The following is a 268,617-nucleotide window of genomic DNA, read 5'->3' as shown; positions in this document are numbered from 1 at the left end:
TTAAAAATTGAAAATTTCGCAACCCGTCTAGTTTTAATATAAATACCTAAGCAAGTGTAATGTTACTCAAGCAACTGAAATAGTTAAACTATAATTTTAAAAACATATTATATTCGAGAGTTTCATTGCTACCAAATAATAAATATCTTTTTAAAATTGTCTATATATAATGTTATGATATTATTATCAATAATTAAGCTAAGCACTTAAATCATTTATAAATGTATCGTATTTGGTTAATTTGTTCATTTTGATAATAGGTAGGTACTAGGTATTAGCATATTATATGTAAGCTGTTTTTTAAAATGTGATTTTATGTTATAAAATATTAATAAAATGGACCACACGAAGACCGGCCGGCCGATCGTGAGTGTTCCGATTTCCCGAAATGTCAATCCACCCTCGGTGGCCGCCTTAGATACGGATTAACCTTCTGCGAGAAAAATGCTGTTATTTTATGGTATGATGGGCTCAATAATAATATTTATACTATATTCCGTTTCCACGTGCAGGTTTTAGCTATAGCTCGCCGGCATCACTTAATTTGATTTTATACAATCGGCTACAGAATTTTGCACAATATTCTCTATCGTTACAACGGCATTAAATCAACATTTACCAAAAATAACCTTTTTATAGGTGAATAAAAAATAAAATACATTTAAATAATTTTGATCATGCACTTTCATTTTTGTTCATTACTATATTAAAAAGTTGTTTTGGTTCAATTTAGACATATATAATAAGTTTATGGACACTAAATCATATATCCAGACATAACACCCGTAAGGCTTAAGTAGGTACTCCAAGGCATACCAGAATATTTTGTTATTACAAAACTGAAGTTTTTCTGACAAAAAATACAAAGCAATGCAATGCAACGCAAAAAAAAAATTTAGCGATGACAGCTCAACTTCTTCACGTGCTCTTCACCCGAGTACTCTAAAGGGTTAACCAAAGAAAAATGTTTTGATGTTTGTTTAAAGTTTAATGATAGCATTTGCGTGAAAATATATAAGACCTGAATTATACCATCTATACGAGATTTCTTTAAATATCTTGTAAATTCATAATTTATTCCAAGATAGTCAAGAAAATCAAGAAAATATAAAATAGTTTTTTTATTTGGAAAAATTGATTTTTTTACGGTTCTTTGAATTTAATTGACGGCCGGTTAAATATGATAAATTGTCTTTTATAAAAATGATTTTAAATGTAATGTACTGATGTACTATTAAACGCGATCAGTAAAATGTTCATTGATGAATCGTTATGTCGTTTTAGTTGGATTTTTCGGTATAAAATTCGTTTCAGCAGTCATTATCTCGAAGAAATGGATTTCGTACATTATTGTATACCTATTACCTATTACTTATTAATTAATATTATTTTATTGTAACTCGATAATATTATAATATGCAATTCGAAATTTTCCGGTTCGTTAAAAAATATTAAATTGTTTTTTCATGTTTGTAATATCTGATCATCTGATTATTTACGTTTCAATGTCAAGTAACTACTGAATACTGATCGATGATTGTGATGGCAATCATATTACTTATGTCGTTATGTCTTATTATACATATTGTTATCCAACTGTATCAACTGTTAAAACAAAATTATATTTAATATTGTGCTGTAAAAATATTTAATATAATTTGTATTCTTTAGATAAAACATATACCTATATATCTATAGGCTACTGCATCGAGAATACTTAGTATTCTTATCTATGTCGATGGGCTACTGACGCCTACAACTATGTACTGTAAATAGTGTACTTACACTTTTACTGATATAGTAAACATACTTACATTATAATACTGCAACTTGAAAAGTTTTTACGATTGTTTAGTTTTGCTTTATCTTCTCGTAGATACTGTCTATTACTATTATTGTTTCAATTCGACCATTTACGATGGACTCAACTATATAGGTATTGGAAAAAATGTAATTTATATTTATATAATAGATAATTTTAATTTATCTATTTACCAATTTAATTAAATGAATTGAAAACTTTAAGAGGAATTATTAAAAAACTTAAAAATATTAAGATGATAACAAGTGTGTTACATAAGATGTAGAGTCTACACTTATGTCTGTCACTTATTTATTAAATGTAATTCTATTTTCATTAGTTATAGTTCTTACGTGTATATTTTTTTTATTAAAAGATAAAATAGTTTTGGCCAATCGGCATATGACAATAAATATTGACATATGACAATATTATGAGCCAATAATCAGAGCTCGTTTTATATCACACATATACACAGCAATGCTTTGTTAAGAGAACATGGTGTAAGGGGAGACACCTGATATTTAACTCTTGCTTGAATACTATATCGCTGAATTTCTTAAAAAAAACTCATAATTTAGATATTAAATATTTAAGTATAAGTTAAAGTTCCCAAGTCTTAAAATTGTTCACTTTAAATTATTTAAATTGCGTTATTTAATAAAAAAATATTTAAAAAAAAATTAATTTATTCTATCTTATATAGTATCTCATACCCACACATTTTGGTAAATAGAATGAGACAGAAAGATTTGATTCCTAACACATTTTTCTATACTCAGACATACTTTTATCTAATTATACAAAATACTGCAAAACGCATTTATTTAAATAAAAAATGAATATCATTAGAATTTCTAAAATAGGTAACAAAAATATCGGAATAATTTAGACATTTTCATTAGATAAGACTATAAGAGAGAGAAAAACAGAACAGCGATATTATGTCATATCAACTAATGTCACTAATCAGTGATTTCTTATTAAAAATCATTTATCTTATCGCGATAAAAACATATTCTAAAGTAATTTCGTAAAAATTATAATCAATGACTAGACTATGGAAGTATCGAGTTCTCCCATTTCTCCTCATGTACTCATCTTACCCCCATGTCCCCCTTTTTTTTTTTCAGTTTATAACCGACGACGCCGCGGGAACTGCTTTCGCATTACTTCCGCGACCCCCATGTCCCCTATCCTCCATATATAATTAAAATTCTAAAAAACAAATAATATAAATTTAAACTTAAAACATTTTTTTACTTTATTTTTATTTTTTTCCCGTAAATAATACAGACGTGGTATGGTGGTTTACCCCAGCTATACAGAATATATCTATATTTTCGGAGTTTTCTCTCTGTATATTATTGTAATAATATTTATAAACCATTTTCTATAATTTATTTTGTTATGTTCAAATCACGGTATATTTATATACCGTGGTTTAAATATTTGCCATACATACCGGTGAAAAATTCCAAATACATTATATCATTATATTATATTGGATAATAACCGTTCAAGATGAATTATGATGTTCCCTATGTTAATTTTACATAGAGCTGGGACAAGTGCAAACATTTTCATATCAATAATACACACACACATTATATACGACGACTAGTCGTGAAATTAAATTCATATGGAGGACGAATGAAATACACAAAGAATAAATTATTTAATTAAGTAGATAAGTACCTAACCTAATAAGTTATTAATTATGTTAATAATAACATATTATTAGTTATCACGCATTATAATATGATATTAACGAGTAGGTTTCAAATCGGTATAACCTCCTGATATACAAGTGGTCAGATTCGATTTATCACATGTAAACAAGCCAAATACGCTATTCGATTTACAAACAACACTATTTATGATCATTTAAAAGTAGGCACGATACATTATATACGCAATTACACGATTCTTCGATTTCAAGTGCATTAAAACACATAAATTTAGATATATATATGTATAGTATACGATATAAATATTGCTTATTGATTTTAGCACAAGACATTTACAATGCAGTTTAAAGAGTGCCACTTGAATAATTTTTTTTTTGTTTACTTTCGAAACGTGGGTTTTTGTTAAAAGGGTTTTTGCTTTTAAAATGATTGCATTGTTCGCTTTAAATGATGTTTGTTTATGACAACGGAACCCAAGTCCTAAATAAGCACTTTGGTCGCATTAATTTATACACTGAATACCAAATATTTTTGTTTGGACTTAAATACAGAAGACCTAAAATGTACGTACGATACATATTTTATATATCTATAGTAAATACATAAATAAAATACCTACCTATCTATTCTGTATTTGCTCTTATGGACTCTTATATAGGTACCTACCATTCAAGTTAACCGCTCTGTGCAAACTTGGCGTATGTACCCTCTGATTTTCCCGGATTAAAACACTGGCCGCATCTGCTCCTTGCCCTTTCAACATGAAGTATCCAAGTTTTCACCCTAGTGGCCCATTGCAGTTGCTATGCATTTCTGTTAAATTTGAAATAGTGTGGGCCATTTTTTGATTAATATCGGTCGGTTGTCGAGAAATTAAATTGTTGTTATATGAATAGTGGTTTTAAGATATTTTAATATTATACTGACTATATTTAGTTTATTTATATTTTATAATAAATTAATAAATATAATATGTGAATGTCTATGAAAAAATTTGTTAACATAGGTACCTACTTACCTACATTTTTCAAAATGTTATGGTCTTTGTAAGATTATTATATTTTACCGGATAAAACTAAAAATCCAATATTTTTTTGATACGATTTAAACATTTCACCTATCATATTTAATACATTAATACTTTTTTTGACAAATTTAATTAGCTTAAATAATATGTCATCGTTTAAGGACAAAATAAAACCAAACCTATACGAATCCATATGACCAGACATATCGAAGGACCTCATCCCCTTCCTCAAAGAGACTGGGCTGGAGAAAAAACATTATGCTTATAGTGTTATATTGTTATTAATAAAATATTTATTTTGTTATGAAGTGTATTTCATTGAAAACGGTACAATTGAACTATCTAATACATCACATAACAATACAGGGAACTGATTATGAAACGATAATGTATCAAATGTCGTTATATTATGTCGTTATAATAATTAATAGCAACTACAGATATTATGCTTTAAACGCAAATTTAATGAAAATAGTTTTATTTTTTCATTAGTTAAAAGACTCAACTTAGATACAAGTTTTTAATAATACACATTTAAATAATAATAATAATTCATTGTATCGAGTATCAACTATAATTTATTAATTTATTATTGACATGCAAATATTTTATTGCGAAATACTATAAAAAACTTACATGAGTAAACTTTGGTAAGTATAATTATAGAAAAGTTTAAAAAGTTCACGAAAATCTACAGATTGTACCTACACACCAGCTACATAATTCGTATAATAAACTCTGTACCAATTATGTATTATAATATTATATAGGTACGAAATGTTTTGATATTATTGTTTACGGTCATTCACAAATATTTTAAGATATTCAAGATAAGTTTGCTGAACATACGATAGGTGCATGATTTGTCTATTTAATTATAATTAATTTATATTATCATTATTTACAGACAAATGTTGTAAAAATGTAGATTTTTAGTAACAGTTCATTTTTGCTTACTCTAATTTTTGTGTTTTAGATCTTTGGAAATATTTTATCGACTATTTTCACGGTACTTACTATTATATAGGAAATATTGCATTGTGTTATCTCATCGTTCTGCAAATATATAATAATATATATATATTCCAGTATATATACGTGCGGTAATATCTATATACTCTGAAGGTATAGGGTGGGTCTATTTAAAGCGTCATCGCGATTAATATTATATTAGCAATATACGTTGAATGTTTGAAAAGATTTAAATATTATTATTGTATTTTACGCATAATACATATCGATTGTTCGTACATTACATTATGCATTTTGGTGGCGGTGTGACAGCGATAAACAATAATATTATATATATAGATATTATATTCTTTTATTATATTGATATACACACTGCCGCATCGGCGGCGGCCGTTTATTATAATACAATAATATAACAATACAAGATGATATTCGTCAACTGCAACAGGAAACCGCGTGCGGTGCACGTTCGAGAGATTATACTCGTAAGTTTATTTAACTCCGAGAGTTGTGTTAACAAAAGACTGACAAAACTTAGCACTTTATTGTATATACACATAGCAAATGTACATACGATAATAATATATACGCCCGCGGTACGTGAAGCGACTGATGTTAGATTAAATTTTGCGCGCTCGAGTTAGATAATACAATAACATGATGATGAATGCGTGACAGTTTTTAGTACATAACGGGAAAAAGTATAATAATATATAGAAATCGGGGCCTATATAAATTTCACCGAAATAATAATATATATCGAGATTATGGTTCGAGTCGGTAGATGAAATAAAAATAGTTCACCACTATATGTACGGCATAAAAGGCTTGCCGCGTACACTTTATAATACTATATTATATGATATATAGGCATATGGCTGTCAGTGAAATGTATTATATTTTGTCGCAGGGTTTTTATCAAAGACTGGACACAAAAACCGAAACGGCCCTGGTTTTCAGATGAAAAAAAAAATAGGACGACAAAATGTTAAAGGGGATGGCCCTGTGTACGCCATCGCACTGCAGGATATATAATAATATATTATGATATAGGCTCTGCGGTGTATCCCATTGGGCATTTATAAGTAGGTATATAATATAGCAAGTAAAAGCGATTACATATATACGGTGTATTATATTATATTATTGTAATAGTGTTGACAATAAAAAGAAAAAGGGACATATATCCTTATTTCAGAGCTCTAAATGAATGTATTGGTTATACAATGATGTTTGTGATTTTATTTTATTATTATTTTTGTTTTTACTTTTTTTTTGTCTGATTAGGTACACTCTTTATAATAAGAAAAATCCGATCTTCAACAATGAAGGAGATTTCTAGTTGAAAATTAAGTCTTATTGGTAAACTACGGAGGGTTAAAAGTAGAAATGTCCCAGTACTTTTCAAAATATTCGGAAAAAGCTTTCAATTCAGGCACGGATCCAAGAGGGCACCCTCCCCCACCCTAAATCTCTAAAAATAGGTTTGTACTATAATATATTGGGTGTTTCGATTATTTTTGTAATTCATCACAACTAGATTAATATAAAATGTACGAATATAAAAGAATGTAATTTTATTGTGTGTAATGATTATAGTGTGTGCTATAGCTAGGGCAGAGGACTTGTAGCATTTGTATATTTTTTTTGCACAGTCACAAAAATAGTAGATTGCGAAACAAATGCGTTTCATGCTACCACAAAGCTAGTTTTGAAATTTTATTGTGCATATAAATGCATATTTTGCGTTTTTTTTGGTTTTTAGGGCAAATGTTTTCCATTTTATACTTTTAGATGCATATTTTAAATAATTTATAGGTTTACCAATATTTTTTCTTCGACATTTTTATTTATTTATTTGTACATCCAAAATAACGTTAATATTTCTCGAGATTTGCCGATCTAATGCCGCAATTTGTCGGGTTATTAATTAATTATATTATCAAATAATTAATTGTAAGTTGTTAAATAAAGTTGTAAATAACTTTTTTTCATCAAAATAATAAGTACCAACAGAAAAATTCTTATTTTTTATTCAAAAATATCCACTTTAAAATGCATATTTTTATACTTAAGTGCATATTTTTAATGCATATTTTGTATATTTAAATGCATATTTGGGGACTTTTTAGAGCTACAAGTCCTTTGTCCTAGTTATAGCTATTTTCATTAAATAGACAATCCCCCCCCCCCCTGTGGATCCACCCATATTTAAAACTACTCTGCAAAATTCTTACCTATTTATCGATTTTTTTTTGTTGTAATTGAAAAATAAATACCTAACTGCATGTAGAGACTTGACATTGTCTACACCAAATATTTATATTAGAAATGACTATATACCTAGACCTGATATAATTTCCAAAATATTTTGGTTTTTTACTATATTTGTGAATATTTTAAGTATTTGAAGGTATGATAACTGTTAAGTTTGAAAATTTAGTTCAAGGTTCCTCAGAACTTTTCAAACAACAATTAAAATTTATCTAAAATACATAATCACAATTTTTATTTAATAGCGTTTAAGTTTAAAATGTTGACAAAATTCGTAAATTGCGATTTATTTTGTACCTAAATACCTATATTCTCCTCTCAGAATCGTTTTTCATCGTATTCAATGATGTTTTATCAAATTAAAATTGAACACATCCATAACAGTGACCTACTCAAGCTCTCGACCTATAGCAGAGCGACTGGTTTCGTTTTTTTTTTTAAATATTATAACAGTATACCGTTCAGTGTTTATTGCTTGTGAATGTATCCACAACTTATAGTTTTAAAGAAATTTGATGATACATTTTTTTTTAAATAATATTATATTAACTGTTTATATAAACCAACATATTGTACCTATAGGTACTATGTATTTCGAATAGTTTAAACATCAGAATTAAAGTTCTTATAAGAATACGACGTGTAAATTACATTTTTTTTTATTATTGTTGCGTTCTTTATGTCTACAAAAACTATAAAGAAAAAATCCAGTTCATGTAGTAGATAGTGGTTTAGAGTTCATTTTTCGTACGATTTATTATTTATGACTCGTTATTAATATTTATTACAGTCATAATAAAAAAAAAAATGAAAACCAAAATATATATCTACTGGTATTATATGGGTTATATTATGTAACATAATATTATAACCACTTGCCTACACTTTTAATTGAACTTATTTGTAATCAATCATTGTGAAAATCTATATACATATAATTAATATAGTATGTTATAATATTATATAGTAAACAAATCTGAAAAATGTTTACAACCGTCGTATACCATTCGACAACGAGCATAATAATATATATTATAACAATACTGGTGTCTGGTACTAAACTATACTAGCCAAAGCCGGTAATTCAATTCACGGCTTGTGTATAATATCATGCGCCCATTGAGAGCTCGTTGAGGTATATATTATTATTATAATATGAGTTACACGTATTAGAATATGCGTCTCTAAGACTTGGTCATCTGTACAACATAACTTATTGCGGTAATTGAAAGACCCTATCGAAAACCAAAAAAAAAAAAACCAAAAAAAAATCATGATACCAAATCGTTGCGATGATGCAATGACATGCGTACACTTTATAATATACTGACGACCGACCATATATATATTATATTATAGTCGCTTTCGCGGCAAAAGAATCGCCGCGCTTTTTCTTCACGCGTACCTATGTACCTGCCTACACGTAATACCATATTATGTATACCGTATATACCTACCTTCACCATATCACAGTAATATTTATCGTTTTGTTTTGTCGTCATAAAGCCGCGCACTGCGTTACGACGACGATAGGGACAGGTGAATAAGACCGGCGTCGTTTCCCGCGCGGCACGCATATAACATTCGAACCGGGTAAGATGTATATAATATAATATATATAATATATAATATAATATATATATGTGTGTGTGTGTGTGTGTGTGTAAGTATTATGATGAAAAAATCCGATACGCGCGGGGAAAAAAAAAAAACATCACACAGGGCCTAAACACAAAAGGTAAATCGAGAGGATGGTCTAAAGAATATTTTAAGATTATTACCTGTCCCGTTTCCACGTCTCTTTGTCGGCCCGTCCTCAGCATATGCCGTCTCGTCCCCGGCACTCACCGGTAGTTAATAAAATAAATAACCCGATGACGACACTAATCCTGCAGAGAGAAGAGCGCGGCCTTTCTGGAAATAGAAGAACAATTATTATACGATTACGATCTCTTATAGTCATTGCGCGCGCGGATTATAATAATACATTAAATACCCCTTTTGAGAGGAAAAAAACACAGACGCATGCGTACTACCTATGTATATATATTGTACTTACAAACGTTCATGTTTATATTAAATGTAGGTATATCAGTATGTTATGTATATAAATCATTGACAAATGTGGTCGGTGGTGGTTGACACGAAAACCGTCTCCTAATCAATATAATATATTATTATAATATGCCGATTGTCGAGCAGCAGCTCGTCTGCCGATGCCGTTAAACGATTTCACGTGGCGCTTTACACTGCGTGTGATTGTATTATACTTCTCATTACCTACCCATAATAATTTGTATTTTATTTAATACGAATAAAACAAACACGAGGTGTTCATTCGTCCAGCGCACTCCGCAGAGAGAAATCCGATATAGTACCTACAGCCGAGTACGGACATCGTAATGGACATATGATAGGATAAGATGTTTGTCTTCGAAGAAAAGTTCCTACGCAGTATAAAATATATCGTATTCGTATGATATTGTACATGGACGGTACGCTTTTTACAAGTTATTTTTTTTTCACAAAATTCAACACAGTTCGTATAATACTATTCTATATAACTCTATGCATAGTAATATAATTACATCGCTTAGGCACAATTTCCGAATTATACCTATATACGTATTAGATACCTAGTTCTATATTATTACCTATTATTTTTTTATTTTTTTTTTTTTTTTTTACTCGATAATGAGTCTCAGCAGATTAACAATTAGTGCTAAATTACATTTGTATTTTTAAGATAAATTGGAAGTTAATAATTACTTTTGTTTTTTTTTTTTTGTTCTGGTCAAATTATTTAGTAAGGAGTGTATAATATTTTTGTTTGTTTGGTCTTGTCAGGTCACAAATAATCATGCTGCAGGTGTCTGGGTACGTCGAATTGTCGTGTACAGTGTACTTGTCACTTGACTACTTGAGTAGCTTTGCATTCGATGAATATTATGTTTATTTTTCTCTAGAACACCACAATTTAAAAATATTTTTACTTTTTCTTTATTCATTAAGTGTCCGTGAGAGAAATGTGTATGGTCTATTCTGAGTCGATTTATTACTACTTCGTACTTTTTTTTTGGTTGCATGATGGTGATTACTGGTTGGAACCAATTTTTGTAGTACATTTGATTTTTCTTAATTTATTGTTCATTATTATTATTATTATTATTACTGTTCGAACGCAATGAAATTTACAGCACTAAAATCTCGTCCCTAATTATTTTCCCATTTTGTTTTAATTGTATGTCACAATACACCTGCCAGCTATGATGCCCATGCCCCGTAGGTCCGCTCATGAGTGGCAATTAAAAGAAACGGACAAAAAGTAATTACCCATTAACATAGCGTGTAGAATAATTATTGTTATTATATTTGTTTTCAGTTAACTGACGTGCATTTCGTAATGTATAATAGTCAATTAAAAATTATTAATATTATTGTCATTATATTGTATTTTTTTTCTCAAAGACCGTAAAAACAATTATTTTTAACAATAAAAGTATACCTTTGATATTTATAACGGGCCCGAAAAATAATTAAAGTTATAATATACTATTGGGGAATGTCCTTCATGACATAGTTCCATACAGAATATTATACCTTTTTTGGTTATTACAGTTTTTATGTGTATACAGTGTACACCTTCTGAATGTAAATTTTAATAAATCTTATATTTATGACGGCAAAACAAAAATTAATTGTGATTTCTTATCACCAAACAAAATTACGTGCTATGGGCATAATATACACATGTTGAAAAATAACATTATCATATTTTTTTTTATTTACCAGATTCGTTATAATAGATATACTTATTACACTAATATATACAGTCCAGAGAATAAAACCAAATGATTTCTTAAGACGTTTAAAATTATTTAGTCGGAAAAATAGGAAGCAATTATTTTTTATTATAGAACATATTTTAAGACTTTAACTTAGAAATATCTACAAAAACGCTATAAAACGAACCATACCATAAACGGTACATACGGGGCGGCACATGCAGCAAATGCTATACACCGGGATATTTTCGAGAACCGATTAACTTCGGTAGTCAGCTATTAAAAGGGACCGCTGAACATTTTAAAAAACAGAGGTTATTATACTCACTAGGAGGGAAATAGCTGAGCTAAGATTTTATAGCACTTAGAAACGTATAAATATAATATGCATTATAATATTTAAACACAGTGGGTAATCATCGCTTTATATACGTTAACAATATGCAATAAAAATGATAAATACACAGCGCACATTGTCTAGAATGTTCAGATCATCGACAATCAATTAACATTTTCGGTAGTGGCGATGCGGAGTAATATTAATTGATTACGTTATACTTTATAGAGTTGAAATTTAGAAAAAAACCGAGGTATACACGCATTTATAGAAAGCTAAAGGGAGACAGAACGTTAACAGTATGCACAAATCACCGCCATATTTTGAGCGCTAATGAAAAAATAAATCAACCCTTTGAATTTAATAAATTAATCAATATTCTAACTAAAAGCGTCGAGTTGCTTTCAAAAGAACATTGCAAGGGTGTCAGAAATGTCGAAGAATAATTGAAATGGGGTATATGTCAATTAAATATAAATATGAACCCAATTACCTTTTAGGTACTCTAAGAATATATTATATTAAACACACATATGTAATAATTTAAAATTATATTATCATTCACTTGGATTTAACTTATAAATAAAATATATATAATAATAAATATTAGATATTATTAAGTGGTGCAGTAGTTCATTTTTATTAATTTATACTATGATGTACTTATATTTACTAACAAGACTAGGTATTTATTATTTAACCAGTATTGTGAAATTGAAAGATGAGAAACATATTATTTATAATATATATTTAATAAAAATTTGTATTGTATAATAATATTGTAGAGAAAAAAAATAATAATGATAATTTTCATGTAAGTAATTGGCAATTAGAAAATGTTTAATTGCACTTCAGAAAAAAAAGGCGGGAAAGAAGACAGTAATGGATGTGTTAAATTTGAATTCAATGATACACCTATCGTTGTATACAAAATCGATTCTGAGCGGAAACGGTCTGCCTGACCGTGTGTCCTCAAAAACAGAGTACACTGTATAATTAAATCACCCATATTACTCAGAACTCTAACATATTTTTGAATTGTGTTTTCAGGACATGAAACTAGACTGCTAAATCATAAATCTGCCGCAGACAGAATTCTAAAATATGTATAGGTTACTGAGTAATGCAGGTAACACAGTTATCCGCGTGTACCCAATTATTTTCATTAAATATTATGAGGAATATGTATGTTGAATGTACCGACAAAAAAAAGAAGACCGTGTTGAAGACCGGAAAATAGTACAGAATTGCATAAAAAAAAACTATTTTTCCTGCAGGAACTATAATTATTATGGTCTTACAATATGTATGGGATAATGTGTATTAAATGTGGTTTTCAAAAAACAAACGAAAATGTTATAATACATAAAAGTATAAACAGAAATAATCCAAAAACAATCTTGAAAATTTGAATATCTATAAATAGAACAAAAAGAGCTGAAATATTTTGAACTAATATTATGACAAGAAAATACTAATAAAATACCTAAAAGGTTCAAAGTATTTTATTATATCCTGTACGCTTGATTATTATAAAACCAATACATTCATATTGCTCCACTCAGAATCTAAATTATGTATTTCAATTAAAATAAATTATTAATAATAAAATTATTATTATACCTACATTACAATAAAGATTGTTTTCATTTGTTTTAACTAGGTACCTACCTATATTATTATGTTCAAAACAAAAATGAAAGTCTTATTTAAATAAAAAAAAAATAAAAAATGTGTTTATTATTATAAAATATAATGTTTTGGCCGTATATTATATTTGTTTGAATGTTTATACCAGGGGTGGCCAGCGAGAAGAGACTTGCGAGCCACCAAATATATTAATAAATATGGAAGAACCAAAATGTAAAAAAAAGGTCATATTATTATATAATTTTTATATATATGTAATATTATAAATAAAATAAATATTTTAAATATGAACATGTAATGAGTGTTGTTCTTAAAATTGTAAATTACATACGTTCAGGTTCAAAGATACATCGCCAATTTAAAAACTTTGTTGAAAGTTTAGAGGATTATATTCCAAATGATGTTCCGTGGTATTGTTTAGTTCGATGGTTATCGGTAAATAACGTTTTAATAACATTTTTCGATTTATTAGAACCTATTAAAACATAAATTCATGTTTTCAAATTTTTTTTAAAAATGTTACGATAAGATGCGAGCCGCAAAAGTCTATGACGCGATCCGCGGTTTGGCCACCCCTGGTTTATACTATAATAATATTATGTACATTCGGTTTAAATTTTTTGACTAGGTCATTATTTTTTTGTTATTCTGCGATAAATAATTTCAACTTAACAACAAAGAGTCGACGAAACGAAATTATACTACAACTGTGACTTCGGGATTGTATTACAAGGCAGACGACAGAGAGGACAATAATATGTGTCATCGGATGTGCTCTCGCCGAATAACCCACCGAGAATTTCACGGAACGGGGTTGACATTGAAAAAGAGAAAGATTTGGTTCAAAGCCATATTCAGCTGACGCCGGCTCATCTCGTGTTCTTAGAAACATTGACCGAAACTATAATATTATACGATCTGCGTCTATATGTGTAGATCACAGAACTTGTCTACTGCAAAAACGAGAAAAACGGAGGATGTTGTAGATTTCCGGAAATTGTCACCGGTTTTTTTGGGACAGCTCCAATCATCCTGTGCGAGATTAGAGGTGGCGTTTGATGACGACATAGCTTCAGCCGGGACAGTAGACATTGACGGCGACGGGCTGGAAGGTGAAGTCGTCAGCAGCAACAGAACGTGTTCAGGTCGCTCCTGCAGTCGTCATTGGAGAGACGACTATTTAAGATCAGTAGGAGATGCTGCTGTTGTGGTCAGTGCCGTATTTCGAAATTAGGAACAATATATTCACTTTAGTTACCACGAGTTTTTCTGATTTTTTTTTTTGAAACATGTACCTATTTTAACAAGTTAAAACGATGATGCAAAAAAATAAATTTGCAAAAATCATTATTTTGGAAATTATAGGTATCCTTTGAAGTTTGTGATTTTCTGATTTTACGCATCCGCACATTTATATTTCGAGGTCTTACAGATAAAAGTTATTAATTATCATGGACATCGAACGGAAATATTATAATATCTTATTGTATAATACAATAATTAATATAATTAATATATATATATATATTGTACTAATATAATATACCTGTTACCTAGGTACCGTATAATTTTTTTAATTTCTATCTCAACAATATTTTTTAAAACACAAAATTTGTAGGGAAAAGGTACAACAATTAAAAATTAAAAAAATCATGAACACATCATAAACAAAAGTTATAACTTTTTGCCACCCCTAAATTTTTCCACTTGGAGCGTTTGCCCATTTCCCACCCCTTAATACGCCACTGAGTGTGGTAAAAAATGAAGATAATACGGCAATGAGATGAGGTCGACTCACGGCGACTAGTTAAGACTTAACGGATGCTGACAGTAGGCATCAATCCAAAATGTCTGTGTATATCCTGCGTGTTATTGATATAACTATTATGACCTATTGAATAGGTCCTATTCAATATTTCAGATATTATCATAAATGTGTTATCGAAATATGTATTAAGTATTTAAGTGCATTAAATTTGTTTCATATATTGTTGTATAAAAAATAAAAATACTTATTGACAAAACACTTGTTCAATCAATTGCAGACTGGTATATAAAATGAAACAATTTAAACGCGATCATTCTACAATAAGGTATTTAATTAAATTGCAGATCCATTGTTTTAAAAGTGTGGCAGCTGTATTTTATCATATTTTTAAAAAGTTTAGAATGAAAACAAGATTTATTGTACTCGTGCATACCTAATATATAGTAATATGTATATTATCGTTATTTTTGATGTAGAAACCTAAACTATAAAAATTGAACTCTATAATGTTAAGCGTTTATAAATAAAATCGTGACTATGTATTGTTGATTCCCATTTTTGATCACTGTAATACTCGTGAATTACAAGGAATCTTTTATAAAGTTTTTAACCTATTAAAAAAAAAAAAAATTATAATTGTATCAACTGAATAACTGAATAATAATATAAAAATATAATATTGCTGTTGCCGCCAGAGTACAATAACTGAAAAATACTGAGTACCTACCTTTTAAATACTGGATTTCGAAATCTTAAACACCTATTTTAATAATATTCTCTATCCTAATACTGTAAATAATTTGAACTTAATTCTGATTTATAGCATGTCTTTACTCTTTATTTAGAAAAGAATAAATATTGTGTACCTATCATTGTATTGAAAATGCAATCAATTGAAAGAAATGCGTTTAAATATTTATGATACGTTGATCTGTATAATATTATACAATAATACAATATACTCATGACTCATGAGTTATGATTAATCCAGATTTTTTTAAATTACATTTTTTTAAATGTAATTTATATTTTTTACAAAAGCCTAATTGTTTGTTAATGAGAAAAGATAGAATTCGAACATTTAATTACTTTTTGAGTAATTTATAGTAATTTATAGACACGTCGTATAGAGCAGAATATGTAAATTAATTAAACTTTTTTTTCTAGTTATGCGTACGGTACTCAATTATTCCACAACAATGAACAAATTAGAAACTTTTACTTGCTCTCTTTTATTTGACTAAAGTATAATATACAGAGTGCGAAATGCGTAAAATCTAATAATTAAAGTACATAGGTATATCATAGATATTGGGTAGGTACTTAAACTATTATTTAATTGATTTATCATCATAAATACATAATAGATATAAACATAAAGTTATGATTTGTTACCTACATAAAAATAATCACACAGAGGTTGAATAATTCACCACGCATAAAATCTTTACCTAAAAATTGGTTTTATATGCCTTGCAGAAAAATATATATTTTTGTACATGTTTATTTTGGTATCATTTGAAATTTGAATGATGATCCTATACAAATTCATGAGGGTTGATCAAAAAACAACATTTTGTCATAAAGTTAAAAGTATTTGTATAATCAAATATAGTATAATGTATACAAATATAATATATATGTGCACTATTATTAAATACAATGCCTGTCCCAACCCACGATCGTTGCCCGTACCGAAAATTAGGTTTTTTTTAGATTCTGAGTGGAACGATGAATGTATTGATTTTACAATGATGTATGTTTTTATTTTATTTTTTTTTGTGTCTGTCATTAACTTTTAGGACAGTAAAAATGCTTAGATTTTCTTCAACAGTATCTTTTCTGATAAGAAAGTGAATCTAGTTGGTACTTTAGGAAGTCAAAAGTAAAAATTTCTCAGTAGTTTTCAAAAGCACCGGGAAAAACAACATAAAAATTAAGGAAAAACGGGAATTTTTACGCAAAATCGGTTTTCCGCAAAATCGATTTTGGTTTTTGGTGTAATTCTAAAACGAATGAACGTATATACATGAAATTTTCACTGGTTGTTTATATTTGCAGTTTCTATATACGATAAAATTTTCAAAATATTTTGATTCGTTTTGAACTGTTTAGGAACATTTTTTGTTTCCAATTTAATTTTACCTTTTTTCTATGAATGTCAATAAAACTTTATTTGTTGGGTAAAAAAGCTTAAAAATTTAATACAAGGCTCCTAATATATTGTTACAATTAAATTTAAAAAATATTTAAAAATCTTAGTCACAGTTTTTATTTATAAGAATTTAAAGTTCAAATCTTGACAAAATACGGAAAAATCACGAAAATTACCAAATTATTTTGAGTTGAGAATTTACGAAAAATTTTCTTTTTAAATCTAAGATTTAAAAATGTTATACAAGATTCCTCATAAGTTTGTCTACCTTTATCAAAAAAATAATGTCTACAAGTAAATCAAATTAAATTTTTATGAGCGTTTGAAATTAATATTTTTATAATATTGGATATTTACTCGATTTCTCATTTAGTGGTTTTGTTATTTTATTGTTATTCAAAAACGAATAACTGTAGATACATGAACATTTTACTGAATGCTTATATTTTCATTTTCTATACACGATAAAATTTTGAAAATAATTTGACTCTTTTAGGGCTGTTTACAGACATTGTCAGTTTTCAATTTTTTTAGTTTTTTTTTCTATAAATATCAATAAAATTGTATTTTTTGGGTAAAAAAGCGTGAAAATTTAATGCAAAGCTTATACATGGCACAGTTTTTTTTTTATAAGCATTTTAAATTCGATTTTTTACAACATTTATTAAATTTTAAATGTAATAATTTTTTTGTAGTTAAAAACTTATAAAATGTTCAACTTTTATATATAAATTACTTTGTTCACAATAATATCAAATATACTTGGTAATATCATAGGCTTACTGACCGTTTTCGCTCAGAATCGTTTTTCTTATACAATGATATTATATCATTGAATTCAAATTTAACACCATCCGTTACAGTGACCCACTTGTAACCTACTGTATGCGACATTCACTTACCCACCTTTTTTCAAATATGTTTGTAAAAAAAAAAAAAAATGAAAATGTCTCTCTTTTGGGTAAAACCTAAGATAATTATGGCAGGCCTTAAAACATGATTTTATGTCCTGATCTTTAGGTTTAACCAATATAGTTTTCATTTATGTAGAAACGTATAGCAATTTAGAGAAACAACAGATACACTTATTGAAAGGAATGAATGGGGATGAATTTAAACTCCATAATTCATACTTTGCATGACACCAAGCTACGGTTAGGTTCTCAAATTTTTTTTTACTTCCAGTCATAAATAAAAACATATTAATGTTAAAAATATACATGCCATATGTTTACTTATTATTATAAGAGAAATATAATATGTAACCATGGCAACCATTTAAATAAAAAACAAAGTTTTTTTCGTGAGCAAAAAAATTTCATATGATGTGAGCTACAGTTTAGCTATCTCTAGGGGTTAGAAATAAATTTTAAATACCCACCAAGTCTCAATAGATTTATTGATATAACTTTTATTGAAAACGGTCCAGTGGTTTTTGAGTCCATTGACTTCGGATAAACCAACATCCATTTTTAGCTGAATAACTTGATAGTGAAAAAGCTGAATATCATAGCGCTATCTTGGTTTTAGTTTACAACAGTTCACGGACAAATCGGCTTCGGTGTACCTCACTTTGTGAACTAATTCGACCGAGATAGATAATTCGCCTGTGCCAGATTGGATACTGAATATAGTACTTGGTTTAAATTAAAAGTGGTTCAAACTATATGAGTATACTATCTATAAACTTTTCTGATATCTCTAAGAACAATATGAAATTTTCACGAAATCGGTCAAGTAGTTTTACATTCAACTTTCATATATTTTGTTTTTTTAAGATGTAATTCCTTTATTCGAAATCATAAAAGGGCGATTTGATGCATGCTATACCTCATCTGCTGGAGTAATCAATGGAAACCATTTATATATATATATATATATAAAAAATACTATTTCCTATTAATTATTTCTACTAGTACCATTATAATCTGTAAGATATAACCAATATTGGCAATTGCAATCATTTGTAAACAAAAAAAATGTACAATTTTCATCTCAAAATTCTTGTGTGAAGACCTCTTCTGGGCAACTTTTCCAATTTTTTTTTCCGTAAAAACCTTATTCAAACATGAAAATTAATTTGACTATGATCCAGTCGTTTTCAGTTGATTACCATCGAACAGCACATAATATTAATTTAAATTTATAAGGATTTTACTATATGTAATCAATGGTAAATGGTAATCTATATAAAGCAAATCGCGATCAAAGAAAATTAATATAATAATATAATATAATATCTATAATATTTATACATTATATATTATATACATATACTAGCTGAATATCGCGTAGTTTTTGTCATACATTCTACATTCATAACTTAAAATTTTAAATAACGTGGAAAATAATACGTTAATACATAGAAATTACTTTTAAAAAGTAATTTCGTTACATTTGCGTCAATTTAAATAAAATATAATGAAATTACTACAGCGTTGCTACAAAAGTAATTTCGTTACAGTAATTTGTAATTTGCGTTACGTTACAACCCAACTCTGACAATTTAATGATAATAACGGTTCCAACTTAATGGATTAATTCATTTAATTTAAAATTTTACAGTCGGTAATCGGCATTTATGCATGTATTTTGTTAAATACGTAAAATAATATATAATTAAAAAACCTATAAGTATAACATTATTATATATATTGAAAATAATTACCCATTTGCCCCGGGCTCAAAATTCATGGCACCAATTTTAAATACATTTTTTTTAATACCATAATAGTATAGTACAGTGGACAGTGGTGGCCAAACTTTTTTTTCACCAGGGGCTATAAACAATTTTTTTTCTCTACCACGGCTGAATGAGTGAAAAAAAAGTTAAATTAAATAAAAACTTTAAAACATAAATACTTTTGAGGGCTGGATAATAAATGATGCCGATCCGTCATAATATGTATCATTTCTGATGAGTGATAACTAATCCTAGTAATATGAAGAATCCAATAAATCTGTAGACCAAACTTTAGGGAAATTTGTGGAAACTTGAGGGTTTATATATATATACCAACAAAACTATAACCACTAAATATTTTTTTCGAATACTAGTTTTAAAAGTATTTTAGTAGGTAAGGTGTACCATATTGACATATTGTACAAATGCAATTGAAATTTACAACAGCTACTGATTCTTATACCTATATTAAAATAAGCTAAATAAACGTACCTTAAGGTTATTGCAATTGCAATAAATTATGATCTCTCAATCAAAAATCAATCACATACCCAATTATACAATATAAATAGAACGACACACAATATTATATTATACACATCTATATTTGTTCAGCACATAATTTTTCAGATTAATGATCTCTTTACAAAGAAAAATTAAATTGTGTATTAATTTTATCTGAGATAATTTTGACGCCCCCAATTGCTCACAAGTCCCCCCTTAAAACCAGCCCTTTCTATACACAATTAAATTTTAAAAATATTTAGATTTATTATACCGCGATCATAGTCACATTGATCTAAGGTACGCCGGTATTAATACTTATAACTTATAAGTTTTTGGAAAAAAAACACGTGATGCATACTGTATTATTATGCCTAAATTGATAAATAATTTAATTATATTAATATAAATAAATAAAGATATTTTATGATATTTAGAAACGGCGGCTGGCTGCTAACCCACTGTTTCCCCTCAGAATTGTTTTTTGTGCGCAATGATAGATTATTGAATTTGAATTTAACACATTCATTACAATGACCTGCAGTCTCAAATCTCAATGTAGATAGGGAGTATGTTCAATATCTATTAATCGTGATTAGATCGATTTCCCTGGTTTTTGTTGAAATTAAGTATGATTTTTACAGTAGAAGTACATAATATTAGATTTTAAAATAATATAATATTGTACATTGATATTCGTATTATTGTGGGTACTTACATGAAGAGTATCTAATATAGTAATAATATTTTTGAAATATAAAAATATATAAAATCTCACAAGAGACGCTTTACATTTTATATTAACTATTATACGACCGGCCAGTTATAAGAGGATATATTTTATATTATGCACTAATGCACTTATGCATACTATAAAGTATTAACTATCGATAATTTAGTCCTTCTGCGGCTGCGGCAGACGACGCTTTGCAAACAACATAATTATACATTTTACGTTCAAAAGGATCTGTTTTACTCTGTTGACTGTTGTAAGTAATTGTTGTAAGTAATTTAATAGTAATTGAGCTATTATACAATTTTAAGGTAATTATAATACGGTATTTTGTTATGATATTTAAATTTTTGAAACAATAGTTATAAGCATTTAAAATTTTTATATTTTTATAAAGTTATAAATTACACGGGGCACTATATAATTTACTTACCTTTAAATTTGATAATAGCTCAATTCACCGTGATGTTTTTAAAAACTACAGAGTATACATTTTTATGCTGTTAATGAGATTCTTCTTAAGGTGAAATTTGACCGCGATGATAATGACATTTGTTTTCCGTTTGTTTTAATGCCACGGGATTTTTTTTTCCATTTATGTATAAAAAACAAGATTTTTTTCCTATCTTTTCTTCGAATTATTATCGGGTTCACTGCAGTAACTCGAAAGTCGAAGGATATATAAACAATGCGCGCATATAATCCCGATGTCACTCCCCGATAAAGGACACGCCGATGTTCCTTAGATTTAGTGCTGCGCTTCGATTCTGGTGAACGTCTACCATACAACTCTGGATTTATCACGAGGTTTCTGTTTTTCGACGGCACCGTCGTCGGCGTCTTATGTACATAAAATATTATATCAAGCGTATAATCATAATTAATCGACCCACGTTTAATGGTTTTATTATTATAGCGATCCATACCCGACAAGACAAGACATTTATATATTATAAGTACCTATAATACTTCTGTGATAATGATCAACGCGCGCGGGTGCAACGATCGAAATTAATTTTAATACGCGACCGTCAAACGAGACGTTTTAAATTACGAAATGTAATGTACAATAATAATAATATATACGGTTATGCGTCCGTTTATAAATCATTTAATGGCCAGACATGGCTGTAGCCTGTAAGGGCCTATAATAAGGATAATAATTTCAAAGTACACAAATACGCCGACGATATACCTATGTGTAGTTAATTTAAAATGTCATTAGGCATGATAGAAAATAATTGAAAGAAAACTGATGAAAAAACCAACAAAAAGAAGCAGTGTTATTGGAGTTAAAAAAAAATACTAGATTTTTTTTGATTTTTTTTTATTGAGCTTTGACAGCATTACATTTTCTCATGCTATTTTTTATTTGATCTTACCATGGAGAATAAATAATAAATAGGTTTTGAATACACCGTGCTTTATACTATATAGTTACAAGCGAAAAAACAGTACCTACTATTTATATTAAATATATTTTTCTTGTTTGGCTCTCCTAAGAAATTGGATGACATTTACTGGTTGGCAATCAACTTACAAAAACAATTTTGGATTGTTTAACTTTGTATTGTTTTTTTTTTATTATTATAATAATATAGTAAATTCAATATCTATATATTTTCTTTTACGTACAATAAGTAAATTGTTTTATAATATCCATCAATCTATATATTATTTTGTTTTATAATTGTACACTGTAATCGCCAGAAATAGACTTACGTTAGTTTATATTTTGTATATTATATAGATATATTTACATACATGTTAAAATGATAATATAATATTAAATATTAAAACAGTTTTTACCATAAAGAGATGATAACACCATAACGGTGTAGGTACTTGACGTGAAACAAGTTTTAACAAAATTCAAAAAGCACGTGTTTTTGCAAGCATTTTTTTTTTTATATCAGAGAATTCTCTTTTATTCCTCTTTTTTTATAACCCTTAAAATTATATAGTCTGTAACTCGTACGAATTGTAAGCCTTTCGAAAAGTCAAGTATAACTTCGAACATTTTATAGAAGAATAACGACATAATTATACAAAAACGCGAAGTTTTGTTTTATATAAATATTCTACTGCGTTATTGTTAGTGGGTTTGTCAGGATCAATAGTCTTGTGAATGAACGGTGGACATTGAAAATATAAAACAAAAAAGTACATTAAAATGGTGAGTATCTATAACTGCCATCATGACTTTGCGCCAATCACCGAGGAACTTAATACTATTAACAATCCAATATAAATTTAAAAAACCCATATACCTAGAATTTTGGTCTCGAGTTGACCCGACATTCGAATCAATCAAAAACAGAACAAATTAATATACTGGATATCAGCGTTCATACCCTATCCACCCGGTTAATCTAATTTGAAACTGAACATCGAAGGTCAATTACCGTTAACTGATGAAATGTCAAAAATGCAGTCCTAACAGAGTCCTGCTCAGAATCGTTTTTTTAATACCATAATGTATTATTGCTTTCAAATTTATTATCACAACACACCTTGATACATTCACATATATATTATTATTATATTATCCTGCAACACCAGATCTCACTATTGTAGTAACCTGTCCGGATTTATTTATTATAATAATAATTGTAATATTTATACAAACGCTCGATTTTACTAATCTACTCAAAACCCAAAATCCAAATGTATACGGGTGCAGAGCCTTGGAATTCATCCAATACCTCAAGGTGAAATATAATACGCTTTCGAAAAATAGTAAATAACCCTCGTAATACTATCTGTCTGTTCAAAGTGCCAAGAAAAAAAAAATCTCTGGCCATAATAAAAGGTCCGATTCGGATATGATGAACGAGCTTCGCATTTGCCGACAGTCGATTATTCTGCTATAGAGACTCGAAATAATCGTCAATCGTGTCGAATCGAGAAGTGCGGTAGATATTATATTGTATGGATTTTTCTCAAAATAGAGAAATACATTATATGATGTAGGTACCTAATATTATATATAGACGTGTCGGATATCTGTGGAAATACCCAATACCGTAATTTGGCCGCCATATCGTTATCGACAACAATAAATTGTCATCGGTAATTACGGTCGACTCCACATCGAGAAGATTCGATACCCCGCCCCGCCCGTTCCATCTGTATCGCCGTCTGCCGTCTCACCGCGAACCCGTCACCGCCGCGTCAGTGCGTTGTCGTCCGTTCGTCGCAACTTTTGCTGCGGCAACCCCGGCTCTTGTGTCACGTCCGGGTTTCGCGCGACAGACTACATTCACGTGATCGGTGGTTCTGAGTGTGCCGAGTCACGTATCGGCCGTGGCGGTTTTGCGTGTTTTTCCCCTTTTGGTCTATCCGTCCGGGTACAGTTTTACGCCGATCACCTGTGGTACATTGTACTAATTGTACGCACCAAATGCACGCTAAAACGACTTGTTGTCTCGTGATCGCGTTTGTTTTGTAGCCGTCGATTTTGTGTCGCGTTGTGTGCCGGCAACGTGCGGGTCGTGTCGTCTTCCGCGGCTCCAACAGTGCATTTCACGGTGCCTCCCGTGGACCACGGCATGATTTATTGGTTTAACCTGTTCTTCGTGGGCCATCGTGGGATTCCCAGTAGCCAGCGTTAGATCGTCGTGTGGACCAGTGGACCGTTGAGAAGGACCGAGTGGCAACACTGTCGATGGTAATCAGCGGATACCGAGGAGACCGGTGATTACAATATTATTCATTATCATTGTAAAACATCATTGTTTATTATTTTGATGATATGACATTATATATTATTTGTAACAATATTATAAATTGTCCCCGTAGAGTTAGTTAGTGGGCGCCCATTGCATATAAATATAAAATATTGTAATTTTCTTATGAATAGTAAGGCGGTGCTTCTGGCCCGTCACAAGAACGTATTACTTGTTGTTATTCATTGACATCTAGTCTCAAATTAATCACACAGTGTCCACTTCCCTCCGTGTCTTGCGTTGCGGTGCTTATTAAATAGGAGCGTGGGGCAATAACAAAAAAAAACTGGCTAAAATAAATATTAAGTGTAGCTGAGTCGGCCGACGACCTCTGGGTCGGCAGTAAGGACTTTTATACTACATTTTTGGTAGCAGAGAGCGTGGTTACGTCCACATCTTATTTATTGTATTGTGTAGGATCTATGGGCCCGTCCTTAAGTTAAGTGTGTTTACTATTATAGCTAGTTAACTTTTGTTTGACACGTTGTGGTCGTAAGCATTGTATAGATTAAAATTAATTTTGCGATTTAATCAATAATTCGCGGAAAAAAAAAAAGCGCATTACTTGTGTCTTATTATTTTGATTTTGCATTTTTATAATATTTGTATTATTATTTCACGTAAAAGCGCTTTTATTGCTTTATGATTTATTATATTTTGATTTTGCGTCTAATAATTTATTATTATTATTTTGCGTAAAGCGCGTCACTTGCCGCGTTATTTATTTAATTTGTCGAATAATTCCTTTTGTATTATTATTTCGCGAAAGGCGCATTAATTGTGGTGTTCTGATTTATGTTTGGCTCTGCAAATTAATAATTTTTATTATTATTTAGCGTTAAGCGCGCGTTTGTTGGCGTAATAATATATTTTGATTTTGCGTCTAATAATTTAGTATTATTATTTTTGCGTAAAGCGCGCAACTTGTCGTGTCTATTTATTTTTATTTGCGTTATTGATTTTAATTATTATTATTTCACGTAAAAGCGCTTTTATTGCTTTATGATTTATTATATTTTGATTTTGCGTCTAATAATTTATTATTATTATTTTTGCGTGAAGCGCGCTACTTGTCGCGCTCCTTTTATTTAATTTGTTGAATAATTTTGATCATTTTGTCGCGTTAAGCGCGCCCTTGGTCGCGTGATAATCTACTTTGGGCTAAATTATTTCATTTTGCGCTTAGTATTTAATTTTATTTGCATATTAAAAAAAAAAAAAAAAATCCGTCGTCATGGCTGGTGATGAAGAAGTCGCGCGGGTCAAGCGGTTGAAACGTAGTTGTGAAATCAAACGCAAGAGTTACGTCAATAAAATACGTGCAATCCATAGTGTGGCCGTTCGGAGTGCGGAGGACAAGTCTGTGGTACCCCAGCTATTGGTAATGGTTGAATCCCTCGATCACTTGTTGTCGTCCTTTACCATCGAAGATGAAGCATTGTTGAATTATTTATTGGATTTAGAGCTTGACAATGAATATCCCGACACGGAGGGCGTCGAGATGTTCGAATTGGTCTCGTTTTCAAAAGCAACCGCCCATCGTTTTATGCAATACTGCCCCGACCAAATAACAACGTCTACACACGGCGGTTCACAGGTGTCATTAAACGATGTCGGCCAGAATGTCCAAAAGTCAGACGAACAAGTGATTACCGACAATGTTGCCATAGATGTGAGCCCAGGTGCCGTCCAATCAACTAAAGCAGGTTCTGTGAGGTCTAGTGGTGGTCAAGTCATCAAACCTACCCGCTTACCTGAGATACCACTGCCCACGTTCGAGGGCGACATTTATGAGTGGGTTACATTTCGTGATCGATTCACAACATCGGTGGACAATCGAACATATTTATCCGATATCGATAAGTTCTACTACTTGGTTGGGTGTTGCAAGGGGGCTGCTCGAGATGCTATTCGAGGCATTCCGGTATCAGACCACAATTACAGGCTGGCGTGGTCCACTCTCGAGGAAAGATTTGACAAACCCCGTCTGGTGGCACGCTCATTAATCGAGAAACTGTTAAACGCACCACGAGCTCCTTCAGAAAATTTAGTTGAGTTAAACAAATTGTTAGTGGTATTCGATGAAGGCGTATCGTTGCTCGAGTCCCTGCATCTACCAGATTTAGGCGATTTTATATTATTCTCCATAGCCGCTCGATGCTTGCCTACCTATAGCATCAAGTTATTCGAAGCCCAACTAGCCAACGGGTTTCCTACGGTACAAGAGTTGTTGAAGTTTGTAAAATCTCGTGTGGCCATATTAGAATGCATTCCACCAGAGCCTACATCAAAACAAACAAACTCTCACAAATCTACTAAGACTGCATCTCATAATGCGAGGAAGCCGCCACTGCATACCTCTATGGTTACAAGTAGCAACCCGTCAAAGGTATCACCGTCTTGCAAATGTTGCACGGGTACTCATGGTCTAAACGTCATGCCCAAAGTTCAAGGGTTGGACGCAAAAAAATCGTAACAATTGGGCGCGAGTCAATAAGATTTGTTTTCGATGCCTACGTACAGGACACTGGGTGACTAAGTGCAAGTCTTCAAATGTATGCGGTCAATGCTCCCGAAGGCATCACTCGCTTCTGCATTCAGCTGGATTTGCTGCTCCGTCCAAAGAAGAGAATTCATCGGATGAGGGGCAACAAGACGTTGCCACCACATCGTCATGTCTTGGCCAAAATACTTCACCGTCGGTCATTCTCGGTACAGCTCTCATACACATGTCTGACAACGTTGGCGTGTTGCATACGGTCCGGGCGCTCATTGATTCAGCCTCACAAATTAGTGCTATTACTTCGGAGTGCACGAATCGTTTGGGACTCCGGATGCAAAAGTGGACATTACCTGTATCCGGTATCGGTGGTGTTCAGGTACAAAACGTTTTGGGGTTAGTGCGCTGTCAAGTACAACCAAGATTTTCACCAGATCCCGTCTTCATTTTGATGCGTGGGTGTTTCCGACGATTACGGCTGATATGCCACGACAACCGCTATCCCGTTCGATAGCAGATAAATATCAGCATCTTGCCCTAGCGGATCCCTCATTTATTAACCCTGGTACCATCGATGTTTTATTAGGCGCAGACCTGTTTGCCCAAATCCTAAATGGAAAACGTGTGTCTGTAGGCGATGCTTTTCCGACAGCATTCGGAACGGTATTTGGATGGACGATCATCGGGCCGGTTTCAAATTCAACTTCCAATATTTCTGAGTCTTGCCATACATCACTTACGACTTCTGTCGAAACGCTGCTAGAGAAGTTCTGGGCGCTCGAAGAACCCGACGCGGCACCAGAACAGTTTACGCAGGAGGGGCAGTGTGAAGCAATATTTCGTGACGGTTGTACCCGTGATAGTTCTGGTCGATTTTGTGTACCACTTTTGCTCCGTCAAGCCGTTTCTGGTGACACTTTTCGCGGCTCGCGTGCCGTAGCTGAGAAGCGATTCGAGCATTTAGAGAAGAAATTGGCCAACAACCCTCGTCTTCGACATTTATATTGCGATTTCATGTCCGAGTATTTGAAGTTGGGACACATGTCTCCAGCCAAGTCCGATGGGGATTATTTTATCCCGCACCATGCCGTCTATCGTCCTACAAATACAAACCCGAAAATACGCGTAGTGGTCGACGCTTCCGCGACATCGTACTCGGGCTTTTCTTTGAATGATTGTTTGCTCCCAGGACCGAAATTACAGCGCGATGTTGTGGACGTCCTATTATTGTATCGAGTTCACCGTTTTGCATTCACAACCGATATAAGCAAAATGTACCGTCAGGTATCCGTATCTCCGTCGCATCGACGGTACCAACATATCTTATGGAGATCGTCGCCTGAACAAATGTTGCAAGCCTATGAACTCAATACCGTGACTTACGGGGTCAACTGTGCCCCCTACCTCGCAATCAAGGTGCTGCGGTCTATGGCTGAGCAGGACTGTAATGACCTTCCGTTTATAAAAGAGGCATTATTGTATCAGACATACGTGGATGATATCTGCGCAGGCGGTGACACGTTGGATGAGGCCCTCTCCCTTCAAGATGGTCTTATTCAAGTTCTACATGGTGCTGGCATGGAGTTGAAAAAGTGGGCCGGTAATGCGCCCGTCCTACTTGATAAGATCCCCTCCGAGGACAGAACGTGCGAACCACTGTCGCTCGATGATTCTACTGGCACAGGGACGAAGGTATTGGGATTACAATGGTCTCATCAAGATGATGCGTTTATGTATACTTTTCAACCCGAACGACACGTTTCCACGAAACGTGGTATGTTGTCATTGATTGCGCGAATGTTTGATCCACTCGGACTCTTATCGCCTGTCACCTTTTTCGCCAAAACATTAATGCAACGTGTGTGGAAAGCCGGGCTTTCATGGGATGAACAACTGCCTCTAGATATTGCGGAAGTCTGGCGCAGTTTTGTTGCCGATTTGTCCAATCTGCAATGTGTCCGCATCCCTCGATTTTTAGGCACACGCCGAGACATGCAGTGTTCAATATGTGGATTTTGTGACGCATCGTCAACCGGTTACGCCGCCGTGGTGTATCTTAGAGTAATTGATTCATCGGGCAACCCTAGTGTTTCGTTGCTTGGAGCACGATCAAAAATAGCACCAGTGAAGTCAACAACCATTCCGCGTGCGCCTCATTTTGGTGGGCTCTGGGAGGCAGCAGTTCGCTCATCCAAATCATTGTTGATGCGCATTATGAGGGAGCACACTCTCACCATTGAAGAGTTTGGCACAGTACTGTGCAGGTGTGAAGCCATTTTGAATTCTCGGCCAATCACTCCCGCTCCGTCCAATCCCGCTGAGCTTGAGTGCCTAACTCCGGGGCACTTCTTAATCGGCAAACCGTTACTTGCCGTCCCTGTAACGGCCATTCCAAGCACAACCCGGTTATTAGAGCAACGGTGGAAGCTGGTGAGTCAATGCGTTCAAGCATTCTGGCGCCGATGGCGCAATAAGTATCTCCAGACTCTCCAAATCCGTAGTCGGTGGACCAATGATTCTCCAAATATATCTGTCGATGATATGGTCGTCATAAAGGACGCCCATACTCCGCCGCTGAAATGGCGTATGGGGCGCGTAATCGAGGTGTTAGCTGGCTCCGACAACGTCGTCCGAGTCGTGCGGCTCCGTACTGCTACTGGTATCCTAACACGTCCGGTAGTAAAGGTGGTTAAGCTCATTAACTAGCCTTAGAGAACTACCAGCTCTCTTTGATTTTTATGTCTGTACCTGTTTTATTTTTTATATTTCATTATTTTCTCCTTTTCCCTTCTCTGACTCATACACCCATTTTTTGCACCTGCGCCTAGGCACCGCGGTCGTGAGTCACGGGGGGAGGGGGCATTTTGGTTAGCTGCCAGAAAAAATTAGGGGCACTTGTAATTTATGTATTTATACGCCCTGGCATTTGAATTATATCCTAATCTGTATTTAAAATTGTTACTATTATAATGTGTCTTTACAAAAAAAAAGAATGTATTTTCAGGTTAATCGGTTAGCACAAATCCAACCCTCATCAGTTCAATCTTCAGGTTTCAACAGTTTGCAGCTTAAGATCCGGCAGTGTTCGGTAGTAAGACGTGCTCGTCTTACTAGGGGGAGGATGTCGGATATCTGTGGAAATACCCAATACCGTAATTTGGCCGCCATATCGTTATCGACAACAATAAATTGTCATCGGTAATTACGGTCGACTCCACATCGAGAAGATTCGATACCCCGCCCCGCCCGTTCCATCTGTATCGCCGTCTGCCGTCTCACCGCGAACCCGTCACCGCCGCGTCAGTGCGTTGTCGTCCGTTCGTCGCAACTTTTGCTGCGGCAACCCCGGCTCTTGTGTCACGTCCGGGTTTCGCGCGACAGACTACATTCACGTGATCGGTGGTTCTGAGTGTGCCGAGTCACGTATCGGCCGTGGCGGTTTTGCGTGTTTTTCCCCTTTTGGTCTATCCGTCCGGGTACAGTTTTACGCCGATCACCTGTGGTACATTGTACTAATTGTACGCACCAAATGCACGCTAAAACGACTTGTTGTCTCGTGATCGCGTTTGTTTTGTAGCCGTCGATTTTGTGTCGCGTTGTGTGCCGGCAACGTGCGGGTCGTGTCGTCTTCCGCGGCTCCAACAGTGCATTTCACGGTGCCTCCCGTGGACCACGGCATGATTTATTGGTTTAACCTGTTCTTCGTGGGCCATCGTGGGATTCCCAGTAGCCAGCGTTAGATCGTCGTGTGGACCAGTGGACCGTTGAGAAGGACCGAGTGGCAACACTGTCGATGGTAATCAGCGGATACCGAGGAGACCGGTGATTACAATATTATTCATTATCATTGTAAAACATCATTGTTTATTATTTTGATGATATGACATTATATATTATTTGTAACAATATTATAAATTGTCCCCGTAGAGTTAGTTAGTGGGCGCCCATTGCATATAAATATAAAATATTGTAATTTTCTTATGAATAGTAAGGCGGTGCTTCTGGCCCGTCACAAGAACGTATTACTTGTTGTTATTCATTGACATCTAGTCTCAAATTAATCACACAGTGTCCACTTCCTTCCGTGTCTTGCGTTGCGGTGCTTATTAAATAGGAGCGTGGGGCAATAACAAAAAAAAAACTGGCTAAAATAAATATTAAGTGTAGCTGAGTCGGCCGACGACCTCTGGGTCGGCAGTAAGGACTTTTATACTACAGACGATACATTTTCATTGTATAACAAATGCCGAAAAACGTTTTGTAATGCAACGATGTATATATATATATATATATATTATATAAAGGCATGGGTACAGGCGTACAGCTACATCAATGTTTCCAGCCAAGTGATATTGTAAGTATATAATATAGGACAATTAGGATCTTTGTACATTTTTTTTGAAATATTCTTATATATTTTAATATACCTATTATTTATCATAGTTATTAGTCGAACAAACCATATATGGCATGTTATAAAGTGTATAATATATGAAAATTCAGAAAAGTTAAATTTTTAAATTATATTAAATGTTGATCGTATATTCATCCTAGACATATATCTCAAAGATTAAGGTTTTAAATATAAACAGTCAAATCTAACCTAATCTAACAAAATTTACATAATTGAGATTGTAATATATAGATAAAGCGTGGTTCCATTAAAATATAATCACAATGACCACGCGTACCTATACTATACCGCAGTATACACATATACAAGTATTGAAGTAGGTACACTTATATATAAAAATATCTGAACTGTTAAACGTATTTTTTTACAGTACATAACTACGTGATTGTATATTATAGTGTTTGTTTGCAGGTTAATTTTATTAATTACAACCGTCGTCGGGCCGTAGATGCGTATCGTATCTACCTATACATAAAATAAAATAAAAAAACCTTTTACAGGACCGCTAACGTTTGACATAAAATTAAAATAAAATTATACGGCCGACTCGTGACGCGTACGGCATTATCATATCATTATAATACGTACTATATATTATTATTCGGTTGTCACCGCGATCGCGTCTGTCGGGCTGCCGCAGCAGTCGTCGTTAATATTGTTCGAGAGAGCTGCGCAGTCCGAGAGAAAGACGGAGTGCTTTATACAAGTGTGTGGCGGCGGCGGGCTTAGGGTTTGAGGTATTTTGAAATTTTCGTCTCTTCCTACATATTGTATAGCCCACTCTCGCTTTATCCGACCGTCTGACTGCGCGTGTACCTACCAGCTATATAGACGGCGGGATTCGTCGCACCGCACCGCATGTCGTCGAGGGCCGCTGGGTGGTCCGAGAGACGGCGGCGAGCCTATCGCTACAAGGATAATAATATTTTCCCGAAAGGGAAGAATAAAAATAAATAAATATAAAATAAAATAAATACGTCAAGATACGATCGTTCCCGTCTAGCGGGAGGTAGCCGCCGCCGCCGTCGACGTCGCCGCCGACGACGCCGACGGTATTTTTTTTCCCTCTGAAAAATGTGAAAACGTTACCATTATATAGTCATAACTCGAGCGAGCGCGCGCGCGCGCCGCTCGTTCAAAGGACCGGGGCCGTCGAGTACATAGTCGGACGAGAGTAATCGGTTCTCGATCCCGACAGGACGACGGGTGGGGGGGGGGGGGAGAGGAGAGAAAATCCCACGTGTGAGAGACACGCGTGTTTTTCGTATAGTCGTCGTTCCGGCCGCGCAGCGTCCGACGTGCGACCGTGTAACATAATAATAGTAATAATATAATATATATACATATAGATTCTAATATATCGAAAAAATCGCCCAAGCATAATAATATTATACACGTACGAGTACACACACACACACACACACACACACACACACAGAGTTGAGGTAATGCACGACATGCGGTTATCTATATATTATATCGATAAAACGTTTTCCGGCTCGACAAAAGGACGTGTCGGCGTTATTGATGGCGTCGCATGTATATAATATAATATGTATATCATCGTAGCGTCACTGCAGCTCCGACGCGTACACTATATTATATAATGCGTACCTATGTATATAATATAATATATATATGGTATAATAAAATAACGTCCTATGTATATATATTATATTATCGTCGCGTCCTTTGACGCGCGTTATATTATATTATCGTACACATATATCGCATTACCTACGACTGTGTGCCCATCATATTATGTACCCGCGCAACAATAATATCATATAATATTATGTGTGATGTGCCTCGTGCGTATATGTGCGTATACGAGTGTGCGTGTAATATAGGTAACTATTCCCGACGAAATAATATTCTGTCCGTTTGTAACGCTGCTGCAGCGGCATGCATGATAATTATACTGCAAGATATGTAACAGAAAGACTTGACGACAAAAAAAATTATTCTACTTAAACGTGTGACGAAAATTGTTAAAATTATATTATATGATTAGAAATATACTCGTATCAGCAAAGTCCCTAAAAAAATATTTTGAAAAAGTTATTACGTTCCAAATTCATTTAATCAAAAAAATATTGATATTTTAAAAAATTCTAAAAAAATAAACTACTTAGATAAATGTTTTTACTATCAAAATTGTTCTTATAATCCGATTCACAAATTGGCTATTTTGAATATATCCAAAAAAAATTAAGTCAAATTTTTTATTTTCAGTGTTAAAAAATAAAAATAATTGTTTGTATAATATATGTGTAGCGAAAGTGACTGTAAATTATATGTAAAAAAAAATTTTTAAATATTAATTAGAACAAAAGTTATTCCAAAAGTCAGTTCTATAACATACACCCAGCTGGTATAATAATAATAATAATATTATAACGTCTTAAACGATTGTCCGCGCGAGTATGAGGCGAGGAGGAGCTGCAGGCACGCACAAGTGCGCGCGCGAGGGCCGAGGAGTTGTATTGCCGGCACAGGATTTCGTCCCTTTGATGTGAAATTTAGCGCAAATATTTGCTCAAATGTTGTTAAACATCGCCCTCCGACGACGACGACGGTGACGGCGTGACACTCTTCTTCTTTCCGCAGTCTTTTGTGCTGGGCCACCGCCGTTTATATTGTATACGGTCGTAACAAAATACCACCCACGTCACGTGGATGACTTTTGCGTTATTATATTATTATTATTATTAAAAAGAAGAGGACGACGTGACTGCTGCGGAATAATATGCAATAATAATAATAATAATAATAATAATAATAATAATGATTATAATATACGATCCTTTTTTCCGACGAATTTTCGGGGGACGGCGTTTTTTCGGTCTTCGATCAATTTTATTCGGTAGACGATTTCCGCGAAAAAGACTGTGCTCGCCAAGCGATCCGCCGTAATAACAATAATAATAATGTCATATCAAAGCCGAAGCTGACGCACACCGACAGAGGGGATGACTCTGTGCTGCACGTTTTCGCAATAATTCGATTTTTGTATAATATAATATAATAAACGGTTGAACCACGCGAGACGGTTTATAATATTATATAATACTACTCGCATACGACTGTAGTTATAATGCGCGCATCGTATAATATTGTTGTGTATTATATTATTATATTATAATGCGCATTATTGTGACAATAAATCTGTAACAATGTTATTGTCGTATTCGTTTGAAAGTCACCGCGGACGACGGAAAAAATATAATATACATAATATTACATCGGCAATACGGTAATCCTTGCGACCTGTTTATATAGCTTATACTTTATACACTTTATAGTTTTATACACAGCGTTAGCCGCTAACAGTGGATATACAGCGTGTCGGCCGGCCGGGGACAGCTGAAATCCTTGGTTCGAGTTCCGCGATCACATCAACCGGACAGAAAATCTTTATTTATAATAATATACAGTCGAGTCGCGATAACTCGAAGTTGAAGAGAGATAAAAAGTCGTTTCGAGATATTGTGTATTATTTATTCGGTATGACGACGATATACTTAATTTGAATAAAATAAAAATAAAATCGAGTTGTCAAGTTTTTTTTTAGTTAGTCGACGTTCGAGTAATCGCGACTCGACTGTACTACATAATAAGGTTATCGTTTGTAATGATTGTAATAATTAGAAAATATTATATTTTATCAAAAATTATACGCGTAACGTCATGAAACTTGGTCGCGTCCGTCTGCAGAACATATTTTTATGAAGCGTCAAAATCGTGTATATAGTTTATAAAACCGCAATAACTGTTGTTATTTTTTGCTATCTAATAATATTTTGATAAATTATTATAATAACGATGACGTCGAAAAAAAAATGCTGAATATACCATTAATTGTATTAAAATTGAGTAAAAAATGTACGTAATGTTTTACGATTAAGTATTATAAATAAAATTAGTAAATAAGAGTAATGCCCGAATGTGGCGTGTGAACAACTTTCAGAATTTATTGCGTGCCTTTTTAGAATTGCAGATGCTTTGTTTAAATCAAACATCCATATAATATTAATATGTTATATTAAACGGAGATAACGATGACGATGAATAACAATAACCTCTTACAATATAATATATTATATAATGATTGATTATTTTGTAGTTCGTGTCAATAACGTAAAATATTATGAATTCCTTCAAACGCTATAATATTATAATGACATAAAATGCATATTTTTTTAACCTTTGTAATTTAGGTATTGCACTGGCTGGTTTAACGCACGTTTTAAGTTTTAACTTCATAACTTCATTTTCTAGGTTAAGTTATACCTAACTAGAGTAGGTACGTTTTGATGTTTTTCGTCTTGAGAATTTAAATATTACGCTAAATTAATAATAAAATACTGACTAGATAGATTTTATTTGACCGTTAAGATAAAACTGTAGGTACTTATAAGAACAACTTTGTCTTCACATGATAATATATAAACTCCAGAAACTTAAATTAAATAATGCTACTCGTACTATACTATTTTTTCAATTAAATAAATGTTCATGGGTCATGGGTATCGGGCGGTGAATCGTGTAATGACTTTGATGCGGCATGTATAATGGTGATAAATTACATACATTGTATTTTCTAATTATATCTTAGAAACTTGGATAAAAAATCTATTTTCAATTTTATTATTTAAGTTTTCATAACACAAAACGACAAGGTATGTGGAAATTCAAAATTGAACCTATTTATTATATTATACATGTTATACACATTCAATTTAAAATATTTAATATAGGTACTACCTTCACCGCTCCTACTTAATTTCGGACTTTTTTTACTTTTAGTACGAAAAAACTAATGAAAAATACCATATTTTGAAATATTATAAAAACCAATAGGTATAATTATAAAACTTATAAAAATGCAGAAATCATAATTAGAAGATAACGATTATATAGACGACTACGATGTATTTTGCCGGTTGAACCTAATAATATTGTAATGTGCACAATATTGTCAATATTGCAGTACCTACCTAATGATTCATTCCATGCCGAATACCTATGATGTATATTGTATTATAATGTTTATGCACATTATTATTGAATTGTTCGAGATAAGTGATGCGGTTTGTAGGCAAAAAAAAATTATACATAATATTATAATATATCGTGTGTGACATCGCGCGTACTACATACCTATAATCTATATTACCTTACTGTATAATATTATATATTACGCATATCGGGATCGGGGACTTCTATATAGTGCCACGTGCAACCACCGCTGCAGCCTTTAATCACATAACACCGCGAGCGACTATATGCGGTCTTTCGGCGCATACGCCCGCGATAGCGATTATACTTGCGTGTTAAGTACAATTCCACGCGTTTACGGGGAAAAAAAACCGATATTACAAGTGACTCCGAAGCTAGATAGTGTGCGCGGTAACAATAAAATAAATTGCACGTCCCGACAACAACAAAGGCATACCACGCTGCACCGTGTCGTGTCATCTAATTTTTTTTTCCACTAAATAAAAAAATAAAATTTCGACGCGTTCGCCGTATTCGCATTCCGCACCCCACCTGGAGATTTCAATTCCAATCGCGCGCGCGCTGGTAACACATTCGCAGGCGCACACACACGCGCAGAGGAATACACACGCAAACCCTTATATATTATTATATATGTGTATATAGATATTGTATAGATGTCTATACTGTCGCCACTGAAAAACCTCTGATGATACCGGCGGCGTGGCCACTTCGTCGTCGGACGTTTGAATTCCACTGGAAAGAAATTTCAAATAACTCTGCGATGCTTATAAAAACGGTCGCCGTGACATTTACGTGTTAATATTCGTAGGGGGGCGGGTGGTAGAGTCTCGTAGGTATATTATATTATTATATGAACGATGTACCAATATATACTTCGATTTATCGACGGTAATTTCAAAATTGCAAATAAATGTTTTTGACGTCACCAGCGTCGTGCATTATGCATTTTTGTATATTATACTATGCATGAGTAATATTATTTTCGTTTCAATATAATATAATAATAATAATATATTATTGTACGCGTTCCCGCGTGAGTGAATTTTACAAACGAACGATTTACACTCACACCTCGACAAGGGACACTAGCTGCGACAACACCCAATGAACATATATTATAGTCTCGACTTGATGAAATAGGTAATAGCTATATTACCTAGGTATATCAAAAATAATTATAACTATTATAAAGTAGGTGATAATCGCGTTAGAACACGTTGTAGGTCCTCGACAGTGTCCAGCGCACGTGAAAATATTTCGTTAAAAGTTCGAAGTTTCGAAAGTTGCGACCGTGAAAATCATGTATATTGTAATATTATATACTAACAATATGTTTGTCGTAGAAAGATAGAAAGTTCCGATTTTTGTTGTTATATTTAACCCAACTACCAGCCAGACCAGGACAATACACTTCCACATTGTTTATGAATCAATACACAAAGTAAAATATAAAATATACAATACATATTTTATCGAGGAACTATAGCAATTGCTGTAAATATATCAGAATGGCCAAAGGGGTTTATCTAAAAATGTCAACATCCCTTCAAGAATGAAGATCTAGTCACGTCCGAATGCACTACGCTCCGTGTTATTCATTCCATCGTTCATCAGTGCCTTTTCATTGTGTTATATCAATAGTTTATTATTTATGAGCATTTAACGTTAAGAGGGGTGGAGTGGTACACTGAAAATTCGCTGGGTCCTGGGTATATAATTAATTTCCCGCCTCACAACTCACCACTCTTGTTCTTATCTTAACTTTAAATGCTTATAAATAATAAACCATTGAAACAACGAAACAATGAAAAGGCACTGATAAATAATACGTTACTCGTTTGGATATCTATATAATATGTACAAACGTTTTCAGAAAAATATTGTACCTACCTATAATATATAGGTAGATATTATTATACCTATTATACATTTATATTTACATCGTGTACGGACTTGTTAAAATATATCACGACTGTCATAAAGTATAACCCCCATTAAATTTCGTTGAAATTTGAATGTTTTTTTTTTCTTATAAAAATGGTTACAATAAATATCACTAACAATCAGTCATAATATTTTACGCATGTTCAGTTATCATGCGTTATATTATATATTATGCTATATAAAAAAATAAATCACTATGATTACATCATATATTATTATATTCCCTAAGTATTGTGATTATGCATGCATACTGATACTGCATGTATAGTATAGTCTAACTGCATTAGATTATGTACAACCTGGATTATAAACACAATATTTAATTACCATCGTTTCATAGTCGAATAGTATTTCAATATAATAGAATATAATATATAATTTGAATTATTATTACTTACGTTTTTTATTTAACAAATATTTGAGATTCTTTTCAGGTATCCTTTCAATATATCCAATTTTTTTATCATTCTTATAATGTCCAATCATATTCATGTACGTTAACAATGTTTTGTTGAACTGCGCCGTCGCGATGCTATTCAAACAACTAATCGGAATACATATCACATTAAAAAATGTAGTAGTTTTAAGATGATAAAATAATATGTATAAGTGTACCTAACATTTGGTAACAAAATTTATTTTTTATAGGTACTTAATATTTTCATAACATTAGTTTATCAACAACTTTGGTTTCCAATTAACCGTAGGTACAAATCTAAATTCGATGGTTTTATTTAATATATATCTCTAATAAAATAAAATATCTAATAACGATTTTTACCACTTAGATCACTGCACAGTCATAAAAATTAGATACCTACTGATCGACCATCGTAAACATAATTATTACATACATATTTTAAGGTATCTATAGATAACATGCAATAATACTCGAGGTATGAATAAAGTAACAAATAACCTTTAAAATAGTTGTTAATTTTAATATATTTGCCCGTGGACTTGAAAAGTTCAAAGTAGCTATCAAACAATATTTGAGTAAAATAAGTTTTTCCGTTTATATGATGGTTAAATGTTGAAGGAAATGTATCCGGATAGTAATTGAATCCAAGTTAATATTTATATTTTATATTCATAGATACAGTAAACCAATACCCCACTGTCATATTATTACAATAATAATGAAAAAAATAATAATATAAAATTGGAAAGTATATTTCAATATGACATAATGTTAGCTAATAACACTATGCTGTGGTTGATGCTTAAAAAAATATATATTTATAAGTTTATTACAATTATGGATTTATGATTATGAGTAAACAATAATAATATACATAACGTAATGAGATTTTCATGAGTGAACAACACGTTTGACGGCGCTGTTAATAGTATTACCTAACCATTTGAAATACGGAGCAAATTATTATTAAATAAATAATATATTTTATAAATTCTATAATACAGGTGAAATTAAATAAGTGATATACAATAGATATTTTAAATATTTATTATAATTTAAAGATATATATTTATAAGTTTAAACCTGGAGTATTTTATATTTTTATTTAAATGTTTTTTTTTTTAAGATTTCATTATTGCATGATAGCTGATATTACAATAAATACATTTATGATTAATGAATATACACCATTAAAACATAAAATTAGTTAAACACATTCCAAATGATTAAACTATTCATAAATTCATTTCTCCAAATTATACTTTCTTGAAATTTAATTAATTCCATTTCTTGAATTTCAATATTTAACCACTCAAAACAAGCTAGTTCATCAAATTTAATTATAATATGTTTATTAAGAATATTAAAGTTGATTTAAACGATAAAACTGAGTAAATCTGCAAGAAATCCATTCCTATGCATTCCTATTAATATTATAAATTATAAAGTTCGATACATATTTTGGCTGATTATGAATTATGATGAATTAAATTAAATTAGTGTTTATTCATATTATATGGAAAATATTTTAAATTTTCATTACAAAATTCTACGATGTTTTTAATCATTTATAAAACGGTTTGGCCTCGACCTTGAAGTTTTTTTATACTTAATAATAAAAAGGTAGCATTAAAATGCATCAAATCACTCAACCAATATAATTCTGTAAGCTCCAGGTAATTTTGAGGTATTTTGTGCAAAAACCAACTAATTTTTCTATAATAATTCAACAAATCGGCGAAGAATATTTGTCTGTGGCTTAACCTTGAAAAGAGGTCATAGTATTGCGATTTGACTTCATCCAACAATTTGGTAAATCGTTTGTTGTTCATAACAGTTTAAATTTACGACTCCTGCTACAATTTACCATTACTTTTAGAAGTGATTTCGTGTTATCTTTTGCACACAATGCTCCTTGGCGAATAAATGTATAATACAATGCAAATTTACTATAGGACGCGGAATTTGAACGGACCATAATCATCATAAAGGAATATATTATAATACCATGGAAAAAGAGGGTAGGGTACACATTTTCTAGGATAATATTACACCCTCAATATATGGGGATAATTGATTCGAATGGTACACCGCGAAATGCGTGGTGGGCTAACTTAAACATATTATACGAACAAGGTTGTTACTTGTTAGGGCACAAATGGATAGATAATATTGGAGCAAGTTATTTAATCAAACATCTTATATTTACCTAAAAAAAATATTGAAAATTGTTTGTATAAAAATTCAAATTTTAAATGATATTACACTGTTTTTAAATATTTTTTTTTCGAATATCTGAGGTGAGTGTCGCTAAATTGTGGCCAACGCAGTAGAATACACAGACCCATATTTGAATTCTAAATACCTTTAAAATTGTTTCTAGTGGTTCAAGTAAAATTTATCAGCTTTGTTTAAAAACATAAAATTAAGCCTAACATTTAATAAAAACTTAAACATTGACACCTAAATACCTAATGATATTTATTTTTTGATTCAGCCCCGGTGGTTTTCATTTCAAGAGTATTTGGAAAATCTAGCGATAGGTGAGTTTATTTTGTGGTAAATATTAAAAGATAGTTAAAATGTTGTTTGTATTGTAGGATTAGGATATCATATTAAAGTAAGTAACTCAAATTGTTCTATAACTCGAGGGGCGTATAAGTAGTAGTGATGTATTAAATTTACTAGGCGTATCATAATCAAATACATTGTATAATTCACTATATTTTATATACTTTGATAATTTATATACGATATCATAATAGTAAATAGATCATATAGGTGTGAGCAATAGATAGTGTTTTACGTAGGTATTTTATATATTAATATTTATAATAATATATTTATACGATTATTAACTGGTTTATTTTTTTTAGAATCGTCTCTCGACCTATACATTTTATCAGTTGAATTGTGATTCTTAAAATAATTCTTCGCTCTTGCAAGTTCAATTATTATAAAATATACTTATCGTAGATAATAGGTATTTACCTACTTTGTTAACTGTGCAGCGATGGCCTTGTTTGATTCTCGTGACGAACTGATTCGATTGTTATTGATAATCTTGTCCAAACCACACACTCCACCCACAAGCCATTTCTAGTCACAGCTCGTGAATTTTTTACTGATTCGCAAGTAAAAAACTACGAATCCAAAACGAAGTTCATTATCGTATGGTAGGTACGCGGTACCATATTATCATATCATAATATTATAATATTGTATAATATTGCGGTTAACGGTTACGTAACTCGATATGCGTGTCGTTGTCGTTTCGGTTTTACTTCCAAGAAGTTGGGCAAACGTTTTTCTACGAATTTCCATCTCCGCACAAAATATTATATTTAGCAGCGATACGATTGTCGTGCCTTGCTCGACGATAAATATTGTACGATGCCAATCATTACAATGCTATGATTTTCACTCGCGCGTTTATAATTCGAATGATAAGTATGTGACGGCAATCCGAGTGCTCACGTTGGCGCGAAAAAAAAAAGATCACGAAAATGGTACCTCGCCACTATCTATGCCCGTCGTAATAAATGTATCCATAACAATATGAATTATGATCAATATTATATTACATTTAAGTGCACGGATATTAATACTGTGAGTGCTCACTTGTAAATTTCCATCGATTTCGTCTCAGTGGAGTTTATTAAATCGCCGGGAAATCCCCAGCGGACCAGTGACTGGTATTTCTCGCCAGGACCAAATGTCCATATTGATATCAAATGACGATAAGCCGGCGGGCTTTTGCGTCACATATCTGTACTATACGAATTCGTCCATCCAGGTCCTGTCGGTGTATTTAGTATTATATACGCATATAGAGTATAATATACGAATGGATAGGCTAACACAATTATTTATGACGCGTGAATGAACATTTTGATATTTTGAGGGGCGGGGCGGGGGTCTCATCAATTGTATAACAAATAAAATGTATGATGAAACCCTTTGCTGGAGTGAGAGTATTATAATATAAAAGCGTTCTATCTCTCGTCCAAATTCCGGACTAACCACTATTTCTTATTTTGTTAATATAGGAATCCATGTGTATTATCCATGTGTATTCCTCAAACCCTCATTTTGTCACCGGTGTGTTGGCATTACTGCGCGGTGATCATGGAATAATACGCGTGCGGTCAAAGTTTTACGGTATCTAAGTTTTCTTCCGAAAGTGAATTTCTGAAGCTGGGTTCACATCGCACCGTGTCGTGAGATGTTGTCGTGCTCTGATTGGTCCAACCACTAAAAGCGGTATCGTTTGGTAACTGTACACGGTACGGTGTAGTGTGAACCCGGCTTGAGTCAGAATCTGGCCAGTAGACAATGGTTATTCTTATTAACGTTTCCAAAAATATTATTACAATTTACAATATAGGATAAACGTATAGTATAAACTAGTAAAGACTATATGACTCTGAGAACGTAATCATAAGCAATACAAGTCTCGAGACATATATTTAGGTAAGTACCTATGTATTATTTTATTGATATATAGTTAGATGTCCACCGTGGATGAGAAGAAATAGTCACAACACCATATTTTCACAACTATTCAGGTCATCAATTTATAGGTATACCTGATTGTTCACCGGTAATTGGTCAACCCAATGTCAGGACTAAATATTTTATTCGAATTACAACCTTCTCAGACCAGTTGAGTATTGCGGATACCATTTTCGTCGAACTTATTTTTTTAAAAACATCTGCAGGTATTCGAAAAACAGAAAAATTATACAATCAATGGAGTTACGGGCTTCTCCTTCGTCTTGCTATTGGGGGCATCGATGTACAACCCAAAAACTTTACTATCATTATTATAATTATGACACGACGAGTACTTACCCAATGGATGGTTTTCGCGTCGATAATTCTGTGCGGAGAGGAAGGCTAAGAACGGTGTTTATTGTTTCAGAGACCTGTGGACATGCCATGCTGAATTATCGCGAGCTTGCCGAATAATGTGAGACGCGTTTCGGACTGTATCGAAATTGTGTGACTTCCAACCCCGTTGTATTTTAGTTAAACGATACATACCTATATAGCAGTGGTTCCCAACCTTTTTGAGACTATTACCCATAAGTCAGGTTAGATATTAACAAATACCCCTCCCAATCAAAAAAAAGTTGAGTAATAAAAAAAATAATGATCATTTACATGAGTAAACTTAAAATGAGTACTTAAAATAAAAAATAAATAATTTAACTTTTACCCCTCAAAAAATCGTGTTTTTACCCCTTAGGGGGTAATAACCCCCAGGTTGGGAACCGCTGCTATATAGGCTATAATATGTGCATGGGTGCAAATGAGATTTGAGCCGTTTCGGATTTGAGAGGGCTGAAGATTTTGATGTAGTCGTAGAAAATGTTTTCATATATTCCAAAGCGTGGTGTAAAACATACAGGGTTTTTTCTTTTTTGAGGGCAGAAGTTAGCCCCCCCCCCCCCAGTTATTTGTGCCTATGAAACATCAATATATTTTGTGACTGTACGAGAGATGGAGAGAAAAAGTGATAACCAATCGCGCATCGTGCGTAGTCGATAAATTCGGGGTGTAGGCAATAATTATATTTTATTAAGACGCAGGTGGTTTAATGCACCCCGACTTGGCGGTTATCACTCATGTTATTATAAAGTTGTCACGATAATATAGTATTATAGTCTTATAGTATATCGATGGACTCATAACTCCACATTACGGTGGTGTTCGGAGATATACGCGTCCTAATATATTATAATGGATCACTTTTAGAATTTAAAAAGTGTCTTGTTTTGATTGGAAATGAAATTAAATCGACCACGTATCTAGGATGGTTCAACACTACCATTGATGCACTGTTGAAATAAAACTCTTTGGGCTTGATCGTACCGGCGTGAACTTTTATACGGAATACTGCAAGTCATATAATATAAAACTGTAAATATCCAACAGGGCCCTCCTTAGGATTTGCGAGGCCTAGAGCGAAAACCAATTTTACCACTTTTTTCAAACTTCCCGTAAGGACGTCCCTGATATCCAAGTATCAGTAGGTACTTTAAAATATGAGTATAAAAATAGATGAACCGACCAAATACTAAATAGTCGTGTGGGATACGAGTGAAATCAATTATTAAGTAAAAAAAAAAAAAGGCAAATTTTAAAATAATAGTTTTGCATTTTTATTATACAAACAATAGAATGTTTTAACGGTAGTCGATAAAATTATATTAGGTTTTTACCTAATACTAACATTACAATAATATAATATTGTTAGCAAACGAAATTGATATTTATACTTAAAAAAATTCAATTACATTCTTAAAAAAAAAAAATAAACATAAACATTTAGAAGCTATAACATTTTAATAATTATTATCATACATACATACTAATCAAATACAAGTATTTATTATTTTTTATATTATGACGGGTACCATCAGCTATAACTCGCTTTTATGTTTTTTTTATACATAACACAAATGCCATATTTTCTTTTGATTTTCCATATTATCTATCGTATCGTAATAAATTGTAATAAAGTCCAACGTTTGTATAGTAATTTATTATTATTATATATTTTTTTTTGTTTTTACATTTATTTAAAATATAAATCCTACACAGACGCCTCATCTCTACGTCTATTATTGGGACCGTCTGACGATTATCCTTAATGTATAACATGTATTTATATAATATATATCACTGTAATATTATTTGGTATATTATTTTTTTGGTTGAAAATAAAATAACGCGGAGCTATATTCATTATTTTAATTTCGCGCAATAGACTACAAAAAATTGTAATAATAATAAACATTCAACATACCTTATACAATATAATTATATATATAATATATTATATAAGATATATAAAGGTATCGATTATGTACATAACCGTTATTTAAGTGTTTTGAAGTACGCGAGTAATTTTTAAAATATTTTTAAACTTTTTTCTTTTTAACTATGTAATATTATTATTACGAATACTCAAAAATCAGATCAATAACATGCCTAAACGTTTAATATTGTTTCACAGATAAACATATAATAATATTAATAATAATAAAAATAATAATAATAATAATAATGTATAATATTATATATATAATACAAAACAAACGCATACATGTACAACGTAGGTACATTGTATAAAATAACATATGTGGTTACGGTTGCTTCGAGTGATGGTGTTAGCAATGTAAACGGGGGGAAGGGAAGGATGGAGGGGATGGAAATATTGCCCAAATTGTTAGCCTACAATAATATGTCTAGTTTTAGGAAGACTGGATTATAGAGAATAATAATATTAATAGTTAAATCATTATTTTCTTATATTTTAAATATTCTAAAATTTACGTTTTTATTTACGTTTTCCCCTCGCATTTTTTTTATTGTCTTTTTAATTTAAGTTTTCAATCAAGAAAGCGCTGCAGTTTAACTTGTTATACTATTCGAAAAACCGAAATACCTATATTATTGTATTCAATACACGGGATTTCTGGTTCAAAGTACAAGTCATGTAATAAGTATACGCGAGCTCTCTGAGTAAAATATTACTCCGATTTACGAGTTATGTAAACATAAGACGACGGTATATATTTCCCAGGCGTGGTGCAAAATGATGAAAATGTAGGTACGCCTATCTGCCTTTTGGCGTACAACGTTAAAATCTATGTAAATCGTGAAAAAAAAAATCTGGTTAATACCTTAAATGTAATTTATACATACACATACACATACACACACACATATACATATATATATGTAAATACATAATATAATATTATGTCTAATAATCGATCTTCAGTAAATAAGTATTATATATACATGCATGCGCATATATATTATATTTTAAAATGATAAATAAAAAAAAACAAAACAAAAACAATAAGTGTCAACAGAACAATTTTTAACCAGTGGATTTTGTATATATATATATATATATAATTTTTTTTTTTCATATCACATTCTTATTATTATTTTTTTTTTCCGGTAGGTAATTTATGGCTTGTCTGTTGCATCTCGTTCGGGTCATGCGGGGCCAAATTTCCATCAATAACGATTTTCCTATCCCGGCATAGTTGCTGTAGATGCCGGCACCGGTGGTGGCGTCGTCGAGCCGGAGAGTAGGAAAGGGTCGCGCGAGCGAATCGTGAAAAATTACTCGTCGGAAAAATTACTTACGCACAAGAAATTAAAACATTGACAGGCGGTTCTATTATGGCGGAAAATTGTTCGGGTGTAATGTGCGCGTGTGTTTTATGGTGCACGGGCGTGGAAATTGCATTATGTCGGGAAAAAAATAATAATGTTTTTTTAATCGTGTATAATGTGCCGTGTGGGAGTAAATATAATACGATATAGGTAAGGTGGTATACGTTGTTATTACGTAACGGTTAAGACGAGTTGATTTAAAATTTTCGGCCATACATATGAAAATAAATATATGATACGTACAATAATATTGTATTTGACAAAAAAAAACGAAATAACGCGCAATTCACCGCCGGAAAATATTTTTGTATTCTTGTCGTGCACAATGATGATGAAGAAAACCACGACAGACCCGAGACGAGAACCATCAAGAACCATATTTGTTGCACATACCGTACACATAAATATAATCATCGTTATATATGTACAGGGAAATGTAAAATTATCGTCACATAAGTGTAGTTATCAATAAATATTCTTAAATTAAAACTAATATTATTTTACTTACATTATATTAATATAATTGTATTTTATAATCTATAGAAAAACATTTACGAAATGAGAAAATATTTTGGAAAAAAATATAACAGCTACAAGTGTAATAATTATAATTATTATAATAATAAATAGATATAAATATATAATATGTATATTATATAAGCTAAAACGTATTGATCCCCAAACGAATTCTGTATGACTTGGTCGTATATAATATTATATGCACTCGTTCTCGATACAGTTACGCGGCGTTTATGTTATTTGACTAGACTTTATAATATTATGGGAAAACGATTTTTAGGGTAAAGACTTTCGTTGAGGTAAAGCAGCATTCATTCAGACTAGGAGAGATTATTATTTTTTCTCACGCTCTCACGCTCTTAATGATATTACTTAATATTCTATCGTATTATCGTGTTTGAATTTCAGAGGGCTGTAATATCGTTAAAACAGAAAACACAACATGATTCCCTTATTTGCATTAGATCGATTATTACATTTATCTATAATGTACCTATTTAAATCCTGTTCGATTATAAATATATCAAAGAAAATATTAATACAACAATTTACACTACAATATAATTTTAATAGCCCCTAGAAACAGTTTATTACACCGTAGACTAAATACATATATATATATATAATATAGTATCTTACTTTTAAGGCACAAATCGCTTCATAATAATTACAAACGGTCTGCCACACACACACACAGGATGGTAATTGTACGATTTTCGAGTAACCTATCATAGGATAGGTATGCTCTTATAAAAACACATCCGACGGGCATTGAATCTAAGTACCTATTGAGATTTTTTTTTGTTTAGTTTTGATTTTCCTTACTCATGATCGTTATAAACTTATAAGCACATATGGTAAGAACCGCGAATTATTATCTCTCTATATATATTGTATAAATATATGTATAAAGAAACTATAATTTTAATATATTTATGACTTAAATACACCTTACTTATATTACTACAACCACAGCCCGTTTTATTTTATGTTGATTTAATCTTATATTAAGAGTAATACAATATAAATATGCAATCAAATGACTAATGAGTAGATAATATATATTATTATTATCCTTAAAATAATAATTACACAATTTATATAATGTATATGTACTCGCACTCATATATACATATACACATAATATTATCAACGAGTGGTATAATATTCCGGTCGAAATTAACGCACTAAGCGAATAAACAGGTTACGTGCGACGATTGTTGTGTTCCTCGACGTAATACTATTATATTAATGGGATGGTATAATATTATTATTATTATGCCAGCGTGTCGACATAATAATATTATTATGTTCTCGCGGTCGACTAAAATCGCAAATAATATTTAATCGATGAATTGTATAATGTAATATAATATATATATGTACATACCTATAAATATAGGTAATATATTAGACTATGTTTAACCACGTCAATATTAAATTAATGTCTAACATTACGTTTACTTAGATGGCAACAAGATTATTTTATGAGAATATCCAGCGAAATTGTTTTTTTTTTATTTATTTTATTTTTAAAGCGAAATCTGTTAACAGAGAAAATTTATTTGGAAGATCCTTAAGTACGATTTTTTTTGTGTGTGGGTGACTTTTTTTTTTGTTTAATGCGTTTGTGTATATTTGTGTAAATATAGATATTATATATTATAGAGAGAACAAAAGAGAGATAGAGAAAGGGCGGGGAGAGAATATATATATACTGAGGAAGAGAGAGAGAGAGAGAGAGAGAGAAACAAAACGAAATCGGTGGGTCTACAGTTGATACCATCGTTTGTCCCTGTTCTTCATCATCAGCTCTCGGGCGTTGGAGGAAAACTGTTCGGCTTCGTTCATCATCCTGGCGGTGCGGTCCTCCAGGTTGCTGAGCTTCTCGCCACGTTCCACCGCCAATAGATGGGCTCTCGATATCTCGCTGGCCGCCGTGCTCGCCCGGTTTCCCAGCGCGTCCAGTTGGGCCGACGGGCCGGGTACGAGTTTGGCCACGAGTTTCGGTGCTTTACCGCTGGTGGACTCACCGACTGTCCAAAAACACACATCGAAAAACCCCAATGAATAATAGTAATAGTAATAATTCTGCCAAGTCATGGCGGGGGTAATTTTTCTAAAAAGGACAACAGTTGTAAATCGATAAACCTTATTATTACTTATATAATAATATATTGGTATAAGTAAACCGTCTTTGGAGTATCAACAGTTTGATAGGTAGTCATATTTTGGCTTCCACCCATTTTAGTTGAAATGGAAAGTATGTCTTGCTACAGTTATTTACATAAATGTATGTTATACATATTCTATAGACATTAGACAAACGCTTCGAGAATAGTTTTTTTTTTAAATTTAATTTACGATTATATCTGATAAATGATGCACCTAAAAACGTATAATACTGCGTTTCAATCTTTTTTTTTTGTTAAAATATATTTCATCAATTTAATTTATTTTTCAATCTCGATTCGGGCTCAATTACTTTGAACGTTTACTATAGGTGTCTAGGTCGATTGTCTATTGGATTATCAACGAAAATGTCAAATCACCGACCATCGGAAAATTACTCAGAGGGACCGGACGTCTGTCTATAGGCATATACATTATATATGTATACAGTACACACAAGGGAGAGAGATCGTTTTCCTCAGCGCAAAATCGTGACGAGAAGGAATATAAAAAAAAAACAAACGTTGATCGATACTGTTTAGTCCATAAATTCGAACCTTCCGTTTTAACCCAGAAAACTGAAATAAAGAAACCACAGTGCATGATGTTACTGACGGTATAACAGTGATTGATGAAGACAAGAGAGCAAATAGGAAATAAAACCACCGCTGCGGAGAAATTTCTAAAAGTAATTGCTCGAAAGAATAAATGGATCGAAGGCAAAAAGTATAAGGGATTTTACAAGCGACAAGCACAGTTGATACAAATCAGAGTCATTTCACATATATTATTGCAATTTACAGATTGGAGCAATATCATTCAGCCATCGGTATTGCTGCTGCAAGCATTTATATAACAATAATCTTTCGCAAAAGAACTATATGTGTTGATATTTTATGTTACGTATATAACTTAAATTACGTATTTAACTACATCCGATCAAAATCGCCACAAATAACGTTAAAATCGCAAGGACGAATAAACCCCCGATTCTAAAACGGCTGCCGGACCCACACATTTGGAAAAATCTTATAAGCCATCGAGTTTTTATCGGAATATCTGATGGAAATGTACAATGTATAATATGTATTTGGTTGAGATTTACAGTAGGTATATACATTAACAGTACGTTGACTGATCTACGAAATAATGCCATCCACATCACGATAACGATTATGCGCACTTGCCTGTACAAAGTATATAAACAATTACGCGCATGGGCAGATAATATTAATCACTGCAGTAGGCATGGAGAGTAAAAATGATTTATGAAAACTGAAATAAAATATCCAGCCTATTAAATTCAATATTATCATTCGGAGCAATAAAATGCACTCAATTCTTAAAGTATAGAATTAAAATTGTCCACGACGCGCTAGGTCATGATATATATTATGTAATATATTCATTTAAAATATAATATGTCGTTAGCATTTGACTTGTGGGGTAGTATGTTAGTGGGTATGGGCTTAAAAAGTAAAAGGTTAGGGGGTGGGTGTCGTTATTCTAAATGTATTTAATTAATGGAAATGTTACATACACAGTTCTTCACGGTCGATGGATCTAGAGCCACCTCCAAAGAGTCCTATGAAGAAACTTTGCTTAGGCGGTTCGGGCATCTCGTGCGGTTGGAACAGTTCACCCATCATTTCCGGTAGACTTTGGCTAAAACATCCGTTAAAAATTGTGTTATGTCAAGGGAAAAAACGCCGTCACAATAAATACGACTCACCAGAATTCGGTGGATACGGAAAATCTCTGCACCTCTGACGGCGTGTTCAAAAACAGTCCATGTCCCCGATTACTGAAGCAAAACGTCTTGGCAATTCTATAGAAATATACACACAAACATAAACGTTAACGACCGTAGATGACGTAGAGACGTAGTTGAAAAAATAAATAAAATATGATAAAATAATAATAACAAAACAAAATTATTAAATAATAAAAAATAACTCAGGACATATTCACACTCTATACATTTGCCAGTGTCCAATAATAATAATAATAATAATAATAAAAAATAATATTAATATTAGAATAACAAATAAAATAAAAAAAATATTTAAAAAAAAACTCTACAGACGCTATATAGACTATAATAAATATATTTGGTGAAAAATAACGAAAACCCTAATTTTTCGTTGTGGCCTTTGTACAAAATTACACTCGACACAATGACTAATACTGTGTAGTAGTATACACACACGATTGATTTATTTAACTGTACACAAGTATGATATTTATATGCGTTTAGCTCGTCAAATATATAATATAATATAATATATACAATTATTATAATATGTGTTAAGTCTTTTTACTATTCGGCGAGAACTAATAGGAGCGCCTTGATCCTGTTCCGTTGTATTTGTACATATATATATTTATTGTGCTTTTCTAAAATATAGGTTTGGTGTGCAAATGATAGAGGGTCTTCGCAATGTATCCAAAAACTCGTAAGAAATGTGTATAGTTATATTATTATAAATTATTGTCGTGCGGTCAGACACGTTAAATATTTTGAATGTTGCCCAGTCGTCCAACGATCTGTATACATACATAGATACATAAACATAGATCTGTATACGAGTTTGTGGATTTCGAAGACGTGCACGATAATAGTTTGAAGGTTAACGGGAATTGAAAGTATATAACATAGGATATCAGATATAGCTAAGAAGATTATAGACTTATGTTAGGGTGAGTGATTGGTGTATAGTATACAATATGATAGCCTCGTTTCGTTTAGACTTTGGTCGCGATATAGTTTCCTAGTAAAAACCAAATCAGATAGCTTGTTGCAATATTTACAGTCGAGTGCTGGGTAATAATATTATATTATATAATATATAATATAATGTTTTAATAGATAAACACGTTTGAGAAGTACATGCAAAACAAAAAAAAATTGAAATAAAAAATGATTGTTATATCAAAGCATGGGGTTAACGTGCTGCACGATCAGAATAATAATAATAATAATAATAATAATAGTAATAATAATAATAATATTAATCAATAATATAATGGTTCTTTTAAAATTGTTTATGTAATTTATTCGTACGTTTCAGCAGTCCGGCGATAATCCGTAACGGACATTGTCAAATATTTAATATAGATGTACGAGAAATTTCCGGAACCGGCGTTCTCAGATATAGTAAACTTCCGGGATTTCCGAATATCTCGGAAAATCCATAGTCCAAGGTTGTCGCCCGGACTTTTGAAACGCACTGGAAGCATTATAAAGCTTCCGGCGATAATTTGATTTCGGTTCAAAAATATAAAACAAAAATAGCGTACATGTATAACAATACAAATGGACTGGGATTCAATCAACAGCACGAGAACAGATGCACGAAAACGACGGGAAAAGCCGTACACGGGCGGGGGTGAAGGGTCGTCAAAAAAAGCCGAGCGTCACATAATGCAGCTGCATTTCATTATAAATATATTTAGGTTATACGTTCACTTGGGCGCGAGCCGTTGGACGGGACGGAGTTATTGGGTTAGGTATCCATGCCAAAGGAAACGGTATAGCTAGGTGTAGGTATAGGTCAAGGGTAAATCTGAAGGTAAATCAAAACCAGAAAAGATCTAAGTGCAAGTGTGTTACTGTACATTTGTGTCAGGTCCGAGCCGTTAGACGTACTTGGGGGGGGGGGGGGGGGGCGGGCGGGCGGATATACCGTATATATGTATATTAAATAATGTTTGTACGTTATTGTAGCGATGTATCACGCGCGGTACGAGTGTCTGTGATGGCTTGGTCAACAAAAAGGTTGTAATATCAAGATGTCTTCAAAGATTACACTACAATATGGTATATATGTATATAATATTATATAGTTAATAACTATTAGTTATATATATATATATATATCGGTTCATTTTTATGTAACTTGTATATCTCGTACGCGCTGTCAAGAAAATACCTCCCTCAAATTATGTTAGATTGCAGTGGTCTATTACATTAACGACACGGACATGAAATCATTATTTCATTTTTCATACATTTATACATGGTGAACTGTGAACATTTTAATATTATTTCAAAACTTTGATGTTTGTAATAATACGGTTCGGGGTATGCATGGGTATATTACGCGTGGTATGAAAACTTTTTGGATAATATATACGCAAGTCGTCATTAAATGATAAGCATCGTAACTTTATTCGCCGAATAAGGTTTCTATGCAGCGAAACGTATATATATATATATTATATATTATATATTTAGGTTCAAAGTTCGAATTAAACTCTCAAGACAAACGGAATTCACGGGCATTGTAAATATAATACCTATTGACGTATGAATAATCTAGAAGGTATAGCAACTGTATTAAGAAATGAAATCGTCGAATAAAAATTAATAAGAAAAAAAAAAAAAAAAACAATAAAAACCAACGTGTAACATTGACGTAGAATTTACGGGCTGCAAATTCCAGACGATATTATAAATTTATAACGCTTGTAACAGTATTCTGTTTCGAAATCGAATTCAGTGAAAATCATAAATTTCATTTTAAAAGTGTTGTGTACAACTATACAAGTAAGTATTGAAGTGTATACACACACGCGTATATATGTAGGTACCTACTCGTCGCCGAGAATGCAATAACACTATTGATAAAATCAAAACCATCGGGTTACTGGAACGGAACAATTGAAATATTAAAGTTGTGTGATGTAAAATAAAAGAGGCGTTGAAGGGGATACTAACAATATTTATGTGTGAACGCGCTTTTTGTATTTGTGTTACAGATAAATCGGTTTTACAAAATATATAATATTGTATTGGTTATATTTTTGTCGCGTTAGAATTCGATCTGACTTCGTCTAGTATTAATATAGACGATCGGGTAAAATTGGTTAGTATAGTATACGTTAATATTCGTGGTGAAAATGTCCACGTTAGAAAACAAAAAAAAAATTTGCGTATACTCCACTTTATAATAATGCATACGAGAAAATAAATTTTGATATTGTTATGAAAATATGTGTAAGTATACTTATCAAATGACATTTGATTTCTGCACATTTACTGGTTAGTCTTTTATAGTATTGACCGTCTAACAGCTCGTGTCTCTATATATACTGACATGTATAATGTGTGTTCTGTCTGTATGTGTGTGTGTGTGTGTGAGTGAGTGTGTATGTGTGTACATATGTGTGTATGTGTGTCATGTTGTATTGGCGTTCCTAGTGTTCACGACTTACTGGTCAGTGTCTTCATTGACAAACATCTGTTGGCCCCATATGGATAACATTGGGTCAACTATGCCCTGTTTCTGGGTCTGAAAACTGGCCACAATACAAACCATAGAGATAATAAACACTAATAAACACATTGTCCGAGGCGAAAAATAACCAAATATGGTTAAGTATTTATTATTTTAATTTTAAAAATAATTCTATAGTTCATAGACGGTCACGGTAAATTTCACACAATATGACCGTCTCAGAGAAAAACTGACCATAATTATATATTCAATAAGTACTAAAAATTATCAAATATAGTAACCATCACACGCACACAATTTATTGTGTTTGATATTGTCATGATAATATATCATAAAAATACTATACACGGTGGCATACAATTTTATTATTATTATTATATGATATTATATAATATGCACGTAATAATAATGATAAGTCCGTTATAAAACATGGAGTAACAATATAAAATTGGTAGAAACCTCGCGACCTCTATATTGATATAAAAACGTATTTGAATTAACAACTTTAAACAATTTACATAGGTAATATTATATTTATGCCGTTTGTCGTCAACCACTATTATAGGTATAATATGTTGGTTAAACTTGGAATATTTAACATCGAAATCGTTCTGAAATGGTAAATAATTTGGGAGAAAATATAAAATACTGGTGGGTGTAAGAGGTATTGAGAAAATCGAATATTAAAAAAAAAAAAAAAAACACCTCACGTTTTATAACCACGGACGATATCATATAATGTTACACGTATAATACGCTTATCTATACGATATCTTTACCTTAAAATATACTAAGTAATGATATTCGCAGAGAGTGAAACGAACAAGGTCATTTCGACGCGGTCGACTTGGCGTAATGCCATTTCAGCGCCAAACGAAAAATAAATAAATATATATATATATACTACCCGCGGGTTGTAGTAATTTCTTAAGCATCGATTTTTTTTTCTCCTTGGCCGGGTAAAAAGCAGGAAATTGAAACTACGCTTAATCTGTTTCCGAAACCGATTTTTCAACGGGATGGCATTTTATTAATTTCGAGAAAAAAAATATGACATACGACCGCGTACATATTTAATAATAACATTATCGCGATTAAAATGTACGACGAACGTCGAAAATTCGCAGCGCGTCGCCAACCACATTCGCCCCACACGTATTATGCATATAGGCACATGGTACATATACACAGCGAAATGTGTATATATTTTATAATCGCATATCGTATACCACGATCGGGCCCGATATAAAACGCCGTTTGATTTTATCCCGCCCGACAGACGCCATCATCACACACGTTCGTGATAAAATATATTTACGAATCCAAACGAAAAATGTCACCCTCGTGCGCCACGTACCCTTCAAGCCGGGCCCGACGACGACGATATATTGTTATATCATATGCGCACCTACGCGCTTTTCAATATAACATACGATTTATCATAAAGTATAGGTATAGGTTCGGCGAGCCTCCCCGTGGAACGCGCGCGCCGTTTGAAGAAAACGCCGAAATCGAAACAGAAGGGGAAATGATAAATAAAACGAGCGCGCGACGGTAACGGTCGTCGCCGTCCGCTGGTACCTACCTCAGATCGGAGAGCGCCAGGAAGTCGACGTCCACCAGCACCTTGAGACTCGGCAGGCTGTAGATGTTTATGTGTCCGTTGGATATGTAACACGCCAGGCATACGCTATCTGCAAACGACAGTAAATTTATCGTGTCAGGAATCGTGCGAGCGAGCATCATACGCATAATATTAGATTAGGTCGAGATTCGGCTGTTTTTATACAGACTGAGCGACGTGACAAGAGAGTCGAAGTCGACAATCGCTACGATAGGTTAGGTTAGGTTTGATGTGCAGCATGCGCGACTGCAGCATAGGTCGTAGAATTAATGTTCAACCGGGAGATCAATTTATTGTCATAATATATTATATTCTAGTATTTTTTTTTTTTTTTTCAAAGATATTATAACTGTCAGATATTTTTATCGATGCTGGCGATACAAAACCGTGTCTAGAAAAAAGGACTTTCGGGGAGGATTTGTAGAATAAAAACCGCGCGCTATTGCGTAAACTTTAATATTGAAAACTTGAAATTGAATTCCACACTTTCGGGGAGTTAACCCTCCCACCAGATATACGGTATCGCGCAAAAATAATATGTTGCCAATATAATATATAGGTACCTATATTTATATTATATAGTTTGACGTGAGGAAAAAAAAAGATCCGTTCAATCGTATCGCCAGCAATCTGCAGTACACGCGCATCTCGACGGGATCGATATGATTCAGACGTATACGCGAAATCACGTACCCACGACGTGGAAATATGACTGGACGGAAAAAAATTTATATAATTTTTATCCCAGAGCCACCGTGATAAATGCATAACGTTACCCGTTTACGTTTCAGAGATCGACAGCGGTATCATTTACGCGCTGCAGCAGCTGTTCGTCTCTCCATCGCACTCTTTTTTTTTCTCCAGACGATCGTCCGGAACCTATATACCAGGGGTCGGCAGTTAAATTCTATGGCGGTCTCATTTTGGATGATTGAGTTTCCCGTGTGTGGAACCAAAATAAATCCAAATACAACATGAAAATGGATCAAATATCTATTATGTGCGGGAACCAGCATTAAAAAATAAATAAATATTCTTGGCTGTCAAGTTATTTCCCCTCCACGGGCCGGACTTGGCCCGCGGGTCGCCCATTGCCGACCCCTGATATACGCCCATACCACTCCATGCCGTAGACGGACACCTGGTACTATACCTGTGCCGGCGGGATTACCTTTCATGGATATGACTTCGGATTTGACCATGAAGTCGGCGTCGGGTATCACATGTTTGGAGACGCAGTTCTGCGACGGCAGGGCCACCACCCTGACCTGTTTCTCGCTGACGATGGTCACGAACTGCCGGTCGCACGACACCTGCGACTGTTGCTGGAGCTGCGCGACACCCGAACCGCCGACGCCGCCGCCACCGCCGGGGTTGCTGGACACGCTCTCCGAGCTCCCCGTCAGCGCCGGCGACATGCGGTTCAGCCCGCTCGAGTTTTTGGTCGGCGTTTCTGCAACACGACCGGGTCGTTATTGTAATTACGCACAGGTAAGGTAGGTATTTAATAATATATTATCGTCGCATATCGTCGCATATGTCGGAGCGCGAAAAAAATGTATAAAAAAAATAACCCCGCCCCCCGAGACGATCTATATAGCCGAGCGAGTAGTATATAGGTCGGGTCGGGTCGGGTCGGGTCGCGTTCGGTCGGGTCAGCCGATGATTTAACATGATCGCCCGCGCCACGATCTCGGGCGACGAGCGACGATATTTTGCTATATGATATAATTTTATACGATGAACGGCGTTTACTTTGTTTGTCTCGGCCCTCGTCTCTCCACGCTTCGTACGCGTAGGGTATCAATGCGCCGTTGCAGTCCAGGAACGACATGGTAAGCACTCCGCCCTTCAGTCTGAATATCGTACCTATAAGTGCGAAAAAGAAAAACGCAAAAATTAAAACAATATATCCTTTGGCAACGTCGCGAGCCGGAGCACTGGTGCGCGTGAATCAGAGTGGCAACGGGCATAAACAATTTATACGTCCATTCGTCTATACGGATAAATGTGGTTCGACGCGGTAATAACCCAAACCGTGGTGATGCCTGCGGGGTTACACGGATGACTCTACGTGAGTACGGTTAGGTTAGGAACAGACCGGAGCGTATATTATTGCACCTTCGATATCGATATATACAGGTTTATGTAAATCGGAACGTAAAACGAAATGTCCGTCGTAAATTCGCATAGTGGTTTGGGTATTCGAGACGAACGGCGCCGTATCAGAACACGCCGTATGCATAAGCGGTCGAAATGTGTACATGTATACATAATATCTATCCGTTTACATCAGAGTGCTACACTCTCATTTCCTTAAGTAGATTTTCGAGATTAGAAAAAAAAAATGTTTAGCAGTAGAAACACTATCATTACGTTTACTTTTTTAAGTTTATCATACCCAAAACGAAACATTTTACTACAATTTACATTATATTCATAATATATAAAATATTATGAATAATTGACCGAGAAAAAGAGTGTAGCTCATATTTTAATACGCGGAGGGGAACGCGGCGCACCGAAAATGCTAGTTTTTTTTTTCAAAATGTAGGTACCTACGTTAAAGCGACCGCTAAAATATTTTATATATCGTAATACATCTTTTTAGTGTTATCAGTCTAGAGCGCGGATTTCTAAGCAATTGCATATTTTTTTCCTTTTAATATTTTTGGATTGTTGTCAGTTATCTCCACGAATCATCATAATTTGAAGCTAATGGAGAAAATTTTTTTTGCATATTTCTGCATATTTAAAGGTTATTGCATATTTTGGCAAAATTCAAAATTTATTGCATATTGAAGCGAAAATTTAAAAAAATGTATAAAATAATATTTTGTCAAGTAGAAAAATTAAAACTAAATTTCATAGTCACTAAATAATAATGTATATATATATTTATTTAAACCTTTATAAGATAAATAATCGATTACGACGTAAACTTAATCGCTCTTGCTGTGTCAGTCGGTTATCGACATACCACTTGGCACTCGGTTACATCGTTTTTCGTTGTCCGTAAATCGTTAATATGCCGAAAATAAATGTGTGTCTACCTATAATCTAAATTGCTCTTGCTGTATCAGTCAGTTATCGACATACCAGTATACAACTGAGTTTCGTCGATTGTCGTTGTCCGTAAATTGTAAATATGCCAAAAAATAAGGAGTTCGTTTTCTAACAAAATTCGCGAATTTAATAAATAAATAAATAAAATAAATAAATAATAAATAAAATTTTAAAAATAAATTAAGTTTTTCAGAAAATTCCCTAAATTTTTTTTTATGAAGTACCTATTTAAGTAATTAATTATTATAAGTTGTATTGTAAATTTTAAATAAATAAAAAATTTTTGCATATTTTTTACATATTTTTATGATTTTGACTCCATATTTTTTGCATATTTTCATGATTTTTACTTCATATTTTTTGCATATTTTCATGATTTTTACTGCATATTATATGGCATATTTCAATACTTTTAAGTGCATACAAATCCGCGCTCTATAGTTATCACACAATATCAATACATTATCTTTTTTTTTTTGTATAACACTTTTGACGATAAAAGACTTTGGCCAGGTGTAGTTTTTCGAATGTTTCCATTGCGCAGCTGTGTGTAAGGATTTTAAGTTTATGTGTGCCGCCTTTCATCGTGTGCGTCTGCGGAAGACCCTACAGATATACCAGATTGACAGACGTAAAGACGATTTGAAATAGTTTTATACGGTCTGTTTGCCGACACGATTAATCTTCGAACTTAAGCACCCGATCGGGCCGAAATATTTACACAAACAATCACTATATATCTACTCCACTCGCGTACGTACACATGTATTATATCCGGTTCGGTTTATTAAAATATTATTTTAAACGTATATGATATCAAAATTTATTATAAAATATTTTGTCGTCCATCGGTTGAAAACGATTTTCGTCCCGATTGTGTGCTCGTCACGTGTTGGCGATCGAGCTGTAGCGTGAACATTGCTTAAACTTTTCTAAATGAAAAATTATCGCGCGACGCCTTTTTTATTTTCAAATCGTGTTGTTGCTTATATTTACGCCGTTTTAAGCGCGTACGCCGTTCGATGTTATTATTACACTTTTGCATTATGTGTTTTATATTCATATTGTTCGATAAAATCTGCAAGCTTAGAGTTTATCGTTTAATTAAATATCGCGCGTCTTGCGAGTGTAACGAGTGTACTCGATAACTGTTTTCGTTTTATATTCCTAATTTACGATTTGTAATTAAGTACGCATTGAGAAAAACAAAAAATAACCTATAAAAACACAATGCAACGAATTTATTATTTATAAGTACAAATTGAAGGCAATAATAGAGTCACTTAATTATTAAGATATACCTACATTATTGTAGAATTAGAGACTTTACTACGTTAGTTATTTGATCAACTTGATGGAGCATTTTTTGTTTTTAAAAGGTTCAAAGAATTTAAAATTCTATGCAAGTATTCATTTGGTTCAGTGAACCTAAAGTAATTTCAAAAAGAAAAGTTTTTAGAGTAATTAATTTTGTAAATAACGTTTTAGGTATTTGAGTTACGAAGTCTTGGGGGGTTTTTTTTTTTTTACTCAAAAACAAAGTAAGATGTAAAGAGACGGGATGTTAAACATGATAAATTATAATATATTTTATCCATTGTATACGATACGTCTCAGTTGTCTGTGGAATATAAATACGGTGAGTTGAAATTACCAATTAAACATTTTTAAAATATGCAAAACCTATTGAAACAGATTGCGAAATATAATCCATTTAGAACGAGCGAAATAAAAATCGAGATTTAAATTGTGCGTTTGTCTGGAAGGATTAACATAATATATAAATATAATACACGGCGGTGTATTGTGTTTAGTATATAATATTATTGTGTATAAATGTATATATATTTCCCAGCAGTTGTATACGTCCTATTTGTATGTAAGCAATAAATGGCATTTAAAGTCTCGAGTGCTGCTTGTAAATACGATCACAAAAACAGCGCAAAAGAAAAAAAAAAAACACTAGAACATTATTCGCGTCATTCGGAGCATTAAAAGTCGCCCGACAATAATTATACGTATACGACGAACGATGTAATCAGATTACGGCGCGCATATTATTATATTTGCAGTTTTTTTCCCGTTTAAATTTAATCTGCAAATTATCCGGGGCGAATCTAATGACCTACATACGGGTGACGTTGCCGGAAATGAATAGCGCGCAGACCAAAAACAGCAACCAAAAAAAGAGATATGAAAATACGATTTCGTCAACCGACGGAAAAGCGTTGATATTTTCAAAGCGGATTCGTACTCGTTTAGGCTGTGGGAGTGAGAGGGAAAAAACTCACCACAAGGAGCGACGGTTACGGGCTGCGTGGTCCTGGGCTCTCCGGAGGGTGGTAGATTGATCATTATGGTGAGCACCGATCCCACGCTGGTGCCTATCCAGAGGGTCGGGAAGTTAGACGGATCTGAAACGAGAGCGTAAAGAAAAATGCGAAAATTACACACGGAGTCAACAGTACAATAATATCAATATATAATATAATATGAATTATAATAACGGAGGATAACGCTTTGGACGGGAACGGGAGGATGATGAGGAGTGACGAGCAGGAGACCGCGCAGTGGCGGTCTAGTGGTGTGGTGAACGAGGACATTGTAACATGAGAAGGTACTCGAAAAACTCATTGGGCATAGGTACCGGATTTCTTCGTGTACGAATCGCCGAACGTCAAACACTGTATCGACTCCGTGGTGATGTTGTCTAAGCTCGACATGCTAGAACTCCGCGATCTGGAGAACGAGCTGTCCAACTTGTCTAGACGGGAAAAAAAACGACATGCGTAAGTCAATCGTATAACATATGTGTGCAGTAGTAATAATATATTATAATAAGATTATGTGGTTTAAATTATAAAAGCGGTTTGTATTATTAACATTATAATATTTTTTTTTTGAAAAGTGTTAATACCATAATTATAATAGATAATAATATATTATAATAATGTCAGTTAGAAGAAAAATCGACTGTTCATAGTTAGTAAGAACAATAACATAGAAATGATTACATTTAATTCTATACATACGTGCACCACAAAAAGCGTATACTCATGCACAATATAGTATAACGACGTATTAAACGTAATAATATATATATATAATATGTTACACATGTATACAGCTTATACACTGTACGTAGTATTATACACAGGTTGTTATTACGATATACAATTGATATAATATAATATATTATGTACAAAACAGGTAAAGCAATAGGTAAAAAAAAACGTGCAAAAGTGCGCATGCCAAGCGATATGTGGTGGTGTATATTTACAACTTTCCGTTACCGATTGTTATACATTTTTATTTACAGCGTTCGCGACGGTTTTTGAGTGTGTATTTACAATTTTTCTTTTTTTTTTACGCAATTTAATATATAATATTATATTGACATGTATATTATATTATATTAAGCTGATGACGATGTTGCTTATTACACGCGGGTCGCGTTTACTGAATAACGATTTGATATAATAACGATAATATATTAATTGTAATCGTATTCGTTCGATGGTATTACTATTATGTATATAATATAGTATATGCACATCACATAAATTTATGTATATGATAATATACAGTAAATATCAGTGTGTGTGTGTGTGTGTGTGTGTGTGTGTGTGTTGTAAAAAAACGCGATACACAGCACACGCGCGGGCCGCAGAGTTATAATAATATAATGACAGTGTAATGTAACAATAATTTCGCGTAGGTAAGTCTATATAGATGAGTTAGGTAGGTACGTGTAGGTATATATTATGCCGAATGTGTGTAATCTATAGGTAAGTATATACACAGCGCGCGCGTCGTCGGGGCCGGTTCGAAGAGCGCTTGCCAAGAGTCACACATAACATAATAGAGACACAACAGATTTGTGTTTTGGTATAAAGGCTCAAAAAACCATAAGAAGAATAGGTATAAGAAATACGATTAAGAAACAAAAAAAAAAAACAAGACAAAAACACATTAATCTAATATTAAGAGAGAGAGAGAGAGAGACATTATAATATAATATAGATAAGGATAGATAGGGCGAAAGATCAAAGGGGGTAGAGAAAGGGTTATGTATTACGTACATGTAATAATATATTATTTATATAGTGATAGAGAGCGGTGGGTCACACGGGTGTGGCCAGACACAAGTCAAAGCAGACAGTTGTAATATAATAATATAACACAATGTGGAAGAGGCAATAGATGGTTCAATATAATATATGTATATGTACATACATATATATGGTCACATAACAAAGAATATACGTCACACACTAGTTTTGGTAGTCACACATCGCCGCTCGTATATATATGATGATATTTTTTTTATTTCTTATTTTTTTTTTTTTATAAATACGACGACGGTACGACACACGCTTATTATAATATATTATTATTATCATCATTATATCATAACAGCTATAGAGGGTGTGTAAATTCCATACATTTTGGGCGCGGGATATATAGGCCTACGTCGCGTTTGTTTGAAATTATTCACTTTTAGTCGAATTTCACGCGTTGGTGTGGCCAGGGGGCAGGGAGTGTATAGAATATTATGATCACATATATTTTATTTGGCCATGCGGATGGGGGTAAAATAAAACTCTACGACATGTACAATGTTATATTATATTATGTATAATAATATAATATGTTTTAGGCATGAGTCAAATGATACTACAGAATAATGTATAATAAAAATAATATGGACGACTTGTGTTGTAAATAATGATATTGTATTAGCATATAGAGCAATATGTTATCATGTTTTTAAGTGATTGATTTTTAATAATAATGGGGGGGAAAAAAAAAAGAAACAAAAATAATAAACGGTCGTTACAATATAGAGGTATTATGACGGTTGCGTTTCATGACTTCTATAAACTATATAATTTTATATGGTATCGATAAAATCATGCTATAAATTAATAATGACATACCCAATAACCCTGTGTAGGTATATTATGCAATATAATATATGATACACTCGACGACGAGAGTGCACCACTGGGTTAATGATACCTACCCGTGTGGGGCTCGGGACTTCCGTGGACGATAAAAAATAACCTTAATAAAATGTGCAAGATTTGTACGGGCAAAAGAGTCAATAGACAATGCCGCCGACTTGTTAGTTCGTAAAAAAAACGTATTTGTACGTTCTCGGAACGGAATCGTTATCGATTTGATTTTTTACAATAATATTGTTTATGTGTTAAAATGCGTACAATGTATACCATTGTATTATAATAAACCGCTTCATTTGCAGAATGACTGTATACGGACATTAAAAAGTAAGTATAGGTGGGCAATAGTGTATAGATAATTATCGAAACCGTGACCTAACGATTTGGTAAAACGGCGTTCATTCCGTCCGCTAAAAATTGTTTTTATTGCGCGATTCTACAGAGGTATATTTCTTTCCAGTTTCAAATCCAAATTCGGTCACGAAAATCAATAAAAACAATAAAATATAATATACCTATTGTGTAATATATATTTATGTATCGTACAGAGTTTGTATCGTCACGGGGCACTCCTTAACTATCATAAAGCATCTCAAGAATTTGAAACTATAGTAATATTGTCTTTAAGCGCGGTATTCCACAATTTAAAAAATCAGAATTTCACTGAATTCGCGGGGTGATGAAATGGAGGGGAGAGGGGGTGGGAGTGATCGTGATTGATGAATCACCCTGTACATAATGTGTAAAAATAAAATACGCTCAACGTGCAACCGTGCAACGATATTATATAATATGCATTCGCCACCGTCAAATCGTCCCGAGCCCCCAAAGATATTAACATAATACCAACACATTAAACACATATGTACACCGTTATATATATATATATATAATATATATATGTATATATATATATACACACAGTCATTTGAATGGGACAACAGTTGTTGTTGTTGGACGCCTATAATATGCACACACGAATGGGTCATTAAATGCAGTGATTTCGAACGGCCATCGTTAGCTGATGTAGTATAAATAATATATCATCACAGTGGGCTATATATACCGTCACACACCAGAGTGGAAAATAATTTAATATGAAAGATAATAAATATTATGATCCGTTCGGTGTACCCTGCGCCGCGCGTGTCTTTTTTGTACGGCGGCGGTTGTTATTAAATAATAATATAATATTATTGCTGCGCATAAAAAACAATTATCCGTTCGGGCGATGTGTATCGCAAAAAACGCGTCTGCGTCGGAGCGCGCACGCATATTGGCATATTATTATTATTATTATCATCATTGTCATCGTCGCGGGTATAAAAAATATTATTTTATTATTATTATTGTTATATAATCGGAGACCGTACAGCAGCGTGTGTTCGTACTTTATCGTTATCCCGAAGCGTATCTATATATAGGTACATTATATTGTAATATAAGTATAACGGCGGCGGCGTACCTAACGTAATAACCGTATCCGTACGAGATATTATATCGTATGTGGAAGAGAAAAAAAAAATCAATACGATTCGAATTACGCGCGTAGCCGTGTCATAACGATATTAGGTGTAGCATTATGTACAACATAATATATTCGCAATAAACACTGCTGCGGAGGGTAGAAAACGGAGCGTATTACCGTCGCACGAGCTATCGCAAAGGTATAGTTTTTCAAATTTTTTTTTTTTTGCAAAACGTTCGTTGAACGCCAAAAATTTTAAATGATAACACTCGGCGCAACGCAACGAACGGCGCATGACGCCGATGCAGGTGCACGCTGTATACCTAACCTAACGCGAGTAATATAATATTATTATATCACAATATATTATAGGCGTAATAGCTGATTGAGTCGCGGAATAGTTTCAAGTGCAGCTATATTGTTGTGTCGACGAAATCGCGCCTGTCCGGAGGACATTTTAGTCGTACGCATGTAAAGACGATGGCCGGCACGAAAAACAGATCGCTGTAGGAAAACAAACGAACTGGACGGAATGCGCGCGCGGTGTGCGATTATAATACGACCTCGATATTGTAGGGTGGTAACGTAAATGTACGTACAGAGTTGTAGTGCCAGTGGCGTGGCGAACAGAACATTTTCCGGGGGCGAGTCACGAAATATATCCCGAGTATTAATGCACAATAGTGTATTAACACAATATAACTGATTATGTTTCAGATCATTTTATATTGAGTGTATCGTAGTATAAATTTACTGGGGTGCCCGTCGGGCACCGGCTACCTGACACCCCTATATTTAAGAAAAATCTCACAGGCAAAATTGCCTCTGAAACTGCCGTCCACCGCGCCACTGCAGAGTACACCCTCAGTATCTGAACTCCGCCGTGAAATGTCGAAATCAACTGTCGTTATATTAATGACCCATATTTTATGAACGTATTATATGGTAGTGCAGCAAAGATCATCTGACCGAACGTTTTAAACGATGACGTTTCATACACACAAGACGGAAACTCGCCCGCTCTCGGACGTGTTGTTAATTTTTCATTTTTTCGTCGCACATATATAACGCCTCACTCGATACATCGAAAGGTTGGGTGGGAGGGGGGGGGGGGACGTTAAAAAGTTTTTTTTTTGGACGGCTGGCGGGGGGAGTGTGGAGTTGAGTACAACAGCTGTTCGCCGTGATAGCTGCAGTGGATAAAATTGTTTAAATATATAGAACGTCGCTTGTATGCCTTATAATATATATATCTGCAAGTATATATTGTAGTACAGCGATTAAAGTCCCCTCGGAAACATCTGCAGCGCACGGTTGAATAAAAATGTCCAAGGAGTTCTGATCTTTGAAAATAGTGCGTTTAAAACGTTCGGCTGAAATCTGGTGAACCGGCCCTTTCGTATATATATATATATATTATATAGTGTCTAAAAACAATTTTAACATGGCCCGAGTGCGTATACACACACCGGGGAGGGATATATATATATACCTAGGGTTTTAACCGTCTTACCACTATATCGACTGGAGAAGACGCTGTACACCCGTGTATATATAGGTATATTATTATATTATACACACACAGATTGAATTTTGTATATATATACCTACGCGTAACATTACAAGACTGCTATAGCGTTCGAAATTACGATAACCGACTTTGAAATGAAATTTTAGACGAAAATACATATTATTATAATTACAATCAAAGAAAACCGCGTCGTTGGTATTATGTCCGGCCGTTAAGATAATTTTAACGCGGTTATTATCGCACAAACGATCTGCATAATTTTAATGCCAAGTCCTGAAACGCTCGTGGCTTGTATAGTCTGAGATAAAAAAAATAGATGCGCCTTATATATAATATATATATATATATATATATATATATCACGGCGCCCGGCTATTTCCTTGTGACGATAATATTATCAGAGGTATTAAAAAGAACGTTATCACTGCCATAGCAATAATCGGTGTTTATATCATCGTTCCGAAATCAATTTCCGCGGACACGACGACGGTAAACGCGCCGCGTCACGTAGATATAAGCGGCGGCGCGCCCTATCAATATGGACCTAATCGGATTTTCGTGCTTTTTTTTCTTCTTATCGCCGTTAAGTATTTGCATTGTTTTGCAGGTCTTCGAGTCTCGGGATAGTTCAAACCGAGAAAACCGCTCGGGTGAAAAACGCCGAGGCCGTACGAGAAATAAACGAAATCGCGCACGAGACACCCAACCCAAACCGCACCTATTATAATAATAATATACAACGGCAATAACGCTTTGCGTATAATATAGAAGTCGTTATCGCGTGAAATACGCGTGGATGCGGCATTCGAAAGTATATTATAATAGTATGCGTTATACATACATATTATAATTTTATTTTATTTTTTTATTTCATAGGTAGCATTTGAACGGAGACTGTACTTGGCGCGCGTCGTGTGTGCATAATATAATATATATATATAATATAATATAATGATATCGTTTCGACGTCATCGTTTTAAACTGTAATAATGGATGGGCGTGATGATTTGCGAGCGAACGAGAGTGAAAAACGACGACGTCCCGGGTGCGGATGATATACGTATATATATATATATATATTTTATTTGTATATATACATATTTATATATGTATATTTAATTTATATACATAATATATAATACGGGGTACTTAAACGCAAACATGTATATTGTATGACGTACAGTGGCGAGATGGGAGGATGGGTTTGGTGTATTATTGTGTATAGTAATAATATTTTATGCACGGTATATAATATATAATATCATATATATATATATATATATATATCTCGAGAGATAGTAATAATGTTTATGCTGATGATTTTATGGTGTGAATTCGGATGTAATAAAGGTCTAAGATAAAAAAAAAAAAAAATGACAACATGTATATAAATATATAGGTAGGTAACATAACGACTAATAATATAATATAGAAAGGTGGATAGAAACAAAACGAAAAAACACAACAAAACACAAGAATCAAACAACGTGTATGGGGATGATAATAATAATATGATGTCGAACGGGAAAAAAACAATAATAATTATAATAGAAACGTATAATAATTATTAATAATGTAATAAAAGTCGGAACAATACACAGCGGGGTAAAAACAATTGTAATAATATAGATATAAACACATAATTAGTACATAATATCATTATGTATAGCGGGGAAGAAACGTAACACTGAAATCAACGGTCTCCGGAAAACCGAATAATATAATATAGTGTCAATGTGTCATACATAATATATACTATAATAACGTACTATATAATATATAATGTATATTACTTATTTAATCTATATTACCTATGCATTACACGTACACGGTAAACCTAAACCTATCATGTACAATAAACATTATCGATAACGAATATCGGATCGCGGGTTCAATAGAGACGGACGGACGGACAGACGGACAGACGAAACAGTGATGTGATATTGTTATTATTGTACGGAGATTTACTATTAACGTAATTGAATACAGGTACTATTGGGTTGCTGCGATAATATTATTATTATTATCATCGTCAATTACGAGATAGTTTCGTATTTGGATGTATAGTTATTGTGTTGATGATTAAAATATCAATGCGGTATAAGCAAATGACAATGCAATGTAAATGTATAATGACAGGTATATAGAAAAGTGGTTGGAAACGAAAATAAAGAACATAACGAAAATAAAAAAAAACCGCGTGCTTTCCCCCTAGGGATGACATCGAACTGTACAGACAAAATTAATAGAATTTAATATAATAAGTCGAAACAATACGTCATACAGATGCAGCGAGGTGAAAACAAACTAACGTAATGATATATATTAGAAAAAACTAAATTGAAACGCCCAAATCGAAGTCGCCGAGAGGGTTTTAGATAAGTATTGTATATACTATAATACAGTATTGTTATATGTAATTAATAGGGATGAGAATTAAATGCATTCGACTTTTTTTAAATTTCTTTTTACTCCATAGAAATAAATTATGTCCGGTCAAAATGTATTTCCCGACAGAGGTGCCTCGCCTGGAACCTGTCTACTTTTTAGGTTTTATTTTTTTTAGATTATTGAATATTTTCTTCGAATCAAGCATAACGTTGATTGCAACGTATTTAACTTTTATATTTTAATAACAACGAACTTGTCACCACCTTGACAAATAACTTTTTCTTATTTTTTTACCATATCATAAACTCATAGGTTTCTGCACATTTTGGGGTTTCTGAACATATTAAATGTCAATTTTAAATGCACAACATCGCAGCATGTGAATATCTAACAGTTTTTTTAGTGCGTTAAATGTATAGCACTGAGGGGAAATAATAAACGAATACGATACCTATATGTAGATATAATAATATTATCTACTGTTCCACTGTTCTACAGACGGACAGGCGGGCGGACAGGCAAACACAACCGCGACGTGTTACACTATTTTGTATAATATAATACAATACACACATAGGTCGTAGTAAAGATACACGCAGATAGTCATACACAAATGGACACATACCGAAGGGACAAGGTGTGAGAGAGTGATGGTGTGAGCTATTGAGAGAGTGAGAGAGAGTGAGAGAGAGAGAGAGAGGGGGGGAGGGGTGAGACTGAGTATCGTGTACGACTTATATTATGTCAAATTGACTTATAATATTTTTAGGTTACCTATACTTTCAATATATTATATCATTATCAATTATTATTATTATTATTATTATTATTATTATTAGAGGCGATTTGTACTACCAAAACTGCAATACTGTCTGGTGGCGAGTAGGTTGTGCCGGTCGACAGCCGTGTACAGAGTGGTCCGGGTGTTGGCCACGGCCAGACCGTCGTCCGAGTAGGACACCGTGCTCAGGCACTTCTGCAGTTTGTTGCGTTGGCCGCCTTGCGACCGGGACCGCCTGACCGGCTCCGTGGTCCGGCCGACGCCGCATCTAACGCCGCCGCCGTAAAAGCCTCCGCCGCCTACGACTCCTCCTGCTCCGACGCCACCGCCGCCGCCGATGCCTCCGCTGCCGCCGATTCCTCCTCCGCCGCCGCCTAGCCCGCCGCTTCCGCCGTGCGCCGCCGGTCCGAACGAGAAATGGCTCGATGACGACGACGCTTTGGCGACCAGAGTCGGCGACAGGCACATGCCGTTTATCTGAACCAACGACGTATTTATTCGTTCGCACGCGCACCCCACAATACGCACACTGCGCAGAGGACGTCACGCACACGCACACGCCCTACTGCCGACGTTTCGGACCCTCTCCGATGGTTTTGGGAGGTGGAGGGGGGGGGGGGTGGTTGTAACGCAGGACAAAACGATTTCTCGGTCCGTTTTTATTTTTTGTTACTATATAACGTTCAGAGGATTATCGTATAACAAGTCCAATGATTGCACCTACGTAAGTATTAAAAAAAATGCGAAAATGAAAACTAAATTTAACTCGACTGCAGCGTTGCGCCTCCTCTGCAAAGACCTGCAAAATCGCGCGAGAATATATTTTTTCGAAAAAACATATTAGAAATTGACCGAGAAACCGAATGTCCGCGCGTTAACGACAGAACGTAATATTCATATCTTATCTATATTTACATAATATTATATCTACATCTGCAGGGGTGGTGGCGGAGGACTTGACTGCTGCCGGACGCATATGCCCCCGCCGTAGGCTATGGCCGACGCAACAATGTTTCGTTGGGAGTCGTGGGGGGGGGGGAGAGGAGGGGAGTAAACACCTAACCGTCCTTTTACGTGTGGACATATTAATATCATTTCGAAAAGCAATAAAATCGTAACACGATTTCATAAGAGTCTTCGAATATAATTTATGCATCTATAGGTAAAATTATACTTCCATTGAGTACCTTTGTTTATACAATATTATGAATATCATGGTGATTCGCGCGTCATCGTAATGTTGTTATAATATGTTTATCAATAGTGTGTTGTTAAATTGAAAATGTTTGTAGTAACTGTATCAAATTGTATGCCAAGTCGGTACATCTCAAGTTGTTTGAGCTATACACAATATGTCATAGACGATGTGAAACATTTTGTTATCGTGGTAGGTAATTATGAAACGAATAAATAACGTAGGTACATCCTATAATGACGTTTAAATCGTTTAAAGATTTTTTCCGGGAGCCGTGAAATCGGGAGCGGTATATACACTGCAGTGTGCAACTATAATATATAGCGATATAATAATATATATATTATATACATAACTACACAAGGATTAAGGAAACGCGTTTTTTCGTTGTTTTTCTTTTTTTTTATATCTCGTCCTAATGCGTTTCGGGGCGGACAGGACGGCCGCCGCCGAAATGGATTTTTTTAAAAGTTTTTCTCACTCGCCGCGGCGTAAAAACGTCGGATTTATGTACGCTTTTAACGCGGGCGACGACGGTTTCGGAAAAACGACGATTTTTTATGTTTCGTAATGGCCCGAGGAATATCGTGTACGGCGCGGTGCATCCCCCCCCCCCCCTCGAAATCCACCCGCGGTCCGCGGTGTACGATAATAATATACTATGTATACAATTTTTTACGATTGCCTATGCGGGAAAACGGTCGGGACGAGGCGCCCATATGCCGCTATGTATATATATATGGGTGTGTGATAATAGTAATACTTCTAAATAAATGATTTGCAGTCGTTACGCGCGATCTACTGCGGCGGCGGTCTCGTTAGTCTCGACCTGTATCGCCGCTCGCTCGTGAGTATATAATAATAATAATATTTTATATAGAAAACAAAAGCCGCGAGACGGAAAATGATTGTTTTCGACAATGATAATATTGTCGATTGCGCACTACCGCGGCGGCGGCGAGACGACGATGAGCTTTCGTACGAAAAAGAAACGCGACCGGCATAAAATCGTCTTCTTCAAACCATATTATATTGAATTTACTCCGTACGCCGTCGCACTATATATGATGATTTCCTATATATATATTATGTCCGTTATCGCGTATCTAGGTTTGTATTATTGTGGGTGATGTGCGCTTTGGACCCCGATTTGTCTGCAAGGTATTATACCGAAGCGCAGTGGCGTGGCGAGCTAAACACTATGTTCCAGGAGCAAGTCACAAATATCCCAAGTATTAATGCACAAGTATGATGTATTAAAATTTAATGTATTTTTATTTTAGATCGTTATTGACTACCTATTGAGTACATCATACTACATCTACTAGGGGACCCCAAGCAAACACCCACCTCTCTGTTTGAGCAAGATCTCGGAGGCAATCGTACTGCCGAAGCGTATATACATATGTATACTTATATTGTTATTATTATTATTTTCGGCATGTGCAACGATTCGAACTCTGCAGACGGGTTTTCGAGATCAAAAATATAGGTACGGACAACATAATATTGCGTTTCGATTTCGTTTTCTAATAGTGCGCCGGTCTTAAGGGGGGGGGGGGAGTGGGGGGGTGGATACGGCATTTCCAATATTGAAAACGTATATTATTATTATTATTATTATATCGTACGTGTATGTCCGCCCGACGCATTGTATATATTTCAGTATTTTCCATTGTACTTTATGTATAGAACCGGGGTAGTAAGTATACCTTGGCGTAAGACTATACGCGCACATTCGTGAGATATATTACTTTGTTATTATATGATTTATTTCGTGCGAACAGTCTTTTTTTGCCGACGGTATTTTTGGTCGATTTTCGTTTGCGCGAACCTGCTGCTGCTGTGCAGTATACGTACACCTCGAATTAAATTACCTACTATACTTTGTGAAACGTTAAAAAATCGTTGTAAATAAAAAAAAAAAAACGAAATTAAATCGCTCGCTGACGTTTTCAAGGTTTTCGTTTATTTATTTATAATACGCGCGCACAGCCGTTTTTCCTGAGAGGAATAATATCTCCGTCTGAAAACACGCGGGGTGCGAAATGTACGCAGTTTTCGGCGAACGACTGCCACGTGTTATAGGCATCGACGGGTGTGTAGTATAATATGAGATTAAAAGTATCGCTTTCTAAAATCCAAAATACCGCGTAAGACATTTTCTTTTTTTTCAAAAAACCGAACGAAAAACGATGAGCATTGGCCGTGTACACATATCGCGCACTGTTCCCCACCAAAACCGAAAACAAATATACAAATAGTATGTATTATCAAACGTCTCGTGTTACGGGCAAAGTCGAGAAACGACGCACGTGGTACGTAATTTTATTTTTTATCGATCTTTTCGGAACGGTATGTTATAATATGCGTGCTTGCGGAATCCACGAAAACTGTTATATTCCCTTGATAATTTATTCATTATAATATTTACTTATACGCGTCTGTTCTCGTTTTCGAATTGTTGCCCCGCGCAGACGGCGTGTTTGAATTACGTACCTAAATGTACCGAAGATAAAATAAATATTATATGATATTGTTGCGCACAGCGAGTGGCGTGGACGGATTTCGTGAACGAAAGGGGTGCAGAGGGGTTGCACACGTCATGGTAATGTTGTGTTAAGTGCGTCACAAATTTGCGCTCCATTAACGCGCGAGGTGTCTCGATAGTTTTTACCGTAACACAATTTTTAACCCTTTAAACGATCGCGTGAAAAAGATAATAAAATATAATACGGATTGCATATTATATGGTATAACTGCAGTGAATGATATCACGCAGCGCATAGACGACGATAATGATCTAAAAACGAGAAATCAAATTTAAATTGTGGTCAGACGAACCGAAAATAGGTTAAGCCGTCGAAATGAAATCTAATTTCATGTTTAACTTATATGTTTTTACGATAACGCATTCGAAACATCGCTACCTACGTGTATTATATTATACTTTGACGATCAGATAATATGTTTTTTTTCTCAATCGGTTTTGAATCAAAACCAACTCTGTTTTATTGAAATTGTTATTTTACCACACTACTAATGACCCGATCTCTGGTACCTACATGCGCCTACACATCAGTACATAGGTTAAAAAATAAAAACCATAAAATACATAACATATAATAAACTATGACTATGTGAACTTTCTGAAATCCCAATGGCTTATTTCTGATTGGAAGGCTCCGCGGGGGGGGGGGGGGTATATCTTTTCAGATAATTTATTATATTCCTATATATATATATATTATTAAGCTTATAATGGGAAAAAAACTATTAAATACATATCGATTGAATATTGGCATAACCGTGTTTTAAAAATTGTGATTTGCATCAAATAGTTTTAGAATCTGTGATTTATACTTTGGTGCGGGTGGTTTTATTTGGATGTCACGTGATCAACTGTCTATTTATAATATTTTATTTATTTTTTAGGAATTTTATACGGGATCTTAAAATTATTCCTGAAACTTGACATCCCAAAACCCTCTAAAAAATATAAAAAAAAAATCGTTAAAAGTGCCAATGTGAACTTCTATATTAAATGCAACTGATGTACATAATTATATCGTAGACAAACAGACGTCGATTCACACAGCACGACGATATTTTATTATTTACTGACCATCGGAAAATATTATGGGTATTCGTTAGTGTACCCAAATACCCGATTCCAACTTGAATTTCACCTGCGTCGGATTCGGATATTATTTAATTTGTCATTTCGTGAATATTATCGGATTCGTTAAAATACGCGTGCGTTCAGATGAGTCACGTTAAAACTTTTCGGCTACCTATACGAGTGCGGGAAAAAACTAATCAAACAGCAATACCTACCTACGCATACAGAGTGTAACAGATAGAACCGACTTTTGGAATAACTTTTGTTATAGTCAATATTAAAATTTTTTTTTTTTACATATAAATTATTGTCACTCGCACTACACGTATAATATGCAAAAAATTATTTTTATTTTTTAGCACTGAAAATAAAAAATTTAAAATTTGATTTAAATTTTTTTTGGATATTTTAAAAATAGCCAATTTGTGAATCAGATTAGAAGAACATTTTTTACTGTAAAAATATTTATATAAGTCAATTAGTTTATTTTTTAGAATTTTTTAAAATATCATTATTTTATTTTTGAAAATTTGCTGACATGAGTGTATTTCTTAAATTATTTACTAATCACATGATATTAACAATTTTCGTCGTGCGTTTAAGTAGCATAATATTTTTTTATTTTTTTTTTTGTCAGAACTTTCCGTTACACGCTGTACATTAAAACATTTATATAATTCGATGTACGGGGACGGGCAGAAGTTTGCCGTAGGTGTATACCTATATAGTCGCGTGGCAGCACTTTAACGTCATAATAATGTTATATCATATTCCGAGTGGATGTGTTTTCAAAAGGGCATTAAAAATCCCACACCCCGACCTGCAGTGCCGGACCGACTACGTCTTATATATTATATAATATTATCATCATGATGCATATACACCGAAAGCTCGCCGCCGCCGCCGCACTCGTCCTGCAGGGTCGTTTTCGCCTACGCGCAACGCTGATGAATATTTATACGCCGACCGTGCAGTGCGCGCGGTATGTATATGATTTGATTTATGGGCCACCGAAAAATATAAATTGCTATTTTCGTTTCGGTTTTTTTTTTTTTTTTTTTAATTAGTTTTTTCCACCCCGCGCGTTTGACCTGACGCGGGTGTGTGTGTGTGTGTGTGGGTTGATGGGCATTGCAGCAGCAGACACGACAACGCCGCATAACGTATTTACTATTGCCGTGTACACATTACGTACATGTATACGCAGTGATTCCGTCGTTTCGTGTGTATATATATGATAGTATACAGCGCGATTCGATTAAGTCTTCAAATGTCGACAACCTAACGCGGTAGGCATTATAAGGTTAATCGCAGGTAACGACCCTCAATACATGTATAAGTACTGCAAGCGGTGCACGGAAAGCACTGACAGATGAAATAACTTTTGTTCAAATCAATATTTTTAATTTTTTTTTTTAAATAAATATATAATTAATTACAATCACTTGCGCGTTACACATGTGTAATATAAAAATGTATTTTTATTTTTTAATAAAAAAATTTTAAATTCGTATTATATTAAATTATATTAAAGCTGATTATAAGAACAATCTGATAAGAACAATTTTGATTGTAAAAATATTTAGTAGTTAAACTAGTTTATTTTTTAGAATTTTTTTAAATATCAACATTTCTTTGAGTATATTAATTTAGAACGTAATAACTTTTTTGGGGGAATTTCTGGACATGAGTACTTATATTTCTTAAATTATATAGTAACCCTATCATTTTTACAATTTTCGTCATACATCTAAGAAACATAATATTTTTTGCAGGTCTTATTGTTACTCCCTGCAGTATATACGCGGGCACCATTGTAAATAAAGATAATAGTTGGTCAAGTTTGTTTTCGTTTGGTTTATTGTTTTGGTTGTTCGTCGCCGATAAAGGGACTGTATTTTTTTGTGTGCGTCTTTACATAGGTATAATAATATAATAATGATGAGGGAAAACCATCATTCAACTTGTGGACACAGATAATGAAAATAACGCATGTATATTTCGATGGTCCACCCGAAGGCCTGCAGTGTCCCCGGAGGGGGGGTAGGGGTTCATACGTCGAACATATTTTATAACTTAATTTTTATTATTATTACCTATACAGTTAGAAGTCGATTATTTTAAGAATATTCCCCGCATCTTCTACATTTTTTCAAAAACTTTCTAAATGTCGCGAACACTTAAAAAATCACCCTGTACGTAATGAAATACGGGCGGACGAGATTTTCGAGACGCGCAGGCTACAGCGAGATAACATTATAATAATATATCATAGAAACGCGTCGGATGATTCGCGCTGGAGCTTTTTTCCCGGCGAAACGAATGGTATACATAATATAAACGTTTCGTGTGCGTCTAACAGTACACAATATAGGTACACAAATAAGACGGGCCGAGTCGCAAAAACGTGTGCTCCTTTATACATGTATAATGGGCGTATAATATATAGGTACCTGTGTGGAATATACGCGAGTTTGGCGCGCTGAGTAAAGAAAAATGTAAATATTTGTCTACGTTCGGTTTGGCGTGTTCCGCGTGTGTTATATAGAATAGGTTAGAATCGTGTTGTTTGACAAAAAGCTTATAAAAATAATAATAATACAACACGGCCGTTCAAATCGTATATATATATATGTAAAATAATAAAGTGTATTATATAATATACGTTTGCTCGTTTATGTAGGAAGAAAAACGCACAAACACGGTTATTGTTCTAAGTGAATTTTTTAAGTATATAAAATATATACATATAGTATATAGCTGTAATAATGTAATATTATAGTAGTAGTAGTATATATATTATATATATATATACACAAACGCGTTATGTACATATATGTATATATATGTACTCTCTATACTATTATACGCGCAGATAATTTAAAATCATTCGTTTGCGCCACTTTTGTTTTTTTTGTTTCCATCAGATGACCCAAACCAATATAATATTTAAATGTACCTGCGGCATATAGCTAATGTATAATAGTGTATGCGTGTACGTAATAATAATAATAATAAAAAAAAACTTATACTTTCATACCGAACTAAAAAAAAATTTATAATAATAATAATATAATATATACATATATACGTGGTATATAACCAAGCTAATATTATTATCGTTATTGTATATTTTGTTACGTTTCGTATACATTTAGGAAAGTTTAGGCCAACTTATAATAATCGTTACGTTATATTATGAGCTTAGGCAAATTTGAAAACCAGCTTAGATAATATTATATATATAATATATATAGTAATAACAACGGTTATAGTATAATATAGTACAGCACGTCGATACAGAATTTCTGAACTCAAGCGAATAATATTACAGCGTGGGCAAGTGTGTGTGTGTGTGTGTGTATTATATATTATATAGGTAGGTATTGTTTTGTTATGACGTGCCAAAATGTGTTCAATGGCAATTTACGTTAGTATAGGTACGTTACACGAGAGTGACATTCAGAAATTCGTGTACGTACACTATTATTGTATACATATATATTTACACTGTTGGCCAGCCAACAAAATATTTAATATACTTTAAATAAAAAAAACTTTCCATAACCCATGCGATTGATAAAAAAAAAAAATTGCCATTATTCGTGTATATAGGTACGCATCAACGACAATGATTTTTTTTTACAATAAATTTTTGTTAGTGGTTAAACTTTGAGGAAATTTTTTTTTAGTGAACCAAACACAACAGAAAAAAAATATAAATAAATGAAAAATAATAAAACGACATGAGATTTTAAAGGTATATATACCAAGTCTATGGTCGGGGCAGCTCTCTCGCGTCTCATTAAATTCCTTGAAACATTTACAGAGCACAATAATGTTATTTACAATGAAAACTACTTATATAAATTAATGTATTTTTTTTCTTTATATATTTATATATAATATATATATATATATATACATATGTGTGTATATAATATATAAATATTATATATAAATATCAAAACGAATTTTTCAAAACAAACATGATTTGTTTTAGATAAGTAAATATATATATTTTACTATCTAACTAATTTTGAACACATCACACAGTAACATTTTAAATTTAAATGAAAAGCAAAACTGTTACCAATATATAACTTTTTTTTCTTCTAAAAAAATATAACAAAAAACAAAAAATAATATATATATATATATATTTATTTATATATAATAATTATATCAAACACGTATGGTACTTCACAACAATCTATACCTGTAGTACTAAAAAGAAAAAAAACACGAAATGAAATAAATAAAAACACCCACAAATCCGAGAAAATAAAACAAACACATTATATATATATACACACATTCATGTAAATATTTCTGTTCTGCTAGATTGGATACATATGGGAAACTTATCACTTTACACGATATGAAACACATTTACGTCGTATATATATTATATAATAACGCTATGTTAGTCAAACATAGATACGTCAATGTCTGCTGTGGAAGCTGGATGGCATGTTGTCTGTTTAACTGGGGGGTCGACGTTTATTATAAAGGCAATTTAAAATTAAAACCAATAATATTAACAACAAATAAACAAAAGTGAAAAATACGAAATAATAATAATGATAATAGTAGTAAAAATATTTATCTCATTTTACTAATAAATAAGCGCAACGTTTTAAATTAAACTATATTGTATAGGAAAAAAAAAATGTCCGCTAACGACTTCTACTTACATTTTAATTAACTTTATTAAAATTAAAATAAACAAAATAAGGAAGGAAACAATAATAATATTAGGTTACTGAAAATTACATCGCAAGCCATCTGATAACGCTAATTTATTATATATAATATTATATAATTGATATATTATATTATGTATATTATATACTGCAGGCCATTAATTTCAATTTAATTACAACAATGTATTATTATAGTATTTGTAAAAAAAAAAAAAAAAACAACAAATTTTTAGAAAACATATACTATGATAATATAAATTATGCAAAATAAAAAAATTCGGTACTACTGGGTTTCCAACCGACTCAAATATTACGATGCTACCGTCTACCATCAAGATTCCATATATAATTAGGCACTATGATATACATATTATAATAATATTTAGGTAACTATTTTTATTAGGTGAATTATATTTTAATAATCGCCATCCAAACGACAGACATATTAGTACATCGTCGCAACGGATTTAATATCGTGAAATATTAAAATACATGGTTTGCGGTATGCTAATGGTACAATATTATCTACACATAAACTACACGAAGCCGGTGGTTTCCACTCGTGACGACGAGTTGCCACCATAATAATAATATAGTCTTTGTCGACAAACAAAATTAGTTATTCAGAAATGAATCGAAAATTAAATATATATAATGTATATTATGTAAACCGTATAAAAACAGAACTCGAATTGACCACGTCGTATACTGTCGAACGGTAACGAGATTACGGCAAAACATATTATTATAGGAAGAATACACGAAATTTGAAATAATATATTAAAACCGATCACATCGTTCGCTTCAAATCATTCTCGTCTTACACGCGACCTCCCTCGCGATTACCCGACTCCAGACGAGACGAGACCGTGTCGAATTCATTTTATATAATTATATTTATATACGGTAGGTACAAAACTTTTGTCGTGTCGTTCGTTAGTATGTGCACAGCTTTGTAATAATATATTACATATTAATTGTGTTAGTCGAATGATTTCCGTACAATCGCCCAAATATATAAATATTTATATATTTATAGATGATTGTATAACTTAAATATTATTATAAAGATGATTCCGATTTATGGTGATGGTTTATGTATACTTAATATTATCTATGATATAATAAGATTAAAAAAAAAAAAAAACATGCAGCGCCCTGAAAAAATCCACCTTAGGGTCTCTGTGTATACAAATCGATATAATGAAACATAATGGACGATATATGTGTACATATTAACTCGATATTATCTATATTGTTGACGTTATAATAATATAATATTGAATGATATGAAGATGAGATCTATATATTTGTATACATAAAAGCGAATTGTGCGTTTTTATTTCGATTGAGATATGATGATGATGGTGTGTGTGTGTGTGTGTGTGGTGTAGTTACAGTTGCGTATAGTGCGCCGGACATAGGTCATCTGAATTATGGACTTCGCGGTGGTTCATGAACGTTTTTACCGCAACTGAGCTTGTTTTGACGACGAAGACGACGATGCTCGTCACAATATTCTTATGATGTAAGCTCGTCGGTGATCGAAATTATTGTATTTTTAAATTACGATGTTTGACAATCGTATAGTGTAGACCTGTAGACCGTTGGTGCGTACATATACTTGGAAAATAAGATCTCCGCAATTTCAGAGAGAGAGAGAGAGAGAGAGAGGAGAGAGAGAGAGAGAGAGAGAGAGAGGAGAGAGAGAGAGAGAGAGAGAGAGTGAGAAATAAAAAGTAAATTATCTCTTTGGATTTTATTGTTTGTGCCTATATATTATGAAAAGCAGGTTTATAACATATTATATTATGGTTAGGTGGTACTCAGTTTTGGTTAAAAATCATTGATTTTCACGTCACGTCGATCATAAAACAGATGCGCTAGGATCAGCGCTCAGACGACTGTCAACCGCAACGACAACAGAAACAACAACAACAACAACAACAACAACAATATCATCAATATCAACTTCAATAACAACAACAACAATAACGACACCATACCAACATACAATTATAATTATTATTATTATTATTACAGGGCGGTTGTTGGTTTCGTATATCAACACTTACTTAGTCGTTTAATGAGGTTGATGAACGCTTGGTTGTTCGACCGGTTATGTTTTGGGTCCCTTTGGCTGTACTTGATGTTGGGCACGGACAAGAGTCGGGCGTCCCGCGACGACCCTCGCGGTCAGGTTGCCCTGCTTGTCCCAGCGACGTCCGTTTCCGGTGCTCTTTGGTTGACCGCGGGGGTTTAATGGGCTTGCCGTCGCGGTCGAACAGCTTGAGCTCCGTGGGCCTGGTGGCCGCGGCCGAGGTGGACGACTGGTCACGGGCCGCCGACTGAGTGCCACCGCCGTCCAGCCGATGCTCTTGGCCATCGGTTTCGGTTATGATTTGAGGTAGACGGCTAGTGGTAGCAGTGGTCGTGGCTGTGGTGGTCGTGAACGTTGTGGTGGCAGACGTGGTGGTGGTGGTGGTGGTGGAGGCCGTACCGACGCTTCCGGCTTCGTCGGTTTCCGGTTGTTCGCCGGTGCCGTAGAACGTGGACGCCTTGTTCTTGGCGGGTGTCGCGTTAAACGTGTTCTTCAGTCTCAGGTCGACGCGACTCAGCTGTTTCTTCAGGCCCCGCCACGAGTGACTGGTCCGGCGGCCGTTGCCCTTGACCGGCGCAGGGGTGGCCGGTTCCGAAGACGCGGCGGTCACCGCTGTGGCCTGCGGCGGTGGCGGTTCACCCGGTTCCCCTGGTTCCGGCGCCGCGGCCGGGATCAGGACGAGCGCCTCTTCCGCCCGCTCGGTCACGTCGTCCAGCCAATCCTGGTTGGCGGGGTTCGGCGACACCTGGGTCGAGTACACTCCCACCGGGCTCAGGCCAGTTTGCTGAGTTCTTCCAGTTCCTCGGCTTCGTCTTCGAGGCCCTTCAAATGCGGAAAGTTTTCAACTTCGCCCGACCGATCGCGTCGTTATGTTTTATGGACGCGAACATAATGCGATGGAAAACGACGACGTCGCGTGTACATTATAATATTATGTTACGTATATATAATAATATGTCCCACCGTGTCTCATGCGGTCTCAAGCGGGTCGGGCGGGTTGGCGGGCGGACGGGGTCGATCGATTAAACCACATAACCCTCCCTGCCCGCCCGCGCACACTCACCACCGCCCGACCCCCCGACCCGCACGCACACTCGCGACGCCCGACCAACAAACGTTCTTCGTTTCGTTTTCGCGAGCGCGTCTTGGATTTGTCGGTGGGAAAAAAAAATTTTGCAAATCGCAAATCGTACCAAGTTATGTACTCGTATTATTATTATTATTATTATTAATATCGTGTCATATCGTGTGGGTAAATTATAATCGTGACCACCTGCACGTAAACGATTCGTGAGTAGAACGACGAGAAACACGACGGGATATCGTTGCGACGGGTATGCAGTCCTCGGCGGTTTAATGGTCGTCGAAAAGTTAAGAAAAACCAGCTTAGAGTGCCCGCGAGTAAAATTTGATCCGAAACTTATTCGCATTAATCGCGAGTAGGTACATTAAAATGTACGCGGAGTATAAGATAGTATAATTATAAATCGTAAACATATTTTATTGCCCGTTTTACGCCGAAACTCCAAGTTGTGTGTAGGTAGTTAACGATTTTAAAGGCGTTTTTATGATTATCAGTTTATTCGACTTAGTCATACACCACACATGCCCGGAATGCTTGCGGGATTTAATTGGGTACTGGTGGATTAAATTCTTACTAATTTTAATTCAAAACGTTTTTATCGCTGAACATATAATATAGGTAGGTATAGTGAACACAGTGATGCGTATAAAATTTAGATTTAGTAATATAACGAAGCCACTCTTAATTGTACGCCATAAAATATATTTAAACAAACTCATCACAGTACCTACATCGGAGCGATCGGAACATATATATATATATATAGTGATCTGAGATAATCCTCAAAGACTGCGAAAATTAGTCAGTGTATCAATGCCATTTGCGAAATGATTTTTCTCGAGTCTGAGGTCTTTCCCTCGATTGCACTTTGACTGATTTTTATTATTTATTTACACTTTTATTGCTATATATGATGCCATCGAGTTAAGTTATTGAAAATTCGTGAAAACATAATATGTACACACTACACATTGTAAGTATGCTCCAGCTATTATAACTATTCATCGAATAAAGTGATATTTTAATTTGTATACAAAAACGGATCATAATAACATATTTCAAAGAATACAACGCGAAACTTTTGAATAGAATATTGTCAATCAATACAATGCGTTTTACACCGTATAAAAACCATTCAATGAATGCTACCTATTGTTATGCTATAGATGAAAAAAAAAATATGTATTTTTTAAAGCTGTTCAACGCGAGACTTTGAAATGTGTAAAAATAACTTTATTTGTATAGGTACATGTTTTTTTTTTTATTATTTTTAATTAATTCGCGGAATCTGACGAATAAAAGTGGATACTAAATGAGCATAATTTTGAGGAATGTGTCACATAAAATTTAGTTAAAAAGTTTGAATAATTAATGTAGTTTTTACACTAAAAGACAGATGAAAAAATATTGGTGGTTACAAAACTTTTAATATTAATTCAAGCCAACAGACTCGTACAAAAAATTATTTCTGACATAAAACTCTAGAAAACATTGCGTTTAAGGATTCGCGAAGGATAAAGAAGTTTTTTTTTTCATATAATAATATTATATATGTTATATACAAATTTTTTATAATCACAGAGATTAAAACTTGGATAGAGCGGTTCGCACTATACACGTGGGTAAAGTTTCGAAATGTTAAAGTAGTTTTTAACACGAAAAACAAAACATAAATGGAATAAATACAAATATTTTATTTTTGTTGTGCATATTATCGGTTTAAATGATGAGTCATTTCAATATATTATTATGGTGTGATAAATGGACGAAATCAATTCAATATTTACGTATATTATATTATTATATATAAATATTAAATATGGTACGATGAGCTAAGAGCTTCGTGTCTTTTAGATTTCGCTGTAATTTCCGTGCGGTATTCTCATAGAATTTTTTTTCCCCGCAGTAATCTCTATTGTGCGGCTGTCACTTCTCAAGCAGATTATACCGGAAACCCACGAGAAGAAAACTTCCTACTTGTTTTCCAGAAGCGGTGACTTTGTATTAAAACAAAATCGAATTAATCACAACTTGTTAGACGATAATGTTCTTATCGATATTCTTAACTCGTCTCGCGTTACACTCTGTAACTCCGCCCTTGTGCAAAACTTAATTTTATGTAAAAATAAATAGTTCTACGCGGATAATCGAAAATGTTCAATCATGATTGACAGTTTTGACGTTAATGATGATGGATTAAGCAAAAACAAAATAATAATAAAAAAAAAAAAAAAAAAAATAAAAAAAAGACTGTGTGTTGTGTTCATCATTATTATTATTATTATTATTATAAATCTACGATAATGTCCTACCTGTCAGTATACAGGGCGCAGGGGTCACCGTACACAAATTGTATAAATTATGCAAAAACCGCGTAGGTATACTTCGAAAAGATAAAAATGATGTTTATATACGACGAGATATTATTTTCGGAACATAATATTATATTATTTTATATCGGTAACAACGGTTGTTGTATAGTCCTTCACGACTATATTATAATAATATAATTTACGCACGTTGACTGATCGGCACGCGGTACACCTCTATACACGTATTGTTATCATTCTCATTCTCATCATCTTCATCATCATCATCGTCATCATCATTATTGTGCGTTACGTACACTTCAGTGTGAAATATATTTTGTCGACACGCCACGCAGGTGCGCACCTCGGGTTCACCCTGTATACACCTATATTATATATGTAGAGAACCTCGAACGCTGGCGGGACGATATTCAAAAACGTATCTCGGAAACTATATAATATTATTATAATATAAAATATTGTGCAGGTATAAAATATGACGTTCGTAATAGGCGTATAAGTCGCGTGGGTAATTAATTGTAATAATGTAATGATGTTCGCCCGTCGGAAAATCACGTCGATAAAGCCGCGTCGGACCTAAGACCTAGTCGGTAAGACGTGTTGTACGTAAACGTTATCATAACAGGTGGGTCATGATAAGTATGCTTGGAGTTATTATTATTAGGAAGACGTCCGGTGTTTTCGTCGAGACGGAATTGCGTTCGAATCGAATCGAATTTTCCTGGGTAAATATTATCTATAATTATTATTATTCGTTTTTCTCCGATACAGCTGTGCGCTCTGCTGTTATCGTTATGCATAATATATGTATATTATTTTTTTTCGTAGTTATTTGTGCACGACGGAATGTATAGAGAATCGAAGCAAAAATATATTACCTGATCGATACTGGGGGACCGGCACCGTTCGCCGTCGCTGGTCTCGCTCAAGGCGGTTGTTCGTTTCGGCGACCTGGGAGCCCTTTGGTACGGGTCCGCACTGCCGTACATGTCGGCAGTGCTGATGTTTAGGAGAACACATTTTTGTATAAAGTCTACTATCACAATACCGTTGTCCAGACCGTAGGCGAGCCTGCAAAACGCGTTGACATATTATATTAAAATATATATTATTATTATTACAATATAGAGGTATAGGTATTCGGTATAACGGTGCTTTTGTCCTGGCGATATCAAAGGATAGTGTACGAGGAATTTTTCGATTACGATTTTTTCGAACGTCCGAGAGAGAGAGAGAGAGAGAGAGAGAGAACATAACGTTATTTTACAATCTTTCGAGATGTATTGTATGTATAGATATATTTAGTAGACCTACCTAGTATTTGTTTTTAAAATTTCAAAATTCCCATGGAATTTTGTAAGATAATACGCACCGGGTCGTCCTGTGTGATAAAAGAATCACCACAATATATTAGGTAGAATCTAACCACATTACCCACATCAAAAACGGGAAATTATAACATTTTCGTGAATATCGTATTTCAATATTATAATAGGTACAGAGTGATTAGTCATAAGTAAGGTTACTCCTTTTTTTTTCTTTAAGTGTGTCAGAGCGTGTTTTAGTACAAAAATATGTCTTACGAGAAAAACACTCACCCACCGTAGAATAGTCAGATTTTGTTAATATTTTTTATCATTTAAAATAAGAGAACCTTTTGCAGGTTGGTTAAAAGCCTGATTTTCAAAACTATCATTATAGAAGCTAAAGTATGCATTTGAATAATGCACAATATTTGTTATATTTTTCAAAGTATTTTTTTAGCATTATTTAATGTAAAATGAAAATTCGGACTTGATTCGACCTGCAAAAAGTTGCATCTTTCAGATAAAAATGAAAGAAAATCTGAGATATCGATGAGTGTGAGCGTTTTTCCAGTGAAGTCATTTTTGTTGATATAATATACCTATCACACCCCCCCCCCCCCCCACCATTAATAGGTATAGGACCGTAGATTAGCGGAAAAGTATTATAGTAATCAAGGTAGCAACTAAAATATAAAATATAATTTTCAAACATAAATGTATTCAAATTTTGATTTTTGGAATTTTTAAGAATACTAAGGACCATATTTGCAACAACTATACTTACCTACTGTCATGTATTTGTAATACACAAAATTAAATAAGTCAAAAACTACCTACTTTTTCGAATTTTAATATAAATACATCAACATTTTCAGAATAATCACCAGCTTTATAAAATACAGTAAAAAAAGGTTGTTTTTCACTCCAAAAAAATAAGTTTGAACCGACACAGGACACACTTTATGTGGTATAAAAAAATCTAAGTACTTGAAAAGTATAAAAAAATCTAAGTACTTGAAAATATGGGACCTCCCTTAAGTATATTTAAAAGTTTCAAAATCGGAACTAATCCGTTATTAAAGGGGAAAATGGGGGTTAGCTTACTTCGTGAATCACCCCGTCTGCAGTTGCAGTGGTGCACACGAAGTGTCCACGGTATGGGTTATAGGGCGTATAAAGCTCTCGAGATTATTCACTCTACGACCCAATCCCGCCCAGCAACACAAATCCAATGCGATTTATCGTATCCGCAGCGATATTAACCACCGACATATAAAGCGGATTTATAATTACACGACGCCGGCCATTACAAAATATAATATTATTTGACCTAGATGTCAAAACGCCCAACCTCCGATCATTTTAAGAGGTGTCAGCCGGACGACCCGATCACATTATTTTCCCCGTGGTGTGCCCCACTGGTTAACGGGGCGTCACCATTTTCGGCCGAAAAAGATAATCCCTTTTAGGCCAGAAATATGTTTGACATTTACATCAAACTTTTTTTCACTCTAAGCGTATTTATAAAATTACCACAACTCGTTTCACAAGAGAATTGATCATACATTTTTTTTTTTTGAATACAACAATATAAAAAAAAATTCTTTCCATGGTGTTGTATTAAAGATGTGGAAAAGTATGAATAATTGATCTATGGTTGACCACAGGCTGAAACAGGACCCCGGTATAGGTCAACCACAACATAGGTGGCACTTGGATCTAATTGTTGGGGTTGCAGGGTGGGCAAAAACTAATCATAATTTACTGACCCATTCAAAATAATTAATTTTCTTAATTTTTCTTTTGGGGGCAACTAGGGTGTCGTTCCTCTCCCCCAAATGCCGCATATGACCTACGATGTGTTAAACTTTGCTGGTTTACCCGAACGGGTCTCATACTTGGTCCGGTCGGCGCGTGATAACAACAATACCGTAATAATATGATTTCCGGGGTGCCGACAGTGACGAATATAGGGGGGGGGGGGGTATAGAAATCAATCCCGTCTAGGATTACCGACGGTAAAATCGATAGTAATTATAATCCTACACACGTCACTAGGTACAGTTTATTATAGGTTATATACTCACAGTCCGTACGATGAATTAATCGTGAGCGCGGTGATCTGACCGGGCGGTTCGCCGTTGGCGGAGGGCGTCACGCACGCCAGACAGGCCTGGAAGCCGGGTGGTTTCTTCTGGGGCCCTGTCCGGACCTTGACCAGCGCGGTGCTTTCGTCGGACGCGCCTGGCGGTTTCGACGGCGCTTCTTCCGGCGAGCTTTCGGCCGCCTCGTCCAGGCTCTCCGAGTATATCGGTATCTCGAGCGTCTGCAAAACACAACCACCGACGACGACATTAACATACGCGACTTTCTAACGGACGACGAGAAGGCCTATGCCGATCGTCTTGTCCGAGTGCCGGGGAGTTGTGTTCTGACGATTTACGAGGCTCATATATAGGGCAGGGTAAAATTGCGGGACCGAAATGTCATTATCGTTTATATATAGATATATCTTTAGGGGCGAGGGTCCGAATAGACTTAAACCGACAACGAGTTACAAGACAATGTGAATAAGCAAATAAATCAATAACACAGTACGTCATAAATTTAAAACTAATATAATATATAATAAATACACTCAAATATATTACAATTATTTAAAATAAGTCAATAAATATAGTTCAACAATATAAAATGTATCATAAATAACCTTCCTATTTTTTAAATCGGAAAATGTGTCAATAATAATTTCATTATATTTTAGTTGGTCAGCAATTTATTTTTCTATAGAAAGTAAGTTAAGACTTTTTCTTGAGACCGAGTTTTTTACTTTTTTTTTTATATCAATTTCAGCTTTGAAAATTGAATTTTTATCATTAATTCGTTTAAACTTTGATACATTCATTTGGCGTCAGCTAGGTAGGTAGTAAAAATCACAACAATCTATTGTATAAAATAAAATAAATGATACATTTTTTGCTCATCAACTAGACTTTTTTTTATTGTATCTATAAAAGCGGGCCTGCCCAACTGTGGTTAGGGCGTGGGGGCCGGGAAGAGGACCCATGTGCGAGAAGTATCTATATCTGGATATCTGTATCTATATCTGGACCTTGGATCAAAAGGGCCAATGTCACTTTTTGGTGAAATAAAAGGGCCTAATATAAAGGGCCAAACATATTCAAATTATGTATATGTTAAGCCCTGTATCTCATTTTCACCAAAAAGTGAGATTGGTCTTTATTGACCCAAGGTCCCCATATTCTGATAATATAATTATCGTGACAATATGTTTGGAGCTAGATACGCGTTAGGATTGAAAAAAATTTGAAACCGGTCGAGCTCCCAAAGGCGTCCACCGAACGTCGTTGTGTTCGTTCGAACATAGTTCACACTACACGCCGAAAAAATCGCGTCCATCGGATATCGAACGAAAAGCGTCGCTTTCGGGCTTCTACAATAATACTGTATTTTCCGTCTGAAATATTTAATCTGCAGACGGATTACGAACGCGAGTTTTGCAGTAATTTGTAATGCACGACACAAAATCATGACGGTTAATGTCGGTGTATCGCATAGCTCGCTTAATACATAAAATTATCATCATCGGAGTCCGGATTTGCATATATATTTTATGTTTCAATGGAACAGACTCGCGACGTGTTTCGAGCACACACGATGATACACTAATGCCGGGGGTTTTTATGCGGCCTTTTTGAAGTTATTGATTTTTGTTTTTAAACATTTTTTTAAATTTTTTTCATTTTTCGGGTGATTAAAAAATATAAAAATAAAATTGAAACGTGATCTAGTTATAAATATAAAAATTAATATTTTTGTTTTATTACATCACGTAATCGCACTATATATTTTTTTCATTCCAGTCGGACACAATCAATCTGCAGCGAGTTCTGCGACAAGACGGAATATATACAGGGTGGTTTTTTATCATGAAACGCTTATTATTTCAAAAATATTTTTTTACATAGTTTCAAGTTGTCAAAAAACGTTCTTATTAAAAAATTATATTTTTTGATATTTTTTATCCTTATAATTTTTAAGTTTTATACTTTTTTGAATGACAACATAGAGTTTTAATTTCATAGAATTATGCAGAATATTTTTCAAAGTATTTTGATTCATAAAAATCGAATTTAGGGCGAGTAGTTTATGAGTTATAAGTATTCCTTGTATAGTATGGACATTGTCTAAACGATCTCGTCGCTGCAGCTCAGCTGTCCGTCAACTTTAAACTACACACGTATTTTACCTACGTCCTATACATAATAATATATAGTTTTGTTATAATTTCGAGATAATTTGGTTACAAATGCGCATTTATCGTTCGACGATTATTTGTTGGTTTTTTTTTTTTTATAGGGCATTCTCCCGCAAATACAGGCTCTAATTATGGTTCATGTTCGGCTGTTTACGTGCGGAAATGTCACGGTTTTACATATTATTGTGATTATTATTCACATCGCGGACTATGATATTACAGAGATCAATACAATACAATCCAATTGATGAAATCGGCGTGCTATATACATGTATAGTCGACCGACAAACTGTGTGCGGGTCGTACGTTATTATTTATTACCTACACGTATTATTATAATAGTCGAGGGGAAAAAGTCAACGTTTGTTTGGGCTATATTAATATTTTATTTATCTCCCGCGAGTCCCGCGGGTCTGAGATAAAATTGCGTACGTTAAAATCGAATTGAATTTATTAAAAACGAACAATATTCGACGTTATTTTCACGGTTCTCGGTAATATTTTTTGCCTCTAAATCCCACAAAGAAAAATCGACTTGAAAATAAAGTCAATTCGGTATAATAACGTTGTAGGTATATATTATTATTATTATAACGGTTAAGAATTGAAATCCATAAGCGAATAATGATATTAAAGCTGTAGGTACCTACCTATACCTACCGTTGCTGCCGATTGCATTAGTAACGTATCAAATCAACTCAAATGGCAAGACAATGATAAAACAATAGGTGCTAATAAACCACGTTTATATTTCATAAAGCCGTGCGTATACCTACAATGTGCTTGTATTGAATCGTTATTAGTTATATAATTATACGTTACATTTGATAAAATCATTTCTGTGAGAAAATATCTATTTTAATTGGTTATTGAATTGAATATTGTCATTATACAACAACATTTTGTAGAAAGAAATATCATTATTATATAATAATTTATTTGTACAAGGGCTGTTTTGTTATGTAATAGAAACTATATTGTCTATTTTATTATTATTGGAAAACAAATGTTCATAAATATTTTTTTAGGCTAGCGGGCATTTACGTTCTTACTACTTCCTATATAATAACTAAACTCTATTGATTCATAGAAATAAATTCAAGTGAATACAATATTATTAATATTATAGTGTGAACATTTTTGATTAATTATATCATAATAAATGTTAATTATCAACACGTCAGGTGTTTAATAAAATAATTTATAGAATATTAAAATCACGGTGTGGTACTTACTTCCAAAGTTTTTCATTATTATTACGAAAATATGATTAACAATGTTTAACGGTGTTTAAAGATAATACAATAAGAGAGTATATGGACAGTTAAAAAAAATAACATTTAGTTATATGAAATAAATTGATTTCTTATAATAATGTAATAAATTAAGTCAAACGCACTAGTAAGACCCATAATATAGGTATATAAATTATAAAATATTGAATGTCATAATCTGAAACTTTAAAAAAAAACTTGCCGTTGATAATTTTTTTTTTTTAACATACCTATTCTAAAACTTTTTTCTTAGTTTATAATTATTTTATAACTTTAATTGCGCAGCGTAGTTGAAAATCAATAGTATTGCCGACAAATTAATTTTGTTTTAAAATTACTTTAGGTAGGTACTCCAACTATGGTATATTTTAATGTATTATTTTATGTATATTAAAAAAATATAAAATGATTACTCTTATTATTGAAACAATCCAAGTATATTTTTTCATTAATAAAGTATACATAATTTATTTAAATTAGAGTTTACTGATACAAAATGCATATGTATTGTTAACCCTGTTCCAAAATAAATATAGTACCTATGTCATTAAATTATGTTAAGGTATCATCCTATTGTTAACGTTTAATTTTAATTTTAATTAAAATTACCTGATGCTGTATAATTATTAAATAACGTTTAAATAAAAGACGAGTAGCGTCTACAATATATTTTACTCGACTGGTTACTTTTCATGTTTGTACGGTAAACGTTAAATAGTTCTTAAATCTTAACTAGTATAACAAATAGTCTTCTGACGAAATTGATAAAATATAGTAGGTAAGTTTATTCGTTGTTTCATAAACAGATAATTTTTTAGTATTAAGATCATCACTATATGGTATTTTAATCAAGAACGTTTACCAAGAAATTTTGGAATGTAGGTCTGTCTGTACAAATAGGGTTGTACCTAATAATAATATAATATTATGCGCACACACGAGAATCACTTAAAATGGTCAACCACGCGCATAAAAAGGATCAATTTGAACTATATTTTAAGAGTCAAAGAACAAAACATGTTTTAGTAATGCGTAGATACGTATAAATCATTATTCTTGACGCTTTTTGAGGTTATATACACTAAACGATATCTCTACCACACACATAACAACGCGTATATAAACAATGCACTACACAACGGAGTTATTGCACTTAAATCTGATATATAGCTTTATACAAATATTCGGTTCAGGTCTTTCCTTATTTGCATATAGTATATATCCTCTACCCTATTAGCTCTGCATACACTGTATACATATATTCTTCGAGCAAATATAATATATAATGTACACTCGAGACTATATACGCAGTCCATGTTTAGTACCGCGTATTTAGCTGTTGATCCGCAATGTCGTGCAGTATTTATGGCTTATACATTTAGATATAGTGTATATATATATATATACGTGATTAAAAAAAGACTTAATACCTTTGTACGGGCGTACACATAAGAGCGGTCGCTATAAACTCACGATTCGTAATGTTTAAAAAAAAAAGTTTTCTGTACCTGTACAATAATAATATTATACCTCACGTACCACGTATACCCCAGGTATGTATAATAATAGGCACATATAGAGGTAAAAGTATAACGTACATGTATATGTATATTATGAAGCCGAATTTCCACTGTACCGTGCGTCGTATAATGTAATATGGAGTGGAATACGGAATACCTGTATACAAGGTTTAAAAGAAAGACTTGACGAAAAAAAAAATTATGCTATTTGAACGTATGACAAAAATTGTTAAAATTATATGATTAGTAAATAATTTAAGAAACATACCTACTCATGTCAGAAAATTCCCAAAAAAAATATTTTGAAAAAAGTTATTGCGTTCCAAATTCATTTAATAAAAAAAATATTGATATTTTAAAGAATTCTAAAAAATAATCTACTTGACTTAGATATATGTTTTTAATATCAAAATTGTTCTTATAATCAGATTTTTTTTTTAAATTTTTTATTAGAAATAAACAATTTATACAAGTAATGTACAATAAGCTTATGTGTTAACAGAATACAGGACGTGAGAAATTGAATAAGAACCTACTGGCAACACTGGCAACACTTAGCATAAATTATTTATATATATATTTTTCTTTTTTAATTGTTGATGGTTGAAATTGTATATATTATATATTAAATTGGTAATTGTAAGAGGTCACGACACCATTTCCTTTTTAACCCACGCCTTGGATTTCCTGGGAGAGTTAGAGAGGAGAGGTTTTTAATAAGAGTATTTTGGTGGGATAGAAGTCGAATGCGGAAGTGCAAGTAAAAGGATTGAGCTTTTTCGTTGATGGTTTTCATGTGAAATTCATTATGTAATGTTAGGTTTGAGACGTACAGTGGTGCATTGGAGAGTCAACGAAGAGCTAGGTTTTGGAAAGCTTGAATTTTATTGGTATTGGATTTTTTTTGCTGAGCCCCAGAGCTGTATGCCATAAGTCCAAATAGGTTTCAGGAGGGTTTTGTAAACTAGAAGTTTTACTTTTAGATTGGTATTATTATTTCTCGATATTAGAGGATGAGGATGCGCATACAAGTATTGCGAGTCAGTCTTTTGGTTCGTATATGATTTTTTCATGTTGGTCGTTTGTCAAGATTAAGTCTCAGGTATTTTATTGTGTCCGATGTAGGAATTGGAATGTTGTTTAATCTAACAGTTGGACATACGCCCTTCTTGAGAGTAAATGTAGTGTGACTTGATTTGTTTTGATTTATTTTGATACGCCATTTGTCGTACCAGTTAGTCATTAGGTTGAGGTGAAGTTGTAGGTTTGATGAGGCGGTTACCAGATTTTACCTGATTGACAAAATGACTTTATCGTCAGCATAATCAGCCACCATGGTTTGAGGCTTGGTGGGCTGATCGGCGACATAGATGTTGAATAGAGTTGGAGATAGGTGCCCCCTTGTGGGACGCCAGCATTGATTTTGGTTATTTCTGAGTATGCAGAGCGATAATGTTGACACTTGGATGTGTCGATCGGTTAAGTGAGATTTAATTTGGGAAAAGAACGGGTGCGGAAGAAAACTTTTGAGTTTGAAAAGTAACCCGCCATGCCAAACTCTGTCGAACGCTTGGGATACATCAAGAAAGACACAGGTACAGTAAAGTTTTTTTTCCAACGAGAGCAATATTGCATCGACAATCCTATGGGCTTGATGAATGGTACTATCTGAATCCAAATTGGGTGTTTGGCAGAATATTATTCCTGACAATATATGGAGTCATTCGTTTGAGGATAAGTTTTTCAAAATTTTTTGATAAGAAGGGCATGAGACTTATTGGCCTGTATGAGGATGGGTCGTCCAAGGGTTTATCAGGTTTAGGAAATAGTACAAATTTTGAGAATTTCCAAAGGATTGGGAAGTAGGAGAGTCTTAGGCTTGCGTTAAATATATATGTTACCAATATTATTGCTTTTTTTGGGGAGGCATCTAGCTACTTCTGCCGTTAATAGGTCGTAGCCCGGCGATTTTTTCAAGGAGTATTTTTGCATAGCCTGTTTGACTTCGTTGGGCGTGAGATTTTTTTCAAGATGATTGGAGGTTGAGGGAAGGTCTAAACCAGCCTTTACCTCGTCAACACATTGAGGTATGAATATATTATGATGTGGTTGGAAGGTTTTCTGAAGGTGATATCAGATTTTAATTTTTTAATTTTCAGTGTAAAAAATAAAAATAATTTTTTTGTATAATATATAATGACTATAAATTATAGAGTGGAATACCTTAGGTATACCGTATACTTAGAATACTGTGTATATACTTGTGGTATACCTTGGTATACTGGGTGTAACAGATAGAACTGACTAATTAATACTTAAAATTTTTGTATTCTTAATATAGTTTATAGTCACTTGCGTTACACATATATTATACAAGAAATGTATTTATTTTTTAACACTGAAAATAAAATATTTAAAATTTGATTTAAACTTTTTTGGATACATTCAAAATAGCCAATTTGTGAATCTGATTATAAGAACAATTTTGATAGTAAAAACATTTATCTAAGTCAAGTTGCTTATGTTTTAGAATTTTTTAAAATATCAAAATTTTTTTGATTAAATTAGTTTGGAACGTAATAACTTTTTTCAAAATATTTTTTTTGGGAATTTGCTGAATTTTAACAATTTTTTTCATACGTATAAGTAGCATTATTATTTTTTTCTTCGGGTCTTTCTCATACACCTAGTATATTATATATTCTACTATGATTGTATAGAATGTCTGTGCGTTATTATAATATACACAACGATGACAACGACATTATAATATTACCGTGGTTTCGAACGTGGACTCGAGTTTGCGGAATTTGAATAGCACGACGTACGACGAGATGCCGGCAACGGCTAATTTCCTGCTCTCCGGACAGAACGACAACAGTTGCACGGAAAATTGATCTTCATCACCGCCTTCCGGTGATTTTGACCTGGCCTTTTCGAACACCTTGGCGGTTTTCAGTTTATACAGCACTTGTAGACTGCCGGCACTTGCGTCCCAAAACCGTACGCTGCCGTCCGTGTGCCTGTAAAGGTTGCAAAAAGTAGAGGTATATTGGCCGTGGTATGGTTAGGTACGCTAAACACCCTAATAAGGTGCACGACGATCGGTACACTAAGATTTTATATTCATTCCGGTCGAGACGATATATTTCGTGCCTAGTGAAAGCGACGTGCATAAAGTTATTTCGGTTAAAATTAAAGTTGAACGTTTATTAATCAGAATCGCCTTTAAATTCAATAAGCAAACGATCTGAAAGCTGTTGAAAAAAGTCCCATTTCATTCGCATTCATCAGCACTCGGCAGAATGGTAATTTAAAATGTTTTTTAATTTGTCAATCTATTCCTCTCACGAATATAGAATACTGTCACAAACTGTTGAACTTTCTGCGCTAACTTTTCTAAACACGATATTATTATTATTATGAAGTTCCATAAAGTAATTTAAAATTTCGCGAATTCTGCTCTTTTCATTAAATACGGTCCACTTACAACAACATTTTTATTTCGCGACGTTGAACAAACCTTTTTATTAGATATTCTTTAAGTTTTGGGTAATCGGATAAGCTCATCTTGTTATTCGATAGCTCTAAAATAATCACAACAGTAGTGGAAATAACCACGTATAATGTACTATATAATCGGATTATTTGACCGTTTTTATTTGCGATGGAAAAAAAATCGAGATATCAAGGGTCATCATATATATTTATTGCTTTGTAATACCGATAGATAAATAAACGTTGTGTTTAATAAATAAATAATTAATGTATTATGATCATTTCAAGGGGATATACAATAATTTATAATGTTAAATCGTACCTTTCAGACTTTCAAGTTATTGCGACTCTATCGATTATTTAATACTGTATTTTATAAAATATACCTATAACCTATAGAGTAATATCGTCGGTGTCATTGTAAAATCTACATACATCGATAATAATTAAGATTTAAGTTATTTTAAAGTATACTTCGGCACAATAACAAGACATAATATGAAGAAACAACGTGGAAACAATGGTTAGTATAGAATATTATGTACGTCCTTTATGATAACGCTAATCGTTATGATATTGGCTCTCTCGGTTGTTTTTCTTTTTTATTCAGCCCCTTTAAAATACGAACGGTTTCTTGGAGCTTTTTTAATTTCTTTAGAGTTTAAAAAGATATAACAATAGGTTAGACTTTGTTCTATCGTTTTTTTTTCATGTATTTATATAAAATCGATTAAATTAATTAATTTTTTTTTTTTTATTGAACGTTATTTTAGTTCGGTCGCTATATACATTTAATACGTACATAAAGGTACAAAATTGTTTTATTAAAGACTAATGGTACACACACTGTCTATAATAAACTTAGGACAATGTCGTCGTGCAAATTATACAAATATGTAGGTATAGTTAATGGGGTGGATTTCATGTAATCGGCAGTACAAACGGTAGGTACATAATATAGGTGAAGAGGGCCCTCAATGTGGGGGGGGCTGTTGGACCAGGAGAACAGGGGCCCGTTGAAATTAAGTTGTAATTTTTGAAATTTGGATATTTAGATATGAATACTCATTTTATACTAAATAATATTTAACGATATAATTGTATATTAAGTAGAAATCATGTATGGGAAACTCGTATCGCCTGTAATGGGTCGTATTTTATTGGAAGTTTTGTATAGGGCCCGCAAAAATATTTAGTACATGGGCCCGAAATTTGATGAGGTTATATACCTAACCTAACCTATACGTGATGTATAATAATTAATAATACACATTCTTATTCCTGCACTACTCACCCGGTGAGAATGATCTCGTTGTAGCTGCAGGACGTCGGGCTCCACTCACCGCCGGCGATGGGCCACTTGTTCTCGCTGTAGCCGGTCCTCTTCGATGCGGACCTCGAACCGACCGAATAGAATGCCGGTATTAAGTCTGACGGGCAATCGGCGATGTAATGCACGCATGACACGGGTGACTCGTGAATGTCCATCGGGTGTGGGTTCTCGAAACACGGATATCCCGAGCTGAGCAGGTCGATCAGCACCAGGTCGTTTTGCATGAGCACCGCTACGGCGTACGGTTCTTGGACGTCTAACGCGACGGAACCGAGAAATTACATTAACGATTAATAACTGATAAAGCTAAGGCGGGTAAAGCATACACGACGGTCGTGTTATCGTCGGCCTAAGTTGTAAAGGGCGTATGTCCAAAATTACAAATTTTTCAGGAGAGGAAAAAAAACGTTTCAAACATACTTTGTCGGCCTAATTCCATAATTCGCAAAGGTCGTATCTCTATCATTTATTACAATGCTATTACAATTCTTAAAATAATTACATTGGAGATATGATGATTTCGAATCATCAATTTCATGCATGATAAAATGATACAATTTCAATTACGACTTTATCCATAGACATATTAATACATTTAGTAATATGTTTATGACTTTATCATACGATGCGGTTTTTTTCTTAATTTTAATCACCGATAATTCCGAAATTAAAAAAAAAATGGAGTTACACGCTTTGCGACTTAGGCCAACGTTATGATGATACAATCTATAAGGTGATGACGACGACGCGTTGATGCGGTTAACGCGCGCGGCAATGACCACAAAATGTTATTATTAAAGACTAATGGTACGTACACAATAACAAACACTTAAAACACCGTCGTCGTGCGAATTACACAAATATGTAGGTATGTAGTAACAAGGTATAGAAACGAGAAGTAGACCTCTAGGAAAACCTAGAACAAGATGAAGGGATTCTGTCGTGAAGGACCTAAAAATACTTCAAGATCGAGCTCAGTTAGACATGGCGTAAGAATGGAAAAAGTTTATGATGCCAGAGTTGGACCTATTGGCCCGTTAAGCTGTATGTAATATGACGACGATGAAGATAGTTACAAGGGTGGATTTGAATCGTCAATACAAACGGTAGGTACATAATATTTGTGATCAGGGCCTCCACGAGGGGGGCTGTCGGTCCGATGAAATGAATTTGTAATTTTTGAAATTTGGAAGTTCAATAGGAATACTTATTTTTTGGTACAAATGTACATTATAATAATATATTAAGTAGAAATCGTGTATGGTACACTCGTATCGCCTGTAATGGGTTGTATTTTATTGGATAAAGCTAAGGCCGGTTTAGGTGTACACGACGTTCGTGGTATGATAATATAATCTAAGTCTTCCAAGGTGACGACAAAGACGACGTAGACGATCACGGTGATGGCCACCTTTCAAATTTAATAATAAGGATATATTTTATTATAATCGAGAATGATTTCCGTCAGCGGCCTCGGCGTACGGTTTGATTGATCGATAGGGGTTCGGATATCTGCCTATCGCTCTAATTTATAAATGGCTGTTTACCAGAACGGAGTCGAACCTAACCTAACCCAGAACCCTCCCTGCTGGACTTTTTTTTATATTGATAAAGATTTCTTTAAATATTGTAATTTGTAATTAATTTACTATTGTTACTTTTTCAATTTGGCCATCACAGTTTTTTTATTAATACTAAAAATCTTCTATGGATAATAAAATGATGAGTAATCTTTATAACCTGGTACAATATAGTTTTAATTTTAGTTCATCAACTTATTGCAACGAGTATTATTTTAATAACGCGATTTATCGTTTTGAAATATCATGATTTTGTATATATTGCAATAGGTTTATACATAATATTTTCTGCAAAGATCATACATTTCCACACCCCTCAATAAATACGAAGGAGTGAGGAATTCTCAAGTTTATTGGTATACCTATGCGGCTATGCGTTAAAAACTTGAAAACCGACGAGATGCGTATTGAACTTTTCGATATATTATCGCGGTGTATTCCACGTGGAATTCCGCAAAAACAGAAAACAGAGTGTGGATAAAAATAAATTACGACATCGGGGTGAATAGGTACATAATACTAACACATAATACATAACACGTAATACTTATATAGTGATTAAATTATATAAATCAAGTGCACTAATACAGGGTCGTCAGACGATTTTAATTGCTATTTTTCTTTTCAAAGGATATATTTTATTGATATTTTAAACATTCAGAAAACAAATAATAGTACATTCATTAGACATATTTAAACAATTTGAAAGTAGGTACCTACTAATGTTTACGATCCTGTCGCGTGGAAACCGAACTGCCGAACAGACAACAGTGTTTAAAATTTAAATCCTTTGACTATATACACGCGACAACAAGAGGTTGTTTGCCTGTCGTCTATTGTCTCAGGCTGAGTGAGTTAGCCTTCGTGTGCACATATTATAATAATACATTTTCCTCTGTGCGCGAACGCACTTTCAAATTCATATTGCACATAATTCTTATCCTTGTCAGTACAGTCATCACTCATAATATAGTTGAGTTATATGATATTTGCTATCTTTATACGAAACTATTACAATATCGTTATTATAGTTGATATTTCACTATAGATTAAATAAATATACTAAACAAACGATTAAATATGGTCCAAGCGGGGGACAGGGTTATACCTGTCCCCACTGGTTTTGTCACTGATCCTTACAGGGGTTCCAGAGCGTTGTTTGTAAAAAATTGAAATGTTAAAGTTAAACAAAATAATTTTTTGAAAGTAAATCTTTTTTTTGTTACGGGTCGTTTTAATTAATTCCTCAGAGGTTCTACCTACTGTAACATTCTTTCACGATGAAAATCGTAGCGCGAAAAAATATACAAACAAAGTTATGCTTTTTACGCGCGTTTAAACAATGTCGTCGCAGAAATATATCTCTCCACGTTTATAACTGCAGAGCGCATCTATACTATATGGTGGTATTCGACGATAGAGAAATACTTTTTGCTTCTGAAAATCGGCGTTGGCGGTGGAAAAGAGAACTAAAATAACAACGTCCCGACTGCTGTGACGATAACTTGGGACCGGGAAACTGTGGGTGAATTTCAAGCGACAATTCGAGACCTGGGGTCTCAAAACCAATTATAATAGCGGCGAGAGCAAGCACGTGTGGCGTTTATACACGTGCTACTTACGACGAGCCTTATCTCGAACACCGGTAAACATATTATATTAACTTCGCTATGGAGAGACGGTCAGATAACCGCGGAAGATATGATATATTATTATGCATAATGCATATTATTTCAAAGCTAACCCAACCGATAATTTCGTTAACCGATTTATCGAACAGTCTCGTACTTATATGCACATATAATTAATAATCGTCGCAGTGGGCGGCAGAGGCGTATAGCTGGTATCTATATAATATTTATTGCTCAATAGGTAATCACGGGCGGGATGGATGAATTAAAACCAGAAAAATACAAATTCGTATTTAATTATATGGTTATTATATTATCGTTAAGTACGAACCTATAATAATGCTCATCATGTATATAAATAACTCTGCTCAAGGGTCCAATCGAACGCCTGCACTATGTAGCTGGTACCTACCCCCTGACGACCCGTAAATAATATAATACGCCACTGACATGCACACGTCGGCCAAAGAAACGTCTAATTTTATTACACTTATTACATAAATATAATATAGGTACTGACCGCTGTTGTAAGGACTTTCGCACAGCGTAACGAAGTCGACGATGTTGTGGTCCATTTCGAGAACGGTAGTCGTTTTCCCGTGCATGATCGTTATGCTGGGCACGCGGCCAGCAGTATCGGCGGTCAACCCTCCGGAAAATATCAAATACGATTCGCTGGCAATGACACATAACGGAAAATAGTGAGAACAGTATGATTTAAAAGCACAAGGGTAGCGTTAAAAAAAATATTATATTATTTATATAGTATACACATACGTATAATATATAATAATATATTATAAAGTAGCATTAACAAAGTAAATTATTGCACATCAGCGAAAAATCCAATAATAATAATAATAATAATAATAGTAGTAGGTATACTGCCGTTATGACGATTAATGACAGTTGAACTATACTGATTGTGAAATATTATTTTTATTATTGCACATTTACCCGGATTTCGATGATTTCCACTCGACTTTTTGAATAGGCTTGCATGATTCCGTTTTGTTTTTTGCTAAAACGAAAAAAAAATCAAATAAATAAATTAAACAAGAAGATTATAGGTAGATGTTTATTTGTTCAAAAATATTTGTTTTTTTTTTTTTTTTTTGGGGGGGGGTAGTTAAAAATAATTTCATTTAATCTGGGCAAAAATAATATTAATGTTGGTTGGCGGCTTAAGTTTAAGGTCCATTTCAAGTTCTTAATTATACAGGTTAAAGCGGTCATTAACTTTATATTTAAATGGCAAGTAAATAAAAATAATTATAATTATCATTATCATTATCAAATGTTTGCTGACCGTAAAACCTAAAAATTAATCCAACAGCTACATAAAAAAAGTTAATTATAAATTGAATCGTTACGAACAAACTTTAAAAAAATAGAACCTCTTCATAAAATAATTTTGTTTAAATATTTTGCCACAAAAGAACATAATTTTAAAACTAAAACGTAAGAAAATGCTGCGTAGTTAGACGTTAGTGATTCTACAAGTTATTTATCAAAGAAACACTATCCGACATTCTTTGTTGTAGTTATTAAAATAATACACAACGATACATTTATTATGTGTTCAATAATAATAACAATACAATAATTGAAACTCGTCTAAATTTATTTTGAAAAGTACCTACGTACATTATCATGCGCTGCATTGTATAAAAACGAGAAAACAATTTTATCAGATCGTTAAAGTTTTATTTTCGTATTATTTTTATACGAGTATATATGAAAATAATGTACCCATGTGGAAACAAACAAAATATTTTAGAATCACAAAAGAATAAATCGCAGTTTTTATTTTAAATGCATATTAATGAAATGAAATATATAATTAAATAATATACCTAATAACATTTATTTTTAATTACCTACCATTATTTGACATTATAATATTATATGACTTTTTTACTTGGTAATAACATATAATATGGATCATGAAATAATACTAAAATATATGAAATGTAAAAATATAATATACTTATATGAATATTATGAGAATGTTATATCACGATTTTGGAAATTAGGAAAAAAAAACAACAACTTAATGATTCGTTGCCCGTATGTTAGAGAAACTCAAATGTTTATAAGTTTATTTATTTTTATGAAAACACGTATAATGAACACACATATTCTAACTGCATGTATATGCTGTACACTATGATTTTAAATAAAAACTGGAAATCGGATGGTACCGATTTAAAATTTCAATAGATATTAAATTTAATTTAATTTTCGAAATAGCTAATGCAATAATATTCCGTAAACTAATTTATTGGCCGGGTGACTACCGTATTATATTGATTCCGGATGAAAGCGATTTCAGCGAAGAGAAATATCGACCAAGTATATTAACCTAATTGTTATTAACATAATAAATATTCACCGTGAGGATAAATTATATTTGCAGGTTTTGTTGACGGCTTGACATTCCACGTGGTTAGACTGCCATCGTTGTGACTGCACGTAAACTGTTTTCCTTCGAAATGCCAATCTATAGACTTGAGCGAGTCGCCCCATTGCCAGCGGCATTCGGGTTTCTTTGTCTTCAGGTCCCACAACACCATCAGACCAGTCTCGAAGCCAATGAGCAGCTGACAAATAGTTTTAACAGATTTATTAAATTGTATAATTGCATTAGGCAATACGTTATTATTATATATTTACGTAATTGGACGTTATTACACGCTACAAAACCCTTAAAATCTAGACACCGAGTGTGTCGGTCCAATCAGTCTTTTTTACATACCTAACAATATAACGATTTTATGTAATTTTTTACGAATAATATCAATTATTGATGTTACCCAACGCTTTTTTTTATTTTTATTACATTTTTTGTATTGGCACAAATACGGGGGAGGCTTGAAAGGATATAGACCCCAAGACTTTGCCAAGTCCCTCCCCCCTCCAAATCATGTTTTTATAGAACAACTACCTTACAAATATACATTTTTTCTACAGTTTTGAAATTGATTATGTAATAAATATAATTGAAATAATAAATTATAAAAATTTGGTTTTTGTGGTACTCCGCATATTTTTGATTGGTGATACGGGCGGTAATAATTTTCTGCGGTAGAAACTGTAGTAACAGAATAATATTTTACCACCGATATGACATGTGTTTGTATCAGATACGTACGCATAATACAGTGGCGTAGCCAGGAATTTTGTATGGAGGAGGGGCTAAGCCTAACAAAAAAATACGAAAAATACTTATACAATATTATGTCTGTTATTTACCTACATTTTTAATTTTTTTAGTAATGTTCATAAAATTTTAAGGCCAACACAGTCAATGGGGGGAGGCTATAGCCTCTTTAGCCCCCCTGGCTACTCCCCCACTGGCTGCGTATTTTATTCCGTTTTCTCGATATATTATATACTCGTAGATAGATATATGACAATATATATTGCGCGTAAATGACGAAAATAACAATTAGTATTTGTATGTTGATAACTATAGTTGGGTGGTGGAGAGGAAGTAGGAGGGAAAACTCAACGTTTTTTTCAAATCAATATTATGAGGAACAAGTGTCCCAAAAATGGTGGACTATTCGCACCAAATTTTGTAAAAACAAATACAAGACACGACAGTTACGTTAAACAAATAATTCGGGGACAGTATTGAATCCAAACTAACATATTATAATAGAGGATATATCAATTTTAGGACAAAAATACTTTAGAGGCGGATTATTTGTTTGAAGAGTTGGTATATGTAAAAAAAAAAATATTAACCTAATGTCAGTTGTACTGTTATTAAGGGCGTCGGTGAGTTTTTAGTACAAAAACATGTCTTACAGGAAAAACTCTCACGGCTTGTAAAATTGTCGGATTTCGTTAATTTTTTTTTTATTTAAAAGAATAGAATATTTTTTTAAATAGTGGTAGAAAAATATGTTTGAAAAAGAACATATATTTAACATTATTCAAATGCATATTTTAGCTTTCTATAATAATAATTTTTAAAATCGGCCTTTGATTCGACCTGCAAAATGTTCTCTTATTTTAAATTTAAAAATAAATTAACGATATCCGACTATTCTACAGGGCGTAACAGTTTTTCCTACAAGACTTGTTTTAGTTTTCATTTTATAGAATTTCAGAAAATTGGAAAAACCGGCACCATCACCCTTAAACCGTATTATTATCTCGGCTTTATTCGTATTCCTTTCTAGCTGTTCCCACCGATAAGAATAAGTAGAATAACCATATTATTACAATTTGAATTTTTACATCTATTCCTTTTGGCGTTTTATCCTAGCCAATGTAGTTGCGCCCAAATACGTTTGGAGGGGCCCCAGAGAAAAAACGATGGCGAAAAAACAAAAAAAAACCCTTTATAACTTATTTATAAAATACGAATTTAGGAATGTCACAATACAATATCATTTTCTCCATCCCTACAGAAAAGCAAGTAATAAAAGTTAAATTGTCAAAGATATTACAAATAGCTTACTCATTATGAATTCAAATGTTGACAAAAAATAAAAAAAAAATAATAATAGTAATATTTTGTATACACATAATCAACAGAGAACGTTACACAATCAAATTCCTTAAAGTCGAAATTGTCGATCGTTAGTATAAATGTATAAGTCATATTCATATTATATAAAGTATACATTATACCATTATAATACAGTGGTAGTGTACGAATGAAATCATTGTGATTTGATACACGAGTCTTATTATTCGTTCTCCATGAAAAGCGAATATGTTAAATAACGAGTTCTTTATACAGTTCACGTTAAAGTGGTGAACTCAATGAACTTTGGTTGAATTGAATTAATTACCGTAACCGAAGTATGACCTGAAATTAAAGAAAGAAAAACCCACTCGAAAACTATCCGTGAAATTTCCATTCATATGCGGAAAAATACACACGCGTACACTTAAATACAATATATACATATATATATACAATTTAAAATATTTACAAAGGCCTTGTAAAGTTGTAACGCACAAAAGATACTGTACACGGTTTTCAATATGAATCGATACACACCGACTTAAGGTTAAGGGCTCGTGTTTTTCAACACCGACATCTTGACAGTAATGTAATTATAATAATTAATAATAATTAATAGCAAATAAAAATCGCACATGTCGATTTTATTCTGTCACCGTACTAGTGCAGCTACTACAGTTACAGGGACTGGAACCGAAACGGAAAAAACACATTTTCAATCCAGGTTTTTCCAATTTTGAAAAAAAAATATTTTCTGTTTCTTTGATTTTTTTATTTTTTATATATAATAGAGACAAAGTGAAAGTTCAGAGTTCATATTATTATATTCTATTTTACTTATAAGATATTAATTTATATTTTTTAATCAGGAATTAATTCTAGTCATAACAGCTAGTAGGACTCCTCATAACCTTAAATTTTTTTACTTAAAAAAAACTCGAAACAGAAATCGAGAACCTTTTAAAAACAACTATAAGAACCAGAACCGAAAAAATCACAAAGTACCATTTCCTGGAATACAGCCATGCATAATAATATTATATTTTCATGCAGATGTGCAATCAATGCGTAATCTATATATTATGTCCCACCCAGCGATAGAATTTTCATTAAATACTATTGATTGATATCCTCTTGTATAAACCAATATTGTTGTTTTCAATCAAATTTCTACCCTTCCAATATACATTATACTTATAAAATAATAATATACAGACTAACATAATATTTAACAAGTGGCCAATAATCTGACATGTGTCAGCAATCATAGATAAATAAACACTATATTAATACATAATTGATTTATATATTATAATATATTATACATTTACGGAAAATAGATAACTGTGTGGGTGTGTGTGTGTGTACGATAAATATAATATACGTAGATTTACCTTGCTGGAATCTGCAGGATTATCGCTCAGGTGCACGATGGGTCCTGGATGGGTGGGTCTGGTCCTAAAACAACAACAAAATAAACGCGATTTAGATTAAAACAACCTTGAACCGGTAATTGCGGGCGAGATGAGGGGAAAACGGGAGGAGCCAAACGGCGGTGGACGACAAGGGGGTAGGAGAAAGATGAGGTGCCACTGGTGAGGCGGTCGCGGGGGGGGGGGGGGGTCGAAATTAATTTCGAACATTCGGACTCTGGGGCCGATGTTGTGCGCCGAAATTTATTGCCGCTGCACTTAAATCCGGGACATATAATGGGATTATACGCGTACCGACGCTCATTTTCCGGTCCACAAATACCTACGGTTCGGGAGAGGGTCTAATACCGTAGTATATGAATGAGCGACGCGTTATTAACGACTGAAAAGGAAGTAAAAAAAAAAAAAAAAAACAAAAACAAAAAACAATATACACACCTTCCCGCGTCACCGTTAATGAGGAGGAATGCGCGTGTGGGGCCGCGTACATATATATAGGGCTGTTCATATATATATATATATATATGCACATCATACATGACTTATATTATAATATACTACACCGGTGGCTGAGCTCGGGGATGGAAAACGGCGTTATTTCCACTACACACCATCAACCGCGTTGTGCATACACTCCTAAAACCCGCTACCGACACCCCCGAACGTCGCGGCCGTTTCGAGATAAACCTTATATTATTATTATATATACGCTAATTCTAAACGCATTATGATTTTGGTTATAATTTATAACCCAACTGTAACACGCCCATCGCTCTATATAAACGAACTATTATAATATTATATAGCGTGATCATGCTATAACGGTATGCCTATTTATACATTTCATCCATAGATAATAGAAGAATGGATAGGCAATGCAACCTTATCACGCGGGAATTATATTTGAAGTACACATATACATATACAACATAACATATAAAAGTCCACTTGAGGGAGTGAGAGATCGCCTCTCTCTCTTCCCCATTAAAAACCGCGACCTCTTGCGTTGTATGCATTAACATGGCCAATCCATTCTTCTATTATCTATGATTTCATCTGCCTAGCTGTTGCAGTCGTCGAGTACATTCATAGGCCTATAAACTAATGGACAGCGCTTAGAGAGAGAAGTCAGGGGTACGATATAGAGTGAGCGAGAAAAGAAACAAAGTAATAATTTAAAGTGTCGCTACTGCCAGATAAAAAATTGTGTTACAATAAAATCTACCAATTGTTAAATTTAATTGTTAACATAATAACTGATCTGTGGTTACCAAACTTGTGGGTCTATGGACGATACTATGTTGGATACTATCTATTTATATTATAGATATATTTATGGTTGATAAAGAAAATGGAAAAAAAAGTGAAGTATTTCCTCCGTGATTACTACTCTATGTTCTTTCTCTCTTTGTTCTTTTTCTTTCTTTCTCAGTTATATGATTCCCTAGCATTGAAGGCAGGGTGGAGTGCAATGCGCTGTCCAATAGTTTATAGGTCTATCATAATATTATAATAATATGTATTGTATTACGATGTATAAGTCTTTTCACTTTCTGTATATTTCAAACAGGATGTAATAGATAGAACTGACTTTTGGAATAACTTTTGTTCTAATTAATATTAAAGATTTTTTTTTTAACTATAATTTATAGTCACTTGCGCTACACATATATTATATAAAAAATTATTTTTATTTTTTAACACTGAAAATAAAAAATTTAAATTTGATTTAAATTTTTTGGATAAATTCAAAATAGCCAATTTGTGAATCTGATTATAAGAACAATTTTGATAGCAAAACATTTATCTAAGTCAAGTAGTTTATTTTTTAGAATTTTTTAAAATATAAATATTTTTTTGATCAAATGAATTTGTAACGTACCTGATAACTTTTTTCGAAGAAACTTATTTCTTAAATTATTTACTAGGTAATCATATAATATTAACAATTTTTGTCATACGTTTAAGTAGCATCGTTTTTTTTCCGTCAGGTCTTTCTGTTACACCTTGTATATATATATATATATAGGTAGGTTCCCGACATTTAAAATATTTGCACGTTTATAACGGCCCGATAACGATCGCCGCGTGGATCCACCTGGATAAAACGTATATGCGAATATTATTATACGACTCGTATAGTTTCTCTGTGCAGTGTAATATAATATTTTCTGACACATTTTATACGCTTTGCACGGTTTTTTTTTTTATTATTATTTATTTTACCGCATTACATCATCTCGCTGGTTTTGTACGGTATTTATAAAAACTTTGTTGCGCGCATAAACTTTTGTCAAAGAAGAATACGTTGTTTCTACCACTGTTATTGTCTATACGCCATTACTACCAAAACTACGCTATACATGTATTACCGCCACTACTACGACTAGTAGTCACTACCACTTCGACTCCTACGCGGTTTACACAATAGTGGTATGCGAACGTTAAGAATTCGTTTAAAGTTGTACACACATAATATATACATATAGAACGTTTGAAAAGTTTAAGAGTAACAAAAACAACCGACCATTTTGTAGTTCATAAATCGTTTTTTTATTTATGTGTATGGTTAGTAAATCTACCGTCGGTTTTTGCGGCGGCGAGGACTCGCATTAATAGTGATGGGACTACTATACCGGGGACGCGCGGTCGAAGTGCAAACCCTATTCTGACAGTTTCGTAAAAGGGTGTGCTTAAGGAGGTCGTATATACCTACCGTCGGTGATTATTTAAAACCAGCAACGCTAAAGAACAAATAAACTCATAGACGGGTTTGCGCAGACGTTTATTATAAACGGTCTATATAGATATATATTAAATAATATATACGCTGCTGCTGCGCACTGAGAACAATACCGTGTAGGACCTACACTGTAGGTACTATTATAATAATATAATATATCGCGTTCAATGCTCGTTGATTCGAAAGTTGTCACACGTCATTACTCGTTGTGGATTTTAATATGCCCACAGCACCGTATCGGCTAAAACTAATATACGACCAACATGAACGATATATGGGTTATAGGTATGTTATATATTGCACGTGATCCGAATAAAATAAATTATATACGGGATGGAATAATATTCATGGACCGACTTGCAGGAGGAGTGGACCGTCGTCGTCATCGGAAACGGTTGCCTCATTCGCAGATACCCAGTGCAGTCTCAAAAAAGATTATGGGTACACGCCTTAATCATTGTAAAAAATAACGTGGGGGCCGGGGGGCTACGCCTAACCTGCGTATCACGATTTTCGTTAAGGGTACATGCATAAATATACAATTAGGAGGTGGGTACACGCCGTGTACCCTCCACTACACCACTGCAGGTACCTATCCAGCACGCTGCTCGGCGTGTAAGATCATAGAATATGTATGATAATTTATCATCGGCCTTGCGATAACAATATACATTATAGATTTAGTCCATCGATTCATTGCTGCAGGTGCTGCAGTAATTCGTTCTGATGGCAAGTCACCACGACACTGCAGAGTTGTAAATAAACTACCACTACGCAAAAACGCGTGTGCGAGAGGTGTGTAACCTAACCTATACTCGAGTGACGCACGACGTAAAAAACCTTATTTATACAAGACTAGATAATAATGCAGTAAATAGCATAATATAGTAGGTAGGTATAATAGTGAATGTCTGCAGAGGCGTATATACTGCAGCCACACATTTTATAGAGAACCGTGGTATTTTATCACGCGGAGTCATTGTTATTTTTTAATTTAATCCCTGCAGTGCAACCGTCATTGAAAGAATTTCTCGACGGACGTATAATAGAAAAACCTAACGAAAACCCCGTTGAAACGAATGCCAGCTATAGTACCTACATAGCTGCTAAGCTTCTGCCTTAATTTTATATGTGATTACAGTATATAATATGTATTGATATCAGTTCAAGAACCAAGAGACGAGTGGTGTAAACACAATATAACGAGTTGAATAATTTAAAACGAAATTAATACTATACCTATACACGGGTACATAGGACGACAGGTATTATGCATTTCAAACGAGCGCAGAGAGACGTTTCGTCTCGGATTAATTCCTGCAGAGTGTCGAACAGTATAATTGAATATAAAAGGGAAATGTAACTTAATTCGTTAAAAATGCGTTTAAACATTTCAACTCCGAATAATACGTTGGAAATTAAACTGACTATAGTGACGAGGCAGTCTCTGACAAAAGACGATTGTAATTAAAAAAAATTTTTAAAATACAATACACACATCCAAGTTGCGTCCAAGTCGCGCAATAATTTGATTCAATACGCTCGGTTACGATGTTATATAGTCGGCGGGTTATCTAGACTTTACGAGTTCGCGCGACTTGATACAACCGAAAAAAGGCAATGTTTTTTATTCGAAAAAAAACTACGTAGATACGTTTACGATATGACAATGACATTATTATTATTATGATGTAGATACATTGGCGCAACTAGGGGGGGTCTAGGGGCTTAGCCCCCCCACAAATATCCCTTATTGATTTAAATATAAGCCCCCTATGGGTTATTTTAGATAAATAGTTACGCGGTACCTACAACATTATAATAATAAAATATAATATTATTATGATATCGGTCACCGTTTGAATACCATCCACCGCATTGAGCGGAGGGGTGTAAGTCGGAAAACGCGTAGGGTGGGTAATACATCTAATATAATATATACGACATATAGACTTGTGCGGGTCCGTCGGAAAGGTGGCACTTGGCGAATCCAAAACATTGTCGACTGCGACTGCTCCGGAAAATCGGCAGGTGAGACGTGGTAGGTGCACGTGGCCCGCATGGTACGAGTCTAAAATATAGTCTATTTACGTATACATTTTTAAGCTCGTTTTTAAGGCACGTGAAATCTAAATCCTATAACCACCACCACCACCACCACCGTTCAGTGGCATAGATATGATTTCTGAAAGGGGGGGGGGGGGCGGGGATAAAAAAAAAACGACATAGGTAAATGGGAAAATCTCCAACCACTCAAAACTTTTTACTTTGGTAGTAAAATATTTTACAATAAGGAACAATGAATATAATTTGAATTGATTCAAAATTCATATCAAACACAACATGGATGATTATTCACTCCAAAGCCAATGGGGGTGTCTGACACCCACGCCCCCCCCCCCTTGTATACGCCACTATCACAATGTTGACGTGTGTCTCTGTACATGTTGTGGTTAAACTACACAGGTGCGTTATATAGAACCTATATTAGGCCATTTAGCGAAATTGAAAATTGAACTGCACACGTACTCGCGGCCGGTGTAGTACACGGGTGCTAAATCGTAAGTTGTTGTCCCGAAGCAAACACGAGCGGGTCGGCCCCACAATTATTATACCACACGTACTGCATACGACATTACCTAACCAACGTTGGACCGTAATTAATGCGATTGATACGGTCCAGGCTATATAGAGGTGTGCGGGGTGATTCATTTAACGCAAGACCCTCACGTTTTCAGTGAACGACGATAACGTTTTTGGAAATAATTCTGTCACATGACTTTAAGTCGTTAAAATACATATTTTTAATACAACATTTTTACTATTTTTTTGTCTAAAGTAATTTACTCTTTTGAAAGACAACATACATTATGAATTTCATATTTCACAGCAGAATATCGCTACGAATATTTCGAACTATAAAAATCATATTTCGGACGTGTCACAAGTAAATGATGGTAGTTATAAGTATTTTAAGTTTAGATGACCGGAGTGGACCAACATTTTCGGGGTACCTAACCTACCCCTATAGCTGGTACCCAATTCACTCCAAACTTTAAATACTTATAATTCATAGACTACTCGTACACAATTCTATTTTTACGTTTTACTCCAAAAATGATTCATCATCTTCGAATATTGAATTAAAAATGCACGCTACTGTAAATTTAAAACTGCTGATAACGATAAAAATAGTGAAAAATATGCTTTTTAAAAATGTTTTAACGACTTGTAATGTGGTAAAAAATGTTTTGAAAAACATTTAGAGTTAATGAAAAAATGAGTGTCTTACAATTAAATGGATTACCCGATATTAAAGTGTCGCAGTCATTTGAAACTGAGGGCCATGACAAACGTGAAGCGCCCCTCTGCACGTGCACATGACCCACAGACACACTTCAAAGTTCGCGTAGCTACGTGTTTGCAACGACCGATAGAGCTACCACGAAACTGTTTGATTACATTATAATTCATATAAATATTATTAAATATTCACACATCGCATACATATTATATATAATATATATCTATATATCCACATAATATTATAATAACAGTATCGTCTATTGTTTGTTCGCGATTTTGCACGATGAATATTGATGAATTATGATGTTATAATGTCGCGAGACGTCGTCATATTATTATTATTATTATTATTATAGTGATTACACGATAATAATGTAGGTAGATGGTTACGCTTTGAATTTGGACGAAACGAAAATAAAAATAAACGACAAGCGTAATTGTAATGTTGTAAGAGATGTCGTGCACATCGGATACATATTATTATATATGTATGTTATACATTTAGAGCGCAGATTTTTATGAAATTACATATTTTTCCTTTTCAAATTGTTGGGATTTGTGTCAGTAATCTTTACAAATCGTAGCAGTTCGAAGTTGATGGCGAATTTTTTTTGCATATTACTGCATACATCCAACGGTTACTGCATATTTCTGTATATTTTGACATAATTCAAAATGTATTGAAGCGAAAATTAAAAAAAAAATGTATAAAATAATATTTATTCAAGCGTAAAATGTAATATTATTAATACATTTTGTAGGCACTAAGTGATAATATTCATTTTAATAATATTGAATAATAAATTATAAAATTATAAATTATTTTTTGTCTGTTAAGTTATAGATAGGTAGGCACCTATCTATAGTTATAATTACAAGTTATTTAATCTGTTTTATATGGCATATTTCGACACTTTTTAGTGCATATAAATCCACGCTCTAAAATTATATAATGATAATATGATATAGATAATAATATTATACGAATAATCATTGCAGTGTTATAGTTTCGACGAAGACTTTCGTACAAAATGATTTGGGTGTGATGTCTGAACGTCTGAGACGAACCAAAATATGATTGCCTATTTGCCGTTTTAAATCGAGGGTTGTAAATAGAAATAAAATTGAACAACGCCGCCGATTATTATATTTATCAATCAGTTTTTCTTTGCACACGCCATGTCACCACGTGGCGATATATTATATATTTATATCCAATAATAGTATGTAATACGACCGTCCTGCCCTCCGTTGTTTATTAATGTGTTTATTTCTTAATAGTATTTAACGGTCGATTACTTACAGATGTGAGTAACAGTTCCGGATTAGGGTCGTCAATTGAAAATTTTTTTTTTACGGAGAAAGGGACGTGAGATTTTACATATAGTAAAATATGACTGCATACACGTCATAATATAAGCAGGTTTGCTCAAGTTGTTTTAATTAAAACCAGTATTGATTTATTTCCTTAAAATTTATTCAATTTATTAATTCCCACTATAGGTGTAGGTATATGCTGTACTTATAGTGTACCTATATGCTGGTTTTATTGATAAACGTGTTAAACGCGTTAAAATGTCATAGGTTTAGCATATAGTCAGTGTGTAAATGTACTCCGTATAATATTAAACATTATATTTTCCATAAACATAAAACCATTGAGAATTGTCACAAAATGTAATAAATAGTTTTGTGTTTTTTCCCGTGAGAAAAATAAAAATAATTAGTCAAGTGTTGTAGATAGCCATTCTTTGAAGTAATAAAATGAGAAATTTATAATTTCCGTGATAATGTTGACATCACCATTTTCTTTTTTTTTTATAGCTGCACGCACTAGAAAAGCGGCAGCATTTAAATTGCATACGAAAAAACACTAAAACGCACTAAGGTTCTTTTTCACGAGGTCTTTACCGTAGAGGGTTAGAAACATTTTGTTTTATATTGGAAAGGGCAAAAATTGCAGTGCGAGTATAGGATGCCAATTTTAAACTTCCATTTTATTTTTATTACCTATTATTTAAGTGAAAATAATAATATACAGTTGTTCTAATATTTTCGATTTAAAATGTCTGATCTGTCAAAAAAAAAAAAAACAACAATTTACCGGCAATTTAAACCCCGTTGTAGAATGTATATAGTCATCTAGATAAAAATGAATTGTTCATATCCATCAAGTACCTACCAATATAACCTCGTGCCTATAACTACAACGATTTTAGAAAGAATTCAAATTTATATCATGTACTTGTTGTGCTAGATTTTTAATAGTTCCGGTAAATGTACCAAGTGATGTTACGACTTGAACACAATATCAATGAATCGTGTTATAATACACCTGAGAATAGTCTGCAGTACTCTGTATAGTACTACTGCAACAGCCAAGTATTCCAATTCAAAACCATGCATATAAATTGCAAGACGTAGCCCCTTATAATAGTGTACACATTACCGTAGTTATATTATTAATAAAAACAAATCTTTGTATTAAATTTTCATCAGCTCCTCGTTCCGCTCGGTTATAATTTTATGGAGTCCTCTTCTTTTATCGCACATATACCGTGAAGGTATTTTACGCTCACGAAGACGATCCCGAGGAGTCTTATATCGATCTTTGTCATCGGAATTACATGGTTATATATCTTTTACGGCGATTTAATGTTTTTGATTTGAGTGGGGGGTCGTAAAAACAACGTTAATCACTCGGTGTACAAATTTAACGAGTTTGACGCGGAGTCTGAATAATAATAATAATAATAGCCTCTATAATATACAATAATATCAAAGAGTAAAATAATAATAATAATAAAAATATATACTAATGACGACATAATATTATTATAATATTATAATGATATACGAGATACGAGAGAGAGAGAGAGAGAGAGAGAGAGAGAGAGAGAGAGAGAGAGAGAGAGAGAGACGGAAACGAGTAAAAATAAATGGATTTCAGTTTCGACGTTTTGGCGGAATTTTAAGAGCTTGCAAAAACCGCATTGCAATCGCAATTTCGGACGTCATTAACTACATACACGACGGCAGAAACGACGGGGCTGACGTCCTTGTTACCGGTGGCCGGGGTCTATCACGGTAAACTTTTGCCAAGTCGACGGGTTTAACTGCTGATTGCGGCAACAATAATTATTATAATGATACTATAGTGTTTTTACCGACCTATGTTAAATTATAATATAATAATACGTACATCGTGCGGGACACGTAAAATTCATCAATATGGCTAGTTCGGGGCAACGCGTTGGTGTGGTATATTATAAATTAGAATATGTTTTGTATATAATATTACATGATGCAGGGCTTATAATATTATTATGTATACGTACACCATGATATGCCCTACTGTATATTATACGCATATTACACGTGTGCGGAAGGTTTCTCGTCACGTCCGTACCCGTCAACAACAACTCTGTTCTGATTATTAATATCTACAGCATGGCTTAATTATACAAGGTTATTGCACATAGCCTATATTTTTATCAAACAAAAATAAAATGGCAGCGTAAGGGTACAGTCCGTGTCTCATTACATATCATAGTGTGACCAGACGATGGGTCGTCTCCTTATACGCTGCCATTTTAATTGCTTAACGTGATAAAATGTTATAGCGGGGGTACCTACTATTGCAATAACCTTGTATATTTAAGCCATGAGATCTACAGTATCAAATATCCTGAAACTCGATTGACGCATTTTGTATTTTTCTGTTTATCTAAAATCGAAATTAGAATTGTATTTGTACGTGTTGCACTGTTGCCTACCAATAAAAAAATAAATTAATGTTGAGTCCACATTGAGGACAATTTATAATTATATTAGTGGAATTACTAATTTCCATTGGATGATTGCAATTAGGTAGTAAACAACCTAGCCGGGGGGATTGGCATACACATACTTACCAACGTCTGATATTGAAAGTCTGCCAGGTCGCGGATACTAAAGCTCAGTAGGCATTGATGTAAAATACCCTGTGTTTTCATGTCAATAAACGATGGGGGTCACAGGAGAAGTAATTCCTACTCTGATCCTCGATATCACGCAAAAAAAAAAGAAGGTAGTAAACAACCTATGACGAGCAAATGCATAAGCTCGGCTCCGATGATTATTTCCGATAAAATCGCGTATATAGAAAACACGGTCTGAAAGTAACAAATCATAGTAAAAAGTGTACAAAATCAAAAGACCCCCCCCCGGAAATCACGATTAAAAAACACAAACATAGATGATGATAAATTAACATAATATTTTATAATAGTCTATTTTTGTTTTCAGCTGCTTCCCTCCCAATGGTTCTCGGGTCACCTGTTTTTACATACCTATCTTATCTAATATAATAAGTAGAATAACAAACAGCTTACCCGTAGTTGAAAAAAAAAATCAAAGTCATTAAAATATTATACTTAGGTATATTAGGCACTATACCTATAATATCGAATTTTCAATTAAAACTGATTATAATAAAACAAAAACGAAAAAGAAAAACACATTTTTGAAAGATGACGATATCGCGTGTTGTCCCCTGGACAATTCTAGACGAATCTCTGTAGGCATTAATTTATAACTTTTAGTCGAAATAAGCTCCTAGGCACCAACCACACGCGTTAAATTATTTAATTGAAAATGATGTACGTGTAGGTTTACACGTTCACTTAGTCATTATAATAATAATATTATTTAAACAAGGCGTTAATTAAATTTTACAACGCACTCTGCACACAGTCACGTTATTACGTCCACCTATAATAATTACATTATGATATATTATATCGTAATAGGCACAAATATCGGATCACGATACACTGGCCTACTCATTTTCGGGAGTTTGGGGGAGGGGGAATCGAAATACAGAAAACCGATCAGTGCACTGCGAAAAATTAACAGGATTTGGGTTTCACGAGACGAGGAAAAACGACATAGAAGTTTATGCATATATAATATAAAAATACTATGGTCCAGATGATGTCAAATATATAAACAAATTGTACGTTTAATTATTTATAAGTTGTATGAACCCGGATTTTGTTTAGGTAGAGTAAAATTGAAATTTAGTTTTAATTTATGCATTGGCAATTCGAGTGTACGACGCAGGTATATACCTACAAATTTTGCATTTTCATTTTACTATTGTTTTTTTTTTTTTTACAATGCTGCGTTTTTGTTTATATTGAGCATATGTTTATGCTTTCGAATATTTTTGAACAAGTTTTTAATTAAAACAAATATTTAAAAGCCAAATAGGAGAGAGTTATTAAATTTAAAAGTTATTTTTCATAGAATACAATGTTTAGAATTGTGTTTAAATGATGTTTATTTTACAATTTACACAATAATATTTATTAATGTTCATCTATTGAAATCGGTACAATAAAATAAATATTTATTACGAATTATAAGTCATATCTACCTACATATACGAACATCGTGTAACTAATTTTTGGTGAATTTCCTGATCAGCCTGACCACGTTAGGTAGGTAACTAAAATACAAATACGAACGAGATGTCGTATTGATTATTTTATAAATTTAAAATACAGCCACACAAGTTTACAAAAATGAAAAAACAATAATATATTTTTCCGACCGTAAAATGTTTATTGTCATTATTTTTGTTTTTATTTTATATTTATTTGTCGTGCCTTATAGTATATAATATACATTATATACGTACATGGCAAGTAAAGGGTAATGAAAAGCCAAGAAGCATGCGGAAAACGTTTGGATTTTCCACACCGCTAAGCATATCACTTTTTATGGGTTTCAATTATCCACCGAGAGACTTCATTTCACCCAGGCCTAAGATATACCGATTCGAGGATATCACGTAACTTATAAGATATACATATATACATGCATAATACACATACATGCGGAATATGTCGAGTGCAATGAAATAAAGTTAACGTTTCGGTATAGAAGTGTAGTTGCGCCGGGGGGGGGGGGGGAGTAAGGGTTAAGGCGGTGGTTGGCTAATGGCGTAGTGGTCTAGTGATGGCAGTTTTTAATAACATTATATCGAATAACTTTGTTAGCGAACAACATAATATATGTAGAACATTGCCACTTATGAAATACTATACTCGCCACTCCTAAATTATTATAAAGGCTAAACTTGTTAAACATATTTTATACAGCGCATAATTACAGCACCGAGTCTTATTTTTGTGCCGCACCAAAGGCCTGGACCGTAAATACCTACCTACCTGCGTAAAACGTGTTTTACCGACCTATATAATTTGTTTATCAAAGTCGTTGAAATATTATAACAGAGTGCCTAAATAATATAAAGCTTTCGGTAACGAGAATACAAAGCTTTCAGTAACGTACGGAGCAATAACAGTTTTTAGTACACAGTAAAAAGGTTTGATGGAAATATGGGGTATGAAAATAAAAAAAAAAATGAAATAAATATAGGAAAACTTTTAAAATGTCTGCGCGTCTATTCGTTGAAAGAATAACAAGAAATGCTGATATAGTGTATCTATATGTGAGAGAATATTAAATATACAAAACTTGTCTAATACGTTAAGTGTTAAAAATATAGTTTATTCAAAAAGAAAGTTTTCGAATTCGTGGATGTGTGTGTAAAAAGAAAGAACCTGTTCACACAGTAGGTAAACAAAAATATTGTTTTACTTTATTTATTTATTAACTTTGTTGGTACGTTTGATGTATCTCATATTGACATAATATATTATATATAATATTATGGTATATGTCTACAAATAAAGAATTGAAATGAAAATAAACTCTGTATTAAGGTCAAAAAAGTAAAATATAAATTAAGTTTATTATGTACTTGTTATAGTGTGAACGGCCATTTATCATAAGTCAACAACCAATTCTATGGAGAACTTATAAAATTAACACTCTGCAGTCTACATAGAGTATTGTTTGTGAACTAGTGTGGAGAACTGTAAGTCGTATATTGATTAGAGAAATTTATATGGTAAAGCAGTAAAATAATAATTGTGTTCAGCATTGTTGTTGAAATGATATGATGATTTATCATTTTAATTCAAACTATAATATAAATAAATATTATACATTATGCGTTTGCAAGTCACAATAAGTAAATAATAAATAAAAAAAAAGTATTTGATTCTATTGCATTTACTAAAGTACTTATCACTTAATCGTTATATATTTTCAATAAAATTTCCATAGAGAAAAAAATTAATTAAAATTCATATCAGTGTTTATTTAATTCGTGTATATATAGTAGCCGTTATAGAGTTTATTAAATATTCGTTAACTCTGAATTTAATTAAATCTATATTACTGTAATAATGTTATACCTACTCTACATATTATACTATCGTGATTTTTAAAATTAAATTGTTTTAATAATTAATTCAATATTGCGTAAATTATAAATGTAAATACAAAGTTACGATTTCAATTTTAGTTAAAAAAAAGAGCATATTATGGTAAAAATAAAAATGTACAGTTAAATGGGTTATGTAATACAATTATTTTGGAATTGTTTTTTTTATTATTAAATAACAGAATAATTTTTTGAAACACGTTTAAACATTTCTGAACTCTAACTATCTGTATTCTTTCTTTTCAAAATAAATTGTTGGTACTTTTCCCAAAAATTAAAAGATATCGCTCGACAATTTAACAATAATTTCAGCATTTGTTCATAAACTATATGTACTGAGTATTTGCAGAGTTAACCATAGAAGCTCTATGAGTTTAACCATATGTGACCAATTTTCAATCAATATATGGGGCTATAATGCGAAACTTTAGAAGCAATTACTCTGAAAGAGTTTTTTTGAAACAAAAATACAAAATAAGAGAACGCGTCGTTGTAAAACCTAATAGCTTTGCCGCTGCCACTCAGAATCTAAAATGTAATTTGTTAAGATTGAAACATGAATAGCTTCTAATATTTTTATGATTCTGTGTTCAGAGAAAAATACAATCGGTCACAGAGGTTGAGCGAAGTTTAACGACATTTATTGTTTGAACACCGATCCCAAGAGAAATACAACATAAAAAATAGACGGACGAAAAGTTATTTCCGCAAATCAGCGTATCAACTGACGGCCATACATTGACCATTTTCCAGATATAGGTTCATGACGTTTTGCCACTACTCAAACACAACACGACTGGCTTGTGACCTGACACGTCTAATTTGGTTTCGATTTCGAATTCAGCCTTTGTCGCTCAACACTCGACACTTTCACGTGGCATGCGACTTTTTCGTATATAACTACATCCGGGGACGAGAGGCATGCAGTTGCGGCGACAGTGCGACGGACGGGCCTAAAAAGATTTTCAAGTTTGAAATTATACTAGGAACAATGAAAACCGACACGGAGAATACAAAACACGAATGCTGATGTAAGACGAGAGCGACATCAAAAGCTGCAGACTGGAAAATATCACGTAACACTTAGAATCATATGAAATTCGCAGACCATAAAATAAATAATGAAACCGACAATAATGAGACAGCGTGCTGCAGTGCGCATGTGCAGCTTATTAACTGATATAAAACTATAAACCCATAAAAATAAATATGTTAGTGGGAGAGAAGGTTTGTGATTTTTTTTTCGTTTCGGAAGATTTCGGAATTGTAGCTGCACTTTTAAACGGGTAGAAAAAATTTTTCAGACGTCAATTAATAATAATAATAGTGTACATTTATAATCGTTTTGTCCGATCCTCTATTTTAATCAAATAGCCAATCGTCACCTCAGTACATTTTACTTCCTTCTGTTTTTGAACAATGACATTTCGTATTATGTCTCCAGGTGACTTTTTCATGTGCGTACGACATCAACAGATACTCGATACTCCAGCGAGAAACCTGCATTTTTCTTCTTCCGAAACACGGACATATTGTGTGTAAGTTCAAGATGGTTAAATAATGACGGAGATGCGAGGTAACCGGGATAAGACAGAAACGCATATTATATAATACTATATAATGAACCGATCAATCATCTCAAATCCCAATAGTTTATAGTGTGTACGTTGTACGTCAATATATAAGGACACCCTCGTACTCTACCCACACTGTGACGTACAGGACTCTAAAGTTTGTTTTAACAAAATTATGACTTTTCTTAAGTTAAATAATAATAATATGACAGTTGTGATGATTGACGTTCCAATTTACGATTTTCATATCAAGAGCGTAAAAATATTATAAATTGGATAAGTTTAAAAGTAAACCCATAACCAGACACTTTACGAACGCAATTGAACACGGTAATTTCTATTAATGCCAACAAAATTGTTCGATAAGTTATTCAAAAGTCATATATTATGTATGTATATATTGTATACTTTCTCAAAAATGCAAAAGCAATATATTATACAATAAGGTCTAACTATTTTAATTTTTTCATGTCAACTGAGGCATGTTAAGTTCATGTAACTTAAAGAGTTTATCCAGATAAAAATTAATAATTAATTGATATAAAAAAATATAAATAATTTTCACTTCGATACTATTTATAGAATTGAATGTAGTATGTACACAGATATTTAGATAATCTAACTAAAATTTAAAAGTTAAATTGTCATTAGTCTCATAAACATATTATTCGTTAAATTAAGTTATCACGTGTCTGTGTATATTAAAACTGCACATGCAAAAAACAATGTGATTTATATTTTATTGTGATAGGTATACGATCTATACATATTTTAAACATAAATATGTTTTTGGGCTGGATACACGTTTTTTGATTTCGTTGTCATGGTTACCTGCTAATTAACAAAAATATATTTACGATTCATAGATTTTACTTGATCTTACATTTTTTACTGAAGACAATATTTCGGAGGGGTCATAACATTTTGTTTTTTAAAGGAAACATTTGTATACGATTATAAGTTCTGTTAGGTGTGAAAGTTTTGGCGGCAATGACACCATCGGAAGTGGTGGATTAAGTGATGGTTCTATTATTTTATCAGTTTCAGTACCATCAGAAACGTGATACTTAAGGATTAGAAGCAGATGAACTGAAAATTTGATGACTCATTGAAGAGACGTATTGGACCAGGTGCTATCATGTTTATTAAAGGGTAGGAAAGGGAATAGGGATTTATAGGTGGTAAATAGAATAGTTATATGAGTGTTGTAGGAGTCAAAATTAGAATGTGCAAGTTTTTTTTTGTTTGAAGGAAGGGTATCTAGTTTTCTTCTTTGTTTCTGGCTCTACACTTTTCTGAGATTAGGGTACAAATATATGTGAAGAAGGTCTACCATTTTTGAAGTCGAAATTCAGTTGGAGAGTTCTAGAAGTGAGAAGTTTCTAGTAGATTAGATGATTGTATTGATGTGTTAAGTGAGTTAATATCTTCGTCGATATCTTTGGGAGACTGAAGCTTAATATATATTATATAGTTTTGTTTTTTGTGTTAAAATTAGTTGAAAAGTACTTTTGGCAAAGCAAGGATTAGTTATTTATTGTTAAACTATATATACTCTGTTTCAAAAGAGAATATACCGCTTTCACGCATGTCGAATGATTCGATTGGTGCGTCGGGAACCACGTGATCACGCTAACAATGTGAAATTGGTGGATAATGCGCGACGCCAAACATAAATAAAATTGGTCGCCGACCGGTAAAATCTTTGAAAAATAAATGAAAATGTTTTTAGTAGTATTATGGTGGAATAATGGGGGATAATGCAAATTTTAAAGTTTCAACCCACAAGATAGTTTTATTAAGAGCATCTGTTATTATAACCTTAGTTAAATTTGTAAATTGTTTTAGGAGCTATATTTTTCAAAAATATATTATTCTTTTATTATTTGTATTTATATGATTACATCAAAGTACACTGTAGGGATTTCGTAGCAAATAGAAAAAAAAATGTTATATACAAAGAGAGACTATACACCAGATTTGCCTTAAATAAAACGTAAAGTTCCTTTTCATCAAATATTTATATACTTATTCTTTTGAACACTCGTACAGTCGTACATTAAAGTAATGAGTTTGAGTCCGTGCACACTGTCGTCGCTATTATCAATGACATCAAGAGTCCTAAACTCATCGTCGACGTTTGTCGTTCATCATTCGCAATTTATATTGGTCATTTTATGTGAGACAAAAATCGAAATCTATTAAATCCACTCACACATTACATGCCATCGTAATCTCTCACTATGTTGTGTCGGCAATCGTTATGACAAACAAACAAACAACATAAACCGAAATGATGAAACCTCGACACAATAATAATAAAAAAAGATAATAGCACTTTCTCTCAGCTAAAATATAGATGGTGAGCAGTGTCGGAGAGTATATGAAACAGTGAGAGAGAGGAGGGAGGGCGATTGAGTAAGAGAGGGACACAAAAACTGTACGTCCATAAAGAAAACCTCTTTTGCCGGAAAAAACACTGCTGAGGGGTAAAAAAAAATAAATAAATGGAAGTCCATCCCCAAGCACAAAACGACCGTATGGTTTCTTTTTTCTTTTATGTATTTTTTTCTTTTTTTTTTTGTTCACATACATGACAGAATAAATAATGAAATCCATCCGTCCCGCTGTGTTATCAAACCGTCATTTCTCACACAAGTCTGGAACGGAGAAAAAGCAAGAAATGCGGTTCCGGAGGAATGCGATCTGCGGAGTACGAGCGATCGTGGTGGATGGGAATGGGTAGTCGGGTAAAAGACAAATGGCATCGTGAACAATTTCGCGTGGCGAACGACACCGAAACGTCGCACCCTGCATGTAGTGTGAGTTCCCTCGCCCCCCCCCCCCCCACCCCACCTCCAACGTAAGTTTATATGTAATAATATGTTGCGAGTGATACACGGACGATGTGTCAACGGTTTGGCACGTTGTACATAATATAGCATTCTTGGGTTAAAAATTAGAAACTTCAACTTTTATTTATTTATCATATTCGCTATATTAAGCGTACTTAATACCTTGGTAGGTTATATTTTACTTATACCGTTGTAGCTATAATGGTGAGATCAGGGCTACTGTTAGGGAGGGGCTTTCGGGGCCCATGTCCAGGGCTTCGCGGATTGAGAGGCCTCGCACATGGAAGTCAAACTTTCTTTTATTATTATTAAATTTGAATTATAAATACTTATAAAAAAAAACTTTACTATGTATTTTTTATATTTTTAAACTGATATAACATTGTGTTAGGGCCCTTGTATTACATTTTCAAGCTTTTTAACCCAACGAATACAATTTTATTGATATTTACAGAAAAAAAAACCATTGGGGATATACGCACAACTTTTTTTTTAATTTGCTCTAACAACAACTTACGAGGAACCTTGTATTACAATTCCAAGCTTTTTGAAACTGCCAAAAATGTTTTATCGACATTAATTTAAAAAATAATAATCATAATAATCGAAAATTTTATATACCTATAAATAGTTCAACATGAGTCATAATATGTTTAAAATGTTATGGTGTATAGAAAATGCCGATATAAACATTCAGTAAAAGTATGTATCAGTCATGTATCTACGGTTATTTTTTTCAGATTTAAACCAAAATCGATTTTGTGAAAAAATTCCCGGTTTTCCTTATTTTTTTTTTTTTTTTTTGTTTTTCCCGGTGCTTTGAAAACTAATGGTAATTTAAACCTCCTTAATACACCAACTAGATTTACTTTCCCTCTGGAAAAAATACTGAAGTAGAAAAACGAAGCGCTAATTTCACTATTTATCGAGCATATAGACACACAAAAATAAATTAACACATATTATAGTAAAATCATTACATTCATCGTTTAGCACTATAGAATTTGAAATTATAATTATAATAAAAAGTTTTATTTATATTTTAGTATTTAAGCAGAGGGCGAAGACTAGGAGGGCCTCGCAATAATATTTTGCCCAGGGATTTGTAAGTCCTAAGAGCGGCCCTGGATGAGATATAGAATCTATACATTATATCTGATGAAGTTATAACTTATAATATTTGAATTACATTTGAACGCGTAAAAGCTTCGTAGCTACATATACAGGAATCATTCTCGTTATACGAAAATCATGCGCGCAGAGTGTAGACTGACTATCGCGAGGTTATTGTTTAACCAATTCAATTTCGAGAGTTAAACACAACTATAAGCAACAGCATAATATTAAACCAGGCGTTCAAAAAGTTTGGAAACTAAGATAACGCGATGCACACGTGTTATCGAAACGGAACAATTTCTTACGTATATTATAGGTACCTATATGGCTATATATGAGTATAACATAAAAACACAGTATATACCTATATATAAACAGTATCGCTCGTGATCTATAACTGTGGATTCAAATTCGTCCATGTTATCGGTAGGTTATACATGTTATAGGTAGGTATATTATACTTAAACTAATTAAAATCTATAATATACCCTAAACGGTTAGGCCAAACGGCGACAAACCGATTTTGATTATTTTCAAATGATTTTCTCTCAAACTGTTCCATAAAAAATTAAATAATGTTGAAAACATTATTAATAAGCTTACAACATAAACTATTCGCTAAACATGATGAGAGTTGAAATTTAAAAATGGTCTAAATTTATAATACTAGTATAGGTGGATGTATAGTTATCTCTCTAGAACTATAATTATCCCCGGGAAACTGCAGAATCATAATATTTGTTCTTTGAAAATTCCTATTATTATAATTTTATACTTTATAAACAATTAGGTATGGCACTATTACACTATAATATATAGTTAGATAATACAAGTAACGAGGATTATTCCAGCGACATTTTTTCCCTATGTATTATAATAATGATATATAATTTTTATTTTAATGAAAAAAAGAAGAAAAATGCTTTGAAAAAAAATCCCGGGACAAAGTTAAAAGGCATTTTACAGTTTCCCCTCAAAAATAACCTTTTCAAACATATTTAAAATTTTAAAACGTGATCTCACTTTTACTTGTTTTCCGTTTTCATCCTGCATACGCCCGTTGTATGTGGGGGTTTGAAGTTGTTGCTTAACTGCATAAATTATACTATTATCACTAGATCGTCAAAACAAAAACGAGAATTTAATTCAGCGACATATATATTATCGTCGACACATTTTTAACCATGTACGGAAAAACTGCTAACCTAGTGACAAAACATTTCAAGATTTCTAAATACGCGTGGAGGTAAAAAAATTCATTAGTTTGCTGTCTATTTTCTAAACATGTGAAATATTTTATACCACATAGATATTAACCAATCATATCATCCATCTACTTTGAACAGTTCAGTCACATTCTTTTACACTACACTTTATCACTCAAGACAATCGTAAGAGCTTTTCTGATAAGATAATAATCGATGTCTACGCGTATATTATATTCTTATAGAAATGTGTTGACCGTGACCTTTCATCAACATATAGGTACGTGTAATATGTATACGATACATATAATTCTGTCTTAATGTATATGCTTTCAAAAAATCAGAAATTCGATACATTATATACGAACAATAAATAAATAAACAGATATAATAATGGTATCGTTGGACGCGTGTATACAATAATATATACAGGGTGTAACAGATAGAACTGGCTTTTGAAATAACTTTTGTTCTAATCAATTTTTTATTTTTTTTATATATATATGATTTATAGTCATTTACGTTACACAAATATTGTACAAACAATTATTTTTATTTTTTAACACTGAAATAAAAAAATTTAAAATTTGATTTAAATTTTTTTGGATATATTCCAAATAGCCAATTCGTGAATCTGCTTATAAGAACAATTTTTATAGTGAAAATTTGGAACGTAATAACTTTTTTCAAAATATTTTTAGAGTATATTTCTTAAATTATTCACTAATCATAAAATTTTAACAACTTTCGTCATACGTTTAAGTAGCATCGTTTTTTTTCATCAGGTCTCTCTGTGACACCTTGTATAGGACGCAGGTACAGCTATTTTATTATAACTAGTAGGTACATATATAATATTTGTATATTATTATTAGGCGTCATTTTTACTTGTTGACGTATTCGTTTCGATTTATTTGCCAGAAGACTAACATATTATTATTATAATAACATTGCAACTGAATACATACGGTAATCACAGGATCCGTAAGGGGAAAAAAAAATTCGAGCAAAGGACATATTATTATAATATTATTCCATATAGATATTATATGTCGCGAGCGTATTCCTCCGATTGGCCTTTTCGCGGTCGGTCGGTGGTTTCGGCCATATTATTAGAATATCTACTTCTCTATATTATACGCTCGTGAGATAAAAAGAAACGGTCGATCCGGTCTCACGGGATGGCTGGGGACGATGAAATGAGGTTGCGAAAGTCATCCGGCCTCGAACAAATGCGCATACATAACGGCGGCGGCTTCACAATAACACTTTTCCGGCGGTGCCGTTGCTGGTTATCTCCGAGAGATGATGCGCCCTCGTGCTCTAATGGAGAATATAACTTCTGTATCGCGATCACGGCAGTTTTTATGGGGTTGGTTGGTGTACACTCTAAATAAGAGAATTTTCTCATTTTATTTAAATCCGACATTTTCGTGTAGTAGGGCGGATCGCGTCGATAACGCGCCGGCAGAAATTCAATGTGAAAAAATAAAAACATTGTCGACGACCGAAGTTATTAAAATTAAAATAAAAACGAGATATTATTTTTAATTGACTTTGTTCGCTTGCCTCGGCTCATTAAGGCATTTTATTTTTTTTATTTTTTTTTTTTTATGACCCGACTGTACATAACATTATATTTCACACTGTTGTTTGAAAACATTATCTTCGAATAACCCAGTGAAATCCTCGTTATAAACACACAATGTCAGAATCGAGAAGACAAAAATGAAAATAAGAAAATCTTACAAGATAATATAATATATTATATTCGGTCAAATAATTTCGCTTTTGTTGTTCACGTTAAAGAGAAGGTACAAAGACCTAGGACTACATTCTTAGAATTCGTAGCCTCGAGCAAATCGTCTCCAAAGGATCTCTATAAGGGACCCGTTTGTACTGCATTTTCAACAACAGACAACATAATTAGTTTTCAAATAATAGCTATTGAAATTTGAATGGCTTTAAAAACAAAAATATTAGTCGTTCAGATTTTTATTGCTACCCCAGACAAAATAAACCCCAATCATGACGTGTAAACATTTGAGTTTATTTTATGAGCTTTTATCGTAAAATTAAACCATCACATAAAAATATCTAATAACGCATATATACCGATACAATACTCGACACTTACTTTTTCGTTATTCCTCCCAACCACCCCACCACCACCATACGAAACGAGCTCGATGAAATATCTATAAATCATAGAAAATTTAATTATACGTTCACGTGTGCTTTGTGGATATATTCTCTATGTAATTAAATACATAATATATTATATATTAGCTGTTGATAAGAGACGCTATCAAAACACTATAAGTTCGTACCCACAAACACTATAATAATATTATATATATATATCGTATAATATACGTATATGTATTATATTATAGTGTTGTGTGTCATAGAATAGGCTTAACGAGAGATAAATAGAAGAGAAGGGTAATATTGTATACGTATATATTACGGCCTGAGCAGGAATATTATTAATTGGCCAACGAGGTATACGGACAATAATGAAGATTGATGTGGGAGTGACGTTACACGATGAAACAATAATATAACTATGGTATAAGCGCCGACCGGAGATTTTTAAGGTGGTATGGTAAATGATGGACGCGCGTTGTAGGTATATAGTGGAACGGCACAGGAGGAAGCAGAGGACGTGGAAATACTCGGGAAATGGGTTTAATGAATTACGACTTTAATTACACGGACAATAATGCCTTAGCTATACCACCCCCGGAGTCGGAGACTTGAATAGTTTTGAAATAACTCGATCCCGCCGTGTACGCGAGTACATAATATATACATTATAATACGATGATGAATAACCCAGATAGCAGATTTTCTTGATAAGCCTCTTAATGCTCTTGACTTGACTATGGGATCATACGTAATAATAATAATAATACATAAGAAGGATAATGTATAGGAAATGGTTAATGTTTTCATATACTTCGTTCGTTCGCAAACACAGTCAACGGTGCAAAAAAATCCGTTTATATTTTAATAGATAAAATACGCAATAAATATGGTACGCGAAAACATAATTGTAATATAGCTTTGTTAAAACAATCAAAATACGCTGTTGTGAGGGGAAAATCCATCGATACTGAGATTAATATTTAATTCAATAATAATACGTCCATTAGTAATTTGAATTGAGCTTTTAACATTTCCAAAATAACATTTTACCACCGTGAATACTTAATGAGAAAAATCATATTTAATATTATTCCCAATTACAACTCAAATCCTAAATACCTATTACGAAAATGTTTTTTTTTTTTTTTTTAATACAATCAAATTAATCTTTATCATAATATTGCATTTAACATAATTTATACCATGTGAACAAATTATGTATATATGCGTGAGCGATACACGAAAAGCTTTTAATAATTTTATGGTGAAAAAAATGGCATTAATTCTATAATATTTATATACTTTATCGATTACCAATTTCGATGTACAATACTACAATGATCGAAATAGCATTGTGGCTCAGCGAGTCTCACTGGTCGTATTTATTATTATGTATTTATGTACTCCTAATTTATTTATTTATTCAACATAAAAACAGCTCAGGTCCCGGAATTACTGTCATATTATTATTATATTATGTCGTGTGTAACATAAACTGACGACTGCGTCACTGGGGAACGAAAATGAAGTATTAACTTTTACGATCAGGCCGTACAAAAGAAAAAACCGTAAACGGGTTTACGATCCAATAGCGAAATTATATAGAAACCTACTTTTTTTTTTAAACTTACCATTCAGAAAAATGGTTATTATGACGTGTGTATTTTTCTAGTCGATAAGTCGCGTTTCTCTTCTTATTTCGTCAAACACCGCTGGGCTCGTAAAATCATCTACATTATGTACGTGCGCCGAAAAATGTATACATATCAATGCGCGTTAAATTTCAAGTTGTTCGGTTATTGTAGCTATATCGCTGTTGACATTACTTCGATATATATTTTGTCATAAGCACACACTCACTCACTCTCACTCACCCTCTCTCTCACACACACACACACAAACACATCGGATATTTAAAGACTATATTATACACATTCCGCGGTGCCGTCGAATAGGCTTTGCAGGTACATGGCAATATGTTTCGCGAGTCGTCAACATTTTATAGTGCCGACCACAAACATGTGAACAGAGAAACAAATAGCTAGACTAAATTGTCTTCACTATAAAAATTTCTATGAGCACTTACACTTGCCTATACCTACTGCGGAATGTTAAAGAATAAAGTAAACGAAATACGCGCATTCTCCTCGTTGACATAAAAACTTTAAAGTTGATGTTCTCTCCTACTCCGCACGAAAGACGCGAACAAAGCGAAATTCTTGAATAACCGTTCGTCATAATATGCTTATTACGGTTCACTAGAGTGCTAACTAGAAACAACTGCCAAGTCCGTACATACCTACCTAAGGTAACTTGCCGTATACGTGTGTCATTAAAATAAACCTAACCTAACGTTATACCTTCAACAAGAACACGGCAAACTTCATTATCCAAGTACACGCAAACACACACACAAACACACGTATAAATGATGTGTGTGTTTGTGTAGACAAAGTTTGAGCTTATACCATATACAGTATACAGTAATATACACCCTTTGCGAGTCCACATGACACGTCTTAGACAAGTAAATGCAAACTCTCTTAACTGGCGTGGCGTGTGTATAGCAGTATATACCTATACCAGTAGCGGAAGAAAAGCTCTAATGGACATTTAAGTGTTGTACAGAAATTCAATGTTAAGCACACATTATTGTATCACTGCAGGTTTATTTCGAGGGTATATTTTATTAAAAGACGTAGTAGTGCGGTAGCAGTCGTAGGAGTGGTTGTAGTATTAGTAGAAGTAGTAGTTGGGCATATATACGTAAGTATATAATATATATATAATATCATTGACGATATTGTTATTATTTATGATTATTCACCGAGTGGTATTATAGTAATGGATTGTAGTAATGGAACCACAACCATAGGCATCCAGCGGCGATCGGGGCGCCGTTATAAAAATTTACGTACCGCCGGCAAGGTTCGGAGCTAACTACGGCAATGATATTTTGGAATTGATCCCCCAATAAAATATATTGTTACACTTACACTTCGATGGCTTTATTCCAGTTTATTATGTAGCCGGAAAGGGTAAACGTCTCGACGTTGACGAAATGTACATTACCTCTTTCCGAACCCACGTACAGCCACTTGCTACGGAGTGGAAGGTGTATAACTGTAATTCTACAAAAAAAAAAAAAAAATAATAATAAGATATTACTACACTGTACACCGTACCTACATATTTAAATATTAAGATAACAGAATCGGAATCGATTTTGAAAGTAAGTAAATAAAATCACAATTCCCCATAATATACACAGTAAAGCGTTATGTCTTACATAATATATTATATTATGTGTATATAGTATAACTATATACTTGGATCGAATTTAGTTCATGATTTGATATACTGCAGTAATTGCCATTTTGAAGGCAAAAAAATAAATACATTATTCTTACTGTGACCTATTTAGAAATGGAAATAGTTAACAATAATTGAACGATATATACTGCTTTGCTGATATTTACATAGCAATAACGTTTAAAGTTTTAAATTTTCAAACATGATATATATATTTAGCAATGAAAAACTATAAATTATGTACTAAATCGTCGACGAGTTTTTCTGGATTTCTCATAAACTGATTTCAATAAATTAAACTTATGCACGGTGGCTTTTCGTCGAGCAATATTGTAAGAATAAACAAAATCATTAAACTTAAATATAGACCCAATAATGTAGGTAATATATTTTGACATTAAATATATTTGACGATTGGCTGGAAAAATATAAGTGGTACGGTAGGTATTTTATATTAAATAAACACATGGCGTATTGTGATTGATTTATAGACAAACAAATAGCATATGGCTAGTAAAATTGTTTTTTTTAACTCCAGTGATGTATTCCTTACCTTTCTCGTTGAAATTTTAAGCTGTGGACAACGTCAGCTCTTTTTTGTCTGAAATTCCATAGGTGTAAACTATCGTCGGCGGTTACCGTGATCAACGCTCCTTCGTTCATCAGAAACTCCACCTGAACGACGGCCGCCTCTAATTCGTGTCGAACCTGTGCATCCACTCCAGGCCTTCCAATTCTGTATTATACTCTCATTAAGGAAAATCGTGGTCAAGTATAATAATAGAACAATACCAGTAGTACAATAAAAACACGACGATAACAATTATTGATATATAGCATCACTGTATGTTTAAATAAATCAACGCAATGTATAGTACACCGCGGTGGATTTCAGGCAAATATGCTAAGAATTAATTTTGAATACCGAACAAAACATAATAATATTATTATAATAGTAATGAAATGTTTGACAAGTGTATATCGTTCCGTCTTCGCGAATCTCATTACATTATTCCGGTGTTGGTGAGTTACATTATTCAATGTTATAAAACAGTCGAATCGACACAATCGCACGATATACCTACCTACCTGCCTACTATAGATATACGTGCAAATATTTAGAATATTAAACCTCGCGGATGTCGAACGACTGCAGACGAAACATCTATCCGATTAATCCGTACATCGCCGCCGCCGCCGCCGCGGTTATGTATAACAACTCCTCGTCAGACGCACACAATAATTATTGTACTCTGTTCGAGTAATGTCAAGTACGACGTACGCGTCGGTATGCGCCGTATACGCTTATAATCGTACAGATATTTAAAATCTATTTTGTATCGCGACAGTGAATCGTCATAAATATTCCTCACGAATTTATAATAGGTATATAACTGCATCTCACAGACCTATACGAATATCGCCGCGATTAATTCACTACCTATTGTGACGAGTGTCGAGTATAATAGGAGGTATAGTATAATGAATTCGCGCACTCCAAATAAACATGCGTTACCACATTACAGTATCGGTTTACGCGCGCGATTATTCAAAATATAATGTGCGCATAATATTTTTGTTTTGTTCTGGAGGTATACGATATAGGTAGGTATACGTAAGGGTGTACTTACACGCGCATAATATAGCAGATTGTAAACTCTTCCGGTATTTTTCCATGAAAATAGCGGGCATCTAGTGACGGAAACGTTTAAATTCAAAACGCCACACTCTCTCTCACACACGCTCTCTCTCACACGATATGGCATGTGTGTGCGTGTGTATACGTATAACGTTGTACATAATATGGACCACACGAGAGTGGCGCGCGAGGCAGAGAAATAAAAAGTACCGGCTAGAAGTGTGAGGCGTGTTGGCGTGTGAGGAGGGTTGGGCGAGGGTGGGGCCGCTATACAATATTATATAGAAACTTTTCAGCGAGCGTCTCCTGCTCTAATGGATTCGCGTCGAAACGAGAACGCCTCTCGTCCCGCGGGCTGTGTAATATATATATAGCGGCCACGGCGCAGGTCGTTACACAGACTATACGATATCGTACATATTGTATAATATACGCATCGTAATTCGTATCACAATATCATATCGTTATATTGTATACGCGGCAAAGGGATCATTCGGGTGCCGGTGGGAAGGGGGGGGGGGGCAACCGAATAATATAATATTATGTTATATTATATTATATACGTACCTACGTCTCGCGGCGTACACTGCAGCCGTATGAATATAATATATTAATGTACCAGTCACGCGCGTTCCATCCCATCGCCGCACGTCCCCACTCTACACTGGGCGCGTCATGTGCAATCGTGTGTCCGAGTCGAATTTCCTCATGAATTTTTCATATTTATTATTACATAGGTGTCCGCACCGCACCCATACATATATAGGAGGTATAACCACTCCGGCACAAACCGTTGTGAAGCCGACGGCGTGCGTAACGGCGACGAGGGAAATATAACCGCCCCGAACACGTTTTTCAATTACGAAATCCGACGCCCCTCGGGCACGTGCAAAATTAAACCGTATAGCGACGTAAAATTGTAAAAATCGACTCGGATGTAATTCGCGGTGAATATCGCGGTTGACCGGGTACGCGCGTGGTATCGACCGCGCGCAATTTATTGATCAATAATAATAATATTATACCTACTATTTCTGTCGCGGCCAGTGACGGTTCGAACAATGTTTTGCAACGAAAACTTATATTATCAGCTTTGACGCGGCTACAATGGGGGGCTCTGTGCAATAACCAGACAGCTCCATTTTTATCAAAAATCCGTTTTTCATGGAGTATTATTCATGGAAGAAATATCTATATTTTGGTATCAAAATCAGAAAAATCGATTTGTTATTCCCAAAGAAATTACAATATGAATTATTTATGTAAATGAGGAAACGGAATTTATTTTGCTCGTCCCGAACAATTGACGAAAATGGAGCTGTCAGGTTATTGCACAGACGCCGCAAACGATAACGTTGCAATACTCGATCCGCGTCTGGCGTTCGGATTTGAGCCAGAAACTAACTCGTCGTCAACGCAAACGAATTGATATTAATGCGTGGTATGATTTATATAAAATAATGAGATATGTGTGGAGCAGAACTCCACCGCGAGAGCGATCAGACGACGTCGGATTTAGATGTTTTTCATTTTTTTCATATTTTTTTTTACAGTGTTCATATATATATATATGCTATATATACGTGCAGCAGCTGCGTTTACACCGATTACAGGTACCTACAACACTACAGCGGTTAACACAACACTATAACAACGCCGTTAAAACGATTTACACGTGTACAACGCGTACAATGTGCGCCACGCAGCTGATATGGCGTCGACCTGAGGACTTACACGGGTTCACGTCGTCGTCGGGCGTAATAATTTTTTTTTCAGTAACCAGACTATACGCGACCATCATATTAGATGTGTCTTACAAAAGTTCGACCGCATACCGTCGACGGACCACATACCATCGTCGGACCAGGTCGAGTATATACGCGGACGAGTGAGTATCCATCGCCACCCCGGTTCGTCTCTCCTTGCCGTATATATTGCAGTGATCTGTGCAGCAGCCGGCTTGCGAATAACCCGCGGCGGCTAATAGCACCGTATATATATATATAATAATATAGTCGTCTTCGTGCATAATACAATATACGTTATAATAATAATATTATATCCGTATATATATTTTACCTGTACCGCGGTAATACATATTGCGGCATCTTCGGGGAGCATCGCGGTTGAAAATTAAATTACGCGCGAGAGTATATTATATCGATCCGTTCGCCGCACTTGACGTTTTGTTATTTAACTTATACCCCCGTATATAATATAGGTATATAATATGTTATACGTGTCTACATTAGAATACGGTCGACTTGGTCGAGTATAATATATTATGTTATGGAGAGGGATGTGAAAACACGTGGGTAGAACATCTCAAACATAGATCCGTGAAATCTTCGATTTTTTTCATTTTCTTTTATGTATATATAATAATATTAGGTATGCACCTACTGGCTACTGTACTATATTATTACTATTATTATTATCATACGGTCTGTACAGTCCCGCCGACCCAAAGTTGCCGGAGTGTGGCTGGGGGCGAACGAAATAACATCATAAATTTTCACCGACGGCGGCGTTATCACTAATAGCTTTCACAGTTATAAATATAATCTCGCGATCGGTCTGTAGTGCAATGCTGGTACATTCTCACTAGGTATAATATATAACGTATATAATATAGTGAAACATGCCAGTAAAGCCAATCGATATAGCAAAACCCGTATATGATACGCAAAAATAGGAAATGCATAATACCTATTGAATTGTCCGCGTTAATTATGAACTTAAAGCTTACTACCTCAACGTTAATATACACAATAATGTATAACATTTGTAAACTGAACAATATAATGTATGAATTATTGAATTGAATTACATTAATAATATTATCGCTATCACTATCATAACTGCTTTATAGTTAGGTACTATTCATCAATACTGCAGATGTATTATGTTTTATTAATTCATATAAATAAAATGTATACTTTAATGTCATAATTAATAAGTTGTAGTAACGTAAAATAAACTTTTAAAAAAATAGCTTTTACAATATGATGTTTTGCCAACCAACACTAATTTTATTTTTAGCTATCTGTAAATTTAAAATTATCACACATATAATGAAACGTATTTTCGAATATAAAACACAGTTTAATAATAAATTAGGTACTTAGTATAACAACGTATATGAGACAAATTTAATCTTCTTTCATACAGTTTATATACGCAAGAAATACATTATTGAGTACACATTTAAAAGGTATGTTTTTAAGTTTCAATAAATTATTCATACACTCAAACGAGCAACAATATATAACTACAGCCCTGAACAATGATACTTAATTATAAATTTAAAAATACAAAAAAAAAAGTTGCATATATTATTTTCTTTTTAATAAACTGATGAAAAACGGTATTTCTTAAATAAATAATTATTCTAAAGATTGCATTAAGATAAAGTTTTGTGGATATTTTAAAACAAAAAATGATTCAAATATGAAGTATAAATTTGCATACTTTGTATCATTCCAAAATAATAATTAAATAAGTCTATAATAATAAAATGTAATTAAATAGTTTAAAGACTTTTTGAAATGTGCTTATAGTTCTGAAATGTTGACACAAACCGTTTTAATATTTAGCAATGTACAACAATTGCGTAAGTCAACCCTAATAATAACTAGGGTACAACAAAAAGAAATGGGTCAATGTCAAAATCGTATCATTATTGTATCTCAGAAAATCTATTTGTTTTTATTTTTATTTATATTTTCTTTGGTTACTGTATTATAGTTGTGTACTATAATGGCTGGTAATAAATTAATACTGTATTGTCAATAAAAACAAAGAGGAAATATTTTATTTTTGATCAACCCTTTCGAAATTAGTATCATATCAGATTGTTTACCCTATAATTTTATTAGCGATATTGATATTCACGCTAGAAAAGTATCAATAAGCATTATAATATATATGATAGGTTCTGGTTAACCGTTAACATGTCTTGTAACGGTCAAATAATTACTTAAATAAATATCAACATATTTTCTAACAATATTACAAATCAAGTTTAAATATTGACACACTTAAAAAAGTATTTGGAGATAATTATTAATGCCTACCCTGTTTCTATGTAACTCTTGCATTATAGGCCTATAGTATAGAGTAATCGAAAATAATTCATCCGATTTAAAAAAAATTATATTTATTGTACAATTTGAATTACGCAAGTAGCATACATTTGAGATGTTTTCTACTTTTCGTTACAATTTTAACAAATATTCAATGTGAATATACTGGCATAGCACAATATAGCACAATATACCCCCATTATACTGGCATAGCACACATCTAAGTGATATTAATATTAATATTTTTTTTTTTTTAATTAACTCTTTTCTCTTGACCGCCATTGGATCTCCGAGCCTTAAAATATGTGATTTTTTTTCAAAGTACATAAAACATTTTTTATAAATCTTCCTTCCGAAGGATTTTTATGAACTGAAAAGTAGCATTACAGATGTCATCGACTTGATTACGGTTGACGTGCTTCAACAGGTTTAAATGGTTTTAATTAGATTATTGCTTAGATGTGTGCCGTGGAATTAATGTGGGTTACATTAAATAGTTTTATAAATTGTAACAATTTATAATCTTTGAAACTTATCCAAACATTAAATTACTCAAATATTATACAATACATTTGACTATTGGAAATCAGATGAATCATTTTGGAACACCTGTTTATTTGTAATTCATTGATGCGTTGTCCTCTTTATATTTTTTTGGAATACAATTTTTTAATTAAATTGTAATAATTGTCAGAATATCATAAAAACAAATTTAACTTTCCGTCCATCGGCCACATAAAATTTGAATAACATATAAATCCAATTTAAAAATAATTTGTAGCTTCTAGAATAAATGTACGATAATCTTAACTTATATGTGTTTAAAATATTGTCCGTTAAGTGCTTTGCTAATCAAGTTATTCTAAGAGTTATAACTATTTTGTGAAACGTATAGTCACAACACTGTAATAATCAAAAAATATAAGTGGACAAAATAAGTACTGTTGCAGATAAAGTTTGATGAATGAAAATATAAATCGACTAGATAATTAAAGCCAACAAACTTTTTTTTTTTTTTAAAACACAGAATATAGAAAAAAATAATTAAGGAAGTGGACAGTGGACAATTAATACAAATAATCAAATTATAAAAACATTATATTATTATTTTCAGCTGAGGTATGAAAAAATAAAACGATTCAAACATAAACACAAAAAGTATACATTTTTCAATATCATTGATTATAAACTGAATTCCTGAAATACAAATAAAATGTAATGTTCCGTTTTCTCAGCATTAAAAAAAATAATTAAAATTGTAATTATACTTAAAAGAAATACAGTGTTAATTCGTTTATTTAATAGTGGCATTTATTATGTATTGAAATATTTCTGGTTATTTAGAGGAACATGTAGCAGGTAGGTTAGGTATATAGTATCTTAAAATGAGGATGTAACTATCTATACAATACTATCTTATATGCCAGTGATAGGCAACTCAATGCTACTAGAGGGCCAATTTTTTAAAAGTGCGAAAATCTAGCGGGCCAGAGAATATAAAAAGCAAAAACAAAAGAAAAAAAAGGTGGGCAAGTGGATGTCGCTCTGCTGTACTGTAGGTTACAAGTGGGTCACTGTATAATGGATGGTATTAAATTTGAATTCAATGATATATCATTGTATAAGAAAAACGATTCTGAGTGGAGACGATATGTCAGTCTAGGTATAAGACATATTATACACTTATCTATGGTATTAAAAAAAAAATTGACCTATAATAAATTCCAAATTAATCATATCACAATATCCATTAGGTACATATAACGCGTTATACATCAACAACAAACCGTGATACTATCATCATAATATATCGATGAAAATATTACAAATTAGAAGTTTCAAGTGCCCACGAATAATATTATACAATCACAACAAAATAACTAAAATAGTTATTCTAGGTTTTTATGTAATTTCGTCCAAATTTGAACTTAAAATGACTATACAAATAAACTGTGCTTGTGTATTTTTTAGATTTTTTGGTAACCGAATTATCTATTTACATGGAATCTTGTTTTAAATTTTCAATCCTTAGCTATAAAAACTGAACATTTTATAATTTATTAATTACAATGGTTGATAATTTTCGAGATTTTGAGAAATTCTGTCCAAATTTGATCTTTAAATGCTTATAAAAAAAAACTGTGCCTATGTATTTTCAATATTTTTCAACTGCTATTGTAAAAATATATCAGGAGTCTTGTATTAAATTTTTACACTTTTTTGCCCAACAGATAAAACTTTATTGATATTTATAGAAAAAAAAACTAAAAAAATTGAAAACTGAAAATGCCCGTAAACAGCTCAAAAAGTGTCAAAATATTTTCAAAATTGTATGGTGTATAGGAAATGCTAATATAAACATTCAGTGAAATTTTCATGTATCTACAGTTATTCGTTTTTGAATTACAAGAAAATAAGGAAATCGGTACATGAGAAATCGAGTGAATATCTAATGTTGTAAAAATATGAATTTAAAACGCTCATAAAAATTTAATTTGACTTTCTTGTAGAAATTTTTTTTTTGATAAAGTTAGACAAACTTATGAGGAATCTTGTATTAGATTTTAAAATCTTAGATTTAAAAAGAAAATTTTTTATGAATTTCTAACTCAAAATAATTTGCAAATTTTCGTGATTTTTCCGTATTTTTTCAAGATTTGAACTTTAAACGTGTATAAAAAAAAACTGTGACTAAGGATTTTTAATTTTTTTCATCTGCCTTTGAAACAATAACCTAGGAGCCTTCTATTAAATTTTCAAGCTTTTTTACCCAACAAATAAAATTTTATTGATATTTATAGAAAAAAAATTTAAAAAAACTGAAAACTGACAATGTCCGTAAACAGTTCAAAAAAAGTCAAATTATTTTCAAAATTGTATTGTGTATAGAAAATGCAAATATAAACAACCAGTGAAAATTTCATGCATCTACGGTCATTTGTTTTAGAGTTACACCAATAACCAAAATCGATTTTGTTAAAAATCGATTTTGCGTAAAAATTCCCGTTTTTCCTTAATTTTTCTTTTGTTTTTCACATCGCTTTTGAAAACTACTGGGAAATTAAAATTTTGACCTCCCCAATGCACCAACGATATTCACTTTCCCATCGAACAAGATACTGAAGTCGAAAATCGAAGCATTATTTCGACTACTTATCGTGTACACAGACACAAAAATAAAAAAAAAAATAAAAAAAAAAAAATAAAAAAAAAAACACACATCATTGTAAAATCAATACATTCATCGTTTCACTCAGAATCTAAAAGGCCATAACTATGTCGTCCCTATATAAATAATGTAATATTAAGAAAATTAATACTAGTAGATAAGAATTGATATTCAAGTTTTACGATAAACATTATATCGATTTTAATAATTTTATAAAGTAATTTGAAATGTGGCAGGGGCCAATTAAAAATGGTACGGATGCGGCTCGTGAGCCGTCCGAAGTTGCAATCAGCTTTCTGATATAATATCAGTAAGTTATTATGTCTATAAATATACGGTATTGAGCTAAAACTAATGTGGTCCAATACTTTATTAAATTACATTAATATAAATATATAGTACCACCTATTGAAGAATACGAGAAACACACAAGCTATACACGAGCACGACAACTCCAGGGTTTCTACTTCCTAGTTCCTGTACATGATTTATGAATATATATGCATTAAAATACATAATATAACCAATAATTAATGTTTTATCGCTATTATTATTATTATTTGCATTCAATATGTTTAAATTGGCAATTTATTAAAACGGACTACACGCATCTAAATAACACGTGATAATACCGGAGTGCTAAACATATAAATTCATATTATTTATGGTATTAGTAGGTAGTAGCAGGTCGTAGTAACTAGTACGATATCGCTACTATAGATGATTTATTTAATTGATGTAAATAGCAAATAAAACGACGTATTGTTTAAAGACAACGATACCACCAGTAGTATACGATATCGTTAAATAATACATTTCATAAAACCAACAATGGTATATTGGTTGTATTTGGTAACCATGGCCAACGAAATCCTGGACGACATAACGGGCACATACATTGTAGGTTTTATATGCACGCGTGGCGAATAGAAATCTAAAACAAAATATGTATGATTTATTGAAAAAAGGAACCGTTAAGTACATATATATATATATTGTAAAGAACCAAAATAAAATAAAATGCAAATATTATTAGCACCAAATATGTGTGGGATCGGGTATAAAAAAAATAAGAATTAATCAATTTTTTCTAGTAAATACTAATTTATTTATCTCTCGACAAATTTAATCAAATTTATAAATGAAAATGTTCTGGAACAGTATAATAAATAGTATAGTAACCGTGCTAACTTCAACTACATACTTTTATTTTACGATAAAATACAGCCAAACTAACGCTGAAAAAATTAATATTACACGAATGTAGCAAAATAAATAGCTATACATAAAATAAATAAATTTTTAGTTCGATGTTAAATTCAAAGCTTAGAACTGTTATGCATTTTTACATTTCTACGCTTTTGATAAACCTTATAATTTTGAATTTTAGCACTCTTTAAGTATAGTGATTAAAATATATTACATTTTAATAATATTTATAAGATACGTAAAAGTTATTTCACGTCTCAAAATCTGAGGATACATTGATGTAAAAAGCAATTTTTTATCATACAAAAAGAAGAGTTAGAAATATATCATTTAAATTGTCATAATATTTAAATTTTAGCTTACTATTTTGTTTTTAGAACATATATTCCTATAACACTCGGTTTTATGACTAATGCAAAAACTCGGAAATAGCTCATTTTTTTTTTTTTTTTTTTTGATAAAAACACAATAAATAAACTTGAAAACATGAATACTATGAACACTTTGAAGTAAAAGTTTAATAAAGAAATAAATAGAAGTGTTGTAGTCTATAAAAAAAATGTTCTTAAATGAGAAAAAAAACTATTTTTTAAAAGAGGCTAGACGGGATTTTTTGTATTTGACTACCGTTTTGAGGAAATTAACTCTACAGGTTATATAAACACCTTGCCTACCAGTATTATTGATTTTCGTGAATACAGTTTGACCTCAAAAATATTACAGTAGAATTCTTTAAAGAATTTCACTAAAAATAAAACTTTTATATGTTTAATATAATATTGGTATCGTGAATACCCAAATATTATACATACTAACGTTATAGGCTCCATAACGATTTATTCACAAATAGTTGATATTACAACCGTACATAAAATAGGTACCTACTATAAACATTTTCATTTCATAAAAATAAGCGCCCAAAAAAATAACGTCCAGCTTGGCAATTTAAAATAATAATTGTTACACAAAGTTATATAGCTAAAATGTTAAATTCGAAGATCGATATTGCTATGACTGGATATTATATTGTACTTGAAAAACACATAGTGTAGTTCTTACATTATTTTAATAAATACAATAAAGGTACTATACAATTCCTTCGAGAAAAAAATTTAATTTCCATACATTTCATCATATTATATGATATACTTACCTACGCCAAACACTCAATAATGTTTGAGATAATAGAAAAGATATTATATAGATGTATATTTCGAGTAAGGCATAACATATTGTGAAACCTATAGCTTTGCTTGGAATCTAAAATGTAATATTTCGAATACGGTTCGTTTGGTTTTCATTTAAAGATTTCCATAAAGATAGATATATTACATTTAAATGTATAATACTTGAATTTTGATCATTCAAATTTAGTTTTAAGACTCGCTCCTTTTGAATACGTAATTATATTATTATCTGTGCGTTCAAAGTTTTGCAGTTACGGTAATTTAAACATTAACTTTTAAACTATAAACTATTTTTCAATTAGACAAAAAATAAATTCAATAATAATAGTGTCTATCCAAAAGTTACAATCACATTAGCACCGTCGCGTCTGCGAATCAAAACCATTAAATTATATGGCACACGAATTAAAAATATTCAAACAATGTGATGCATAATAATTAATAATATAATTGTTGCATTATGTACCTAGGTACGCATCAAATATTTTTACAGTATACGCTAACGTTACCTACTGGAACTCATTTCAGAGCAACGATATTTGACTAGTGTATTGCATCTTTGAAACTATATCAAAGGTAAACCCAGTCTTGGTGCTTTGGTCTAATTATAGGGAATGAAACTTGAATCCCTTTGACTAAACATCCTTTTGACAACGATAAAGAAAATACTTTTTGTGTAATGATGATGACGACGCATGCAGGTCGTTTCAAGTCTTCACAATACACGTTAAATGTATACATAAATATAATATAAAAATGTTATTATAAAATATATATATTTACCATAGCGTTTCGGTTGTCTGGTTATATAAAAATGTGTAGTGGTTAAGCCTAAATTGCATAGCATACTTACAAAGCACACCAAAATCGTTTTATTCCTTTGGAATGCATTTTTATTAACTATAAATAACGAAACTTTCTTAGAGCGTATATTGTCTGCAGGTATACACCCGATTTACTTATTTTAAAAAGTTTACCAGAAAGTACGAACCCAAAAGATCTATTTTTTAAAAATAAAGTTCAATCCTGAGCGATAAATGTTGTATAAAAAACTTAATGCTAACTTTCATAACCCAAAGGAATATAACTGAATTAAACCACTGAAAAATTTTAAATGGAATTTATTGAGCAGCTAAATTATATACTCAGAGTAGATAAATGAGAACCTAAATTATTTGTTTAAATCTAAAATACATACATTAATTTATTTACTATTCAGGATAATAAAAAATAAACATCAACCATTATCTTATTAATTATTGACTAGTTTGTCAAACTTATAAATATTATACTTTTACTATTATATATTATTAAAATATTTAAAAATATGTGTATTTTTAATTAATTTTACAGTGGTATATCATCTATTCATAAATATTGATAACTATTTATATTTTATGATAATTGAGAAAGCAATTAGATTGATTTAAACATTTCTTAAGACAATTAATAAAATATATTTGAAATGTTATCAACTTGACATCAAATTCAATTTAAATAAACTATAAATGGACATTTATATAAAATGTTGGTTTATATATGTACAGCTCCATTTTATCAATTGTATATTTACTAATTAAAAAAAACATGAATAAATGATTCATTATCATAGGCATGTATGTATTTGGAATTAATAAGGAATAGTATACCACAAAATAAGAATCAGATAAAAGAAAATCGACTGGCATAGAAATAATATTTAAATAATTACAAGTCTTTTTAAAAGTATTATAATTAAAAACACCATGCCACAATATTATTTGATAATAGTTACTACCAAACTAGACATTTTAAATATAATTTACCAAAAATAAAAATATCAATATAACAAATAATTTTACTACGAACCTAGATAACCCATTACGGATTATTAGGATAAGATTAATAAAATATTTAATCAACGGAATATTAACATTTAAATATTTAATTAGATAGGTATAAACCACACAATACACCAAGTTTAGATAACTGCATGATGCTTATTTTCAAATAATTACGATATCGGCACTAATATGTTATGTAAAACTAGAACAAATCTGAAAAAATATATTACTCTCATGTATATTATGTTGTATAATTTTTATGTGCTTTAATTATAACAAAATAACAGAATGTTTAGTTTTTGTAATTTTATTATTGAAAGGTTTTAAAAATATGTTTAAACGATGGAAATACTATTTTTCTGATTTAATAAAAATTACTTAACGAATACCTCTACATAAAACCAGAATAACGTTTATGAAGTCTATAATTTTTATTATGTTTGGCGAACTTTACAGTTATTAAATTTAACAATAAATGTCCGTATCTATTCTAATAGAGTATATAATATGTTTAATGGCGTTTATAAGACGTTATATTATCCATATTATTACCAAGTTTTGTACTTAGAAGTATAAACTTCTTAATATATCTACTTTATTAACTTTGTTCTTCATTAAATAATTCTAAAATTGCTTAAACTTCAAACAATAACTCGTAATATTTCGAATAATTTTTAAGGTTAATATAATTTAAAATAATTGTGAACAGTCATACATCCGGGATTAAAGTATTCGCATTTTCATTACTAATCAGACCGAATCAAATTTGGCTATATTGACCATAGGTACTATAATAATATTATGTTGAATACGACACGAATATGCGAATGTATAACATACTTGGATACGGGAATGGGATATTATGTGACATTTAGATAAAATAACTAAATACGTATTGAAATAAGATTATCTATATGCTATAAATGCATTTCAATATGTTAAATATTTGTTTTAGAATCGTAAAAATAATAAAAATAAATAATAATAGTTCCATTCAATTATTAAACAGGAGTGTAAAACCTACAAACTCTGAGATTGCCAATACACCTATACATACGAACACCGAGATTGCCTATTCCATGCGCCGTCTAATACAAACATTTATCATAAAAATCACTTTATATTATCCCATAAAATCGTGTCATAATATTTTATTATTTTATTTTTACAAATCACTTCATTACAACTTGATAATATTAAAAAAAATACTCCTTTTAATATTTTGTAAACATTTTATCCTAATAAATACTATATTAAATTATACATTGGTCGAAAATTACAAAATATTTCGTTTTATACTCCACAAACGGCAATGTTGTGCGATACCAACCAAATACAAATTTAAATTTTAAATTTTAAATCAACAATATACCTACATATTTTAATTAGTGTTCAGTTGAATACAGACAATATATTCGATACGAGATTTACGCAATAAAATAAACATGAATATGTTGTAATATGTGTATATATAATATTCAAACGCAAACTCCATTTGTGCCATTACACCGAACGGATCGTTCTTGACACCCAGTTTACTAGACACCGACTACAAATACTAGACTAAATACTGTGTTAAGATATCTATCTACAAACAATTTTAAGACTAATCAAAAATCGAGCCAAAACTAAAGAGTCAATATTTTCAGCATAAGAAATTAATTGCCACATCGTTATCAATAACGATCAATGAAAAAAAAAAATTGATTAATCACCCACACACACACGTACTTCGTTACTTATGAATATGCATTGTTGTAAATTTAAGCGATGCATGTACATTCGCACCATGACCGTTATAATGTGTACAATATATTGGGCCATGGTATATATTATTATGATATAATATCTATTGAAACGATCGTACGTCATCGGACACGATAATACGCAGCTATATAGCGGGTGCACATGCTGACATAAGTTCGTGTGTTGAATTAAGCTTAATTTAATGATGCCCGGCCGTGAAGTGTACAGGGAATTGCAGTGTGAGCAATATTCCTAGAAATGTTAAATCATCATTACCAGGTTTAGCCTATATGTGGGTGAGGGTGGGATGTTTGGGGGTGTATAGTTTCCCCGATTAATGTGACTCGATTAACACACAAGTACACAATAGAGCAATAATAAGGGGAGCTAAACATACGCGGATACCGGCCATGTATGGACGCGTCTACAGCGCATATAATATTATCGAATATGTCCGCACAATATAATAGGTACTAAGCACATTTATGAATATCCACGCAAACGCGGTACACTCGGTATAACTATCTGCCCTCTGCGATGTGTTATATTATTATGCATAACATATTATAAGCGTATTATTCGGTACCTATTATAACGTATAATGTATATGCATAATATAAGTTATAACTCGTAGAACTATCAATGGTTTTTCGAAATATGCCTTTGAAGCGGAAACTTCTACCGTTAAAGTGTTAACATGTGTATTATGTGTCCCCATTATAAAATATATAATACGCTGCTGTTGCTCTTGCCAGAATACGAGGAAGACCACCGCCGTGGAATTCGAGGGGACCTAAGCCCTCTTCTATATAGAACGGAAACACTATGGAATGTCGCCAAACTACGGCCAACCACGACTTATTCAATTTATGCGCACACGGTCGTGCTAAGTCACAAGTGAAATTGACGGACAGCAATATGTGAACCTTAAGCTATACAATATTATAATGATGTTATACAATTGGTCTAAACGTTAAAATACGTAAATATTTTAGGTAAAGTGTAATAATATGATCAATATTTTTATCCCAAGTATAAATCGGGTGTAGTTATTATTTATTTAACTATCGCGTTTATTATTATAACCTTTTGTGTACAGTCCGACCTTAATTATAATAAATAATAAACAAACCCAAATTCTAAATTGTACCAAAAAAATAATTTTGTTTGGTTTTTTGTTCTCAAGTTTTATATTTTACAGGTTACTCAATTTGATTTGTGTTTAACGACTGTTTGTTTTTTCTTCTTGAAAATTATCTGTAAATTCAGCAAAAAGCGAAATCATAGTTCAGTTTATACTCATAAAAAACTGAAACGATTTTGAGAAAGTGTAGAAATAATTTGATCATACATATGGTCGAAAAAATGACCCGAGAAATGTGCCACCAAAGACAATAATGACAATTACCTACGAGGCTATACGAGTATACGACATATCAGTAAAAAAAAAAAATTGACCGGATAGTCTTCAGAACATAAAAAAACATAAACAATAGGTGTAACATTAACACATTTCACCTAACAATGTTTAAATTTTGTCGAAAACTAATGAATATTTAAAAAATTATCCCTACGTAGTGTTATTTCTTGCTATTCTCAATGAATAAATTGATAAATCATCCAAACTTTTGAACATACTTTACTGTCTTATAACTTATATATTATGTGATCAAAAATTTAATAAAAATCACAGTACTAAATATAATATAATATCAAAATAGAAGCATTTTAGTTAACTTTGCTCTCATTTAGAATATAAAATTTAGTATTATCATCAAATAAGAAGTGCTAAGACTATTAGTATAGATTACATTTTTGCATGCATGTTTTTTACTGCTGGATTTATAATAAATTTATCGGTTATACATTAAATATATATATATATATATAGTTATTTACTCATATACATGGTGATTTTTTTTTTAATTTTAATTTTTACGTCAGTGAACCAAAATAATTTATCATACATTTCCCGTAAAACGTATACGACAAGTTTTTTTCATTAAAATGTTACATTTGTCAGATGATATAACGCATTAAAGTTGCCGGCTCATTCAATACATTATATAAGGACAAATTTTGTCCAAAAAAGTTTATGAAAGAAAAAATTACTTAAATCCCGTTTCGAATATACCAGTATACGCCACCCCACCAAACACTATAATATAGGGAAACGCTGATGACAATCTCTTAGAATTTATCTTCATCACGTTCAACCAATTCGAGCTGTCAACGTGATCAACCCCTTCGCCACACCGTTCTCTCAACCGTATATACGACCGGAATGTCCGAAAATGCGTAGGAAATGCACAAATTTATTCAACTGACAGTTTTGGGGGACCACCGCCGACACTATTCAAGGGACTCACGACAGTATATAATAAATAATATGAAATAATGTTATCCATTAATGAGTGCGGGAAGCTTCTGTCACGAGCAACACAATGAACTTCCAGAAACCGACGTTTTTGAGAAATGGTTTTACACCGCACTGGCGCAATGAGGTGATAGCAATAACTCTGATACTATTTAACTATTTACTGTTAATGCGGTTTCGTTGATTAATATAGTACAGTCAAACTGAAAGAGTAATCTACAATTAATCATTTCAAGTTGAGACGTCTAATGGATCCTACTTTTGAATGCCTATAGTTAAGATATTTTGCGAGACATTTTTTTCTCGAGCAAAGGGATGTTATAAATATTCTTTTAAAAAAAATATTAAATATTCAATACGTCATATTGTGCAACCTCACATGTAATGATATTTAATAATTTTCTAATGAGATTGAATTTATAGTAAAAATATTTCAGAGGAGGTATTTTTAACTTAAATCAATTTTGAAAGATTTACAGTTAATGAAAGTGACTGGTTATAATGATTGAGATTAAAATTGATAATTTTAGCTAGCAGTGTCAATTTTACTTTATATTTCCAAACAAAAATTGAATACATCGTGAAACACATTTAACGGATGATCTCCGAAAATATTACTAAGAAAGTTTATACGTATTTCAACTTTCAAGACAAGTATAAGAACACTTTGTTGAGAAGTCACGTGACACGTTGAATGATTTTTCGGTGCAGTCGTGTATAGGTATGAGAAATGTGAAAAACTGTTTTTAAGACAAAAACCGATTTACAGTGATTTTCCAGTGAAGAAAAATCTATAAAAAAAAACCAGAAAACGTCTACTTGTGGCAATAGTACAGGACACCCAGTCAACACGATCGAGGTCCAGTTCGCTAATGAAAATGCCCATACCTATATACCTATACCCATATAAACTAATGTTTAAACGCAATGGCAATGACACGATAATAACGGTATAGTAATCATAATAACGATAATAACCACAGGGCACAGTTGGTTACCACATGTGTGTATCCGATATATGGGCTTACACCTCGACGGGTTCGCCGCGAGCCGTTTATTTAGCAGAGGGACTACATTACACATTTTTCTGTTTTCCCCGCGAGTATTGATTTCTCTAGTTTCCATGTTTTAGGTCACAAGCCGGGCGGGGCGAGTAGATTTTTCGGCGGCCGAAGACAATGACGGAGAATCGAGAATGTATGTGTGTGTGTGTGTGTGTGTGTGTGTGTGTGTGTGTGTGTGTGTGTGTGTGTGTGTGTGTGTGTCTGTGTCTGTGTGTCTATGAGTGTGCGTGCAGCGTGCATATATAGCAGCAATACGGCTAGATACAATTTTTTTTAAATTTGTAAAAAAAAAATATTACGTTTTAACACGCTTTTATTTTTATTACCGCATTCGTATATATACGATTCAATAATATGGGCGAACGGCCTATTCGATACCGACAGACCGCAATAATAGTAGCATAAATCACCGACACACGTACAATACACGGTACCTACCCATATATGTATAGTATATTAGACGACGACAGGGGTACAGCGCAGATATATTAGCTGGCTGTGGTTAAATGACAGTTCGACCGACTATCAGCGCGCGCGCACAACACACTGACAGGTGTCCCATGTGTCTCGCCCTAAGCCTATTTCCTGAAATTGAATGCACCGAGATGTGAAGTCGCGGGTATGTTTCGGAAACGATCCGGTGCGAGTGCGCGCAAGTATATTATGCTGTATGATGTTACTAGAAACGTAGGTACGCCCAAAAATAATAATTATGATAATGTTATCACTGCTATACAGACACATGCGTTAGAACAAAAAAAAACCAGAGGTGTACTCGCGTGTTCGGCGGATATTATTATCAACGCGGGACGACGATATATCGCGCCGCCGACGCGTGATTGTCGGGTTTTCCGGACGCGCGTCAAAGAAAATAATATTTTCCCGGAAATGTTTTACATTATCTCCATCCATCCCCGCGCGACACTCCTCTACAGACTGCTGCAGCAGCAGTAGTATCCTAGCTTCCTCTCGTCACGCTCCGTTTCCGGAAATACAGTGCAGGTCGGTTACACGCGGGGGGCGTGCGGATCTCGTAACTAAATCGAATTCGCCGAAATTCCGTACAACTCTGTTTTTATTAATATTATCATCATCATTATCATCGTAAAATAGTATGCTAACGGCTTGGGTTTTTAGATAACATTGAATTGAGTACCAAATATTGAATTGAGTCCCGCAAATACTTTTGGGTTATCGGATTTGAGTCCGACCGATATTGTTTGGTTGTTCGAGTTGAATCCATTCAGCCTATTATATAGCGTTACCCAGGACACACCACGTGGAGGTTGGCTGAGTAATCTCCCAAAAAATGTGTGTGTAATAACAAGTATAAAGAGTAAATTAATTAAAAATAATAATAATTATGTGTAATACAATGTGCAAGGTTCAAGGTCGCCACCGGCTTATAGGTAACTATGGCATTTTATCCATACGGACTCAATTCAAAGATATTATAAGATAATAAGCTGGACTCAATTCAAACACATAAAAGTAGCATGGACTCAATTCAATATCACCGGGGTTTGGATAACATATTAATAACATTGATAACGTAAGTTTTACGCGTATACAATGTATAGTATCTCTAAGAAACTACAAATCGGCCAAGACCGATGAATTTTGTACAAGGCGGTCGGTTAGCTTGTTCGAGTCAAAACTTTAGAGCCGTTTTAAAAATTCCCAACTTGTTTCAGCCATTAAAACGAACTTATTCGCGACCGATTCGATTTCCTTTGGTTTTTTTTTTTTTTTGTTTTGTTTTGAATAGTATTATATCGCGTAATTTATGTTAAAGCCCGTCATGAAGTTATACCAAACAATAGTACGACGGATGCGGTGACGACTGTTCAAAAATGGAAAATGTACCCGCGAAACGATGAAAAAATTTGCAACTGATAATAGTTTGAAGTGTAATATTATACATGTGAAATATTATAAAGTTGTATTGAATGTTTTTGACCATTAAAATGGTGGTACCATTAACTAGATGAATAATAATGCGCGATAAATCATCGTGAAAATATTGTCAGATTTTTCGTATATTATTATAATATTGTGGTCTCCCAACGCGACAAATTATGAATGCTTTATTTTTGTTGACAAAAACTTTATTTCAATTTATTTAATTTTAAAATATTGTTTTACTTGTACCTACGTAAAATACAGCATAAATATGTATTACGCCAACTTTACTGCGTAGTAGTATATAATTTAAGAATATAAAGAAACAGAAAATAAGGAAAATATACTAATGGTTAAAACAAAACAATTTAATACCGTATATGATGGCGGGTATACGCTGTTTTAACAGTTACCTATTGTCTTTTATACAACACGCAACATAGAAAAACCATTGCGATCTATATTTCCTTCAAAGGTGGAGCGGGAGAATTAGGTTTGAATATAAGAATATTGAAAATGTATATTTCAATATAAAATAGTCATCTTGATAATAAACAGCAGCTAAAATATATTAATTAATTATGTTTTATAGGTTACACACTATAACGTTCTATATAACATTCTTCGAAGAAGCCACTTTAGAAAACATAATTTAGGAACCTAAAATGTAAATTTTAACATCAAACCAAAACTGCAAATAATGCAAATATATAATGTAAATTATGTAGACGCCAATGACCTAGTAGTCGAAACGTATTTCTTTAAATAATAATAATTTTTTTTATTAAATTTGATAACCTCTAGGTAATTTTTAATATTTTCACTCTATAATAAATAAGTAAAATAAATGGACAGTCATCTGTATAAGTATTTTGTGTCAGATAAACGACGCTATTAACTATTAAGGACCCGGACAGATGATGGGTTTTCGATGAACGGATAATTCAATACGTCCATTAAATCATCCGTCTGCTATCGGTTTCTCCACACCCATTATGAAAATTTCCAATAATTACCTATTCAACGAAAACCTGTCATGTGACCTACAATATTGCAGAATAAATAAATAAGCAAAATAATAATGCACCGATCTCGAAACTATTACTCAGTTTGCATATTTTTATTTGTTTTCAATGAATTTTCTTATTTATTTGTAGGTAATCATTAACATTAAAAAAAAATAAGTAATTTGACAAACCGGTAGGTACATACGTTTAGTTTCTTTGTTTTTAGAAAGAAAACGATCCAGTGTAATATTTAAACTAAATTACACTGGAAAATATTAAAATATTTTGGTTTTAAGTTTCAGCTGAAATATGTGTGTATAGTATACGTATATGTATATGACTTTCGGTATACACCGTATACCGAAAGTCATATTATACGGTACACGATGTAAAAATAAATTTTAGAAGAATCCTCTAACGCCCACCCGTGTCACAATGCCGACACTAAAATATATAGGTACATCATAAAAAGTCACTACCATGAAGTTATGAACGTTGGATCAAATCTGTGACCTGAATTCCGTCTATTGTTTACTATTAAGGCTTAACAGAACAAAAGGGCCGTAAAAAAATTCCTTGTACAACACTCCGGAGGCGATGTTATCCTTTCTTTTTCTCCTACGTTTTTTCTCCTCCTGTCGCAAGGGCCCTATCGCGTGTTGGTGTATCACTTGTAATAGGTTTTGTGAGTATGACGGTTTTTTGCGCATTTCCCACATACTGACACTGATGAATGTACCTTTATCTTTTAATTTTTGTCCTACGCCCTTCTTTTATCTAATAACTTCAAGGAATGGCATTATTTTTTCGCTTTCCTTCGGGATTGTGATTTCGATAAAGGACTTGTCCCTGGAAACGTAGCTATAAAGAAAAGTCGTTACACAAAACTTCAACATAATGTTAGAATATTTCATATTATATAGGTACATTATATTTATTTGCATTTAAGCATTGATGCATTATACTATAAATATTAAAATGTATATAAAAATTATCACCAAAGGAAATCAAACATATTTTAATAATCATAAATATTTGAAAATTGTGAAAAACCACAATATTATAAAATTAATAATATAATATATAAAAATCAAAACTAAATGTTAACTTTTATAATTATTATTAATTACTCATACTTTATTTTAAGAATTTCTCTGAATAGGTATTGATAAAATCCTCTTAATTAATGGCTTTTACTTAAATAAAAATATTCTTCTCAAATATGAGATATGGGGGGACTTTTTTGGTTAGAATTATGTATAACCTGCAAGTCATTAAAAATAATTTTTCTTAAAGCATAAACTCATAACTTAAACATCTGCAGAGTTTAAAAACGTGTTAAGAATCAAATAAAATAAATTTAAATAAGATTTTTTCCTTAATTACCGGGCCAAAGTAAAACTAAAAATTAATATCAATATTCAATAAGTATACCGACTTATTCTAACCGAAGATAAAATATGTATTGATCAATTTTCAATAAATTGATTAAATGTAATAAGTCAAAAGCCATCAAATGTCTTAATATCGAGTTTTATGATAATTAACCCTAGATCGCTAACCATACGTCGAAAATAATAAATAAAATAACCAATATGATATAATAACCATGTGACGAACACGGATAATTTTATTGCTGCTATTTTTAGGCATTTTATCTAATGTCATTAAACCCCCCTTATATCTCTCATATATTATGTTCTATATCTATCCCGATAACGTAAATTTAACGAATTTATATTTTAAAAATGAGGAAAATTTTTTTTTTTTACTATTATTTTCATAATGTTTTTATTAATTATATTTATAATTTATTAAATTTAACCTGTTAAATCGTTAATTGTTCATAATATTTATAGTATTTGTCATATTGACGAATGGTTAGAAATAAAGGCGGATAAATAAGGTTAGTTATCTAGGGTTAAGTATAGCCATATTAACTATAGGTATACAATTTGTCATTTGAAAATTCATGTTTATTTGTCGTAAACCTGTAGATTGTTAAATGCAAAGAATTCTAAAATGTTTGAATCTAATATGGGGTTTTGTACAAATTCTGACCTCTGTCAAACGTGTTAAGCCAAAGAACATAAAAAAAAAAACCGAAAAAAATTGGTTTTGTCGGTAACGCACGGCCGTTAATGATCTTATAACTCCTGTCCGACAGCATTTGAAAAGTTTTGCTTATAACAAGAACGAATGGGTGAATCATAATTATACTCTACATAGCGAGCGCAACAACAACAATAACAACTTCAACTACTACTATGGTACTGATTCTCTCAGTCTTGAAATTTATCGCATAACCCGCGGGTGTCTTGCCCAAGTATAATAATCCCGTAAATATAAGCTCTTTCTCACTCTCTACTCCAGCCTATAGCTCTACACCATATTCTGCAACTCGAATACAACGCGTATTATACGCCCCCACTACTTATCCTTAATATTGTTTTGGATACAAGATATCTCCATTAATAAATCACGGTCTTATATTTGCACACGTAACGACTTGTATGAGTTTTATCGGTGAGAAACCCTGCCACTAGCGGTTTTTATAGTACATCATTCTATATATGCCGAATTATTTTCAGTTAGTTATGAATTATTTTCGTTTGCACGGAAACATAATATGTTGTAAATTAATTCACCATACGATTTTCGTGACATGAAATTAATAATAATTCATAAAGGGAAATGCGTGTTGTCAAAAAAAAAATGTTTTCATAAAAATACCAAAGTACAAAAGGATGTTACACCAAAAGTATTATAAACCCAGCCCAGAACCTACCCTAAATAGATGAAGTTAAAAAAAAAATTGATATATTTTGAATAGTAATAAACCATCTGCAGTTATCAATGCGGAAAATAGAAATAATAAATAATTAAATCAAAAAATTAAAAAATACTCAAAAAAACCCTAACACTTACAATTTGTTGAATTATTGGATTTTACAAATTTGTGCACCAGCCTAATACTGCTCGAGGTATAAATATAATAAATTTGCATACGTTAATTTATTGGAAGGTGTATCTATATATCTCATATTTTTATTTTATATTTTTAATTTTTTATATATTTAATTTTCACTCAGTTTTTAAGATAATTTGTTAATTTTAAGTTACGTGATAATGGTATTCAAACACTACCTCACACGCCCTTTAAACCACCCGTATATACATTAAAATACACCTGTGAGCTCCAGCCATTTCAGTATAAATAGCAAGAGCAGTGGAGCACAGTACCCTAACAGGAATATTATGCAAATGTCGTTTACCTAAAAGCAGAATACTTTTGAGATCGTTAAAATGAGCAAGTATGATTGCTGCATACGCATAATTTAATTCTGAAAAGGATAATAATTAACCATAATTAAAATACATAGTATGGCACAGAATAAGTAAAAAATGGTGTTATAAACACTAATCAAATTAAATGTATAAACATATTCAACTATTTAATGAATATTCATGTTGTTGCCGTATTCTTGCAAACACTTATAATTTATAAATTATCATTAAAATATTAAATGTTATTAATCGTGATTGATTGCGTAACAATCAGCTCAAACATAATATGCAATAGAATTAATTTAAAAATATACACATAGGTATACTCATTATTTAATATGTATACATATTTTGAAGAACCTTATTTTTATATTATATTAAGGATTGGCTGATAATGTTATATTATAAATGTATGGTATGATATTTGACGTTGATATATTTTACTCTGAGAACAAATAAAATAATTTTTAATCAAATGATTATTATTGTTTAAATTAAAACCATTAGTTTAATAGTAGGTACAGGTTACAGAGCCATGTGTCTTACCTCTAAGTTTCATATATCAAGACAGTCGACATTTTAACTTTTGTATTGAATTTTAATTTTATAATCTAAAGTTTTAAACTTGACACTCACATAATATGTTTATTAACATATACAAGATGTCAAGATAGTATATCAAGGCTCAAATGTCTTACTTAAATAACTACATGGTGGTGCGTGTACCTACATACTAACTATTGTATTATTGTCATTGAAGTGTGATTTCGTAGAAACTATGTTACCATAAATATAGCACGTGTAAGAAGAGGTCAAATAGTTATCTCATTTTTGTAAAAATAGTACCCCGTTTATGCTTCGATGTTCTCTTGTACAACACTAATGTACAGAAACTTCAATGTGAAAATGAGTGGATTCTGTCTTAATTTCCGTTTACTACCAAACCCATACCGGAAATATGAACTCCGTATTATTAATCGTATAATTTTAAACGCAAGACTTTGTAAATTCAAAGTTGCAATCGTAAATTTCAAAAACTTAGTCATTAATAACGAGTAAAGTTTTCCACGTACATTAAGTGTTAACAAATATATGGTCTAAAAATAAGAAAATATTAACTCAATATATCACATAGTAATATATTACCAAAAAAAAATCAAAATTAATTTAATACATACTAACATCATTATTAATTATTATACACAGTGAATATTTTATGACGAAAAATATTACTAAAACCATACTCGAGGAATTATCCAACATGGAACATTAAATCATGAAACACAATGATAAGTATTGCAACAACAAAATATGATTTAAGAGTTAATGATTTTCATTGTACAACAGTATTTAATTAAAAACATTTTTGGAATAAGACTTTAATCATAATACCATAACACAAAATATAAGTAATCATATTTAATGACAGTAGTTTCTCATTAATTCTACTAATTTACATAAGTATTAAAACTATTATATGCATTAATAATTTGGAAACTAGGAGGGTAGTAATATGTTGTGAGATATTTTTAGTATTGTCATCCTATTATTATAGTACAATGTAAATATGTAAGTATAATAACAATATTTGGTCAAAATATTTAATATTACTTTTAAAAATATTTTAAAACCATTATTCGATTACGTGTCCAAAAATTTTAAAATTTTTCCCTTAATAATCTATGCATTCATAACATAACACCTAACACCGGTAATAGAGTTTTTGATTCCTGCAGGTAATAAAAAATCATTAGAAAATCCCTGAAATTGTTCTTTTGGCGATAATTATGGAATTTCTCAGTAATCGTGAATAACATGACGTGGAAAATAACAACCAAATTGTCATTAAATGTGAACATTTTACATTTATGGTTTATACCATAAACAAACCCAGTTCTGCTCAAAAACGCTTTACGAATGCTAATCATTTATTTCAAATTTAAAGACACCCCCCCCCCCCCCTGCAGGACCACCTTTTTAATATACTAATGTGATCGATACGACCGTACCTAACGTATAACCTAACGCATAAAGTTAGTGGGAAATTTCTTTGCATTGAAATTAAATTGTAAAACATAAATAGAATTTATGATATAAATGCGAAAATAAACAAGGTAAAAAAATAATCCTACTGTAGAGATTTTTCGATCCCGTCTATGGTACGAAAAAAAAAATAGAATACCAGTCCCTCGTCGATGACCTACAATGTTCACGAGAATATTTATTATTTTCGATCGTAAAATATTCCAAAGCCATCTCTCTCGGATCGAAAGAAACATTTTACACACGTATAGACATCTCGAACGCACAAGAATCGCATAAATAGGAATATTTGACTTCTCGGACAACCCCGTAATGTGCTCAAATATTCATGAGACATTACCATGTATAATAATAATACAAGCCCCAGATATCCAGATATGATGCTGCAAGTAGAAGAAAAATATATATCAAAATCAACTGAAAAAGCCTAAGTCAATTTACTATTTGATAAAAAAAATATTTATTACTAACTAGTTGCACCTGCACGTTTCGTTTATGAGTTTACTAAAATGCATTAGTAACTCCAAAATACATTCACTCGAAACTCATATAATTTAATTTGATCATGGTTGACTCTCGAAAGTCATTGTTTAATATTTTTCAAAAACTTTTACGTTTCGTTGGTTATACGCAATATACATCAAACTATATGCAGTCATTATACCCTATTTATCTCTGTTATTTCTACAACGCACACCAAACAAAAGCTTTATAGTATTCACTTCAGTCTTTTGTTTTAATTCCACCAAAATATCGACTTAATGTTCAAAATATTTCAAGGGACCGCTTGCCTCAAAAACCCTAAACAACTTATAACAATAATGGTTATTAGGAATTAACAAAAAAAAATACTCAATTCATGGATTAATATTAATTAATATAAAATACCTATTGAATACATCGTATATTAAACGATATTATACGGTATTATACGATTCATAAGATTCATTTGAATAATAGAAACCGTTGTAGTCGATTTTAAATAAATATTATTGTTACCAATAAAAGCTTAAGTCATACTATAGGTTTTAAAAAATTATTCTTCAATCTACAAATACATAATTACTTAAAAACTAAAGCATGACATAAAGTTATGCACGTATATAAATGTATATGGTAGAGTTATATCGACAGTAAAAAAAATTACAATTAAATTCAAAATCAAAATGTTATAAGCAAAAATTATGTGATTCCGAAAACCTAAATATTGTCATGTTAAAATGCATAAGTATCTACTAATATATGTTACATGTATAAGCCTAAAATTTAAACTCGTGTCTCACGATATTATAAAAAAAAATAGCATAACAATTACTATGCAACAGTGAAACTATTTATCAATGTATTATAAAACTATACTAATTTCTTTTATAATTGAAAAAAATTATATTCAAATCTACAATAGACAATATTATTGTAACATGTATCATGCTCAGAGGAGGATTTAGAACAGTAAACAAATAATATATATCAAACTAGTAAACCACCAATTTTAATGATTGTATAACTATTTATTATATAACTTTTAATTGTACCTATTTGATTTATTTTTCTTTAGAATTCGTATTGGTCAAAACTAATGTACCTATGTCAAAATAACCAAAGTTTGGACCGAGATCATAGTGATTGGCAGTGGAAATTCTAACTAGAGACAAGTACCATCCGGTCAATGTATTTCCGTTATTATTATATTTTTAAAGTAACCGGAAATTAAAATCAAGTATGTTTCGCGTATTATTTGTCCCACAAAACATAAATGTCCGTACTCAAAATGTTTACATTTTTCTAAAAACGTGAAATACATATTGTGACGAACAATTTCACAAAAAAAAAAAACTTCAGTAGCTTGTCAAAACATTTTTAAATATATTATATTAAATGCTTAAATATAACGTTTGATACAAAAATAAAATAGACAAAACAAATATTGACGGGCTATGTATAGACGAACAAGTATGCAAGCACAAGTAAAATATTAAAAAGTCATACCATTAAACAATAATATATATATATATATATACATCCGAATAATAATTATAATTATTAATACATTTAACTCATTTAAGGCATGCCTTAAAAGTTTAATTAAATTATTCATGGTATTCGTCATTGACGAAAAATCGATATGTCTTGTAACACATCAAAACATCAATCATTCATTGGAAAATTAACTTTACAAAATAATCATTAAAGCCTCAAACGCATAAAAGATATTAAAACAATTAATATACTTATAAATAAATCTATACAACAGAATATTAGTCAGAATGTATAATTAGCATAATATATATTTTTACTTGAAGTCCAATTATAATAAAATAATGAAAAATTATTAAATAAAAAAATGTATGACCCCAAGTCGAATTAGTTTGAGAAATAAATACCTATTCTGAGTGACTGGGTATATGAAGAACATATTAAAAAGAATAAAATCGTAGAACCATTTATTTTAAAATAACATTTTATCAACAGCATCATGCCATCATTACATGATACATAGTTGAGGATATAGGTGATACGCGTAAGACTTTCGAGTGGTATGTGCTATACTATCCTCCAAATACATTTATCTTGTATTTAATGTAAAGAATTTGTCGAAATTTCACATGACACAGGTTTTAGGATGTGATCTACGCAGAAAAACGCATTTAAATTCGATACGAAATTCAAATAACCTTTAGCTATCCAAGAGTGAAGAGAAAAGTCTTCTGACATAATACATTCGTTCTTATTTCACACGATAAAAACAACTGTCAGCTTAGCATACGTTGTGTACAAATAAATGAATGACTGTCTCAATTCATCCAACAACGTTTTTTTTTCAAAGAATCATACATTCTTTTTTTAATAAATATTATAATATGTATTTAATTTTATCAATAAATCGGCACGCTAGCAAAAATAATTAAAGACAACTTGATACGTTCTCGTAAGCTATATTACCATATCGAGATGTGTATTTAAAAAAAAACTTTGAAAAATGCAAACCAATCGTTAAAAATGTATAAACGTATATAATCTGTACATGAGTACCTAATAGATATGAAATCCTATAGTGGACCATTATTAATAACTCTAAAGTTAAATTAAAGATGGTAATTTCGCAATATGTATTCAAACGAATAAAATATACATTTAAATATTTTTTTCGTACAATTTACGTCGTATCTAAAAGGTTTGGTTAGTATTTTTTTTTTTACATAATAGGTCCAACATGCAACTAATCCTTTGGTTGAATATTCCCCCGAGTACTATGGAAATGTTCAATTTGATGCGGATAAAGGGATATGGTGGTAAGGGTAAAACGATGGTCAGACTGAAATCAATAGTTTATTTCCACTTATGCAATGTATGCGAATGTGCAAAATTGATCTTTTTTTAGTAATAAAAAAAAATATATATATTTTTTATCCGAACAATAGATGAGTATTATTAATGAATTTAACTGTCGATTTGACAACAAACCAATTCCATCCATTTATTCCATCATTCAATTATTCTGTTTGAACTAAAAACTGACCATTAAACCTAAATTCAAATAGAAGTTGTCAAAAATCAAATGACAAAGTGTTCAACCGATGGGCGAACATTTGATTAAATGTTAACGAAGAGCGTCGTGCAGGTACAATATAGTGATTTCAAATACAATACTTTTTTTGTAATTTATCTCCAATGTAATTTTAAACGAATTACCTAGCAAATATAAATATTATAAATATTTGTCATAAGTACTGAACTACTCAAACGTTAAAAATATTTGTCTGTTGTATATAATTATAATTAGCTAAGTGTTTAGGTAAAACGCCCGCACACCTCTGTAGTTTTTTTTATATATTATAATCATCTTGTTAAAATAGTGACAAACTTATTATTCTGTATTATCAATAAATATTATGGATACCCATGTGCTAGGAATATCCTATTTTGAATAATTAAAAAATGATAATAATAATACATTTAAAGGTTAGGCAGGCACTACTGAGTGTACATATTCAGGTGTTGAACGAGATAGACAGGCACAATCGACGGCCATTAGACATAGTCAGCATTGTACACTATTGGGTCACGGTGCAGGTTATGACGACCTCAAATATTATATAATACCTCTGGACAAGAAAATATTGCATACCAGATTACTTAAATATGGTTTGTAAAACGTCTCAACCAAAATTACCATGAATGAGAATAATTAAATATAGGTAAGTGATTATTTAAAATACCGAATAATTTTTGTTTTTATAGATAGAAAATAATATAATATAGCTTTAACTTATAACATACTCAAAACGTGTTCACCAAAATATTGTGCTTTAATCAAACCTGATAACAAACTTGAAAGACCTTATAACTATTAAAAAAAATAAATATATAACGATTTTGTACCGGTTTTTTATTTTTTGAATTACATTTAGCTGCTTATATTTCTTAAACATATATTTTTAACATCACACTAGACGTTTTAATTTAATAACTTTATTTTGTTTACTAACTGTCAAACAAGTAAGTTTGTTCCTCCTTGAACAAACTACATAAAAACAACTTAAGTCTTAAATTTAAACTTTCTGTACGATTTTGAATAAAACAATTTATTTTTGTTTGATAATAAGTAAATTCTTTAGGATTCCATCCTTGAATATATACAATAAATAATATGATGCAAAAGGTTTTAAATATTTCATAATTTATTACAATATACGAACATATACATTAATACAGATTTTATTTGGCACAATAATTTCTACAATGTTATTTAGTTTTAATCAAAATATTTAGTTTAATTTATATAATATTTTGAACGGATTGCAAACATAATCATTTTATACCGGTTATCCCGCTTGAATTGTTTAATGTGAACAGAATTCCTTTCAAGAAAAATATACAACATCTATTAAACAAAGGGAAAACGTGAAATGTTTTTTTGTTGAAAATTAAAGCGACATGGAAAAACAGAAGTATACGTATTGTGCACAATCGGCGCCGTCTAGTCCGATAGGATTTTTTTACGAAACAAATTGCCAAACACAAAGTTTTTTCCTCGTAGTGTATTTCCCTCTGAAATGTGAAAGATGGGTATGTAAAGTAACTCAGATTAATAGCAGTTGGTTGTTACTTTTACGTTGTACAATCCATGATAAACAACCAGGTCGATCGGTTCCGAAGAGTGGTGTGTGGTATATGGTTATTCGAATTGAGAGATTGGATAAACCTTTGTTCATAAATCTCTGAATTCCGTATACGGTAGCGTATATTATTTATAATATAACCTATATAAACTGTATACAACGAATGCGTACAATATTATATAAATTAAAAAAAAACAACGTTTGGCTAATAATAAAGTCTATCATAGTAAGATTGTGTTTTCGACTGAACTAATATAATATGACGTACGGTATTTATATTATTAATTCATTAAAACTGCATACTAGCTATATTATGCATCAATCGGCTCACATATTTTTAAAATTAATACTCACACTTGAGTTTAATTAGCTAAAATATAATTAAATCAAATTTTAAAAATCATTTAACAATAAAAAATAATAATAATTGAGCTAAATATACAGTATATTTGTATAGGTACGCGAATCATTGTAATATAATACATTTTATATTCTGAGTGGAGACGATGATAAGTGTATTTTTGTTTCTGGTCTGTCATCACCTGGGCAGGAAAAATGTTTCGATTATTACTAAAAAAAATTTTTTCTGGTAGTAAAGTGAATATAGTTGGTGATTTGAAGGGGGGAGGGTGAAAAGTAGAAAAATCATCGGGAAAACAAAAAAAATTAAGTAAAAACGGTAATTTTTACGTTAACCCAGATTTGACAAAGTTTGATTTGTTTTCACCAAATGTTTATATGATCATTTTCCATACGTGATATCATTGTAATTCAAAAATATTTGTCGTGAGTACCTACATAAAACGTTTAAAGTATATTATTGTATTTTATACAAATAATGACATTTTAAAATGCAACGTTTTAGTAAAAAATTAATTCAATCTACTGTTTCACTATTAGTAAAATAAATTACTTTAATAGTAATATAAAATATATATTATTGTATAATATATTTAGTAATATCATAAGCTGACAGACCGTCTTCGCTCACAATCGTTTTTCGTATGTAATGATTTATCATTGAATTCAAATTGCACACATCCGTTACATAGTGACCCACATGACACCCAAATGTACAGCAGAGCGGTACCAACTTTCCCGCATTTTTAAATGTAAATTTATTAAAACTATTAGCAAACAAATTAGTTGAAGATATTATGAATTATTAATTTGATTATGGCAAACGTATATAGATTATAGGTAATATATAAAGAAATCATTGCGATTTGCGATTCTAGTTTAAAGTTTTTCCATTCCTATCATCAATAACCGTCGATTATAATATATAGTATAGACAATATATTTTCATAAAAATACCATCAGCGTAAGTAATATGCTAATCCAAAAGCTAAGCACTAATGAGAATATAACTACCAAACAATATTGTTCCGCATAAAGTAACTCTTCGTTGCTGTATACGAAATATAAAAATATTCGTCATAACATGGCTGGAGGGAAAAAGCGTTTTCGGGTGTGAAATCGCATTAAGCTTATGCAAACGAATATTTGAACACAACTTATTTTTCAAAAATTAAACCTCGAGCCGTTGAAATAACTTTTGATACATGACCTAAACTTTCAACCGAATATTGCTTTCGTATAGTTTATGGAAACGCGCGCGCGTTATTTTTACTCCGGTAACTACTCATCTCTTGTACATAATAAATATATGGCTGTTTCGTTAATACTGGCGATTCCTTCCCTATTTAATATTTATCATCTACCCGAATACAGTAATTACTATTGCTGTACATCATGCAGTAGAATGGCTGGGTATTCTACTGTATGATGGCCGTAAACAGAATCTAATGGAGAGAAAAGGGGCACACAGTTATAAATTATTTTCCTAATGCGGCCTCTGCCCCACAGAGATCCAATGATTAATGGCCCCTAAAACCTAGAAGTAGGCCTATCTATAACATAATATTAAAACAACCGACGCCAATCATTTTTCATTGGTATTAAATTTCGTTTCGCCAAAAATGACGTTTATATTAAACGCGTGTAAATAAATAAAAACACATTTTTATAGGTACGCACTTACCTTATTAGCTCGACATCGCCCTATACAATATAATATCGTGATCGTGAATATCACTAGGTATACATATATAAGTTATAAATATTTATAGTAGTAAATTGTTCGTGTAAAGGATACATTCGTAAAGATCCATTTTTGGTGCCAATGGCCAACAACCGTTGTATGGGGTCAAACGCAAGAGCAGTCGGCTGGTACGGAAAACCATGACGAAACGTCTGTAAAAAAACAAAACAAAAAAAATATTCTAATTAATGTTGGTTTTTCCTTCGTTATTTTTTTTTTTCGACAAAATATAATAATATTGTTTTATTGCACGTGCATGCTACGTAAAATTAACGAATCAAGCTCCGTTTACTGAAAATAAACTTTAAAGCACCGAATTAACCCCTAACGCTATAAGGAATTAGTCTATTTTTCTATTTGTCTGATGAATTTAATATCGGAGTATCAAACATTATAGTCCACCGTTCAATAGAACACGGATAAAATTATAATATTAATAGGTATAGTAGGTATACAATATTATTATTATTATTTGTTCCATTAACCATAATGTATTTATAAATTATAATATATTTCTTTAACTAGGTGCTATTAATATTTTTTTATGAAATGAGTAAGTAGACTATTAGGTATAATATGTTTTAATCCTAGTTTTTCTGTCGGTTTTTTTTCGTAAATAATAATGTATCATTTAAATAATTTAAAGTTCAAAAAGGAAATATCTTCTAATGTATTGTGACATAATAACATGAGATGTTTTACATAGACACATTAAAACTGTCAAAAACTGTTATATACAATCGAGTAAAGTGTGGATTCATAATTCACTAAAACCATTTCTGCAGATACTAGGTAGATTTAATTAAAAACTATAAAGTAATCATTTAATAGTCTATATTATCAAATTATACTCTTCTAAAAAATACAATATTAGAAGATTTATCTGTTTGGTTGTGTAACTGTATAAGTATAGGTATGTGTAATATTAAATTGTTTTTCATAATGGTATATATTATTTATGTAGATACTATTATAGTCCATAGTAGACGATTTATTTTATTAATCACATAATTAATTAAATATAAAACATAACTACAACTATCACGTTTTAACGAGTCATTATTAAACGGTAGGTAGCTAATACAATTAATGTATGATTAAAACGTAATAACTAATTATTTCAAAATATATTTATTACATATTATTATGTCACTGTAGTCTTAGAAATTATAATAATTATGATTAGGTACGATCGATTATCGACAAAATAAAAATGGATCAATTTTAAATCATTATAGGCTTGATTTGAAGGCTTGTATATTTATATATTTTTTTATTATACACCACAATCCGTCCAATATCTGTACAACGCCGTATCTGAACCACTGACTACAGTTGTTGTAAACACGTGCTACAAGTTATAACTAATTCGTCATTCGTCGCATTATTTCATATCGAACAAATTAAAAATGTCCAAGTTCAATAGTATATATATTGTAACGGTGAAAATCATCCGTCATGACGTGTTGTGCACACCACACGGCACACATACGTCGAAAGTTTGAAAAAGTAAATAAAATGTATTCGATTACTATATACGTCCTACACGAGGTGGCTGACCGGTTTGGGTACACATATACGTGAAGACAATATAATAAACGAGACACTTTAGTTACAAAGTCAATTTAAAAGCCCGGTATCATCGACGGAAAATAAAAACGGACAATTCAAACACTTACACCGCCGCCGCCGCCGTTATTATTATATAGACGCAACGCCCGCGCGCGAGAGAGATTCTTTGGCACTTGTCATATAATACCTTATCGCCAGCGACATATATTGGCTATATATATATATATATATATATATTTTTATAGGCGAGTCGTCCGTCGTCGTAATCCACGACGAGATCGGAGGGTGTATCGATATACGCGTATATACACACACACACCGCGAAGCAATTAAGAATCAAGTCCATTTCCTCCCACGAAGTTAACACCACACGTGTACCTACTTATACATATATATATACACGCGTACATAATATCATTGGCCATTGCACGCGCGCATCGAGAATTATTGCCATTTTTCAAATCGTATATACACCGAACTCCGTCAAGACGAGATAATAATAATAATAATATAATCCTATGGACGCAGTTTTTACGACCCATTAATAACTTTTCCGGGAAAAACGCCGATGACGCGATAGTGAGAGTGCGGCAGCGGCGGCGCCATCCGCAGCTATACAGCTTTTCCGTATATTCGGAAAAGTGGGCCGGTCGCTTTATCAGCGTTTACGAGAAATCGACGTGAAAAGTGCACACTGTGCAATATAATATATTGCTCGGGCCGTTTATTATACATTATCTATAGGTATACAATATATATATACACTATACACCCATATTACGCTTCGAGCTCGTGACGGATTCTATATAATAACTGCAATAAGAGAATAATAAGATCTAAAATAATATTATGCTTTGATTTTCCGAATTGATTCTCGACGAAAATGAATGATGTATAATATTATACGTCGTACTATAAAATATAATAATGTATGCGACACCGGAATATTATAAAATCGTGTGTGAGATGATCGAGACACGCACTGTGCGCGTGACACCTCAGCTGTTGCGAACGTTCCGAAATCATATCAACCGTGCAAACTGTGTACCGACGTATATGATGATTATTTACAATTTCCTGAGGAGTATGCAAATTTTTAAATACCATATAATTTATTAAACAAATGGCGAGTGTAAAAGTGAAAGATATCATTCCATAAATTTAGTTTGCATAAACGTTTAATGTTTTTTACTCTGGAGTGTACGCTAAAAATGACAAACTGTTTCTTTTATTCATGTTGTATACGCGCACTGTACACGTTATAATATATGCAACATTTATATATTTTATGATCGATGACTGTTTTGACCCAATGTTCAAAACGGTAAAAAGATGAGATGAAAAATATGATCACACTATGATGGTCCCGCGGCCAGAACTCAAACACACAAAAATAAATCGAAAAGCACACGGCCCAATAGGTTAGAGATACCACAAAATTACCCCTTCAGCCAGAGGGAAATATTATCATTTTAAAATCTAGCGATGAGAAAATATACATTATACATACTGTTATATTATTATACGCTCTCGGGCTGATTTCCGTCATAAATCAAATTCAATTTAAAGTCCTAGTCAGCCACGTGAACAATAGTCAATACTCGATATTAATAACATAGACGTGAAAAAAGTACCCACGAGAATCATATAATTTATGTTAGGGTTAACATCCGTGTAATTTTGTGTTTATTAAATAAATGTAATTTATAGATTACAACCGCAGCTGCAATGCAATTTATATAATAAAATAATGTATGTTACTAAAATGTACCTTTCTATTTCAAAAGATTTGTCCGGTTTATAGCTAAATAAAATATTAATAATATCTGATGACGTACCTACCCATAATATAAGTAATAAGTATATTATATATTATACAATGACACGTTTCGACTTAATAGTTATAAAACAATTTTTTACATGATACCTGATATATCACTTATTTAATATTTATATACATAACATTCTTATTACCCCAATTTCAACATGTGAACTAATAAAATGGATTTAAAAAAACTAGGCACTAATTTTTAGAATTTCGCGGTTAAATATACCACTTAATATAAAAATTAAATTGTATACCAGAATGGTACATATATACGTATACTGTAATTTACTATATTTACAGTATTTGTATACTTATATACTTTTACAGAACACTCGTAAAGTATGTCAACTAGATAATTTGACGATATACTTTGAAGTATAATGCTTACAAATTTCACGGGAAAAAAATATTATAAGCCTCCCTTTTCCCCCCCCTCGCGACCCATTTTATAAGGGATGGTTTTACTCTTACGTACGCGTACAACCATTGCAAGTTCAACGATCAGTCGCATTAACAATATTTAAAGAGTTTTTCTCTATATATTTCTAAAGTTGTCCAACACATTTATCACAGCCTGTAAATTCTTTACTGATAAAAGTGACATTATGTGATGTGATGTTTTTCCGCGTCCTTTCCTCCTATCAATCTTAGTAGGATGCTGTAAAACGCCCTTTTAAAATAAATAAAACTAAAAAAGTTTCCTTGCCTATTATCCTTTACTGCCGACGCATCGATGGTCTTTAGAAATCACGTCCGTCGATTGGTCATCAGATAAGCTGAGAAATAAATAGGTAAACTTAAAAAAATCGAACATCGTAATGTTTACTGTTGCTTGCAAAGTCAAAATGAAAAGGGTAAATAAACTCTGCATACACTATAATACATTCTGCAGCTGAAAACTCTATATAGACGCCAAAAATATATACAAAACGACATTGATTCGTCCACCAAATATTGTTTAAGGGAAAATAAATTATCAGCAACAGCAAACAAGAATAAAAACATTTTTAAGATACGATGAGCCTCATTATGTCATCAAATATTTGACATATTATACTAAGATAATAATATGAAACCCGAGCTATTCGAACGACTCCTTTTCAATTGTTATAATATATATTTTGTAATTGTTGTGAGAACAGCGAAGCCGAGACCCCTATTCAGGTACGGCAAAAATGTCCCTACACAATAAAATAAAATAAAAAAGGTGGGTGATTACAGCTAGGGCATTTCTGGGACCGGAAACCTTGGAACACTTTGTTCTACATTTGTATTTAACTATGGGTCATTAATTATTATTCACATTACTATAACACTATAGGTAGGTATAATTAATAGCTGTATAATAAATAATAATAATAATAATATATATGTATATTATTTATAATGTAAATTTAGTCTCGTCTGTATTTCGTGTATAATTATTTAGATGGGTACAGATCCGGGTAGTGTATATAGCATTTGGAGACAAGTTTGCTCTACTTTAATTAATAAAAGCTTTTGGGGTAGCACATATATATATTATTATATTACCAACAAAAAATTCGAATCTAAATCAAATTCGATACGAAATCATGACATACGCGTTTAAAGAGTTACCCATTTATTGTGTGTCACTAATGATCGATACATAAATAATAAGACATTTACCGAAAGTTAATTGCACGATTTTCTCAAAAAAAAATCAATCATCCATTTTAAAATAATTTTGTGTTCATAAAAATATAAACTTTTACAGTTTGTATAGATTTTAAGTATTAATTACAATTATTAATGATATCATTAATTATACTTGAAAGATTAATACATGGAAGCCATAAATAATTAACTATCCAAAATACATTAGAAACAAAAGTTTGTAAAAGTTTGCGATTGTTTATGTTGCTCATATTATTTGATCATGAAAAATTATTAAATTTAAGTGCATTTTTAACTGTTTCACCATGTACTGAGCATAAAACTGGAACTATCGATTGTGAAAACTTCGTATAATCAAGGCAAACATACTATTGTATATTATTTACGATTATGTGAAAATATCAATCACATTAAAAATGTTATCTGCTAGCAATATATAATAAATATCCCGGCCAAAATAAAATATATATAACTTGATTAAAATATTTTAATAGCTTTTCCGGAGATATTAAAATATAAATTTAAAGTTACATTGTTAATTTATTGTTATAAGTGTACAATTTCTAAATATTACTTAGGTGATTAATCTAAACAAATAGTTATTGAATTATTATTTTCTCGTTGAATTGTAGGTACCTATTTGTCAATCGATTAAAATTCAGTTGTACAATTTTCTTAAATAAACAAGATTCTAAAAAGTATTTATTATAGAGAGAAGGTTAGGTAGCAGTTACATATTCTACTGGTAGTACAACATTAGAGATCTACGATGGCCTATTTCGCAATACCCGTTAGCATTTAAATGTACTGGTTTCGGATCCGATTCCAACTGAAAGCAGAAAACGTTCCGCAGAAATTATAGGTCAGCCGGGTTTCATTTTCAAAATGAATTTTCACTCGTATATAATAGTCGTATCTATTTTAACTTTCGTTTTCATCATTGTTTTTATTATTGTTTATTTATTTACTTTTTTTTTCTATCAAAAGCCATATCGTTTTCTATAGAGTGAACGACACGTGCAACCGTTCAGCGAATTATCGTCTCGCATATTTTTAATAAAAATTCATCCTAAGGTTTTTATATTGTATACGTTAGATTTAATTTATGTAATAATATACAACAAGATATATATATTATATATTATACATTATGTAATGAGAAGTGAGAACTGCTGTTACGTGCTGCAATACACCTATACGGTTATACGAAAATAAAAATCATCGTCCATCTGCCACATCGTATAATATTATTATACTGCCGTCAACGCGTCGCGGAAAAATGAACGTTTCGTTCACTCGACACAGAGATATGAATATTATTCAAAATATCATAATATTATAACAGATGATAAAATACATTAGATCGTCAAAAAAGCTAATCTACAAAACAAGCTGCAAATTATAAAAATGTACACACATCTGTAACATATACTATTATGATTCTTGATAATTTTAAACTAGCCAATATTTACACTTCTCGATCGTTAGAATTAAGTTTGCTATATGTAAAATAACTCGTGAGCTTATGTCGCTGCGGGTTTTTTTATTGATTAAAAAAAAAATATATAAATATATTTGCATTAGCAACTAAATAACGAATGGCCATATTAGATCGTGGTTATTAAATTCGCGTCTGACTATACGTTCCGTTGAGAGCATATACGCAATAAAACACTACACACGCGCGGACAAAAAAAAAAGACGAACGAAAGCTCGCGATATGGACACTAAACTTGGACCTATATATATAGCTGAAAAACGGATCGTTTTTCATCAAGCATTCACGCGATACCTTCTCAATCGGAGCGGTTTGACGAGAAGATTTTTCGATAGGAGCTCGCAAAGGGCGGTCGGAAAACCGACGTACATATATGTATACAGATCACTCGCGGTCACTCCGAAGACCGCAACACCCGACCATTATAGAGCCGTACTGATATATTATATCACCGAGAGTGGGTCTGCACCACGAGAGTGGGTCCGCGCCACGAGAGTGGGTCACAGCGCCGTTTATTCCCGTTTTCGTACAAATCTTTGAGGAGCACGAGAAGTCAGGAAAACGCGGAGATTGCCACCCTCTCTGCGGAATCAAACTTAAAAACTTTTACTATTACGGGTGTTGGTCAGATTTGAGTGACTAATTTCGAATTCAGCACTACAAATAATTACCCTAATCGGGTAATAGTTTTATAAATCCGTAGTTTTAGTAGTATAAACTTAAACTTGGAATTCGTGGTCGAATAGCCCAATAGCATAAACACTATATTGTGTACAATAAATCAAATCTTCTCCGATCTGAATCGTTTTTTGAGTGCCCGACGATTAAAATAGTCTTGAAAATAAATATTGGGTATAGGTACCTCCTATTATACGCGAAATATGTTAAACATTTGTACGAACCCGAACTTAAAAGTAAACGGCAATAATAATATTATATACAAAAAAATTCAAACTGATAATTATTTTAACGTTAGTAATTTATTAACTATTACCGAATGGCTAATTGATTAATGAATATTTTTTAAATTGGCTCTTACCTATATCAGAAACACAACTAAGTAATAACAAATGGTATTCAAACGCGGTGTTGGATATTTTGTAGTGACTCGTCGTCGATCACGGTGCTTGTTGTAGCTGATTGAATCACCCTAATATTTTATGTTTGATCGAGAGGGTTGCTCTGGACGAAGAAGGATGTCCGGGACGCTGCAGAGGAGCATTCGCGAACAGACCTATTTTTAATGAGCTTATAATACTATTTCACGACCACTAAAATCCAAAGTCCATCGGCGGTCCGATGAGAGGTGGCAATATACTATATGATTCCCAGGATAAACAAAAAAGGAACTTTGTACATGACGGTGATAGAGCGAAGATGGACATAACTATACTCATGAATGTATAACATGTGTGTGTGTGTGTGTGTCTGTGTGTCTGTGTGTCTGTGTGTCTGTATACAAGGTGATTCACGAAGCAGCTCATCCCCATTTTTTCCTTTGATAATAAATTTATTTAAATTCTGATTTATGAAATTTTTAAGTATACTTAAGGACCGTATTTTAAATTATTTAGATTCTTATGCCATTTTAGGGGTGACCTGTGGTAATACAAACTTATTTTTTTTCAGAACCAACATTTTTTTATTGTGAAGTTTTTATGAAAATGTTGATAAATTTAAATCAAAATTCAAAGTGTAGCTTCTGATTTATTACGATTTGTACACTGAAAACTAGTACTCAATGAAGGTTTTACCAAAATATAAAATAGAATTTATTACACTCTGAAAATATTTATAAATTATAAAATGTCGATAGATCGTTAATAATTACTATTAGGTCTTCAAATGTTCAACAAAAAAGGTCATCTACAGGAAAAAGTCGGTTGTCGTTTGAAATAAAAAGTCGATATCGCCACAGGACACTCCTTACAGTTGGTGTAATCAAAAAAATCTAAGTCTTTTCAAAAATGGTTCATACTTTGAAAATTCCAAGAATCTGAATTTGAATGAGTTCATTATTAGAGGAAAAAGTGGGTGTGACCTACTGCTTGGTGAATCGCACTGTGTATGCGTGTGCGTATCTATACCTAACACACACAGACACGCGGAAGAAGTGAACGGTTGCGTCGCAACGTCGCATCCACGTGCCGCGGCAGTTTGCCGCGGTCGTAGAGAGTGGCGGCGGCGGACTGTGGGTTGTGGGGTTGTGGAGGGTGGGTGTCCGTCTATACGTGCGAGCGGAAAGCTCGCGCGGCCTCGGCCGTATTGCCCCCCCCCCCCCACACACACACACACACACACATTAGCCGGGCCAAAACCAGGATGTACATATTATACGTATTATACAGAGCGGTCGGTCGTCGCCACACCAAGTCTTGTAGAGTTTTCCCGCGTGTACGCGGCAGCCGACGCGGGAAAACTCGACGGTCCACCCTGTGTGCATTCCGCGCATGCGCACGTCCTTATTATAATATATTTTTATGCTGGCGACGACGCTCGTACATACGCCCGCCGCCGCCCGAATGGCACCGGTTCAGCCGGACAACAACCCTTTATTATGTGTGTAATGTAATAATATGTCTATACGGTGTAGTAGGTACACGTGCACGGTGCAGCGGACACCACTCGGGAGCAGTATAGTCGACGACGTCGCGTAATCCGGCCGTACACCGTCGTCGCGGGTACCCATATAATAATATATCCGGTACGACAGGACATCTATTTCCCCACGGAAACGTTAACCTCCGATTTTATAAAAACGTAATTTCCATTAAACCGTCGTGGCACGGGATGACGGACACTGCAAGACTTACATCAGACCTATGATATAATAATAATATTAAAAACGCATATTATCATATAACAATAATTATTGTTTCTATAGGTTAGGTATTATAATACTGCAGTGTGCACGAAGACGAATGTTATAGCTCTCACCGCTACGTTAATAGTACCTAGGACCTAGGTATATACTTTGAGACGATTTTCTATAGTAATAATAACACATAGGTAACTAAATTGCGAAAGCAGTTCCCGTAGCGTCGACGGTTCAAAACAAAAACAAAAAAAAAAAAGGTAACTAAATTTAAATAATTCAGAAATATATTTATCAACCTCAGTCCGGAACGTTTGTAAATGGTAATGTCTATTAATCTATAAATCTATTAATCTTTTTCGTTTTCAAAATAAAGTCGGTAAAATATATAATATATTCTGATAAAATAAAAAATAAATGTCACCATAATTGATTGTACAACTGTACGAATAAAAACAATTTACCGCATTAATATTTAATACATACGACTTTCATCGTAATATAATATTATATTATGAAAATAAGACTATGAAAATATATAAGCAGGTATGCCAAACAGTATTCTAAATCCCCATTTTCCACTTATTACTTCTAAACAAATACAGATTTTAAATAAGACCCTTGGCTTCCGAAAGGTCAAAATATTCAAAATATTGAATTATTTCCACTTACAGACAGTATCATATCGTATCAAAATAAATAATATCGTTTCTAATTGAACAGCTTAATATGTATTTATAACGAAAAATTAGTCGTATTTACTGAGTAATCTGTCACATCTTATCACTGTTTAATGTTTCTGTATTTTAAATTATAATGTATTTTTCTCACGTACAAACAACAAGTTGTGTAACTTATTTTTCTGATAATATATAATATACATAAACGATATAAATGTATTGTTGCAAATTAATATTTACGAAGGACTAACAATCTTTTTTGATTTATGATATAGTTTCATATTATTACTCAATCAACCCAAAGTCTCGGGATCACCGATTGTTTACCAAAAACAATTTTTATAGACATAATATACTGTCACAGCACCGCTCAGCACGATTTAATTTATAAAAGCCGTTTTCAAAACAAAGCGATCTTTTTGATTTATTATTCTAGCTTTTGTGCACTTTGTTCTCCGTGGCCATTACGTTATGCATAACACTTACTGGTTATAATAAACGTACAAACTTTGTTGCTCTTCGCATCATAGTCTATACAGTCTACACACTCAGTCACTATATATACATTTTCCCCTATTCTACTCACTTCACTCGGTCGAGAAGACAGTAAAATTGATGGATAAGCCAACGCCCATTTTCTGCACGTTGTGTATATCAGTTAAGCCTTAAAAGTTGGACTATGTAAAAAAAAAAAAACAAGACAGTACGTCATGTATATTGTATATGCAAAATTGTTTCCGAAAGCGAAAGGACGTGAACGTATTTTGTTTTTTAGAAAAATGTCCCTTAAATGTTTTAAGTAAACGTGAAATGAATTCCACCGGGCTCAAGTATGAATAATTTAAAAGAAACGTATAATATTTAATACACAAATTTATCATATTATATCTTTTTGCACACAAAAGTTTGTTAAGTTGATAAAATATAAGACAGCGGGCCGGATATACTGCAGTGGCTGGGTGTTCACCCTTGCCTCCGCTGACATAAATTTTAAATGTATAATATATTATTTACGTTTTAAATAACTATAATATTGGCAGTATTGCTATCAGATATAACGGATAAAACTTTTTTAATTGTCTGTATTATTTTAACGTACGAATACTTGTACCCTACTTCGAGTGAACATTTTAAAAGTCGTGCCATTCTATTATTTTAAAATGCTACTGGTTAGTATATGTATAATAAAAGTACACTTAATATACAATGTAATATATTGTACGCAATTTAAATTTGTATAAAACGTTCCGTTTTTATATACACCTAGACAATATTATTATGTTGAGACTATTTCAAACATTTAAATCGTGTGTAGTGTAATTTAAGGATATCCACCTAACAAACCCTGAAACCCATAAATTTTACATGGGTAATCCAATTTATGGATTCCGAAACAATGTAGGTATACCAGAGCATTGGTACGCTTTGAATACGTGGGCGGAATATATTGTATTCTAGATTCAACTTGATCATATATTTAAATTGTATTTTATTTCCGTAAACTTTGAATGATACAATTATTCTAATAGATGTGTAGTGTATATAAAAAATTAGTTACCTATTTTGAATAATTATTGTATTGATGTAATCACAGCGCGATAATTTAAAAAAAATGCAATTTCTTGAAAGAAAATAATTAAAACAACTTTATATATTAAAGTACCTAAATTTGTTTTAAATTAATACACATAAATACATTAGAATATCATAGTTATGACTTATGAATATAAGTTTTTACAATGTTTAATTAAGTTTTAAATAATATACACATTTTTACGCAAAATACTTATACAAAACCATAAAATTAACATTTTTAACTTTTGAATAAAAGATCAAATTTGTAATCACAAAAAAAAATACATCAGCGTTTTAGCGTGTACCTAATATTGAGAATTATATAATAATAATATATATATATGTAAATAATATATTTCCTTTAAATTGCGTTGGCATAACAACGCTTATTGAACGAGTTTGAAGATATTAAATGTTAAAAAAAGTTTTTAGGTATCCTATGAGGAGCCGGCCTTGCCATTTGCAGTAAAACTTTATAACTTTATTATAATTCAAATTTGTTTCATTACCATATTGTAACCTTTCCCGCTATGGTCAGTTGACTTAGAATATTATCATTGAGTATAGATTAGTATAACAATACTGTTTAGTTATAATTAAAATAACGATGGATGTACTTGCATACAAAGTAGTACATAAAAAAACTAAAACAATAAACGTATATAATATAAGGAAAACAAATTAAATTTTTAATTTAAAATGTATAAAATTAATGTATTTAATATGTATAGAGACTTTAATACGCACCAGTTCACGGCACGTTCCAATTAGTAATACTATATGCTCCCCTTATATAAACTGAGAGCATTTATAATATATTTCAATAAATGTCGATAGTTTTCGTAAATATCGAGAATATACAGGAATTTTATTAGATAGCTTTTAAAATTTTGTTTGACTTTTTGTATAAAGTACCTATATAGGATATTTATTTTTTTTAGTAGATATCAGATTTCTATAATATACTATGTATAAGTAGAATATCTTATATTCCCGCCGTGTGTGGGTCCACCCGCCGAGACTTATCGTGGTTACCAATACCATTGTTGACTTTATAAAAAATATATATTATAGAACGATATGTCTACAAGTATCATTGTTTTTTTCAAATTAAATTTTAAAACTACTGGGAAAATTGAAAAATAAACTCTTTTGAGATCAATCTATGTTCAATTTATAATTGATTGATGGGTCTACATAAAACATTCTTAACAATTTTACAACCCAAAATAAAAATAGTTTTTCCAAAAAAGGATCGTAAAAACCACACATATCATGGTAAAACCATTATCTCCCTCGTTGATCCGCTCTGCAAAATCTAAAAGCACACATCATAATAAACCCAATAGCTTACTCGTACCGATCAGAATCCAAAATATAGTGTCAAAAATAATGTGTATATTATGGATTTTGGGTGGGGTTATCGCTATAACTCCTATGACCTCATTCAATATAAATGTACAGTATCTGTATACCTACTGGCTACTGCTTTTATCGGTACTGTTAACTAGAGAAATATAGTATTCTACACATGTATTTTATATTCAAAACATTCAATCATTAAAACATATTTAACCGCACATAATTAATAATAAATATTTATATTATGAACAATCTGGTGAATTATAAAAAACAATACTTTAAATAGATATAAAATATACCATCTATGTAAAAAAAATTGCTTAAAACTAAGAATACAGCAAGACTTTAAAACAATAATGGTCAATACATTCTACATGTGGCGTGGTTTCATTTTTTATTTTGTACACTTTAAATTTTTTATCATCGTTGTATTAATTAAGTAGGTACCTATAAATTGGATGAATTATATTCACGCAACAAAATAACCTAATAAAGTAAAATTTAATGCTAAGTACTCATATAACAAACAATAAAATAAAAAATATTCTACAACCACGCTACGGGCACGAAATCTACTTTTAATAATCTTACACTTTTCTTCACGTCGTAATGCACGTCCCGTTTTTAAGGTCAATATTTACATAAATATTGGAAAATATAAAACTTGAACCATCTTTATAAGATAATATTAAAATATATTATATTATGCTCTATACTTTACATTTCTAAAGTATTCAACTTCCATCTATATATATCAGTTACCATCCAGCTATTCTAAATCACGCTCCGAAGATGTCCAATTATATTTAATATTACAAATTGTTTCGTATAAATTAACACGGTTTATTAATTTAATATAAAACTCATCAAGATAAATAATTATTAGTATAAATAATAATAACTCTACGCTATAATAGGTATGTTGTTTTATATAAAAATTTTCTTTTTTTAAGTTCATCATTATACTTTTGTTTGTGTGTTTATCAACAAATCTTTTGTTTGATATTTCCTATTGTCCTTGCACGGTATGCACACACGGTATATTCACTCAATAAAAGAGAACTTTTACGAAGATTACGCGCTTTAAAAAAACGAGAAGGATTATGTTTGTGGTACCTATATAGCATATGAAAAGAATAGATAAAATAATCATGCTTTCAGACCAATGGTCTATTCTTATTTAAATATACATAGGTACATCATTTTAACATGTACACATATTATATAAATTCACGATTTTTCCTTTATTTGGTTCATAATTAAAACATTAAAGGAATTTACTCCTCGAAACTAAATATATCTAGGTAAAAATAAATAATAAAAACACACTTTAACAATACATATATTTTTTTAGTTCTAAAATTTGACGCAATGTGGTTTAATTTAAGTTCTAATTGAAGAGCAAAACGTGTAAGGAATCGTGTTCTCTTCTTGTAGGTGGGTATACGGAAAATACTAAAAGAAAAAGAATTTACGCACGTGACTATCGCTTGATTAGAATCCGGGATAAGAACCTATATTAAGTTGTTTGGGTTTTATCCAATAGTATAGCTTTTACGTCGAGATGAAAGAGACACGAATGACTGGACATCTGGACATGATCCAAAGAAGTTTATTACTAACGTCAGTAAGTACAAGACAATTTAACAGGTTGAACTAGAAGAGAAATAAAATAATCTACTTTTTTATGTAAACAATTTAATTTCCATTCATCCACTGCTTATAATATTGTTTAACTACTCGCGTACCTATCCTGATTACCTAATCGGAATCTTGCCATTTATAAGATCTGCACTGTATAATAATATAAAGGATTTGTTTCCCTAATTATAAAATGAAATAACTCACATTTAATGAAATTGTTTGTTTTCAATAAATCAATACAATTTAATACATTTAAGTTGTAATAATTTAATAGGTTGCAGGTTATCTTTAGGATTAGTGATGAAAATTAATACAATTGAAGGATATTTTCACTTTAATTAATACAGGTATGTATTCAATAAACGTAGGTGTGTATTTTTTTGCGATAGGTTTTAATTTTTGTACGAACACAGTATATAACTCTTGAAATTCGGAAGCAACAGGTCACTAATATGAGTAATATCAACTACATAAGATATAATTACATACCAATTTAATTTCGCACTTAATATACATTTAACTAAGTATCTATATATTCTATATTGAATACATCGACACAACTAAGAACATTTTTGAACCCTTCTATAGTAATTACAGTAGTATTTATATTTAATTTAAAATAATTTAATATATTTTTTATAGTTTTCATGAAAAAATCCTCCCTCTAAGCTTTAATATTAAATATTATAACATTTTGAGATCTGTTTAATATACCTAACTTAATCAAAATCAGTTCTAAAATTTGTATATTAAATTATATTATGAACGATATAATAAAAGTATAAAACACAATCCACATAATAGAATAATTTTTAGTTGGTTATAATATTATGAAGTTTATAATAATTGCATTAACCTGTAAGTCATTTATTTATTTGACGATTAAATGTCCTGTCAGGCATTGATTTAATACAAAACTGCAGCGAGGTCCGGGACTAAGTATAGGGTTAAGGGGACTGTCGAGTGGTCGATTGTGCCCGTAAATGGTGAAATGAATCGGAACGGTAAATAAAGAATGGATAGTCTTGAAGTGAGAAGGAACATGAAAAAATACAGAGACTAATAAATCAGGGGCATCGAGAGTACCATTAAGAACGGAGGAAATACGCAGTAACACGACGGGAAGCTAGTAAAGTAATATCAAGAATTGAGCAGATGAGGGAGTATAGATGTGTAGTCACGTGGAGGATGTTCGATTTGTAATATAAGTTTATACTAGAACTAGATAAATAGGTACTTGTAATAATACATTATTTCATTATATTTGTCTACATTATATGTATATACGTTTACATAAATTTGGAATATAAAATAATGTTTTTTAAATTTTTTTTGCATAAGTGTCATCGGTGGGTGGCTTCTTAGCTCATAATTTCATGTTTATTATTGTGTCTCAGCTCATACTCTTATTGTGTCGATTGTGTACAGATTGTGTATTACTAATAAAGAAAAAAAAAAATTTTTTTTTGAATTATTAAGATTCTAAATAGGTAATAATAAACTGACAACAACGATAGCAAATTAAAAATAAAAATGCATAGAAATGATTAATGCTCATCAATTTTTAACACGTATTGACGTTTGTTTTATTATTTTACCTACATTTCATAATTTTTTAATAGTTTCAATAAATATTTTTTGTTTTCTTACCATAGTACGCTTACTATAAAAATCTGATATCTCTTAGTGTGCTAAACACTTAAGCTTCTGGTAGATGATTGATTAGTTTTAATGTACAGGTGTGTCAAACTAATGTAGTAGGTAGGTACCTATACATTAAAGTGGAAATTACATGATGGATAACATTACACTATTGAGTTATAAGTTCTAATATACTCGTAAAAAGTAAATTTAAAAGATTCGTCTCTTTCACTTTCGTAAATGTGAGTTTATATGTGTTAGACTTTAATAAGCTTCAGAAATACAATTTTTAATAGCCACAATAATAATGGAACAAATCAATGCATTTTTCATATTAGTAAGGTACTAATAAAAAAACACATAGTATAATAAAATCTAATAAATAATTACCTAACAAAAATCCTATATTAATAAATCGCAACTCACACAATCACAATATTCTCAAATTGAAACAAAAAATGTTAGAAATTAATTAAATACGAAAATATGTAGGTACTGAACAGAATTACAAAAGGCCATTGGTCATGTTTATACATAAATATTAAAAAATACATGTATTCTTAGATTTAAATGTATTATTATTTACTGTAACAGAATTAAAAAATAATAGTTGAAAAATTTTAACTTCAAGCTATTTCAAATTCCGGATCAAGTGAAGAATGTAATAATTTTACTTTTTTTTAAATGTTTTTAATTATTATTATAAACTTTTACTATAAAAAAATACGAACATTTTATGGAAGGAAAAATCAAAAATGTTATAAAACAATGTTTTAATTTAAAATGAGAATATTTATTTTTTCAATAGCTTATCTACATTTTTAAATGTAAGCAAAAACTACAGTAGGCAGTCATTGAAACATTTTGAAGAAATTCTATCATGCGAGGTTTTAAGTTTTCCTTTTCAATACTATTTTCAAAATACGATAATTTAAAACCAATTTTCAATTTGTCAAAATATATTATAACATATAACGAGGAGAACAAAGCGAGTATATATGCCCAAAACCTGGATTTTGAATCTTGTCCGAATTTGTATTACTTAAACTACAAATATTAGTACGATAAGTTATTATAGTACCTATCGACAATTAGTAATTTTTTTAAAAAATATATAATCGATTTCAGAATTATTAGCGCATTAGAATATTGGTATATTTAAACATATAATATTTGTGTAAAAATCATTCTACAAATACTTCTGTTTGTTGATGTACCTAACTATATTTTAGATCTTAATTATAAATAACTTTTTTAATTTATAAATATTGTATCAGGTAGTGTTTTATGTTTTTGTCACCATAATGCATTTTGTTTTCATTAAATTTGTATACTCTAAAGTCTAAGGCTTAATCAAGAAGTATATAATATGTATTCTAAAGTAAAATAGGTAGTAGGTACAGAATATATATCAACACCTACCATATAACCTCTTGTAAAACTCGATTAAATTATTCAACAGTTAATAGTATGCACTTTTTAAAGCAACCATAGATAACGTTGGGTTCTGATGCAAAATTAAAATGTTAAATATATTCGACGTGTTAAATTGATAGTAAAAAAAATAAAAGTATTCAACTGTTGTTCTACCAGTTGAACTAGTTACATTGTTTTATAAGCCGATAAAAGTTGATATCATAAGCCAATAACCTAGTTGCAGTGAATCAGTACGTTAACAGCATCGTAAACAATATGAAATGTTATAACACAGACACAGAGTAGATAGCAACATAAATTGTCCACGTATATTATTAATAATTATGTGAATATATCAATATATTTTGAATTGTCAACGTAAATTATAAATAAAAAAACGTATTAAATATAATATTGAATTATTCATAAGTTCGAAATTTATATCAGTTTTTACATTTTTTTATTAGATTTTAGATAAAAGATATAATATATATTATATATCTAACTAAATGTTTAAATGACACAGATTAAAATTAAACATACATTATTAGTGCAATTTATTAACAGTTAAATGGACTCAATTTAATATTACCTATACTCTTTAAATTTTCTCAACATTTTATTTTGTTAGGCACTATTTTACTTACTTAAATGTTTACTTTATATGTGATTATGAGAATTAACACAGAATATTGGACAAAAAGCGTTTGTATATATATTGTACATTTATAATATTTTATCTAAAAATTATGATTCTACATAATCTTGCACCACAAAATAATAAAATTCATAAAAATAACTTCTTTAAATGGTACGATAAAAAAAATATAAGTTACCACTTGACCTCGAAGCTAACGGGTCAATGAGACACTGTATATTTTGTGCAACTATATAATGTACATAGGTGCTTTAATTATTAAGATGAATGAATAGTAACTTATTATAATATTGTAATTATGAATTAAATTTCTAGTGTTAAATGCTCTTTCTTGTGTTTGTAAATACATTTTATTATACATAAAAGTTTTCAATTGGATTTAAGTTTAAAATATCTAATCAAACTATTTTTGGCGTAATAAAAAATGTGAGAAACCAACTTCGAATAAATAAAACTAACATAAAAATAAATGTAATAGAACAGAAATTTTATAGTTAAATTTGCGATATTAAACAAAAATAGTAAATTATAATATAACATAAAAAGTGTATTGTATAATGACTCAAAAAAAGCTACATTTAAGAACTCCATTCCGATTTATATAAAATATTAAATATGAATCTGGACTTTTTTTTTAATACTTTTTCTTAATTTGTATTAAACCAAGTATTTTTACTTAATTCAAATTAGATAATAATGTTTAATCACGGTTTTATTTATGACATAATTGTAATTAACGTGTACTTAATTCATTTTTCGTGAATTTGGCTAGGTACCCGATCAGATAAATTACAGTGCACAACATTTCCTATATTTGATTCTATGTAGGTAGGTACACGAAAGATTAACAGTTATAATAAATTAAGGGTTTATCGTTAATAGAATTAATGAACATAATTATTAACATAAATAACAATTAACTGATACTAACTCATTTTGAGCTGTTTACGGACATTTTCAGTTTCCATATTTTTTAGTTTTTTTTTTCTATAAATTTCAATAAAATTTTATTTGTAGTGTAAAAAAGCGTGAAAATTTAATGCAAGGCTCCTGATATAATGTTACAATTGCAGTTGAAAAATATTGAAAATACATAGGCACAATTTTTTTTTATAAGCGTTTAAAGTTCAAATGTTGACAACATTTATCAAATTTATAATTTATTAATTATTTTGTAGTTAAAAATGTATAAAATGTTTAACTTTTATGGCTAAGGATTGAAAATTTAAAACAAGGCTCCACGTAAATAGGTTATATATAAATTACTTTATTTACAATAATATCATCAAATATACTTGGTAATATCATAGGCTGACTGACCGTTTTCGCTCAGAATCGTTTTTCTTATACAATGATATTATATTATTGAATTCAAATTTAACACCATCCATTACAGTGACCCACTTGTAACCTACTGTACAGCAGAGCGATATCCACTTACCCACCTTTTTACTTGTGAGTATTTTTACTTATAATAATATAATCAATGTCTGAGGAATTTTTTAATAAAACATGCCTGTGTTCGAGACACGCGTTTATATTGTATAGGAATACGATACATAATATTAATATGTTAGTTCACTACCTATATATGTAATATATATTATTATATACATATTATAGTGTTTTTTTAATTAATAAATTAATCATATACCGTTCAATAAATAACTCGATAAGTAAAAACTTGTCCTATACATTTCAACGATGTATTATATGAAACAAAATAAGACAATATGTTATTCATTGGGGCGAAAACGCATTGTGCGATCGTCGCGCGCCGCACGTATAACGGAATTGAGTTATGTTGTCGCCCGAGACACACGGTTGGGTTGCGCCCACTCGAAAACGTCTCACGACAGCGCGGAAAGCGGAAAAAAAACAGAAATGTTGCGGTTATCTTTAATCGCCCGTCGGCAGCAGCTAACCGCCGGCGGCGTTTTCCCGAAGAACGGCGACTGCAGGAGCGGAAACCGGCGGAGGATAAAAATGCGACGATAGGACGACGACAGGGGACGAAATGTCTGGTGCGTTGGAAGGAGAGGTATAGTATAGCACTCTGGCGGGCAGTGGGGTGGTAGAGAGGGCGAGAAAAAATACGAGAGAAATCCGTTGTTGACCGGAACAGACGGCGGCGACAACGTAATGAACCACACGCGTTTGTTGCTCCGGTCTGCGCGCACGCATACTTGACCGGGCTCCGCGCACCCCCCCCCCCCCTTCACCACGACGTCATGAATATAATGATTATTATTATTATTAATACTAGAAGTCGAAACTAGTTGTAGTAGTTGTGATGCTGAAAAAAAATAATTTATCATCTTTGAAAGCCTCACTATTTTAGCTATACAATATAGACCTCTCATCGAGAGCGCTGGTGAAACAAAAATGTTTAGGGGTAATTCAGAGACTCCATGCCTGCATGTATACACCACGTTTGAGTAGATGTGGGGGTAAAGAAAATTAAGTGTGTGTGAATAAAAAAGGGATGCATAGGGTGTGCCCACCATTGTATCTCTGCACTTGGACTACTATAAGTATAGTAGCTACCTATACTGCAATACGCATAGCCACAAGAAGATCGATAAATAATACATTATTAGGAAACGGTTTTAAAACTAAAACGCTTATTACGTAGGTACATTTTTTTAGGGTTTTCCATGTGACATTTTATCAAAGTATTTATTCATAAAAAAAGTTAGTATCCGAACTCTAAAAGTCTAAAGTAACAAAAATTTAATTTTATGTAATACTAAGCATTATATATAATAATATATTATATGTATAAAAACTATGTTATGACGAGATCGGGCCTCGAGGACATTATTTTCTTTCGTTTTTATATTACGTATCAGCTCCAAAACCATCGGTCGTTCATATATTTTATATAGTGCATGTAATAAATTAATTTATTTTTTACCATGTCACACACGCGTGAGAAACGGAAACCGCGGTAAACATTATGTTGACTTATAAAAGTGATCAATGTGTCAAATCGTACGAAGTAAGAACGAGACTATTAGGTACCTATGTATAGGTGCATTACTGCAGTCATTACTCATCACACATTCACACATACCTACCTATATTTATTATTACTATATAGTATATACGTAAACTGTGATCGTGACACGCTCGTTATTGGAACAATCTAACCGAAATAATTCCAAATGGGGCGGTTCCATTTTCCTCCACATTATTTTCGACTAAAATGATGTCTTTTATTCTCCAATATTTTAGCCAGTGTTGTAGTATTATGTTCCTATTATAAAGATAAGGCTAGGATCACATTTTGCGCTTATCGGTTGATGATTACTTTCTGGTATCGGCTATCTATATCAGCTATCGATTGAGCCTAAAAAAGAATATATTTTTTTTTTTTTTGCTACCTATGCATAAATTATTTATATTAACTATTTTGTTATTTTATTTATTATTTATTGGAGGAAACTGGACAGTGGAGGAAAACGGTATCTCATTTTTGGAGGGAAATGGCTACGGCCTCCAAATGCATACCTGACACCTACCTATAGGTACAATTGTAACGCGGGGCACATTCGGTGTTACAACTGTACCTACAGAACATAATAAACTCGGGTCCATAACACGATATGAGATACACGAGGGACACGCGTAAAACGACATAACATTATATTATATTACACGAAGTAACCCCCCCACAAGTCGTAATATTATATTATTACTGTATTATACGATGTACACACTACACAGTCATTGCGTCACGAGCGCGTTGTCGACGCCGTACGTCGCGGTGCAATTAACCGATGCGTATTAACCTTTCGGCCACCGACGCGCGAGCCAATTGATGTCCGATCTCGACCTCGACGACCTCGACCCCGTCAAACTGTCGCAGCACTATACACTAAACTACTACTACGATATGTCTATATTATAATATTATGTATATCTAAATAACAATTATGACATATTACATATTATACGCAAGTGCAGACGACGGTGTCGTTTTATGACGGAAAAACGCGTAGTATCTTACTAAATATGTCTAATTGACGATTAGGACTTGCGCTAAAATATAGATGTAGGTATAGGTGATCTAAAATTTATTATTAATATTGTCATTATGGTAACCATTTGCAATGCCAGCTTAAAAATTAACTTATTAATTAGACAAAAGAACTTAATAAAAATTATACTAAAGAAGCCGAAAACCTTCCCTTAGTGTGATTTATTTAAAATGTTAAGAGTAATTGATATAGACAATCTATACAAAAACAAGCAATATGTTTTATTTTCAAAAATAAATTTATTTAATACAAAAAATCAAATGTAAAACTTCAGAAAAATCTTGAAATACCATTCGTTAATACTAAAAAAGCATCAATGTCATGAAAATCAAACAATGAAGGTCTCTAAATGTGATTCCAAAGGAATTACTGGTTTTTCATAATTATTCATATATGTTAATTTTTTTTTTTTTTTATTTTAGAAAATTTACAATCTGAATTACGTAACACAATAAGTAAAATGGATGACTGACATAACACTATATACATTAAAATAATAACACATGAAACACAAGATGAGGGAAATCGTCCAGCGATGGTATCCTCCAGACATGTTAAATTACAATAAAAAAATTGATTTTACAATAATCTTTAAATACCATAAGTTAAAACATTTTTTTTTTTAATTTTAAAATTTTTCATATATTTTACCATTTATAAATGTCTTATTATATTCAATTATTTTAAACCGAACTCTGGTTTTTTCTTGTAATTTATTAATATACATTACTATCACTAACTAATGAGTAGGCATTATTATTATTTATAACTATCACTATTATTATTTTAACTATTGTCAATTACTATTATAATATGGTTATTATTATTATTATCGTTATTAATTATTATTTTTATTAATTACTATTAATATTATTATTATTATTATTATTATTATTGTTACTGGTGTAACGCGGCATGACCGATAGTATTCAGTTTTAACCCCGGTTTTTACACTGTGCACGCGCGTCGAGGGAAATTGCCAAATATGAAATGTATAGTTCCGTTGAGAATATTATTACGACGAGATATTATTTTTCATGAAAATTCAATTAAATATTAATTTTTTTGTTTTTTATTTCAAATTAAAAACGAACAGATTGTACCCTTCGGGATACAGCCTATCGCATGGAAATACATTCATTTAGGCAATACATAATAATTTTGCTTTTTTGATGTCGTTTTCTCTTTGTACTCCCAATAGTAATACATTATACAAGTAATAAAATATCCATAGTCAAATTATTATACTATATTTAACGACTTGAAAAAATGGTACATTTTTTGCAAATTGAGAAAAATATTAACTTGTTTTAATAAATAAATTATTAATCACATAACACCTATATTATTACACGCAAATAAAACGTATTGTGTGATTAAAAATTTAAAAAAAAAATTACTTATAGGTATTGCAACTACATTTTTTGATTAACAATGATCAAATTAACATAAATAATTATTTTGAAAAAATACTGATAATTTCCTACTTATTCACTAATTTTGATAACTCCCCTCAAAGTTGGTAACTATACACCACATACCTAGATAAAAATACCTAGACCAAACAAAAAAACGAATATGTAAAACCAGTCCTCGTTCCACTCAGAACCTATAATATAATAAGATATACCTACATTTTTAATTTGTAGATGATTTAAAGATGATTAAGTTACGAGTAGATATCAAATTTGGTCAATCATTCAAATTATTAGTTTTATTACAAATATTGGCATGTGTATTATTTACCATGTTCTTTAACAAATATACTTATAATAATAATGCAACTTTCCTAATTAAAATTAGTTTAAAAAAATCCATAAATATGCTTTCGATTATAATATGATGCATTAGGTAGTGTCCATAATATAGTAAAGGTTATACTGAACTCTTTTATAAGGTAATTCAAACAAGAAAGTCATAACAACACCGACATTTTTAAATGAGAAAAAGCTATAAAAACAAAATAAAATTCGTAAAATCAATTTTTGTGCAAAAATGATATTTAGCGGAATATTTTTAGTTTTAAACATCATAAGATATTCCAAAGACATTAAATATAATCAAAATAAAACAAGTATAGTGTATATATCATTGTTTTATTAGTTACAGACTCGTGTACTCGTGGACAGACATTATTATTTATAAGGTTTATCTTAGACCACAAACTTAATAATTAATAGCTTAAAAAAAGAATCATGCAATACTATATATAAAAACATTGTACATTTGTATATTTTAAATGTACTTCGTTTTTGGAGAAGACGATTGTCGAAGTGAATAATCATTTTTTGGTACTTAATATTAATGGTAAGTACTTTTTCTATGCTTGGCGTAAAAAAATAATCTTCAAGTTCAAAAACTTTTCAAATTTCCCAAAGTATTATACTAGAACGCATAAACATAGCTATTGTATTAAAAATTATAAAAAACTGGCGTTATTCGTTTATGCCTAAAACAAATTGGTTATTATGTTTACTAGAGTCAGCTCAAATTATTATAGATAACTACTGTAATAAATAATGATATCAATGTACTAAAAAATAATGTGTTTAGTATTAAGTTAATGAAATATACCTGTATTTAAAAATACTCTATAGAATATAAAAATGCAACTTTTAATAATATAAGTTTATAAGTTTATATAACTTTTAATACCTACGTATATTTAATTTCTAATAAAAATAATAAATTATCTGCATATAATCATAGATAATGGATTTATATTTTTAACCTTTATAATGAACCTACAATTAGTTTTAAGTGTGTTAATAGTAATTCTACGGAATTATACCTATTTAAAAATTAGTAATTTTTCAACATAACTTAAAATAATTAAAAAATCTCAATAAAATAAAATATATTTTAATATCAAACCCATTTTTTGTAAACCTCTATTTACAGATTTATTTATATGCACTCATTTTTTTCAATAAAACATTAGAAAAGTTAGATTTAATAGTATTTTAAAAAAAAATACAAATACATTGTAAAAATACACTGAATTGTATGTGAAATATATTAATTTAACCACAAAATTAAAAGTTAAAAATTACTTTAAATAACATGTGCAATGACTGATTTCCATTAGAGTTTAAGATACAATCTCAAGCCAATGTTATTTTTTATTACACCAACGTATTATAGAGAATATTACATTGAATTAATAATGTATGTATTTATTTTATTTAAGAACTTATCCATTCATAAATCCTGCTAATTATAATCATATGTGAACTATTATAGTGCGTGCCAATGTTACACTTATACATCTAGTCATTAAAAAATAAATAAATTTTTATTCTGTCTTTTTATTTATATTTTATGGTAAAATTGTAATAAATTCATATTTTGACATCATGAAAAAAAAAAATCGTACTTTTAGATTTTTACACTAGCTATTAAAATAGAAATTTAGAATAAAATAGAAATTGCTCAATTGTTTAAATGAGTAAGCAACTGTTAACTAGTGTAACCTGCAAACAATTCTAAAAATTCTAATACCTACTCTCAATAGGTATAATGGGTACCTAATATTTTGGTTTAAAATGCTATTTTCATTTAGAATTTAATGTCTGTATAATTTTATATGAAGTTCAAAGCCTAAATTCAGATAATGTCTACATCACAATCTCATGGAATTTCTATATTTTCAAACGTCTATTTGAAAAGGGGTTGACGTTTGGACGTGTACTCTGAAACTCAATTCTAGTTCCACATATTATTATGACTTATCACAATGTTACAGGTACCTACTACAATTCTGAAGTAAGTAACTGAATAAAAAAAAATATTAAATAATATATAAAATGCATGAACTAATTTGTTATTGCTTGATATTAAAATTTGTTAGTATTATATTTGGTACTTTTTTTTTTAATAAATACATTTTTATATTGACCTTTTATTCTTTAGATACCTATATAAACAATAAAAAAATGTTTGAATAATTATGATTGTATACAAAAGCGATTATACTATATTCAATATCGTTATATATCCAATTCTGAGTTTTCACATCGAACAGCCGACTAAACTTTATTATTTAAGTAAATCATTATTCATACAAGAATCATCGAGGAAAACCGACCACCGAGCCGACCACATTGATTTCCCTTCACGCACAATAGAAATAACCCCTATTTTTGTATGGTACGCACCGTAGAAAATTACCACAAATTATAAACGACCAGAAACTTTGTCGACCATGAATAGATTATATTCAATATTAATTATGCACGATTTTAAGCAAATACGAATATTCGTCAATACATCATTAATTTTTCCAACGCGTAAGTTTGTATAATGAAGCTTACACATTTCGAAAATTTATTTCAGTATATTAAATCAAAACTGACAAACGCGCGCCGCTGTTTAGGGTAGTTATTAAAACTACCAACTATATAAAACTATCCGGTATAACCGTCGAATTTATTGGTACAAAAAAACAGATAGTAACCCACATACGACATTCTCTCATATTTTATTGCACAACAGTTATATAACTAAAACTAAAAACATAAATATTATATATTATACACATATGCATAGGTAGGTATTTGTATAATATACATATATATATATATAAATGTGTATGCATATTATGTGTTTGTGTGGAAAAACAACAGTAATATTAAAGAGGTCAATCGAGCGGTACTGGAATTCCCTCTCGTTTTTCCCCATTTTGAGGGGGTGGAAAGCGTCATGTGGGATGTTATTTCACTCTGTTTTTATACGCAGTGCATACTAATTGCTCTCAAACATGCACGTCATAATATTTTTACAAATGTGTAATAGAGGAAACTAAACGACATGGAGATAACATACTTTTCACCTTCTTTTTTAAGTTAGGTATACTCATTACTCGACTTATTATTACACTGGTTGATTTCGTTTCGATGTACTATAGCATTGGTAATACTTATTACTATTTATAACTATTACGATGTATGTATCGTTCACAATAATCTAACATTAATAATAATAAATCATAGAAAAAACAAAAAAATGCAAAAATTACATAAAAGTCATCGCAGTTCTGTATCGAATCGCAATCAAAAATGTAACAAATTAAAAGAATTAAAAAAGAAACATCGTATTGTAAAAATAATAGCAATTACTTATCCCCCAATCACGTACAAATGTACAATTACTACAGTGTATTGTTAATTATGACGAACGGCCACTTCTACACTATAGTGCGCTATAAATAATACGTTTAAAAATTAAAATTAATGCAAAACTCTAGTCCCACTCTCCAGGTACGGTTCATAAATTCATTAATCATCTATGATGACGAGGCGACTGTCTGAATATTCAAACAACATTGTAATAGTTTAATTGTTTTTTTTTTCATTTATAAAATTAACAAAAGTATTTAGTTATAAAAATTAAATTAAATTCGTTCGTGCTATTATATGACTTGATAATTTCAGATTCAACTAGCTTCAATCTTAAAATAATGTAAACGACAGTACGACACATAAACGTGATACACATCACGAAATATTCTACCCTCTATATGTATGTAGGTAGGTACTACTCTTATAATTAAACTTATAAATTAGTTATAACTTATAACTTATTATAATACCTACTATAATAATCCGTTTGTTTTTAATTAAAATAAAATTTATTTAATTTTCATAACTTTAAAGTGCCAAGGTCTCTTTTATATTTTGTGAGCTATCTATAAATAATTTTGGTTAATACTTAATTTTAAATGTATTTTAAAATTAAAAATTTGTTTAACTAAACTATATCAATTATGATTAAATAATTAGAAATTTAATTAATTATTACCCGTCAAAGAGACATTTTAAATTCTTGTTACAGATTTTTTCGAAGTGCGCTGTATTCAAAACAGAAAATGTCTTTCAATAAAAAATATATTGAATACAAAAATACAATTCAGTAATTCTCTATGGCTTTCCCGTTATAGTTGAAAATGTCATAATAAAGTACCTACTTCAGTATTATTAAGTGATATAAATGAAAATCTTTAATAATGTAGTCATGCATTTCTTAACGTATAATTTACTTATTATAAAGTATTATACTGTAAATAGGTACTCGATAAAAAAAATTAATAAAATGACATAATACATGCAGCAATATATTTTTTTTTTTTTACTTATCATAATATATTTTAATGTAAAACATATAAACTATAATCGAGACTATGATAGTCTTACGCCAAAGAAGAGTTAGGTCAGAAACGTTAAGGACACAAACTAAGGGGAGTTAATCCTCTAGGAAACGGGCAAAACAAATGGTAGTACACACCCGGGATATAAAAATTAAGAAATAAGATCCTAAAACGGTTATGAATAATTACTTGGCAAAAAATAAAATAAATAAATTATACTTTAAAAAAAACTACAAGATACAGAGTATTTAAAACTGACATTTAAATAATTATATATTTGAATAACTATCTAAATAAAAAAAATAACTAATGGTTAGAAAATATAATGTTGTTTTTATATCATTATGTTAAGTCCTTTAGGACGTGTTTTTCGTTATGTGAATAGTAATATGTGAGCAATTTTCTTTTTTTGCACAAAATCGAAATTCCAATGCGACGGCTTTCTTCTAGGGTGTACAATACCCGTAGGAAACCCACTCTGGTGTACCTCCGGGGAATGCGAAAATGAACAATATATCAAAGTCCCAGTAGGCTTCAATAATGTTTTTTTGCAATAGAGCCACGCAGACGTTTCCAAACTGACAACCCGAAATATGTTTATGAGAAATACAATTGAAACAAGCAAATTCAAATGGACACTTTTTTAGGATTTGGCTGGCTGAAAACAACACACGTTGAATCTATTTAGGCGGTGGATTTAGCGACAACGATAGTTGTTTCCGAAAGTCTGTGCGTATACCTGCGACAATTACGGCGACAATGGATATAACAATCGGCGTTTCGATAATAATGCGACGTTATGTTATTATTACTATATAATGCTGTTTGTTTTGACCTTCAAAATGGTATTTCATTTTAACGTGAATCACTATGACAGATTCTCTCTACAAATTAATTTTCCTTCAAGAAAATCAGCTAGTTTTAAAATACTTTTACATTTCTTAGTGTAATGTCTATAATAATGACAAATGGTTAAGGAAAATAAATTCCAGTAACTCAAAAAGTATAGTATTGATCCTGGCCAATATACTTCTCAAACGCACAAACTTAACCGGCATCAAACGAGAACGTCAAAATATCAAAGAATTATGAAATTATTGAAAACAAAAATGTCAGTTTAAAAAACTACAAAATATCCTATCAAAACATTTTAAATGAACAAAATAAAATAATCAGCAGTGAATCATGTGTGAAGGTCATTTCTGAACTAATGAATATAAATATATAGTATATATATTGTGCAACGCACCTACCTACAATAGCACACAACTGTTTTTTTTTTTTTTTTTTTATTAAATAATAATAATACTTACATCAACGAACATTCATATTCCAATGGATATTAAATATCAATTGCACGTTAAATCTTACTTATTGCTGGTATTTTTTATTTAATAAACATGCAGTATTTCTTTACTAAGTACCTACGTTACCTACCTATCAAAAATATTATTATTATTATTATTATTATGAACAGCTATTATAAGCTTGTCGGTGAAGTTACGAACCATTACCTACGCAGCCGAGTATTATTTGTTTATAAAATACAAACATATTGAATTACCTACATATCCATCGCCAGATAAACCCACAGCAAGTTAAATTCTTGTATTCTATTAAAAGTAATCAAATATATTTTTATAGCAAGCTTAATTATTCCTCTATCTTGTGCCGATATTTCGTTGAAACAACTTTTTTAAGACATCTTTTTTTTCAACATTTAGGTATTAACTTCGAATATGTAATAGAATTTAATCGATTTCCCATCACTTTGTAGTTTGTATTTACATTTTACTATCATATTTTGTTTTGCTTGCGCATTAAAATTCTATCAAAGAACCATTAGAACTATGTGTAAAGTAAACAATTAATGAAATAAAACCGACGTATGCGTAAAGTACACGTACCTACATCTATGCGATTTACAGTATGACCAATAGGTTACACTTACGGTTTTTTAATAAAACAATTTGTAACAAGTGGTAATTTTCTATGATTTTCGCTTGATATTATTTTGCAGTTATCAGACAACCACGTATAAACTCAAGTCTACGGCTTGATCAAAATTTAATAATTTGAAAATAGACAGCTGTTTTATTTTATAAAACCCTAAGATCGATCGTCTATGTACTAAGTACTTGCAATATTTTAATCTGGTACAAAGGTACCTACAACTGTCGTATATAAGTTCACGCGTAAGGAATCTATTATTAATGACGTAGGTATACCTACATATTGGCTATTACATTATCCTACGTTGTCAATTATAATAATATAATAATATGATAGAAGGAAAAAACAACTATTTCACTAGATGGAACGACTACTCGTTCTGTAAACCCGCGCCATGTGCGACTAACCGCACGGACGAAAAACAAAACACACCTATAAATTTACATATTTTATGTATGAAATTTGTCATCAACTATTAACTATGCGGAACATTTTAATATATAATGATATCAGTGTGCCAATAATTATACATTTATACATATCGATATAATACGTATTTCGTGCGTAAAATACGATTATATCGATTCGATCTGCGCAATTCATACGCATACCCATGGTGTCGGGCGAACAATCATTGCAGATTTAACGTCAACCCCTCCCCCTTGAAAGTTATTTATTACCAACAAAAAAAAAATGTTGTTATAGTTGTCCGAACCAATAATAATAATATTATACAAACCACTGCACAATATGCGCGTGTACCCCTATCCCCAAAACATGTTATTATGTACATATTTTATAATACATCGTAATGACGTAGGTTAGGTACGTGTGGGGAGTAATGACAAAACGAAAAACGCGTCGAGAAAACGTCTCGTCGACTATCCCGCGTACACCCTGTATTCTCATATTATTATTATTATTATTATAGCTGTGAACCGCATGAAAACTCATTTATTAAAAAAAACCAATTTGTAATGACGACGACGACGACGACAAGCACACACCGACAGGTACCGTGTTTACACATTACAGCACGCGTTTGTCCGTAGTATTTTGTCGTAAAAAGACGCGTAATATCGACACGCGCCGCGTCTACAGAGCAACACTCTATGAATATTATCGCTGCTGCTGTTGGTTCGTGTGACGAGCCGCGGCCGGCGGGCGGCGGTCTGTTTGACTGACATCCATATGGTCGCACATGTTGAACCGCTGCCGTATTGTTGTTGCATATTATTATAGGTAGGTCGTCGCCGCCGCCGCATAGGACGCGTTCCGATAAGCGGGCGCGCGCGCGACCAACACCGTCGCCGGTGAGTGGAACACGCCGGATAGAGTTGTGTATAGTCCATTGCATAATAACAATATTATTATTATTTTTATTATTATTATTATTATTATTATTATTATTATTATTGCACACAATGCACGAATATACGCGCGATTGTAGCCACGCGATAACCTCGCGTCTCCCCCCCCCCACACAATCCACCTTCGTGACGAGCGCGCGCCAACGATACCGGTCCGCGCGCGGGAATCGCTGTACACGTTACCCCGCCACCGTTTGAACCACGGCATCGCTATGCGGTCTTACTGCTGCATCAGTCTGTGCAATATTATACGCGGTAGGTACGCAATCGTTGTTGTTGTCGTCGTCGTCGTCGTTATTAAATTATTACCTACTTATTATTATTATACCATTATTAACATTATTCAGATATATTACAGATGGGCTACAGCCGTGTAGATGAAACTCACCTTGGCCACCTGGAAGTAGTCGGGCCGGAGCGTCTCGACGATTTCCTGATCGGGTTTGATCTGCGGCGCCACGGAGGACCGTATACCGTCCAAAACGCCTTTGAACGTGAACTTCTTCATGTCGTCCGGCCGCGTTTTCGTCGAACGTCGTTTGACGACAGCAACAACAACAGCAACGACGACAACAGCAACACACGCGAGCCGCCGTTCACCACACGATCATAATAATATTATTTCGGCCGAGATTCCTGGCGGCGGGACCGGTACACGACACGGGGGACAACGAAACCGCCGGTGCGTTCAGTTTGCCATGTTGGTGTGTCGCGACGAAAAAAAACGTACGGTATAAATATACGTATGATATATTATACGTTGAATATAATATATTATTACGTGTCTCGTCAATTATATTGATAATATATTCTTTGAAAAAAAAATATATGATATTATAATCATACAGGAATATTACAAATAATATCGTTTCGGACGAAGCGCGCCGCACACACGTCGGACGACGACTGACTGCAACGATCGTACTGTGTAGACCGAGAAACGCGACGCACGAAATGTGTGTACCGCGTAGCCGAGCGGCGCGCGCGGGCGCGTGTGTGCGTGATGTATATTATACAGTGTGCGTGTACCTTCGCGCGGCGCTACGTAGTGCACCGCGACGGCAACGACGGTGCCGTTTCCGCGTATATACTGCACCACCACCGCCACCACCACCGACGGCAGTTATCACGCCGATATATGTGTGGGCGTGTGTGTGTGTGTGTGTGTGTGTGCGTGTGTGTACGCGCGCAGTATTATCTCGTTATCTCGCGGCGGACAAATGTAACGTGTCGCGCGCGTACGGTGACGGAGTACGACGACGACGACGCACGGGCCACGGGCAGACGCGGCTCAGCGTCGACGGCGTTCCACTCGGTACTGTGGACGCGCGTGCGCTCCCCCGTCTGCCCGAAACTCCTCTTGTGCGGGTGCGTGACGCCGCCGCGACGGCGACCGCCGGTGGGGGCGCCCTGCCGGTGGTGGCTGATAAAAGTTTACTATAGTATACGCTACGGGCGCGCGTACCTCCCGCCGCCGCCTCACGAGCGGTGTCTGCGCGAGGTTACGGCGGTGGCGGCGTTGTCGGCGGCGGTGGCGGTGCGAGAGGGCGGCGGGAGGGGATTTGTACGCGCGTAAAGGTGTTCGGTGTCGGTGGTGGTGCGCGCGGCGGCGGGGGAAGCTTGCTGCTGCCGATCCCGGGCTGTCGCCAATCGTTAAACGGCGGCGGCGGCGGCAACGGCAACGGCAGCAACGCCGCCGCCGCTGCCGCCGACGACGACGACGACGACGACGCCACCGGAGCCCCCTAAGGCAACTCGGGCATTTTACGTGTGTGCGCCCTCTCCGCGCGCCGACATGAGTACTACACACACATGCGCGCGCGCGCGCGGAGGGACACCGAAAAGTCTACTCTGACGCGGACCCTTCGTCCGGCAAGTGACTGGCGGCGCCTCTTTTTCGCGTGTGTCCGTGTGACGCTGGCCGTGACGCGCGCGCGGACTACCCTCGTAATAATAATAATAATAATATATGATAATATTGTCATAAATTATACCCGACATCACCAGTGATCTCCGCGGGTGACATCTACACGTGTAATATTATTATGTTATAATTGAGAAAATTCATGAGTGTGCAAATTGATTTTTCTTTTTTACATCATCCCCAGTAAGCGAGTCCGACAAAAATCAAAATATTATAATGTGCGGGCCGGGATGTGCAGGCGCAATCGGTTTTGCGCCCCAAAAAAACCGTTTAGTAGTTTTGTTCGTACCTATACCGGCATAGGTAAAATACACGATTGATATTATGTACTATCTGATCTAACCGTACTTATCGAGATAAAGATAGCCTATAGATTACGTAGTAGCTGGAAAGTGGTATTTGATCCCTCCAAGACTCCAAATGTATTTTTAGCCATCCTAAGAAAAAGTTAAGACTCAAATTTGGAAAATAATGGGGGCAATATCCTTTTGGTCCAAAAATTCTACTTTTGACTATTTACCCACTTAGGCCTATATACAGAGGGAAAAAAACATGTATCCAAAAGTAAAATTTGCAGGCCGTGATTATAATTTATAAACACTCTGAACTTCTAATCAAATTTTAGTTTTTTTTTTTTTTAATAAATGTTTAAGTAAATTATTTTTAATTTATTGTGCTTTATAAAATTAGGTAGGTCGTAGGTGTACCTAATAAGACACTACATTGAAACAATAATTTTATATGTCAATTTTTAAGGGCATTATTGCGGTAAAATACATTTTTCATGGACATTTTTAGCTATTTTTTAGAGCATTTTTCGACGGTTTTTAGAGTATTTAAATCCGGGCCCTAGTTATGACATAGGTATCATAATTATAAGTAGTAACTATTTTTACCGCATAGTCCGCGCATAGATGTACTTATGGTGTAAAATAGATAATAAATAATAATGGATTATAATTACCGTATAATTTAACCTTACTTATTAGTTATTAGTTATTACGTATATTAACAAAAAAATTTAAACCATAATATGGAAATTAGTAAGTAGTAACCTTAATTTTGATAAACTAATAGTAATAACTAATTAGTAGTAATATTGACATAGTAGTATTTGATGAAATAATTTATCGAAAATATTTACGAAATAACTGTATGAGATGATATTAAATTGAATTACATTTTATAATAATATGGGTTTCACATTAGTTATATCACTTATATCACCCAAGTAATACCTAATTAGGAGTATCTCAAGTACCAAAGCAAACATTCCAATTTTGAAACAAACTAATTTAAGTAACTATAATTATATTTTATTGAGCTAAGCCAAGGTCTCCGCTCAAATTACTATTTAGGTATATAATAATATAATATTATAATGTATAATAATATGGTGGTTACCTAATGAAAGACACAAGTAGCGAATACATACTTCATAGCCCCAAAATAAGAAGTCCACTGTACCGATATAAAATGTGTATAATGGTACTCTCTTCGAACAACTAAGTTTTGACGAAAATATTTCAATCCCATCATATAACCACTAGTTATTAATTATTTTATAATATTCAATGATATAAATGACAGTTTGACTAAAAATAAAAATGGATATACTATAATATGTATCGCGTTTAAAAACGTTATACATATAAAATCAATTTTTCGAATTACTATAATTTATATTTTATAGGAAAGATTTTAAAAATACCTATAATTAATTGAATTTCCAATAAATATTAACTGTTGAATATGAATAAATTATATATAATCATATACGAAGACATCAATAAATATTATTCATAACACATTTACATATTGCTGGTGAAATGGAGAACTTAGGAATAGGTATTGAACTTGTGCAAAAACTATGTTTTATCACTTGTTGAAATCTTATTTTTATATCTCATTTTTATTTATATTACCTTTACATTTTAATATATGACCATATATGACTCAAACCTTTTTTTCTTTATAAAATATAATATATTTTTACTACTATATACATCCTTCCTCGTCACAGTAAATCCCAAAATTATTTTTATTAAAATATACTCAATACTTTATATATAGATAAACATAAATATAACTTAATAAACTATTATTTATATTAATTTTATCATTTATCATTCAAAATATCTAATAATATGTCAATTTATCAATGTTGTGTTCACTTATTGAACAAGTACTTACTTTAATGTGTTATTAAATCTCAATTATATGGATGTTAAAATATGCACTTATGGATGAAAATGGCAAAAACGTATCTACTTGATAATCACATATATCACATTATCACATTTCACATTTATCATTCAGAGGCGGAACTGTGGAAAAGAGGAAACGAGTATTTATCTATACGAGCGTAACAATTTTAATGGCATTAATTTTTTTTTCAAAATATATTTAACACCAAATACCAAAACACAATAAATAATAATACAAAACCAAACTATATTTGTTTTTAAAAATAAAAGTTTTTATAAAACTGTAAAGTAATGTCCATCATGTGTGGATATGTCTGTGATTTAGGAAATGGACAATCGACCGACAGTGAAAATCTGGCACAGAACAAATTTTCAAAGTTTTTGTATTTGTAAAATAATATATTGATGTACAAATGTTGATTTCGTAGACCGAATAGAGTTATTTTTTGATAAAAGTAGTTTAACTTTTTATTTTGTATAGGTACTTATTGTGGTTGTAATACCTATTTAAAGAGAAGGTAGGTTTCACAACGTTCATGAACAAGTAGTTCTTGCAAGTAGGTTGTAGGTGCCTTAAAATATGTGTGTTTGAAACTATATATATGCGGGAACGACTTTTCCCTGTTTTTGGCTTTTATGATTCCATTCCTCAAGTGCTATGTTCTCTTCATTTAAACTTATTCGTTTATCTTTCCCCGGATATTTTGGTGAAACGTATGGAGTTATCGATGAGTATCTCTTCATTTTCAGTAGTGTCATTAGGACTCACGGTGTAAATATACTTCTCAGTTGCAAGTACTCTTTCTCCGTATTCAAATATTCATATAATATGTATGTTTATATTTTACTATGTCAACTGAGAAATTGAGTATAATATCATCACGTGACAATGACATTGTATATATTATGTAAGAGCATTGTGCATCTGTATCATTTCCGTTCGATCATAAGAACTTTCACAATACTCCTATGCTAATTATAGCGTCCCTAATTATGACCACCCACTTTACTTTTAATTTTAGACATATCATTAGGTGCCAAACAAATTCCAAAAAAGTTACGCCAATTCACGACGGTCACGTGCTAAATATTTAGGGAAATAATGTACCATATTCTTAATGGGAAGAGGGCTGCAGGGGACATGTACGTTGTAGATAGTCCCTATCGGTCGATTGCGTCTATGTCGGTATTTACTATTTTGGTTGTTGCCGGCTGTCAATCAATTAGGGCGATTCATTCTATACTATCGGTAGAATGGTTGTCTGTTGATCGACCCAGATGGTCAAAACCCAGTGAATTAAACTAAGCTAATCGTTACCATAACGTTGCATAAAAAAAAAAATACGCTATTTCTATTATATTAATTTTCCAAACAACGGACGTAGTTAATTGAAAATACTGATAAGCAATGATATTTAAAATGGTACGCACTATACCTGGCAACTCATTAACACGCGATAGTTAAATATTAAATACTTATCTACGCGGTAAAATCTTCTCCCCTTTTCTGATTGTTGTATTTTCGTTGAATGTCATAATTACACTGTACACTGTGCAATGTACTTATGTATTTAGTATGTACCTACTATTTAAAATATTATAAAATTGTACCCATGTGTTCTACAAATTTTTCTAAAACAGTGTCCAGCGATTGTTTTATGGTATTTATAACTGACTAAGGAATAAGGACCTACATGTTTCTGTTCGATTATAACTGCAATTATTTTGTTCACTTCTATACTATGATACATATTTTTATGACTTTCAAAATTATGGATTATTTAACAATACTATAAAAAATATAAATATCCATAATCGATAGCCCAATAACCTATAATCATATTAACTTAAGTCTAAAACTTAAATTTTAATAGACAATAATGTCGATATAGTCCATATATTGTACAAGTATTAACTACCTACCTATAAGTAGAAAAAGGTGGATAAGTGGATGTCGCTCTGCTGTACAGTAGGTTACAAGTGGGTCACTGTAATGGATGGTGTTAAATTTGAATTCAATGATATAATATCATTGTATAAGAAAAACGATTCTGAGCGAAAACGGTCAGTCAGCCTATGATATTACCAAGTATATTTGATGATATTATTGTGAATAAAGTAATTTATAAATAACCTATTTACGTGGAGCCTTGTTTTCAATTTTCAATCCTTAGCTATAAAAGTTGAACATTTTATAAATTTTTAACTACAAAATAATTATTAAATTATAAATTTGATAAATTCTGTCCAAATTTGATCTTTAAATGCTTATAAAAAAAAACTGTGCCTATGTATTTTCAATATTTTTCAACTGCTATTGTAAAAATATATCAGGAGTCTTGTATTAAATTTTTACACTTTTTGGCCCAACAGATAAAACTTTATTGATATTTATAGAAAAAAAAACTAAAAAAAGGTGGGCAAGTGGATGTCGCTCTGCTGTACTGTAGGTTACAAGTGGGTCACTGTATAATGGATGGTATTAAATTTGAATTCAATGATATATCGTTGTATAAGAAAAACGATTCTGAGTGGAGACGATATGTCAGTCTAGGTATAAGACATATTATACACTTATCTATGGTATTAAAAAAAAAATTGACCTATAATAAATTCCAAATTAATCATATCACAATATCCATTAGGTACATATAACGCGTTATACATCAACAACAAACCGTGATACTATCATCATAATATATCGATGAAAATATTACAAATTAGAAGTTTCAAGTGCCCACGAATAATATTATACAATCACAACAAAATAACTAAAATAGTTATTCTAGGTTTTTATGTAATTTCGTCCAAATTTGAACTTAAAATGACTATACAAATAAACTGTGCTTGTGTATTTTTTAGATTTTTTGGTAACCGAATTATCTATTTACATGGAATCTTGTTTTAAATTTTCAATCCTTAGCTATAAAAACTGAACATTTTATAATTTATTAATTACAATGGTTGATAATTTTCGAGATTTTGATAAATTCTGTCCAAATTTGATCTTTAAATGCTTATAAAAAAAAACTGTGCCTATGTATTTTCAATATTTTTCAACACAAATAAAATTTTATTGATATTTATAGAAAAAAAATTTAAAAAAACTGAAAACTGACAATGTCCGTAAACAGTTCAAAAAAAGTCAAATTATTTTCAAAATTGTATTGTGTATAGAAAATGCAAATATAAACAACCAGTGAAAATTTCATGCATCTACGGTCATTTGTTTTAGAGTTACACCAATAACCAAAATCGATTTTGTTAAAAATCGATTTTGCGTAAAAATTCCCGTTTTTCCTTAATTTTTCTTTTGTTTTTCACATCGCTTTTGAAAACTACTGGGAAATTAAAATTTTGACCTCCCCAATGCACCAACGATATTCACTTTCCCATCGAACAAGATACTGAAGTCGAAAATCGAAGCATTATTTCGACTACTTATCGTGTACACAGACACAAAAATAAAAAAATAAAAAAAAAAATAAAAAAAAAAACACACATCATTGTAAAATCAATACATTCATCGTTTCACTCAGAATCTAAAATGAAATATTCATTTTATCAAAATATGTATTCATTTAATAGGTATAGAGCCTATAATATATATATACGTAATATATACGTATATATACGTCAAAAACAAAACTAGTTTTTTTACCATTTAATACTATATGAAAAAACACCTGCCAATGTGCGGTTGGCGGATGGTTTCTTAAACGATAGAACATGTATTTTTATTCTTCTAAATTGTCACTCATGCTTATTGTACCACTTATTGTACACAGAAGATTGTATGATTAAAAAAATTAAAAAATAAATACTAAATGAATAATATAATACTATGTTAACTAGTATTTTAATAAGTAAAAAGTAGAATCAATAAATTATACATTTTTATAAAATATTTTAGATAAACCCAATACAGAAACCAAATGTGATTCTAAAGGCAAAAAATGTAAGTATGATGCAAAGTAAAAGAATAGATTTTAATGCATTATGGACAATATAAAAATTATTTCACTAATTTAATTAGCGATCACTGAAATTAAATACCTAAGTACGGTTTTTTTGATAATACACAAAAGATTTTTAATTTTTCTTGGCAGCTATAGCATCCTTATACTTATTTTATTTTTTTGTAATAGGTCTAAGGTTTTCAATTTTCCTTTCATGCAATTTTTCCACATTAAGTCATAAATCTCATTTTAAACCCTGCGCTTTCTAATTGTCTTTTGTATAATCTTTAAAAGTAACATTTCGGTTTTAAATACTAAAAAAATAGAAATGTATATTGGATATTAATTTTAAATTTATTCCGTATAAATATTAATAAGCAATTATTTGTGAATTTACATAATTGCTTATTTTATTAAAAAAAACAAATTTAACACAATATATTATGGTATACCATCGTTTTGTCACGATAATGAGCCTAAAAGTCTCCATTCACTCCCAACAAAAATTATTTATTTGGATAAAGCACGTCCAAGTGTCTTACAGCACTAACCAGTTGGGAAAAATCATATATTGAAAAATGGAAACCTGTTTAGATCAATTATTTATACAGGAAATAGTTTTTATAAAATTGTTAATTTTTAAATTTAATAATCCTCAATCTTTTTTATTAGTAAATTTTATAATCATTTGATTACTATATTTGATCACTATATTTATAGTTTTGTTATTTTTTAATAAAATTGCTATGCATTGTTTATTAAATTATGTAAAACACAAACGGCAAGTTTTAATCCATACTAAATATCATAGGTATCCTTGTATTTATACATTTTTTGTACAATCCAGAAAAATTTGCAAAATATTGGTTTGTGAATACTAAATATCAAATCTGAAATTTTCATGTGCGTGGTTTTGCATATTTTAACTATATAGTTTTCCCAGTAACCATTTTGGTATCTTCAAGCAGGTGATGGCTGATTATATTAAGTATACCTACTTACATTAATGTTTCCTAGTAAACGACCAATACTTGACAAATTAAATAATATTACCTATGGTATTTCAATAATTCTATTACTCAGAAACTCAGAAGTACCTATAAATAGTAAAAGTTAGTTGTAGTTTACAGTATGCAATAGTATCACATTTTTATAATTTTATTTATTTTAAGAGGACTACACCTCCATACAAATGTAAAAAAATACATTGTACATAGAAAAAACTGTTTTGTGCGGGATAGAACCACTCAAGCTGTAGTGATAGTTAAAACTACAAATTGATATACAATATAATTGAGAACATTGTCTGTGGAATATAATTTTCATTTTTCTTATATCACCTATACAAAAAAAAGTTCTTATTGTTTCAAAATCCATTATTTTTGTGTTTTTTAAACTTGAATAACTTTTACTGTAGTTCCGATATCGAATAAATAAAAACGATATTTCACAGTCAAAGTTCTCCTTTTTATGTGGTGAAAATGTTGTTTCTTATGACTGTAGCCTTCTCGGTTTTTGTTATGTCTTACATTTGTAAAACGGAGACAACACATGCGGGTGTAGCGTACTCTTAAAATATTATTAAAATCTATTATCCATAGACAATAGTCCTTACGGACGTCACCGTTTTCGGCCAAAATGTACCCTTCCCTTTTCGGCCAGTGTCACTTTTCGGCCAAAGCACACTGTTCCTTTTACAGTTATAACAACTGAACTTAACAATTTTTATATTTAATTAAAATTTAATATGATTGAATCCAAAAATGTGATTTTTTGATAAACATTCTTACTTACAATTGAGTGAAAAAATAATAAATTAAAACAATTGGAAATAAAATGGTTTAACATATTATTAACTTAGTCAAATAAACTAACAATTTTTGTTTAAAAAATGTTTCTATTTTTGTTACCTTTACTATCTTCAATGTAAGTTTAATTTCGTTCATAGTTGGTTATATTTTACTATCATAATTATTATTATATACCTATTCTTATTACCTATATGTGTTATATGACTATATCAATTTTTAATATAAATATATAATATAATCAATTGTAATAATAATATGTTATAACAGTTTATTGTCAATTGTTTTATTTTTTATTTTTTTCAGTTTTTTACAGTTATAGGTAATTATGTTAAAAAAATCACTTTTTTGGATACAATCGTATTTAATTAAATATAAAAATTGTTAAGTTCAGTTGTTATAACTTATAATTGTAAATTTTAAAGACAACTATAGGTGCTGGCCGAAAAGGGACAGTGGCCGAAAAGAGAAAGGTACATTTTGGCCGAAAAGGGGGCCGCCCGTCCTTGGGCGAATGTAAGTTCCCACACGAGATATAGCAGGTAAAAATTACCCCTGGATATCCATACGTAAGTTCCCACACGAAAAAAAATTATACCAAACACCAAGGCTAGGCAAAGAAAAGTAACTTAACTTAATTTAAAGTTAAACTTTTCTTATTTTCAAAATAAAAAATTTCAGACACATAATAATGTTTATATAAATTGCTTATAATTTTAACTTTTAATTTGTTAATGCTCAGCCTTGCCAAACACAAACTTCCTTCCCACTTTATTCAGACTTAGGACTGACAACTTAAACGTAGTTGGTGTGGTTAAAATTTGTTTTGTTTTTGTATTGCATAAAAAAAAGTCCAATTCAATTTTGAATTGAATCTAGTCCGTATAATATATAATAAAAATTAATATTATAATGTGTATAATATTTGTATATGTATAAAATAAAAATAATAATAGAAAAAATCAAATTTTATTAGGTTTATTGCGATAGCTCAAACACTTCACATAGTCATACTGTGTAATTTTTTGTAAGTTATAATCTGACATTTTATTATTTATATAGTTTTGTTTTCTTCTGTTTTTTTACTTTTTTTTGAGGTCTATTTAATTTTGATGTTCTTATCTTTATATATGTATTTGTTTGAAACATTTTTGAAACTTCTATTATTTTGATCAAACAAAATGTGATTTTTTCTATTATTATTATTTATTTTATACCTATACAAATAATGTGTGGAAGAAGAAAAACAAAATAAAATATCAGATTATAACTTAAAAATAATTATACACAGTATGACACTATGACTATGTGAAGTGTTTGAGCTTTCGCAATAAACCAAATAAAATTTGATATTTTTTCTATTATTATTATTATTTTATACCTAAAAAATTTGAATTGGATTTTTTTTATCCAATACAAAAACAAAACAAATTTTAACCACACTAATTTCGTTTAAGTTGTCATTCCTAAGTCTTAATAACTTAACTTACGTACAGGTGTAATTTTTTCCGTGTGGGAACTCACGTACGGGCGTATTATTTTTCGTGAGGGAACTTACCAAACCAAGGATTTGAAAACATATCTTATTTTTTTTTTAACAAAATTCTTTATTAGGTCATCTATTACAAAGCTGAACAATAAGTTTAATTGATAAAATAACAATAAATAATGACATGAAAATAAAAGAGTGAAGAGGCATCTCAATAGGTTTTGTATTTCGTCATGAAATGTTAGTTAATGTTAATAGTTATTATAAGAACAATAATAGGTAGTTACAATAGATGTATAACTAATAGTGATGATCTACATTTTTTTTTTTTTTTTGTTTTGGGTAAACAGGTCACGGACCACTGTCTAAAGGTTAGGTTAGATATACATATATCTAAATAAAAGAATATAAAATAATAATATAGGTAAGCCAAAATCATTATGTACCTATAGGGGTAAACATTTTAACGCAGATTTTTTTTATGCACATTTAATGGTTTTTAGCACGTTTGCCTTCTATAAGCACTTATAATAATGTTTTTAATGGATATTAGTCCTAAACGGTGAACAATGTTAATAAAAACTAATACTTAAAAAATCCCATGCACAAATCTTGATCAGTGATCAAGTGATATAAAAGTAAATTGTATTTTAGGTAACAACAATATTGTTTTATGTGTCTAGCACATTGTATTTGCACGAATATTTTAATGATTTTCACGGTTTTAGATTATTCGTAAAAAAACAATTTTCCGTTGGAGAAATATTTTTTTCAAACATCATTATATTTACATCAGAATTTTTTCCCACGCCTATATATTTAGCATATAATTATACATAGTATTTGATTTGAATGCGGGGGGGAGGAGCAACGATGTGTACGTATTTTATTAAGATTTTCTTTGGATTTTCCAATCATATATACCCGCATATTATAATATATCTACACACATTACACATTTATAGTTTACAGGTATATGTAGGTAAATACAATAAATCCCGAACAAGTATATTATATGTATTGTAGACTGTAGAGGCGTATGAAATTGACGATATTTCTACAAGGAAACTGAATAATATAGATGACTGATGAGTCATGAGCACACGTTACGAGCCACCCGGGGCATAATCATCAGGGGGCTCGTTCAATACTCGTTTTCCTGCAGAGTTAAATTGCATTGCTTAACACTAAATTATAATTTACTCACCCGTGTATGGTGACTTGAAAACGGGTTGATTGAAAGTCGTAGTGGATCGACTGCGTGGCGGCTATCGGACGAGAAGAAAACATACGACGAAGATCGTTGCCGCGTATGACCAATGTAGCCATTCACCATCGGTAAATGTCGTGGTTGCACACCTACTTTATGTTTCGTGTCGCATTTGTATATTATATTAGGTATTTCAGTTTTGATTCGTTGAACCATATTTTTGATACCATCGTACATACCAAATGGCAAACGGTAAAGGCGGGTTTCCACTTTGTATAGGTTCGGCAATGTCCAACAACACGGTATCGTGGTTAATCGTGTGGTAACTTAACCTGACCAACCAATCACAGCAAAGGATTTGTATGCACGTACACGCGTACGTGTATAGTGGAAAGCCGCCTTAATATCACATATGATACTCACCTAACCACACATAACCGTGAAGTCCTTCGTCGATTGGTAACTAAACGTATGATAATATCACGAAAATATAATGATCGACAATTATGGAAATTAAAAATGGTATAATCATGACACGGCATGAAATACGATTGAGGTATGCAGCAAGATTAAGCCACGTTCGCTGTTTGGTACATATTATAGATAATAAAGAAATGGACGGGCCATCCCTATGCCTTACACACAGAGCATTCTGTGATCAAAGAGAACTTTTGTTACCACAGTGGTTAGATAGTAGGATAATAATGATAACCAATGATACCAATATTCAGTAACCAATATACCACATTTGGTAACCTTATTTGATATTATTGGTAACAAAAGTTCTCTTCCGTCACAGAAGAGTACAATTATAGCATGGCCTATCCATTTCTTTATTATCAATGGTGCGGTACACCGTTTCGTGCTGTGTTCGATTTATTTAATAAGTTGATAAACAAAATGTTGATATCACGCGTTACCTAGAATGGACCTTTAAAATCGTATCGACACTCGGCAGCGTTCGCTTTGAAGTCTGAACCAGCTGTTACCGCGGTTACCGTCAAACGCCTGCTGAACCGCTAGCTCATAATAGAATATCACTATTCGGAACTCACGAACAAACAAATTGTTTTTCCTGTAATCAGCTACCTATAGTGAGATTCCAAATCCGCGCACACCTACCTGTGTACGCGATGAGCACCGCGACTGAGGCGCGGACCGCCGATATGACGATATGGTTTACGGTAAACCGCGAATCGCGATATTTTCCGTCAGACAGTCTTATGAAAAAAAACGTCGTCGTGTTTGTTATTTCCATCGTCCGATTTTCGATCACACCATTTACGCGTCTGCAAGTTCGTATGTAATAATATTATATTATGACGTATTATTTGTACAGTACGACGAATTTCTCGATCGTTCCGAGAATAGCCGCTCGTCAGAACATACCTATTCATGGCTATATAATATAGTATAGGTATATAACGTTGTGATTTTGTGAACGTACAAAATATTGGATAAAAATGTGCAATATTATTATTTCAATAATATTTTTGATGGGGAGGGAGTGCGAAAACCATTTTAATATTTATTGACGACGACTAATTATCGAAACAATAAAATCGATCGTGTATGGGGGCCGTTAAGTGTGCACACTTGTAAAGTGACAAAACGTGTCTTGATCACCGCCATCTCTGACGAAATACGCCGTCTGTTTCCCGAGGATTACGCGCTACATGGTGTTTCGCAAAGACAGGGTGCACAAAGTCACTACATTATTCACACGTTCCTTGTAGGAATTATAAAACAGTAAAACAGTTTCATACGCATCCGGCCTTTACTGGTGTTATTTAAAAATTAGAATTTATTGTATTTACCTGCATAAATATACGCGTACAGGTTTGAAAAATCTGAATAAATCCTTGGTCAAATAATTGGGTATAATGCACTGTATAATATGACGGATATTTAGTAATAAGACTATATGAGTTAAAATGTACCTACAATAATATTGCAATATAAATAATAAATAATATACTTATATATAAGTATTATCATGTATATTATCGTATATTCGTTTGTGTACCGGCAACATGTTTATTATATTATGTAACCCATTATTTTGGGGTAATAACTGTACCTCTGTACCTATTTAATGTAATTGAAATGCGCAAGTTTAATTCCTTTGTTACTGTATCTTTAAGTTGGAAATTGTCTAACTGCACACCTTATCTAAACCAACATATTTGAATTACACTCGGGTAAAAAAACAGTTAATGTTTGAATTGCATACTCAATCTGATCAACGACGTTATGAGTTATTACATGATGTGCCTAGCTAATTTAGAAATCAACCTAAATACATAATTACCTAGTTATATTGCTTTAGCTATTAGTTACCTATTAGTATCATAGCTCAACCATTAAAATAGTGAGTTACATATAGCAATATAACATTGTGAATGATTACAGTTTATATTATTCATTAATATATGAAAGATTATGAATTAAAGAACTATAGGATATTATAATATTTATTATAAGTGTGGACATATTAAACATGAATATGCTAGGGAGAAATAATAGCACTAACAATGAATTCGTTCAAAATGAAAAAAAAATGGGCAGTCGAGTGATTGTGGCATTTAAATTTGAAATGAATTAACAAGGTAGAAACAATAATTTCTGAAGGTGAATGTTGGCTTGACACAGATTCAGCATATGTTTTTATTGTGGGCTGGTTATGAGCATTTGGTGGAACCTTGGTTGGTAGAACCTTATAGGAGACATTTATTTTTCGGTTTTACTGTAAAAAATAAAAAAATGTTTCTCATTTTATCATTTTATCATATGGTCATTTATTGTTGGTGGAGTGCACGTCGGAACATAGAGCACATTTGGCCGGTAACCCGCGTGGCTTATTAGTTATTACAGTCTTCAGTAATATGATCTAGGCTGCATTTAACACAGCGTGGTGAGTGACAACGATATATATAAGTGTGCCCGTACGACTCACACGCCGCTCACATTGTAGCTGTTGATGAACTTTTCCGGGATTTTTGACTATGCCTTTGAAGTTAGGCAATTTTGTCAGATTAACATATTAAATAATAATATGTTCAGATTAATCCCCTATTTACCAAGGTTCACAGGAAATAGTGACAAAGGCAGTTTGTTAGTCCTATTGAGGATATTTTCAAGGGCGTTTTCTTGAGATATGGCCTAGTATGTTTGTGATTTTAATATTATACATACTATAATATAAATTATAATAAAGTTTGTTTTAAAGATAGAAAATTCAAAACCATGTCAAGGTTATTTATATTGTTGAATTGTTGTCAATGATAAGCCTAATGAATTTTACATTTTTATATTTAACATATTTGTCTATCTTTTTTATGATATATATAGTTTAAACCTAATAACTTGCTATTTTTACTATAGTCTGTTTATATTATTATATCACGCTTGTTCTTTGCCAAGTGCAGTAGTGCACATATCTGTACAATAAACTATTGTATTATCAAATATCTGTGGACTAGTATTAACAATACTGACATATGTATCTGAAACACGAATTAAGATATTATCACTGATAATTATAATTGCTTTTATTTCATACTGAAACATGTATAGGCATTATTGCTATCAAAATGAGAACTATGATAATACCAAAAATGTCTTTTTTAAGTGATTGAATGTACATGAAATGTAACTGGGAAACATTTTGTAAAATATAAGGTGAACATAAATTCACATTCAATTACATCTTATATAGTTCCATCATACATATAATATTATATTCGTACCTTAAATAATTTTGCCCTTGGAACTTGGAACGCAGTTTTTAAATCGTTGGATTGAGCTTTTCTACTTAACAATTCTCACTTCGAACACTGTTTATATTTATATTTACTTCTATTTACGACTACTCAGTACCTTGAGCGGATTTTTCTTTACTGACTTAAAATGTTGTTCTAAAAATAAAAAAAAAAAAATTTGATTAAATTTTATCTGTTATGTTGAATGCTAAACGGACTCGATCATCAGGAGCCGCAAGTACAAGAAAATGCACATTTCACGTAAATTCTAAATATTTAAACAAAAATATAGCATACAAAATGTTTTTCCAAAAGTGTCAGTTATATAATATAGTACCTTCTAAGAATCAAGTTTAATTAAAAATATTATTTATTATACACATGTATATATTAAGTGTGTTGTATAATGTGATATGAGACAAAGGATATGTATCGGCGCTAAATCCTATACAATTGCGTAATTTTCAGCAAAGGGGCAAAGGGCTAGGGAAGATTGCTAGGTAGGTTGGTTTTTCTTGAAAAGGAATGAGAAAGAAAGGATACGTACCTTATTATGTAAACATTAACTTCAAAAAAACGTTTAACGGCTGAACGCAAGGCATTAGAATACTCTACTTTGTTTATTAAAACAATAACGTGAAAATAACAACTGGACATTTATTTTTTGTTTTAAATCCAAATTAATTTATGACATTATTGTTAATGAATTTGGTTTGTTTATCTTCAATGTTTTCTCTATCAACTAGTATCATGCATATGCGCATAGCCCATCAAGAGTCAATACTATCATCACTAATTATTGTTGACCTTATATAGCCATGTCTTAACTGCGCAAAGAACTGAATAACTTTTCTACAGTGCAAGTTGTTGGCGGCAATGTATTGTATATTAGTGTACAATGTTCAACTTCAGGAAAAAATTCCCATTCTTTTAACAATTTTTTGTAGAACATAATATTACATATTATGTTCTCTTTTTTTTTTATTAGGTTAGGCCATTTGGTGTGGGGGAGGGCACTGTAGGTTTTTAAATTGGATATGTTGGTACACGTGTGTGTTGTGTTTTGGCAGAATTTCTAATGGGGTACCCGTAGGTTTCTGCCATGCCCAGGGTGGGGGGATGGCGGCACTTGTTCTCCGGACACTGTGACTGGCCCGAAGAAAAATGCCGCCCGCGGCCGAGGTATCAAACTCGGGTCGGCCACTCCGTCCTCCCATATATTATGTTCTGTCGTCAATATAAGTTTTTGATTTTAATTTCCAATAATCATACAAAATCAAACCATTAATTTGTAAACTCTGTATTTTAAAACGATTTTCAATATCTCAAAGGATTGGTAAGTATTTCAAGATATTCATTTTTTTCCAATTTAACTAATTTACTAGTGTAATTTAATAACTTTTGGTTCTAATAAGTAGTATAATGGTCAATTATTTTTTAACTAAATTATAAAACCACTATTTGGTAAATGGTGGGTGTTATTGCGGATCATAGGCCTATAGTTAAATTATTATCAATTTTACATACACATAAAATTATTTTCAAATTATTATCTTAACCCTTGACTAACTGGTCAATTGTGGTCATACACCCCAACACTGAGGTCTGAGACAATCACAAACATAATATTATAACAGTGAACAATCTCGTGCTTAATTAATACAATATTACAAACTTTAGTCCACAAAACTAAAAAACATATTATTATACATTTGTATTTCAAAATAATTTTATTTTTAAAGGCGTCTATACCAGCTGTTTCAATAATCAAGAATTGAAGAGCATATTTGATATTAAATTTTTTTCATATATTGTTATTCCATATGTAATTATTATAACGAAAACAATAAACTATAAATATTAAAAATAAAAATTATTTTTTTAATAACCGTCGACTGATATTTGTTAGGTAGTAAATACCCAGGTTTTATGTAATGATCGGAAGAGGGCTATTCAAACATTACATATTATATATTTATATTAAACTGAGTGCAATTTGAACATAACCTTTTTTGAACCAGAGTGGAATCCGCACATTACCTTTTTCTGTTCCGAATGCAATTTGAAAAAAATAAGTGCAATTCAACCTTACCCATTTCACATTTGGTTCACAGCGCAGCTGATCCGAACGTTTTCGGTGTTCTGACTGACATCAAACGATGTTTGGGTATGATTATTGCGCGAGTGTGTCCGTCACACAAGCACACACCTGAATAACCCCACATAACGCATTGCGTAATAAAAAAATTGATATATCAATAGCTAATAAAAAAAATATATCGGCTGGTGGCTATCTATATATAGTACAATGTACGTATATTACATTATAATATATATTATTATACATTACTCTAATAAACTATTTGAAAAATATGAAATGTATTATGTTTTAAGATCATGATATAATATAACTCATAAAATCCAGTAAAAAAAGATATATAGGTACCTATAATATGCCCAACCACCAAACAATAACATTTAATCCACAGATGGTTCGACATATTAGAATATTGTAGTACCTACTCACGAGTCCGGTCAAATCGAGAGATATGTAACGTAATATTATTTGATCTAAACGGATTGTATATTTTTTTTTTTATTTATTTTTTTTTTTGGTTTATCCACACGACCACACGTGTGTGTTGCCATACATAGAATACAGTTCTTCATAAATCAGAACTCATAATAATATGTAATATTTGTATAACACAAAGGTTTGGCAAAGCACGAAATCACAAGCCCGACATCACGAAACCTTGACATCGTTGTAATCGACTCTCTTGTTTTTCGATGCGTTTGTCAGGGACAACGGAATATTGTGTTATTCGCTGCAGACATCGGCTTAAAATAAAGAGCGTTTCCCGCCCGTGTCCGTTTCCGAACTATGGCGGCACGCGCACATCGCTGGCGCGTAATGCGGACGACTCCTTCGCCACCCTCCGCACACCAGTCAACCCCGTCCATCACCCAGACGTTACGTTCGACCCACGGCGGTCCGTCGCTCGCGCCGCGGTGCACACTGCACACACGCAGCGATGCGATCAGGCGGACTACGCGCGGTTGTTCGATCGGAAACGCATCGAGCCACCGTCAAATCGTCCGCACCATCACCAGCCGTCACCATCGCGGACGAGCGACGATGCAAAATATTATGATTGTTTCCGGTATTGTGCACTCGATACGGCGTCATTATATTATTATTATTATTATTATTATTATCCGGAGTGCGGAAAGTAGATATGCGGACCGGTCACTCACTCACCAGTCCTCACCCCGCTCGCCCATGGCCGTAACTATTGGATTTAATAGTCACAGCTACTTATAGGGATAATTAGTAGCTGGTTTCCTAGAAAATAAAGTTGAAAAAAACCCATAGGGATGAATCCACCCTACACTCTTCATCGCATGATCGAGTTAATCCGTAGTAGTCACAGGGCCGACAGGGGTCAGGGTATAAGCGTCCACTCACTCGTCATTAAAAATAAACTGTGAGCAATATAGAATAAGACGTATAATATATTATATTATGTAACTGTATACGCCTGTATTTATATGCGAATGTTAATAAAATATATCATCATCAATAATTTTGTTTGTTAATATTATTCTTTTTTTATACTTATTAGTTATTATAGTCAGATCACAGAATCTGTTTTGGTCTATAGCCGACCTCATGTAGGTTTTGACTTTTGATTCAACTTATATACATGAACTCGTACATGGTATAGGTACCGTATACATCCACAATATTAATATTATATTATATAGGTGCATATATAATTATCGCCTGAATATTTAAATATTTCCTAATATTCTTATTTTCTTTAGGTTTGGAATGTGGACATTTACTGATAGTTATAATAATATATATTAATAACAAATATAATTTCGATGAATAATTGTTGTCCATTTTCTTCTGCCCCTAATAGATTGAAATTGTTGAACCAAATTAATATAAAATACAAATTTTGATTACGTTAAATAAAATACCCGTGAAAAATCTTGTTCTTGGACTTCTATGAAATTAATAATATTATACAACCAATTAAAAGTAATAATTTTAGTGATTAAAAGAATTTAGTATTCTACAATACGTACTATTATAGCAAGGAAAATAATATTTGTATAATATAATATATTACATATTATATTAATATATTATGTAGGTGCGTGATGATAGTATTAATAATGTATCTATGTGTATATTGTATAGTATACCATCAACGGCGCTATTATTCCGGCAGAGCTTCGTTTTTTTTTTTCAAAAAGCAAAACGATACTGGATAAATATAAACAATATTCAATATCTAGCAGGTTACAACTACTAGATTAGTAATTTATGTATAATATATTTACCAAAATAGTTTTTTTTAAACAAAGTGAGTTAGACTAATGGATTTATGCTATAAATAAATAATTACATTTTTAAAATTGTAATTATTTGTGTAGGTAAGTACATTAACCTAACCTGTATAGTAGTTGGGTACACTAACTACAGCAATATGTTATTTAAAATGAAGAGGCGTACCTATTCCACGGGATGGTGCGATTTTTTTCTTCGTAATGATGTAATATAATATAGATAGTATTATAATATATACTATAAAAATTAATAGGTTAAACATAATATTATACTAAAATCATCATTGAAATTCTATACCCATTTTTCCTTCACCACCATTTGCAACCAAAAATAGTTCAATATTATTGTGTCGAATCGACGTCGACTAACGACTTCGTTGGTGACTGTTTCGCCAATATCTAAAATAACTGAATGGCACTGGTCAATTTCGTCATCGTCGATATTCCACAGATCTACGACTGGCATACTGTAGTTTGCCCACGTACAACAACCTGGTGCACAATTTCGATTTCACGGGGTTTTCGCGTTTCGGTTTCTGTTTGACGGACGTTGTTGGTGCTTCCTCGGGGGCGTCGTAGATACGTTTCGTTTCCTGGACGAATGTCAACAGTGTCTATAGCACACATATAGGCTGTAATAAATATTTATATATAATTATTGATCACGTCTATTCTTGTATTAATTGTAAATGCATGGCACATATCAAAAACATTTATTCCCCGTGGGAAGATGTGTCATCAATTATCGATGGTTTCTACTTTCTACTTGGGAAAACGAAAAATAATCTCTCTAACTATAAATTACATTTCCGATGAAATCGTTAAGTCAAAAACTAAAAATAATAAAATTATCATTAACATGAATAAAATTTTCCGATGTAAAAAAAAACTAAAATATGACCATGAATATGTACTAGTTTCCATGTATGGCCTTATATGATATAGGTACCCAGTTAAACGTTGCTAGTACGTTACTCTATCAACAATCTAAGTAAATAATTGAAATATCATAATTATTACAATTTTCCTTTATTTCGAGTCACTATGTATATGGCAAAAAAGAAATAAGTAAGTGCCTACCATTCGTTGTTAAATTTACCAAGTGTCATACTAGGTAAATTTCCTGCAGTTATTAGAACGATATAACATTTTAACGGCTACCAGAAATCAGTTTATATTATATTTGCTTAAAAACTGTATTTTACTCAAAAAAAATAACGCAAAAAAAGGTTAGGTACTCACTACTCATAGATGGAAAAAATCGACTAAGGGTTGCAAAAAAAATTACGACGTGCGAAAATTGTGTAAATCCGTCTCTGGGTACATAATATAATCCTATAATCACTGTTGTAGTCGTAAAAAAATCCATGTTTAGTTTTATTTTTTAGTAGTGGCTATACTAGCTACACACATTAAAAGAAATTGTAAATGGAAAAATTAAGTGTTTATTGACATACAAGTAGTTGGATTAAAAAACAGAATTATTTGCACGTAGGTAATTTTATACTATCGTGATTTCAATAATTTTTTGGATTTTAAAAAATCTTACACCATGGAAAAAAATTAAAAACTGCGGAAGTTGCACTGCTCACTACTGTATATTTTAGTAAGTTTGAAGTGTACCTACTTCGTCACTCACATTTTCAAAACTTGAAACTAGTCAAGTAAAAACTTAAGCATTTTTGCTATTTAAAAAAAACACATTCATCTTTGTATTACCAAAACTTTCATCGCTTCACTTAGAATCTATAAAAACAAACGGTATACAAAAAATTCAATATATTTTATATAGGTATTATTATGTATACTATATATTTTTATACTTAACTTAGTTAATATATCACTGTTATTTACCTAGTTCTCCCTCATACCCACCCATCCTAATCTTTAAAACGTGTTTATTTAACCAATTTTTTAATTTATTTATTTGAAATAATAATTTAACATAAAATATATAAGATCTGGAAATTATTTTAGAAATGTGACCTAAAATGCACATTGTTAGAATGTTTTAAATCAACTACCTAGTGTTTTAAACTATTTAATTACTTGTATACACTCTATGAAAATGTAAGAAATATAATTTTTAAAATTTTTTTATTAATTAGTTTTAACATAATGAATAAAATATATATATTATATGCATATAATATATGCGAGCATGTAAGAGAGAGAGAGGATAGTATTTATCCACGACAATATAAAACAATTTTCTCCATCTATCGCTCCCTGCAATTGAAAGAAATCAACTATTTACCTATTAGAATTTTAAAATTGTATAGGTACATAATGCAGGCGCGTAAATGAGTTAAAAATTAAAGTAACTTAATTTTAACATTATAGTTTTAGTTTTAATTTTATTAATTTTATTAATTTTATTAATTTTATTTATTTTATTATTCCAGAATACGTAGAAATGGTATCAAAAATTTTAAATATTAAAAAAATATTTCAGCGAGTAGCATGTTTGCTATCGAACTTACGAGTATATTAGCTACCGCCTACCAACTATAAAAATAATTAACAACACACGAAAAGTGAGAAAACCGTAATATTATAAAATTTACTGTATTCTTGAAACTAGGAATTATTCTCATTCATTCAAAACTTTACCAATATTTCAAAGTGGATTTAACCTGACTATTTTTTTTTTTTTTTTGGTTATAATTTGTAAGACATGGATCGTAAAAAGATTGCCATAGTAGTCATGCATTACACTAAAATCTGCTATAAAAAAGCAACACAATTTTAATTAGGGCTACTGGCTACTGTGACTTTGCAATTAATGAACATATAGATACCTATACTTGAACATATACCTACTTTCAGTATATACATTATACACCTTGGTACAACCTATCAGGGTACCTATATATCACCCTGATCCATTTAACGTAAAACGCTTATAAGTTATAATGGGTATCTTATGTTAAATGGATCTCCTCGTATATATTATGGTATATTATATTATAGCTTAGCTCGGGTTTAGTTACTCAAAAATTATATATATTATTATATATTTATTTGACAATTGCATTATAGCTGTTCCTTAATTTCTGTCCAATCAGGGTTGGATATCATTGTGATAAATTTCTCCAAGGGAGTACCCGAATTAAATTTTTGATTATGTTTGTGGATCAAGATAAAATTACCTATAGATACTAAAATTCGAAAACTTTATGCAACTTATAAAATTTTGGCCTTTCAAGGTTGTTAAGTCATGTGGCAAAGTTATAATATTATATAGATGATTCATAGATTGGCAAGCGATAAACAGCATTTTACTATAGATACATTGTATTTTATTCACTCTATCTTTTTCAAATGACAATTTTGCACGCGCTCGGTTTTGAATTTGAATAGGTAGGTTGTAGGTATAATATGTATTGTAATAAATATAATTTCAATCGTCTGCATTGTTCAATAACAACTGCGGAAAACGGATGGATACTCGCACTGAATACGATTCCTATAAAAACACTTAGGCCCATTGACGACGTATTTACGGGACAGGAACCGTGGAATTTGTTTGTTCTCCCATTCGAGCTGAACATTCGAACATTTGTATGTCAAAATAATGATTAAATACCAATATAGTATACGCATTTAATATCGTTAAATTAAATTCGCGTTGCGTTATTTTGACTTTTATATACATAAACTGAATACATTATATATTTATATAGTATATACAAACTAAATACATAATATTATGGTTCATACAAAAGTGAAAAAAATATTAATAACTATTTATAACTATTGCCACTAACCTACACTGCAAAAATAAAATAAAATAATATAGATATTGTTTATGCACAACGAAAAAGCTTTTATGTAAAACTAATAGGTTTTTACTACACTTCAGAATTTATAATGCACCTTTTCATTTTATTTATAATATATATATGAATTTATGTGAAATACACGAAAACTATACGCTTGATAAAAATAATGTATTATTTTAAAATAATTCTATAATAGTTTGTGGTGGTTGTGGTGATTATAGTGGTTATCATAATCACAATGTATTCATGTGTACCTAATATTCTCTTAATGAACATATTATTATACATTATATTACGGAATACTCATACCACTAAGCACTAACATTTTAATGACTTTAAAAAACTAATTTTATAATAATAAAATACTGCTGAATTAGGTATACGGCATACCGGTTAAATAATCCATTAAATTACAGCAATTTTTCTAGTGTTTAATTATCTTTTTATACTATGAGACAAAGATGGGCATTAACTTGTTAAAAAGTTAAAGTTAAAAAGTAAATTTTTTTTAAATGTTTAAATGTTTATTTTTGTAACTTAACTTTTTATAATTAATTATCATTGTCATGCAGTTAAGTTAATTTTCTTTTCGATTCATGCGTAATCAACTACACAATACTAATTTATTTTCTATCTTAACTTTAAACTAACCTAGTTAAATTTTATTTTTTATAACTTTTAAATGAGGGCAATTTAATTGAATTAACTTAACTTGCCCACCTTTGCTATGAGAGGAGTGAAGGATTTTTACTATGGTATAAAATAATAAAAGTAATGTGTGGGTTATTTTTTTGAAATTTCTGGGCGCAGTAAAAATCTCAACAACTTTATTCAAAGCCATCTATGGATTTAAAATACAGCACTGATGGTATTTTAAATTTTTAAGGGTAATAATCGTGAAACCAATTTTAAATAATTATAGGAGTATGTACATCACCAATGACTCCAGTACATTTTCTTAAAAATTAATTTTAATATTTTAGAACTATTGTGCTATTCCTAATAAGTAAATTTGATTGTACACAGCTGGTACTACTAGTACAGTCTCGCAGTATGAAAATCCACGTGTGCCCTAAATATTAATCTTGAAACTGTATTTTGGCATTTAAACCAGGAAGATCAATTTCGTTAAATTGTGCGAGTGAAAAACATAGATAACATTTAACTAACCTTATAAGTGCGTCTTTATAATAATAAATAATAATAATAATAATGATAATAAAAAATTACCACACATTAAACAAATATACTCTTTTAACTGTGATTTGTTTAAGTTATTGTGGATGCTTAAGATTTGGCTTGATAATGTATATGATTAAATAATTATTTAGTCATGATAATATGCATTAAATATGAAAATTACTGATTTACTGATATTGAAATACTAAAAATAATATCAAAATATTTCTCATGTGCACGATCTATGATTTAGTAGAAATTATTTTCAGAAATATATTAAGAAAAACCGTGATAATATAGGTAGATACAGTTCTAAGGTTTTTCATTTCATTTCAATAGTCCGTTCAGTAGAACAGTTGTAAAATGGGTCTATGATTTAATTCAAGTAAAAATGATAGTAATTATACACGTCTTCCAAATGCAAGTATTGAGTAAGTTAAGGAGGAAATATATTTTATAACATTTAATATTTAATATTAGGTAAACTAAATTAGTAAATTATGCTTAAAATCTTGATCATAATTCATAGATATATATTAATATATTCTGCATTAGTCAGTATGTACCTATATTGTATATTGTTTATCAATTATAAAATATAATATATTGTGTTACATTTTTAATTATAAGATAATTTGTGCAGTAAAAATAGTATTTTATTTAGTTTTTGTAGGGTGAGGATCGAATACCAAGAAACATTTTAATGGTATAGCCGTATAGGTATACTGAGTTTCACAGTAATTATTCAAAAGTTTGTTAATATAATTTTGTCCTTTTTAAAAATTTTAATAAGTAATACTATATAAATGCTTGTGTAGGTTTTTTAAACATTGATATTAATTAGTGACAACAGCAAGTTTTTAATTTTTACTAAAAAAATAATAATTTATATTTTAATATATTTTAGATTTTGATGAGTGATGATGAATGTTTTGGTTTTACAATGATCTGTGCGTGTTTTGTCTACCGTTGCCTTTTGAGTAATTAAATAATAAATATGCTTATGCTTTTAGTACTCTGGGAGGTAAAAAGTATAAATTACAGTAGCTTACAAAATAATCGGGAAAACCATGATAAAAATGAAAAACTATAGTGACATGCAATTCTTACCAAATATTTATATTAGAATTTACTGGACATTATGTGATTTTGCTTTGGCTGTGAAAACAATTATTATAACTAGTATTTTCAATATTTTTAATTTGAATAATAACAACTTATCAGAAACGTTGTATTGCCTACATCATACATTTTCCACCTTTTTTACTCAAAAAATAACTAAAAGAGTCGAACATTTATATAATAATACCTTACTATAAAGAGCACAAAATAATCTAAATATTTTGATAATTATATTTAGCCTGGTTAATGATAATATGAATTTTTGGTAAAAATGTTGTCTCTACAGTTATTTATTTTTAATCATAACCGTGCACCTACCAATAAGATTCAAGTTACTTCCAAAAATTACTATCGAAGTTGAAAATTGAAATATTTTTACTGCTCTAAAAGGTGATCACATACAAAATTACAAAAAAATCAAATAAACACATCATTGTTACCAATACATTCATCCACTCAGAATTTAAAAACGTCTTTAAACATTTCAACTTACGACATAACCAATGGAACAGTGATATTCTTTTACACAAAATGTTTCTATCCTTGCTAGGTGGTTTGTACTTGAATTATCTATAATGAATAAAGAATTGAATTACTAAATTTGTTTAAACCTGAATAGGACAGAAAATAATATAATAGGTAGGTAGTTATTTTAGTAACATATTCAATATACCTACTAATAAAAAAATGTGAAACATAAATTCACAAATCACAATGTCTTACTATTTAATGTACAAAGGCATATTCAGTTTTTAGATTGTATTCATATGAGATGAAACTTCAGATTTGTATTTAAATAAAAAAAAAATCTTTTATGAATAACAATTATTACCATTTGGTTTATTTCAAAAGAGTTTGCATATTTTAGGCAATACGAAAAAATATTCTAAAACATATGAATAATAAGTCCTTCGAGGATTCCATGCAGAGATCGTTAAAAAAGATAGTTAGACAAACAGATGATAACGAACATGCTGCAATGATTTTAAGATTCGTAAATTAATGTAATTTTCTCCAAGAATTTATTTTTAGATTAGTTTAGAACTAAATAATTGGAAACAAATAAGCAATAAAGAAAGGTTAGAACTTAGAATTTCCCCCATAACCATTTATATGAAAACTTGTATTTTATGAAACTACTACAAAGTACAAATTAGTTGAATCTATATAGAGGTTAATAATTCTATACAATAGGTACCTAACTAAAGAGAATGTAATATTTTCAATTTTGACTATTTTCATTAAATACCAAAAAATATAAGGTTTATAATATGAATATATGATACATGTTACATTGAAATGTTGAACTATTATAAGTACTAACTGCATTTATGGAGAGTTGGGATAAGTATATTAACAATGAGATATCTACCTTTTTTTGATGGAAAAAAACTTACAATCTATATTTCAAACACAGAATAAGTACCTATAGTATATATATTATATGTATAACTACTTAAAAGTTTAATTATTTAATTATTTAATAAACCACAAGGTTCATAATTAAAAACAAATTTGACTAAATTGTTATCTTGAAACTAGTTTTTAAATATTTTTCATAACGCAGAAACGTTATTTCCTAATAAATATATACATAATATTATGTAGGTTTAATGTAACGAATTATTTTGTTTTAATTTATAATACGTATTTTGTCTAACTTTGGTACCTATGTGTTTCTTAAGAAGTAAAAAGTTCACTAACGTTAAGTATATAATCCGTACACAAAAGTTCTTCTTCATGAAGTTTAATGAAAATTAATATGTTAAATTTAATATCCATAGGTATATAACATACCATGTAGTACCTACCTATAAGTTATAACTTTGAATTTAAATTATGACAACATAAATCCATTAAAGTTCATAGACCGGTCGATTTGTAAAATAATGCATTAAGTCGTCAAAATAAACTGCTGTTATAAGTACAAGTTATTTATTAAAACAGGCAGTTGGCAGTACCTTCTTTTTATTTTAGTTTTTAAATATATTATTGTAATTGGAGTAACCAACTTAAATTATAAGATTTTGAATAGATATCACAGATATTATTATTTATGAAAGTTTTTTAATATGTTACATAATATAGAACATATTACATTGATATATTATAATAGCCAATAGGTATTACAATTAATATTAAAGATTTTTTTTATGCACTTGAAAAGTGCAAATCTAATTACTCACCTGGTCCAGATGGTATTCCAAAAATAGTTTTAAATCAATGTGGATATGCGTTTTATTTTCCTGTTAAATTTTCTTTTTTCATTGTCACTATCCTCATACCTCTTGTAAAAGCACTTTATTTGGCTTTGGTTCGCTTAATATGGAACCCTTATAAACTTTGCTGGTTAATGGGGATCCAGTCAGGCGCAGCTCCAAAGGGGAGGGGGCACTGGGGCCATGTCCCCCCAGGCTTTAAAAAATGTTAAATTTCTGAATACATATTATATTTGATATTTCTCCTTGTGAACATTAAATTATTATATTAGATTATTGAATTAGATATCTAACAATTTTAATTTGCCTGAAAAAACATATTAATATGTGATGTGTATCATGTAGGAACGTATCGCCAGACCCTAGACCGTGTACTAATTAGTGATTTGTGGAAAATACCATTATTGGTCAATAATCATAAGTCATAACATTGTAATTTGTAACATGTTAAATATTATTTTGTCGACGGACGGTTTATGTATATATATATATATATATCGATGTATCATGACGATGGCATATAGCATAACAACATTGCGGCGAAACACGAAAAACCCCGAGTATTCTAAAAATAATATTTAATAGGCCAACAGACAACAGTGTATTTAACCGTATAAGTATAAGAACCATATAACCTTATAAGAAGTTATTTATTGACAAACTTGCATTCCAGGTTAGGGTACTTTCTAAGCCCCCTCAGTAATTTAGTGATAGCTAAAAAAAATGCCCCCCCCCCTGGTAAATCTCTGAAGCCGCGCCTGGCTCCAGTCGGTTTTGTCAAAAGTCAAAACTAATGTAGATTTGACCAATCCAAACATAATAAATTGTCGTTTATTTTAATATTTAATGATAAAATAAATCTTAAGGGGTCTGTAGATGATGAATTTTCTTATTTGGAAAAGAGTATAGGTTTCCGTCGAGGCGATTTTGAATAACTATTTTTTCAGCTGTGATATTCATGTATAAAATTATGATATTTTTGTACTTATATGCATTAGCCATTAAAACACTAACAATAATTGGAATATTAAATCACCGCGATGGAAACCTAGTATAATTGTTAATCGATCATAATCTGTTTTCAAAATTAAAATTCGTCAAACCAAATTCCTCCAGTTATGTCTAGCTTTTTGGTCTAAAAATCACTTTTTTTACATCGACTGAAGAGGACGCCACACCCGCGTGTGTTGTTTCCGTCTTACAAACGCGTAACATACCAAATTTACGCTCATAAATTCAAGTTTTATGCCATTAGCTTAAAAATTAGAGTGAATCGACTTATTATGAAACTTGATGATAAGAACATTATTATTCGTTGGAAGTTGTTTTACGATAATTCAGTTTTTAAGTGAGTTATGAGTATTTTTAATTTACATTTATAATACACGCTATAACTAAAACTAAATTATCGTAAAAAAACTTCCAACGGAACACAGATAATGTTCTTACCATCAAATTTCATAATAGGTCGATTCACTCTAATTTTTAAGCTAACGGCATAAAACTTGAATTTCTGAGCGCAAATTTGGTATGTTACGCGTTTGTAAGACGGAGACAACACATGCGGCTGTGGCGTCCTCTTAAGAGGATGTCAGCGCACTATTTGTTTTCTCTCTGGTTCACGCACAGCATAGACAAAACGCATTAACGCAGAATCATTTTTTCCATGTTTTTAAGTAATCTTAAGGTAAAATCACCTATTACAAAAAAGATATTATATTTATATTATATTACTAGCCGACCCGTCACAGCTTCACCCGTGATTGGTTGTTTATTTTGTTTTCGGACGATGATATGTATAATTTTTTATTTAAATTTTATCGTTTAATGTCGGCCAGTGAATATAAAAACGGTTAATGAAAACGTATTGAAATGTTTCTAGCGGTATTAATAGTAAATTAATTTTTATAGCATTTATCATTACCTACCCGTAAAAAAACGCAAATCTTAAAAAAATTATGATTGTTTAACTACTTTTGGGTGTAACATGCTGCACTGCTGCAGCCTGCATTAAGTGCAACTCAGCCACCCCGGTAGGCAATCCGACTACGTCGGATCGCGGACAAAGGGCAACTCTTTCACCAATTACCTTGGTAGGCAATTTTCAATAATTCGATTTGATGCAAGCTTGTACTTGATCTGCCCAAAAAACCAATGGGAACCGATAATAAATAAACACAAATAATTTCTACTGTTGACTGTAACCAAAGGAATGGGAACTATTAATAAATAAAAATAAAGTTTACAATGTAATCTTCAATGTTCCTGTTTGAGCACCTCTTTAAAATGCGAATTTTGGCAAATCCTTTCTTATTGCGTGGTGAAAATATGAGAAGAACCTCTATTCCAAATTTCAAGTTCGTACGGTGCGTAGTTATTGAGTTACAGCGATCAGTGACAAAGTGGTATTTTGATTTTATGTGTATAGATAACCAATAGTGACCTTACAATAACAAAAATATATAATTATTTAGTTTTTTTTTTTTTTTTTTGACAGATGGCGCCGCTATTGTATTTTTTGACATCCAAATTTTATACTTTTTCGGTATATTTTCCTAAAATTGTATTACATAAGAACCTATTCCTGAAAATTACGAACACAACAAAAAAATAATTAGCGAAATCGGTCCAGCCGTTCACGCGTGATGCGATGACCAAGGGAAATAGGGATCCATTTTTATATATATAGATATTCGATTTTACATTTTATTGTTATTAGACTTTGTATTCGACTTTCAAAATAAACAAAAAAATGTTGTAAATTTAAATTATGTTTAAATTGTTTTGAGACAATATTTAGGCAAAACGATATGTCATTTCCCCAAAAAAATTATTCTCTATCTTTTTTGTAATGGGTGATATTACTCTAAGATTACTTAAAAACATAGAATCAATAGGTAATGGTACCGCGTAAATGAATTTTGTGTTATGTTGCACGTGGAACTGTAGAGAGAGAAACCAAAATATAGTGCGCTCACATCCTCTTAATAAGAATTGAGTGAATTAAGAATACATTTCTCATACCAATATATTAATACAGAAATTCTCTATAATTTCACAATTACTGTCCACAATTATGGTCTACGAACTTCTTAAGAAATTGGTTAAATCAATTATCAACAATTCTATGACAATATAATATGAACGTTATTTTAATTTAAAAATCCTATAAAAAAATAAATTATTTGTACAATTAAAAAAATGTGTTATACCTACCCGATTAATTTCGAATAATATTCATAATTTATTAATTATTGTTATAGCCTAAAATCAAAAATAAATTAATAGTGTACGGATTCTATTGCTTTGATAAAAGAGTTATTCGCGAGGTTCAAATATATGGGAAATCTTCGCTTCTCTATAGAAATGGTATAAAATATCATGTTGAATAAGAGCAACAAATATGATTTCCCAAGGGTGCCAATGATTGATAACACTGTACTGAAGGTCGAGGTAAAAATAGCTTAAAATTAGTCTAAATAATTTCATTGAGTCTAGAAAATAATAATATAAGTAATTGTGAAAATTCAATTACATCAAAATAAATATACCTAATCGTTAAAGGAAACCCTTTTCGTTGAAATATTTAATTTTGTAAAAACTTTGAACTTCAAATGTATATAAAATAAAAAATTGCACCTATATTTTTGAAATTGCTTTAAGAACAACTTACTTTAATGAACTTTCAAAATTGACTGATAAAAGTTTTTCATTAACATATTTTACAATAAATAAACAAAAAAGTCTTATACACCAATATTGTATATAATAATAATAGTATAACAGTATAATAGTCATATTTTTAAAATTGTCTTGACAATGCTAATATAAATATTTGATAAAAATGTATAGTACCTAGTACCTACCTAGCCAGTAGGTATCTTAGTAGAAATTCGGGTAGAAATTCTCTTATTTTGTTAAGGTAGAAAAACATACAAGGAACCTTACATTACATTTTCAGATCTTAGATATTAAAAGAAAAAAAAGGTGGGTAAGTGGATGTTGCTCTGCTATACAGTAGGTTACAGTAGGTCACTGTAATGGATGGTGTTAAATTTGAATTCAATGATATAATATCATTGTATAAGAAAAACGATTCTGAGCGAAAACGGTCAGTCAGCCTATGATATTACCAAGTATATTTGATAATATTATTGTGAATAAAATAATTTATATAATAACCTATTTACGTGGAGCCTTATTTTAAATTTTCAATCCATAGCTATAAAAGTTGAACATTTTATAAATTTTTAACTACAAAATAATTATTAATTTTTAAATTTGATCAATTTTGTCAAAATTTGAACTTTAAATGCTTATAAAAAAAATTGTGCCTATGTATTTTTAATATTTCAACTGCTATTGGAACGATATATCAGGAGCATTGTATTAAATTTTCACGCTTTTTTACTCTACAAATAAAATTTTATTGATATTTATAGAAAAAAAAAACTAAAAAAAATTGAAAACTGACAATGTTCGTAATTCGTAAACAGCTCAAAAAGAGACAAAATATTTTCAAAATTTTATCGTGTATAGAAAATGCTAATATAAACATTCAGTGAAATTTTCAAGTATCTACAGTCATACGTTTCTTAATTGCAACAAAATAAGAAAATCGTTACATGAGAAACCGAGTGAATATCAAATGTTGTAAAAATATGAATTTCAAACGCTCATAAAAATTTAATTTGACTTTCTTGTTGACATTTTTTTTGATAAAGGTTGACAAACTTATGGATAATCTTGTATTACATTTTCAAATCTTAGATTTAAAAAGAAAATTTTTATGGATTCTCAACTCAAAATAATTTGGTAATTTCGTGATTTTTCCGTATTTTGTCAAGATTTGAACTTTAAATGCTTATAAATAAAAACTGTGATTAAGGATTTTTAATATTTTTCAAATATCATTGTAACAATATAGTAGGAGCCTTGTATTCAATTTTCAAGCTTTTTTACCCAACAAATAAAATTTTATTGACATCCATAGAAAAACTACTAATAAAATTGGAAACTGAAAATGTTCCTAAACAGTTCAAAACAAATCAAATTATTTTTAAAACTTTATCGTGTATAGAAAATGCAAATATAAACAATCAGTGAAAATTTCATATATATGAATATACGTTAATTTGTTTTTATTTAGAGTTACACCATTTTCTCGAAAACAGATTTTGCGTAAAAATTCCCGTTTTTCCTTGAAAATGTAATTGTGTTAAGAAAATGCTAATATAAACATTCAGTGAAAAAAATCATATATCTACGGTTATTTTTTTTAGTTACACCAAAAAATGCATTTGATTTTGTAAAAAACCAACTGGTTTTGGGTAAAAATTCCAATTTTTCTTTCTTTTTTTCCCACTCCGATTTCCAATTTTCACCTCTTGATTGCACCAACTAGATTCACTTTCCCAAAAAAAAAAAGATACTGAAGTTGAAAATCAAAGCATTATTTCGACTCTTTATCATGTACACATACACACACATCATTGTAAAACCAATTGTTACATTCATCGGCTCACTGCTCAGCTCAAAATCCAAAATCAGAATGTAGTAATGTACTATTAAATGTTAAAATGAGGCTGAGCATGCTTAAAAAATCACCGTGTAAACCAACCGGTAAGCGGTTAGTACCTACTACCCCGTATTAAATGTACCTAGCCTATTCTATGCTTAAACCATCGTGGATTCGATGTGACGGCGCTTCGTGGCGATCGGTAACAACTGTGGTTGACCAGATCGTTTACTGCAGTGTGACCGCACGTAAAAAAATTACGAATTTGCAGCCGCCAATCACTATTATTATTACGATTCATAATGTACCAAATCAAAGGTGTATAAAATCAAAGGTATATCTCAAACCGTGCTGATGACTAGATATGTTCACGAGTTCATGGTTATAATAGTTTGTAGAAACTAGCATCGCAGTTCATACATATATACCTATATTGTATATTTTGATCTAAGCAGTAAGCAATAAGCACGAACTAAGATACCGCTAAATATAAAACTATATGCAAATAAAATGTTAGTTCGTGGCAATAAGGATTATAGCGGTAACGTGTACACAATTCATGAACTACGATATTACAAATATGTCAGGTTATTACTATATATTATATAATATATATAACCAATAGTATAATGCTATAATACATTATAGGTACCTATAGTATAATATAATATTATATCATCGTCTTACATCCTTACCACAGACTATTCTCTTGAAGTCTGTGTTCTTCTTCTTACTTCTTACCAGCAGCTGCAGCTCATGACGTCACAGAATAATTATTGTATAATGACGTGATTTAAATCACGTAGTCCGCTATACAGTCGTGGTCTAATAATCTAAGACCGCGGTCGTGGTGGTGGAGTAGATTGCTAGTATCAGTGATTAGTAATTTTCGAAACGAGCCCGCGGCATTATCAATATCCTTTATCATGACCGGGATAACACGAATCACAATTACATGAAATATTTCAATATTGACATAATATTATGTCGTACGCACCGTGCACGTCTTGAACCTCGGGATTCCGGGCACGGATTGTAGTATTATAATTTAGGACGTGAGACGTGACAGCGACAATAGTGACATACTATAATAATAGTATTATATATTATTATAGAATGTCTATACTGTCACGAGTGACAGACCAATGAGCAATAAGTACTTAACTTTCACGAGAATTTTTTTTTAATTACAGTTCTTGTACTCTGGAACAGAGGTTGCGTTTCGAGCTGTGTTTTAATAATTGTATAATAGGCATACGTGACTTACGACGTCGAAACGATGATATTGAAAATCATATCTTCCACCATGAAGACGGTTTACACGGCGACATGCTTAAAGATGAAGGATGACACCAAATTTCGGCAAGTGCTTGTAAAAAATAATTCGTCTAGGTCGCAAAGAGTTGATATAACATAAGATTTGGTACTGAGATCAGAACTTTGTTGTCTAGCTTTTAGTTTTAAATGTGTTTTATAGAAACAATTAAAAAAAATTATAATCCTGAAATATGCTTTATTATAATAATCTGTAATATTCATCAATTGTAGATTAATCCCTGGAACACTTATTGCGCTTGGCATATCATACAGTACGGTAGCGGCGAAATCATTGGCTATTGACAAATTCATGGCAGACACTGTTACAGACTCACAAACATTAAAAAGCAGACCTGAAGATATGAAAACAATCATGGAGCTTATGATTATGAATATACAAGTAATTAATTACAAATTTATGCAAGTTATTTTTTGTAGATATACTTATTTATTAAAAAGTTGGGTTTTTTTCTAGGCTGAATTTTGTCGAGCACTTGAAAAAGAAGAACCGAAAGTAAAATTTATAGTAGATCGGTGGGTAAGACCTGAAGGTGGTGGTGGAGTTACATGTGTAATGCAGGAAGGAGAAGTTTTTGAAAAAGCTGGTGTTAATGTTTCTGTAGTTCATGGTAATTTACCTCCCAGAGCAATCGATCAGATGAGAGCTAGGTAATTGTAAATAAAATGCATAATGTACTATTTGTAAAAATATATTATTCAATGTATAATAATATTATAATCCTTCAAAAATACCTCAAACTTTTGAGGATGTCAGCACATTATTTGTTTTCTCTCCATGACCTATGTACAACATACCAAATTTATGTTCAGAAGAACCAACCCTGTATTGTTACTTTTAGTATTAGAGTATTCACCTATCATCAAATTTGTTAGTTAAGAACATAACCTGTGTCACTACGTTGGCTATTTTATGATATTTTAATTTTTATATAAGTTATGAGCTTGTAGAATATGACAATTTTAAAATGCTTATTAATTTAATATAAATTATAATACCTAAAAAAATCCAATGTAGCGACAACTGTGTCCTAAACTTAAAGTCTTATAAAAGACGTATTCACTCTAAATTAAAAGAAACATCACATGATTGGTTCTGCTAAACGTAAATTTGGTATGTTGCCCGTGGGTCAGAGAGAAAAACAAATAGTGTGCTGACACCCTCTTAATGAAATTTTGATGGAAGAAAATGTTGAGTATGAATTTGAACATCTCAAATAATCAAGTTTAAAATTTTTGAGTATGGTGGTAGATTAGCTGTTAACGAAAGATAATCCTTTGAGTTACCTATGGGCTATGATTAAAAGAAAAGCTTTGATTAAGAACAAAACAACTATGATAAAACATTAATTGCTCAATATGTAAAATATTCAATTATTATTTGAATAATGTGAATTAAATAAATTAATACTTGATGTTTTTTTAAAGGCCAAGAACGTCAATATTTGGCTCATATTGGTAACTTTTAATCTCAAATCAGAATCAATAAGAAATCATTTTAAAGTTCTAGTCATGTTTTCTATGGTCAACTCTTAAAATACTCAGTTTTACAAAGTATAGCAACATATTTTATACTTTCTGCAGTTCTGGTCAGCCTTTTGTATTAATTATAATCTTCATTTTTTCCTCAAAGTTGCGTACACCTATAAGCCTATGCCAGTAGTGGTATGCTGGTAACTGACCACCAGTTGAGAACTGCTATTCTACAGTATATTTTGTTTGTATTATTGCAGGATTTGCTCAATAAAAGTTTGTACTAAAGTATTATTTTACTTAGAATATTTGTGTTAGTTGTACCATTGATTATAAATAGTACTATAATACCGTGTGTCCCAAAAAACAGGCCACTTTACCACTCATTACCATGTAAATATTTTTCAATTCTGTTTGCGGGACATTAAACTAGACTAATGGATCGTAAATTTCTATGACTTACAATGTTTTTAACTCGTGTATCTTGCGCATGCGCAATAAAACTTACATTTTTTTAAATGGCAACCTGTAATTTAAATACCATATTCGGGTTCATCGATTTTTTTCAAGCCATTTTGATGTATCAACTTGTGTCTTAAACCCAAAATTGACTAAACTAGAGCTAAGTAGAATTAAAAAAATTTAAAAATTTAATTTAATTAATTTTTTTTTCTAACTGTATGTACTTATTTTTTTATTCTAAACACTATGAAACAAACAATCAAAATTATTATTATTAAACTAATTAACTATTTACTATTTATCTTATTTTATTATTACACATTATGAAAATGCATATGGTCTTAATTGGCTGAAACCAAAAGAGAAGAAGTGTATTTTTGTTTCCATCAGAATTATAATTAAGTACCCATCTATTAAAATAATAAAGAGCATTGGTGTTTCTAGTTTTGTTATCTACCTATAACTATTAAAATGTCATTAGCTATTTTTATATTAGTTATTATGGAACTCATTATCAGAGTCATGTGTCAATAGTAAATAGTTAATTAGTTTAATAATAATAATTTTCATTGTTTGTTTTTTCTCATTAAATTTTTTTAATTCTACTTAGCTCTAGTTTAGTCAATTTTGGGTTTAAGACACAAGTTGATACATCAAAATGGCTTGAAAAAAATCAATGAACCCGAATATGGTATTTAAATTACAGGTTGCCATTTAAAAAAATGTAAGTTTTATTGCGCATGCGCAAGATACACGAGTTAAAAACATTGTAAGTCATAGAAATTTACGATCCATTAGTCTAGTTTAATGTCCCGCAAACAGAATTGAAAAATATTTACATGGTAATGAGTGGTAAAGTGGCCCCTGTTTTTTGGGACACACGGTATACTATCTATAATAAATGATCATACCTACATCTTGTATTTCAAAAGAATATTGTTTGGTATCCCAGTTAAACTTTAGACATTTAAGTACTTGGCCCATTTTTCTTTTTGAATAGAAATGTATCTTATTGTTTGTTTGTTTTTATATTCATTTTTATTTTAATCACAGTTGCAATCAACTAACCACTTACAAAATAAATACACAACTCTGAAAGTCATTATTTAAATTTAACTATTATAGAAACCAAGTTATAACTTAGTATATTTTATCACATATAAAACATTTTAACCATACATAATATAATATAATGTTTATATATCATTATCTATGGTTGAAACATTTTAATTTTTAATTAAGTATTTGATTAACAAATAACTGGTTTATTATATAATATGGTATACAGAAAATATGTTACCCCACAAAGAGGACATTATAATAATGTGAATTATAAATTATTATACAATTAACTTATTATCTTTAAGCTTTATTTGTAAATCTATTTATTTTCTTTAACTTATTGTTTATTGTATTTCAGAGGTAAAAATTTTAAAGGTGGCCAAATACTTCCATTCTTTGCAGCAGGTGTCAGTGCAGTGATACATCCGCGCAATCCCTATGTGCCTACTATACATTTTAACTATCGATACTTTGAAGTTACTCTACCTGATAATACAATAGAGGTATATTTGTAATGAAATATTATTACTTATCATCTTAGCTATTAATTTAATAATTTTGGATATCGCTGAATTTCATTCTTATTTTTCAAGATAAGTGAAATACAAATTTGGAAATTTATATGATATTATATTTTGAATGTTTTTGATATTTTAAACTTTTATAAAATATAACTGCACACGAGTGTACAAGTATTTATTGTTTAAATAATTTTCTTGCCTATTAGGTAAAAAAAGTTATAGTTATAAATTTGGTCTTATATACCGATTGTTATTAATACTCTTGATATTTTATTATAAAAAGTTTATCAGTTCTAAATATTACTATAAACAAAAGCATAGTATAATTTATTAGTATACCTTACAATCTATATATATAATTGTGAATTAATTTATGTTACTTTTATTTTGCAGAATTTTGGATAGTTTTTTTAACTTTTGTGCATACTTCTTGGTATTTTAGTGCATTCAATTCACAGCCTAGCTTATTCTATAATCTATGTTTCTATCAAGTTATGATTAGTTTATTAATCGTCATAATTATAATATATAATATAATTAAATCATTAAGTATTATAGTTTTCTAATTGTGTTAATTATTACAGTGGTGGTTTGGTGGAGGTACTGATTTAACTCCTTATTATCTGAATGAAGAAGATGCCGTCCATTTTCATCGTTCATTAAAAAATGCTTGTGATCAACATGACAAAGCGTACTATCCTAAATTTAAACGTTGGTGTGACGACTATTTTAATATACCACATAGAGGAGAACGAAGAGGAGTAGGTGGTATATTTTTTGACGATTTGGACACTCCATCCACATTTAGTTTTGTAAAGAGTTGCGCTCAAGCAGTTATCCCTTCATATCTACCATTAGGTATTTAGCTTTTAATTATGAAATTGTATAGAATATTTAATATAACCATATTTTTATCATAGTACAAAAGCACAAAAACGATTTGTATAATGACAAAGAAAGAGAATGGCAATTGCTAAGACGAGGGCGGTATGTTGAATTCAATTTGATATATGACAGAGGTACAAAATTTGGTCTCTACACGCCTGGAGCTAGATATGAAAGTATACTTATGTCACTTCCCTTGAGTGCGGTAAGTTTGTAACATTTTATTGTCTTCAATTTCTTGTTAATTATCTAAAATAGTAAAATTGTAAGGTGTCTTTTTTTAATAACTCCTATTAGATAAATTCAAAAATGGTAAAGTATTTAAATAATGATGTATTAGGCATGGTACATATTATAAATTTAAATTTGTTAAGAGGACACTACAGCCACACATGTTGTCTACTTGTCTCCGTCTTACAAATGCACAACATAGCAAAATGTATGTTCTGAATAATCCATTTAACTCTGTAATATTTAATATTAAAGTAAATTGTCGTGATATCAAATTTTCAAATAAGAATATTATTTAGTGAATCTCATAGCTTTTAAGTATATTTTAATTTTAAAGGGAGTTATGCTCATTGTAAAGTGTTCAAGCAATTTAACATTTTTAAATTCTCATAACTTGCCTTAAAATTAAAATATTAAAAAAACCTATGTGATTCACTAGATAATATTATTACTTTAAAATTATACAACATGAACATTTACTTCATTCCAATATTAAACATAATAGAGTTAAATGGATTATTCAGAATGTACATTTTGCTATGTTATGCTTTTGTAAGACGGAGACAACGCATGTGGGTTTAGTGTTCTCTTAATTTTATACTGATTAACATATAATTACGATAATACATGATATTCAAAGTACATAGTGATTAATATTTAATAATGTGTTGTAGATTAAATTTGTATAACATATACATCAATATAATATAACTAATCTATAAACTATATTGTAGTTGTTGCACACATGATATTATATTTATATAATAAATTCAATAAAATTTGTTATTTTATTATAGAACTGGAAGTATATGCACAATCCAGATCCTGAAAGTAGAGAAGGAAAATTAACAGAAGTTCTAAAAAATCCAAAAGATTGGATTAAAATTGAGTAAAATAACCTTATAAGTTAAATTTAAATGAATTAATATTGTAGAGAATATCATTTTAAAATTTAAAATTTGAATCAATTCAGAAGGAGCATATTATTATTAGCTGATGAATAGTATTTCAAATTCGTTTTTCTGTATTACCATTTTATGATTGTATTTTTATAATATTGTTACTATAGTTAAGTACATAATATATTTTATTATTGTTAATAATGAGGGTGTTTTAAAAATTAAATATTAGTATATTTTTTAGGTTATAAGTTATTACTTACTACACTTTTGGTGTAAAGTAATTTTATTAAATTTATTTTTTTAAGAATAAATCTATTACATTATATTTTTCAAAGGGTTGAAACCACTATTTAAGCCAAACAAGAAAACCTTCATTCAAAAAAGTTTGGATTAAATGAATTCAAATCAAACGTATATGATAAGGTTGTACAGGTTGTACTATTAGGTTTCATTCAACGCCATTATAATTTATTGTCATACAAATAATTTAAATTCATGAGTGTATTATACACATAATTATCTAGTTTATTTGTATGGATAGTAAACTTGACACATAACAGTAAACTGAAAAAAAAATCAGATAAAGGGTGCTACTGTGAAACTAATTATCCTGTGCTACAATATGTATATTATATATCATTTAATGTATAATTGTGTAACTATGGACAACTAAAATTATAAAAAATATCTTTTCACATTTTAAACCCAAAAACATTTTTATTTAGTAATTACAAACCAAAATTAATAAATACATGTTAAGTTCCAGGTAGTATCTTTTTTTTACATTTTCTTTTAGTCCAAAAACAAGTTATTGAAAATATCATCATCAGCTGGATCCATTTCATTGTCTATGTCCATAGGTTTATCATCAGTGCTTGCAAACAAGTCATCCATAACATTTCCCCCAATTATTGTGTCTTCAAGGTCATGCTTATTTTCCAAGACGAAAGTCATAACAATATCATCACACGTAATTGTATTAACTTTGTTTCGATCAAATTGATCACGAACCTTCATTGATTCTAATAACTTCCCTTTATGTTCCAACCATTTTGAATATAAATACACAATATCTTCGTCTCCTAAAAAAAAAAAAATATTTCTACAGATTTACTTGAATAATATATTATTATAACAACGGAATTTGTTATCTTTATCATGAGTTTAAATAATAGGTACATTTCCTGTTACATTTACTATAACAGAACTCTTCTTGTATACTACCAGGTATGTAAATTTTGTATTTTACAAATTACATTCATCTTTTTAACTTAAAATATTATGTATATAGATGAGATGACAATAATATTTTATCTATCGTAGTTATTTCAACACTTTAATCTTAGTTTATTTTTAAAAAATACCTATACAGTCATAAAAATAAATAAGAAAATTAAAGCAATATACAATGAATATAAATTATATATTACATTTATTTTAAACCTTTATATTGTTAAGGTTCACTAGTTTTACGTCTCAGATTTATATTTAAATTTACCAGCATTATATGTAAGTGCCTTTTTGAATGCAGCTTCGCAGTCCTCTTCTTTGTTTAACTTACTCAAAACTGTTGCTTTAAGTAACAATATTTTACCTATGAGGATCCGTCGCAAAGTTATTATACTTTCTTCTACATGGTCACTAGGTTCCATTGCACAATCGAAACTGATTTTAGCATACAGACAATTGAAAGACCTTGAATCAGAAATATTATAAAAAGAATATCCATACAATTAGGTAAAGGAAATCTACTTGTTTAGTGCTTCCAAAACTATATCGGTATTTTTATTGAAACCTGTTTCTGCCAATAACATAGTTCCAACTACATTAAAATTGTAATCATTCAGTTCATCGGCCCAGAATGAACCACTCTTCCACATGCTGTATCCTGGTTCATATTCTTCAATCAAGGACTGGCACAGTTTAAAAGCTTCTTCTTGTTTATGAGCTTTTAACAGAGCTACAGCCGCTTCGTGTTTAAGCATAAACATTGGTGGAATTGCCACCAAGTCAGAAACATATTGATCAACCTCGTCCAATTTTAAAAGACTTAGATAAGTAGAAGCTGCTAGATTATAACTCTAAAAAAAATAATTTAAAATGATCAGTATGACGTATCTGTGGATAAATATAACAATTTAAAAAAATACATACTGTGTGTTCATATTTTTTTTTTGCTGCCAAGTAAAGTAATTGCCGTTTAGTCAAGTCCGGCTGAGGATGTAAAATAATAAGTACCTTTGTAGTGTAACTGTTGGATAATTCTTCGTACCCTCTATGTCGTCCATCAAAATCTCCCTAAACAGCCACTTTAAATTATAATATAATATATTGTATTTTAAATATTGTGATTAACATTACCTTAATAGCCTGTTCCAACACCACCATTTGCATAAACTGCATGTCATTAATTTCGTAATGCTGTGACATGTAATAAGCCATTATATTATTAAACTCTGTTCCTTTTAATTTCTCTAATGACTGCATCGCCAAATCACTATTACCCATTTTTAAATGAGTTCTTCCGAGCAATAAATAACACCTTGATTTAATAAAAGGTTCCATCAGGCATTCAACCATTTGTGATAAATAGCATAATGTAATTTCAAGTTCTTCTAAATTGAAACTTGCAAGAGCCTTTAAATAGCACATCAAACAAAAAACTTCATCATTTTGATTCAAGTATTGGTCCATTGTATTCAGTGTGGACAAGGCTTGTGGATGTTGATTTTCCAAAATGTGTCTTATGCACAAAGACACATGCCCATTAATAATTATTGTTTTGATGTGCTCTGTGTCCAGAAAAACATTGATTTTTGAAAGTCCTAGTTTAAAACAGTTAGCAACATGCGTTGGTTTTTTAAGTTTAAAAGCACTCATTATAGTTTTGACTTGATCTATCAATTCCATCGTAAAATGTACTAAAAGTGAAGTAAAACTACGTCGAGATAAAAAAATTAATAGTAATATCTGTGAGATTTCCAAACATTGAACAACCAGTATTGGCTCTAAACCTAGAAACCCGTTGGATAGGCATTCAAGGCTATTAAGTATATCTTGTTCGTTGCCGACATGTGATCCTAAATTTACAGTACTTTTTCCGTTTTCGTGTAATACTGAAAATGGTTAGCATTTTATTAAATTTTAGTATAGAATTGATTAGTAAATTATGAATATTTGTTATAAAATACCAACCTTCGTGCAAGGATTCATTGACTAATGTCATTATTGTATTATAACAATAATCGGGTATGTCAGCTGGTTTCAACCAGTACCAGTGCAAAGTATTATAAATGAAATTGATCCGCAGTTCCAATGGAATATGTTTCTCATATAAATACAGTTGAGAAATATTTATGAATTCAGTCATCTTGCCAACATATTCAGCACTAATTTCTGGTAAAATCCTCTACACAAACAGTTAAATAAATCCAAAATATATTCAAATTGTTCTGAAATTTCAATATGCAAAGTTGATACATACCAGAGAATTGCAAACAAGTAAATTGTTTCTAAGTATAATAAACTCAACTTCGTCATGTATAGTAATATTTTTTAAATGACAATTATCAATATGTAATTGAATAAGGTCGCAACAATCTGTAAACTTTCCTCTTCTGAATAAATCACACGATGATGATACAACATCGTTTGTAATCATTTTTTTAAATCAATTTGAATGAATCTATGAAATTCTATAAAACTAACAAAATATTATTTTAAATACACCTATGTGGGCATATAAAATAATAAAATATTAAAATCGTTAACATTAATAAGTATAATAGGTACACAAATATATTAACTAAAACTTTAAAATGTATATACCTATCATTATAATTTATAAGTATAACTTGAAATTATTATTGTGTTAAGCGTTGAAACTTGAAAATTGAATGAGTAAAATAAATAAATTATATTTTAAGATTATAATAAATTATAGTAATTAAATAACATACTCTGTAATCAAGTATAAAAATTGGCGGTAAAAATGGTTATCTACCATTCTAATGATAATTACTGATAACTATTAAGTAAGGTATATAAACCACGGTATAAATTATCTTATCCATAAACGTGGTTAAGAATTATAATTAATTATTTTGAATGGGTACCTATACTATTTAATATAGGTATTAACATAAAATATGGCATAAATCTTATAATACAATAATTAAATATATATTTGAAATTATTCCTATAATCTATAAATTATAATATATTTTACCCATTTCTAAAGTGAACTTAACTATGTTTTTATTTACAATAAACTAATAAAGAGTAGTTTCTGTATAGTTGGTATTCGGTGAAAAATGGTTATAAAACTCTCAAATACCTACACAATAAATAAAGACTAACTAGGTATTAAAAGTATCATCAAATAAGCTTATTTTTCAGACTTGTAAGTTGTAACAGATGGCCTAATTAAGGAATTTGAGAAAAAATGAATGACAAAATATTGAAACATTGACGATGAAGCTTTAGCTGGTACCTAGGTAGGTACTTAATTTTAACTTCGATTTTACAGGTACCCAACTCACAATATTAACATATTATTATTTTTTTGTCTAATGCATCTAACATTAATTGTAGAGGCTGATGTACACTACACAATACACATACTATGGTAGCATTTTAGGCTGCGTAATCATATTGCAATGCCGTTTAGAGGGTGTTTGGGCGAAAGGACAATTTTGCCTCGGGTTCCATTTAAGTACAATTTCTCGGCATCCCCCAGTGGCTAACTTTGTGTGCACTACCTACGACATATTTTGTGCACTACAAAAAATAAAAATGTGCACCTGCCCCCTAAGTTTTTATATAGATTAGGCAAGGTTCCATGTTTAACCGTACTGCAGATGTAAGATTATAAGAAGATATCGTTATTCCTCAAATTACAATTTTGAAAAGAAAAAAATGTTTAATTTGAGTTCATTGGGTAAATCAACATCGTCTTTGGTATAAGTGTGTGTACATCTTCAATATTCATATGAAACACTAAACTAAGTACTAGTATTAGTTATTAGTTATTAAGTATTGTATAAACTTTTAGATTCTGAGCGAAGCAATGAATGTATTGATTTTACAATGATGTGTGTTTTTTTAAATTCTGAGCGAAGCGATGAATGTATTGATTTTAAAATGATGTGTGTGTTTTAGATTCTGGGCGAAGCGATGAATGTATTGATTCTACAATGATGTGTGTTTTTTTTTTTATTTTATTTTTTATTTTTTTTTTTTTTTTATTTTTTTTTTATTTTTATTTTTATTTTTGTGTCTGTCATCACCTTTTAGGACGGTAAAAGTGCTTGGATTTTCTTCAATAGTAACATTTCTGATAGGAAAGTGAATCTAGTTGGTACTTTGGGGGGTCAAAAGTAAAAATTTCCCAGTAGTTTTCACAAGCGACGTGAAAAACAAAAGAAAAATTAAGGAAAAACGGGAATTTTTACGCAAAATCTGTTTTCGAGAAAATTGATTTTGGTTTTTGGTGTAACTCTAAAACAAATGACCGTAGGAACATGAAATTTTGACTGAGTGTTTATAATTGAATTTCCTATACACCATAACATTTTTCAAATATTTTGACTTATTTTGAGCTGTTTAAGGACATTGTCAATTTCCATTTTTTTTATTTTTTTTTCTATAAATATCAATAAAATTTTATCTGTTGAGTAAAAAAGCTTGAAAATTTAATAGAAGGCTCCTAGGTTATTGTTTCAAAGGGAGATGAAAAAAATTAAAAATCCTTAGTCACAGTTTTTATTTATAAGCATTTAAAGTTCAAAATTTGACAAAATACGGAAAAATCACGAAAATTAGCAAATTTTTTTGAGTTGAGAATTCATAAAAACTTTTCTTTTTAAATCTAAGATATGAAAATGTAATATAAGATTACTCATAAGTTTGTCTACCTTTATCAAAAAAAAAAATGTCTACAAGAAACTTAAATTAAATTTTTATGAGCGTCTGAAATTTATATTTTTACAACATTTGATATTCACTCGATTTCTCATGTAACAATTTTCTTATTTTATTGTAATTAAAAAACAAATGACTGTAGATACTTGAAAATTTCACTGAATGTTTATATTAGCATTTTCTATACACGATAAAATTTTGAAAATATTTTGACTCTTTTTGAGCTGTTTACGGACATTGTCAGTTTTCAATTTTTTTAGTTTTTTTTCTATAAATATCAATAACATTTTATTTGTTGGGTAGAAAAGCGTGAAAATTTTATGCAAGGCTCCTGATATATTGTTACAATAGCAGTTAAAAAATATTGAAAATACATAGGCACAATTTTTTTTTATAAGCATTTAAAGTTCGAATTTTGACAAAATTCATCAAATTTAAAATGTAATAATTATTTTGTAGTTAAAAATGTAGAAAATGTTTAACTTTTATGGCTAAGGATTGAAAATTTACAACAAGGCTCCACGTAAATAGGTTATATATAAATTACTTTATTCACAATAATATCATCAAATATACTTGGTAATATCATAGGCTGACTGACCGTTTTCGCTCAGAATCGTTGTTCTTATACAACGATATTATATCATTGAATTCAAATTTAACACCATCCATTACAGTGACCCACTGCACAGCAGAGGGACATCCACTTATCCACCTTTTTTTTTGTTTAAGGTAGGAAAACTTATGAGGAATCTTGAGTTAAATTTTTAAGTCTTAGATATAAATAGAACATTTTTTTATGAAGTTCTAACTCAGAATAGTTTTTAATTTTTATAATTTTATTCTAACTTTAAACGTTCATACAAATTATTGTGAAAACACCTTTTTTTGAATTTCCACAATTTATGAGAACCTCTGCATTCAATTTTCAAGTATTTTGACCGAACAAAAAAATTTTTTTGTCGACAATCCAAAACAACCATACCTGCCTATAAAATAGCTCAAAGGAATCGAAATATTTTGAAAATTTAATAGTGTATATAAGCATATGATTGATGGTATTATAAGCATCTAGTGTACATTTAAAGTATCTTAGGTCATTAGTGATTTAGTTACACAAAAAAAAAACAAGATTTTTACGAAAACTGGTTTGGCGTAAAATTCTCGGTTTCCTTAATTTTTTTTTTGTTTTTCCGACGGTTTTTTAAACTACTATAAATTTTTAAATTTGACCTCTAAAATTTCGTACCAATTAAATTCACTTTCCTATCAAAAAAGAATAAAAGATGCTCAAGTTGAAAACCAAAGCATTATTTATACTAGAAAAAATGTTTACAGATCATTGTTTAGTGTCGTACCTGCACTCACACAGTTAGTATTGTTGCCAGAGTGTTATTATTTTAAATAAATATATTATCTGAAAACTATTATAACTACATTAACACATAGACCTATACCTATTAGAATTAAATCTTATTATGTCAATACATTACACCAATTTGGCGAGTTTGAATGACCTTGGTCGGTCAAATTGTCTAATATTTAGCAAATCTCTGTAAGTTGTGACTATTTTTGTATTTCATCGTGTTATGATGATTCAGGAATCAGGGGCACCATAATTAATTTACTCCTAGTCCCGAAAATCTTTAGGACCGCTCTGGTCAGTGATCATATATTTGGTTTAAGTTGTAACCCAAATGACCAAATAATAATAACACAGCCACATAGAAATAAATCATAGATAGGTATTAATAAAAATTAATGTTCTTCAACAGACAACAATAACAATTTATTGAACTATTAATTTTGTATTTGATTCATTTATATATAATAATTAATAGGTAACTACTACAATAAAATATGAGTTTTTAATTATTATAAGTAGATTATATAAATCATTTTTACTAAAAAATTATATGATTATTATATAGTTAAAATTAAATAATAAAAAAATTAAATTAATACAAAATCAGTACCTATTAGGTATACAGTTATTGATTAAACAGAAACATTTATATGATTTTTACATATAGGCGTTCATTGTATAAATATAATAATAAATACTCTATTAACAATACCTACTTATAAATAAATACTTAAATATAACATGTCAACCCCTCAATATCAGCGCCGTACAAAACAGCTCCTCAGTCTCCATTATTAAATCAGTTTTATATAACTTAATTAATTCTTCCGGTTTCTTCATTTAGTCATTCTTTCATAGTTTCGTATAATTATCCTCCTTCTTACTTCCTTATATAAATTTTATTACTTATCAAAATAAATAAGCATATTATACATTTTAATATTTCAATAAAATAAAAAAATAAATTAGGTACATTGCGTATGTAGATAATTAAATGTGTGTCTTCACAAAATAATGGATCTGTATCGTATATAATAAAAATAACCTATTATATATGGTATAAAATATTTTAAAAGCTATGATAGTTTTAATACATCGGTAGGTATTGTATTGTATTGTGGAAAAATAGGTAGATTGTAGAACATATTATTATAGGTTTGTACCTAATAATAATATATATAATAGTAAGTATTATTGATTTTTTTTCAAGATTGTGAATTATCAGTGATTTAAATTTAAATTGTTGCGTCAATTTTCATTTTATTGACTTAAACAACGTCTAGGTATAAAAATAGCAGAAAATGGAGATGGAGAAATAGTGACACCATCTTGAGGCTTATCTGGCAATTTGGCTCCTTGAGGTATTCGTATTTCAAAATGTTGTATTAATTTGGCGATGAACATAAATATATTGGTCTTAGCCAATATCTCGCCTAAACACCTTCGTCTACCTTCAATTTAAAAATTCAAAACCACCCATTAAACCATTAAATAATTTGTTGATATATTAATGACGATATCAAATATTTATAATTTATACTAACCGACGCCAAACGGCATAAACCAACTGTCATTTATAATTTTTCCTGTACTGTCCAAAAATCTTTCCGGTCGAAATACCTTGGGATCACCCCAATGCTGTTCATCCATATGAACACTCCATATACTCGCCAATACTAATGTATCCTATAAATTGTTTTTTACAATAATTATTTCTAATGTTTACAAAATATATTTAACAACAGAGCTATTATACTTTTGGTATTGTGTATTCTTGTAGGCTGGTTTTTCTAATAGTTCTATGAGCGATTGCTAACGGCGCCACATTACTATGTCTCTGAACCTCCATTAATACGGCTTCAAGATAATTCAACCTGTTTATTATTACCAATTTTGTTTAAAAAAAACTATTATTTAGATTAATTATGTAAGTCTTTAGCTCTGTACCTGTTTTTATCTGCAAGATGAATTTCTCGATCTCCAATTACTGCATCTAATTCTGCGTGTACTTTGGCTTGTATATCTTGATGTTTAAGGAGAAGTAAAATAACGAATGATAACATACTGCTTGTAGTTTCTGAGCCAGCTAAAAATAAATCCAATAAAATAACAAGAAGCTGTTCTTCCGAAAACGAACCAGGAGATTCTTTATTTTTTTCAATTTCCTTTAAAAATGCACTTATAAAATCATCTTCCTGATCATTGGCCCTGCATTTGTGTTCTTCAACTGATTCCTATTGGACAGTTTCATATAGTCTAATGAATAAAATAAAAATGTCTGACTAGTTTTAAATTACTTTTAAGAATGTATAGAACTCATTTATTATCTGTTTGAGGTATTTGTATCCAGAACATTTAGGTGCTAAAAACCGAATGAATGGCATCTGGTTTAATATTCCTCCTGACATATCTAACATTCTGAAACTAACATGTACTAATTCCATAAGTCTTGCAAGTCTAGAGTCATTCAACGCAAATCTATGACCGGCTAACATTGCCCAAAGACCGTTCAAAACTGATACGTCGAATAAACCATAAACTTCAATTGGTTTACCATTCTAAAAAGAAATTCAACACGATGGTTATAATCTTTTTTTTAATTTGTAAAAATGTATTGATACACATACCTCACATTTTCTTGATATGTCCAGCATAAGATCGTTAACTTCTTCAATTATAATTCTTTCCATTAAATCACCACCAAATCCCATTTTTCGTAAATGTTGCATGCAAAATTTTCTTTGTTCTGTCCACGTTGGTCCATCCACAAATACTATGCCTTATTTTAAATTTTTTTAAATTTCTTATATTAATATTTAATATATAATATTTAAGATTTAAATATTTTGTTTTGGTAAACTTACCTAATCTTTTATAAAAAGCCCGGAATCTGAAAAAAAATCCATCAGGTCGACCATCAAAGTCGTCTTTGCACAATACTTGCCGTACTGCATCATATCCAGAAACAACCACTGCTTCTATTCGACCAAGTTTAACAGAAAACACTTGGCCGTAACATTTAGCCAAATGATCCCAAACCAAATGGTAGAATCCTAATTCATTCCTGAGCTTTCGAATTTCAAGATAGTTTCCAAGCAAAGGAACCCTTGTAGGGCCTGTAAACATTAATATTGTCTTAGTTTATTTATTTAATGGTAATTGTCTTATTATTTACTATTTTGTTCTTATGTTCTATATTTATTTATAAATAAAATTATACGAAATATCAGTAATATACTAATATCACTAATATAATGTTATAAATGCTATTGAACTATCTAAAAAAAAATCAACTTCTTTACAAATATGATTATGTTTAGTAGATATACATTATATAGAACACATATCATTTATTCGGGAATTACTCTTAATAAGTCACTATATATTTCTACAAAACTTTCAAGCGCTGAAGTGCATATTGGTCTATATGCCATATTGAAGTGTACCCAAAATAATAATACTATTTCAAATTAATTTAATTCAATAGATATAATAAAACAGTGTATAAGTTAGATCCAAAACTGGATATCTACCTAAAACTTAAAATATGTCATTGAATTTAAAATGCCAGGTTTTAATATTCTGAATAGGTAGTAATGAGAGCCGAGATGTTATATTAAAATAACATGTATATTCAATATTGTTATTTAATTTAGTCTAGGGCTACGATTTCTATGGATTTGTAATGTCTACGATTTGGATTATTCTTGATTAAATACAACAACTTTCTTTTGCATATTATTTGTGAATAATTCGATTATTGAAAATCTTATGAATTTTAAATGGTATTTATTTAATGAACGTCCATAATTATTGGATTATTTTTCGAATTGTCGTAAATTTACTAGGTATCTAATCTTATTTTGGTCAGACGGTCGATAGGAGTACCACCTATACCTACATTATTTTTGTTTTTCATTACCTATTACAAGTTGTAGTCAATATAAATCCATTCTTCATTCCAACCGCCGTGGGCCGGTCATTCGTGTTTCAAAATTTGAAAGAACATAATATTATTACAGCAATATTCTATGACTATGTAATAATAACTACTTATAAAAAATAATAGTTCTATACAAATTATAATTTTAGTAATTTATAAAAAAAATTAATTATTAATTGGCAGTTTCTGATTTTTATGTAAAATATAGTTCATTTTTTTTGTTGCATATAAATCCTAGCCCAAGTTATTACTTATTAGTTATTACATTAACATGTTATATTTATATAATTATATCGGTATTCTGTAGGTAGTCTGGTAGGTACTAGGTAGGCAATAATAGTGTATATACAATATACGTGTAACATGTATATTATATATTTATATATTTTATTGTAGTTTAAAAAAACTGCGATTTCGGGAGGAGTGCATGCACTTCTTTGGATCTGGTTACGGTTCTATATTAGTATACTACTATAATACTATAATAGTGATCGATAAAATATCTATATTTATTCAAAATTGACAATGAAGCTTAAAAGAAAAGAATTAAATTCACTTCTTAGTTCTTGGTTTAGATTTGTTTAAGTGTGTACTGTGTATATAGATTATAGGTATAAAAATACACTATTGAAAACATTATATTTATTCCGACCACATCATGTGGTAAAGAACATTAAGTACCTAACGTTTAAATTTACACTTACTATTTACATTTTATTAAAATAAATTATTACAAAATAGAATCTACAACGGAGTCAATGACTGTTGAAGCCTGAAGGCAATGAAAACTTGTAGGCCTCTAACATAATGCTTATCTTTAGGTACGACCGTTAGACGAAAGAAAATAACAAACACATTATTTGTTATCGAGTACCTGAGATCACCCAACATAATGTATACATATTGTTTCTTTTAGAAAATAAATGAGGTAGGGTTAAACATCCTCTTTACACCTGACCTATCTCAAGATCATAACTAGTTTCTAGGTCAACGGTTTTTTCCTTTTTGTCTTCCCTAAATTAATGATTTCCAAACAATACACCCCTATAGATGCCAGCCACCTGCAGGTGCATTGTTGCTTGTTGGTATGCATATAATAATATTAAAATTCATTCATTTTATTTTAAACGAGTAGCACCCACACGATTTACGGTATTCTTTGGTACATATATTTAATTTAATAGGAACCTATATGACCCTATGTGGCTTGTAATATGAAACGAATCAATAAAAAAATAATTACCATAAGAAAGTTAGGCCTCTTCTGACACTGTTGGCCTTGAATATGATTTTCTACGTATTAACAGTTCGACATCTTAAAAATTACTTTTTGTCGAATTAATTTGAACCTCATAACGCGTATGTGAGTATTACCTATATATTTGTTGGAAACCAAAAATTATGACGCACAATGTACACGCGTTTCTTACAAAAAATATTTTCTATAAAAATGCACGGAGAGATTTTTGAGTGAAATGACAAACATTGTGAGTAGGGCTTAAAATAAAAATTCAGTTTTCATTATTTGTCAATTAAAGCTGATATATATTTTAAACAAAAAAACCAAGTAACTATTAAAAATATATTATTTTTTTGTTAGTAGGTAACCTACAAATTATTAAAATGTGATAAAATAAATAAATAATTTTATGTTAAGAGTTAAGAGATCAATATTATTTTTAGTTAAAAATCATTAGAATATGATTAGTACATTTAATAGCTAGTAGAATACATTTAAATAAAACTACTGCTGGATTATACAATTTTAATGTACAATAAGTACTTTGGCTGAAGACACCTATTATAGTTTAATTTATTATAATATATTCAGTAGAATTCGTAAATAGGTACATTAAGTAATTAAAATCTTAGAAAATTAAATTAACAAAGATATGTTTTAAATGCCTACCTATTGATCATTCTAAAATATATCCAATAATAATATTATATTATATATTATATATTGTTTGTATATGAGTAAGTACCTAGGTAGCTATAAAGTATACAACTATATAAACACAATGCATTTAAAAATCATATAAATAATAAAAACTTAAAATAATATTTTAACTATCTATTTATTCTATTATATTATATACTGTACTGTAAATATAATATTAAATCTATTAAATATAATAATAATTTAAATAAGTCTTACCTATTGGATATTTATGCGGTGTAATAATATCTAAGATACAAACAATAATAAAAACAGAAATGACTGCGGCTACGAAAAACATTTTACACTGACGATTAAAATTATTAAACGACGTAGGTAGGTAGTGTTTTCTGCAGCGTGTCTATACACCGAAAGAATGGATTGAGAGAGAGATGTTGACTGGCATCCAGTTCATTTTTTTAAAAAACTATATTACTTGGAAGGGGTCTTCCGTTTATTTCCTTTTATTTGTTCCTTTATCTACGATTCTCTCTGTATTTTGGCGATCTTATCCAAAACCATTCACAAATAAATAGAAATACTTTTTGTTGGACACTGAATTTACATAACATAACAAATTATATTTATTTATATGTATGTATGTATATATATATAGGTATTATATATGAATAATTTGAAAAATGAAACTATTTTGATTTTTAACCAAAAACATTGATTCATCTGTAAACATAAATTATCATACTAAGTGAATAAAATATATTATTGAACAATAGTATTTACTATTTACAGTCATATCTATTTCAGATTTATACAATTATATACATGTTATATACCTACTTACAACTCACTAAGGATTATTTTTAAGTGAACAATTGTATATTTATATTTGTTTATTTTATATTGACGCATCTCTAAAGAAATGCTAGGGCTATCCTTCAAGCACCCCAAGTTTAATTTTAGCACTCTCAACTGTTAAAAAATAATAACATTTTTTTTACCTATTATTATAAGTTTATCTCTACTTTATTGATTATATAATAATATAATGTCTACATATTAAAATTCATAATTATTAAAATAGATCATTAAAACTATTAGTAAAATGTTAGGCATTACACGAACAGTCTATATTTCTATAATGAGTGTTTAATCTTTATTTTACAGTGAATACTCGTGTAGTCGAAAAGTTATGATTTTTTTTGAAAATATTATTGTTATAATATATTTTAATTCATTACAAAAATACTGAATAAAATATTCCCTTTTCTATCGTTATAAGGTTTTTGTTGTTTGCACGACAGTTTATATATTTTTAATTTTGTATTTCAAAGCAGAATATTTTTACTGAGTTTGGTATAACCATTGATTATAAATACTATACTAGTATTTAAAATCAAATATCAATGGTATAACGTATAACTTATAAGTTATAAGTATTTACAATTTAGATAAGTAGAGTGGAGTGTCACAGAAGTACCTAACCTGCAAAATGATATACTCCACTCTGATATAAACTTTAATTACGTATAACTTACTTATGAAGTTATAACAATTAACTTATAACTTATAACTAATTTCTACATCATTACACGTTAAAATGTACTACTCTTTCGAAAAATGATTTTTATATAAGTAATGAAATCTTATATTAAATTATTGAAAATACTCTGCTATAGAATATGAAATTAACGATTAAAAAAAAAATAGTGGGCAAGTGAGTAATCGCTCTGCTGTACAGATGGTGTCGAATCAGTGCCGTAACCAGAGAGCCAAAGACGCAGGTGCAAACAAATTTGTATGGGCCCCTCTTTCTTGAGCATCATACAATAAATATATAAAAAAGACGGACTGATTTCACACCATGGGGGTATTCTTTATACTTCTTAGATAGGATGCTATTGGTTGATGTATTGAACTTTAAAGAACCGGTAAATAATTTCCTCATTGAAACAAATAACAGTCAACAAATCTATATAAGAAATCCCTCTAGGCTGAGTAATTTCCCCAATATTTAAATAAAAAATTCAAAGTCAAAATGGACCAGGCTTTTAAATTTCCATAATATGAAATAAAATACAATATAATAATAACATTTTAAATTAACCTATTAACCGTTTTATGCGAATTGTTAACGAAGACACCACCCTCAATTATCCTCAACAATTGTTCAACTGGGTATTTGCTAATATTATTTGAATTATGTCTACCTTTAGTTATTATGTTACTACTTATCATTTAATTTATTGTTAATATCTATTATATATCTCACTTGTTTTGAGCCCCGACCTGTATCTTATTAAAAATAAAATAAAATAATTTTCTCTTTTTTCCCGAAACCGTTCTCATTAAACGTATTATAAAAAAAACATTATAACAAATTATATGTTAAATGGTTAGGTTTGGACAATAGTCATAATTCGTGGGTAAATGTAAACGATACTTTAAAACAGTTAATTAGTGAATTTATAATTTAAACAAAATGTAACAATTAATACCTATTGTTCAGATTTTTAAGACATCTCATCAATACTCAATACCTATATTGATCGGATTTTACATCTCAACATTATACTGCAATGTACGATTTTAATGTGTTTTAAGTAAATATATGATAGATTTAAATTAAAACACTGTATTTATAAATAAAGATATAGAATTGAATGGTAAATGGTTTTGAATATATATTTTATTAGTATTATATACTTAGGTATGATTAAATTTCCTTTTTTTTCAACATATTTACTTTTACACAGCTTTGATAATATTGATGGTTAATGGTCAAATGTTTTGAACAGATAGTATGTTATTCACCATTTTAGCCATCGAATAATCGAATTCGAATCTACTATGAATGTTAACCGATCCATCTAATTGACACATGGTTGAGTTAACTTTGGTAGCACGGAACTGAATTAGGCACTGGAGCTATACCATAATATGTACGCTAAGCTCATCGTATTCGTAGTAGGACGTAATTTTGATGAGAAATGTATGAATATACAATCTATTATAAAGACAAACTCGAACACTTTGTTTTAGTTACAAAAGTTGAATATATAATTTAATATAATTCATGTGTTTGTGCGAATATTTGAACTCATACAGTGATTAATGTCGTGTATAACAACGTAAGTAAATTAATAGTATATGTTTTATGAAAATCAATATTTTCAGTATATTTCACGTATTTGTGTATGTTAAATATTCAACGGTATTTACTAAATAAGAATTTAAATTCAAATATATCCACTTTTAAAAGATTATATATTTCAGATTTATGTAAAATGTAGGTACCTACATAACTACATGTATCAATTGTTTAAATCAGTAAAATCATTAATCTAAATGTTTGTAAATTATAGATGAATTCATTATCTTCAAAACCATAATTTGTTATACATCGTGAGATATTAATTTTATTATTTTGAAATATATTTCATTGTTTTTTCAATCAGTACACTTCACATATTTTTGTTCAATTGAAAATTTAGTAAACAATTAGTGAAATATTAGATATTTTATATTTTCATTTCGTTATAATGTGGAATCTATTCAAATTTCAAAGTTTGTTAAATAATAAACAATTTTTTACTAAATAAGAATTTAAATAAAAATATATTATTCTCATTTAAAAAATATATTTTAGATTTATGTAAAATTAATACAACAATAAAGGTATTAATTGTTTAATTTAATAGGTATTCATTCAATTAGTTAAAAGGCTAAATATTTTAGATTCTGAGCGGAGTGATTTGATTTTACAATGATGTTTATTTATTTATTTTTTTTACCTATCATCAACGATTGGGGCAGTTTTACTGCTTCAATTTTCTTCAAAAGTATCTTGTTCGATTGGAAAAAGAATCTATTTGGTGCATCAAGGAGGTCAAAATTTAAAATTCCTAATAGTTTTTAAAAGCGCTGCGAAAAACAAAATAAAAATTAAGGAAATACTGGAATTTTTACGCAAGTCCGATTTTGGTATTTGGTGTAACTTTAAAACAAATGACTGTAGAATGTAGATATATGAAATTTTCACTGAAGGTTTATATTAGAATTTTCTATACATGACAAAATATTTTGAATTTTTTGAGCTGTTTACGGGCATATTCAGTTTTTAATTTATTAGTTTTTTTTCTATAAATATCAATAAAATTGTAATAGTTGGGTCAAAAAACTTGAAAATTAAATACAAGGCTTCTAATATATTGTTACAATGACAGTTGAAAAATATTAAAAATACCTGCACACAATCAAAATTTGAATGAGTAGTTCTTAAGTTGATTAACTTAGTGTACCTACTAAAGGTAATATGTCCATGATTATATGTTTAGAAGATATGGAGGTGCTCTGGAGATTTTGAAAATGGTAGTAATTAATTTTTAATATAAATCTATCAACAAAAATTCTTTGTAAAAATGGTCCAAGTATAATAAATACTAGATCCAATATTACATAATATATATTATATTATTGTAAAACCACTTTTCAAGATTAATATCATTAGTATAAACATTTTAATAACTTAGAATCAGTCTGAGAAACTACTAGTTCAAATTTTAAATTAAGTATCTTGACTTCTAATTTATTAACAGAAAAAACGAGGGTTCTCATTTCAAAAAAGAAGTTTGTATCGCTTCAGAACAGTTTAAGTAGGTAGTTCAAAAAATTTAAATAATTCCAAAAATCAGAATTTGAATATATTCATTATAAAAGGAAATATAATGGATACGTGCAGACCGTATCATATATTTTTTTCGTACAATAAATTCAATATTTTACTAAAAATAAATGTGAATACCATGACAAGAGCCTACATTGTTTAAAATATTAAAGTATATATTAAGTATTTGTAAACATTTTTGTCTGTTTTAAAAATTATACCTAATATATTTTAATTATTATTAATTTGAACTTTAATTATACAAGGTATACCAAACACCTGACAAATAAAATAACTCATGTTCTAATCAATATTTTAAAATTAATTTTTTATATAAAATTTAATGAGGGTTGTACTATTATAGTACATTATATAATTGTTTATTTTTAATTTTTAAATTTTTAAATTAAATTTTTTTTTGGAATTTTTAGACTTAAGTAAAATTGAAATTTCTTTTCATACGTTGAACTAGTATAATTTTTTAATTTTTAATTTTTTTTTTTTTTGTTGCACCGGTATTTAACTTTATTTCCAGCAATACCGTCTCTAAATTTAAGTATAAAAGAATAAGGAATAAGGAATAATATTATCTTCTTCAAATATAACATCTTTAAGTTCATATTCGATGAGTATAAAAAAAAAGAACACAATAAGCTAATAACTTTGTTAAGTGGAGAAGGGTCGTCTGTACAACAGGTACTTAGTCACAATATACCTATTAGGTACAATGTACTAAATAATTTTAGGATTTATCAAATGAAAATGTAATACAAGCTGACATTAGTGTTACTAAAAACCTTAGTAAGGATCAGTTTGAAAACAATTTAAATGAACGTTTTATAGCTGCAGGTCTTGAACATGCCCGAAGACAAATTGAAGATCTTAAAATAAAGTTGAATGACAATTATGATTATGACTACAAATTACAAACAATCTAAAACATGATCAGTCAGATATGGTCAACTGATAAAATTCCCGTCAACGTGCCTACTTATAATATGTCCGTAGCTCACTAAATTATTCTTTGCGTGGTTTATCATCATTACGTAGATGGGCCTCCAAAATAAATATGAAACAAGGAATTCTTAAAGGTATCATCAAAGTTATGAATATTTCAAAAAATAATTTATTCATCTTCTATAGAAAAACTTGTAGTATTACAATTTATGAAGTTAAAGTGGCATGCCAATATGAATGTGACAAAGCGAATGATGTAGTTATGGGACCATATAATCAAATAGTTTTAGCCCGTGGACTTGTTGCTAAATAGAAGCAGTCAGTATTTGTAGATTTTGATAAAAAAAATGATTGATAAGATTTTAATAAATATAATTAGCGAGCTCTATGCTGTAGAATATACTGTAGTAGCATGTGTAAGTGACTGTAAAGGTGGAAATATGGGCTTATGGAAAATATTAAATATAAATGTTGATAATACTGCCTTTTCGCATCCAAACACCGGGGATCCAATATTTATGTTTACTGATGCTCCACATTTATTTATAATGGGCGATGGAAGTATTGTGACGAAAAGACCAGTTGAAGAATTATTAAAAAATACTGAATCGGAAGTTTCATCTTGTTATCAATTGACAAAAAACCATTTAGACTGTATTAAAACACAACGCCAAAATGTATTGCTTGCTGAAAAATGTATGTCACATTCTATCGGAACAGCATTGAAACATTATTTTCCAAGAACAGATAAAAATATGGCTATTAATACTGGTGATTTCATATTACTAATAAACAAGTGGTTAGATGTAATGAACTCATCTAATGTATGTGCAGCAATTCTAATAAAAAGGCCATATGGTTTACACCTGGAAGAACAAAAAAAAAAATTACAAAAAGTTATTTTAAGCATTTTCAAATATGAGAGTCATGTCAAAATCTAAAGTAAATGCAACTCAAAATAATGATGAGTATACTTTAAAAAAAAAAAGTATGGACATTTTTCAATAAGGTGTCATTATATTTAGTAGGTTCATTGTTGTACATTTTAGGTACATTATTGCAAAACCTTAATGAATATTTTCATCAAATGTACAATTTAGAATACATTCTAACTCAACGTTTGAATCATGATGGTTGGAAAATTTTTTTTGCAGTTAAGAATTCGTGGTGGATTAATTGATCATCCGACACCATTAAATGCGCTATACGCAGAATTTATATGATGATATTAGAAAAGACATTGCAGTATCTCGTAGATACGACACTGCAGACAATGAACCAGATGAGTTTCTGATGGCCACATTAATGAAAACTGGTATGGTAATAATAAAAAAAAATGAGTTAGTATAATATCTGAAGATAATATGTACCTATCTAAAATACAAAATAAAAATGTACTATTTTATTTTTTAGGTTCCTGTATCCATAAATGATCTATAACAGTTTTTTAAAGATAATACTGATTGTAATAGAGAACCAGAAGTTAAAAACATCGAAGAACAAATTCGTCAACATCTACATCTGCTTCATTGATTCAAGAGAATAGAACAGTTAATTCTCAAACTAATATTGCTGAAGAAGACGGTTTTCAATATGTAGCTGGATAGATAGCTAGTAAGTTTAAAAACGAATTTCCTGAATTAGGTTCTATAACAAAAACAAACGAAGAACATAAATATACTCTTCCTGCTAGGTTAGATCGTTTGTAATTTGGAGGTCTGACTGGATGAATGGATGTAAGTGATAAAATTAATCGAAACTGAATTTAATAGGTATCAATAATGGAAAACAACAGCTAAATATTGAGCCAAGTATTTCTACAAAAATACTAACTAATAAAATAATGAAAAAACCATAGATTTCCATATAATATAGTATAGAATTCTGTAGAAAAAACAACTTTTCCCGAAAAAAATAATAAAAGCATACATTTATACGTATTAAATATTAAATATATTTAATCTATTAAATAATGGATATAATACAAAAATATGTGTACTATTTTGAAATCACACGCAATTTGACCAATAACAACATACGAGCACGATAAGCAAACCTTCTACATATTTATATTAACCTTGACCATGGGAAACAGACAAATAAAAAAATGTTTGGTTTTTGAAATCGGTTATTTTTAGACCGGAGGAAACTATACAATAATATGTTTAATCATATTATCGTGTACACACGCATATTATATACTTTTTTGTAAATGTATATTAATTTTATCCATTTTATAATAAATATATTATATTATCTGGCTTGGTGTTTTGACGTAATCCTACAGCCGGACAGTCCTACTCAGTTTACCCTATCTGTTATCTTGCATTTTACACGTGGCTGCTCGGTAAAATTTTACATAACGCGTAAACGCGTCACCGACGTTACACATAGAATTATCAACGACGCGTATTGTAGGTGTCTAGATAAGTGAATTTAGAACTTAATTGACAATTGTAGAAAAAAATGAAAATTTCTATTAATAGCTGAAAGTGAGTCAAAATATTTTGAAAATTTTCAGTTTTCATGTATAGAAAATAATAATATAAAACATTTGGTGAAAATTTCAAGTATACCTACTATAACGGTGATTAGTTTTAGAATTACAACAAAATAAGAAAATTCTTATGAGATTTTGTTAATTTACGAATTACGTGTGAACGTATTTAATTTCACCTACTTAATTTATATAATGAAAATAAAAATTACATTTTAAAAAATGGTATTTTAAATTTATAAAATTACTAACAAAAAAATTGGTTGGCTAGCAGTGAACTGGGTTTGCGTTATTTCCGTTAACTTTAGGATTCCTTTATTTTGTCCAAAAATTTCCAAATGTTAGGGTGGTGATAATCAAGCAAAGAACCAAATTTCTTGTGCCAACCTTCAATTTAATTATTGGTCTTTGGAAATTTTTCAAATGCTCCTTGATACTAGTTCCACATATCCAATGGAAAAAAGGAGCACTTCGTTCCACGACGATTTAGACGACCTTACAGGTGTCTTCAAAGAGTTCAAAGTAATTCACTAATGGACTAAGCTAATTTTCATTATCCTTGAAGAACTCCAATTTGACCCCCTCTAACTTCGTGATTATGTTGGTAATATGTGTGATCCCTCACAACTTGACCCAAAGCCACTTCGTGGTGTAATATTCCGAACATTTCCAGTAAGTGTTTTCTTCCAATTTTCTCTCTTTGTTGTAAATAAAACCTCAATAAATAAGTTGGTCCTTTCCTTTAGTCATTTTTACAAACTCCAATTCCATACCTAGCAGTAATAATTAAATCAATTTAACTTAACTTCGTAGGAACAAATTCACTTTGCATATTAAAGCATAATTTGGACATTAAAGAATAAAAAATCGTAAATATGTTAATTTCTTGAGTTATGATTTTTTCTAGCAACCATTTTTCCCAGGAAAAAAAAATATTTTGATTTAAGAGTGATAAAAATAAAAATCATTCAATTATTCACATTTTTAGACTTATATAGATAGACGTAGCTATTTTGCTACTTAGCTACGTAACCACGTAGGTACTATCGCACTCATAATTTGAAAAATTAAGATAGGTGCATCACATATACAACACCTATACAACATAGTACATACAACTATTCAAGTATAAGGCGACAATTAACACGATAAAGTGAAGCACAGTGAACTTATACGAGCGGCGTAGTGATAACGATACAATTAACACGACGAAATAGTTGCGATAATATTTCACGCGATGAAGTGCCACGGAATCAATTAAATATGTCTACGAAAAATAAATAGATAAATATATTTTAAAATATTTCGTTTTGCGTTATTTTTCGTTTAATGATATTCTATAAATTACGTTTCGCGTTATGTTTTGTTTATGATATATAATATATTTTGTTAATCGTTATGTTTTGTTTTGCGGTATTTAATTATTTTTGATTATCACTTTCCGCTATAGTAACGTTTACAAATTGCAATCGTTTTTTGTCAAATATAACTTTAATTTAACATTGCAAACCCTATATTAAAGAAACTTATCTTCAACTAGTTGAAAAAAGTGATTAACTTGCCCAGCATTGAAATTGGATAAAATAAATGTAGGTATAATATTTGAATGTATATAATTAATTTATATATTATTTTTATAATATTAATGACACAGCAAATATATTGTATATTATATTTTGTGATTATGCTAATTCTCTGATTTATATTATTATCACTTTGGTTTTTTTTTCCGGGATTCGCGTCACTCAGACAAATTAGGCAGAAAACCCACAGATACAGCTGTAGCGGATCACGCCAGGACTAACCCCACCATACGTATTAATGCCGGCGACAGGGTCGCAGATCCCTTCTGAGGCGGGCACACAGCACCACGACCACGACCACCTCCATTACGACGAACATCACAGAGACTCGCACAAGTTGACGAGTTTTGTATTTTACGTGAATATTGAACACTTGGTCCATGAACTTTTACTGCACCGTCCATTTTACATTTAACTGGTCATCCGATACACTCGTATACTACCTACCTACTAATTGGTAGGCATATAAAATAATTAACTCTAATTTTCACATATTTACTGTACTTCTGATATCAATAATAAAATAACAGTTACAATATTGACACCTAACTAAATTAATCTATAATTTTAGGACCCTATTTTTATTTACCCTTTAACTCAGGACGACCCTGGCTATAAATTATAATGTATGTTCACCTACACGTAGGTTAGGTTACATAGCATTAATTATTATTATTGAGTGTTGGCTACAAACATAATTTAAAACGTTTGAAAACATTTTATTCTTATGTTATAATATTATAATAAATACTATGCTGGCCAAATAATATGTCTGGTAACCAACCAATTTTCACTGTTTGTTTATTATTAATATTTATATTGTTTCAATTTTGTTCAATAACCTATTAAATTATATATTATTAAGTACATCATTTTTTACTTTCACGAATTATATTTATACTTTTCCGATTGCTGTTTTATTTTGTAATTTTTTAGTATTCACTGTTCCAAATTCTTTTTAACTTTCTTTTAGTTTGTAAAGTATTAATTATTCATTTTATTTTCAATATAAAACCATTACCTACATAGTTTTAAATTTAAAGATCTACAAATCAACAATGAACGCAGCTTTCCATGATCAAATGCCTTTTTTTTATCAGAACACGGATCCGAAATAGTTGTATGTACAGGTAATGACTTTTAATCAATAATATCGAAAAGTTTTTGGACGGATTTAGAGATTTTGACACCCGGGGAGACAACATTTATCAAATTAAAAGTTTACGAATTCTTTAGTAGTTAAAAATGTATAAAATATTCAACATTTATAGCTAAGGATTGAAAATTTAAAACTAGGATTCTCATAAATAGTTCATATTGTAACCGAAAAATCAAAAAAGTATAAACCTAGTTGTTTTTTACGGACATCTTAAATTAAATTTTAGTAATTTTAGTACCTATTATATAAGTTCAAATTTGGACGAAATTACATTTTAAAACCAAGAATTACGATTTTATAGTTGTACCTAAATTAAAAATGTTATTCGTGAATATACAAAACACAATGACATTTTCAAATGTAATTTTTTTGCCAAAAATGAATTTAACCTACTGTTGAACTAATGCCTTATACCTAATAAAATAAATTAGGTACAATAATATCATCAAATACACGCTTAATAATATTATTGGCTGACAGTCTGTCTTCGCTCAGAATCGATTTCGTATTGGATAGGTACAATGATTTTATATCATACCCCGTCGTATTTACTTATAAAACTAATAAGGTTGTTGAACAGAATAATGACCATGAAACATGCTTGTTTAATTTTTTGACTTGCAACATTGAAATGTCTTATCTCCTAGACAGTTTCTCCTGGGTGTTAACACTACGATTGCTTCACTTCAAATGATTACTGGGATACAGCCCAGCGATTAATATTATTATTATTTTGTAGTTTGTAGTATTTGTACTCATATACCTGTATTATAATATAGATAGTATAGGTACTGTGGTAATATTATATTTGATTTAAAATATGACTGGACGAGTTATGATCATTTGATCATTGAAAAAAATACAAGTGCATCACACAATTATTCTGGATATTTTTGTAGATTTCCATAATTTAAATCTTTGATACCAATTACAAACTAGTTTATTTTTTAATCTATATATATAAGATATATGTTATTAATTTGAATCTAGATATCATTCAACACTGGACGTAAGTCATGGACAGCTCAGCCAAGGTTAACTACTAGCTAGGTACCTAAACCAAGTAAGTAAGATAATATTATATAGATTTTGTATATATATTATATTATTTGCACACACCTGTTTAATAAACATAAAGTATTTTTAGTATTTATTGAAATAGTATACAGGGCCGCATTTAGTCATTTAGGGGGGGGGGGGGGAGCGCAATAGAGACAACTATTGCCCCAGGCACTAAAATTTTATAATTAAAAATTTACTCGCTTTTTAATTATTTTAAAAATATTTACTTTATTAATAAATAATGATATACCTAGTATGCTGATTGAAATTTGAACAACAAATTTAAAGATATCAACGAGCGAGAATTATTATTACACCTAATAGTATTTCCTTTTCCGAAATTCGTTGTCCTTCAATACACATAAGTTCTTTAAAAAATGCTCTTAACTTTGCACTATAAACCATTTCAATATTATCATTTTAACTTAACTTATTGAAAGGTATGCTAACAACGTAGTAGGCTAATTTATATTGTACTTGCTGAGTATAGAGTTATTACACAAAATGTATTTTCTCGATACGCTCGATAATTAGAGTCTTTATATTTTCCATCAATCTAATATTTTATGCATATTATATTATACCTAATAGTACTAAGCTAATACTTAAATTATTTAAATTTAAATTTAAATATTTATAGACATTATTGTATCTAAAAACATTGTATATAAAACAAATCCTAAAAGCATCAGTCATACATAAAATATTTAATATAACCAAAACACTTTTATATTTCATTTAAATAATGCATTATTAATAATATCAGATAACCATGATAGTGGCCGACACTTATAAGACCAATTTAAAAAAAAAGATTTGTTTTTTCCCGGCACAGAAAAATTATATAGTCAGGCCGAAATGCAATCTTGATACATTTTAGGTACCTATGCATAAGCATACCCTGCAATATATTAAAAAAAACTTTTCGCGGCTCATCATCTTCGTATTATTCTTGATTTTTTTCTTCTTTCATAAGTTTTTTTTGCGTTGAACTTTGGACCGTATATATTTCTCAGTACCTTCCTTTCGAAAGTCATTTGGCGTTTTCTGTCTCCTTTGGTCAGTGATTATGTTTCGCTCGTATATGTGATTATTGGTCGTATTTGGCTATGATACAGTAGTGTCTTTGAGTTATGTGACTCTGTGAAAGTAATTTTGATTTAAGAAGTATCATTTTCCTATAGTAACACCGATTGCCGCATGCTATTCGATCGTTGATTTCTTCGTGTCTAACCTTGTTGCTATTTATGCTTAGGTACTTAAATACTTCCACTTTCTTGAAACTATAAGCATTTACTGTTAAATGGTCTATGTTTGGGCTTCTTCTTGCTACCATTAAATGTTACGTCTTTTCCCCGTTTACACTTAGCCCCATAGTTGTACTTTCCAATAGTTTGGACAAGTATTTTTGACTTCTATATCGCTCGTCTCCTCCATTACCACAATGTCATCTGCGTACGCCAATATTACTCGTTCCCAACATATTTCCATTTTTCGATAATCCCATACTTTTCTTATTTAATTTTTCTAATGGTTGATTAGTAGAGTGGGTGATAAAGCATTAACTTTTTAGAAGGCCTGATTTTACCTCTTAAGGTTTCAGACATTTCCTGCAGGAGACGAACGATGCATACATTTTTATTGTTACGTCCTTTTATAAGACGCATGTACTTGTTGTGAATGCCTAGTACTTTCAGTGCTTCTCATAGTTTTTCAATGCAGTCATAAGCTTGTTTATAGTCTATTTATAGTCTATAAAGATGAGGTGCCGTTCTTTATAAAATTTAGCCATTATCTGTCTCAGTGTAAAAATATCAATATGGTCCAATGTCGATTTACCTTTTCTAAAACCGCTTTTCCATTTCCCGACTATTTAATTTATATATTTTCCATAAGTGGTTTGATGTTCCATAGAATAGCATACATTTTCCACAAAATCTTCGATAATTTCCATATAAAGGTTGGGGTCGTGCCGATGGCATCCTAGCAGTCGTGATGTGCGGTTTGTTAACGAAGTGCGGTTCTTTGACGTACGTGTAGTTTGTTTACAACGTGCACGTTGTTGACGTACGTGCGGTTCGCTGACGACGTGCGGGTCGCTGCCGTAACGGGCGGTTCGCTGACGACGTGCGGTTTGCTGACGACGTGCGGTGCGCTGACGACGTGTGGTTCGCTGACGACGTGCGGTTCGCTGACG

General features: G+C 31.3%; 5 protein-coding genes across 7 annotated transcripts; 2 read left to right on the top strand and 3 right to left on the bottom strand.

Moving 5' to 3' along the window:
* Positions 1-28,091: 28,091 nt before the first annotated feature.
* LOC132945655 (uncharacterized) lies at positions 28,092-30,314 on the top strand. The gene has a single exon (XM_061015424.1). It carries the CDS (start codon positions 28,092-28,094, stop codon positions 30,312-30,314), a length of 2,223 nt encoding a protein of 740 aa, XP_060871407.1.
* A 15,241-nt stretch (positions 30,315-45,555) lies between these two features.
* Positions 45,556-201,278, bottom strand: LOC132944085 (syntaxin-binding protein 5). The gene is given in 25 exon segments (XM_061013250.1): positions 45,556-50,169; positions 51,846-51,970; positions 52,038-52,133; positions 55,523-55,606; positions 57,131-57,239; positions 58,341-58,622; positions 58,925-59,038; positions 62,527-62,649; positions 62,883-62,999; positions 82,969-83,083; positions 83,085-83,108; positions 83,110-83,771; positions 83,774-83,816; positions 87,287-87,479; positions 89,803-90,041; positions 97,565-97,811; positions 99,581-99,875; positions 103,351-103,505; positions 103,788-103,851; positions 105,226-105,433; positions 108,711-108,774; positions 134,035-134,169; positions 134,904-135,086; positions 168,171-168,268; positions 200,343-201,278. Coding segments are annotated over 25 exon segments (4,161 nt in total). The 5' UTR covers positions 200,463-201,278; the 3' UTR covers positions 45,556-49,903.
* A 34,117-nt stretch (positions 201,279-235,395) lies between these two features.
* Positions 235,396-241,925, top strand: LOC132945137 (oxygen-dependent coproporphyrinogen-III oxidase). The gene is made up of 7 exons (XM_061014793.1): positions 235,396-235,859; positions 236,046-236,214; positions 236,290-236,483; positions 239,188-239,332; positions 239,935-240,208; positions 240,271-240,440; positions 241,264-241,925. Exons 1-7 carry the CDS (start codon positions 235,777-235,779, stop codon positions 241,357-241,359), a joined length of 1,131 nt encoding a protein of 376 aa, XP_060870776.1. The 5' UTR covers positions 235,396-235,776; the 3' UTR covers positions 241,360-241,925.
* Positions 241,926-242,065: 140 nt separating this feature from the next.
* Positions 242,066-245,320, bottom strand: LOC132945135 (uncharacterized). 3 transcript variants are annotated; one of them, XM_061014791.1, is made up of 8 exons: positions 245,197-245,320; positions 244,853-245,097; positions 244,564-244,777; positions 243,730-244,484; positions 243,523-243,666; positions 243,121-243,449; positions 242,867-243,063; positions 242,066-242,450 (listed from the first exon to the last, which is right to left on the bottom strand). In XM_061014791.1, exons 2-8 carry the CDS (start codon positions 245,027-245,029, stop codon positions 242,161-242,163), a joined length of 2,106 nt encoding a protein of 701 aa, XP_060870774.1. In that variant the 5' UTR covers positions 245,030-245,097; positions 245,197-245,320; the 3' UTR covers positions 242,066-242,160. The 3 variants fall into 3 exon arrangements, with proteins under 3 accessions (XP_060870774.1, XP_060870773.1, XP_060870775.1); XM_061014790.1 differs by having other exon boundaries at positions 244,853-245,071; XM_061014792.1 differs by having other exon boundaries at positions 244,853-245,063; positions 245,197-245,319.
* A 3,797-nt stretch (positions 245,321-249,117) lies between these two features.
* Positions 249,118-254,943, bottom strand: LOC132944858 (methyl farnesoate epoxidase-like). The gene is made up of 8 exons (XM_061014381.1): positions 254,758-254,943; positions 251,521-251,772; positions 251,284-251,435; positions 250,954-251,214; positions 250,604-250,890; positions 250,413-250,530; positions 250,201-250,342; positions 249,118-250,107 (listed from the first exon to the last, which is right to left on the bottom strand). The coding sequence occupies exons 1-8, from the start codon at positions 254,837-254,839 to the stop codon at positions 249,917-249,919; spliced, it is 1,485 nt and encodes a 494-aa protein (XP_060870364.1). The 5' UTR covers positions 254,840-254,943; the 3' UTR covers positions 249,118-249,916.
* Positions 254,944-268,617: the final 13,674 nt, after the last annotated feature.

The sequence above is a fragment of the Metopolophium dirhodum genome, chromosome 5 (genome assembly GCF_019925205.1).
Source record: "Metopolophium dirhodum isolate CAU chromosome 5, ASM1992520v1, whole genome shotgun sequence".
Lineage (NCBI taxonomy): Eukaryota > Metazoa > Arthropoda > Insecta > Hemiptera > Aphididae > Metopolophium > Metopolophium dirhodum.
The sequence above is the reverse complement of the archived record's forward strand: the minus strand, read 5'-3'. Positions and strand labels throughout refer to the sequence as shown.

What these genes read in the sequence shown, in the direction of transcription:
- LOC132945655 (XM_061015424.1), top strand. Translation starts at nt 28,092, where the DNA reads ATGCCACGACAACCGCTATCCCGTTCGATAGCAGATAAATATCAGCAT.
- LOC132945137 (XM_061014793.1), top strand. Translation starts at nt 235,777, where the DNA reads ATGATATTGAAAATCATATCTTCCACCATGAAGACGGTTTACACGGCG. An exon ending in TTATGATTATGAATATACAA is followed by an intron (nt 236,215 to 236,289) that starts GTAATTAATTAC and finishes GTTTTTTTCTAG; the next exon opens with GCTGAATTTTGTCGAGCACT. An exon ending in TACCTGATAATACAATAGAG is followed by an intron (nt 239,333 to 239,934) that starts GTATATTTGTAA and finishes TAATTATTACAG; the next exon opens with TGGTGGTTTGGTGGAGGTAC.
- LOC132945135 (XM_061014791.1), bottom strand. Translation starts at nt 245,029, where the DNA reads ATGATTACAAACGATGTTGTATCATCATCGTGTGATTTATTCAGAAGA. An exon ending in TACTTGTTTGCAATTCTCTG is followed by an intron (nt 244,778 to 244,852) that starts GTATGTATCAAC and finishes CTGTTTGTGTAG; the next exon opens with AGGATTTTACCAGAAATTAG. An exon ending in GGCACTTACATATAATGCTG is followed by an intron (nt 242,451 to 242,866) that starts GTAAATTTAAAT and finishes TTTTTTTTTTAG; the next exon opens with GAGACGAAGATATTGTGTAT.
- LOC132944858 (XM_061014381.1), bottom strand. Translation starts at nt 254,839, where the DNA reads ATGTTTTTCGTAGCCGCAGTCATTTCTGTTTTTATTATTGTTTGTATC. An exon ending in GGCTTTTTATAAAAGATTAG is followed by an intron (nt 251,436 to 251,520) that starts GTAAGTTTACCA and finishes ATTTAAAATAAG; the next exon opens with GCATAGTATTTGTGGATGGA. An exon ending in ACATATCAAGAAAATGTGAG is followed by an intron (nt 251,215 to 251,283) that starts GTATGTGTATCA and finishes ATTTCTTTTTAG; the next exon opens with AATGGTAAACCAATTGAAGT.